General features: G+C 31.9%; 6 protein-coding genes across 9 annotated transcripts; 1 reads left to right on the plus strand and 5 right to left on the minus strand.

The window, feature by feature from the left end:
- Positions 1–45,796: 45,796 nt before the first annotated feature.
- LOC145311763 (myosin-2 essential light chain-like) lies at positions 45,797–106,802 on the minus strand. 3 transcript variants are annotated; one of them, XM_080150749.1, is made up of 7 exons: positions 106,749–106,802; positions 56,487–56,581; positions 55,848–55,934; positions 48,484–48,534; positions 48,008–48,076; positions 46,887–47,001; positions 45,797–46,225 (listed from the first exon to the last, which is right to left on the minus strand). In XM_080150749.1, exons 2-7 carry the CDS (start codon positions 56,571–56,573, stop codon positions 46,179–46,181), a joined length of 456 nt encoding a protein of 151 aa, XP_080006875.1. In that variant the 5' UTR covers positions 56,574–56,581; positions 106,749–106,802; the 3' UTR covers positions 45,797–46,178. The 3 variants fall into 3 exon arrangements, with proteins under 3 accessions (XP_080006875.1, XP_080006874.1, XP_080006873.1); XM_080150748.1 differs by lacking the exon at positions 106,749–106,802 and adding an exon at positions 64,773–64,831; XM_080150747.1 differs by lacking the exon at positions 106,749–106,802 and adding an exon at positions 64,698–64,815.
- A 3,768-nt stretch (positions 106,803–110,570) lies between these two features.
- Positions 110,571–112,343, minus strand: LOC145311754 (uncharacterized). Its single transcript, XM_080150731.1, has one exon. It carries the CDS (start codon positions 112,175–112,177, stop codon positions 110,759–110,761), a length of 1,419 nt encoding a protein of 472 aa, XP_080006857.1. The 5' UTR covers positions 112,178–112,343; the 3' UTR covers positions 110,571–110,758.
- A 2,842-nt stretch (positions 112,344–115,185) lies between these two features.
- Positions 115,186–139,506, minus strand: eIF3i (eukaryotic translation initiation factor 3 subunit i). Its single transcript, XM_080150735.1, has 12 exons — positions 139,411–139,506; positions 136,883–136,955; positions 136,217–136,310; positions 133,185–133,265; positions 132,167–132,238; positions 121,366–121,469; positions 120,512–120,645; positions 118,846–118,906; positions 118,258–118,375; positions 117,113–117,238; positions 116,713–116,822; positions 115,186–115,523 (listed from the first exon to the last, which is right to left on the minus strand). Exons 1-11 carry the CDS (start codon positions 139,471–139,473, stop codon positions 116,774–116,776), a joined length of 975 nt encoding a protein of 324 aa, XP_080006861.1. The 5' UTR covers positions 139,474–139,506; the 3' UTR covers positions 115,186–115,523; positions 116,713–116,773.
- Positions 139,507–139,550: 44 nt separating this feature from the next.
- On the minus strand, positions 139,551–141,599 carry LOC145311762 (small ribosomal subunit protein uS11A). The gene is made up of 4 exons (XM_080150746.1): positions 141,446–141,599; positions 141,111–141,222; positions 140,376–140,461; positions 139,551–139,906 (listed from the first exon to the last, which is right to left on the minus strand). Exons 1-4 carry the CDS (start codon positions 141,506–141,508, stop codon positions 139,709–139,711), a joined length of 459 nt encoding a protein of 152 aa, XP_080006872.1. The 5' UTR covers positions 141,509–141,599; the 3' UTR covers positions 139,551–139,708.
- A 21,337-nt stretch (positions 141,600–162,936) lies between these two features.
- On the minus strand, positions 162,937–212,894 carry LOC145311756 (FMRFamide receptor-like). 2 transcript variants are annotated; one of them, XM_080150734.1, is made up of 18 exons: positions 212,786–212,894; positions 208,131–208,185; positions 203,574–203,662; positions 202,189–202,219; positions 192,820–192,878; positions 192,405–192,457; positions 191,907–191,967; positions 190,237–190,292; positions 182,451–182,519; positions 180,619–180,714; positions 176,254–176,322; positions 173,205–173,287; positions 172,677–172,791; positions 170,705–170,751; positions 170,415–170,526; positions 168,888–169,008; positions 167,333–167,442; positions 162,937–163,453 (listed from the first exon to the last, which is right to left on the minus strand). In XM_080150734.1, the coding sequence occupies exons 1-18, from the start codon at positions 212,870–212,872 to the stop codon at positions 163,435–163,437; spliced, it is 1,332 nt and encodes a 443-aa protein (XP_080006860.1). In that variant the 5' UTR covers positions 212,873–212,894; the 3' UTR covers positions 162,937–163,434. The 2 variants fall into 2 exon arrangements, with proteins under 2 accessions (XP_080006860.1, XP_080006859.1); XM_080150733.1 differs by having other exon boundaries at positions 167,328–167,442.
- A 41,346-nt stretch (positions 212,895–254,240) lies between these two features.
- Positions 254,241–260,431, plus strand: LOC145312539 (carbohydrate sulfotransferase 11-like). The gene is made up of 5 exons (XM_080151793.1): positions 254,241–254,258; positions 258,639–258,782; positions 259,187–259,342; positions 259,771–259,999; positions 260,265–260,431. The coding sequence occupies exons 1-5, from the start codon at positions 254,241–254,243 to the stop codon at positions 260,429–260,431; spliced, it is 714 nt and encodes a 237-aa protein (XP_080007919.1).
- The last annotated feature ends 27,927 nt before the right edge of the window (positions 260,432–288,358 follow it).

The raw sequence follows: 288,358 nt of genomic DNA on the forward strand, positions 1-288,358 counted from the left end.
ATAAACATTGGGTTTTGTCAGCTATGATTTATTTAATATTTTATTTCTTGTTTTGTTTGTAATAATTTTTGTTATGATAAGATTTGCGTGCAAAGATGCTTCAACAATCAAGACAGACATTAACCATTACAATTTTAACTACTATTAGGTGTTTATACTTTCCAGCTAAAATTAAAAGGTGTCATATTTAGAGTTGCTCTTTCTTTCCCCAATAATATAGAACTGAAAGCTTTTAAAAACAACATATATTTGGTCGTTTACGAAATCTTTTTTTACCATGCAGGTTCAAAATAAGTCATAATTTAAGAGTTATATTAATTATGAATAGGTTTTTAAAATTATTTTGAACAGGTGATTATATTTAACACAATTAAGCTTTTTCTAAAAAATTAAGCATGGTCATATAAAAATAATTTAACTCTAAGTATTTACAACAACTACTTTGAGTTTTATTTTAAACTATTAAGTTTGAGAAAATATGTATTTTTCTCAGTTATAGTACCTTTTTCACTGTTTTATCTAAACATTGTTTATTTTTGGTTAGCAAGAATTTAAGAAGGGTTATAAGATGTGGGAGAGGGTGTAATAATGGGTGTAATTGAGCATTTGAACAGTTTTAGGGTGCGGAAAAGAGGCGTTTTTATGCGCCCTGATGCGTCATCTTTCTGACACTATCATTATCTGGGAATCTTAAAATGGTGTTTTTTTTTTAAATCGTAACCAAAAAGCCAGCTTTTAATCTATTAACAGATATAGATCAAATAATATAACTCTGCTTAATTCTTCACTAGCTAGTGCCTTACATGTTTTAAAAAGCTTTCTGCAAAGTCGATGGCATTGGGGTTCGGGATGGATGGACGGCTTGTGGTTAGCTATTCTTCAAAATTTAAAGCCAGCTTTAATAATTAAGCAAAAAAACGTCACACAATGGACTACTTTTTTTATCTTTTTTTTGTGTAGATTCTGACATAAAAAGAAATGTTTTGGGGTATTGTGCACATATAGTATACACCTGTCCTTATTTTACAGAAGCGATGCTTCTATATAATCTAATCTCTTTTTTTATCAGGGAAGGAAATTAATTGTCTACAAAGATTCAAAACTTCAGTCTTTTATTGGTTAGCTTAAAGTCTTTTCTTAAATAATTCTATGAAACTAGTGGCTAATCCCCTAGACGACCCTAAAAATATTTTTTTTAAAGGAGAGTTACGGTTGGGCTCACCTAATAAAATTTTTATTTTAAAGTAAAAAAAAATTGAGAGGTGCTGGGTGGTGTTTCTTTATACATTAATATTTCTTATAGAATTTCATGCAAGTAAATTAAGTATTTTACAAGAATAAAGATTGGCACTAAATAATTTTTTTAGATTTATGAAACAATAGCATCTATACGTTGTATTCCTTGCTCTATGAAAAAGGAAGTTTCTTTGAAGACTGATAAAAACATAAAGATTATTAGATTATATTGTTTTATTTTTGATACAATTGGTATATAGTCTTAGATTTGTTCAGCAAATCTGGAAGAATTGTGTCGTCTTCCTATTTACGGCGACATTATGACAACCAATCTTTACTACTAGAATCTTTTAGCTAACCCTATTACTCCCCCAGAATCATCTAGGGGCTCTTGACGGGGGGGGGGGGGGGGGTGGAGTAGAAGTCAACCCCTTTTTTCAATTTTAGTTTTAAAAAGAAAAAAGAAAAAGTTTCGGCAACCTTGTACGAATGAAAGCACAGTAACTCGTACAGTGGCGATCTTTCTTGGGGTGATTTCTCTTGGAAGGGTGGTGGTACCCCCCCTCCAAATAGTCATGCAAAGCTACATTGTAAAGGAAAACCATTTCGGTTCAGCGGTTAGCAAGATCCTTCGTTACAAATTATAATATTCTATTATAATAATAAATATATGATTCAATACTCTATTTATAATTTATATTCATAATTACCAATCTATCTATCAAGCTTTCAAATTATCTATCTTATTTAAACTTATGATAATACTACGATCTATTTCATCAAGTATTGTCCTGTTGTATGTAAAGGTATGCAGAGTATGTAAGTGTTCTCATAATAAAGACAATATTATGAGCATCATAAACAGCAAAACTAAAACTAAACAATATAATGCAATAATTTAGATTTATTAATCCTATTACATAAAGTAGTAAAGTTTTTCTGTCTTAAGCTTCAGATTTAAATAACTACAGAACCAAACTAGCTCTTCTTTTAAAGCTTCAAATAGGTCATTAGATGGTTTTTGGATATTCTATATTTAGATTCGAAACTTGGGATGGTTTTGGACTATTTTTCTAATCTTTCAATAAAGGTCCTCTATATGCCAGGAGGGATCCACAAGTATACAACAAAGAGGTAGGATTTTTCAAAGCCCTTAGTTTTTCTAATCAGGTGTCTTTTTGGTATTTAATAAACTAAAAATGTGGTTATTCATCAACCCCACAGGGGTATATAAAGCTTTGACGTCATATACATTTCAAGGAAAACTGGTCACGGGTCTACTATTGATTTTCTTTTTTTGCTAACAAATAATAGATGCGGGTTTCTGAGAATATATAGGGTATACAGATCAAAGTTCAGGAATTAATTCAACCTTTAAAAGTTAACTAGGTTAAAATTCGACATTTTGACACAATTTATTTTATACCCCAAATATATGAGATGAGATTTGGGGATACGAGGATGATATTTTCCCCATCAAACAGAAAAAAAGTAGAAAAATGTAATTTTGATTTTATCAAAAATAAAAACATTTGTGGTGTCAAAATGACAACAGACACAAAATTGACTATTGTCGAATTTGCGTCCAGATCTTTAGATAAATATTTATTATTCATAATCTTGCACAATGAATTATTACTTCACTATCATATTATAAGAAGCAAAGCTACTCTATAACTGTATGTATACGACTTATCGTCAAACACTTTATTAAATCAGCAGCATTAACGGGCCTGCTTTCTTGTCGGGGAGGTGTAGGGTCTGATTCTGGACAACATCACGTGATATATTGATAGTATCTACTGCTGCTATTCTTGGCACTTGACACTAATAGTGTGAGTACCAGACAAAAGTTGTTGGTTGTCTGTTAGGTGTTACTAAATTAATTTCTTTTTGTGCGATAGAGTATCGCATCCCATAACAAGCAAATGATACCCTTAGATTCTCTAGGAAATGTCTAACAATCAAAAGAGAAACCCAACCTGACGAGTTTATTAATTAGATCCTTGGCGAAAATATACTATAATGAATTACAAGCTTGTTATTAATAGTTATGAACATAAATGCCCTTGTTAACAATAAATAATTGTATCAATAAAAGAATTATAGTCAAGTCTATATAAATGAAAATATTAATTTTGATTTTATCATAAGGATATTATGTTTACGTATCATATTGACTTTTCATGAACACTAGCGGCTACGCCCCTAGAGGCCTCTAGTGGCACTTTAAATGTTTTTGTTTGTTGAAGTCTCTACGATTATTCTTTAGTACGATACCTCTTTAATTTACGCTGAAGTCTCCCGTAATTTTGATTTTTTTTGTCATTTCTCTTGGGAGGGTGGTGGTACCCTCCCCCAAAATAGTTATAAACCTTCCCGGGAACCATGAGAATCTACCTTGTTAAGGAGAACCCGATCGGTTCAGCGGTTAGCGAGATCCTTCGATACACACAGACACACAAAAAAACATCCTGTTACTTTAGTATAAGGACTAGCGGCTTCGGGTTTAGACTTGGAATTTTTAATCTCTTTACTTCTTGAATTAGGTATAGAGAACTCATTACATTGATTTGTCATTTTTATTTCGAGTTGGAGAAGTGATATATATTTACCTCATCTCTTCCAGAAAATAGCCTAAAACTGTGACAGGCCTGTTATAAAACTTCCCTATTCAAATCAGTCAAATTCGATATAATTTTTTTTATCAATTTAAATTTTTTTTCTCAAATACCTAATTATTATTAAACTATTCTAATTTTCAGTTTTGATAAAAAATTAAAGAAATTATTTTAATGAGGATTAGTTTTGTTTGGAGTGATATCACTTGTGAGAGGAAACGAACACTCCAACAAAATAGTCAAATCCTCCTCATGACCTATACGAGAGCCATATCTGTTCCGTAGTTGGCGAGATACTTTGAAACAAACTCACAGAAAGCATATGATATACCTACTTTTCTTTTTTTTCTATATAATACCTTTGTTGTGAGTCTGTTTTCTGAGGAGAGTTTCTTGTTATTTAGTTGTTGATAAAGTTGATATTGATTGAGTCTATTCATCTCACATACACCCCCTCCCTTAATAACCATGTACATAATTTATTTCCTAACTTTTGGGTACCAATTTTTTCCAAGAAAAACTTAAGATAACATGTATACTAATAACCAGAAGCGAAGCAGCAAAAAAGATCATAGAACACAATAAAACTGTATAATTTTTTCAGGATGTTTCTTTTTTATTGACTAATAGTTCAGCAATAGAACACTTTTACGTCTGGTCCAGCAACCTAGGATAACCAAGGGGAGCTAAATCTCTCATTTTCTGACTAAACACTCATCGAATTGAACTCATTACCTCCCCCAACGACTAGCGGGTGAGCTACGTATTAAGCCACGGTCGCGAATTTCTCATTTTACCTATGTGTGTGTGATTTTATGCAACAAAGCTAGGTTTTTTGATAGAGTGATGCACTTTGTTAACAACATGTATAGAGTCATAAAGTGAATCTAGGAACCAAAAACCTGTAATATTAAAAATGTGCCAACAAGTGTTTAAGTCCAGCAATCAATTCTTTCTTACACACATATGATACATGGTAAAAAATTGGTGCCAATACATACCAACATGAAAACTTGTTTTAGCAAGAAGCAACTCTATTACTAGGCTATGTGTTCTTATGGGAACTTAAGACTTGTGTATTTTTCACTACAATGAACAAGCAACTACAATTCAACAGGCCCTTATGCACTAACAAAAATCACTTATATACTCTTTCTTACAGTATAGATAATCTAGAACTAATATATGAATAAAATTATGGTTTAAAATTTTTACTTTTGCTGGTTATTTTTGAATAATTTAACTTTCTGTTAGTGTATATTAAAGTTTACTGTATTTTTTGGAATATTTTTTACCTGTTATATGTGCTATTGCCTGAAAATAAAAATTAGCTAAAACAATTGGACACCTAAAAAGTGAGCTTACAGATCGAGCAAAAAACAGGCCGAGCTGTTATGTGACAAAAAAAGTTTTCTTCCTTCTATCCTCCCTTCCTACTCTCCCCCTGTCTCTTGGGTCGGATATTAGACTTTGTGATATAGACTGAACATAGGTAAACTTGTCAGCTGTTTGTCTAACTGTCTCTTTGAAGAAATATTTTTTCTTTTTCTGCTGGGACGAACCAATGGGTCACTCTTTTATCCTATATTTTTTTACACAGTTCATTTGTTTTCATAATTTGATAGGTCTGCCTTCCCATTTTAAACTCTGTTAAGGTTCACCCCCTGGCAAAATCAAGCGCACGCCACCAATTGTAACTCTAATAATTTTGGAGATAGTAAAATTCTTAGTTCTTCTCCCCCCTTTTTTACACTTCCCAGCTATGTTCCCATAATGATACCAAGAAAATTGCATTCTGCATTTAAACTTTTAAAGAAATTATTTTAAGAGTCAGAATAATTTATAGGGTAAACCAAATAAAATATTATTAGGTAGTTAATATGTAAAAGAAACCCTATGAAATTTTTAAAAATGCGTTTTTGCTAAAATATGCAATAAAAAAGTGGTTGACTGTGCGTGAACACCACCCATCAAAGGAGTTATGCGCGTAGCAAATTTTTGGCCGAGTTTTTGCGCTTGTCTTGTGAACGATCTACACGACACTTACTCTTTGAACAGAATGAAAAATAGTCCCATTTTTATAGCGAAGCTATACATTTTTCATAATGTATGTACGACGTACGTCACAGTTAGTAAAAAAAGAACAGTTTATTCTATTGTATCTAAATTATACATACTGTAACAGATACTTTAATAAAGTCAATAATTGGCAGATATTGTCAATCAATTACTATGATTTGCATTTCTTTAAATAAAAAAGAAACCTATCATGAACAATAAAAGACACTTCAACGTTGGTTAAAGTACAAAAACTTAAATTAATATTACAATTTTCAGTTCAGCTACTATCAATTTTAGATTTCCTAGTTTAAAGTAATTACTCAGTATTTTGAAGACATTGGATTGGATTTTGAATATTAAATAAAATGTTGAATTTTTTGTTCTTATTATTTTGAGGTCAGCAATAGCAAAAAGTTTGTTTTAAATTATTTCATCAAGTTTAAAAGTAAAGTAATCTTCATTGATTATTCAATTTATGTAAGGTTGAAATATTCTCATAAAAATTCTTCTGGTTGAAAGTTTGTAATTAGATTTTAAATATATTATTGTTATATTTCATCATTGTATCAAGGTCCTTGTATTTAAATGAGGAGGGGAGGGACAGACAAAAAAAATAAACCTCTGCTTCAATACTAGCGGGTAGGACGAACGGACATACATTCCATAACTATAAGTCAGCTATACAACAACAAAAAACAGTGAAAGGGGTGACATATACACATTCTTGAGATTACAAACTTGTCACTTGAAAAGTCACTAAGATAATTTTTGCTGCGTTGATAAATGGAGTGGACTTTTGGACAGAGGCGTACATAGGATTTGTTTAAGGGTGTGTTACATTGGCTCTAGTCTTGTCCGAGGAAATTCCCCGTTAATAAAAACTGTTATGGCCATTTTTAAAACTTCTAAATTAAGAACTAAATTTTGATATGATACTTAAAAGTATAGGATTTTTTCCTTAATTTGGCTATTGATTAATATCCGCTGGATTAGAACCGGTTCTAAGCCATTCTAAAAAAATCATGTATAGCATCGTATTATAGTCAGCTTTTCGCGGATATCAAAATGAAAAATTTTAAGGTTAAAACCAGTTCTGTTATCCCCGATTGATAAAATTATTGGAGGGGGGTGTAAAACTTCTTTCTTGACATGTACTAATTACTCACCTACTAGTGAAGTCACATATGTAAAAAGTAAATATTTGTTAAGAAAAGGGTTTAGTTTACGGTTGGAGAGTTGGGATAAAAACGAACATCCATATAACGATGTCATTTTTTTTTTTTTGGGGGGGGGGGTTAAGTTAAATTTAAATGTTGCACTTTTTTTATTTAGGTAAATTCAAATTAGATACTTTTCAAATACAAATCATGGAAAAGTTTCGTTACTGTTTCAGCTACCTAACTTCTAAGTTTCTTGACGTAAAAAACAAAAAATTCATTCATTAATACGTAACATTTTATCAAGGATATCAGGGTTCGAATCGAAACCGTGTAATAACTAAAGACGCTAAAAAAAGCTTACTACTGCTATGTTAAATGTAAGAATTTAATAGTAAGATAAGAGAGAATGCCTTGACATGGGACAAGTGCAACCTATTACCATGTACAGTTAGGACTCTCAGACAAGGGCCAACTAAATCATAGAGAATCTTTCCAGATTTAAAACTTCGTATGTGGTTATATATTTTATTTAATTCTTTATAGTATTTCATCAGCGAATATGCCTCAAATTTAAACCCGCTTTTGTGAAGAAAAAAATATTCCGAATAGATGGATTGTCTGTTCAGGAGTAGGACTAGTCACGAAGACGAAGAAAGTCCCTCAAAAAATCAGCATGTGACGTCATAAAAACGAGGGACTTTTTTTGTCTTCATTAGTCACCATGCTAAATTTTAAAGTTATTGCATGTCGATTTCACTGCCGCTTACAGGCGGCTGACGCGCGGCTGTCGAGCTCTGGTATTTCACAGCTATACTCTCACAGCCCACGGATTTCTGTATCCTTGTTTTTATAGCAGGAATGTTATTGTTGTGCGTAGTATAGTTTCTATCTGATTTGCTCAACAGTTTTTTTTGGTGGAAATTTATTTTTATTCATTTGGACCATTTTTACACCTGAATTGGGTCTACTGCAGTTCACGGTAAAATATTGCTGGTAACCAATATTGCCAAAATCTATAAATTTTAAAGGCTTCTAGCTGCCAAACGGTTGAACGTACAGATCATGCCCGCATACTGTTTTAAGCAACATAAGAAGGGCTACAAATAATCTGGAATAGCCATAAATCAATAATGCATAATTATCTCGCGGTGCAGAGAAATGCGCGAAAAAGACATATTTTACGCGTTTTTTCTTCAGTGAAGCTTTCCCTGTGCATCATTGGATCTTGGCTATTCCAGATTATTTGTAGGCCTTCTTATGCCGCTTAAAATGGTGTGCGGGTATGATCTGTACGTTCAGCCGTTTGGCAGCTAGCAGCCTTTAAAATTCATTGATTTTTGGAAATATTCGTTACCAGCAATATTTTACCGTGAACTGCAGTAGATCCCCTGAATTTGTGTGTGTGTGTGTTTATGTGTTTTAAAAGATCTCATAAACAGGAAAGTTTTAGGGTACAAGGCGTTGAATATGCGAAAACATTCCTTCTTCAATTCCCTTTTTTTCAAATAAAAAATACAGGAAACCCCACACAAGCAGCTACAAGTAAAATAAAAACTAAACTGATTCTAAAGAAAGATATCTTTTATGTGGTTTTTATCAAACAAGGAAACAAGGAGCGGTCAAAATGAATTCATGAGATATTGTAGTTTTTTTTTGTTGGATTCCTGTCCAATTACTGGTGTAAAGTTACAGAAAAACAAGGCAGATAAATTAGGTAAATTTATCCTGCAGTAAGGTGGCCTCAGTACGAGTGTTAAATTAACCAAAAAAATTGGGACAATGCACTACAGCCATGGACACTTTATATTGATAGCGACATAAACTTTGTTTGTCTTTACAGGGTAAATTTTATTATCTTTATTTCCTGATTTATAATTACTTTTAATGTTTCTCTTTAAAGTTACTTTGCAAAGTTAGTTTGGAAAATTTGGTTACTCGTACTTTTTAGAAACTAGAATTTTTTTCTTCAAGGAAAGTCAGATCTTTTATAAGATATTTGAAATCTACCATGAACTGTACCTGAAACTTAGATATCAGTAAGATATCTATCCGGAAATATCAAACAGATAGAAATTCAGACATCATATTTGATATATTTTTGTTTTTCTGGTTATCTCAAGCAAAATATTTCACCCCTTGTGGTAGTGGAAATGTGATTTTCTCGGCTGCTATCGAAGACAAATTTACTTTTTATTGTAGATTCCTATGACATATAAGCATCTAGTGTATACATTGCTTTGTCTGTCTGTCTATCGGTTATACTTTAAAATACATAAACCTTAATTTTTAAAGTTTTCATTTTTTATTTGCATATTCTCCCTTTTTCTTTTCTTTGTTATCGCAATGAATATATACTCTATAACTATTAATTATTCAAATAGAAAGAAACACAGGAATTAATTGATTTGAAATGATAAAAATCTCTGAATTGATATCTCCTTCCCTGCTAACAGCGTCATTATTCTAAATAAACGATAATTGGAATCACACTTTCAAACATTCATATCAGATTAAACGGTTACATTATAAAACAGCCAAAAATTCAGTTGCTATTAAACTCTAAGGTCTCTAAGGTGGGGTTAAAATGTAATTAAGTTTGTATGAAAACCTGACAAGTTTTAATTAGAATAAGCGTAGAATCTCAAAGAATTGCAACTTTTTTTTAGCTGCATTGTTCAACACCCCATAAGATTAGAACCATTGATAGGCAAACAACATAAACTCTTATTTGGCTCTAAACCTCTGGGTACTTATTATATCTTAGTAGTTGGTTCAGTATCCTGAGTTTTCAACCATTGATTTTAATTTATTGAAGGGGTAATATTGTTTATCATCATTTGGAATTTACATAAATAACGCCCATTGTCTTATCCCTTGAGATCCCTGAAGTGAAGGTAAATGTATAAATGTATAAAGTGTACATGGCTAATCCTAAATTTATGCGCATACCGCCATTTGCCACGTTGTTATGCGGCTGCAAGGATGCCAAATCCGCACACAAAATTGAATAAGATACTGTGAGAAAACCATAGCTGCCATAGGAAACAGCAAATTAGTTTATAGCAATAATATTTCTTTTACAGCATTACTTAATTTATAACTTTATTGGGGTATTTACAAGGATGAGAGTATTCATAAAAGCGAGGCTAAAAATCACTCTGTGCTTATATTAACAAAGCACTTAATATCAAGTATTTTGAAATATGAAAAAAACTATGATGTACATATGACTTTATAGTTTGATATAAAAGTTCTAACAACCCTAAATTAATAAGCTATCCATGGTTACCTGCACATCGTTTCTTTATTAAATCACATTTACAAGGGATTTTCTTAGATTGGAAACTTAAAATATATTTCCTAATATTAAATTTGTTGTATTGTAAAACTATCTACTATGTCATATTTATCTTTCTTCTTTAAGTTCAAAGAAATAAATGTACACTATCCTTCTTTAGAAGATTTAGGTTAGCGATAAAATAATATACTAATAACTTTTAAAAATTGTAAAAAAAGTTTCATTAAACCTTATCAAACAAAGGCCATAACAAAAAAGTAAGATTTATAGTAATAACTATCCCACTTTTATTAAGATAAACAAGACATCAAAATTAAAACCCAACAAAACTTGAATATTGACATGCTTCGCTTATTACAATTGTCCTAATTGACCTAGGAATCATTATTAAATTAAATAAAAAGTGTTGTATCAAATAAAAAATGTAAAATATCATCCTGTTTAAAAATGATGGAATTTTGTTTTTGGTTAGTTATAGAGTTGCTAAGTTTTCTAAATTGTTACAGAATTTTGAAATTGATAGGACGATTCTAACATGTATGGATCAACGATTAGCGCTATCCAAGGATAACACACGTAAGAATTTTGAAGTGAAATTAAAAACCAAGTCAGGGTTGAAATAAATGTAGAGGTGAGACTTGGTAACAGTCGTCAACAGTATTCAAGCATCATAACTTGAACCCCATTCATTTCAATATTTTACTAATTAAATTTTTTATTATATTTAAAACTAGCGGCTACGCCCCCTAGAGGGGGGGGCGAATTTTTTTTTTGGGGGGAGGGGGAATGGCTGACGCCCCCTCATTTCTTTATTTTTAGTAAAAAAAAAAAAATTTTTTGGGGTGGATATTTTTTTCTAGGGGCGATTTCTCTTAGGAGGATAGTAGTACCCTCCCCCAAAATAGTTATAAACCTTCCCAGGACCTGTGAGAAGATACCCTGTAAAGGAGAACTCAATCGGTTCAGCGGTTAGCGAGATCCTTCGGTACAGACAAACAGACAGACAACCTGTTACTTTATTATAGAGATTACTAGCGCCTTATTATCTTGGGGATCTGTATTCAAAGTTGTAATAAATAGACAGAAAAAAAGCTTAAAACTATCAAAAGGTAAAAATCTAAAAAGAATAGCCTAAAATTATCCCAGGATCTACGTGTAGCTTCCAAAAAATGGAACTCAATCAGACAAAAAAAAGTAGTAAGATTTTTTTTGTCTAAAGCTTCAGATCTCAATAAGTACTGATCCGATATAGTCCTCTATTTTGGTTAAGCTTAATTGTCCCTAGAAAAAAATACCCCCCCCCCAAAAAAAAATGGGATATGGAATTCAACTCCCCCTCCCTAGAGGCCTCTAGGGGCCTAGTCGCTAGTTTATATTAGAACCTAATCATTTTTTTCAAATTGTGTATACATTACCATCTTCCCTAGTCGCACATCTCATTAATTTTCTAGTCATTACTGGTGCCTGTTTCATGACAGGTGACTCGACCATTCATTCATGACAGGTGACTCGACCAACCATTCATGACAGGTTACCCGACCAAACATTCATGACAGGTGACCCGACCAACCATTCAAGACAGGTGACCCAACCAACCATTCAAGACAGGTGACCCGACCAACAATTAATGACAGTTGATCCAACCAATGTTTAATGACAAGTGATCCGACTAACAATTCATGACAGGTGACACGACCAACAATTCATGACAGGTCACTCGACATGACATTGACCCAACCAATGTTTCATAACAGGTGACCCAACTAACCATTCATGACAAGTGACCCGACCAATGTTTCACGACAGGTGACCCGACCAATGTTTCATGACAGGTGACCCAACCAACCATTCATGACAGGTTACCCGACCAACCATTTATGACAGGTAACCCAACTAATGTTTCATGACAGGCCACCCGACCAATGTTTCATAACAGGTGACCCAACCAACCATTCATGACAGGTGACCCAACCAACCATTCATGACAAGTGACCCGACCAAACATTCATGCTACATCATAAATATACTTGTGACAATTGTTCAAACATTTTAGTTAAATATTTAAACCATAAAATAGCAAATACTAGAAATCTAAGTGAGAAAAAAATTTATCATCGAGACATGACTTTCTAGATGTATAAGACCATAAAGTAGCCTCAATAAATATTCTATAAGTAATAGGATGTCTTTCTGTCTACATATATGTTTGTGTGTCTGTATGTACAGTAAAATATAGTAAACAGCTCAACCATTCGGTCCATAAGTTTATTATTAATCAATGACATGTTTGAAGGTATTAAGCTTGGTAACACCACCACCCTTAATCATGGGGCGAAGCAACTATAGCTGCATAATTATTCAGTATTATAGAAATAAACCCCAACATTCGTATTTCCATATATTACCTTCAATAAACTCATTTCTACATAACACACATCAACATTTCTGACATTTCATCATAATATTGTAAAACTAGAGTTGGCTCGATATAACTATCTCGCTATTGGCTAGGTTTATTCAATGATTTATTTACTTTTTATGGATTTACAATATAAAATACGCTCTATATTTCTATAAAATCCTTTCGTGGCATTCTTTTACTAAAAACCCACCTTGTATTGGCATAGTTTAATAACCAATTCAAAATTAATCTAATAACCTTTACAAACTGACATTTTAATTCATACATTTTATTTCACAAATTCACTCTCTTTAGATTTTTTTGAAAAAGACGACATTGAATATGTTTTTGAAAACATGTTGTGTTCATCACAACATGTTGTAACATACACAGTGGTTGGTTTTTATAAAAAGAATGATGCGTTATTTTTTTTTATCTTTCCTTTGTCATAAAATCTATGTACTTTTCTATGTCTCTCTTTCTCTCCCCCTCTCTGTCTCTTTCTCTCTCTCTCTCTCTGTCAACAATATTTTCTGAAACAATATTTTTAAATTTTGTATACTTTAGCATGTAAACTAAGGCTTTAAAATTGTAATCTTTATCCAATGCTGATGTGGCTCATTTGGTTAAGGTGTCAGGTTTGAGATGTTAAGTTTCAAGATGAGTGGTTCAAGACTCACCACTGAAAATTTTTTTTCAATCTTATATACTTTGTCATGTATATTAAGGCTGTAAAACTATAATCTTTATCCATTGCTTATATGGCTTTTTTGGTTAAGGCGTCAGGTTTGAGATGTCAAGTTTCAAGGTGGGTGGTTCAAGACTCACCACTGAAACATTATTTTTCTTTCAATTTTATATACTTTTGCATGTAAACTAAGGCTGTCAAACATTAGTCTTTGTCTCAAGTGATATAGCTCTTTTGGTTAAGACGTCAGGTTTCAGATGTCAAGTTTCAAGGTGGGTGGTTCAAGACTCACCACTGAAACATTATTTTTCTTTCAATTTTATATACTTTGCTATGTAAACTAAGGCTGTAAAACATTAGTCATTGTCTCAAGTGATTTAGCTCTTTTGGTTAAGACGTCAGGTTTGAGATGTCAAGTTTCAAGGTGGGTGGTTCAAGACTCACCACTGAAACATTATTTTTTTAAAATCTTATTTATTTTGGTACATAAACTAAGGCTGTAACACAATAGTGATTGTCTCTTGCTGAATCAGCTCTTTTGATTATGGTGTCAGATTGAAGATGTCAAGTTTCAAGGTGGGTTGTTCAAGACTCACCACTAAAACATTATTTTTTTAAAAATCTTATATACTTTGGCATGTAAATTAAGGCTGTAAAACTATAATAATTGTCTCATACTGATGTAGCTCTTTTGGTTAAGGCATCAGGTTTGAGATGTCAAGTTTCAAGGTGGGTGGTTCAAGACTCACCACTGAAACATTATTTTTTTCAATCTTATTTACTTTGGTATGTAAACTAAGGCTGTAAAACAATAGTAATTATCTCATGATAATTTAGCTCTTTTGGTAAAGGCGTCAGGTTTGAGATGTCAAGTTTCAAGGTGGGTGGTTCAAGACTCACCACTGAAACATTATTTTTCTTTCAATCTTACATACTTTGGAATGTTTATTAAGGCTGTAAAACTATAATAATTGTCTCATGCTGATTTAGCTCTTTTGGTTAAGACGTCAGGTTTGAGATGTCAAGTTTCAAGGTGGGTGGTTCAATCTTTTTTTACTTTGGCATGTAAACTAAAGCTGTAAAATAAAAGTAATAGTCTCATGCTGAATTAGCTCTTTTGGTTAAGGCATCAGGTTTGAGATGTAAAGTTTCAAGGTGGGTGGTTCAAGACTCACCACTGAAACAATATTTTTTTAATTTTATATACTTTGGCATGTAATAGCTTTTTGATATTTTAAGTGACTGTTAGTATAAGGTAAATGTTTAAAAATATTTTTTTACTCTTACCAAATATTACTTATTATCTCAGAGAGTGAAAATGATAATTGGTGTTAAGGGTAGATTTGAACCATCTGACCTGAACTGGAACCTCATCTCTACCCCTGAGCTACAATGACAGACATGAAAGAGAGTAAAATTTTAAATTATACTATAAGAATTATGTTTTTGTCTACCTTGTCTTTTTTCACCACTGATAATTGGTCTCCATCATAGCTCATTTATAGAATGTCGGTTACCTTATCCGTATGATGCAGGTTCGAGGCTCTCCGAGAGGGGCGGGGTTTTTGTAGTTGTTAAAAATTGGAAGAATTTATAAAACAAAAGTTGTCACAAATATACGTATTAAATAATGTACGTAGAAGACTCACCCAGGGTTAAACGGGTTTCTGTATACGTGTCCTTCGATAATATTACAATTTTGTTTTTAATCTTTGATTAATACCCCTTGGTCCGGAGTGGTTAATATCAACACAGTAACACAAATATCTTATCTGTTTCAGACAACCAATCCTTTGATTGCACTAATATTGCGAGTCCTAATCTATGTTTTGAGTCAAAGCATTTCCCCTACTATTACTATTAATGAGTGTATCTGACATAACAGCTGTAGGTTCACTTTTTACCGTCTTTAGTTATGATTAAGATTTGAATTCAGCAGGACAAGCGGAAGTTCAATTAAAACAAGATTTTAGTAGCTGTCTGTATATAGTGTCCCAGCAAAATGGGGATAGATGTCACTGTTTTTGACCTACCTGTTCTAATGACGTCAGGAAATCCCTAATACCCCATCTCTTTTCTATGGGTTTCGTCCCCCCTTCCCTTCCTCCTTCCCTCTACTATGACGTCAATAGAATAGGTAGACCAAAAGCGGTGACACCTATCCCCCTTTTTATAGGGCACTAAACACAGCTACAAGTTTTTAAGATTAGCAAATAACGTATAAAAATCAAAATTTTACTTTTATTATGTTATTGTATATTTGGATATTAAGCATCTACAATACAAATGAAGGAATTTAAAGAAAATTCAAGAGAAAGTAAAAATCAAACAAATGATATCCATGCACTCTAAGGATCTCTGTTTAGGTGACATTACACATTAATGTAAAGTTACAGCGAATGCCAGGCTAAGGGTTAAAGAGTTAGACTCGGGGATATGACACCAGAGAAAATTTGTTTCACCTCAAACCGGAAATGTATGAATGTTGACTATTAAAAAAATTCTTGAACGGAAGAGAGGGCAAATAAAAACTAAGCAATTATAGCTTCTGCATGCAGGGTGCTTTAACATTACAAGGTTCCATTACTCCTGGGGCTGTCTTAACCTTTAATAACCTAACCTAAAATAAAAAAAAACATACATTTTGACTAAAATAAAATAAACTTTAAGTTTTAAATTTTAAACTAAAACTTTTTAAAGAGACAAATTAATGCTAATTTTCAACTCATAAAATGTTTTTATTTCTGTCAAAGTTGTTAAAAGTTGTTGAAAGTGTAATTAAAAGATAAAATAATGGTTTATAGTAGTGTAAATTGCTTAATAATGTCACATTATAAAAACAAAGACAAATTGTATATAAGTGAGTTGCGACGTTTATTTTTTAAAATTAAACTTTTATACAGTTAGGAAGAGTAGCAACTCTATAACCGTTACCAAAAACTACGCACGTCCATTCAAGGCATGTTGTTTTTAACTTTTTGACAACAACTTTTTGTATTTTTATAATTATCTATTAATTTGATTTTTTGAATAATGATTCCTAAGACAACAAAGTACAATGATATAAGCGAGCCATTTCTATAATCAAATCATAGAAATGAAAGCATGTCCTTTTACTATATCCCGTATTTACGTTTTGCAGCTAATTTATGTATAATTTTGTTTAGACTTACAATTTACAAATTAATGTTCTTGAAGATTTTGATGATACAAGTAAACTTTAGAGAAGCTCTAATGCAAATGATATAACCAATAATTGACAAAATAAAAATAAAAGGTAATTCACATATACCCAATAAAAAAAACTCGTAGGGTAATAAAGCAATCAGTATTTTTATTGGGTTTTCATTTTTTCATAAATGGAAGAAAGCATAAGGAAAGTCTACCTAACATCTTTTATGATGACATAAAATCATATTCAGGGGCAAAGTCAATAGCTGATGGTTTCAACGACTTTTTTTCAAGTATTGGGTCTAAAATTGCAGAAAATATACCAAATTCTGAATCCAATTTTCATAGCTTTCTTGGGGAGAAAAATGATAGTAATTTCAATTTTGGTATTGTAACTAAAAAGAACTTGTTGTATGCTCTAAATAAACTTAAAAGCAAAAAGAGTTGTGGGGAGGATAACATCTCAATCTTTCTTATCAAAGAAGTTATAAATGAAATTATTGATCCGTTAGTATACCTATTTAATTTATCATTAAAAACAGGATTCATACCACAGAATTACAAAATTGCTCGTGTAGTACCTATCTTTAAAGCAGGAGAAAGAAATAAGTTTACTAATTATCGTCCAATTTCTATTCTTTCAGCATTTAGCAAAATTTTAGAAAAAGTTGTTGCATTACAAATGATCAAATTTTTATCAGATTGTAATATCCTATATAAATATCAATATGGGTTTCGTCCTAATCATAACACAACACAGCCTTTATTAAATTTACTTAAGCATATCTATGAAAATCTAAATAAAAAGAACCCTGAATATACAATAAACATTTTCTTAGATCTTTCAAAAGCCTTTGATGTCCTAAATATAAAAATTCTTTTAAACAAACTTGAACACTACGGTTTTAAAAATACCTTGAAATGGTTTGAAAACTATTTAATAGGACGGCAACAGTTTGTTACAATCAATGGTGTAAATTCAGCTAAAAAAATCATTCAAACAGAGTTCCACAGGGAAGTATTTTAGGCCCCCTCTTATTCATTCTATACATAAATGATTTACCAAATGCAACATCCTTTTTAACAAATTTATTTGCTGATGATACTACTTTTAGCAAATCAAACAACAACTTAAATGACTTAATTGCAGATTCTAATTTAGAACTTGATAAAGCAAAAAATTGGTTTAGAGCAAATAAACTAGCCTTGAATGTATCAAAAACTAAATATATGATTTTTCGCCCACATAAAAAGCCATTTGATCCAGAGTTATGCACATTGAAAATAGGAGGGGAAAAAATTGAAAGAATTGGCAGAGATTGTAATACTAAATTTTTCAAGTTTGTTGGTGTTCTTATAGATGATGAACTTAAGTGGGACAAACATATAAACTATGTAGAAAATAAAATAGCAAGCTCAGTCTATGCCCTATCCCAAACAAAAAAGCTCTTTCCAACCACTACTTTAAAAACAATTTACAACAGCCTCGCTAAGCCCCACATAGAGTATGGCTTAATTGTTTGGGGGGCGGCAAAGGATGAGCATATCACAAAAATTCATAACCTACAGAAGAAAGCTGTAAGAAATGTTTTAAATGCTAAGTACAATGTGCATGCCGAGCCCCTGATGGGAAAACTAGATATTCTTAACATTTTTGACCTAAGGGATGCAAATGTAGTTGAATTTGTCTCTAAATATTTAGAAAACAAACTTCCCAAATGTATGCTTAATTTTCTAACACCATTGCAAAATACTAGATCAAAATGTCTTAGAGTAGAGAAGCCAAATTATAAAATCTATGAAACTTTTCCTTCAGTAAAAATCCCGAAAATTTGGAATAGTTGGGCAGGTGAGCTAAGATCATTAAATTCATCCAAAGCTGTTAAAAAATATGTAAAAAATAAGTGTATATCAAAGTACAAAACATTTCAATGCAGGGAGAGAAAGTGTTATCCCTGTGGAAAAATATAAATATAATTTAAATATCGCAACCAGTAAGCTACTTTAATGCCATACCCTGTAAATAGCTAATATTATTTTATATTATTTGTGAAACTTGTAAATATTTTTAAAAAATTAAATGAAAAATGGGCCGAAGGACAGTCAAGATTGACTTTAAAGGCCCTGTAGTACAGTTACCCTAATTATGTCAATATAAATAAATATATCTATAAAAATGATGTAATTTAAAATGTATTTAATTATTTGTAAAATTAATCTGTAATTTACTGCTAATAAATCATATCATATCATATCAGATAGATGTTTCACATTGTAGCGGATTAACAAATAGCTAAATGTTCATGAAAAAAAACGCACATAAACATTTTTACTACTTGCAGCATATTAAGGCCTAACCCTGCGGGGCTCCTGTATTGCTGTGAATGTGATTTTAGGAATATAATTCTAAATCTTATTTCATCTATGTGTCATTATTGATATTGATTTGACTTCAGTTTATATTAACACTCTATATTCTAGAATCGTAAATACTGTACAATTGGCTTTATTTAAGTATCAAACGTTGGTTCATAATAAAATTTTAGCATAATTGTAATCGTAGTTACTCAATGATTTCTTGAAAAAAAATTTTTAATTCTAACCTAAAATTTTTAATGGGGGACGGACAAAATTATCTTTCGTTAATCTGTCTAATATTTTTACACAAAGTTTTTGGCTCAACTAAAGGCATGAACGTTGTCATCCTTGTGAAGGCAAGGAAATTAGAAAATATTTGTCTGATGGAAATTGAGATTTACATTCTAGGAAATTTAACAGACAATATTTCCATACACTTCTGAGGTAAACATGGATAGGTTGAATTTTGCGTTGTTATTTTTTTTCCTGTTAATTTTCTTGACATCCTTTCTACTTATCATCCAATCCTTGCTTTCAATTTTTTCGTACAGTGCCTTATCTTAATTAAATTCTATCGATCTTATTAAAGTTGCTTTTATTTTAGCTAGTTTAACATAAGATTTAAAAAAAACAAGTAACAAACATTGAAAGACCAGTACAAAGATTCACTGAACTACAGTTTTTTTCTTGAAAACCTTAAGTGTTAACAGAATGATTTAAAAGGACGTATGAACAGATATCGTAACTATATTGAAAAAGATGTTCTTAGTTTTGATTTACCCAAATCAAATACATTAAAAAATTTTTTAATTCGGTAAGGCTTAATATCTGCAGAACAGCCATACTGGAAAATCATGGCATCGTTTACAGAAAATTTTCTACGAATATCAAACAAACAAATCTTTTTTCAATCTTACAATTTTTCATTTTGATATCCGAGGAAAGCTGTCTATAATAAAGTGCGAATAATTAACATTATTAAATCAAAAACAACTTTAATTAATAGGTTGATTTTCAATATGAGTGCCTAGCTTTTATCAATGAAGTCGGGCTTGTTTAAGTTTAAAATAAATCCTGTGATGTTTGGATGAGTTTTATATGAAGTGTTATAAATCTAATCTTCACATAACTAAACTAAATTGATGGGTATCCGTACAAAATTACAAAGAAACAGATTATGTCCGAGTAAATTTTTTTTCTCTCTGGAAATATTTTAAAAATGCTAAAATACATGTATGAGAGGGGGCGAAAATGTTCTTTTTCGATTGTTATTTAACTTCCTAAAGTTGTGGGAGTGAGTAAAAAGTATATAAAATACGCATTAGAAAAAATACACGATGAAAATATATCTGTAGATGCTAATAAGGATAAAAACTATTATATTTTCTTTAAACTGAATAATCTTCCTTTGACCTTTAATAAGAAAAACTTTTTCCCCCTTTCTTTCATAATTTACAATAATGTATGTATGTACACCTAAATTGATATCATCAATGTGAATAGATTTCAATTTTGTTGGCAATCTTCCTTTTCTCAAATTTATTCATTGGGGCAACTACATTATGGCTAAATAAATATTCTTCAATAATAAAATATTCTTTAAAACCTTTTAATTCAATTTAAGAATTATGAAACACAAAATTACACCTTCTCTAGATTAAAATTATAAGATGAAATGTTCAGAAACTGCTAGTTTGTACCGACTAATCAATATTTGATAAAAGTACTCAAAAATTAAAGTCAACAAATAAGAGAATGTTTTTAAAAAAGAAGCTTTTCTATACTTAGGTCGGTCCGTACGTAACGGATAAAAATTATTGTTAATTTAGGCGTGTAAAATTGACCTATCGAATTTAAATTTTGCAAGTTACATTACATAGCTATTATAGAAAAACAATAGAGGGTGAAGGGTTAAATAAATTTATATCCCCACCCCGTGGACCCTGTGCCGAATTTCAATTGGGTCAGTCAATAACGTCGTTAATATTAACACAGCCAAGTCGCTACAAAAGAGCTGAATGTAGTTTGCTAGCAGACGAAAAGGGTCATTAAGAAAGGATCCAAGTAGTTGTCTGGGTTATACATTTATACATATTGCATTTATTATAGAGCTTCGCTTGTCATCCTTGTTTTATTCATTTAACTTTAAGTATAAGTAAAATTTACAGTCCCGTGTCCCCTCCCTTCCTTATCATTTTGCCAATATTTGTATGTACATATGTAGGTAGATTACACATTTTTTTTGAATTTACATATAATTTTGTAGATTTAATGCTTTTGTATAGTTGTGCTTGTTGGCCTGGCCAAGTAACTTCAAGTCTCATGATCCTTTGACTTTGCTGTAGCGAAGCTACTCTATAATTCACTTTGTCTGTCCGTCCGTAATACTCTAGCCTGGCCAAGTAACTTCAAGTCTCATGATCCTTTGACTTTGCTGTAGCGAAGCTACTCTATAATTTACTTTGTCTGTTCGTCCGTAATACTTTAGCCTGGCCAAGTAACTTCAAGTCTCATGTGAATTTCTTGATTGCTATTTATTTTTTGTGAAGATTCTCTATACTAATGAACATCGTATTTAATTTACTTTGTCCGACGGTCTGTCAAATTTAAATTTAAAAAAATTGTGCTTCGCTACTTATGGATGTTGTTAAGCTTGTTATTTATACATTGATTGATATTCCCAATTCAGTTCAATAAAAAGATGTTATTTTTTTTCCACGTTTATGATCTTATTCTTGATACATATTTAAAAAAAAAAAGGAATGGATTTCAATATTCTGTAACTATACTTTACGAGTCTACATTAAACAAATTTTCCGATTTTTTCTAATGTCAAAGTTACAAAGACGACCATGCTCAAACCGAACACAACAAAAAATCCAATGAGAAGTCATAGTAAAGTGTTACATAGGTGGACAGAGAAAAAATGTTAAATAAACATAAATGCAATAATACTCAGAAAATGTAAAACTATGTAAATGTGTCCCAAAATTGCAAAAATATAGAATGCTTAGAAAGGATATACCTACATTTTTTTGGCGTAAAACCTTGAGTCTTGTCGTCCTTGGAATCACTATTTTAAAAAATAAAAGATATGAAAATTTTATCATGCACAAAAATGTTTTTAAAAATCAACTTCTGTTGTTTTCTGTTAATCATTATAGAATTGCTTTGCTTTTAAAATTGTTCTTGATTGCTATAAGAATTAGCATACAAAGTTTTCAAAATCAGCTATCTGTTACAGACGAAACGACTCTTAATGTAGAAAAGTTTTGCTTTTAACTAAATACAAAACTAAAAACATTTCTTAAACTAAATTAAAAGATAGCTTTGCTTGAAATTTATTTTAAAGATGCAATACATGATATTGACAATTTAGGAATTGTAAATTTGCATCTTTTAATAATATAATATTCTAATATTTAAATTACATAGATAACCTTACGTGTGTGAATTTTTCACGTGCATAATCAATTTCAATCATAATTTTTCTTAGTGTATCATTGATTTTTAGTTAACAAACTTTATTTTATTTGCAAGGAAGGAAGGGGTCAACTGGCTGTTTTATATGTTATCAAATTTCATTATTCTTATCAACTTCAAAAATTCAGAGTATGGCAATCAGTAAATAATAGAAAGTCAAATGAAAGACGGCTAATATATGTAAATTTAGTTCAAATTCAGCACTTTTTCAATGAAATACAGGCTATATTTTTCAAAATATGTGCTGAGTGATTTAAATCTAGTTATAACTTTAAAAAAGATTATGTTTTCTTGAGATATATTCAAACACACTTGGGTTCATATACTTACTAAAAAAGATAAACCTATGCGATTGACAGATAAAACTTTCATAATTGAAAATAGATAAATACTAATAATGTCAAGAAAACACAAAAAACTTCAAATTGATTAAAAATTGCTAAATAATAATGCCTTATCCTTATTAATACAAGAATGATAAATGTATATAGAATTATCATGTTTAAATTTCGCGCCTGCAACAGCTAATAATTGAAAGAACAGCGGGGGGTCTGAAATACTCCCCCTCCCCTCGAATTTACACTGATGAACTCCCAAAAATGCAGTGTTAATGGTGGGGTTTGGAAGGCACGGGACCCCCTGGATAAATGGCGTGAATGGTTCCCTATTAAGTATATTCAATGGAAATCACACCTCTTTGGAAGTTTTTTTTTGACAGTTTTATTAGAGGTGGAAAAAGTCACAATTTCAATATATATCAGTCAAGTAATACCATATGGAAGGGAAAGTATTTTAGCAGAGAAATAGTAGTTAATTATTATACCAGAAAAGCAGTAAGTAAATCACGATAATTTTTATTTTTTTCTAGAAACTAATTTCTAAAAAGTAAACGGATTTTTTTGGTTCATAAAATAGGTTTCTTCTATAAAGATCTTAAATATGACTGAAAGACATTTGTTGAAAGTCCTGGTAAGGAATTTCGACTGCTTCTATGCAATTCAACTCTTTCTTCTTTTACTTTACTACAACATATGTTCTAGATTAAAGTGTTTCAATCCTTTTGTCGTATTTTGAAGCGCAAGAGAAGAAAAAAATATGAATAAAAACTAAATGCTCTCTGAGCAAGGTGTGCTAGGCCTTCCACGGGCCTAAATTCATCCATAAATTGTCGGCTTAATGATGTGTTAAATAGCTTGATAGTTGCGAGATAGTGGGGGGCGATTAATCTTGATTTCTTCAATAAACTAACATTTTATACAAGAGGCTTTAGCGTTTAAAAAGGCACTCCGTTTTATTAAGTTAATTTTTACCCATGGATTTAGTGTTTGTCGGGTAGATTTTTGGCCAATTAAGACATTTATTTAAAGTTTTTTTTTGCCTGTAATGCAACACATGAACCATATGGCAAAATACTTAAAGCAAAAATAGTAGATGCGAAAATACATACTTTAGGTCTAAGTAATATTGTTATAAAGCTTTATAATCACATTTCAATATTATCCAAATAGAAATCAGCCTTTAGTCTTTTGACTCAGTAGAAGAATATAATTATCCAAAAATATAGTAACCCGAATTATTATAAAACTAGCAGTAACACCATTTGCATGTAAGGGCTATATATTCGAAGGGATATGGAAGGGCTGAAAAATTGGGTAAAACCATACCAAGACTTATTGATGAAAAATGAAACAGCCTAAAACCATCTAAGGATCTATAAGAAGCTTCACGGTAAAGGAGAACCATATCGGTTTATCGGTTAGCGAGTTCCATTCGCTACATACAGAAAAACCTACTACATTGTATAACAGGATACAATTCTTTATACCTTAAGTTTGAGAGTATCTTTTAACATAAATTTTGATAAAGTTATCATCAAGTCTATCTTGATAATTACCTCCTTATATGGGCATGATTAAATTATTTTACAGAAAGAGCTCCTGTGGGGCACAACATAAATAAACCTAATTTAGAGTGTAAATTAAAAATATAATTTGTCATTTAAATATAGAAAACAAGGATAATTACATCAAATAACAGCTAAGCTAAAGAAAACCAAAGTTAAATGAAAGTTCTTACAAATAAAAGAAATGGCTACCAAAACAAGGATGACAACATCCATAAAAGCGAAGCACTGAAACGGTAGGACAAACGGACATTAACACTTGTATAGTGTTTGAACTGAATAATCAGAATATAAAAGTATAATAGTCGAAGCAAATTTGTAAGTAAATTTGTTGAAAAACTGCTTGATACAGGATAATGTTTATGGACATACTTACATTCTTAGGACTTGATTATAGAGTTGCTTTGCTTATAATATTGTTCTTTATTGTACCAGGAATCAATATACCAAAAATAAGATCAAACGGATATTTATATCACATAAAAATTTGTTGTTAAAAAAGTAGAAAAATCAACATGTTTAAAATGGACGTACGGACATTCTGATAATGATTATAGAGTTGCTACGTATCGTACCTAACTACTAGAGGAATCATCATGCAAAGTTTGAAATCGATAGGACAATTCTAACATGCCTAAATTAACGAATAAAAGCTATCTATCTCGGACGGACGTACGCACGCACGGACCGAACCTAATTATAGAAAAGCTTCGCTTAAAAAAAAATATTTTGTAGTCATATACTGTAAATTAATAGTTTGGTAGCAGAGGGGGGTGGTAGAAAACCCACACATAAAAAATATTTATAACTAAAACACCTTAAAAAAAAAACTGGATGTATAAAAAATATAATGAATATTGTTCAGAAATTATTTTCCACTGTCCAATTCCTTTTATCCTAAATAAATAGATGGTACTAGCATGTTAATGAATATTGTTAGATTATTTTCCATTATCCTATACCTTTAATCCTGAGTAAATAGATGGTAAAATAGATGGTACTAGCATGTTAATGAATATTGTTAGATTATTTTCCATTGTCCTATACCTAAAATCCTGAGTAAATAGATAGTAAAATAGATGGTACTAGCATGTTAATGAATATTGTTTGATGGATTCATCCATTACATGTAATAACATATGTTCATACTTTTTAACAAGAAAACATACAAAATTTCAGTGTCGTTGAAAGGTAGCATAAATTGTTTATCGAAACTTAAACATTAAAACTAAATTTATTTATTCAAATTAATATAAAGTTTTTTTTGGGGGGGGCTAGTATCTTTCAAATTAAATAATTTTATATAGATTAATTAATACCAAAAATATTCTCATATTTGGTTATGGAGGTCACAAGCCATCTATTAAATAATTTTTTTGATTGGTTTATATGAACATCATGTAATCAGATTTTATGATCTGCGAAATAGAAATACTTTACGGTGTCATCACTCATACCTTCATAAATACAGATAAATAGATAGATATACAGGTGATAGATAGATATATATGTGATAGATAAATATTTAGGCTATAGACAAATATATAGCTTATAGATAGATATATAGATGATAGACATATATATAGCAGATAGATAGATATATAGGTGATAGACATATGTATATATAACTGATAGATAGATATAATGGTAATAATTAATAGTTAGTGACTTATCGATAGGTTATAGATACTGTATATATATAGATAAACAGATAGAAGAATAGATAAGAGAAGAGATGTATGAATAGATAGAGGGATTGATAGATTAATAGGTAGATGGGATATGTAGATTGATAGTCAGATTGCTAGACAGAAAACTATACATACAGATAGACAGATGATAAATAAATGAATAGACAAATTGATATACAGATGGATTGGCAGATGGATATACAGATGGATTTACAGAGATTGAAATACAGATTGATAGAGAGATAGATAGACAGATGGATATTCATATAGATAGACAGATGGATAGACAGATAGATATGCATATGGTAATACAGACAGATAGACAGCTAACAGAAAGACGGATAGATAGATAATTAGATAGGCATGCAAAAAGAAAGATGGGTCAACTGGAAAATTGTATGTCATGAAATATGAATATTAGTGCCATCAATTTTGAAGTAACAAAACAAAGTTTGCCCTAGTTAATCAAAATTAGATTATTAAAAGTACAAGGAAGGAAAATCCCAATGAAAATAAATTTGCATTCCTGGTGTTTTATATTTGATTCATATATCCCCCAACTATTTTTTTTTCTTTTAAATGAAAATTGAATGTAGAGGAGGTGACACTCCCCCCTCCCCACCTTAAGTGTCCCTAGAGGTCTCTAGAGGCGTAGTCTGTATTATTTTAGCACAAAAAGACAAGTTGGTGAAAGGTTGGTGTAAAAAAGGAGGGACAAAAGAATTGGATTCAAATCAAGGTTATTGATTAAGGAATACACAATACATTTTTGAATTAGGTATGGTATTTGGTAGCGAAGCTGATATTGAGAAAAGTCACAGATATAGTATTCCTGGACAAACGTTCCCTGTTCAATAAAAATCTACTTAAAAACTATCTTTCTCCGTCCATCCGTCCGACATCTATGAATTTAATAGGATTATTATACTGATCCTCAATTTTTTATAAAAACTTTGTCATAATTGTTTACTTAAAAAATTAATAGGTTGGTTCAAACTGCAATGTCTTCAATTTTTAACCACTAATTTAAAACTTGAGCTGGGGTTTTTTTTCTATCATCATTGAGGAAGTACTTCAATTTATCGTTCTAGTGTGTTAACCCATAAAAATGGATTTTTGTTCTGGCAGAATGTAATAAGCCACCTTTTTACACAACCCTGTAATTTGATCCATGGTGTAGGGGGTGTAAAAAGGCCTAGTAACCTGTCTTCTAGGACAGAAAAAGGTTAGGTAGCAACCAGACCAGGGAATAGTATTTCACGAGTTTACATAAAACTACAAATGAAAATCATAAAGAAAATGGGCATTGCAGATTTTATTGAATTACAACCCTTTTAACCCACAAAAAAGTTATAGAAACTATCCATATAATTCTTCCAATCACTTTTCTCTAAAGATGTGGCGATTTTGGATGCACCTATTTTTAATTTAGAGTCCATTGTCATATCCCTAAAGAACCCTGATGCACGTAGATTATGCTGAGGAGTGATAATTTCATCTAAGTTTAGAATTAGTAAGTTTATATGACAACTTTTATACATATGTGAAAGGATTAGGGATGGTTGGGTAAAAAGTGAATCTGAAGATTGAAAATAGTTTAATGGGTTTGAATAAAAACAACATTGTGTGTGAGCTTCTAAAATATAGGTGTTCTTATAAAAAAAAGATAGAAAAATATATTAACAAAAATTGATGAAGATACGTTTTGCTAAAGATAATTTACTAAATTGAAACCGGTTGAGGGAATTTCTTGACTGCTATTAAAAATAGATTTGTATATATTAATATATTTTTAGATTCCTCTAGCCAACCTTAATCTAGTCTTTTACTTTTTGTCTGTCAGTCTTTCAGTAATGCTGTTAGTGACGTCACGTTGAATATACAAAGAGGTTGTAAAATTTAAGGGCCATCTATTTATAACAGATTGATGGCAACATTTAAAAAAAAATATTTCTCTCTTTAATGAGCAAACACTCTATTTCTTTTTGTTGGAAGTTTGCTTTTTAAAGGGTTTATGTAAACTATCGTCAACTTGCAAATCATATCTGCATTTTGAAACCATTAGTTATAAAGTTTACATGCTAGTTACATATCCAAATATTAAAAGATTAGCTTTCTATAAAATGTTTTATTTAATTTCTATGGAGTCGCTTCAAGCGTTCTATACTAAATAATTTTTTAACTTTAAACTTTTCTTAAGATTTTACAGATACCTTATAATCTAAAATTGATACATGTTTAGGGTGGTGTCATTGCGCCAGTTTTTAGTAATGAAGAATTTTTAGCCAGGAGTGGGAGAAGGGGGTGGGTAGTGTGTGGACACCCCACACATCTACACCCTCAAATGCACGCCCCTGTTTGGCACAGTAAGCTGAACATGTAATGGGATAATACAAGGCATAAGAAATGTTCAATTTTATAATTCTCTATGCTTTTCACTTTTTCAATTATTTAGATCTCTTAGAGTCGAGTGAGTATTATCAAGGGGAGGGATAAGGAATGTGAAGAAAAAAATATCGCTGTAATAACAAGCTATCAAAATACAGAAAATTTTCTTTTATTGTTCAATATTGCTATATGTGCAATTTTGATTATTTTTTTTATAGAAATCTTTTAGTTTAAAAAGTCATTTAATTTTTAATTTTTTTGTTCCCTCTTGGCTAGGTCAGACGTACTGATAAACTATAGTTATAGAGCAACAGCACATTAATTAAGAACATTACAGACAAAGGCTTAAATATCTATCATATCAAATATATATCTGCAAATACAAATGTAAAATCAAGTACTCTAAAATTTTATTGTTGTTTAACTCAACCAGCTTATAGTGCCTAATAAAAATCGTACTATACAAATGACCAATAGTAGGCCAGTAATCACAATTGACCAATGGTAAATGTATACTGGCCTATCATTAGTCATTTGTATTGTATGACGTCATTTTTATCAGGCACCATATGCTAATTCTGTTTAAATATTTTATTTTAATCATGCTTGTCTCTGTTATAGAATGGGGGTATTAGTTGAGAGGGGAGGGAAATAAAAATTAAATAGGGCACATTCCTCTCCATTATAAACTTAATTATATTTAATATAAATTTATCTAAATATCCTGGGAATTCTGAGAGTTGGCGGGGGATTGCAGGAATAACAAACAAAGGTTGTGCAATCAAAGGGTTAATTGTCTGTAAATAGTCATGTGTAAATAGAACTATTGGAGTAAAGCTTTTATTTAAATGATAATATTTTAAGCAAAATGACATATATATATATATTGAGATAAAAAGTTAAATCTTGACGGGATTTTCAGAGAAAAAACTAATATCAGTATATTTAATGAAATATTAAGTACTTCTTTATTATTGTTATATTTTTTGCCCTGATATTTGTACAGAGTGCATAAATATGAATATAAACCAATAAAAAATGAACACACACTTACACCCACACAATTGCAGTTAGATATTGGATCAAATAATTATGGATTATTACACATAGACACAGCTAGCTTGTTATTCTCTAGAAAGAAATTCTCTAAAGTTTTATGTCCAACAAGTTTATATTAAATATTTATCAATAATATTGGCAGTTAATGTCTATAAATCGCTCACGTACTATAAAGAAAAATTCTCCCTAATAAAGAATTATAAATTTTTTTCTCCATGTAAATTTTTTCCATTGTATAGGTGCAATACATGCACTCAAAAGACATATTTTTTACACTTTTTATTACCACGTTTTTTAGGTTAAGTTGATTATGTGTGAGTGTGCGCTTGTGTGTGTGTGTGTGTGTGCATGAGGTTCTGTTGATATATATGTATGTGTGTGTGTGTGTGTGAGTAGTGCATGATTTCATGTTAGGTGATGGCTTTTCCTACCTACAATGCCATTTTTTTTTCAAGTACAGCTTCTCTATAGAATGCATTCATATTACAAAAACAACAGAAAGGTTTAAAGTCAAGAAAAAAGAATTTACTTTTTAATTGGCAATCTTTGAACTACCAAAAAAGGGCTATCTTTTCCTTTTACATCTATGTGGTAAGTATATTTTATTTTTCTCCTAGTAAAGATAAACTACTTCGGGGAAGGCATCTGTTGGTTTTTATCGTAGTGTTTTCTTAAGTTTTACCACCCAAATAAGAGTGAACCACAAATAAGAAAGGAACAAGGATGACAACATCCATAAAAGCGAAGCTCTGAAACGGTATGACAGACGAACATTAACTCTTATAGAGTGTTAGAAATGAATTTACATAATATAAATATATAAGTTTTGACAAAAATATATGTATATTTGTTGCAAAACTTCTTAAATACAGAATTCTGTTTAAGGACATACTGGTATTTTCAGGACTTGATTATAGAGATGCTTCGCTTATAATATTGTACCTCTCTGTATTAGGAAACAGTACTCCAAAAATCAGATCAATCGGATGATTATATCAAATAAAAAATTGTTATTAAAAAAATCAACGTGTTTAAAATGGACATGCCTAAATTAACGAAAAAAAGCTATCCGTTACGTACGGACGAACCGACCCTAATTATAGAAAAGCTTCGCTTTTAAAAACGTATTTTAACACTTTCTAAAGTTATGTTTAGTTCAATAAGTGGTAAAACTGCAGGGTTATAGCTCCCCCAGTTGCTAAAACACTCTAAAAAAGAATAAGCAATTAGGAGAAAGGGTTATGGTTCCAGTGACTAAGCTTCATATTTTATAAGACATAGAAAGTTTAAAATCTAATGTCTAGAAACTGCCTGTTGTTTGCATGTACTTGTTATTTGCTACTGGATGCTAGCACTAGTGTCGCACAAAATTATATCTCTGGTAATTTGTTAAAACGGCGACATCCTCAGAGTATTTCTATAAAAGTAGTTAGTTTTCCATTGAAAACAGTAAAAGTGTCTGACTATGACGTCAGAAAAAAATAACAATTAACCAATGAGAAGCCAGTATTCACAATGGTAAAATATATAGCGGCCTCTCATTGGTTAATTGTTAATTTTTCTGACGTCATAGTCAGACACTTTTACTGTTTTCTTTTCTATTGATATTTTTGTCTAAATAATCTAACAACAACAAAAGAATAAATGTGTAAAAGTATCCATGGTCTGACCCTTTGATTGCATGACCTTTTCTCTTTTTGCGTAAGATGTCTTTGATGTTGCAATTATGTTATTTTATTTACTCGGCTACTTTATACCTATGGTTTATTGTTTATCTATCACTATTTAGGACTAAGAACGGTTTCAAGTAGTTTTTATGAAATTAAACAAGGTATTTGTAAAAATATTTAACTACTAAAATTAAGGTCCAGATATATCCAACTTTTAAATTTTATTTATTAGATATACATTGACGAAGGTCGTAGATTGGTTGCACTTGTTTCGTGAATTTAGTTTTGGGTAATTGGGGTTGTTATCCTGTTGTTTTAGGGGTTATTATACTAAAGATCAACACATGAAAATTACCTAATTATAATTGGTGTTTGTGCTACTTAAAATCCTGTAAATAAGAAAATGAGTACATAGAAAAATTGAGAAAAAGGGGAAAAAAACTAGATATGAAAATTTAGATGTTACTAAGCAGAAATTTTCAACTGTCAATTTATAATGTAAAGCAGATTTAAATTATCCTTTTTGTCTGAAGCTAAAGATCTCGATAACTAAATTCACTGGCGTGTGGAAGAAGGGTTTCAACAGCCTGCCATCCCCTTTTTTACCCATAGATGGTTTTATACAGCCCTAGTGAATCGCTGTGAACGCCACAGTTTCTGATTATGCCCCAAAATCTAAAATAACTAGAATAAATATTCATAAAAGTAAATTTTAAACTAGAAGCATATCCTGAAAGTTGTGGCTGTTAATTATCCTAAGATATGTGAATTTAAAAAAAAAATCCCTGTTAGAACAGAATGCCAAAACTTTAAGAGATGCAATGCAATGCATCAAAAATAACAAAGTTAAATATGTTTTAATTCTAATGCCTCAAAAGTTTTTAACTAGGAAAAAATGCAAATAAATAAACTGTTATCACGAACTCACTAAAACTTATATTAACTTTTTATGACTGTTTTTGTTGAATATATATCTTTTTTAGTTTTACAGGGTATTTTTCAAATCTTTATTAAGTAAATAAGCAAAAAATCTAGGAAATTAAATCTAAAAGTTCATAAATCAGTAAACTATACTCTACTTTATTATACTTTTATTTTAACCAGTTTTAACATAATTCCGAAGATATTGATTGTCTGTTTATGAACAGGTTTAGACATCCAGCTGAATTTTAAATATATATATAAAATTACGATTTCACTAAGGCTTACGCGCGGCTGCCGATTCCTGATTTTTACTCAGTCCACTCTGATAAAAAATGATATTTATGATACAAAAAAGGTTTCCCTGGAGATTCTATTGAATGAGCATTTGACCTAAGCTGTAGCTCTTTTGTTTTAGTTTTTCTCTTTAGGTAAATTGTTTGTTATTAAAGAGCTTTGCTTTTTGCTATCCACTGCAGTCATATATGCAATGCATGCAAATAAAAAATAGAATAAAAGAATTACATTAAGTATGTAATTAAAGTTAGGTGCATAAACAATATCATATATGCACTTTTATTATGTGTATACAACTTTAGTTTTAGCCTGGCACAAATTTCAAGCATTTTTAAACAGTGCTGTAAAATGGTGATTTCGAATGGATGGTAGATGCAAGAAAAATCAAGTTATAAATACTCAAAGTGTTTGCAAACGTATGGTTAAATAAAAAATCTCAATTTATGGTGCAAATTCCCCCCTCCCCCCCCAAAAAACAACTCAATTTCTTAATCATAAATAGGTTTAGCATTTAATTTTTTAAAATGAGTTTTGAACGTCAATGTTGAACATTATTTTTTCATGCAACGAGACAGTCTGACAAAACAAAATAAGTCATAAACCAAGGAAGGCATGGTTTATGAAAGTATGATAAGATTTATTTCCCTTTTATTTGTTTAGACTACAGGCTTCATCGTTAGCCTTTACAGCCTTTTGGGGATCTGAATGGACAGATACAGGAACATTGGTCTTTCTTATCTTATTGATGCATTGTTTGATTGGCTCAGAATTCGATTCATTACAGTGCAGAGGAATAATAACTAGCTCTGGACAGTGCAGAGAATAGCATATCTAACAAGAATTTTCTATTATTCTTAACGTCCTTTAGTTAAACTTAGTTTACATTGGATAATAAACAATAATTATCCTATTATATAATTAAAGTAATAAGCTTTATTTGTCGGTAGGGAAGGATCTCGCTAAACGCTGAACAGATATGGTTCTCCTCTTATAGGTTCATTGAAGGTTTGAACTAATTTTTGGGAGGGTTTCTACACCCTCCAAATATAAAAATGACAACCCTCCCCCAAAACTATTTACTCTTCATTTTTTAAAAACTCAAATTGAAAAAGGGGAATGGTCGACTTTTCCCTCCCACCTTACGTGACCCTAAAGGCCTCTAGGGGGCGTAGCCGCTATTAATGTTTTAAAAGAAAAACAAATGAATTTTAAAAAGCGTCCGTCCATCCATCTACCTATCTGCTGGTACGTGCTTGTAATGTGAGCTCAATCCAAATGAGATTATTCATCCGGGCCAGACAAATTTAAACGGATTAAAGCGTGATTAATTCATTACTTAATTCAAACAATTAAACCTGGGCACGACTAAATAGGGTGGTGGTCACACTAGTCCTTGTCCCAAAATATACAACAATTATGTACATTAAGATGAGTCATACAAAAGTAAAGTGAAGCACTATAAAAAGCTTCTTTTAAAGTATGTAATCATAATGAAATAAGAATATCGTTATGTAGATAATTGAAAGCCCAATAGTCGACATAATCAGGATTTAGTCAGTTATGAACACATTTTGATCAATACACAATAGTCAAAATAAAAAAAAAATCAAATTGCATGTTGGCAAAGTAGCTAACAGATTGATACAAGCTGAAAAAATCATAATTTGAACAGTACAGAAAAGTACAATTAAGTAAAATAATTATAGTATCAAGAGATTTAGAATAAAGGGTTTTATGTCTACGATATTTTAATCAGAGTGTATATAGATTAAGCATATGTAGGTTAAATCAAAATTACTATTTTTTGTTAATTGGCCTCCGAAAGGAGCTCCTCTAGAAAACTTTATAAAGTCTCAAAACCTGATTATTGCCTTAAATGTTGTTAACATGACTTTTTGTGACATATTTCTTCATTCTAACTTTTGATTGAACGGGTCTTGTCTGGAAGTCCTTAAAATGCATTGTAGTAAGTTTTAAGCGTGTTATGAATGAATTTAATCTAATCTTAATTACTCTAGTCTTCCTAATGGTCTTATGCATCTGATTAAGTAGCAGTATAAATATATAAAAACATGATCTAGAACACTCTAAATTTAGTTGTCTAATGATCTTTAGTTTTTGGGTTGGGCAAATTCAATTTAAAAGGACTCTATGATAAATAGTTTTTATTTATTTTTCTTAAAAAAATGCAACTTAGTTTAACTTTTAAAAACTTTAGAGCAAAGTATATATTATACACTGTTATTTTTACGAGGAATCTCTACTAAATAAATCACAGTCCATCTGAAATAGCAGCGAAAAAAATTACATTAGTCCCATAGCATTACATACGGAAGAACATACAAAATAAATAAAAGAGTAGCTTCGCTACTAAAAAGTTGAGCAAAAAAATGTAAATGCAGACAGTCTTTTTAATTCCCCGCTCATTTGCACGCTTTGATGTGTTATCAGCTTGTTACATGTTTAATCTTTATATACATATTTCATTCAGGCATATTCAGATAGGCAAATACGTCTTTAAAAAAGCTAAAAAAAATTTTTAGTTATTATTATGTTACATTAGATTAGAAATAATAAGATACTATAAAGAAAAATCGTAGTCGTATTATCTGGACCGACTGAAAAGTCAAATAGAGAGACGCGCCTGATACTGAAAAAGGAATTGAATCATAATTTCTTTTTAAAAGCGAAGCTTTTCTATAGTTAGGGTCGGTCCGTACATCCGTCCGTCCGAGACGGATAGCTTTTTTGTTGTTGTTAATTTAGGCATGTTAGAATTGTCCTATCGATTTCAAACTTTGCATGGTGTAAGTATGTCCATAAATATTATCCTGTATCAAGTAGTTTTTCAACAAATGGCAAAATCCAGTGCACGCCACTGCAGATGCTGTGAGTATTGGTGCAAAAAATATGACGTAACAAAAAAAATTAGCCAATGAGAGTCCACTATAAATTTTACCATTGGTCAATAACGGCCTCTCATTGGCTAATTTTTTTTGTTACGTCATATTTTTTGCACCAATACTCACAGCATCGCCACTGCAGGATAGATTAAGAAATTGTTGATTTCGAAATAATAATCGAAAAAAAAAGAAATTTTCAACCAATTTAATTAACCTTATATCAGTGGAATAATCTGACCCTTTTATAACCAACATACACTTTAATCGTGGCCTGAAAGGTGTGCATTTAATGTTTCAAGAAGCTTACATACTAGATTTTTTTTATATTCAAGACTTTTTAAAAAGCTATTTGAAATACAGCCTAAAACAAGGACCTATGCTAATCATCCATAAAAAAAGTAGAGAACTCAATCAGTTTAGTAATTATAGAAATCTTAAGCTTCAGATATAAAAAAAACTCACTGCTTTATATAATAGGATAAGTAAAATACATAACGCATGTTTTTGACAAGTTATAGCTCATCTACTTTTGGAAATAGTCGTCATTGCTGTTTCAAATTATAATTAGACATGTGTGGACACCATCGTGAGCTTAACTTTTTATATCATGTCTTTATTTGAATTTTAGGAATGGTTTAAGATTTTTGTGATAGTATTGTTTTTAGATAGTCTAAAGAAATTTTAGCAAAGCACGAACTTTTTCAAACAATCCTTTTTCTAATTTTATTCTGTACATGCTTTGTATAAAGTTGGGTTGGTGGATAAAGTTTAGGTCCTGCAGGGTATAATAAAAAGTTCATGTTTTTGTTTGGTAAACAAGTCTTAGTACTACGATAAAATTATGTGAATAGAATAATTAAAAAGCCAATTATCAACCAATTCTAATTAATTGTATTAGATGAAATCTATAATTATTTTCTTAAGTTCAAACATTGAACATTTAAAAAGGCTGACAACATTTATAAAAGCGAAGCTCTTCAAATCAGATAGTTGAACAAACGAACGTTAACAAATACAGATTTTTAGAGGTTGGAAAATTTGATATTGTTTCAGAGATTTATCATCCATTGTCTTATCCCTTAAGATCTTTGTAAATTACTGCATGACATTTTGACGAACAAGGCTTACTTTTGGGTAGCTTCTTAAAAAGTAAAATAACACCTTCTATCGACTCTAAAATAATAGCTGGCTTGAATGAACGTTAAATCAAAACAATTTATCAAAATGAAGACTTGCAAAAAGTTTGGGGTCATACAATTTACTCAGGATTAAACAACTGACATACATTATTTTTTTTAGCATATTATTTGATTAGAATATTTTTTTTACAGAGTTACTTAATAGAAAGGGTAACCCGCAACCGTGGTTCAACATCCACTCGTTGTCGGGGAGCTGATTGGTTCGAATCTCGGCTAAACACCACGTCATAACTAAAGATGTTAAAATGGTTCCTACTGCTGCTATGTCAGGTGCGTGACATTAATAATTTAGGAAGTGGGAATGTCGTGGCCCAAAACAGGCGCAACTCATTAACATGCACAATTAGGACTTTCGGACAAAGGTCATGCAATTAAAGCGTTGGTTGTCTGGTGGGTGTTTTTTAATCTAATAATCCGGGTATTTGTACAGAAAAGAAGATATTTGGCTTCCCTTAGTTATCCTCGGTTGTTGGACCTGGCGTTAGAGTTTTATGGACAGCAGCCTCGCCCATATGAGGTAATTGATAGGTAATGCTAGAAAGGGTATGCCAGTAAATTCGATTGTCCATCGGAATGTTCGCCAGACTGCCAAATCACAAAAAAACGTTTTAAACATTTCTGTATTATCCTTGTTCTTTTTATCGCATATAAAATTGGACTTTGGTTATATACTTAAGTTATATTCCACTGTCTACTCCCTTACTCATTTAAAATAGTATCAAAGTAGGACCTATAAATAAGTTTATTACATGTTAGTATTACCTACTACACACTGGAATAGGAATATGACTATAATCAGTAAGACTGGTAGGTAACCATTACTTTCATAATAGAGGTAAAGATTAATCAAAAATTTCAAAAGTAAAAAGAACAATGACATCTAAAAGTGTGTACTTTTAAAATTAGGGTTCGTTATTTGCTAGTTAACATTCTCATAAAAAAATTGTGTGAAAAAGTAGTAAATTTATGAATCTTTAACAAATTTTAAATTTTCAAATTCAATTATGATATGTTTATGATGGATCTAGAAGTTTCTTGTCCATTAAGAAACCAAGCAAAGAAGATTATTTTAGTCTAGGTCCTAGGAAAAAGGCCAACCATATTATTTTTAAATTCTTTGTAGAATGTTAAATCATTTTGGAATTATTGCCCATAAAAAATACATATTCTGTATTTTATTAAATCACTGAATAATTTTTAATATTTAGGTAAAAACATGCGGCCACAGGATAAAAATTTTCCTGGAGACCTGCAGGATCATACTTGTACCTAAACTTGGCTTGGAAATATATCTCTTTTACTTTGGAATATTTTAAGTATTTTATTACATATATAAAGATGTATTTGCTTAGTTATTATTTGTATAAATGTGACAAAAGTGCCACTAGTCCAAATAAGCTGGTTGTTGCTTGAACAAGATCTTATTCTGTTAAAATGTGTGAGAAGGTGTGGGGTAATCTATCAACACTCAAAACACTGTTCATCACTTTTTATAACAGACAAATGAGATGTAAAGTAATCACAAATACGCTATGTGTCCAAGCATTTTAAAAATTAATAGCATAATAGCATCACCTTATTCTGATGAGTTAGATAAGTTTTATATCTAATACTATTTTGGCTTAAGTAAATTAGAACTTGATTAACATTTTACACTTTAGCCCTCTAACATATAGGATGGGTTGTCTAGGAGTAACAGATTTTTTTGTGCACGATAAAGTATTAACATTTTATACAATTTCCATCAAATTCTGTTTTTAAAGTATAGAAAATAATAGCAGCAGTGTGTACAATTTTTAACATCTCTCATATGCAGCGGTGTGGACCAGACCCGAAACCGACACTTCACGGACAGCAAGCAGGTACGCTATCAATCAGGCTAATGCTGTACTCTAACCTCACTCAATATTCATGACCTTGTGTGCGAAAAATTTCCATTTGTTCGCTATTTTTTGCTGTAATTTGCACATTCGACATTTTCAACTCTTTGCGGTTTTGCGGAGTTCGAACAATGATGCAACACATCTTTAATTAGCAAAATCCTCTAAAATTTATTATTTTGTAGTTTACATTTATGGAATAATCAAAGCATGGGGGTGTAACGAGTAGTTATTGTACTCCCTCAAAAACGCAACCAATTTAATTTGTAGTGAGCCCCTAACTAAATTTTTTAACTCTTAGTTATACTTTCTAATATTTTAAAACTGAAAGTAGTATTGATGCCTTTTAAAAGATTAAAATACGAAAAAATACATAGTTTATTTCTAAGGCGCGAAACATTATATTTTTTTCCGCCTAATAATTATTAAAAATAACTATTCAATTACATTTAAACTTTAAAAATCGTTTCTTGTAAAAAGCAGATAAATCAAATATTTCTAAACTCTCATTTGAAATAAATATTGGAAAATTTTGTAATATGCTTATGGCATTTAACTACAAATTGTAAAGCCTTATTTCAAGATCCAGCAATGATGGAGTAATTCTTCCTTGTTCTGTATCTTAACTATGTGATAAAAAGGTGTTTGTTAAAATATTCTCTCTGTATATAATGGCATATTTCAAGTCTTGGGTATGTAAATAGTAGGGCATTACAGCCGCGTACAAAAATTCTGATGCAACCGAAAATGCAGATTCTCAATAGTGCGGCTGGCTGCGGCTATAGATTTTGGCTCTTCCTTTGGCCATTACTTTAAATTTTTGACTGTGGTTTAAATTAAGAAATCAAGGAGTCAAGTACTTTATAGTGCCTATAAAAATGACGTCATACAATACAAATGACCAAAGATAGGGCCAATACACAGACTAAATAAAAATGGCAGGCCGGTATAATTTTAATTGAACAACGCAAGCCAGTATGACGTCATTTTTTATAGGCACTTTGAAACGCTTTAATCAAGGAGGTTGGCACTGGCCAGTGTAAGTAGTTGAATCTAGAGAGGCTGCGAATTGTTTTTTTTTTACCAGCTAATACAAATAATCATGTCTTTCCACTCCAGCTGTAAATTGTGTTAATAGTGCGGACGTTTAAAACAACAACGTGGCAGAGTCTATATGCGACTGTCGAGCCCTGGGCTAAATACAACTGTTTACATGCAGGATCATGAAAAATAGGAAGCTATACACAAATTTTTATGTTTGAATATCTCATATGAATGAAGAATACAAAAGTCTTGCCTATAGTTTCGCCCTTCCACGATTTTGGTGACTAGCAGCTGCGCCTCTAGCATCTAAGGGCTCTGTATGGGAAGGGGAGGCAGACAAATAGAATCAGTATATATATGAAGCCACCCTACAGAAGAGCTCAAATGGTTCAGTGGTTTAGCGTAACAGACATAAAAATAACCTGGTAGCATAATGAACTATATAACAACTTGTTCAGTACGTCAATCTGTTTACAATTATCAGAAGCCTTTTAAACATTTATCTACCTATCTTTGGTTTGCCATTGTGTCGTAATGTCTGTAGTGTTTTTAGGGGCACTTTTTTCAGCTGCTACTAAAGGTATATTTCTTTTTATGAAGTCTTCAATAACCATTGAGAATCTACTTTGGTTCATTTTGTCCGTCATTCAGTGGAAGATATGTGTTTTTCTAGCTTTTGAATATAGAAATCTTAAGTTTACATGAAGATTCTAATATACATTTTTTAAAATGAACTTTGAAACTTTCTTTGACATAACATTATTAATTCAGAAAGTTATTTTTGTATGGTTTCACCCTTGTTCTTTAGGAGTTAAATAAGTTTTTCTAATAGTCTAAAATATATCTAATATAAACTCATATTATGCTATGCGCCCACCACTGAACAAAAAATAAATCTGCAATACAAAAAAATTGACAAAATTTTGGCTAATCACAACTAAAGCTGATGCACTTATGTGCAATTTCCATTTGATTGCAACAAACCTCCCGTAGGATAAAACTGAATGTTTTAACTATATAAAATCTAGTAAATACTTTAAAAGAGACAAATGAGCAAAGACTTTTTAGTATAACATTGTATTTGGATAGCTTAAACAAGAATTCTTGTACAGTTTAAGATTAACTGATGAACCTATCTTATGGAAGCATCTTATAGGTCCATGGATGGTCTTAGGCTATTTAATTCTTATATCTAAGTTCGGTTTTAGGCTATTTTCCTACTTTCCTTACTTCTTCAGATACATAGCTCCTAGATGCTAGAATTATTAATAATATCAATCATTATTTTCAAAAATATAATTCAACACAAATGGAAAGAATATTAAACAATCCCCTCACAATATTTCAATTAAAATTTTCTCTTGTCACTTTAAATTATTATCTCCACAACAATGTTATAGGGACCATGAAATCGTTTTTGTTAAAATCATATGGAAAATTTTATTTAGTTTGAATACCAGGGAGGGAAGGAGGGGACATTGGAACGTTCATTTCACTATTCCCCAAGGTTTTATAGTTCGTTGTCTTAACAACTTTGGGGACTTTCATTGGATTTGATTAGTTGATTCATTCAGTAGAGCTTCCACACATTTCAACCACTAATTTCATTTTCGAGAAGGGGCGATTTTGTGTAGCATCATTGGGATGTACATAAATTTGTCGGCAATTTTATTATCCCTTTAGACCCATGTTTAATAGGGAAAGTATAAAATAATAAAAATATTCCATAACACTTATTAAATAAAAGATTTTTAGAATTAAGACATTTCAAAATGAATTTTGGTGTCTTTTTTTGTGCGCGCGTGTGTGCTTCTAAGCTTGTAGTTTGTTTGTCAGTCTGTGTGTATATTTAACAAGGTTGACAACATCCATAAAAGCAAATCACAATAAAATCAAAATTACAAATCATCTAATATTCAACAATATCTACAAGCACAGTCCGTGTAAATCTGTCTCAAAATTACTAGAATTCAAGATGCTCAATACGGACTTCCTTACATTTTAAGACTTGATTACAGAGTTGCTTCGTTAACAACAAAGTACATAATCGTCCAAAAAATTAGATGAATAGGTTAACCTTATAAAAATTGTGATCAAAAAAGTTTTTAAAAAACCAACATGTTTTAAATTGACCTAGCCACCTTTCTTTAAGTAATAATCATAGAGTTGCTACGCTTTCTAATGTGTACCTAACTGTTACAGGAATCATCACACCAAGTTTTAGATCGATATAAATATTATAACATGTCTATATTAACGAAGAGAGAATGATGGTCTGTAGTACGGTTTCACCCTATTTATAGAAAATTCTTGCTTTTAAAAATGTAATTTGTGTATGTAAGTATGTGAGAACTTTTGACCTCTTTATGCATTACTTATTCTCGACATATCTATTAAAATTTTGGTAGAATCTCTACAACATAGTGGTATGTTTTTAGTACCTAAACTACTCTGTAATGCACTTTGCCCGTCAGACCATTTATCAGACCGTTAAACTATGTGATTTACTCCGCTGCTATTTAAGGCAGACGGGTGTTTTGTTTGTGTAAAAACTCCTATTCCCCATAATTTTTTATCAATCGGTTTTTCTGTCATACTCTAAAAGACATTGAAATTCTAAATGAAAAATGTGATTTACTTTGCTGTTATTAGAGATATACTGCTGAATTTTTGTTAAGATTTTGCAGATTATTTTGTATCAACTCTACAAATTTCTTTGTACCGAGGTCTATCTGTAATGCTATGACACAATATGATTCTTCTTTTAAGAATAGATTTTTCTCAACTATTACAAAAAGTCGATGACTGAATTTAGTTGTAAAGTTTCTGCAACCAATTTACATCTTCTCAATAACTCACTTCGTCTGTCTACCTGTTACTATAAATATTATCTGCTAATGGATGTTGTCATCCTTGTTTATTTCTTATTTAGTTTATGCACTACTCAGAAACAAAATTGTTAATTATTGTTTGCTTATTCATAAAATTAGGTGGACCAATTCTTTCTAAAGAAGCTTTAGATTTCGATAAACTCTTGACCGATCGAGCCCTACGTTTATAAAAATACACATACTGGTCATATAAAACCACCCCTCCCCCATTTTCAATTTTGAGATTGCATTCTAGTGTGATTTTAGTGTTGGAGTTTACTATTAACTTTTCTTGGTACAAAATCCCCAAAGTCTAGTGCCGTACCCACTATTATATAATCACTATTTAATATAGAAATTAGCTATGAAAAAAAGCAAAGAGAAATTTTTTTAGCAAGCTTAATAAATATAAACAAATACATTAAAAAAAACAACAAACAAGAGGCTTTAAATCAATAAAGATAAAGTACAATTAATTGAGGGCTTGAAACATTACTAAATACAATAGTTTTAATGATATAGCAAAATAGGGTTAAAAGTTATTAAGATTTAAATAATCAGTGGCGTGCGGTAGGGTGTGCCCTCCTCTTATTCACCCCCTTATGGTTTCACACTCAACTGGTGAATTGCTGTGCACATCCCTGATTTACATGATAGTTAAGTCGTCATTATGTGCAACCTTAAATGACACTTGGAATATTTTAAGTTATCAAATACAATATGAAAATCTGTATATCTTACATAAAAATCAAATTATGTCGCCTTATCCTCATCAAGTTTTTACTATAACAGATAAGTCACACGCCTAACAGAGCAGCTCTAGTTAGCTGTATTGTATTGACAGGCAAGGAATAGAACTGATAGTCATTGTGCCTGACTATTTATGAGGATCGTGCGAATATGATTAGCTAGCCAGGACTCACCATATTTCAAGGGACATTCTATATTCATATTTTTGGTAATTCTTTCTGTTAGGAACTTCTTCTATCATAAAACTGTGTTGAAAGCAGATATATTTATAACATTATACGGCGACATGCCTGGGAATGTCTAAAAATATTTTGGGTTGAAGTAAAATATCAAAATTATATGGAAGGCTTCCTAAAAAAGTTCAACTGTATATTTTAGCAGTCGATGGGCCATTAGAGGGTCAGTCATATCACTTTACCAGAACATCTCATCATCGTATAGGACTTTTAGACTATCCTTTTTCTTAATTTTTAATTAGGGTGACAAAACTAAATAGAAATACCATTAAAGTTTCCCTTTAAACACTAAATAATAAACCCTTTGAAGGTGTGGATGAAAAAACAACATGTTACTTCGTGAGGATTATACATATCAAAATAGATGCCCTTTGTTTAATGCTGGATTTATACTGTTTCTACAATGTCATGTTAAATTGTATGGTACTTTTTTACTAAAAAATAAGTATATGTCACTTCATCATACCTATTAAAGAATTATTGGGGGTTTAACTTTCCACTGTTTCTTTGATAAACAAAAAAGAAACTTCATTAGAATTATAAATCAAAATTAGATGCAAATTGATACTTATATCATTGTATCTATACTAATGTCCTCATTAACTTTGATAAATGCAATAAATGAGTTTTCTATCAAAGCTTTTCTCATATAAATGTTAGTATTATACTATTGAGTGTTAAGATCTTATTTCTGGCTGTACAAAGTTAACACTCTAATGAATCTAGGCTTATGGCATCAGAAATATTAAAAAGAATATATGCTGACTCGACTTTAATACAGTTAGGGAGTTGAATCCATTTTTATAGAAGCAGAAATATAATCTATGATTATGATTTGGACCCTCTAAAACTGTAATCTACCCTTCCACTTTCCCCTCTCTTGGTGAAGATATCTTCAACGCCGATACGATTTTTGAAATATAAGATTCCACTTTTGTCTCTCTTATTAAAGATATCTTCACCAAGAGAGGCAAAAGTGGAATCTTAAATTTCAAAAATCGTATCGGCGTTGAAGATATCTTCACCAAGAGAGGGGAAAGTGGAATCTTACATTCCAAAAATCGTATCGGCGTTGAAGATATCTTCACCAAGAGAGGGGAAAGTAGAATCTTACATTTCAAAAATCGTATCGGCGTTGAAGATATCTTCACTAAGAGAGGGGAAAGTGGAAAGGTAGATTACAGTTTTAGAGTGTCCAAACCATAATCATAGATTATATTTCTGCTTCCATAAAAATGGATTCAACTCCCTAACTGTAATAGTTTAGCATAAACAAAATTGTTTTGTTAAACACCGTAATGTTTAAAGAAAGTGTTCTTGAGAATAACAAAATACTATGATATAGTTCGTTAACTAATATTTTTATTCAACAAAATCCCCAAAGTTTAATAATAATGAACTTTCTTATTCGTTGAGGACATTTGTGAATTTTGATTGGTTGATTCATTTAGTTCAGTGTTTAAACATTTTTACCACTAATTGTAATCTAAAGAGGGTAATTTTGTGTATCATCATTGGAGATGTACATCAATTTATCGGCCATTGTCTTATCCCTTATATCCCTAATAGATTATAGTCACTTTATTCATTAAATGAATATAAAATAAGGTAGTCTTTTGTACCATGGTCGACGTAAAAAGTAAGTTGTATACTGGATGTTCTTGGAAAGGAGTATTTGAACAAAAAATCAGCAAACTATATTAAATAGCAGCCGAGAAATCTACATTCTCCCCTCGACGCCATACGGACGGAAAGACAAAAGTATAGTCACTGAAAAGCTCGACAATTTTTTCTAAGAAATAAAGTTAATAGGGAGGTCAAAAGTAATTTTTATTTTTTACAATTGGATTGATTTACCACATTTTTTATGTAGTAGAAACTGTGCTGCGCATCAGATTTTTTAACATTCCTTTAGAATATTATCAATTTTACTTGACATAACTCTTTTAGTAGCTACGCTGTCCATATATATAATTAAAATCTAAACCATTTTTTTTATATGAAAATAATCAGGGGCTTAAGGAAAAAACCATGAGAAAAATTTATTTGGAAAATGAGCTTTGGATAAGTAGAATGTTCCTTACTGTAGTGTCGCCCTAACTTTTAAAATTGAAGTGCTTAATCTCAAAGTATACATATATCGAGCACAAATAGCCTCTCCACTACCTTTTTAGGTAAAGGAGTAGTTTAATTTGTTTGTGCCTAACCCCCGCGGGAAGCTTTAACTTTAAATACAAACACACGAAAAACTAACCCCCTCCTTCCCTATTTTCAATTTTTTAAAGTGAGGGAAACCCACCACAATACTTCAAAAAGACTAAGAGATCTAATACGACAGAGATTTAACATTTGACAGTTTTTTTTGGATAAGTCTTTAAAATTTAATTTTAGTTAGGTTCCAAGAACGACAAATCCATCAGTTTGATAGTAGGGAGTTATGATAGACTTACAGACAACCGAACAAAGTAAAATTATAAAGCAGCTACGCTATAAAATAAAACACAAAAATTTCTGTTGTACATCCGGTATATTTTCAAAGCAGTACATGGCATGATGGTATGAAAAGTCTGTCAGAAATATTACATAAATAGGTTAGTACTAGAATATAATAATAATAATATAAATAAATACAAAACTATAAACTACGCATACAATATTGTTACAGTATTTGGGGCTCTGGCGATCTATCGTGCGAGATCTTCCAGAAGGAACTTATAAACTAAAAAAATCTTTCTGATCTTCTGATGGGTGGTTCTGGCAATTTTTGTAAAATCCAAACACCAGCCGTGCTTTTTAAGACAGCTGGGTTTTTTAAACAGCCGTTTGCTTTGTAAGCAGACGGCTATTTTGAGGAATGCTTGGGCGGTAGATTGTCTACGAGGTTGGTTGTTTATTGTGCCAGAACCATGCGAACAAACTCCTCGTAGTTGATGTTACCCTATTTTTATGTGGAATATAGTTTCAGAAAATAATTAATTTGAAATTGAAAGACCTTTAATCCCTTCCACCCTCCCCAACCTAATCTCCATTTTTAAAAATAAAAAGCTTAAACCTTATATACTTAGTCCTATCCTAGAAAGTAACAATAGCCCTGCAGATCACTTATAGTCCTTACTTAAACTAACATAATCTAAAACAAGCATCAAAGCATAGATGTCCAGGGGGGGGGTAATGGGGCGCGCGCATTTTTAATACTAAATATTTAAGAAAATTTAAATTACCCCCCCCAAAAAAAAATTTTACCCCAGTGGTAAATTTTGGGGGGGGGGTAAACAAAATTTACCCCTGCCAACAGATATTAGGGGGGGGTAATTACCCCCCAAAGCAAATTTTACCCCCGGGGTAAAAATTTTTTTGGGGGGGTAAAAAAAATTTTCGGCGCGCATTTTACCCCCCCCCCCCAAAAAAAAATGAATTACCCCCCCCCCTTAAAAAATATTTACTTACCCCCAAAAAAAAGCTTGGACGTCTATGCATCAAAGATATGTTTTTTTTTAATTTTATGTTCCACTTTTGATTTATAACTAGGTATATAGACTAAAACATAAAATGAATCTTCCTCCCAAAAAATATTTATTCTGTCACTATATATTCCATTCCTGAGCATCCTCCTTTCCATGTATGAGGGACTCCACCTCCTCTTCTGTCATCTTCTCCCCCAGGCCTACAAGGAGGTGGCGCAGCTCGGCGGCAGAAATACGCCCATTACCCTCCTACAAAATAAACAAGTGTTAGTTCCACTGCAAAAATACACTTAGTGAAGTGCAAAAAAGGCTTCCAACAATAAAAAAAATTTTATTTAAGATTTGCCGCTTAAATGAACAAATCACGAACACAGTAATAGTGTCTGACTGATTATGACGTAACAAAAAAAATTGCCAATGAGAGGCCACTATAAATTTTACCATTGGTCATTGGTCAATAACGGCCTCTCATTGGCTAATTTTTTTTTGTTACGTCATAATCAGTCAGACACTATTACTGTCTCCACAAATCACGTGTCTTCTTTTCAAAAATTAACCCAATAATACGCTAGTATTTTAACAAGGAGATATGCTATTGGTTTATTTTAGCGGCCATTTAAAAAAAATTGTTTCTTTTAACATATTATGCTATCTTTTTAAGTTACAGAATTAATAGTTTGTCTAAGAAAGTAGAGGGACAAAATGTCTAAAAAATCAGCCATGTGAGGTCATAAGAAAGGGGATTAACCATCTCTTTTTTTAGGAGTTTTCTTTCCCACTTCTCTCATCTCTCTCTTTTTTATGACTTCACATGGCTGATTTTTAAGACACTTTGTCCCGCTACCTGAAAGAAATGTTTCAAATGTACAAAATATTTAGACTTAAACATTTGCGCATATCTATTTGTATGTCTGTACGTGTGTGTGTGTGTTATTGTCTGTTTTTGAGCATGATAGGATGGAAATTAAATGACATCCTTGTTCCTTTACAACAAATTCGCAAATTTAAAAAAATAGGGTTTTTACATTAAGGTTACTTTTTGTTATAAAATAGCCAAAAATGATTCTTATTACTATTTTTGTATTAGAAAATTCGATTTAAAATCAATGTTGGCAATTGAATAATGACAAACATTCACTCTTCAAAATTATAAACTAGCATTTTGAAATTTAAATTTGTAAGTTTTTGTACAATTTTTGCTGTTCTATGATATCACAAAGTAGGCGGAATATGAGGGGCGGATAAAAAGAATTACCTTGTCAAAATGGCGGAGACCTTCGATAAAATCGTCCACTGTGTCAGTGCTCTGCTTACCAGAGACTGCCTATAACATAGATAGATAGTCAGATAGATAAAGTATTGATAGATAGATAGTCAGTTAGATAGATGGATAGATTGTTGGATAGATGGATGTATAAATGGATAGATATAAAGGATAGATAAAATATATGTTTAGGAGAAAAAATAGATATATAGAAACAAAGGAATTATTGAAATTAAAAAAAAAATAAATATGACAACTTCCATAAGTAACTAATTTGGTCAAACGGAAAGAGTGAGTTACAACTCATATGTTCAGTGGTTATAAAAAAAGTGCTTTTTGTATCTTTACAAAAAATAAGCAGTCTAACTTAACATTTGAAAAATCAAATTTCCCATATAGCGTTACGGAGTAAATATAGAGGAGCTTTGCCACTAACCACGAATATATGAATAAATGAGAATTCTAACCTGAAGCATTGGGAGAAACTGTTCAAAAGTTACTCTGGCATCGGCTTTGTCCTGAAACAAAAAAAATAGTTAAATTTAGTCCAAATAGATCACATACCAAAAAATGTTTTATTAACTTTTTTGCTTTAATACAAAAACACTTGATGTGTAAATTGTATGGGTTAAAAAAATATTGGAAAACGTGAATCTAGGAGTGCAATAAATTATATTTCATATCCAAGGGTGTTTATGCAAAAATCATTAAAAATTGTTTAAATTTTGTTCAATTGCTGCAACTATTTTGGTGATAACGAGACAAAATTTGTATGTATATTCAAATTTTTATTGTTTTAATTTAGGGACACACAAACAAACAATTAAGTATTTAAAACTTAGTAATTTATGATATATCGCTAACCATTAAAATTTTACTTAATTGTAAATACATTTTTGCCTATAAATATGAACAAAAAAGGCGTCTTTTGTCTTTTTATTGTTTTTGAAAAGTCAAGGATCAGTCGTAAGCTATGAATATATTTGAGTAAGTATCAATTGTTTTTTTCCTTTTCTTTGCAAATATATTATTTTTGCGCAAATAAGATGTGAATAAATGTTTGAATTTTAACAAGGATAAAAATCTTCATAATGACAAAGAAACAATATCTTAAGAAAGAAAATAATACTTAAAGGTATATAAATGAAATGAAGTAATATTAAATAACAAGCTTTAAACCCATGTAATAGCACTAGTTTCTCTGTGTGAGATTGAAAAACTTCCTTTTTAGAAGCTGCGTGGAGACTCTTTGACGAACACAGTAATAGTGTATGACTGATTATGACGTAACAAAAAAAATTAGCCAATGAGAGGCCACTATAAATTTTACCATTGGTCAATAACGGCCTCTCATTAGCTAATTTTTTTTGTTACGTCATAATCAGTCAGACACTATTACTGTGTTCCTCTTTGACAGACTAAGAATCGGAGACAGTAAAATACACTTGCTTTAGAGTAGCTACTCTACTGAAATAGCAACCTTATGGATTATTTCTTCATAATGTGTATAATATTGCTCCGATTTTAAAATCATATCATTACCGTTATGATAATAGCTTTTGAATTACATCTTTAAGGACAATTTTTAATGTTTGCAAAAACCACAAAAATATATAATGACATGAATTGATGCTTTTAATGACCCCCCCCCTTCCTCAATTTAGATTTTTTTTTTAGGTTTTAAGTAAAGAATATTAGTGGCGGTTAAATGTATCTGCTATTCCCTTTTGTTGGTAAAAATAATGGGTCTCCCTCCCTAATTTATGATAGAAAAGCTACGCTCATAAAAACATTAATTCTAGACCAGTTCACATAATAATAACATAGAAATCGATATTAAATGACAAAAAATGATGCCTTAATCGTGCCTAAAGAGCATATTAAAACTATAATATAATGATTTTTTATGCGGATTTAATGTTTTAATGATATCCCAAAAAATCCTATAAGAGTGTGTTTTTTTTTAAATAAAAATAAAAGTTTGAAATGAATGAAAGGATTTAAATTGAATCCTTCTATACCTAAGATAGGTGTCCCAGTTATAAAAGATCTACCTACTCACTTTTCAAATACATTACGAGCAAATTCGCGTTTAATTTTGCTTACACCCACCCAATACATAGTCCTGGCTAGGAGATCAAATAAAATTAAAAATAGCAAAAAATCTTTATAATTTTTCAAAAACAGTCATAACTAATTTTAAATTCGATTCTATGCCAATTATACTAATAGAAACCCTTATCTATTCTGAAAAGTTATTTTAATTAAGACAGTAATATGTTATTGTTGATAAAATAGCTAGTGACACAAAAGTTAAAAAAAGAAATTAAATTCTATCTTTGACTCCTTAGACTATATGGTATCTTATAAAAGTTGTCATTGCTGACACATTAAGCAATACACGTAAAAACGAAACTTGCGCTAATAATATGCGTTGTAATGAATGAACATCTTCTTAGAATATGCATGAAATATATTAAAAGATAAGTACATTATTGAATGAATAGCCATATTTTATAACCAGGACAATTAAGTTCATAGAAGGCGCGACTGAAAAACAACAGTAGGATGTATTACAACTTGGTTGGAAAAAAAACATTAAAATTTTAGTTTGATAAGTTTGTGGTTTATTCAGGAAGGAACATTATACGACTCATACAAGACTCTAAGTGTGTACTAGTCTGTACGGCGTGTACTGCGTATGTGCCAGTCTAGGCAGGCGTGGTTATGTTAAGCTTTTTACCGAAATCACTATTAAAGTCAATAATAAATTATTGCAGTTACTGCAGGACGACTGGCTTAATAATAGAGTTGCTTCGCTCCTGATAATATGTACTGAGATGGCTGAATTATGTGTTAAATGGGTGAGGTTCTTATCATCATGCATGATAACGTTAAAATAAGTCACATATCAAATACCTTAGTTTTAAGGGTTAGGTAAGGTTTTAAAATTCATTTTTTTTATTTAAGTATGATTTAAGTAAAAGACAAATAGCTGTCTTTGCTTCTGTAGAAATATAACTCTTTTTTATACTTGTTAAGCATGGCTTTGTTCGTTGCATATAAATGTTCTTGTAATTATCTAGGTTTAAGTCTGTTAATGGATTACTGTAAAAGGTAAATTAATCCTAAGCTAGAAAGATTTTGTTTCTAAAGTAATCCTTTAAGTAAGTAACAGGATGTTTGTTTGTGTGTCTGTACCGAAGGATCTCGCTAACCGCTGAATGGTTCTCCTTAACAGGGTAGATTCTCATGGTTCCCGGGAAGGTTTATAACTATTTTGGGGGACCCTACCAAGAGAAATGACAAAAAAATTTTAAAAAATTTAAATACGGGAGACTTCAACGTAAAATAAAGAGGTATCGCACGTAACGAATTATCTTAGAGACTTTAACAAACAAAAACATTTAAAGTGCCACTAGAGGCCTCTAGGGGCGTAGCCGCTAGTATAAATATAAAGAAAGAGGCAAAGCTGAGAAATGACAATTTTTATACAATTAGCATATAGAATAATTTGTGATGATTTAGGGATAAAAAGTATTTTTTGATTTTATACTTCGTTAGTAAGAGTTACATTCAATTTAATTGGTTGAGTTGAGTCTATATGGTAAACGAAAAACACTGAAACAAAAGTTTATTTATTTATAGTGTAAATTTATCATTAAAATGCTTGTGTAATGAATTGTAATAATGTTTATTAAGAGACACGATAGAGGGTGTGTTATCATTTACGCATGTTATACCTTTTTGTCCAAACATACATGATTTAAAAATTATTATTAGAGCGCAAATTATCCCTTTCCATTGACTTATTTTCTTCATAAAACACCTCTTAAATGTCCTATGCTTTTGTAGCTTTTGGCTTTAAGAAAGTAATTTTGAGTATCGACAGTATAACGGAAAGTATAGCACACCAAGATTGTCATAAATAATGCTAGATATTAAAAATGCATAGGACTACACAGACAAAATACTACAGTCATAGAATTTTAATTTGTAATCAAAACAAGCTTAATATTGTCCAAAAATAGGGCAAATACATTTGTAATAAAATCTCATTTCATTTTAAGCATTATGCCTAGAACTCTTAAAGAAAATATAATTTAAAGTCATTTTAAGGTAACTCACTCTTATGTAATTTAGATTTACTGACTGACAAACTGATAAACATTATTGTAAAGTAACTTTGCTTCCCCAGAAAAAGACATAAATAGATAACCTTGAACGAAAATTGATCATTTTATATTTGAATTAATGCTATTTTAATCTTTTTTATTTAGATAAAGATATACACAATACACATATAACACAGAAAAACTTTCATTTACTAGGTCGTGAAGTTTCCAATCCAAATTTTGGATGTAGCGCCAAATTTAGTCAGACTTTTGATAGATTTACACTCTTTCATCTACAAGATTATAAGCGGATTTGGGGCATCTAAATTCGTAGTTAAACATTTAGAATCAAGCCTAGAAATAACCACATTGTACTGTAATTACTTGTTATCATACGCAAAAAATTAAATTAACACTTTTTGTTGTTGATATTGTAGTCCTTATTTTGTTTTTCAGATTTACATTTGGATAAATTATCAATCTTTCCCTATTTTCTATCCAGAGTTCAATCATTCTGGCTATTTGGCTATCTCTCTATTAATCAGTCTTTCATACACTATATTTGACTATCTATCTGTCTATCTATCTACATAACACTCAATCAGTCTGCCTAGCTGCCCATCTTTCTTTACAACTCTTAATCTGTCTTTCTGTCTGGCTGTTTATGCATTAATTTATCTAACATTCTTTATATATATGGGTCATTCTAACTAGGTATCTTATAAAATTGGATGTCCATCTACTCGCTATCTATCTATCCAACACTCCATCATATTATCTATCTATGCTAGATGTCATAGGTTTGTCAAGTTGAGTTGTATAAGTTTGATTCATCACGTCGCACAATGGACCAAAACTTACTTTAAACGGACAAATTATTAAAATTTATCAAGACAATAAATCCGTAGCTTGATAATTTAATAAAAATAGGGATTTAATTTAAAGCTGATAATAAACTTCGTCATCTCGGGGCTAAAAAACTTGTAATTGTACACCTTTATATCCGCGGAAAGCTGTTCATAATGCGATGCGATAAATACCTATAATATCTATATCTTTTTATACCTTTACTGTATACTTTAAGTTCTTTGTACAATAAGATATTGAATATACCAGAAGTGTATTTAAAATCAAGCATAAATACAGAAATAGCAGGTCAATATTAGCTTAACTAAGATGAGCTACCACGTAAAAGTTATCCATTTTTTTGTTGCATATTTTTACTACATAGTAAAAAGTCCCCGAATATATTGTGGACGCCAGGCCGACCCTAACCTTTATACAATCAGACAAAACCTTTTAGGAAAAAGTCGTGAACATCAGTCATATGTAAAAAGAAGAAAAAACGGCATTTATGATCAGTGAAGCAGCGAGTCAGTCAAAAAAGAGTTTCAAACATTTTTTTTCTCTTCTTCTTATTCATGAGAAGTTTAGGTGCGGCTTTTTACATACATATTAGACGTTGTTAATTTTAGCTTTTTATGATAATTACAACTTTTTAGTTCTAACTATCTTTGAATTGTAAAAAGTTAGAAACAAAAGGGCTAAACCAATCAACAACCTACAAAGAAAATCCTTTAAATGCCCTGATACTAAATATATATTTTAAATTAGTGGATGTGTGTCAAGTATGATATCTGATCTTCTAAGTAAACCAAAATACTTTTGCTGGATTTAGGCTATTTTACATTAGAGTATATCAACCACAGAAGAAATAGACAAACAAGTCCAAAATTTAATAAAAACTTTATATTAGTTGGAGGACAGGTTTCGGGCTATTTTGTTAACCTCTTCAGCAAAATAGATATTAAGTCTTTCTTTTTTTTTATAGGAAAAATGCCATGGAGAAAAATAAAGTATCGAGTTCAAAGAAAGAAGACGAAAAATATCATTAAAATACATTTTTCAATCATTGATCAAATAATGGATGTATAAAAAATCCATAAGTTAATAAATCAACTTGAACATCTATCTTAGATATCTTAAAAACTTAAATACCAAATAAATCTAAGTTCTAAAGTTTGTGAATATAAAACTAGGCCATTGAAAAGAAAAATGCTCTAAAATCCAAATTGGCAAAACCTCTATTTTTTTATTGGGGAGTCAGGCTTTAAAATTCCATATCCATATGATTTAAAATTGATTGATGGAGGCAGAATTGATAAACCTCTCTCCAAATCCATTGAAAATATGATATACTCATATCAGATGGATTCACTGATAGCTATAAATCAAAACACAAATAGAAATAGAGCCAATCATATGGATATACAAAGAAAGAGAGAGAAAGAGAGAGAGAGAGAAAGAGAGAGAGAGAGAGAGAGAGAGAGAGAGAGAGAGAGAGAGAGAAATAGTTTATTGAAATATTTTGAGGTACCATTGCATTCTAAACAGATTGAAGCTTAACACTAAACGTGATTACAAAACAGCAAGAAACTTTAAAATAAATCCAACTCATATGAGTATAAATTGCTGTTTTAAGTATTCAGCAAAGCAACTCTTCAATTGTCTAGGTCTTAACATGGCCTATTTGTTATTCTTTGATGATATATAAATGCAGTCGTTGTATTAATTTGAAATTCTTTGCAAGTATTAAACAAAATTATTATTTTTTTTTTCGTTGTATGGAATGAACAACTGAAGAATATTTATGTTGAATGAAAAATCTACAGAAGACTGCATATCAATAGCTAACACACACTTTGGAATCTTTACAGAAAAAAAAACATAATTTTTGTATAAATCATAAATGTTCAGAATATATTATTGAATTCTAAGTAAGAATGAGGAAAAAATATTCATGACAATTTAATACATTTGAATCTTGTTTTTAATATTGTCAAAAAATGCCAATTCGTTTTATTAACCTATAAAACTACAGCCGAAGCCTTAAGAAAGTTAGCAGTTTGCAACCGTTATTTACATTATCGGTTGCTGAGCCCTGACAGTAACAATGCATGCAAAATTGTTTAATTTAATAAATTATGTTCGATATCTCTTTGAAATTTGAAACTAATATGATATTTAATTTTTTCTTGTCTTTAACCGTAGGATATTTAAATAAAGGTGTCGTTTTCATATTAAAATCATAATATCACAAAATATTTAAGTAAAATCTTACATAAATCTCTTTTTAAAGCAAAATTAAGAATTAGAAATAGAAATAATAAAAGTAAAAAGAAAGAAGAAAATGAGACGTGCACCTTACACGGTTACAGACTTCAGACTTCATAGACACAAAAAAATTGCAGAGTGGCTTCGCTATTTAAATGAGAAATTTTGATTAATAATGTTCAACCCACATAAAATTGAAAGGTTGGTATGTACGAAATGTTTATTGTCTTTCAATTGATAAATTAAAAGTGTCCATTGTTAATTTTATATGCTACATTCTTTGAGGGGTGTGAATCAACTTCTGCATATTATAATATGAACTGTCAATTATTATAACATTATAAGCTAACCCAATTTCTCCAATGAATATTTCATATAATCATTTGCTATTGTGTCTTATTGCGAATATTAAACAATGAATAATTTTTTATATTAAAGCAAAAAATAAAAACATGTCAAAAAAAGGATGCTAAATTTCTCTAAAAGAAGCACTGGAAAGTGTCATATGTGACGCCATAAAAATGCGTCTATTATGCATTTCTTTTTTATGACGTCACAGATGACACTTTCCAGCGCTGCTGCTCTATAAATATATTTCTCACCTGTCCAGATGACTGAACAAGACGTTTAACTTCCGACTCTGTTGGATTTTGTCCGAGGGCTCGCAATACCTCTCCGACCTGCTTCACCTACACAGAAAGATGGGTAGATAATTAAAGAGATAGATTGAATAAATAGATAGATGGATAATATATATATGGAATAGATAATTAGATGGATTCTATAACTAGAAAGATTCGATAGCTAGATAGATTAGATATATAGATAGATAAATAATTAAATGGATTAAATATATAGATGGATAAAATGGCAGATGGATTAATTAATAAATGGATGAACTGAAAGGCGGATAGATAGATGGACAGAAATATAGTAGACAGACAAATAGAAAAATGGATTTATTATAACTTGGATCTTACACCAGATTATCATGTACCCTAATAAAATGAAACTTGTAGCTGGCTAAAATAATGATTTCCATCCACCACCTCCCCTTTACCCCATCCCTTTTAATCCTACTGGATGAACGAACTGACCAATGAATTATGTCCATGTTAGCAGCCTAAATTGACGACAACATTTCCCCTGGTACAATTTCAAAGCATATGCAATATTTATTAATAAGAATAAAAATGGCAGAAAATGATTAGGCTGTAAATTGTTACTATTGGTTGACTTACCGGAATCTTTCCATCCCCTTTGGTGTCGAAGAGTAAGAAGCACTCTTGGAAGTCAGCCAGTTGGTCTTCAGTTAGGGCACCAGGCATATTTAGGCCTAGAATAACAAGATAATTATATTATTAGTATACTAGTTGGTCTTCAGTTAGGGCACCAGGCATGTTTAGGCCTAGAATAACAAGATAATTATATTATTAGTATACTAGTTGGTCTTCAGTTAGGGCACCAGGCATATATAGGCCTAGAATAACAAGATAATTATATTATTAGTATACTAGTTGGTCTTCAGTTAGGGCACCAGGCATATTTAGGCCTAGAATAACAAGATAATTATATTATTAGTATACTAGTTGGTCTTCAGTTAGGACACCAGGCATAATTTGGCCTATATAACTTTTTACCGTACATTTAAAGAATAAGTACATATATAATATAGGTAAAATACATGTTCACAGTTTAATATGGCGTTAAAACAGCCCCTCCTTATTGAACCTATTACTGAAACATGCAAGTTTGAGCGTAACCTCATCTATTTTTTTTTCAAATTTATCTATGTATGTGTAGAACATTTAAATTAGAAAAATATTTTGAGTATGATTAAACATTAAGCAATTTTAAAAACTGTTTTTTTGTTGGTTTTTGGGGACACATAAACGCTTTATAACACGTTATTTACAACTACTTGGTACGTTTATAAAAGTTATTTTTAAAGAAATTTATCGTTTGCTTAATTTTCTTGTTTATTATATGCTCAGATAAAAAACCATGGCCATTTCTCTTGTGGAAATGGTCTATAATAGGCTTTGCTGTTGATATTAGACTGAAAAAAAAACGTTGCAAAAATATGTGTTTTTAACATCCAAATTTGTTAAATGAAGTGATAGAACGTTTTCTTTGTATAATTTTTTGCCCATTTTAAAAAGCAAATGAAATTAAAATCTACCCCTGTAATGTTATTGAACAGACCTCTATTTACAATTCCAGCTAAAATATGGGGTTTTATTGTTTCAAAACAGCTAATCCCATGACATTAGGATAATTTTTCGGATCATATAATTTTACAAACTATCCTATCCTAAAAACCTTGCTTTCATGGGATATAAAGTGAGCTCTATTTTAACTCAATTACGGCTGGACTATAGTTAAGATTTTGCACATGATAGCACAGCAAACACACAAATTGTATCAGATATCTTTAACATATAAATATTAGTCAACATAAACAAGTTTTAATTCCAAGTGACAATTTGACTAATCATTGCTTACAATTCAGGTCTGGCCAATTATTTTATTGCTTCTTTGTATTATTTCTTTAGTTTTAGACATTTGGCTAAGTAACATCAATAATACGACTAAATTCTTTTATGATAATTTTATGTAATTCAGTGATAGTTGTACCAATTTGTTGGCCAGTACATTCCCCATTTTATTACTGTTTTATAATTTTATCTTACGTATGACACAGTCTTATACATATGGAGCTGAAGATAATTTAAACCGACCGTGTTACAATTTTAGAGAAACAGAATAGCATTCAACAAGGGTTGGTTGACTACCTAATCTTAAAGTTTACATCAAATTACATAAAAATAACATATGTAACCACCACCCATTTTGTTCTAAAAAACATCATGGGCTAGATAGATAGATAGAATAGTCGCAAGACGATAGATAGATAGCTAATGTGTAGACAGAGCAAAAAATCATTCATTTCGCATTTAGTAAAGAATATATTTACATTGCAGAACTATTTGAGCCCCGCCCCCTGAGAATGCTCGGCAACGCCCACTTGTTAAGAAAATGTATGTCAAAGTCTGTTGAGCAGAAAGATTAAACAAACACGACATGTTCATAAGTTCTTTCATGAAATAACCAAAAAGAAGATATAAAAAAATAGGCCATACAGAAAGTACTATTTTAAGTTTTTTATAACAGGTTTAAAAAGAATAATTAATAATAAATAAGTAACTCAGTAAACTATAGCGATAAATAATATGGTTACTCATAAGACTGCGCAATGACTGCAAAGTCTTGGCTGCATAGTGACTGTTATATTGGCAAAATTAAGACCCGACGGACGGTTTAATGAATGTCATAGTTAAGTAGTAGTCTTGTTGTAAATATTCACAAAATACACTTTAGGCAAACAAGATTTTAATAAGTTTTGTTGGAGCACCATAATCATTAGGAAAATAAAGAGCTGTGCTCATGTTCCCAAACAATTTATGGTGCTGTGAAGCTGGCAATTAGTGATATCTTTACCCAGTTTTAGTGCACAGTTTTACTGCACAACCTTTGTTTACAAATGACATACATTGGCGCAGTTATTTTTTACTTAATACTTAATTTTTTTTTAATCATGTTTGGGATTTACTTTTTTTAATAAGTAAACTATAAAGTAAGTAATTAAGTATAGTAAATACATCTAAGGAGAATATTAAAAAAAAATCCTTTTAAATATTGCTTCCAATTAAATATCACAATCCAATGAAACAATTGAGTTATCCATTTAAGAGAATCCCGGCAAGGTTTTATACTATTTTATTCACAAAATTGAGTCTTGGGATGTTTTTTTTGCCATTTCACTCTAGCTTAAATATCAAATATGATCCTTTTGGATTAGTCAGAGAGTTAAAATTAAAACTATTTTTCTTTTGGATGTTTAGTAAATTATATCTGTCTTTTCTTGTCAATTTTTGTTAGTATTGTAAATAAATAACATTTATTCATTGGTTTCAAATTTTGTGAATAAACAATTGATTAGCAATCAATTTCAAAAGAAAAGAAATGCCACAGCTATAGAGTGGCTGCACATCTAAAAATATATATTCAAGTCCAAACAAATTTAAATGTGTTGACATGACCCACTAAAAATTCCATATACATTTCTAAAATAAACAGAAATAATATTTTATCTTTATTTATCTGTCTGTTTAAGGCAGATTGCATTAACCTAGATAAACAAATAGCACATTTTTGTAGTAGCGCAACTTCTAAATAAAGATTGTATGTCCGTTGGTCCATTAAAGTTAATTATGCCGTTTCACATATGCTTAACTTCTCTTACAGACTCATATCTATAGAGATAATTAATATTTGAACTTTAATACTAGATTTATACTGTATAAGAGTTTACAGTAGTTTTCTCTGTGCGTATGATGTCCTTGTTTTTCGCACACACTAAATCAAAGTGTGTCAGACTTTTTATACATATTTATTAATTTGTTTATATTAAAGCTTTTAAACATAAAAAAAATATTGGGGTTAAACAAAAAATAAATTTTTCGATATAATATTTTTAAGTTCTAAGCCATATTCTATTAAATTGACACTACTTTTTCAGTGCCGAAGGTACTCTGTGTCCTGTGTAGTCTGTTCGTCGTGTACTCCGTCAGCGTAAATAACTACTTTTTATATACTTTGTTTACAAAGTACATCGCTTTGCCACTCATTTACACACGCACAGTTAAATATAAACTCACACAAACAATAAGCAAAGTTACATTTATGAAATGTGACACATATAATTAAAGTGATCATGCTTTTGGAATTGCTAAAAGTAAAAACTCTGGTTCCACCCTTGACACAGCTATTCTTTATGCTTAGAACAATGATATTAATCCTATTAGTTCAGAGGATTGTCTTCAAATAGGCTTTGTAACATGGTTGCCTTGTTACAACAATTTTAAATTTATGAATGTTTTATTTAAGACAGTATCAATTATGTTGAATAATCTTTTTCTTCAAGTTGGTTAAAAGCCACACATTATAGACAAGCTTATTTAACTTAATAAACAGTTAATAATGTTTAAATAAAGTGGAACAATAATTTTCTTGAAACATGAAAAGCTTAAAAATGACAACTTTGCTTTTATAAAATTAATCAAATAAACAATAGAATAGAACATTTATTCATTTACACTTTACAAAAAGGAAAAAAATGTAACTAAAAAGGGCAAAGAGCATTATAAAACTCAATAAAATGTTTTTTATTAGTGATTTATTGTAATTCATTTGATGCATAAACTTTGCTATAAATCCTGGTAAACCCGAGTCCCCTCCCTATGCAAAGATTTATCCTTGAAAAAGAGTTGGGTCCCATAAAAACTGTTTGAAGATCAATGAAGAAAGGTTGATGTGAATTCCCCTCCGCATATTATCACAACCGAATTATGTTTCATATTTGTTAGAAAGTCTCAAAATTAGAATAAAACAATATATGGGAAAGGGGTTAATTAACCATATGTCCCTACTGCGAGGACCCAGTTCTGACTTTTAATTGGGTCTTTGAAAATCAACAAAAATGCCTCGGAAATATTAAAACAGCCAAGGCGCAGAAAGCGATTGCTAGCAGACAAAAAAGGTCCCTAAGAGGGGGATTAAAGTAGTTGTCTATAGATACATCTTTATAATTATAGATTTATTGTCTCGAGATGAAAGGTAAGAGTGGCAGTTCTAACGATTTGTTAATGTTATTATACATGTGTGGAAGTGATTAAACACCTGCAAGGTTGCCTGCAAAATATTAAAATAGCATTGAGTGTTAGTAAAAGCTGAAAATTTGCATATATATCCTCTATCCCCTTTGAAATACTTCCACATCTTTCCATTTCTTCCCACAATATATATAGAGTTAATAATTATTTTGAATTTAACACTTTGTAAATACTCAAAAAAAATTATACTATAAAGCAAAAATTATTTAAAATTATGCACACAAACACAAATTTTTAATCAGTGAAAAAAAACATTTTTTTCTTTTTTAATGGATAAAATAGCATAAAACCTACCCTGTACCAACTGCAAATATTCCGTATAATGGTTGATCTATAACTAATTTGTCTGTAAGACACCCAAAGATTCTTTAGCTTAATGGTCTTTTAATAGACTATTTATATTCGCAAGCTTCAACACTCACTTGCAAGCTTTTTGCATGTGTGTCTACTCTATAATTTGCTTTATTCGTTAGTATGTCTGTCAGTCTTAAATAATTAAATATACAACTTTTGCATGATAATTGTAAAATTTATATTTAGCATTTAATAGAATTGTTTTGTTTTATTTATAAATCATTTTTCAAAAAAAGTTTAGCTTCTTTAAAATGTAATTTTTTATTCTTATCCTTACTTTTCTTCAGTCTATTCTTGTTGTAATGATTCTAGTAACTAACAAATAGGTAGTTACTTTTTAGTATCTAAAGAACATACCTCTTAAAAGCAACTTAGAATATAAACAAACAGTTTAAGAAGAAAAAAAACATTCATTAAAGAGTTTAAAGTATAAAATACAAATAGTCTATGCTAGGATTTCATTACCAGACTTTAGTTTAAGTTTGTTTTTATATCTCATTGTAAACTATTTTAATATTTAATATCTAAGTTAAGCCTAACTAAACCCAATAGGACTAGAATACACTTGAAATGTGAAAAATAACATACATTATTACAATTGTTTGTTTTTTTTAACTGAAACAGCTTAAATTAAGTATTGCATTCAATATTAAGTTACTTGCAGTTTTAACTCATTTTATCATGAAACATCATGATCAACTTTTTTAATAAAGTTTTGCAAATTTGCCTTATTCAAGACTAGGTAAAATAAAACCATCATAAAAATATTTTGAAGCTTATATAAAATGGACTAAGATAGATTAAGTTTGTTTTACCCAACTTAATCCTTTAAATGCTTTTGATTGTATAATCATACTTCATTAACCATTTGTGTTAATAATAAAAATAAATTGATTTGAAATTATCATTAGCCAATTTAATGAAGGCTTATCGTTAGTGATGGGTCGAAAATGATGTTTTAATTGCCATGGCAGAAAAGGTTAGCGCAATTTTGGTTAATGAGATGCGGGACGTGAAAGAGGGGTGAATGATTAAACGCTGGGGTTAAAAAGATTCACTTAAAGCACTTTGTCAGCCACTAATCTCTCTTTGAAAGGTTGACTTCAAGAAATACGGGGATTAGAAAAACATAATTTTTTTAAATCTCTTAATTTTTAATTTATGATAGCAAACAAACTTTATAATTAGAAATTATTGCAAATCAGTACGTTCATTAGTCTATGAGGCTTTAATAAATTACATTTAAATTAATGACTGTTAGACTTATTAAGTAACCCATCAATTTCTTACTTAAGATATTTATTGATATATTAAATCAGGGAATAGAAGATAAAATTTGCCAAAACTTATTACTTTCTTGTTTTACGTCTCTTTAATTATAGGAAAAGGACCTGTATGTCTAACTCATTTCCATTCATTTATTCTTGAAGAGAAAGAGGACTTGATGAGTAAGAGGAGTGCCGGAGAGGATGAATTAAATTTAAACTTATTTTTTAAAATCTTTATATGATGTTATATTGTGTTTTGGAAAGAAAAGAAATAAATTAATGATGAGTTCAATTAAATTCCTACGATAAATATTTCTGACTTATGGCCATTTGTTTGATAAATTAATTTGAAATAAAATACCTTTGCTTTGCTGTTTTTAGGAGCAAAGATTTTCTACATTTAGAATAGACAGCTTTTGGAGCTAATTCTGGCATGCTATAATCATCCTATTGAATTCAAACCTTATACAAGGATTCATGTAACAATCAGGTATGCTATGGAAAGGGTATCTAGTCTGTTATCCAATTGAATGTAGAAATGTTTCACCTTTTAGGATACACAATTTTGAAATGAAATAATTGTCCTTCTGAGTTAAATTTTACTATATAGAATGTTACAGCGAAGTATTGGTACTTTTGAGATGCATTTTTATTGATGGCATCATCCTTGTTTGAATTATGAGAAATAATAAAGAAAATGACGAGGCCTATTGTTCTAAAGCTTGGGGTTCAGGTTTCCACAAATCATTAATTTTTTGCAGCATAGCTACTCCAAAAGTATGAGAAAATTTAGAAGGTCGGCTTTTCGGCCAGCCAGTAAGTCGCATGGCTTTATGCTTTTAATTTGAAATATTTAAAAGTTCTTTTAATGAAGTTTTTCAGTATCGTGCATTGAAATTTAAACTAAAGAGAAATTAGAAAGAAATACATATAATGAAAAGACTTAATTATTATCATTTTATTTTTCAAACAGCTTCCCCTCAATAGGACGACACCATCCTTGTTCTCTCCAAAAAGAAAAATTGATTAAGTTCTTTTTACGTTGGCCAAGTTGAAATTTACGACCTATTAAAGTAAATTTGTGAGTTCTTTATTTTAGCTCGCTGTAAACGTAACTTAAGGTCAAGAAAATACATAAAATTATATGGATGGATATGTTTTTATTTTAAGTTTGAATATTTAATTTACGTTTAAGCTACATAGAAAATTTTCTGTCAATTACAATATATTCAAAAATTTGTAATGCAGTAATTTCAAAAAGACAAAAATGTACACTAAATAATCATTGATTATTGTAGTATATTAGTTTTTGTTTTTGTACCTTGTTGATAACAATTTCTTATCGAAATATAACTTCCTTTTATATTTGAAAAATTGTAACACTTATGTAAATGAATAAAAGCAGTGTTGTGTTGAAATATTTACCCGCTAAAAATGTATTATTTTACAATTGATAGTTTTTTAAAAAATCATAGCTTTTAAGGAAAAAGTAACGAGTTGTTATATATTAAACAGTCAAAGAGATCATATTTTAATTAGTCTCTATAATTTTAAAAGCCTTATAATGAAATTCTAATCAAAATAAATGTTATATCAAGCAGAAATTAAAATATCATATTTCAACATTATTCAAAATTTCATATACTGATAAAAAGAACTTTTAATAATATCGATGAAAAAATGTATATAAATAAATCAAGTAGTAAAAATACGCTAAAATAATAGGTTAAATATTATGTTTGGAATTGATAATGTATAAACAAAAAATAGTATAATAGTATAAAATTATAAATAAGAAACTATTTAGAAAAATTACTTATTAATTGTCATTCATATATCTTTTCATAGTTTAAACTTTGATAATACTAAGCTTCATAAATATCACTTAAAATTATTCTTTTTAAAGCTTGTTTAGCGATTGAAATAAACTAATTTTATATACTTTATTTTGAAATTGTACATTTACGTTTCAATTTGGCCTAGAAAATATTATGTAGGCTCAAGCAATGGTAAAGAAAAGATAACTTTGAACACTTTCAATCATTGAACAAGCTTTTAGGAGAATAACATACATATGCAAATAAATAACAACAACCTTTTAGATGACATTAGATGACATGTGAGCCCCTCATACTCGTATGAGTGTAGGATTAACACTGAATATCCTTACCAGAAGTTATTTCACAGGATAGGACCACAAAGCTTCAACTCAACTATTTAGAGATATACATATAGTTGGCTGGGTGCATGGGGCCCCGCGTATTGGGCCCCAATTCGCGGCGCCGCGCCGCTTTACGCTCTCGCGGCGTTTTTGCATAACAGCAAGAAAAAATATTTGTACTTCTTATAAAAAGTCTCTATATACTATGAATTACTAATCCACTGTTTTTAGAGATAATAAAATGATATTTTGTATTGTAGAGAAATTTCAATAATTTTATTTTATTTTCCACTATAGCTTCGAAACCGATTAATATAAGCTGGATTCCAACCGGATATCAGCTATACTGAATAATAATGTATAGTATCCTATTACAGACAATTTTCCACGAATTTTGAAATACAAATCTTAAAAATAATTCCAGGTTTGTTTGCTTGGTCCTTCGGCTCCTAAGATCTAACAATACTGGTTTTAATCATATAATTTTTCATTTCAATATCCGCTGAAAGCTGCTTATAATACGAGGCGATAAATGACTATTGTCCATTTTTAAATGTTTTAATATATCTATCGGAATTCCAACGTTCTTTCGCTTAAAAAAAAAAAAAATATTATATCATGTTTTTGATGAACACTTTCTCTCGCACCTTCAAAAACACATAAACACACTTACTCAATATACACTAGCACACACAAACACACACACACACACCCCACACACATCAAGCGCCATTTCATTAAACCGTAAAACGCAAAGGATACATTAATATACATATATACATACATACATAAGGCACAATTCGCGCGACTAGCTGCCTCAATATAAAGGCCTACAGGCCGTGGTTTTCAGCTTGAAACTCGGGTCATCATTTCTTTCTTTCGAGGAGTAAAAAATTAGCGAGATTCTTCGTCCCGTCCCGAAAATATCCTGACTTTTTTGACCCGTTGTAAGCGTGCCAGTTTTCGGGTTAAGCCAAAAATATAAAGGAAGATCAAATAAACGTTTTGTACCTAAAGTACTTAAAAGATTGGATGATTGGAAAGAAATTTTTCATTATTGTACTTTGTATATATACTTTTTTTTCTATTTTAATCTTAAATTGATTTTTTATTTTTTATAATTTGTTTTATAATGCGTATTCTTAATTAAAAGCAGGCGTCTTTATATTTGTAATGAAAGATCTCTGTAACTACTGTTTACAACTTTTAAATCTCCAGGTAAGATTGATATAGGTCCAGGTTAAGTTTTGCATTGTAACCACCAAAGAGATAATATATTTAGTTATAAACAGATAATTGATGTTAATTAAACGCCAATTGTCCCTATTTATTTATCTTTTACCACTGGCCACGCCTCTAGCTTTAAGGGGTTCTATATCTGAAAGTTAAAGTAGGGGGCAAAATAATAGTCTTTAACCACCCCAAGACTTAAAATTAAAATGGTTCAAGTTCTCCGTCGGACAAAAAACCTTATTTCTTTATATGAGAAGATAATAGTTTCGTTTATTTCTGGGGGTAATATGCTCTGAAGGCACTTTGGGGGATAGCATTAAATTTATCTAAATTGCTGGATATGTATCTCTGTCCCAGGTTGTTCAAGCCCGACCCAAAAACCAGACACAATCCTATGCATGCCCAACCCTAAAAAGGCACAATCCTGTGCATGCCCAACCCTAACCAGACACAATCCTGTGCATGCCCAACCCTAACCAGACACAATCCTGTGTATGCCTAACTCTAACCAGACACAATCCTGTGCAAGCGTGCCCAACCCTAACCAGACACAATCCTGTGCATGCCCAAACCTAACCAGACACAATCCTGTGCATGCCCAACGCTAAGAAGGCACAATCCTGTGCATGCCTAACCCTAACCAGACACAATCTTGTGAGCTTGACAGGCATAAATACCTAAAGAGACACTCATAAGTTTAAATTAGTCAGTACAGAAACGTCAAATAGTAATGTAACTTTTTAGTAAATTGTATTTAATAGCTAACCTTGTTAATTGGATTTTAAAAATATTGCTCATAATATTCATGTAATTATAAGGCAATTTATATGTGAGAAGCTAAGTATATTAATACATTTTTAGTGATCGGTTAATAAAATGGTACAAATATTTCATCTTTTTCTAAATATTTAGAAGTCTAAGATTGTCTCTTTCAACGCTGAAGAAGAAAACTAAAAGCATGATAGGCTGTCATGTTAGAAATCAGCATTTACATCCCAGCTTATATTCTTATTTACATAGAGAAATAATTACTAGTATAGACATCTTGGTTATAATCATTTCTTCACACAAATTATTCAATTGAACATACATTAATTATTATAAGAATGGACATATATTTAGTTCTTCTTTGCAAATATGATCATGGATATACTAAAATTATTACATATTCAATAAATATTCAAAGCAAGTGTGCAAGGCCAAAAAGTTTTTCCCTATATACAAAACTAGATTAACTGTTACTGTCAATTACTTAATAAAAAAGATAACAAATAACAAAAAAACTATAAATTATTTGTCAGCTTATTTTTTTGATTGTTTAATTTTTGTTAACACTTATTTGTTTTAGTTTTTTCCCAGAAAAAAATATATGTAAACAAAAAAATTTTATGTAAATAATTATTTTGAAAATATTTATTGCACTGTAACTGATGAACCAGCAAGGTTTGTTAGCATCATGTGGCCATCGAGATGGTGATCTTTAAATTAAATAAAATTGCGAGTTGTAAGGAATTATTGCACTGGTTTAGTCACATAATTACAACCTTCTAGCTTTGACATACAGAAAAAAAGATAGAAAAAAACTAACGCTTAAAATAGAAGCATTTATTTTTAGGTGGTCACTATAACCTTTAGAGTAGCTAGATTTTTATTATCTCTAATCATATTTTTACTCTAATTTAAAGTAAAGAAAAAACTTGCAAACATGAAAACCAAAAACCTGGCTTTAGATTTTAAAGATAAGAATAAAACCACTCTTGAACCAATTAATCTAAGCCAAAAATCCATTAAACATTTGAACACTAATTGGGCATTTGGTTCTTTGACAATTTCTTACAAGGCTTTTGCCTAAATTTAATCGACTTACTTAGTGGATTATATAAAAAGAAATGTATCCAAAGATAGAAAGATAAAAAGTGGACATGTTTGACATCTCATGTATACAAAATTCTATTGGATTTTGTTGGACAAAAAGAGTTAAAATAAACTAATCAGATAGTGTGATTAAAAAACCGCCCCTTGGTTGTTTTATTAGATTATTAGTTTTAGACTTGATTAGAACATGTTTTTCTCGTATTCATTCGAATCCGGTGGATAGGAACCGGTTCTCATCCATACGAAAAAACTATGTCTAGAATAGTATTATATCCAGCTTTCTACGAATATAGAAATGTACAATCATAAGATTAAAACCAGTTTTTTTAGCCGGTGCCTTCGGCACCACGGGGCTAAAAAAACTAGTTTTAATCTCATATTTGTACTTTCTATAACCGCGGAAAGCCGTTTATAATACGATGCGAGAAATAACTATTATGTAATTTTTTAGAAAATAAGTATTCACTTAATTTTGAAAATATTGAATTTCAGAGAAAAAATTTGGAAGAAAAATCATTCTTTGAATAATTAAAAAGTAGAATATTCCTTAAATTTAGAAAAAAAAACCGACTGGCTTCCAATGTTTGAGAGTAGGTCAAGGAAGATAAATTTGATTCCAAACATATCTCTATACTTCTCTATTATTGTTACATTTTATAAAGTAGTATAAAAAGGCGTATTTAAAGTTTTAAAGTGGGCTAGTTTACATGTAAATAGCTGTGTATTTCTTTAAGATTTCAGTATGAAGGTATTTTTAAATAATAATAAGATATTTTTAGCCCTTTTTACTGGGCAAAAATAGATTAAAAACTTAATTAAAATAGATATTACCAAAAATTACATTTTAGATTGAATATATTCTAAACTTCAATTATTTTACAGAATTAAAATAAGTTTGGTGTTTATGTTTTGGGAATGAGTAACTTTTAAAATAAACAGGGAGGAATAATAAAAATAGATTTATTACTACTTGGATTATCGTTTACTTTAATAAACTGAAACTTGTAGCTGGCTAAAATAACATTCCTCTGTTTCCACCTATTTACCCTATCCCCACCCCTCCTACTGAATGAACGAACTGTCCAATAATTAATGTCCATGTTAGCAACCAAAATTGACGACAATTTTCCCTTGTGATAATATCCACTTATATTCTACATCCATAATAATAACAAACCCAGATAAATGTTAAAACCTGTCCATATCCAATACAAGGCTTCCCTATCGTTCAAGATATTTAAGTAAACAAGGATGACAACATCCATAAAAGCGAAGCTCTGAAACGGTAGGACAAACGGACATTAACACTTGTATAATGTAAGAACTGAATAATCAGAATGCGAATGTACAAGAGTCAAAGCAAAATTGTAAGTAAATTTGTTGAAAATAATAATGATTATGGACATACTTACATTTTTAGGACTTGATTATAGAGTTGCTTCGCTTATATTATTGTCCCAGGAATCAGTATACCAAAAATCAGACCAATCGGATAATTAGGTCACATACAAATTTGTTGTTAAAAATGTAAAAAAAATCAACATGTTTAAAATGGACGTACGGACATTCTGGTAATGATTATAGAGTTGCTACGCTTTTTAACTCGTACCCAACTAATCACCATGCAAAATTTGAAATCGATGGGACAATTCTAACATGCCTAAATTAACGAAAAAAGCTATTTAAAAAAGTAAAAAAATCAACATGTTTAAAATGGACGTACTGACATTTTGGTAATGATTATAGAGTTGCTACGCTTTCTAAATCGTACCTAACTACTAAAGGAATCACCATGCAAAATTTGAAATCGATAGGACAATTCTAACATGTCTAAATTAACGAAAAAAGCTATCCGTGACGGACGGACCGGCCCTAATTATAGAAAAGCTTCGCTTTTAATAATACAGACAGGCAAACATTCTAAAAAACTTTTATGATTGTCTAACATAAAGTCAGTTTTTTTACTTCACGGTAAAATATGATGTTTATAAGAAAGTAACATTATGCTGTTTTAACAATTTTTTTAAACATGGAATATTCTCATTTTTTGAATTGTACTTCTTTCTTTATCATAATGATAAAAATTAAATTATAGGTTTACGCAAATAAAGATAAAATTAAAAACCCCTGTTAAAGTAACTAATTAAAAGACAAATAAAATATAAATAGACTCTTTTAATTTGCAAAGGGGGTGTGGGGGGGTGATATGAAGTCGACTATAAAAGGATAATATACTGAAAATAAACAAACAGAAAACAGGACATAAATCTTATTTTAATTACAATACCTAATTTATTAACATAAACAAAAATTCTGTTCTGTAAAATATAAACATGTTTATTGTTTAGATTATTTGTTAATTTTAAAAGTAGTTATTTTAGAATTTCCTATGTTATTATAAGTTTTTGGCGAAGAGGTTTTGTGATTTTTCTCAACCATAAATGTATATATAATTTAAATTCAAGCACTTCAGAAATTTTTTTTTAAATTAGGCTCAAAACAGAGGAACTTATTTACATTATTTCGCTTACAACCTAAAGAGAATATTTTTTTACACCTGCTTAAAGTTTTTATTTTATACTTAAGAAAGAACTATTAACAACTAGCCTGAAACCTGTTAAAAAGGAAAGCACAGATCTAATTGAAGAAAAATCTGACTACATATGACAAATAGCAAGAGTATAAAAGATTCCTTTCTTATAGATATAATCTACGATACAAATTTATCCTTTCTTTTACCTTTTAGTCATCTTTCTCTTTTCCTTAGAAGGGAATTCTAGTAAAACAACAAAATATCTTTTACGAAAAAGGATTACCTAAATCTTATATCTAATAAAAAACCTTTAATGACTCATCACACTGCACACTCACACCCACATACAAATACCTTCAAGGGTTTTGGCTTTTCTTAGTTTAAAAATAAGAAGGCTCTAAGATGAAATGGTAGGTAATATAATGAGTAAAACAACTTATCTTCTTATATATGGCAATTTTTTTTATTTGTTTGTTTTGTCAATGCTATACTAAATATTACACATAATCTTTAATAACAAATTTTACATTATTATTGGACAACCTCTCATAAAACCATCTAAACATTCGACCCTTTTTATATGCTTTTTATATGCATACTTTTTACCACTTTTTGTCCTACTCTCAATACAAAACCTTTTTATCCCGTTCGACGTTTTATTTTTAATGCCAGCCATTAATAATACTTTAGAATATGTTAATTAAGCCCCACAAAGATTTATTTGGTTAGATTTTAAGGCAATTAGGAATGGTAAAACGGTCCTTTTTCTTGGGTTAGTTTAATTTAAACGACGAGCTGGAGCTTTTTCTCACAATTTAGCACTTCAGGAATTTGATAATTTACATAGTGCAGCTACTCTATAATTAACTCTACATGATTCTTCCTGATATTGCTTTTGTAGTTTGTACACTCTATTAGAAATACATTAGGTTAATGATTTTTTTTCTAGAGACAGCGCAAAATAACACCAAAAATATAACGTCATATAATAAAGTGGTCCAATGAGAGGCCAGTATACATTGTAATTGACCAATGGTAAAAATTATACTCGCCTCTCATTGGTTATTTTATCGTATGACGTCATTTTTGGTGCCATTTTGCGCTGAATTAAACATTTGCATATATATAAACAAGGATGACAACATCCATAAAAGCGAAGCTCTGAAACGGTAGGACAAACGGACATTAACACTTGTATAATGTCAGAACTGAATAATCAGAATGCGAATGTATAAGAGTCAAAGCAAAATTGTAAGTAAATTTGTTGAAAAACTGCTTGATACAGGATAATGATTATGGACATACTTACATTTTTAGGACTTGATTATAGAGTTGCTTTGCTCATAACATTGTACTTTGTTGTCCCAGGAATCAGTATACCAAAAATCAGACCAATCGGATAATTAGATCACATACAAATTTGTTGTTAAAAATGTAAAAAAAAATCAACATGTTTAAAATGGACATTCTGGTAATGATTATAGAGTTGCTACGCTTTCTAACTCGTACCTAACTATTACAGGAATCACCATGCAAAATTTGAAATCAATATGACAATTCTAACATGCCTAAATTAACGAAAAAAGCTATTTAATAAAGTAAAAAAATCAACATGTTTAAAATGAACGTACGGACATTTTGGTAATGATTATAGAGTTGCTACGCTTTCTAAATCGGACCTAACTACTAAAGGAATCACCATGCAAAATTTGAAATCGATAGGACAATTCTAACATGTCTAAATTAACGAAAAAAGCTATCCGTGACGGACGGACGTACGGACGGACCGACCCTAATTATAGAAAAGCTTTGCTTTTAAAACAATCAACAACATCACTGTGGGCTAGAATTGCATCAAGACAAAAGTAAGTGCCGAGCCCTGGGACCTATTTATGGTGAAAATAGACATAAAACCATGATGATTCCAGGTAAAACCAAAATATTTCAGCGGGGGCTTTTTGAGAAAATTAGATTTGAAAATTTCAAGTTCAATTTTCACCCCCTAGGAGTTGCCGCATAATCATGACAAGAAAAGCAAATATTATTTATTTTAAATTTTGAACAACTTTGCTTTTCTAAAGTTCTTCATAAAACCACTCCTGAAGGAAGTTTATTAATGGTCATTTTTATCACTTGCTTTGCCAAGGTCACGAAAATTCAGCCTAAAATAAATCATATATAGAGAGGTTTTATGAAAGACTTCATAAAAGCAAAGTTGTTCAAAATTTTAAATAAATAATATTTGCTTTTCTTCTCATGATTATGCGGCAACTCCTAGGGGGTGAAAATTGAACTTGAAATTTTCAAATCTAATTTTCTCAAAAAGCCCCCGATAAAATATTTTGGTTTTACCTGGAATCATCATGGTTTTATGTTTATTTTCACCATACATAGGTCCCAGGGCTAGGCACTTACTTTTGTCTTGATTCAATTCTAGCCCACAGTGACATACATTTACCTATATGATAAAAAGAATTTTTAAAAGCAAAGCTTTTTCTTTAATTTGGGTCGGTCCTTCCTTCCGTCCGTTACGGTTAGCTTTTTTTGTTAATTTAGACATGTTGGAATTGTCCTATCGATATTAAACTTTGTATTTTTACGTCGATTTTAAACATGTAGATTTTTAAAATTTTTTGACAAGAATATTTCTTGTTTCGTAGGTTTAACAATTTTGGAGACTTTAAGGAATTTTGATTGGTTGGTTCATTAAGTTCAGGTCCAAACGTTTCAACCAATAATTGTAATTTACAGAAGGGGTAATTTGGTGTTAATTATTGGGGATATACTATATACATCAATTGGTCATTATCTTATCCCTTTGGATCCCTGGTAGATTTCATATCTGGCAACCAGTAAATCCAAAGAACCTCATTTTGAAAAATTTAAGTTTAAAATTTCAAGTTCAAATTTTATTCCCTAAGAACTTTTTCAAATATTCAAGAATCCTGAAATGAGAAAAGTATCAAATTGAAAAAAAAACAAGAAAAAGAAACATTTACAGAAGGCAATGCATGGTGACTATTAAAAAAACATCAATTGTTTTGAAAAAATAATTGCTTTAAATAACACTTTGTATTTACAGTTTATTTAAAATTTTTAAAAAATTAAAATGTGATTATTTAAAGTTAGTAGTAGAATGCAGAGTACCTATAAGCCATAAAAAAATACAACTTAATCTGAACCACAAAGCTAATCCTAACCCCTTATACGTCCAGTATTAAACTTTTTACTTCACTCACCAACTTTTTTACTTTTCTTAACTACTTAAGGGATACTATAAAACAATTTTGAAGGGATAGTCTAATATTTTCTTTTAAAGTTTGATTTATAATTGAAAACTAATAAAAAAATATTTCATAAGAAAATAAGTATATTAAATCAAGAAATGCAAGGTTATTTTAACACATTTAAATTATCGTGGAAACTAATAACAAGCAAGAAGGAATAAGGATCATGAAATAAATGCTTCGAATCAGTGGCGTTTAGAGGGTTTTGGCAAAATGTTGCGCGAAACGCACCCTAAAAATTGGACACCCTCCTTAAACCAAAATTGAAGGGGTGGATTAGCTTTAATGGGCTGCATTAGGGACAACAAAAACGTGTCGTTTTTTAGAGGAATATACGCAAAAATTATATATTTCTATGATCTAATATCATGATTTATTGCGGAAAAAGCTTTTTGAAATGTGTTGGTAAATTAGCGCTAAAATTTTAACCCCTACACAAAAATTTTAAAAAAAGTTTGGACGTCCAAAATCGGCACAATGACATTCTAATGAAATGATGACAACATAAGGCATTGACATTGTAAGGCAAGAAATCGAGCTTAAATCGTTTTTAATGCTGTTTATATATCAATAATTTAATCCCAGAATCCCATCATAGATCATCAAAAATAAAAAGTAAAATCTGGATCCTTATAATAATGTCTATGGGTGTCCTTTTGCTGTTCCCTGTAAAAGTGTTTTTTAATCCAGGATTGCAATTTATTCAGACAATCTCAACAATAAAGAGGCTAATCCGGGGTGAGATGTCTATCTCTCAACCAAAGTAAATTCGCCAGCACCTTGTGACATTTTTTGTTGGGGGGGGGGGGGGGGGGGTGTGCAGCCACTTTATAGAAAACTTATGATACCGGTACATCAAAGGTCTGAAAGCTTATTCCGAGTTACTTTAAAACCAAGAATAACCTTTTTTTTAAATATAAAAGTATTTTTTGAATAATAGCTTGGCTTAACATTTATGAGTTTAACCCATTAGTGCCAAGCGCCACTTTTATGGACCGATCGAGCTGAAAATCTCAGGGAAGCTTTATAATGGTAAAAACGGAATTCCAATTTTTTTGTTTTGCTCTAGTGGCGTGCACAGGAAAGTTGCAATAAAACCCGGTTCGGCGCGAGTAAAAAAACCTTGCGGCATTAATAACCGTTTTTGGCGTTTTTTGGTGCTTTCCCCCGGCATTAAAGCCCGTTTGCGACCTAAATACCCGGTTATTTGGCCCAAAAAATTAAAAATGTAATTTTTGAACGCCCAAAGTGAGATGAACACTTTTTAAAACTACGATACGATCCGTAATTGAAAACTACATAACCTCATGTAATTGATAGAGCTACAACTAACATACAAAACAATTTATATCACATTTAAGATTTTGGCTATAGGTACCACCCCTTTTTGGTTAATAAACCCGGTTTTTGTTGTTGTTGTAAAAAAGATCTATTAGTAAAACCGGGTAATGAAAATTTCAGACTTTCCCCCCATATGCCGAGCCGGGTCTATATAGAACGTAAAAAAACGATAAAAAAATCATATAAAAAATAATAATTTGAATAAAACGAATTCACAAATGAATGTAAATGCCAATAAACTTTAAATTTCACGAAAAAAATCACTAACTTTACTTCATAAACAAAAAAGTTAGGAGGGGTATTTTAAAATCACCTTGTTTTTCTTGGTTTTCAAATTTTGTTGAGCTATACCGGCAAACGGAAGTAAGCAAATCTGCCTGCTCCAGGGGGAAATGAAAACCAGGGTAGTAGAGGGGGGATTCATACTGAGAATGATGCAATCCTAAAACTGAGAACCGGTTTTTTTCGGCATTTTCTGGAACCGGGCGTTAAAAGCCGGTTCGTCACTAATGGGTTAATTGAATAAAATATGTATATGTCATATGGAATATAGATATATAGATCATTTCCATAAAAGTTTAATAAAAATAGATATGTAATGATTTTTGTCTTTAAATCTATGGAAAAAAAATGTGGCCTAAGGTCATCTGTTTAAAGTACATATTCTTATAGAGTTTAGTTTAATGCCATGTAAAAATTTGTAGTTTTTTTTACTATCTTTGAAGTTTTTTGTTATCTGGCGGCATGTAATGAATGTTTGAAGGCGTGTGCACATGATTTAGGGGTCAACTCACCTCTCTATTATATCTCTGTTTCTTATTACAAATGTTCTCATAAAACAGTAAAATATTATTAGTTACTAAAAGCTAAAAGTTTAAAAAAGAAAATGATTTAATGAAAATGATACGAGAAATAAGAACGATAGACAGCTAGGTGATAAATAAATTAAAATTGATAAACAGAGCAAGGAAAATAAAAAAAATACTATGTCTAAATTAAAATTTGTTTGGAATTTTGAAGAAAAAACGAAAAAGATTTAAATAAAAAAAATTTAATTAATATTTTTTAAAGTTTTACAGTTTTGTATGACTAACTTTATGTGACATTACTGTGCAAAGTTTTCACACAATACGAGGATCATCTTTTCTACAGATGAGAATCTAACCCTGTCTATCTATCTACAGCAGAGCTACTATATACATGGTATGTTAGTCAGTTACACATATTATATTTTCTACAGATGAGAATCTAACCCTGTCTATCTATCCACAGCAGAGCTACTATATACATGGTATGTTAGTCAGTTACACATATTATATTTTCTACAGATGAGAATCTAACCCTCTCTAATCTATCCACAGCAGAGCTACTATATACATGGTATGTTAGTCAGTTACACATATTATATTTTCTACAGATGAGAATCTAACCCTCTCTATCTATCCACAGCAGAGCTACTATATACATGGTATGTTAGTCAGTTACACATATTATATTTTCTACAGATGAGAATCTAACCCTCTCTAATCTATCCACAGCAGAGCTACTATATACATGGTATGTTAGTCAGTTACACATATTATATTTTCTACAGATGAGAATCTAACCCTGTCTATCTATCCACAGCAGAGCTACTATATACATGGTATGTTAGTCTGTTACACATATTATATTTTCTACAGATGAGAATCTAACCCTCTCTATCTATCCACAGCAGAGCTACTATATACATGGTATGTTAGTCAGTTACACATATTATATTTTCTACAGATGAGAATCTAACCCTCTCTAATCTATCCACAGCAGAGCTACTATATACATGGTATGTTAGTCAGTTACACATATTATATTTTCTACAGATGAGAATCTAACCCTCTCTAATCTATCCACAGCAGAGCTACTATATACATGGTATGTTAGTCAGTTACACATATTATATTTTCTACAGATGAGAATCTAACCCTCTCTAATCTATCCACAGCAGAGCTACTATATACATGGTATGTTAGTCAGTTACACATATTATATTTTCTACAGATGAGAATCTAACCCTGTCTATCTATCCACAGCAGAGCTACTATATACATGGTATGTTAGTCTGTTACACATATTATATTTTCTACAGATGAGAATCTAACCCTCTCTATCTATCCACAGCAGAGCTACTATATACATGGTATGTTAGTCAGTTACACATATTATATTTTCTACAGATGAGAATCTAACCCTCTCTAATCTATCCACAGCAGAGCTACTATATACATGGTATGTTAGTCAGTTACACATATTATATTTTCTACAGATGAGAATCTAACCCTCTCTAATCTATCCACAGCAGAGCTACTATATACATGGTATGTTAGTCAGTTACACATATTATATTTTCTACAGATGAGAATCTAACCCTGTCTATCTATCCACAGCAGAGCTACTATATACATGGTATGTTAGTCTGTTACACATATTATATTTTCTACAGATGAGAATCTAACCCTCTCTATCTATCCACAGCAGAGCTACTATATACATGGTATGTTAGTCAGTTACACATATTATATTTTCTACAGATGAGAATCTAACCCTCTCTAATCTATCCACAGCAGAGCTACTATATACATGGTATGTTAGTCAGTTACACATATTATATTTTCTACAGATGAGAATCTAACCCTCTCTAATCTATCCACAGCAGAGCTACTATATACATGGTATGTTAGTCAGTTACACATATTATATTTTCTACAGATGAGAATCTAACCCTCTCTATCTATCCACAGCAGAGCTACTATATACATGGTATGTTAGTCTGCTACACATATTATATTTTCTACAGATGAGAATCTAACCCTCTCTATCTATCCACAGCAGAGCTACTATATACATGGTATGTTAGTCTGCTACACATATTATATTTTCTACAGATGAGAATCTAACCCTGTCTATCTATCCACAGCAGAGCTACTATATACATGGTATGTTAGTCTGTTACACATATTATATTTTCTACAGATGAGAATCTAACCCTCTCTAATCTATCCACAGCAGAGCTACTATATACATGGTATGTTAGTCTGTTACACATATTATATTTTCTACAGATGAGAATCTAACCCTCTCTATCTATCCACAGCAGAGCTACTATATACATGGTATGTTAGTCTGCTACACATATTATATTTTCTACAGATGAGAATCTAACCCTCTCTATCTATCCACAGCAGAGCTACTATATACATGGTATGTTAGTCTGCTACACATATTATATTTTCTACAGATGAGAATCTAACCCTGTCTATCTATCCACAGCAGAGCTACTATATACATGGTATGTTAGTCTGTTACACATATTATATTTTCTACAGATGAGAATCTAACCCTCTCTATCTATCCACAGCAGAGCTACTATATACATGGTATGTTAGTCAGTTACACATATTATATTTTCTACAGATGAGAATCTAACCCTGTCTATCTATCCTCAGCAGAGCTACTATATACAATGGTATGTTAGTCAGTTACACATATTATATTTTCTACAGATGAGAATCTAACCCTGTCTATCTATCCTCAGCAGAGCTACTATATACAATGGTATGTTAGTCAGTTACACATATTATATTTTCTACAGATGAGAATCTAACCCTGTCTATCTATCCTCAGCAGAGCTACTATATACAATGGTATGTTAGTCAGTTACACATATTATATTTTCTACAGATGAGAATCTAACCCTGTCTATCTATCCACAGCAGAGCTACTATATACATGGTATGTTAGTCTGTTACTCATATTATATTTTCTCCAGATGAGAATCTAACCCTGTCTATCTATCCACAGCAGAGCTACTATATACAATGGTATGTTAGTCAGTTACACATATTATATTTTCTACAGATGAGAATCTAACCCTGTCTATCTATCTATCCTCAGCAGAGCTACTATATACAATGGTATGTTAGTCAGTTACACATATTATATTTTCTACAGATGAGAATCTAACCCTGTCTATCTATCCTCAGCAGAGCTACTATATACAATGGTATGTTAGTCTGTTACACATATTATATTTTCTACAGATGAGAATCTAACCCTGTCTATCTATCCACAGCAGAGCTACTATATACATGGTATGTTAGTCTGTTACACATATTATATTTTCTACAGATGAGAATCTAACCCTCTCTATCTATCCACAGCAGAGCTACTATATACAATGGTATGTTAGTCAGTTACACATATTATATTTTCTACAGATGAGAATCTAACCCTGTCTATCTATCCACAGCAGAGCTACTATATACAATGGTATGTTAGTCTGTTACTCATATTATATTTTCTACAGATGAGAATCTAACCCTCTCTATCTATCCACAGCAGAGCTACTATATACAATGGTATGTTAGTCAGTTACACATATTATATTTTCTACAGATGAGAATCTAACCCTGTCTATCTATCCACCGCAGAGCTACTATATACAATGGTATGTTAGTCTGTTACTCATATTATATTTTCTACAGATGAGAATCTAACCCTCTCTATCTATCCACAGCAGAGCTACTATATACATGGTAAGTTAGTCGATTGCAAATAGCTTGTATATATTCCACAGGCCTCTATCAACAGCAAAGCTACTGTACAAGTCAGTTGGTATAAATAAATGCCCCTAAATACAGAATTATACACAAAGATACTACCATATATTCATTTTACAATAAAAGTAAGATAAAACTTAATTTAAAAAATTTAATATATTTTCTATCTGTAAAAACTATATCTATTTATCTAAAAATCTATCAATTATTTTTCCAATGAAAATAAAATGCTTTGTAAGATTATCTCTTTTGAATCGTGAAGACCTCTTCATCTTTATAATTTTATTCTATTCATTTGTCATTCTACGGCAAAATTAATATTATTCAAGGATGACAACGTCCATAATTAGCAAAGCAAAAAAATCATGGTTGGACTAACGGTTGGACAAAGTGAGTTATAGAGCAGATGATAGACAAGTCATATACTAGATGCACATTAAAATGGAGAATCTTCATCAACAAAATCAGTCATTAAATCAACCAATTATATGGCTTTTTTGTTAATTAAACTACTAAAGACAGTTTAGGCTTTTTTTGTATAAATCTTTCTCTGTAGTTATTTTAACAAGGTAATTTGCCATAGATGCAAAGTTATATTGAAATCAATTTGTTACTCTATAATGGGCTGATAATTTGGTTAGGAAACTAAACAGCAAAAATAAGTTTACTAAATTTAGCAATAAAAATAAAGGTCTAAACGATTGGAGAATAAACTGTATAAGCTTTAATATTGGCATAGGTTCTGAGTTAAAAGTATGCATATATTGTGCTATATTGTTGGAAGACCCAATAATATTGGCACAGGGCCTGAGTTAAAAGTATGCATACCAAGTATTTGTCACGCTGGCTTAGTCATTTTTAACATTTCATCAGTTACTCGTTATCTCGTTTTGTCATTTAAACTAAACTTCAAAAAATCCTGTATGATTGAACATAAATTGTAATTTTAGTTACGTGGTTGTTCTACAAAGAAAATATAATGAAATAATTCCCCCCCCCCCCTTCCTTCTCCGCAAAAAAATAGACTGAAACCTGACCAACGAAAAAACCTGCATTTGGTTACTTTAAGGATCTAATTCTTTAAATATATACGTAAATTAATCAATTTTATACTTGTTCAATTTCGTTGACTTCTGTCGTTCTTGATCTGCCCAGTTTCATTCAAAATATCACAACAGCAAAACATCTTTTCTTTGCTATTTTGTGTGAACTTTCTTTTATTGATTGTAAAAATAATTTTTGTAATTGTAAAATAAACCTATTTTGATAAGATGAAAAGATAACAAGAATATCTTTCAAGTTTTTATGCCTATCATAAATAATTTGTTTTCTTAGGGAATGGTTCTCTTTAGATGTAAATATTAATGGCCGACCGTGTGTATTCCTATTCAAGATTAGCAGGATGTGTGTCTTTCTGTGAGTTTTCTATATGATGTACCTAAATATCTAGTTAACCGACATAACTGTCCGACATCCCTTTTTTTAAGTTAGTGCTTCTAGAGACCTCTACCTGACCATCGAGAAGGATTTCTTTTCCATCAAATAAATTTGGTAGCAGAGCTTTAACGTTATTCTAACAAACCAGTTAAGATAAGAAACTTTGTTATCCTTGTTTAATTATTGATAGATTTTTTTTTAAATTAAAAATAAAAATTATAAATATATAGTAAAACAGTCATATTCACTATTCAGTGTTGCACTACTCATTGATGTAATTGCATTTTTATACAAAGGAAGAGGTAGGTTTCGGGTAAAATCCGTAAAGGTTATGTGTTATAAGTTAAAAACAGTAATAGAACGATAAAAATTTATGTTAACTTAAAAAAAAAATTGTCTATAGTTCTTTTCAATAGGAACATGTTAGTGAATATTATCGTTCTACAACTTTTTTTAAGCCTTAAAACACACACATTTACGGATTTTACCCGAAATTTACCTCTCCCTTTATCCTCTAGTAGGAAAGAAGCCTTGGACTAAATAATAATCATAAACACAGAGCAAAGAAAAATTTACTAAAAACAAACAGAAAAAATAACAATAAGGTGAGATATTGTATTTGGAGTTTTACACCTTTCAAATATTTTTAAAAGCGAAGCTTTTCTATAATTAGGATCGGTCCGTCCGTCCAAGACGGATAGCTTTTTTCGTTAATTTAGGCATGTTAGAATTGTCCTATCGATTTCCAACTTTGCATGGTGATTCCTGTAATAGTAAGGTGCGATTTAGAAAGCGTAGCAACTCTATAATCATTACCAGAATGTCCATACGTCCATTTGAAACATGTTGATCTTTTACTTTTTTAACCAAAAAATTTTATGTGATCTAATTATCCGAATGTTCTGATTTTTGGTATACTGATTCCTGGGACAACAAAGTACAATATTATAAGCAAAGCAACTCTATAATCAAGTCCTAAAAATGTAAGTATGTTCATAAACATTATCCTGTATCAATAAGTTTTTCAACAAATTTACTCACAATTTTGCTTTGACTCTTGTTCATTTATATTATTCATTTCTGACACTATACAAGTGTTAATGTCCGTTTGTCCTACCGTTTCAGATCTTCGCTTTTATGGGTGTTGTCATCCTTTTTTATGATTTTTAGGCCATAGATCCTCTGCTACTCGCATTAGCAGTGTAGCTACTCAGTGAGAAGGATATAGCCGTTTGTCTGTCTGTATACAGCAAATAAATTTTTCGACTACAAAATCTCAAACTATATGAAGCGAATTGCAGTGTATGCCAGTAAAAGTGCAAACTCTGTTCAGCGAGTTACCTGGTGCGCAAATTAAAACGAAAAGACTCTATGCAGCAAGAAACAGGGTGCACAAATCAAAAAACAAAAACTCAATGAGGTTATATAATGAATGCGCTTATAAGTAAAAACTACGCAGCGAGTTACAGGGTGTGCCAATCAAAACACAAAGACTCTATGAAGCGATTTACAGGGTGCGCTGATTAGAATGCAAATACGAAACGCAGCTAGAAACAGGATGAGCCAATCAAAACACAAAGACAGGGTGAATATTATATAGAGCAAAAACTTCCACTCACTTAGAAAAAAAACATACAACCATGCTTAAATGGACATAAATATTCTTGTTCTTCACCATGTACTCAAAAATACATTTCATAATATTTTGGATAATTTTCTTTTGTAAAATTATTCTAAAGATTGATTTTTATAGTCTATTAAGTTAAAATAATCCATTTAAGAATCTTTTTAACGGGAAAATCGTGAAGGATAAAACTTTTTATTGTTTATTTTTGCTATTTTTGTCACTCAAGTTAAAAGCAATTTTTTTCAATTGTTTCTTTCTTTGTTAAGAGTACTTAGTGAGTTATTAAATGAATGTCTGTACAGAAAGATCTACAAAATGGCAGGACGGATAGTTCTACAGTTTTATATATAAGTGCTTGCCCACAAATTGTCTGACTCCCTTCGCCTCCCTATTCCCCCCGACATACTTAAAAAAGGAGTTAATCGGAATGGAGTCTTTTTTAGGAATAGGGGGGGGGGGGGATGCTCCTCAAGAATGAATGGTTTGTACTTCTCAGTGTACTACTACCGCTCACAATTTTAGTCCAGTTTCAAAAATTTTAACTTACCTAAAATGAAAATATTTGATTAAGTTTTGTTTTGTTTTGTATCTGTTTTGAAGTTTTTAATAACCTACCATAAAATCTTATTTAAACTTTCCTATCATAAAAACACAACAGATTTTATAAATATCTTACTGTTCGTACTGGATTTCTAAACCAAAATAACATATTTATTTTTTACGTGATTTTTAGGATTAATTATCCATTGACAAAATTTCTGGTATAAATATATAATAATGAAACAAAAGATACTTGCATGGAATTATTAAAATAAAAAGTTGGAAATTTTTAAAAGACACATTCTTTTCATACGCCTACAAAAATATTTTAGACTAAGGAAAATATCAGAAAATTACTGAATAAAAAATGTAAATAAAAAGGCCTTTGATATTTCATGCAGAAATAAAAATATCTTTATGGCCCTTTTATCAAAAGGCCCAGTAATAGAGTTAACTTAGATAACAACTAAAATATTATAAAGTTCTTTCATTGAACTTTTCTTCTTAGCGAAGCCACTCTATAAATCTAAATTTCCGTATGTCTTCATGTCTGTCTACAAGAAACGGTATTGGAAAACTCGATGATTCCCTATAACAACGAGCAGCCATTGACAGTCATTATATAATTTATTTAATTATAGTAGGTCGTCTGTCATACTACAAAAACATATCTTTGAACCACTTTGTCCGTTTGTCCATCCATGCCCTTTTATCCTTTGTCACTTATGGATTGTTATACTTTCTTTTTTAAACTTTTGAAGATGAACCTATCACTCTAATGTAAAGGCCCCTCTTACCCCATTCACATAGCATAGGCCTTTCTATGAAAATAAATGTTGATAGAATAGAAATTAACATAACAATTGTGCCCACTGCAATTTGAATATGAATTAAAGTAAGCAATACAATTTTTAAGCAGGGACATGGCAGGTAAAAAGTTTAATTTAAAATCTTGTGACTAAAAGACCTTTCCTATTTTAAAATTTCACTCACAAAAGTAATGTGGTGTCTGTCTGTACCAAGGGATCTTGCTAACTCCTGAACCAATCTGGTTCTCCCAACAATGTAGTTCTGCTTTTAGGGGAGGGTACCACCACACTCCTAAGAGTAATCGTCCTAGAGAAAAAAAAATGACCTTCTCCGATTTTTTACTTTTGTTTTTAAAGCTAAAATTGAAAATCGACATCTCTACCCCACCTCAAGTGTCCTTGTAGGTTTCTAAGGGCGAAGCCGCTTAATATAAAGTAGTAAATTTATTTTGCTAGGATCTCGCCACGATTGAGTTCTCCACTTAAAGGATTGTTTTAAGCTATATGAATCTTAAAATGAAATTAAAGCTTTTATTGTCTACTTACTATACAAAAATAAAAATAAAAGATTTTTACGAGTGTATTTGTAAATATGAATATGAAAAGAATTGTTGGTGTACTGTACATACAATGTGTGGTCTACAGCAATATAGGGAAAGGGATAGAAACTTATAAGACAATTGCCATTAAATTGATGTATATCCCAAATATCAATTCACAAAATTATCCCTTCTATGGACTGCAATTAGTGGTTGAAACGTTTGGACATTCAACTTAATAAACCAACCAATCAAAATCTATTAAAAGTCCCAAAAATTGTTGAGTAAACGAAAACGTTATTTTAAAACTTTTGGGACCAGTGTAATTTTCTCCTCTTTCTCTCTCTCTCTCTCTCTCTCTCTCTCTCTCTCTGAACAGGACTGATACAATTTATCAACAACAAAAGAAAACAAGAAGGGTAAAAGATTAACTTCAAAGCAGGTTAAAAACTTTTTATATTCATAATAACTCGATTCTTCTTATTATTAAACATCCCCTATTGTCAACGACACGTACACAGATAAATTTTATGGTAGCAATGAACTCCTTTTATTGACATAAATCTTTATTTTATTTAAATGTTTGTCTGATTCGATTTAAATTTTGTTTTTCTTAAGTCTGTTCAAGTATTCATAAATGCATGTTTTTTTTCTAGAAGAAAGACTGGTAAAGAATTATTGCTTAAACAGTTAGGGAGTTGAATCCATTTTTATAGAAGCAGAACTATAATCTATGATTATGGTCTGGACCCTCTAAAACTGTAATCTACCCTTCCACTTTCCCCTCTCTTGGTGAAGATATCTTCAACGCCGATACGATTTTTGTAATATAAGATTCCACTTTTCCCTCTCTTGTTGAAGATATCTTCACCAAGAGAGGCAAAAGTGGAATCTTAAATTTCAAAAATCGTATCGGCGTTGAAGATATCTTCACCAAGAGAGGGGAAAGTGGAATCTTACATTTCAAAAATCGTATCGGCGTTGAAGATATCTTCACCAAGAGAAGGGAAAGTAAAATCTTACATTTCAAAAATCGTATCGGCGTTGAAGATATCTTCACCAAGAGAGGGGAAAGTGGAAAGGTAGATTACAGTTTTAGAGGGTCCAAACCATAATCATAGATTATATTTCTGCTTCTATAAAAATGGATTCAACTCCCTAACTGTTAAACCTTGTTGTATTTCAAATAAATCATAATGACCATCTTCTAATAGAAGTAAACATTATGGAGAAATTGTTTTTGAAAATTAAATTATGTAAAAATTCTTCCAGAAACTTTGTAAACCATACACTTTTAAGAGAAAAATTATGATAAGTTAAGAAATTACAGCTTTTTAAAAATTAATAAATAGAAATAACATTATGGCTTAATTGGTGAATTATCTATTGAATAACTAATTTGGTTGTTTCCTTTCGATTATTCCACAATTAAAAAATCCATTGTTTAGGGTAGAAAAGCAATAATTTTATCTGATGTTAAAACATGAGAAAAATGATATACTGGTAATGTTTACTTGAAGCTACGCTTCTCTTTAACATACATTTACTACAGTAACAAGGATTACAACAATACAACATTCTTAAATAGAAAACTTAAAGCACAAAAGATCACGAATTGACAAACGAACAAGATTAAACAGCCAAAAAAGTGAAGATTTCCTACAATGGAAAACTGATAACCCCTCCTTCTCATTTTGAAATAATTTGAAACAGAGACATCGCTAGTTGAATAAATATATATTCAAGATTAATATTCCCCTACGCACCCCAGAATCGTCTTGAGAAAATCCGTAAAATTCAAAAATGAAAGGGTTAATATAACCCTTCGCACAGGAAGTTGAAATTTAAGCCTAATATGTTATTTCTGACCGATATCTAGCCGTTCAGTTAAATTCGGACGTTTAATATAATTGAAAAAGGGAATATAACTCAACGTTCGCTGGTCGTAGAAAAATAATAAAATGTTGAAAATTTAATTGGGAACGTTCTCATAAATATTGTTTAAAATATTCACACAACCTATTTTTCTGTTTTAGTTTTCCGGAATTTGATTTAGCAAATAATAATTGGCGTTTATTTATATAAAGTAGTAAGAGTTTTTTGTCTGTTCGGGATCTTGCTAACCGTTGAGCTTTTTAGTAAACTAGCGGCTGCGCCCCTAGCATCTAGGGGCATTTCATTCGAAGGGAAATGGAAGGGTAAAAAATAATAATAGCTTAAAACCATAATTAGACTTATTTGTAAAAACAAAATAGCCTAAATCCATGCTAAGGCTAAGGAGAACCATATCGATTCAGTGGCTAGCGAGATCCTTCGCTACAAACAAAAAAAGCTTAGTCCTTTGTATAATAGGATATTAAATAAATAAAACCATTTAGGTATACAATTTGCAAAATATATCTAATTAGACTTTTAGGTTTTAACACTTAAAAAGTTAAAATAATGAAAGAACCTATTTAATTAAATGCTCATATTTAAACTTCCTATTGTAAAGGATTATAAATTATAAATTATAAATTTCTACAATAAGATGCGCTAATAGTTATTTCTTGCATCGTATTATAAACTGCTTTCCGCGGATATAGGATGTAGTGAATTAAATTATGTACATTTAAAATGTTTTACTTTTTAATGCATTTTTTAACGTAAAATTAGTAGTTGAAACGTTTAACCACTCAAGTCCCCAAAGTTGTTAAGCCATCAAATAAGAAAATATTATAAAACTTTTGGGATTAGTGTAATAAACATCCCATTGTCCCCTATCTCTTTGAACTTTGAAAAGTATATTTGATGAAAATCTTCGTAAAAAAATCCGACATAAATCTTTAATAGTAACCTTTTTATAGACGAATGTTAGGAGTTATACATTATAGAATTGTGCAATAGCTTTGCTATTAAAAAGTTAAGTAATATGTAGTTGAAATATTGAGAAGATAAATAATATCAATGGTCAGGTTTTAAGCTAGTTTCTCTATAAAATATAAGATATCCCTAGGAACATGGGACGAAGCTACTAGTAAGTTAGAAACAAAATCCTTTTAAGTTTTGCTCACTAATTGTTTTCCCCTTTTTTAGTGGCACAGCTACTCTATAACTAGGTTAGGTCAGTCTAAAAGTCAAAATATCTTGCAATCAACATTAAGAAAAATCAGGGTTCTTAAGAGATAAGACAATGGCCAATAAATTGATGTACATCCTCAACAATGATACACAAAATTACCTTCTATGAATATGTCGCTCTCTAGATTAAATAACTTAAACTACAATACACAAATATTCTTGTTGTATGTATTTCTATCAATGATTTTGGATCTAGTCAACCTTGTTCCATTGTTGCATGAAAGGATGGGGGAGGGGAGGGGAGGTCATGTTATAATTATCAAATTACAATATGACGTCTATTTGGGGGGGGGGGGGGGATGACATGCATACACGGGTCATTTAATGTGATTTAGATGTACACTTGTACATTTAAATTATGCTTATTTTGATATTCCGACCATAAACACCAAAAATAGAAAGACAGAAGGACATTTCAAAATATAGAGTAGCTTCGAAAGTTTGGAAAGTCAACTCCTAAGTCTAACCCAGAAGAATGAAGGGATAATAAATAAAAGTAAAAGTTTTCCTCCCCCACAATCTACAATACAAAGAAGAATGATGTCTGTCTGTCTGTCCCTTAAGATCTTTGTAACTGCTGGATTCTACTCTTCAGGGAATATACCTACTGGTCCTGTGGTGGTTATAGGCTATTTTCTTGTAGGTTAAAAAAATTGAATTGTGATTGGTAGGGTCCGAACTTGTAGTGCCCAATCTTTTCAACCAATGTTTTATATTGTATAGATTTTTATTTATAATTTTTGGTGATGTACATCAATGCAAAGTCCATTTTCTAATCCCCTCAGATTCCTGGGTATGAATCATAGATTATTTGTGTGTGTCCATTCCATTTTAGAGGCGCTACTACAACGGAAATATTATTACTTGGATGCTGCATCATATTTTCATGTATTCTGATAAAGTGAAACTCATAGCTGGCTAAAATAACCATACCCCACCCCCCAATCTACCCACTCCCCTTCTACTAGATGAACTAATGAACAATAAACGAGTTCTATGTTAGCAAGCTAAATTAACTACAAATTTTCTTTCTCAATATATCCATGTATATTTCATATTATTTCATTGTTTGTCCATTTTTAAAAACCCGGAAGGCAAGTAGGGATTGAATGGACTGTAAAGTGTAAATTATACTGGTACCCAACGTTTTATAATCACGTTTTCTCATTCGTTTGCTTGGACTTATAAATGTATTATTTTTGACAAAATCATACGTCATTTTTTTGTAAAATTGTTAAATACAGAATACTGTTTAAAGGACATACCTAACCGTAATTGACAGACATACCGACTCTAATCATAGAAAAGCTCTGCTTTATTAAAAGTAAGGTTTCAAGTTCGACCCCTTGCTCAAATCAAAACCTCAACTTCTTTTCTATTATAAGAGTCGGTCCGTACGTCTGTAACAGTTTTCGTTATAAGAATGTCCATATGTCCATTTCAAACATGTTGATTTTCAAGTTTTTCAACATCAAATTTTTATGCATTATAATTATCTGAATGATATGATTTTTGGAATACAGATTCCTAGAACAACAATGTATAATGTTATTCAGTTCTGACACTCTACAGGTTTTAATGTTTGTTTGTCCTACTATTTCAGAGCTTCCCTTTCATGGATGTTGTCATTCTGTTTTTATAACTTTTATAAATGCTCAAATTAAAATTAAAATTTAGAAAGCGTAGCAACTCTATAATCGTTACCAGAATGTCCGTACAACTATTTTAAACATGTTGATTTTTTTTATTTTATTACATACAAAATGATATTTTATTTTTCTAAAAGAGTAGCTGTTTTAATGCATATCAAAATTATTGCATGAGAATACTGAAGGGGTTGGAAAGACAAAAGTATAAGTACAGATTCTATATATAACATATCTCCGCCCCTTTCCCTATCCAATTTAAATTTTAGCTAACAAAAAATAGCTATTTGTTCTGAACGGACGAAACGATCCTAATCATAGAAAGCTTCGCTTAAAAAAAGCGTATTATATAAGTTTTACAAGCAGAGAATCAATACAAAACAAACAGATTCTATTGGAAAAAAAAAGATTAATTTTGCAGATTTGTAATTGATTGCTTTCTACCTTTTCCCTAGAAAGGTCCAGGTCATGCTCTAACTAAGGATCTCACTAACCGCTGAACCAATGAACAATAAAGCTTCTTAATTAAAAGTGAAAGTTAAATTTTGTTTCTTTTAACTTTTAAAACTGCTCATATTTAAACATCAAGTTCCTATTGTAAAGATTTATGGGAAGGGGTGTTAATTATATCTACTGCTGTAAAAAACAAAGCTTTTCTATAATTGGGGTTGGTTTCACGTCCGTCCGTCTGTACATCTAGAACCGATAGATTAAGAAAGTGGAACAACTTTATAATATTAACTTATAATTCTGTTTATACTTATACATTTATATTCTGATTATTCAGTTCTGACAATCTACAAGTGTTACTGTTTGTTTGTACTACTGATTCGCTTTTATGGATGTTGTCATCCTTGTTGATAAACCCTCCGATTTCCTTTATTTGGCTAAAGTTAAACAGAGTTGCCCCCCCCCCCCATATCCAATTAAATGTGATTTACTACTATTTTCTGCCAAAATAAAGGTAAAAGGTAAAACATGGACAATAATTGTTATTTCTTTCATTGTATTATAAACGGCTTTCCGCGGATATAGAATGTACAATTATAAGATTAAAACCAGTTTTTAAGCCCCGAGGTGCCGAAGAAAACTAATTATATATTCTAATCTCCCTCCCCCTCCCCCCCCCATAAAAAAAGTTGCTCTTAAGAATTCATTTGTAGTTCAGGAAGGGAGCAGAGAAAATAAGAACGGCTTGTTTTTTTTCCTATGCCTTGTAAAGTAAAACATATTCAATTGAATATGGGGGGAACACACCCCACCCCCCATAATCCTATACAATAGGAAGTTTAAATATGAGCATTTATAGAAACAACAAGGATGACAACATCCATAAAAGCGAAGCCCAGAATTTTATGCCCACTGGGGGTGGAGTCTAAAAGGGTCCTGAATGTAATTTGGTCTATCTCACGGACGGACGGACCGACCCTAATTATAGAAAAGCTTCGCTTTTAAAAAGTAAAATTTGTTGTTAAAAAAGTAGAAAAATCATTAGGTTTAAAATGGACGTACGGAAATTTTGGTAATGACTATAGAGTTGCTACGCTTTCTAAATCGTAACTAACTACTAAAGGAATCACCATGCAAAATTTGAAATCAATAGGACAATTCTAACTTGCCTAAATTAACGAAAAAAGCTATCCGGTATGGACGGACGTACGGACAGACTGACCCTAATTATAGAAAAGCTTGGCTTTTAAAAATCAGATATAAAGATTGATTATAAGATGTAAAAAAAACATTAAAAAGGTTGGACGTGCGGACTTTCTAGTAAGGATTATAGAGTTGCTACGCTTCATAAATCTTTACTTAACTGTTATAGGAATTATCATGCAAAGTTTGAAATCGCTAGGACAATTCTAACATGTCTAAATTAACAAAAAGAGCTAACCGTTACGGACGGACTGACGGACAGACTGGCTTTAATTATAGAAAAGCTTCGCTTTTAAAAACAAACAATAAACTACCCCGCCTTTTTGTCAAATAAGAGAGAGTTTTGTAAAATTAGGGTTGGTCCGTCCGTAATGGTTAGCTCTTTTCGTTAATTTCGGCATGTTAGAATTGTCCCATCGATATCAAACTTTGCACGATGATTCCCATGACAGTTAGGTACAATTTATAAGGCTTAGCATTTTGACAACATGTTGTTGTATAATATGCTTCTCCTATTCATCTGATTTTTGGAATATTGATTCTTAGGACAACAAGGTAAAGTATTATTAGCAAGGCAACTCTACAATAAAATCCTAAAAATGAAAGTATGCCCTTTTATTTGATCCTATATATGTGCAATTTTGCAACACATTTATGTATAATTTTGTTAAAATAGTTAAAACCTTCCCTGGACTAATAAGAAGCTACAGACAAAAAAGCTTACTACTTTATACAATAGGATACATCTGTGCTTCGCTAATAACGGATGTTGTCATCTTTGTTAATTGTGAATTAACATTTTTAGTAGCGAAGCTACTCTATAATTTGAAATGTCCGTCTGTCCATCTGTCCGTATGTCTTAGCTAGGCAGGCAAGGGGGCCGAGCGCTGCGGCTAGGCAGGCAAGGGGGCAGAGTGCTTTAAATTGCTTTAAAAATTGCTTTAAATCTTATGATTGTATGTACATTTCTATATTTGTAGAAAACAGTCATTGGATTTTTATTTTAATATCCGTGGAAAGATATATAGTGAGTTTGTTTTTTCTGTGTTTAAGAAATCTAGTTAAATCTCTTTCAAGTTTTACATGTAATGTAACACGATGCCCTTCCATTGGGTTTTTTTTTGGGGGGGATGGGGATTATATCCTGGGCCATAATTGATAATACATTTTAAAAGCGAAGCTTTTCTATAATTAGGGTCAGTCCGTCCGTCCGACAAAAACGGATAGCTTTTTTTGGTAATTTAGGCATGTTTTTCAACAAATTTGCTTACAATTTTGCTTCGACTCTTCTGACACTTTTTAAGTGTTAATATCCGTTTGTCCTACCGTTTCTAGTGCTCGCTTTTATGGATGTTGTATAAAACACAAATTTACCTTCTAGATTAAATAACTCAAACTACAATACAGTATAACTATATACAAAAATTTTTGTTGTATGTATTTCTATATCAACGATTTTGGATTTAGTCAACCTTGTTCCATTGTTGAATGAATATACAGGTTTGTACTCATGGGTAGGGGAAGGGTCAACTTATCATACATGTAACACGAGATCTTACAGAACAAGAATAAACATTTCCACTCCTGAGGTAAATTCTTATAATATTTTTTTCTTTCTTTGTATTATTAACGGCTTTATGCGGATATTTTCGTAGAAAACTAAATATAATACGATGCTAGACGAGAAATTTTTTTATTAAAATACTAAGGCCTACAGACAAAGGTCCACTTCTTTAAATTTTTTTGAATTATTAAGGCAGACATATGGATTATAGAGAAGATATGCTGAAACAACAAATCTTAACCGCCTCTCTATTGCTCTCTTTTGGAAAGTGAGGGTTGTGGGGTGGGTGGGGGGGGGGGGGTGTGGAAGGGGTTTATTATAATTGGGTGTAATTTGCTAAACTTTATCTATCTTGCTTAATTAGATAACAAGCGGTTTTTTATAATTCATATATTGTTTGTATACACCAATGACACAATCATCATCATCATCCTAAATTATAAAGTAGTAAGCGTTTTTTGTCTCTCTTGAAGGATCTCGCTAACCGCTGAACCGATATTGTTCTCCTTTACAGTTAAGCTTCTTATAGGTCTTGGGAAGGTTTTAAACTATTTTTGGGGAGGTTGTCTTCACCCCCCTCCCCCCAAATTTTTTTTACTCTTTTGAAACTCAAATTTAAAATGGGATGAGGTTGTCTTTTCCCCCTCTTACCTTAAGTGCCCCTAGATGCTTCTAGGGGGCGTAGCCGCTAGTATTATATAAAGTAGTAAGCGTTTTTTGTCTGTCCCAAAGGATCTTGCTAACCGCTGAACCGATAATGTTCTCCTTTACAGTGAAGCTTTTTATAGGTCCTGGGAAGGTTTTAAACTATTTTTGAAGAGGGTGTCTCCACCCCCCTCCAACCCCAAAAAAGTATTTGTTTAACTCTTTTGAAACTCAAATCTAAAATGGGATGAGGTCGACTTTTCCTCCTCCTACCAGTGCCAGTGCCCCTAGAGGCTTCTAGGGGCGTAGCCGCTAGTTTTATATAAAGTAGTAAGCTTTTTTTTATCTGTAGCGAAGGATCTCACTAACTACTGAACTGATATGGTTCTCCTTTACAGTGACGCTTCTTAAAAGTCCTGAGGTGGTTTTAGGCTATTTTTGCCCTTCCATATGCCTTTGAATATATATAGCCCCTAGATGCTTGGGGTGCACACAGCCGCTAGTAACTAAAAAAAAATTATGAAAATAAAAAAGATTGTATAAGGTTTCGTGATTTATCAAGAAGTAAAGGTATTCCATCAAATTATTATTTATTCCTTTTTTTTTTGGGGTCACAATAAAATGGAATGCTAGGCTTGGAATATAATGTAGGGATTTAATATATCAGAACGATAGGTTACTGTCCAGTAATAATACAGTTAAAGTTTATTATCTTTAACCCCTTTCTATAGAACAATTGCCCCCGTCTCAAAATATACGGAAATCTAGAAATAATTGACCATGTGTGAAATTTGAGTCCAACGTCTTCAAATATTATATTAGTTTTGAACTAGCGATATCTCTGATTTGAAAATAAGATGTAGATGGTAGTATTTTGTTTAGTACTTTATGTAGAGTTATGTTAGGTTGTATTAACCCTTTACAGTCGGGCCCCTTGCCGCACCTTAATCAGTCGGGGGGGGGGCGTTCAACGCCCCCCCCTATTATCTCAGTTCCTATTAGAGCTAGAGGGCTAAAATTTTTTTGTGCAAGTCCCCTGTGTTATGATGAATTTTCGACCTTAAGTAAGTCAAGGTCAATTTTCGCTTCCTTCACCCTTTTATTTAACAACCTTTGTTTTTAGGTCCTTTTTTACTTAAAAATTTCAAACGGCTGTAATTTTTTTATTTTTGAAGCTAGAAGAAATTTTTTTTTGCAGAAAATTTTTATTTTTATGTAAATTTTATGTTTGAAATATCAAAACATAAATTTCAGCGGCCGCAGCTGTACTTGGCAGCTGCCAGCCGCCGCAGTCGGCGGTCGGCGGGAAAACGGCGGCGGATCTTTATGAAATTTTAATACATTATGTAGACATGTAAGAAAAGCTTAAGTTTAAAATTAGAAGTCTCTAAGTCGAAAATTGCGGCCACAGGAGCCTTTTAAAGATTTCTGGAGACCTGGAGGATCAGGACCTGCAGGATCATACCTGGAACCTAAAATTGACTTGAACACCTGTATTTAATATGAGGATGTACTATTAGAGGATATTTTAGTATTTTGGTAAGATAAAATGCTTTGTTTAAGTCAAAAAAATATTTTTGATCTTTACCTGGATGACCCTGCCAGGTTTGCTGGCATCCTGTGCCCGCCAGGATGGAGATATTCAAAAAATTCCAACTCTCAGTTATGTGTCATACCCAAACTTAAAAAGTCAAGCAGTTTGGGCTCTTTATCTTTCACACACAGAAAATGAGATAGAAAAAACCGGAGGGGGGGGCGTTCAACGCCCCCCCCCGACCGTTAAGGGTTAAGTACTGAGTAGCCCGCAAGGTTAGAGAACTTTAGGTAAAGCCACCGCCCCCCACCCCCTATTCTTAAATAAATTTATTTTTTTAAAATTGGGGTGGGGGATTATCAACGTGTTCAAACGGTGCTATGTGTGAAATTTGTGCTTCTATGAAATAAAAAAATAAACATTTTTTGTTTGTTACAAAACTTATGCTTTTTACATAATGACCTTGTCATTAATGTTTATTATGCATAGTTTCTGTATTTATCATGTAAAATTTACATCAGTTATAAATATACATTTTTGCATCTTATATATGTACATATACATCCAACTTGTACACTTTCTAAAAAATATAAATCAATGTAACTTTGTAAAAAAATACAATATTCTTGACCATATTTAATAAAAAAAAATTTACTGGTGACCTATTTTTTCTCAAAAATTGTTGTTATTGCTGAGTTTCTTTTACTTAGGCAAGAACGTGATAATATAATGTTTTTACCTCAGTAAAATTTGTAAAGGCATTTAAGGTTTAGTGATTTTTTCCGCTAATATACGAGTTATACATTACTGCATTGGGACAATTAGTGTTCTGAACTAACTTTTAAAATATTAAAAGCGAGGCTTTTCTATATTTATGGTTGGTCCGTCCGTACGTCCGAACGTCCGTCCGTACGTCCGTAACGGATAGCTTTTTACTTTAATTTAGGCATGTTAGAATTGTTCTATCGATTTCAAATTTTGCATGGTGATTCCTTTAGTAGTTATGTATGATTTAGAAAGCGTAGTAACTCTATAATCATTACCAAAATGTCCGTACGCCCATTTTAAACATGTTGATTTTTTTTACTTTTTTAACAACAAATTTTTATGTGACCATATCATCGGATTGATCTGATTTTTTGTATATTGATCCCTGGGACAACAAAGTACAATGTAATAAGCGAAGCAACTCTATAATCAAGTCCTAAAAATGTAAGTATGCCCATAAAAATAATCCTGTATCGAGCAGTTTTTCAACAATTTTACTCACAATTTTGCTTTGACTCTTATAAATTTATATTATGATAATTAAGTTCTAACACTATACAAGTGTTAATGTCCGTTTGTCCTACCGTTTCAGTGCTTCGCTTTTATGGATGTTGTCATCCTTGTTTAATATGTTTTTTAATGTAGGATATTATGTGATAAATTTTTTTATGAATACTTCTATTTTGAGAAAGCTTCATATAGGCCCTGAGATAGTTTAATGCTATTTTATTTTTTAATTTACTTCTTTGGTTAGTTTTAGGCTATTTTTTTGTCACCTGCCTTGCGCACAGAGAAATAAAAAGCTATTTAATTCAATTTAATGAAAACAGAAAAAGGCTCACAAATCAGTCTTTCAAAATTCAAAATATGTTCATATTTGTATTTTAACCTTACACCCGTGAAGATATAGAACCATTTCCACCTCTTACAAATACATTAAGATTTATAAAAATATTGGCACGCTTCGCACACTCTCCTATCATATTTCTGCGCACGACTCTGATTAGTCGACTATCACATTAATATGTCTATTATCTTAGCTGACAGAATCTTGATTAACTTTTTATTTGAAGCTAGAAACATACAAAAAAATCTTATAATAATAACAATGGTCTTTTTACAAATAAGCCATATTAAAGTCCAGAGAATAAATATAGTGTATAACCTAGACAACCAATTGAGTCCAGTGACCTTTTTCGTCTGCTAGCAAATTGCTTTCTGCTTTATTGTTTGTACTTGGCTGTGTTAATATTCTCGACGTTATTTGCTGATTTTTTTGCACAGAGTCCACGGTACGGGGTGGGGACAACAGTTATTTAATCCCTTTCCCCTTTATTGTCTTACCAAAGGGGATATTATTATACTGAGTTTGCCGTCAAAATTTAAATATTGGTAGATGCATGGTTGGTGGGTGGGGGGGGGGGGGGGGTAGGAGTCAGTGCTTTCAAGGGAAACCACGGCACTGTCATATTATTTATTGCAAAACTGTTGCTAATTATGAATTTAGTTGATATTGTATGAGCAATATTGGTAATATTCTCACTAGATTAAGCATGAGTTTAGGTATGCTAATTATCCGCAAATCATCCAACAATAATTTACACAAAAACTGGCCACTCTGGTGCTGTATATGTACATATTTTCTAGTATAGCTTCGAAACCGATTAATATACGCTGGATTGGAACCGGTTCTCAGACACACTGAATAATCATATATAGCATCGTAATACAGACAATATTCCACGAATATTAGAATAATAATAATAATATTAATAACAGTTTTGTTAGCCAGAAAGCTGACTATAATACGATGCGATAAATAGCTATTTCTTAATCTAATCAGGGTTAAAACAGATAGTCTAATTGTAGCTCAATTTAAATCCCAATCACAAAATTTAAAACGGGGGTAAAATAAAATATATTTTAATCTGTATACAATACAAAGTACCACTGAACCGATAAGGATGTTTTTTTTTTTGGTTGTGTGAAATGGTTTACCTCAAGAGGCCCAAGAGGTGAAGCAAAAAAAACTGGTAAATTAACATAATATTTGATAGATTTAAATCACACTAGTTGTATATTCTCATTGTTTTAACAGTCGGACAAGCACTTATTGTTGTATAGCATCGCTACTTAATAGTAATGGTTTTGTGTAATTAGAATGCATTAAGATAATATTGTATGTGCGAAAGCCATATCTTTTAAGATGAAAATCAAATATTTTTAACTGCTGAGTAGTATCTCAATAACACCTTCTTTACTTACTCACAAAGATAAACATTTTATTATTAATTTTTTATCTCTTTTGTCCTTAACCCTTTTATATCATTATGAAGAATATAAAGTTTAAACATAATTGTATGAAAAATTATTTTAAAATGGTTTAATTACAGGATACTTGACATACTTACATTTTTATGATATATTATAATATTGTATCTATTTGTCCTTGGAATCCTTATTCCAAAAAAACTTTGCTATCCCCAGAGGGATAAATTATGCACACTCAGTAAGCTTCACTGTTATTGAAACTACTTATCCTTGTTTTTAAGGCTATCTTTGCTGAAATCCAATGTTAAAGTTTGACATAACTCTTTTTTCCTCACCACCATATTTCTATCCTGTCAATCTTAACAACAAAACTCAGGAACAAAGGAATGGGTGCTATTAAATATAATTGTTTTTATGCTTAAACCCTGCATGGGGCTCAACCCTTCGGGGCCTAATCCTGCGGGAAGGAGAAGGGCTTGGAAACCCAAGGCACATATAGCCAAACGTTTTTGATGGATTTACTGGTATGTTCATAGAGTTGCTACTATGTCAAAAAGATACACACTAAAATCATATGCTTTTAATGGAAAAGTGTTTTTCTAGTAACTTTTAAGGGAAAAAAGAAAGGCAGTGTTGAAATATGCTTGCAAAACCTTGGAGAAAAACTAGCTTATCTGGATCAAAACTTTCAAGGCCTTCAATAAAAAATATAAACTTAAAAACATTTTTAAGAATTACTATTGCACTAATTTTTAATTCCCTAATTTTCCCCCTTTCCATTCCCTAATCATCTATATCTACAATGGAACATATAACTTTAGAATTAGAATATGTTCAATTGTTTTAATTATGAATCTTTTAATCTACATCAAAATTACTTCAAAGGCCATGGTATCATATGTAAAAATATCTACTAAGATTGATTATGTTAAGAGATTAGCCAACATAAAATAAGGTATATCCATAGAGAAAAAAATAAAATGTTCTTCTTCATTAAGAGTATACCAATATATGTAGTTTTAAGCTAAAATTAGTTTTGAAAAATTAACCTTTCTATTCCAATATAAGTTTTAGGTTTATTTTTTTTATGCAAAAAACTCTCTAGTCTAGGACTCTAAATTAAATTCTGATAGCTCTAAATTAGCTCTCCTTAATGTATTAAATATTTAAAATTGTTGGTTAAATTTGGGATGGTAATTATTGTCTTATCTTTTGCTCAATCTGAATACAAGCACCGACAATATGTATGTCGTCCAGAGGTCACTTCTTGACATAAGAATTATCCAATATACTAATACATATATAGAATTATGGTTTTTCTCTAACAACCATATTAAGCACTCTGATTTGCTCAAACAATCAGAAATTTTTATCTATATTTTGAGCATGTTAATTAATAATAATTCTAATGATTTCAATCTTTGTATGATGATTCCCGTACATTTAGATACAATTTAGAAAGTGTAGCAACTCTATAACTCCAAAAATTCCGAATGTCTATTTAAAACATGCATTTTTTTCTTTTTAAATTCTTTTTTTGTGTATTATATAATTATCCGATTCATCTGGGTTTTGGAATAATGATTCATAGGACAACAAGGTATAATATTGTAGGATTATAGCATCACTACAAGTAAGTCTTAAATATAAGTATGTACCTAACAGTACCATTTAACTAGGCAATTTTCTTAAATTATAAATTAATATTATACTTATAAGGCATTGATTGACAATCTACAAGTTTTAATGTCTAGTTTTCCTACCGTCTGATTTTATAGCTTTGCTTTTATGACTGTTGATGTCCTTTTTTAAAGACGCTCATACTTTATGATGTTAAGAACTGTTTTAAGAAAGAGATACCTTTGAAACTTTAAACATTAAAGGAATTTGATGGCTCTTAGTTAGGTTGCCCTTATAACTTTTTAACTATTATTTGATACGGTGTTTGAACAAAAATGTTTAAAATCTTACAATAGTCAATTCGGAATATAATCATGTTTACCACATCTACACAACAAGTTCTTCTTCGTTGTGTATTTGTGCGGGTTAAACCAGAACAAATTCTTTAAAAATGTTATAAAATACAATTTAATTGATGAATTTAAAACACTAAACATAAATCTTCAAAAAATATACTAAACTTTTATGTTGCTGTAATGAATTAACATTAATGTGATACATTTATATTCAGTAAATATAAAATATCGAGGTTATAGTTCATTTGTATAGTTAAACTTAATACTGTAAAAAATTCTATATTTTTTAGATATTAATTCTGTAACAAAGCTACTATACAATATCTTTAATTGTTAGGTTAGACATACGATATACTGGTTACTTTATTTGAATAGTTAATCATAATCAAAATGTGTGAAAAGAGGGAATGTTAGATATTTAGATAGATAGATAAAAAGAGAAAAAGAGAGAGAAAATAACAAAAACATTTATTTAAAAACTTTTAGACATCAAAATTCAATTATGGGAAAAAGATGTTTTTTTTTATAGTGTTGGCTAAATATTATCTAAATCCTTGTAAGTCACGAATTTACCCCTTGAGCTTTGCTGGGTAATATACATTTCCATTGGAGTTATCCCAGTTTTCTATTCGGGATTTGTGTAGCCCCCCAATTAATATAAAGGACGATAAACACAAATTTCTTAAATAAGGGAAGAGTAATATAAACAAGTAATATCTTTTAGCTTTGATTATAAGGCTGCATCGCTCATAGCATTGTACCTAATCAATTTAGAAATCAGTATTCCACATTCAAGGCAATAGGTTAGACCGTATCATTCTTTAAAGATGTTAAAAAATATCAAGTTCAGAAGCTTCGCTTTTAATAAGAATATTTGAACGTGTTATCATTTTATGCAAGGGAAATAATATTGTGAAATCTAGCACATTTTGATGAGTTATGCATGTAATTTTAATTAATTAGTAAAACAAACAAAACAGCACAAAATAAATATTATCCAAGGGTTTCTTACCCAACAATTAAGCAACAATAAAAACCATATTTGTTTTTGTAGGAGTTGTTAGTAAGTAAGTTTGTGACAGATTAAGCTTATTCATTCTTTTCAAAATTCAATGAAAACATGGATGACAACATCCATGAAAGCTTTAAAATGGTAGAACAAACGAACATTAACACTTGTAGAGTTGTCAGAAATGAAAAATCAGAACATAAATGTATAAATGTCGAATCAAAATTGTAAGTAAATGTGTTGAAAAACTGCTTAAATACAGGATATTGTTTAAGGACTTACTTACGTTTTTAGGACCTGATTATAGAGATGCTTCGCTTATAACTAAGTACTTTGTTGTCCTAGGAATCAGTATTCCAAAAATCAGATCAATCGGATAATTTTATCACATAAAAATGTGTTGTTAAAAAAAATTAAAATACAACATGCAATGGACGTACCAACATTCTGATAACGGTTATAAAATTGCTACGCTTTCTATTTCGTGCCTAGCTTCTACAGGAATCATCATACAAAGCTTTCAATTGATAGGACAATTCTAATATGCCTAAATTACCGACAAAAGCTATCCGTTCCAGACAGACGGACGGACGTAATACCGACCCTAATTATAGAAAAGCTTCGCATTTAAACACCAAGAAAGTGCTTATTTTTTTGATTGAGTTCTAATGTTTAATCCCTATAGTTTATTGGCTATGCATCTTTGAATGTATAAAACTATTGTTTGTAAATAATTACAAGTCATAACTTTAATATTTATAAACAATAACTAGTTGTTTTTCCAATACATCAAATAGTGAAAATTTTGTCCATACTACTATTATCTAAAGTAGTAATGTTCCCTATTTTAGGAAAGCTTTACATATATCTCAGAATTGTATTAGATTATTTTATTATTAGACTTAGGTCTTTGTATGGTTTTTGGATGTTTTTTACCATCTCAAAACCATTTTAATACATAGTCCCCAGATTCTAAAAAGAACAGTCATTTGTAATAAAGTTAAATTATGGAAAACTTTTAGAGAATATTTAGCGAATTCTTTTACACATTTAGCTAAAAATGCTTTTATATATCAGAGACACACATGCCTTTCTATGGGTCAGGGTATTACCTCTTCCTTGCGCATTTGACCGGCACAAACATAAAATACAAAATCTTGACTGCATTCACAGGGGTTTTAATTGTAAGAATCCAATAGTTCCAAATTAGCAGAATTATATACAGAATTTACTCATTGTATGGACAACCTGTAATTTTAGAATAAGCATATGTATGGTGATGAGTATTTGATTTTTAAATTATTGTCTATATGATGAATCAGTCTTTGTTAAGCAATTTTATGCTATGGGAATATAATACAACGTAAAACTAAATATAATCATCTTGTTTTACATTCTATATTACTTTAAGAGATGTTTCTTGGTTATTAATTTTCAACTGTGATTCGCATTTTTTGTTGAACTTTTACTGACTTTGAGTATAGAATATCGCTGAAAAATATTCTACATGTAGACCAGAGTTGAATTCTTTAAAAAAAATTTGCCTCACTAAAATCAGTTTGCCCCACTAAAATTTAAGTAAGGCAAAATTATCCCCTCTAAATTTTTAGCGAGCCTCACTGATTTTAGTGAGACAAACTGATTTTAGTGGGGCAAATTTTTTTTTTAAGAATTCACCTCAGGATAATTCAACATTATTAACACAAACACTAGTAGACGACAATTTTGAACTTTTACCTATTTTATGAATGGCGTTCGGCCACTATATTTATAGTAATACGATGCAGAGAGTAAGGGAGGGGACAATGGGCAATTATTTCAATTTAAGAGTTTTTGTTGAATTGTAATGAAATCCAGATAATTTGAAGACAATTGTAAAGGGTGTTTTAATAAAATTTAGAAAACTATAAAATAAGAAAAGAGTTCCAAGAAAAAAAGCATGTATTTGTAAATTATATTAATTGTACATCAGACTGACGTAACCATTCTGTAATTAATTACTAGAAAAATCTCACTGGAACTCATTCAACCCATATTCCTAAAGTTTAAATGCCACTATAAATTTAAGGGTTCTTAGGGTTATTGTTTATTACACAAATATCACAAAAAAGTTTTTATCTATGAAATGATATTTTTTGGAGAAAAACAAATTTTTAACCAGCCATCTCATTACAAATATATCCGTCTGCTATAATCAAACCTAACACAGCAAGTTAGCGGCATTTGATGCGCTAGTACTCAAAGTCAGTCAGAACCTGCTAAATTTTTGCACATTCCCTTTAAGACAGTACCCAAAGTCTGAGACTCCTAAAAATTGAATTTTCGATCCATTGTCCCCTTAATGTCTAATTATTATACAGCTGAATGCAATGCTATACATGGTATTTCATAATTGCTTAGAACAGGTTCTAATAGGGTTTGAAGCCATTCTGGAATATTCATTATTAACTTTATTGTATAAACATCTCTTTTACAAACAATTTTATGCACATTCTAACTTTTAAAATTTAATATATTTAAAGTAACAAAATGTAAAGGTTATTGTCAGAAAGGTTCAAAACTTTCCAAAACCGTCATTAAAAGAAGTTAAAAGCATAAAGACGCAAAATAAGAGAATATAAAAATGAAGGGGACAAGAAAAGGTTCATTTATAAGAAAACTATTTTACCCCATCTTTACAAATTTTTCGCCAGTTAGAACTCGTAAAGTAATATGATGAAAAAAATAATTTCAACTTAATCGATAAGATTTTTGATACTGAGAAATAAAATATTAATCTTCGTATTAGACATCCCTGCACTGGTGCTTGAAACTATTTTCCAGTATGGCTTCCAAACCGATCAATATCCGCTGGATTAGAAACGGTTCTTAGCCATACTAAAAAATCATGTAAAGCGACGTTATACAGACATTTTCCCACGACGGGTTTTAATAAAATAATTTTTCGTTTTAATATCCACGGAAAGCTGTCTATGATAAATAAATTTTCTTCAGAAAAAGCTTGTGAATAGATAGCACTGCTTTTTAAAGCATATTTTTCTTTTGCTTTAATTCTTAAAAGAAATTAAATGCAAAGCTAAAGCGGCTATAATTTTTGAAAGCCTATGTATGACTATTGGTTTGTTTCTATGCTTGGTATAATGAAAGACCATAAAAATGATGTTTATAAAAATTATTTAATAATGTTCACTGTTACCTGCCAACTAAAAGTGGAATAAAAATAAAAGAAATCTTTTTTCCTTTCTCTACTATTTTGATTACAATTTAAAGTATTTGCCATAAAATCTAATATTACAACATTTGATATGATAACTTTTAAACAATTTTAATGCATGGATAAGCAATTTCAAGTTTCAATACAAAGAGCTAACATGTATTGTATATTATGAAAATTTTAATCTAAGATAATCTTCCAAAATAAATTTTCTTGATATAAAAATCACGAAACCTATATTATTTTTTTTTCAAAACCGCGACTGTGTTTAAAACGTTGCGAAGCCACAGCGTCAAAAACGATAAAACTGCCGCCAACTTTTCAACATTTTAAAATTTAGTCGCAGCAGTCAAACTGCGTTTTTTATTTAACAATCCTTAGTTGAATTAAATCTGCATAAAAGAGTTTAATGACGAGCCATGCAATTTAAAAATCCCCCTGATTTGGTTATAATCTGGGACAAGGGACCAGCATTCTGACAAGCAATTTCCCCACAACCCACTTCCTTCACTCCCCCTCTCCAGCTTACCCACTTCTCTTTAGTAACAGAACAAAACAAGTTTTACGCCAAATTACGCCACAAAAGTATCAAAAGTTTAAGCAATTTTAAATGGAATTAATTTGGTGAATGACGGCCCCTGGTTATAATAATGATAATCTTCACGATCAAATTATTCAAGTAACACCCATTGTAAAAAATATTTTATAACCATTAGATTGTTAACAACTGGATAAAGCACACCATACAAAGTTTATTGTTTATGTATTTCAATAACTTAATTCTACCTCTATAAAGTCATTCTTAGAATAATGTTAATTAATGCATATGCACTGATGCAGTATTCTAGTAATGAATCTAACATTCTATTTCGCTGGTTTAAAACTTTGGTTACTTTTCAGTTTTATTTTAAAGCTTGATTGGTTGGTTCAAACTAGAAGTTTCCAAACTAATAATTGTAATGTGCAGAAAGTGTTTTTCTGTTAATCAACATTATCGATGTATACCAATTTAAAGGGCATTGTGTTATCCCTTAAAATTTCTGCATAAAGTGTACTTGTACATTAAGATATATAAGTTTTCCGGAATTTTAAAGTTAGGGGGAGATTTGAAATCTGCATCAAATTTTAAGGATTTTTTTATAAAATTCGTTTTTTCTATAATTCTTTATCTAAAAGCGGAAATGCAATTTAAGTTAATTAATTTTGGCATCTGTGATTGGAAGATTTAAAAAATCTGCGCTCTGATTGGATGGCGTACATCATTCAACCAATTAGAGCGCAGTTTAAAATCCACCTATCCTATTGGTCAAAATTAATTAACTTAAAATGCATTTCCGCTTTTAGATAAAGAATTATACAAAAAACGAATTTTATAAAAAAAATCCTTAAAATTTGATGCAGATTTCAAATCTCCCTCTAACATTAAAATTCCGGAAAACTTATATATCTTATTGTACATACCTTTCCGCTATTTTGATAACATTATTAATGCTGATTATATGGCATTAATCAAAACTGAAGCAGCAATTCTTCTGCCTAATATAAAATCGCGTCACACAATACAAATGATCATTTTTTATTAGGCGCTATAAGGTGCTTCATTAAAAGTGCTTACGTCAATTATGAAAATGCTCTTTTATTTAGAGAGCTAATAATATTCAATTTAAATAATGTTGTTTGATTAAAATGTTTTTTTTGTGGTTTAAATTAGAATTTAAATCCATAATTATTAGATCTAAAACTCCTTTCCTTTCCTAATGATAAAAATAAAAAAAATCTGTAAAAAATTGCAAGTTGTACAGCACTTAAAAAACTTTGTGTTTCCAGCAAACAGCTGGTAGGCTAGGCCAAAATAAAAAACAAAACAAATGATATTTACCTTTAAAAATCTTTGTAAACAAAATAAAGAAAAATTGGAGCAATAATAAAAAATTGTACCAAAAAAGTTGGATTGTAGTGTGATCGTGACTTACATCGGACAATTAGCAATTATTAAATAAGCTTTAACTTGTTGCGGCATCCGTCAGAATATAAATGCTTCAAAGATATATTTTACACCCTTATATTAAATAGAATAATAAACAAGGAGTGTTCAGAATAGGGGTGTAACCAACACCCTAGAAAAAAAACTAAGGGGGTGGGGTCTACTGTTTGGCTTCTGGGTAGGTGGGTGGACGATAGGGGGATGAAGCATGACCTATAGACAGGCGGACAAAACAATAAACAGAACAGATGTGCATACGTCAAAGGAATCCTCACTGTAAATGTCAGCTTTCTATCATTCTATTTATAGCAGCCGAGAAAATCACATTTCCCCCAAAGTGATTTCTAGAGTAGCTCCGAAAAAAATAAACCAAAACTGGTAACTCCAAGGGCTGTGCGAAATGCATAAAGCTTAATGCTACATGCTCTTTACCTTACACGTTGTGTATAAACCAAATAAATATATATTTAAGCGTCCTTTGTCCGAGAGTCTTAATTTCTAATGGTATTCATTTTTAACTTCCTTGGTATGACGTCGTCGCATAGAACAAACTTGAGCGTGACACATCCCCGAAATTACACAGCAAATATCCACGTTACAATTAAATTTAAAGCAACAGCTGCGATTTAAAAGGTTGTATTGTATCAATTAATTAAGATGCCATAAAACGATACAAAAAGAATACTTTTAATTCATTTTACTATGACAACATAGTTTTTAAAGAATATTTTGTCACTATAAATGTTTGAAAGTATAAAAAATCACGAATAAATCCTAAAACTCACCTTCGTTTATTATAAAAATAACAGTGAGAAAGAACAAAAAATTATCGTATCACACAACTAAGCCAAGAAAATCTTGGTTTTACTCAACTTAACTTGATCAACTTAAACTCATTTTCTATGAGGTATTCATACAAAACTGTTAAATAAAACCAGCAACAAAATTAGCTAAACAAATTTAATTAACTTTATATAATTAATTACAGTAGTATAATTTGTAACTGGGTCAAGACTAGACTATGAGTTCTATAATTTGCAGGGAAGTTACATTATTTTCTTAGGGTTTTAGCATTTTTTTCACTCTATTTTGTAAAGAGTAGAGACAATATAGGAGTATTTTACCCTTCCAACCTTAATTTTTGTTACTTTTGAATATCGAGGTATATTAACCACATTATTTTACATAAAATCAAAAGACACGAATCCTTATCTACCTGTTAAGTTACTTTAATCTACATTGTATAAACAGCTCACTCCTAATATGATGTGTCTCTCTATACCTCCCATCAGTAGACGTTACCTAGAACTTAAAAATTAGTAACATGAAAGATCTTGTAACATTTTTTTTTGTAAATATGCTTCAGTAAAAATGGAGAAAAGGTACATAAATAAATTTTTAATTTAAAATTACAAAAAGTTTCATAAGAGCAAAAAATAAATATGTAAGTAGTATGAGAACCCAAACTAAAGACTAAAAGCGAGACAATAATATCCCATAAAAAGCTTAAGAAAAAGAATAAACTTTATCAACGACCAATATATATGTAATTAGATATTTTACTTTAAACAGACAGTCATTTGATATCAGATAGATGTAATTTTTATTTTGTACATGTTAGTCTAGAACCACATGGTCCTTGATCACATCCTTTCCTCCCCTCCTCTCCTATCCAAGTATTTTGCCCTATGCACAGTGGGCTCATTATATCAAAAAAGTTAAAAGGGGGTATTTTTTCCCCTAAGCCTAACACCTGCGGAGCTACCTGGCACTTAATATAACCTATCCTAATATAATTGATATTCTCAATCTATTCCAAAATATAGATTGGGGGGGGGGGGGCAATTAAGTGCTCGATATGGTACTTTAAGGAAAATCGCCACCTTTGTTATCATGTAAGTGTTTGAAGTTGTAAGTTCAAACAAAGGTTTTTCATTGAATTCAAAAGGTATTACAAAAAGGATAAAAAAGGTACGTTAAATAATAAATTTGATTTTTTTTAGCTAGATTTTTGTTAATAAAAAAAAACTGTGCTCAAAATTTATATAGTTTTATAAAAACACATTTCTATTTTTCCTTCCTTTAAAGTATTTGGTGAAAGTACATTTAAACATTCAAATTTGAAGAAAACTTTGAAAGAACATCTAAAGAAACTTAAAACAAAAACTTTGAAGTACAATTAATCCATTTACTAAAACTTCAATTAAATTAAAAGGTTAACATACAACATTGAAATATATTTTAAGTAATGCGCATTAATAACATGTTTTAAAAAATGTCGACTTTTTAACCACTGTAATCCCACTGTAAAGTGCCTTAAAATACTACACTACTCACACACACACACACACACACACACACACACACACACACACACACACACACTTGCACCTATGACCCTGAAATTTCATTTTTCCCTTTTCGTCGCGCGTACTACGGGTTAAAGTTTATTCAAAACTGCTAGATTAATTAAATAGCAATGCTTTATTGTCATAAAGCTATTAATTAAGAATCAATCGGTAAGTTATTTCGTGCAAAATTAATCAATTATTATGTATAGAGCTCAATAATTATTATCTTATAACAAAACTAGTGGCTACGCCTATATCTGTAGGAGCTTAAGTCTAATACACAATCAATATCTTTCTATAAGGATTATAATGATTATAAATGATTAAGAATAAATTATAACTATGTAGTTTACTCCATTCCATATGAAATGTAATTTTTGTTATATGAAATTTTATATATTGCAGTCACTCTGACTACGAGTTTTACGTATTTTAGGCACACTGACTACGAGTTTTATGTATTGTAGGCACACTGACTACGAGTTTTATGTATTGTAGGCACACTGACTACGAGTTTTATGTATTGTAGGCACACTGACTACGAGTTTTATGTATTGTAGGCACACTGACTACGAGTTTTATGTATTGTAGGCACACTGACTACGAGTTTTATGTATTGTAGGCACACTGACTACGAGTTTTATGTATTGTAGGCACACTGACTACGAGTTTTATGTATTGTAGGCACTCTGACTACGAGTTTTATGTATTGTAGGCACACTGACTACGAGTTTTATGTATTGTAGGCACACTGACTACGAGTTTTGGTTCCCTAACTTTTACGTATTCTATTTCATACCTGTGTTCATACATAACTGGAAATAAATATATGAGAATTCAGCAATTGTTCATTATATTTTACTCAACAAAAGTTGGAGAACTAGACAATAAATAAAATTTACTTGATCTAAATCTTTTGGTGTAAACTTATTATTTCAGGAATCAAAGTTATTTTATGTGACGCAAAATTATCTCTCACAGTATAACCACGTTATCTTATTCGCTCACTCAAAAATTATAAAATTTTTATAGGTTAGATCAAAACTTGGTGTCCATACTTTTCAACCAATAATTTTAATCTACAAAAGGAGTAATTTTGTTTATCATTTTGGATTTACATTAATTTATCATCCATTGTCTTATCCCTGAAGATCCTTGAATATGCTCAATTAAGAAAAATTAAACGTACTTGAATTATTCAGTATTAATTTTTAAAAATCTACTTTAACCTTATTCTTTTAAGATATATTTTGCATTAGATATCAATATTTTACTTTTATTTTAGAGAATAACAAGGATGACATCCATTAACATCCATAAAAGCGAAGCTCTGAAATAGAAGGACAAACAAACATTAAGACATGAAGAGTGTCAGAACTGAATAAGCAGAATATTAATGCATGAGACTAAACAAAATTCTAAGTAAATTTGTTGTAAAACAGCCTTGATACGTGATACTGTTTTGAGACTTGATTATAGAGACAACATTGTACCTTGTTGTAATAAGAATCAGTATACCAAAAATACAAAAAATTGTTGTCAAAAAAGTAGAGAATCAGCTTGTTTTAAATGGACGTACGGACTTTCTGCTAACGATTATAGAGTTGTTGCGCTTTTAAGTCGTACCTAACTGTTATAGGAATCATCATGCAAAGTTTGAAATCGATAGGATAATTCTAACCTGTTAAAATTAACTGACGTACGGACCTATACCATAATTGTTAAAAAGCTTTGCTTTTAAAAGAAAAATATTTAACGAATACATATAAACAAATTTATAGCTTAAAACATATGCTATGACGACGGTATTCTTAACGTTTTTTCGTCGATATTAAAATGAAGAATATGTATTTTCCCACAAAGTGACTGTGGAGCACTCATACCTTTCCTTCCTCCCTTATTTTTAAATAAATTATAACTTATAGGGGGTTGGATTGTTATTTTCTTTCCTATGCCTAGCTCCTAACACTGTAGGTCTACCCTAGTTCCCAATTTAATCTTAATCTTAATCTTAATCTTAATCTTAACCTTAATCTTAACTAAAGTAATAAACAAACCAATGAAAAAAAATCTTCGAGAAAACACAAAAAAAATATGGCATGGTATAAGTTATCCTAAGCAGCCAAAACTGACATGGTATGACTTACAAAGGAAAAGTAGCGGCTTTTGTTAAACCTACACAATGCACAATTCTGCTAACCTCTATTCTAAATTTGTCGACTTCCATGAAAGTGAGAGAACAAAAATTTATATGAAAAAAAAACACGATATTTTATTTTTGGAATTGGTTTATTCTAGAATAATATAAAATACTTAAAACTAAGACATAAAATAAATATACACATGTTTAGCATTTAAGATAAATATCTTATATCACATAATACATACTATTAGATATCTGGATAAATAATTTTCAAACCGGCTTTGTTTCTCTTATTCTTTTTTCACTTTCTGACAGGCTGAAGCATATCAAGCACCTTGCTGATGTCACCTTGTTTAGCCTCCAACAGGGTTGTCAACCAGCCTCCATCATTGGTGAAGCCCATGTTCAGCATGGCCTCCAAGGCAACCTGAATCTTGGGATCCATCATTTCTTGGTCTTGAGGAGCAGATGGCGGCTGACGAGAAGCAGCGGCACCTGGTGTTTCTGGTGCTTTTGAAGGACCTGGGGTTGGTTCGCTGTTTTTTTCTTCAGCTTTCTTAGCAGCTTGGTCCCTAATTACAGTCCACTCTGAATCATCCGTACTTTCTTCTGTTTCCATTGGCTTCTCTTTTTCTCCATTGTTGGCATCTTTGGCGGTTTCAGGTGATTTTTCAGCATTCTCATTAGGTTTGTCTTTAGTGGTAACACTGACACCAACATCAATACCAAATGGATCGAGAGCGGCGGCAACAAATTGACCAAGATTGTTTAACACATCAACTGTTTGTTGCTTCATCATTTCTTCATCTTCCTGTCTTTGCTTAGCAGATTCTTCAGTGTTATCATTTGCTGGAGCATCATGGTACTGATATCTAGGATCATTGGAATCAAATCTTGGATCTTCACAGTTCATGGACCAGCCTCTGCCCCAACCTCCCATCATTCTTTCAAAGGGATTGGGTCCGCCAAAAAATTGACCAAAGCCACCTCTCATTGGTCCGCCACCACGGCCCCTCATACAGCCATACCTGCCCATTGGTCTGCGGTGTGGGGGACCTCCGCGTGGCGGGCCATGATGGGGTGGAGGAGGAGGGCCACAGTGGGGTGGAGGATGTTCACCTTCAGGGTGGGGTGGATGCACTCCTTCATTACAATCTCCAGAGTTGTTTTCCTTGGCTTTCTGTTGGGCTCCAGCTCTCTCTTGCATCCTCTGAAACTTCTTGAAGAAATGATGGGGCCAGACGGTAGGGAGGGGCTTAACCATGCGGATCATGTTATGCTCGCCATGCACACCTTTAGCTTCACATCCAGAGCACAAATCAAAATCGGGACAGGACATACACTTGTACCTGTACCCATGCACAGCACCCTGGCAACCATCGCAAGTTACACCAGGATGGACTTCGCCTTTGGTGGGTTCTTCAGGTGTAATCTCTATGCCACTCTTGACAATAATGTTAATCTTATAAAGAGGGCCTTCCATTTCAGTAAGCGCAATGATTAAATCTTCATCAGTAGCAATGGTCACCATATCGTTGTCATTATCCATCCAACAGACACCAAAGACTTTCCTTGAAATATCAGGAAAGACAGATGCCAGCTTTTGTTGAAGATAGGCATAGCTAGAGCGGACATCTTTGTCAATAGTAAATCTGCGAACCTCCGTCTCTCCTGTCGTAGGATTGGCTTTGCTTGCTTTGAACGAAACAGTTTCTGACATTTTAACTTTTAGTTTGTTAGCTTTAGTTGTATTACAAGTGAATTATGCGTTGAAACTGATTTAGAATAGCAAAGCATTGTATTTTTAAATGGCTTGCTGATGAAATTCTTGTTATTTTCCTTATCACTAGAGATAATTCTAGAAATAAATCAGTCTGAAGTAAATATCCATAGTCATGACAAATGATTGACCAATGAGAGCCTTGTTTCCAAGAGAAAGTGACCAATCAGAGGCGAGTATTACCTTGTTGAGTAATAGGAAATGGATTGCATCATTTAAGCCACAATACACATTTTATTTACATTTTTTTTTAAAGAAAAACGTTTTATATCTTCTTTCGTATTAAAAGTTATAATTTTAAAATAATTTAGATTTAATTTTCATTACTTTTGTAGAGCATTGAATTACTAAAGATTTAATCCAAAGTCGTCTTTAACACCGAATAAATAAATGGTTGAACTTTTTGCTCAAAATATATGTAGTTTATACCCAATTCTACTGCAATAAGACACAAAAGATCTCCTTATATCTTTACAGTCATTTAGATACCCTCATTAGTTTCCAAACAAGGATGATATTATACACAAAAGCGAGGCTCAACTTACTTAGATAAACGAAAATATCTAAAAGGCAAAATCCTATTTAGCTTTAAATATTATCTAGACGTACAGACAGGGGAGTTCAAGGGGTGAACCTCCCCCCCCCCCCTCCCACAAATAAAAAAAAGCTTGGACGTCCTTGAGTACAAACAAAAATTTCGTGTAAATTCGTTCTAAAATTACATAAATACAGACTAACCTTACATTTAAAGACTTCATTATATATAGATGCTTCGCTTATAACATAGTGGCAAATCGATAGCCTGATATCTAGTTGCCGAATGTGTACGCAGTTTCCTGAGTGTTTCCTCATCCTAGCTCAATATTTACTACTAGCTAAAAAAGCTTCAAACTTCAAAAAAAAAAAAATCAAAATTTAAAAAATTCAAATTTATAATGTATATTGTATAAATCGTTTACACATTCAAATTTTGATTTTTTTAAGGGAAGTTTGAAGATTTGTAGCTAGTAGTAAATATTGAGCGAGGATGAGGAAACACCCAGGAAACTGCGTACACTTTCGGCAACTAGATATCAGGCTATCGGCAAATCTTTTCAGGAATATTTATACATCCTTATACTAAAGTAACAGGATGTTTGTCTGTGTGTCTGTACCAAAGGATCTCGCTAACCGCTGAACCGATCGGGTTCTCCTTAACAGGGTAGCTTCTCATAAGTCCCGGTAAGGTTTATAACTATTTTCTTGGGGGGGTGGGACACCCCCAACCCCCAAAAAAATGAAAAATACCCCACCCCAAAAAAAAAATTTTTTTTTACGTTTTTTAACTAAAATTAAAAATGATGAAGGGTGCACCTCCCCCCCCCCAAAAAAAAAAAAAAATTCCACCCCCAAAATATTTTTTTTAATTTTTCTTTTAAAATCTAAAATAAGAAATTGGGTTATCAAAATCGACTCCCTCTCCTCATGTGCCCCTAGAAGCCTCTAGGGGGCGTAGCCGCTAGTCGTAAATAAAATGTTATTTGGTTAAAAACATTTCAAATTGGCCTACAGACTTTCTGGTAATTATTAGAGCTACTGTGTTCTCTGTTTTACCGAACTTTAAGAGGACTCACTATGTTAGTTTAGAATTAATGGGACAATATTAACATGCTTATGTCACCGATAATAACTATTCGTTATGTACTAACACTACTTAAAGAAAAGCTTTGCTTTTAAACACGTATTTTTAACAAAGAACGATTAAATACGATTTTGACTAGCTACGCTGCTATGGACACAACTTTATGATGAAATAATAAGTATAGAAATATTTGACCTCAATTAATGATTCATAATCATAATTTACAAATTTAAAAAACAAATTCTTATCAGTAATCATGAAATTTAAAAATTCTAGAAAGTTCTCTTAAACGTTTGAGACGGACATGATGAAATATTTTGATTCTCTAGTAATGATCATGCCACAATAAGTTTGTTTTAAATCGAACAACTCTATCATGCAGTAATTAACGATACGAGCTATCAGTTCCTAAACTATAAACCGATCCTAATTATAGAGAAGCTTTGCATTTAAAACTTTTCTGTATGGTAACCTACGACATAAGTTTCGAGCAAAAATAAGATTATATCAAATGAACAATAAATTATAATACAGTAGAATTTATTATGTAGTTGTTGTTTTTGAACAACGAAGCTTCGAGAAAAAATAACTTGGATGATAAAAACATTTAATATAAAGGGTGTGCAAAAAATGCGAAATTTTTAAAATTGAAATTGCGCGGCATGTGTTAATAGTAGAAAAATGTTACGCATACCGTTAGAACCGCTAAGAAGTCAATTTTTTTTAAATATAAGAACGATTCCTCTGCTACGTATAGTTACGGAGCTACGTGTTAAAATGTCCCAACTGATGTAAAACTTGACTTACGAGTAAATTTTAAAATATAACTAAAAATTAGAGAAGATATTTTGCAAAAAGATATGCCTACATTTTTAAATTTCAAAATGCGCGGCTTGTATTTATGTAGAAAAATGTTACGCATACCGTTAGAACCGCTATAAACTGTATTTTTTTTTTGAAATATAAGAACGGTTCCTGTGCTACAAATAATCTAGGGAGTCAGATGGTAAAATGTTCCAAAATTTACTCGCAAGTCAAGTTTTAAGTCAGTTGGGACATTTTAACACTTAGCTCCTTAACTATGAGTAGCACAGGAATCGTTTTTATATTTCCTAAAAAAAACAAAAAAGACTTCTTAGTGGTTCTAGCGGTATGCGTAGTATTTTTCTATTAACACAAGCCGCGCAATTTTAATTTTAAAAATGTCCGCATTTTTTATGCACACCTTTTAGCTCCTGCAAACTGCAATTGCATATTTGTGAGAAATATAAGCCGGATGTTCCATATTTACAGAGCAACTTATCAGCTAAATAATTAAGTAATTGAGTCTATTTCAATTTTTATTTATTTTTTATCTTGATCCACTTCATACAATAATAGTTGTATAAAAACATATTAAATAAATAGGATTTTATTAACCTAATATTATTTTTCTCCATATAATAGGGTAGGTTGGTTATTATCAAGTCGTAAAAAATCTTCCAAACTTTGAAAAAAAGGTTGTGGAGAAAAATATTAAGATGATAATTTACAATTTAAGTCACAGGAATAGAACTTATTTCCTGGTGCCGGGGGGACATAACCCCAACCAATGGATGGTGGGGGTCATGTCCCCCCGGTACACCTAACCAGTATCAATTTTGGATTGATTGGAATTTCTTGTAACCTGTTCAAAATGGAGGTGTTAAAAATTTTGTACAAAATTTACCTACCCACCAAATCTTGTTATAAAACGTTTTCAAATATTTTTTACTTAAAATATTCAAGTGTAGAGATATCTTTGTTTAAAAAAGATTTTAAATAGCTGCATTTTCGAAACAAAATAAACATTGCACATATCTAAAAATATCTTATCTTTCACAAATGAAATTGCAACATTCAAAATCGTTTTGTACCAAAGCATTTTTTGTGAAGCAACGTCCAATACATTATACATAACAGATAGAGGGAGATGGATGACTCGGTCTACTAATAATCAAAATATTAAGAGTGGAAAATAGGTTTTAATTTGTAATCAGTGCGTACTCGTAGTTGCCACTCAGAATCTAACTTTTAATCTGAAAAATGGCATGAAGATGCATTCAATATAAAAATACAGCCCTTTTTCTTTCATACTTTTGGCTGTTGATTGCACCAAAAGAACCTTGAATTAATCGATTTGATTTATGAAACACTATATTAATTGAAAAAATCCTTTTCTGCATCTCGGGGCTAAATACTGGTTCTAATCTTATAACCGTACATTTTTATATCCGTGGAAAGGTGCTTATAATACGATGCGATAAGGTTTTTTTTTTTAATGCAACCGTCTCGTAATCAATGTTTAAATGGCACTTAGAATTCGAATTTTGAACTGAAATTTTGCATGAGCAATCCTTGGTAGGTCTATTTTCCCTAAATCGAACAAAAAGTTGGAAAAGTAGCGGCTAACGGCTCAGCCGTTTAGCCATTTTTGGGCTATTTTCTATGGAAATTCATCACGAAACCTATCTACACATAATACTCTTTTCCGCTCCAAAATGTTTTCAAACGGTTCTAGCCGTTAGTTGCTGGTACTAGAAATCTAAAAAATGTCTTTTTGTATCATTTTACATGATTTAAAGCAAAAATATGTTTCAAAAAGTTGATTCCTACGTAATTTATGACAGATTTGCCCTAAAAATGACTAAACGGCTGAGCCGTTAGCCGTTACTTTTTCAACATTTTGTTCGATTTAGGGAAAATAGACCTACCAAGGAATACTCATGCAAAATTTCAGATCAAAATTCGAATTCTAAGTGCCATTTATACATTGATTACGAGATGGTTGCATTAAAACATCCCCCCCCCCCCCTTAACTAATAACAGATCCATTCCTAAAAGAGTAATCAATAGTAGCAGCAGGACAACAATGATGATGATGCATCGTAAATGCTCTAGTAGTCGAACTTGAACTCGTGGTACGAGTCATCAAAAGTGTGGACCCTAGAGAAGTGGGATGGTGCAATTTTCAGTTTCGTAATTTGGTAGGTATTTAAGTTAGCGATTTTGATAATACTCCATTTACTCCATCGGTTTCCAATGTTAAATATTATGTAGTAACGTCATTTAGACAAAGACGTGCGAACAAGTATCCATTTTGGAGAGGCTTCAAATAGGTCCCGGGATGGTTTAAGGCAGTTATATTGCAATCCCCCCCCAAAAAATACTAGAGTCTCATCCGCTAGTTTTGGAAATAAATGATAGTCCAACTGAATGATATTGCACCATCCTACCTAACGTAACCGTCCTCTCCGCCACTGGCATAGCCGCGACCCTCGGGGTGGAAGGCGAGAGAGTTGATGGGACCGAAATGTCCCTTCACACGACCAAACTCTTCCTCGAACACGAGATGGAAGAATCTGAAAAAGAATAATAATGTAATGGATCTGAAGGGATAAGACAAAAGTAGATAATTGGTGTTAATCTCCCAATGATGATAAATAAAATTACTTTAAAAGTAAATTAAAATTATTGTCAAATACATCCCTGTAGTAGATACTATATTCTTTTAAGTATTATGAATTTTAATTACACATAATTAAATCTGAATCTAAAAACTTTTTGATTAAAAATTCAATAACAGTTTGTTTGCAAGGCATTGCCTCAAAAAAATAATGGATATTAAAACACTTGATTTTATACGTAGAAGACTAATATAGTGTTTTAAGTGAGTCATAATCGTTATTTTATGGAGAGGTATTTAAAATTCCTCTATAATAAGTTTAATTGCAAAATTACTGAATATCTTTTTTCTTATTATTTATCACTTATACAATTATGTTATTATTGTGTTATATATAAGTAAATTGGTCTATTTTAGGTTATTTCTATCGATATAATAAGAAAAATATTTTGTTGCGTGGGATTTTTCGATCAATTAGTCTATCAAAAGAATTTAATGAACAGTTGGCTTTATAAAAACAAAATACTTTGATAAATTTTAAGTTCTAAGAGGATTGAGTTTTTATACAATTTTAAGTTACCAACTTCTTTGTTTGATACCATAATAGAAACCATTGAAATTAATTTCTTCTCAAGTTTCATAAAGGAAATATAAAATGTAATTTATATAAAATAGTGGGAATAATTTCAGAAGATGAATAATAATGAAATTGAAAACGAGAAAAGTCAAGTTAAAGTAGTTAGACGTATGATAGTAATCAGATCAGTAGAGGGAAATGTCTTGGCCTTTAACAGCGCACAGTTAGGACTTTGTGAAGAGTGTAGAAAGTATCTACTTATGATATCATATAGTAACCTACAAGCATGCTGAAGGGGGGAGTCAACAAAACCCCTTTAAATTGATAAGAGCTGCCTTCCCTTTTTACCCCCCTGACAAAACCCTAAGCACGACACTGATCAAAGTATAAAGTTTAACCTGGCATCGAATTTTCCAGATTTAGAAGAAGTGGTTGTGACCTCCATGGCCTCCTGACCTCCTCCGAGGACAACATGATCATACAGTGGGGAAATAGCAGCGGAGTTCACGGGCCTCTCTGTGGTCATTACGATGATAAATCATAACAGACAGTTCAAAATTAGTTACTTCTGTCCTTCGAATATAGATTTCTTTCATAAACTATATAATTGCGATTAATTGAAAGCAAAAACATCACAAAAAATCCCACCCTGTTAAAATAAGAATAATATCCCCTCCTAATCTAAACGACTTCTTTCAAAATTTTAGCAATGCCTACAAAATGCCAATTCTCTTTTTCAATATCCTATAATTTATATATAGTAGTGAAGTTTTTTTCTCTCTCTGAAGTTTGAATCTCAACAACTACTGAACCGATTGGGCTCTCTATTTCAGGTAAGCTTCGGTTTTATGTTATTATATTGGGATGTTTTAAGCTTTTTTTCTAGCCCCATTCTACCCTTTTGATTACAGATCGCCTAGATGCTGAAGGCGTAGCCGCAATTCAAGTAAAGATATATAGAAATGTTGAAATTGATATTATCATTCCTGTGGTGTAGGTTTTCAGTAGTTCCAAGCTGTCAGCATCCCACAACATTGCTCGGTTGTCCTGAAATTAAAAAATGTTTATCAAATTTAGCACCAAAACAAGGATAACAACATCCACCCACAAGCAGCGAAGCATGGATTGACTAACGGACAAAGAGTTACGGAGCAGATTGCAGTGGTCATAAAAAGAGGGAGAGGGGGAAAGAAAAGAAGATAAGATGAGAACAAGACTTAATTTAATGAAAACTGATGCCTTCTTAAAATGAAAAAAAGGATACTGTCCTTTTGTGCCAAGTCATACAAATCTTTAACAAATAAAACTTACAGACGGAAGGCAACGTCCGTATTGACCTAAATTGATCAAGCTTGGTGTAACGATTCTAAAACTGAAAGAATTTTCTTTCAGTCCTACTCAAAGATGGATATTTTAGCTAATTTGGACAGACTGACAGACATACAAACGGACGGGAGACGGTCGTCCGTAAAATCCTGGATAAATTAAGCTTGGATAGACGATTCAAAACTCTTAAGTTTGAAGGCTGCTAGATAATTGATCAATCCAAGGATTTATTACAGTGCACGAAAATTTTAGCAAACAAATGAGAGAACTGATTTATGAAACTTTGGGTACCCGTACCAGTATAACAAAAAGTCTAAGGAACCTCCCTCCCATGTTATGCCGAGATTTCATTAGGATGTTTAAATTTCATACAGGACTTAGAATTGTTTTTAGAATACGTCAATATTTAATTTCACAGGTCGTTAAATAAAATTGTCAAAGGCAAGACATTTTTCATAAAAAAAACATTATGTAGATAAAACTTATTTATACAAATTTTATTTCGTAGATTTAAAATCTATTTTAATAGGGTTTACCTTTTCTTTTGTTTATGTAGAAAATAGGTAAGCAAGGTATTGTAAAGATATCTTTAAGCGCAAACCTATTCTACAAAACGTTGCGACGATTATTCAAGTTGTAGAGGGTCTAGTGGGATTTCAAAAAAGGAAATAAAGATACAGTTTCGCTACTATATGACTTTCTCAACCTGTCCTATTATCTTATTTTTAAAGAAAAATATTGAAATATCCTTATACAACAATCTTTGTCAAAAGTTTAATGATTTTTTGCATAAAGTTTATCAATAGACTTAAAGAGAACTTTTCATCGTAGGTGTTATTTTCATAACAAGGTTTTCTGGATAATCTGTACTTAAAAGTACGCTGTAGAATTATGTAAGGTTCGAAGATAAGACCTTTACACTTAAAACACTTTAAGTACTTAGTTAATTATAATTTAGCTGAACCATACTCGTAATAAACGGCTGACTTTTTAAGATAAAGGATTAGTTGTATTGGTAATATATTAAGACTTCTGGAATTAATAACTAAACTCTTAAAAGTCCCTGTATCCATTAGTGGGTCACTAAAGAAAGGTAAGTATTTTTTTAGGTCTTTAAACAAGGCAGTGATATGTCCTACACCAATTAAACCTAACCTAAGGTAGGGTTTTGTACTGTAATCCCCAACTGAACTATTTGAAATTAACGGAGCCATATTAGTAGATAAAATTTTTACCAAAAAAAGTTTAGTCTTATTGAAAATATTTCAAACAAGCAAACAAAACTCTTAAAAGTTCCCATTAATGACTGGTCCCCTTTTATATTACCTTACACGAAGAAATGACCATGGTACCATCCACATTCTTCTGCAGGTCAGTGATCTGACCGTTGTGCTCTCCCTTGTGCACCAGCTTCTTCAGTTCACGAGCTTCCCACACAACCATGTCACCGTTGTAATGACCTGGATATCATGAAGAGTTTATATACAAAAAAGACATAAATATAGTAGGAAAAAATATAATATTATAAGGGCAAGGTTGTGTTCTGGCACCTTTGAATTTACAAGCTTTAAAGCTTAATGCGAATTTAAAAACCTTATCAATTGTATGTGTAATAATAACTGGACGACAATAGTACAAATGTTATCAAAATTGAGAGATTTTAAATTAATATTAAGCTAACAGAATCGGTTATAGCCTAACATACCAGCGGTAAGAAACATTATAAATCAATTTGTTCAACAATAAATAGAAAACATGCCTCATATCTTAAACTAATATCAGGAATACATATTACATAATACCTATAAGTTTTCTAAACAAAAGTGGTAATTTTGTATTTTTATCAGTATTTATAACTATCTACTATACCCAGTGTGTCGGAGCCGTTTAATTTTAATGCGGCTCCGGCTCCTACTTTAAAATTAATATATCAATTTTTGTTCATTATTGAATTTGATAAAATAAAATAAATAATATAAAATATTTTGCTTTTATTTGATTAAAGCTATATGAAAGCAGAAGGATGTGTGTCTATTTGTCAAGTAACAATAGTTTTTTCAGTTTATTATATGGAAATAGACTGTTGCCAAATTATATTACTTTAAAAAATCATTTTTAACTAATCTAATAACTAATAACCAAAAATGTTGCTGCTCCCGGCTCCGAAACGCTGACTATACCTGTAATCACATGCTTGTCCAAGTTACTCCAGACCATAGCGCTTACTTTAGGTCCTTTCTCTGGGATCTCAAACTTGTGGATTTCCTCTCCTTTCCGGAAATTTCTAGAAAACAAAGTATAATAAATACCACAACAATATAAAAAATAAAGAGAATGGTTGAGTGTCACTTTAAGAGACCATAACAAAGAAACTCCAAGAGCAATGTGACTTTCAATTGCATAGGATTTGCTTTAATGTGACAGCAGGATGAGGAACCGAGAAGAAACGGCGGTGTAAACATAGATGTCCCCGAAAACCACCATATCTCGGTAATGATTGTGTACATTCTCACAAGTATAATTTCATTCTATCTCCCTTCCTTATATCGTTTCTATTTTAAACAGCAACAATTTACGAATATATTATATATGTCTAATCTATATGTGTCCATTTTTATAAAAGAAACAGTAAGTTATTTTTAAGGACTCCAAGAGACTGTTTTGACATATGTATATGTTGTAGATATTAGCAATGGAAATCTTTATGGAATTTCTTTTGTAAATAAAATACACGTGAATAGGAATACAAGTCCATCTTAAATGATCACAATTCGTAATATGAAATTAAGATTCTCAAAAGTTTGAAAAAATGTTTTCAGTGTCCAGTTTTCTTAAGGGGGGGGGGGGGGTTTAATGCAGCCATCTCGTAATCAATGATTAAATGGAAATTCGAATTTCAATCTGAAATTTTGCATGAATAATCCTTGGTAGGTCTATTTTCCCTAAATCAAACAAAAAGTTGGAAAAGTAACGGCTAACGGGTGGCGGCTCAGCCGTTTGGCCATTTTTTGGCAAATTAAGAGCAAAGGGGGGGGGGGGTTAATGCAACCATCTCGTAATCAGTGAGCAAATGGCACTTAAAATTCGAATTTCGAGCTGAAATTTTGCATGGGTAATCCTTGGTAGGTCTATTTTCCCTAAATCGAACAAAAAGTTGGAAAAGTAACGGCTGGCGGCTGCAGCTCAGCCGTTTAGCCGTTTTTGGCCTATTTTTAGGGCAAATTCATCATTATTTACCAGGGTTTCGGATCCGGATCTGGATCCGCATATTTTCGAGTCCAAGGATCCGGATCCGGATCCGCAAAAAAATGCGGATCCGGATCCTTGGACTCAAAAAATGCGGATAAAATGGAAAAATCTACCTAAATTTATATAAAATCTCAGACATTCTCTTGATGAGAGCCAATCTTTAAGGTTTAGGGTCAGACTTGAAAATTAAAAGTATTTTTGACTTCGAATTAAAGAATATAAATTTTTTGAAAAGTTTGATGATTTTATTTTTATTGTCAAGGATCCGGATCCGCATCCGGATCCGGATCCGCACTGACCAAATTTGGAGGATCCGGATCCGCAAAAAATCAATGCGGATCCGAAACCCTGTTATTTACGTAGGAATAAACTTTTTAAAACATAGTTTTGGTTTAATTCATATTAAATGATAGCAATAACTATTTTTAAAATTTCTAGTACCAGCTGCTAAACGGCTAGAACCGGCTGAAAACGGCTGGGGGCGGCCAAGAGTATGAAGAGTAGATAGGGCTTGTGACATGTCTAGGGGTAGGTTTTTATGGGTGCTGAGCTCAAAAATACTACTAAAAGTAGTGACGGCCAATCCATATAGCAGCTGGGTAACAGCTGCAGCTCAGCTGCGAGCGGCCAAGAGTAGAATGAGTAGATAGGGCTTGTGACGTGTCTAGGGGTAGGTTTTTATGGGTGCTGAGCTCAAAAATGCTACCAAAAATTGTGGCGGCCCATCCATGTGGCAGCTGGGTAACGGCGGCAGCTCAGCTGGGAGAGACCAAGAGTAGAAATGAGTACATAGGGCATGTGACATGTCCAGGGTTAGGTTTTAATGGGTGCTGAGCTCAAAAATACTACCAAAAATAGTGATGGCCAATCCATGTGGCAGTTGAGTAATAGCTGCTGCTCAGCTGCGAGCGGCCAAGAGTAGAATGAGTAGATAGGGCTTGTGACGTGTCTAGGGGTAGGGTTTTATGGGTGCTGAGCTCAAAAATGGTACCAAAAATAGTGGCGGCCAATACATATGGCAGCTGGGTAACAGCTGCTGCTCAGCTGCGAGCGGTCAAGAGTAGATGGGGCTTATGACGTGTCTAGGGGTAGGTTTTTATGGGTGCTGAGCTCAAAAATGCCACCAAAAATAGTGGCGGTCCATCCATATGGCAGCTGGGTAACGGCCGCAGCTCAGCTGTGAGATGCCAAGAGTAGAATGAGTAGATAGGGCTTATGACGTGTCTAGGGGTAGGTTTTAATGGGTGCTGAGCTCAAAATGGTACCAAAAATAGTGGCGGCCAATCTATATGGCATCTGAGCAACAGCTGCAGCTCAGATGGGAGCGGCCAAGAGTAAAATGAGTACATAGGGCTTGTGACGTCTCTTAGGGTAATTTTTTATGGGGAATGAGCTCAAAAATGCTCCTAAAAATAGTGGCGACCCATCCATATGGCAGCTGGGTAACGGCTGCAGCTCAGCTGGGGGAGGCTAAGAGTTGAATGAGTAGATAGGGCTTGTAGGCTGTAGCTGTTACCCAGCTGCCATATGGATGAGCCGCCATTATTATAACACCTCAACACCCATAAAAACCTACCCTGAGACACGTCACAAGCTCTATCTACTCATTATACTCTTGGTGGCGCGCAGCTGAGCTGCAGCTGTTACCCAGCTGCAATGTGGATGGGTCGCCACTATTTTTGGTACCATTTTTGAGCTCAGCACCCTTGAAAACCTATCCCTAGACATATCACAAGCCTTATCTACTCATTCTACTCTTGGCCACTCGCAGCTGAGCTGCAGCTGTTACTCAGCTGCCATATGGATGGGTCGCCACTATTTTTGGTAGCATTTTTGAGCTCAGCACCCATGAAAACCTACCCCTAGACATGTCACATGCCCTATGTACTCATTCTACTCTTGGCCTCTACCAGCTGAGCTTCGGCCGTTACCCAGCTGCCATATGGATGGGCTGCCACTATTTTTGGTACCATTTTTGAGCTCAGCACCCATAAAAACCTACCTCTAGACACGTCACAAGCCCTATCTAATCATTCTACTTTTAGCCGCTCGCAAATGAGCAGCAGCTATTACTTAACTGCCATAGGGATTGGCCGAAACTATTTTTAGAAGCATTTTGAGTTCAGCACCCATAAAAACCTAATCCTGGACACGTCACATGCCTCATGTACTCATTCTACTCTTGGCCTATCTCATCTGAGCTGCGGCCGTTACCCAGCTGAGCTGCGTCCATTACCCAGCTGCCATGTGGATGGGCCTCCACTACTTTTGTTAGCATTTTTGAGCTCACACGCTTTTCCTCAACAGTTTAGCGGATTTAAAACCAACACGCATCAAGCGGTCAATGGATCTTATAAATATACACATTTGCTGAATCAAAACTGGTTTTACCTAAATTGTATCTGCTCCTTCTTCGTGTCTATAGTATTTCAAAGATTTTTAATAAAAATATGTGATTATTTGACTTTAAAATAACCTTTAATCAAAAATCATCTTATAGTTTAAAGCTTGTAAATATAATTTTGTCATATTTGTTGAGGCTTTAACACAATATTTTTAACACTTCAACACTGCATATTTAGGATGTATAACAGTGGTTATTTTATGCATTATTAGTGATATAAAAAGCACTAATCCTAATTGATTAGATACTTAGCAGTTTATTACACAAAAGTCTATCTTTTCTGTTCTAAACCATTTTGAATTTTATATGGATAAACTTTTGATATAATGAAACAGTAAGTAGGTTAATATATGACACGAAAGGTTCATTTAAAAACATTACTTTAAAAGATATACTTGAATACACTTCATTTACTATTTTATTACTTAATAGTTACTAGGTAAAGTATATGCTTTTTAATTTTAATTGCATTAAAGTTGACAAAAATTTGATAATGATCATCTGATATGTTTTGTATGTAAACAGTATGTATTTTATCTGTAGCTTAAGATTTCGATAGCTGATTTAGTTCTACATTCTAGGAAAGCTTCACGTACATAGGACCCAGGATGGGTTCAGGCTATTTGATTTTTAGATTCAAGTCTCTGGATGATTTTATGCCTTACCCCTTAGAAAACAGACCAACTAGATGCTAGGGGCACAATCGCTTTTTTTTATATAGAGATATATATAGTATATTTTAATTTAACTTCAAATTAATGTCTGGTGTATTAAAGATTATTTAGCAATTGAAAACAATTTTTATTTAATTTTGTATCTTATTTAAGACATGGCAAAACCTTTTTCAAATGTGATCATAATCTACATAGGTCAAAGATTTTGGTCGTTGTGGATCTATAATTATAATTAAAAAAAAACAAGACTTTTTCTGATGCTTGATTTTAATAGTAAAGATTTTCTTTATTAAGGATTGGTCTGTCTGTCTATAACGGATAGCTTGTATCATTAATTTAGGCCTTTTATAATTGTCCTATTGATTTCATACTTGGCATGGCTATTCCTTTAGTAGTAAGGTACGATTTAGAAAGCATAGCAATTCTACAATAAGTTTTAAACCTTTTTGTAATAAATACTACAACAAGGTACAACGTTATAAACGAGGCACATCTATAATAAAGTCCTAAAAATGTAGGAATGTCCTTAAACAGTATGTTGTATTTTGCAACAAATTTACTTAATAGTAAAACTATTTAATGTATAAGAACTATTCAGTTTTTTAACTAATTAGACTATACTTATTAATAACTTCGAGTGTTTAAGGGGGGGGGAAGTTTTGCCACTTTCGCTTACTCCGTGATTATTGGGCTAGGTATTAAAGTTAGACTATAGGTTATTTGGGATAAAAGTTTACTTTTGGGTAGTAGCTCACGTATTTTTAATCATTTTTTGGATAACCCCACCCCCTAGCCCCCCGGGGCTCAAAAACCCCCTAAAAATGAACCTAACCTTAATTTTCTCAGGAACAATTTGACCAATTGAGATGATTTTTTAAACTTAAGCTTTTATGCTTATAAACTAACTTCTAGTTTAGAAGTCACCCCCCTGACGCCAACCCCTAGCCCTCCGGGGCTCCAAAAAACCCTAAAAATGAACCTAACCCTAATTTTCTCAGGAACCATTTGACCAATATAGATGATTTTTTAAACTTAAGCTTTTATGCTTATAAACTAACTTCTAGTTTAGAAGTCACCCCCCTGCCGCCAACCCCCAGCCCTCCGGGGCTCCAAAAAACCCTAAAAATGAACCTAAACTTAATTTTCTTAGGAACCATTTGACCAATAGAGATGATTTTTTAAACTTAAGCTTTTATGCTTATAAACTAACTTCTAGCTTAGAAGTCACCCCCCTGCCGCCAACACCTAGCCCTCCGGGGCTCCAAAAAACCCTAAAAATGAACCTAACCTTAATTTCTCAGAAACCATTTGACCAATAGACATGATTTTTTAAACTTAAGCTTTTATGCTTATAAACTAACTTCTAGTTTAGAAGTCACCCCCCTGCCGCCAACTCCTAGGACTCCGGGGCTCCAAAAAACCCTAAATATGAACCTAACCTTAATTTTCTCAGGAACCATTTGACCAATAGAGATGAATTTTAAAACTTAAGCCTTTATGCTTATAAACTAACTTCTAGTTTAGAAGTCATCCCCCTGCCTACAACCCCTAGCCCTCCGGGGCTCCAAAAAACCCTAAAAATGAACCTAACCTTAATTTTCTCAGGAACCACTTGACTAATAGAGATGATTTCTTAAACTTAAGCTTTTATGGTTATAAACTTACTTTAAGTTAGAAGTCACCGCCAACCTCTAGCCCCCCGGGGCTCAAAAAAACCCTAAAAATGAACCTAACCTTAATTAAAATTTCTTATTTGAAGAGTTAGAGGTACATTTATTAAACCAAATATGCTTATTTTTGGATGTTATTGACATATCTGCTGAAAAAATTAGAATCGGCCTTCAGGTTCAGGTGCTGCAGGCCTCCAGGTCCACTCTCGACAGGTGAAAATTAAAATTTCTGATTTGAAGAGTTAGAGGTACACTTATTTAACCAAACATGCTTCTTTTGGATGTTATTGACATATCTGCTGAAAAAGTTTTAAATCGGCCTCCTAACATACTTGAAGCTAAAATTTAAATCGGCCTCTAAGTTCAGGTGCTGCAGGTCTCCAGGTCCACTCCTGAGACAAGTAAAAATTAAAATTTCTTATTTGAAGAGTTAGAGGGCAACTTATAAAACAGAATATGGATCTTTTGGCTGTTATTACTATTTCTGGAGAAAAATATTAATTTGGCTCCAAGTTCAGATATTCACCTGGCCAGCTGCAACCAGCGGTCACCAAGACGCAGGTAAAAGTGTCCATATCAAAAAGTATCAATGAATATGATACCTAACATGTTTTTAAAAACTGAGAAAAAAAACAGCGAAAATATCTGAAAATACCCCCCAAAAAGCCATCTAGAAGCCTGCAGTACCTGGAGGCCGATTTTATTTTTTCTTTAAATATGGTAATATTATCCAACAAGATGCTTATTTTCTTGGGAATTGACCTCTAACTCTTAAATTAAGAATCTAAATTTTTTCATGTCTAGAGTTGAACTGGCGGCCTGTAGCTCCTGAACTTGGAGGCCGATTTAAATTTTTATCTTCAAGTATGTTATTAACATCAAAAACAATGCATAGTTTGTTTTATAAGTTAACCTCCAAATAAGAAAATTTATTTTTACCTATCCAGTGTCCACCTGGAGGCCTGTAGGACCCGAACCTGGAGGCCGATTTTAATTTTTTCAGCAGATATGTCAATAACATCCAAAAAGAAGAATATTTGGTTAAATAAGTGTACCTCTAACTCTTCAAATCAGAAATTTTAATTTTCACCTGTCGAGAGTGGACCTGGAGGCCTGCAGCACCTGAACCTGGAGGCCGATTCTAATTTTTTCATCAGATATGTCAATAACATCCAAAAAGTAGCATATTTGTTTAAATAAGTGTACCTCTAACTCTTCAAATAAGAAATTTTAATTTTTACCTGTCTCCAGAGGGGACCTGGAGGCCTGCAGCACCTGAACCTGGAGGCCGATTCTAATTTTTTCAGCAGATATGTCAATAACATCCAAAAAGATGCATATTTGGTTTAATAAGTGTACCTCTAACTCTTCAAATAAGAAATTTTAATTTTACCTGTCTCCAGAGTGGACCTGGAGGCCTGCAGCACCTGAACCTGGAAGCCGATTCTAATTTTTTTCAGCAAATATATCAATAACATCCAAAAATAAGCATATTTGGTTTAATAAATGTACCTCTAACTCTTCAAATAAGAAATTTTAATTAAGGTTAGGTTCATTTTTAGGTTTTTTTGAGCCCCGGGGGGCTAGAGGTTGGTGGCAGGGGGCTTCTTCTAAACTTAAAGTTAGTTTATAACCATAAAAGCTTAAGTTTCAGAAATCATCTCTTATTAGTCAAGTGGTTCCTGAGAAAATTAAGGTTAGGTTCATTTTTAGGGTTTTTTTTGGAGCCCCAGAGGGCTAGGGGTTGGCGGCAGGGGGATGACTTCTAAACTAGAAGTTAGTTTATAAGCATAAAAGCTTAAGTTTTAAAAATCATCTCTATTGGTTAAATGGTTCCTGAGAAAATTAAGGTTAGGTTCATATTTAGGTTTTTTGGAGCCCCGGAGGACTAAGGGTTGGTGGCAGGGGGGTGACTTCTTAACTAGAAGTTAGTTTATAAGCATAAAAGCTTAAGTTTAAAAAATCATCTCTATTGGTCAAATGGTTCCTGAGAAAATTAAGGTTAGGTTCATTTTTAGGGTTTTTTGGAGCCCCGGAGGGCTGGGGGTTGGCGGCAGGGGGGTGACTTCTAAACTAGAAGTTAGTTTATAAGCATAAAAGCTTAAGTTTAAAAAATCATCTCTATTGGTCAAATGGTTCCTGAGAAAATTAAGGTTAGGTTCATTTTTAGGGTTTTTTGGAGCCCCGGAGGGCTAGGGGTTGGCGGCAGGGGGGTGACTTCTAAACTAGAAGGTAGTTTATAAGCATAAAAGCTTAAGTTTTAAAAATCATCTCAATTGGTCAAATTGTTCCTGAGAAAATTAAGGTTAGGTTCATTTTAAGGGGGTTTTTGAGCCCCGGGGGGCTAGGGGGTGGGGTTATCCAAAAAATGATTAAAAATACGTGAGCTACTACCCAAAAGTAAACTTTTATCCCAAATAACCTATAGTCTAACTTTAATACCTAGCCCAATAATCACGGAGTAAGCGAAAGTGGCAAAACTTCCCCCCCCCTTGCTTATTGTTTCTATATAAACAAGGATGAAAACATCCATAAAACCAAGCTATGAAACCGTAGGACAAACGAATATTATTAATTGTAAAGTTTCAGAACTGAATAATCAGAATATAAATTTATTAAAGTCTAAACAAAATTATGAGTAAATTTTTTTATAAACGGTTTAAATACAAGTTAATGTTTAAGGACATAATTACATTTTTAGGACTTGATAAAGAGATGCATCGCCTATAACATTTTACTTTGTTGTCCTAGGAATAAGTATCCCAAAATTCAGTTCAATCGGATAATTTTATCACATAAAAATATGTTGTTTTAATTTTTTTTAAATCAACAGTTTAAATTGGGCGTTCGGAAATTCTGGTAACGATTTTAGAGTAGCTACACTTTCTCTAAGTTGTACCTAAATACTACAGGAATAACTTTGCAAAGTTTGAAATCGATAGGAAAATTCTAAATTAACGGAAAAAGCTAACCGTTCCACTAAAAAAGCTAACATTTCCACCTTCAAATATAACTTTTACTGACGGACAGACGGACGTACGGACGGAAAAGAAATTATAGAAAAGCTTTGCTTTTAATAACAGTAAATATGTTGTAAATCAATTCTGTCAGTATTTTTAAAAGCGAAGCTTTTCTATAATTAGGGTCGGTCCGTCCGTACGTCCTTCACAAACGGATAGCTTTTTTCGTTAATTTAGGCATGTTAGAGATGTCATATCGATTTCAAACTTTGCATGGTGATTCCTTTAGTAATTAGGTACGATTTAGAAAGTAAAGCAGTTTTCAACAAATTTACTTACAATTTTGCTTCGACTCTTATACATTTATATTCTGATTATTCAGTTCTGATACTATATAAGTGTTAATGTCCGTTTGTCCTACAGTTTCAGTGCTTCGCTTTTATGGATGTTGTCATAATTGTTTAGTTAAATGATATGTTGATTTTTCATTACTGTTTTTACTTTCTAAGTTTAAGATTTCAAGGTATTTTGAAGAAAAAAAGTATTAATTAAAACCAGAAGGTACTGCCGTCGACAATTTCATGAGTTATAATTAATCTACAAAAAAAGTTTTTAAAACAACTAATGCTTTCATGTGTTAGAGGTAATATACATTTTACATCAAAGGCTATTTTAAAGTCAAATCATCACACATTTTTAGTCAAATTCTTAAAAATTCTATAATCCGGAAGAAGGAGCAGATACAATTTAGCTAAAACCAGTTTTGATTTTGCAAATATGTCTATTTATAGGATCCATTGACCGCTTGTTGCGTGTTGGTCATAAATCCGCTAAACTGTTGAGGAAAAGTGTGCTCAGCACCTATAAAAACCTAACCCTAGACACGTCACAAGCCCTATCTACTCATTCTACTCTTGGCCGCTCGCAGCTAAGCTGCAGCTGTTACCCAGCTGCCATATGGATTGGCCGTCACTATTTTTAGTAGCATTTTTGAGTTCAGCACCCATAGAAACCTACCCCTAGACATGTCACAAGCCCTATTTACCCTTTTTACTCTTGGCGGCTCCCAGCCGTTTTCAGCCGGTTCTAGCCGTTTAGCAGCTGGTACTAAAAATTTTAAAAAATGGTTATTATTATCATTTAACATGAATTAAACCAGAAATATGTTTTAAAAAGTTGATTCCTACGTAATTAATGATGAATTTGCCCTAAAAATAGGCAAAAAACGGCTAAACGGCTGAGCTGTAGCCGCCAGCCGTTACTTTTCCAACTTTTTGTTCGATTTAGGGAAAATAGACCTACCAAGGATTACCCATGCAAAATTTCAGCTCGAAATTCGAATTTTAAGTGCCATTTGCTCACTGATTACGAGATGGTTGCATTAAAAAACCCCCCCTTAGTCACGCAACCTATCTCCAGATAATACTTTTTATCGCTCAAAATCCTTATCAAACGGTTCTAGCCGGTAGCTGTTGGTACTAGAAATTTTAAAAATGGTTATTGCTATCATTTAACATGAATTAAACCAAAAATATGTTTTAAAAAGTTGATTCCTACGTAATTAGTGATGAATTTGCCCTGAAAATAGGCAAAAAACGGCTAAACAGCTGAGCCGCCAGCTGTTATTTTTCCAACTTTTTGTTCGATTTAGGGAAAATAGATCTACCAAAGATTACTCATGAAAAATTTCAGATCGAAATTCGAATTCTAAGTGCCATTTAATCATTGATTACGAGATGGTTGCATTAAAAACTCCCCCCTTTTTACACTTTTTTTCCATCCGACCACTTATTTTTTATCCCCCCCCCCCCCCCCTGAGCAGGGGATCCCATGTAGAATATACACCCCTGCCTATATCTAAAATCTACAGTTTTTACATATAAATCTTAATACGTAAGTGACCCAAAGATGTTATATTTATGAAACTTATCATTAAAAAATATCGGAGCAGGGATGGGAACAATTTTTACAATAAAGTATAATTTTTATTTCATCGATAAATGTCCAAATGTCTACATACACACCTTGGATCAACAATAACAATTTCACAGGGGTATTTCATCTGCTTGTCTGTTGTAAAGCAAATCATGTCTCCCCTAAAACAATAAAATTATTGATTTAATTTTACGAGATTTATTGCAGAAATAGTTCTGTATTTTTAAAGCAAAACATTTCTACTAGTGATGGCAATCCGTCGAATTTTTGGGCCGGATTCGGATTCCGGATTCTTAAAGAATCCGTCAAAAAAAAAGTGGCGGATTCCGGATTCTTAAAGAATCCGTCAAAAAAAAGTGGCGGATTCCGGATTCTTATTTTTGGCAAATTTCGGATTCGGATTTTGGATTTTAACAATATTTTAAAAGGATATTTTTTTAAATTTTAAAAATTAAATGCTACATATGTCTTAAAATAAATGTTCTTGGTGTTCTCTATAATTCACTTGCGAGAATCTAACCAGATTTTAAAATATATTATATATAATGATGAAAATCTTTGCCTTCAAAGAGGAGGAGATAAAAGAAAAAACTCAAGACGCTAATTTTAGCCTCCCAAATAAGAATCCGGAATACGCTATTAAAAAACGGATTCCGGATCCGGATTCCAAAATTGGCCAAAAATTGGGCGGATTCCGGATCCGGATTGCCAACCCTAATTTATACATTTAGGGTAGGTCCGTCCATCCGAAAGCTATGGTTGTTAATTAAAGCTATTAAGAATTGTCCTATCGATTTCAATAGGAACCGTCAGAAACAATTTATACATAATAACAACACTATAATCATTACTAACAAGTCCGTACGTCCAATTTGTACATCATGCTTTGTTGGCTTTTCACATTTTTTGTATGAGCGAAGCATCTCCTAATTAAGTAGGTATAAAAGTGAATTATGTCAATATTAACTAAGTATCCTGTATTTACATAATTTTGAGAGAAAAAATATTTATACGAAATTTGTATTCAGGCTTCTAAATAATGTTAAATATAATGCGTTCGTTTACCTGAAAGTCTTAAGGTAAAGCAATAAAATTTAAAAATCTTACCCATAAGAATAGTTGCAAGATCTTACAGCTGTGTCGGTTTGAATCATACCAATCTGTTTTCCAGTCTCAATATCCCACATCCTATACAAATATATCAATACATTATTAGAATATATATATTTCTACACCCCTAGACACTATGTGCCCAGCCAATGCAAAAACTCCAAAATTCCAAAAAATGCATTTTTGAGTATTGACCAATTTTAAAGTTTTAGGTTAATCTTTGTCATATTTGAGAAGGATTTCCAAAGCTAGAGGTGAAAACATCAATTCCTTATAATTTTACAGCATCGAGAAGTAGCCTACCTAGATATTTAGGATTTTGTAATAAAGTCTGACTATTGAAATTAAATTTTATATGCAAACTTTAAATTATCGTCAAAATACCAAAAATTGAGCTACAGTTATAGAAGAGCTTTATTTCTTTGGGATTAAATATCATATCAATTCAATGGAACTGTTAAATAAAGTGCACGTTTAATAAAGTTTTATAACTATCTTTTGAAACTTAGAATCTTTATTAGTAGATACGTCAATTTACTTTAACGTGCTTCCTTAACAACGAATTTATATTTTTAGTTGCGTTATTAACACTTATGTGTACTTAGTGAACTATATATGTACATAATATTATATAAATATACACTTGAGGAAAGTGACTTCTTGGTTGTAACAAATAGCTACAATTGGGCGTAAATATCCTTGTCTTTAAGCCTGTTTTTGCATTGACTTAAAAATACCGTTAAATAACAACAACAAAGAATTCATCAAAATATAAAACAAACCTAATAGTACCTAGTGGTAAATATTTACTGAACATCTTAGTGTTTAATTTCTTTTAAGGGTATTATCCTTAAATAATTTTACTGGTTAGTTAACAAAAATATATAAATATGTGAAGATTTGGGGAAAATTAGGGTAATTTTTTCTGTTAGGGAAATTATCTTAACGAATTGAAATTACACAGATCCTTTTATAAATGAGATAAGAAGTCTGTCCTTTAGAATATTTTATACAGCTAAATCGTATTTGGGGGGGGGGGGGGGGGGGGGGGGGGAATGCGCAACCCCGAAGAAAAATTGTAAAACAAGATATCACATTCACCATTTTACCCATTTTTAAAAATTATTTATTATTACCCCACTTTACCCTGTTGTTAAATAATTCCACGTCCGTATGTCTCAAATATGGACAAATCTCTCTTGTTCTATTTATGATAATCTCAATATAAATGTGATTTATACAAGGAATATATTTTCATAATGTGTTTCCTAGACACTCTCAGAATTCAAACAAGGGTGTTTATTCTGTACAAGATTCATCTTTTCACAAATTGCAAAGAATATTTCATGGAAGGAAAATGAAACATGATAAGGAAATGGGAAAAAAGGAAAATGAAGTAGCTGAGACTTAGCCCACCCCCCCACTCCTAAATGCATTCAATTAATTCAAGGTTTCTTCTCTTGAAAGAAAAAGTTTTAAAACATTATTTCGTTTTTTTTAAAAGCATGTTACTGAAATAAATATTTACTGAAAATAGAAACATTTACTATAAATTTCCTTTCATATGTTATTTACGATGCCGGATTAAAATTCAAGCAAAGATTATTCAAAACACAATTATTTAAATCCATTTTACTGAATGTACTTTTAGGTTGACATAGATTTTGTTATGATGGGGGGAAAATAAAGTCTTATCCAAGAACACACAAAAAGCTAAATCCTTTAAAGGTTTTGTATTCATACAAACAAATATGTGGGTGTGTGTATTATAAAGTTTCAGCATTTTCCCTCAAAGTTCCTTGTTGTTGTTAAGCACATTTTAACCAGCCCCCCCCCTCCCCCCCTTCTGTTAAAAACAAAATTGAAAATAGTTGACAGGGGATGGTTTATCTTGTGTTTATTACTTTCTGTAACTTTAGTTTCTGTACATATGATTAAATGGCACTTAGAATTCTAATTTCGATCTAAAATCCTTGGTAGGTTTGTTTTCACTAAATCGAACAAAAAGTTGGAAAAGCTGAGCCGTTTTGCCATTTTTTGCTGTCTTAAGAGCAAATTAGTCACGAAACCTATCTCCACTTTTTATCGCTCAAAAACCTTATCAAACGGTTCTAGCCGGTAGCTGTTGGTACTAGAAATTTATAAAATGGTTATTGCTATCATTTAACATGAATTAAACCAAAAATATTTTTTTTAAAGTTGATTTCTTCGCAATTAATGATGAATTTGCTCTGAAAATAGGCAAAACGACTAAACGGCTGAGCCGCCAGCCGTTACTTTTCCAACTTTTTGTTCGATTTAGGAAAAAAAAACATACCAAGGATTACTCATGAAAGATTTCAAATCGAAATTCGAATTCTAAGTGCCATTTAATCATTGATTACGAGTTGGTTGCATTAACCCCCCTTTATATAAAGAAAGTTTATTAACTCATTTATTATCTTGTATACGATTATTTTTATTGACAACATAGGTTATTACCTAAGACACCTAGAGGATTAAATCCACCATGACATTTTGATTACTTACCTAAATGAAATATCCCCCCCCCCCCCCAACCAAACGTAAAGCAATGCCTCTTATTAAACAACTTTCTGTTAGCTTAAAGAACAGTTCAAAATAAGCCAGGGGTGTATAATCTGCACAGGATTTATTTTTTTCCCCGGCTACAATTTTTTATATTTTTTCCTCCCCCCTAGTTTCTTCTCACCAAGTAGGGGGGAAAATGGAAAAATATTTAAAGAACTCGATATTTTATTTATTTTATCCCTCCTACCACACATTTTTTTAGTTTTTTTTCACCAAGGAGGGGGGGGGGGGGGGGAAATGGAAAAAAATGTTTTCAGTTTTCTTAATTTTTACAATTTTTCCCCCTCAAACCACTTATTTGTTTAATTCCCACCCCCCACTGAGCAGGGGATCCCATGTAGAATATACACCCCTGGGCCCTGAAATAAGCTTTTCACGGAAAAAATACAGTTTTTTTCTGTTGCAAAACTCCTGTTTTTATCAATATTTATGAACCCAACCTGATGGAATTGTCGGCGGCACCAGTGATGAGATGGGTATTATCCCACTTCGGATCCAGGCACCAACAGGCACCACCGTGTCCATCGTAGGTACCTAAAAACATGGTAAAATTTAACAATAGGGTATTGCATCCAAAAACTACACCAAAGGTGAGCCACAGCAGGAGGCCTTAACCAGAGCACTTTAAGAATCCAACTCAACGTAACCAATCTTATAGCTATTTTGTGAATTGGTTACATTTTGTATGTCGTGTCAAATTCTTTTTAGAATATAAAAAGAATACAATTGGCGAGGGGATTATCACGAGTATTTCCTTCTTTAAAGTTTATCAAAAATATAAGAATATAGGAGGTTGCTGACGTAAGATATAACAAAATTTTCAAGATTTTCCATTGTAATGTTAGAGCTTTATGGTATGTAAAAAAAATCATTTTTTATCTTATTCAATCAGGCAAAATAAGCGAAAGAAAATCTATATTAATATCAACCTTATCAAGTAGCATAGATAAATGTTTGCACCACAAGAACAGTAGTTTTAGAACCTCTAGCCACACAGTAATAAACTTTCTACTAAGTCATTAGTAAATTTTTGAAAAAAAAAGTACAGAAGGTGATAAAAATAGATTTTCTTGAAAATATCGGAGCTTAACGTTTGAAATAGTTACCTAATCTTTCACCATTGATGGAGTACCACACATTGGGTGTATGATCTTTAGCACAACTGAACAACAGATCACCCTACAACATGAAATAATTTTTATTCAATAATTTACCTATCGGGTTTTTAGATTTATATGGAATGGAAATATGTTTTTAAAACTCTCTAACCCACGAAAAACAATCCCAAGACAATTCAGAAGTTTTTAAAAATAGAACTTTCTACAAGAAAGTTGAAATAATAAAAACTACCTAGCAATAAATTGCGATATTTAAACGATCAAAATAGTATTTAGAATGCATAAAAACTTTGAAATACAAACCGCGTTTTTTTTTAAAGAAGACTTTCCAATATTATTCTTATATTAACCTATTGATATCATTTTTACAAACAGATTAGTAAGAAAAGTTCAAAATTTAATCCTATTAAATTTTCATAATTAAAAAAAACCTACTACAACTAGGTACGTAAGGCTTCTTGCAAAGTTTAAAAGGTACAGTAGTGTGATAAACGTCATTGATGGATGGTTTATTTAGGATAGTTGCTATGAGATTGATGTTATATTAATTTGGATCGTTTATTTCTCTCAAATTACTATCGCATCTGGTTGATCAAAATATGTAGTATTTGACTGGGGTTGGCAATCTGAATCCGTCCAATTTTTGGACAATTTTGAAATCCAGAATCAGAATGCGGTATCCGTTATTTTAATAGTAGATTGTTAATTTTTAGGCTAAAATTAGCGTCTTAGTTTTTTTGGTCCAAATACATATTTTAATTTTTAACAATTTAATTTTGGCCGCCGTAGGGTCTAGAAATAGGAGAAAAGATACTGTGAAGATATGAAAAAACGCAGCATTAGATTCTTCCCAGTACCCAGTAAAATTTACTAATTTTTAAAAAGGCCATTTAGAATATTGCTAGAATCCGGAATTTTGATCGGATTTTTGTAAGAATCCGAATCCGGTCCAAAAATTAAACGAATTGCCAGCCATAAGGATTTCATATGAACATAGACTTCTTATTTAAAAAAAAATTGGTAATTAAATCAGAATTCATCGCATAACGAAATAATCTGCTTCAATATTCTATATGTATGATTTGTTGAGTAATACCTTTATGAATGTTGTCATCCATGTTGTTATAAGAAATTCCATCATACGAAAATAAGACAACATAGACAGAGTAAATGCAAACAAAGACTAAAATTGTTTATCCAAAACGTAAACTTTGTTTTTATCTTGGTGTTAAATTATATAAAGCATCTTACAATGTACTTGAATGCTAGCGAAAGGAAGATTTTAGTTTTCTTTTTAAAAAATTATTGAATTGTTAAAAACAAGCAGAGTATCTTTTCTAACATCTCAAGTCTCTTCACATATCACACCAGGCTACAATTAAATCAAGACAAAAGTAAGTGCCGAGCTCTGGGACTTATTTATGGTGAAATTAGACATAAAACCATGATGATTCCAGGTAAAACCAAAATATTTCAGCGGGATCTTTTTGAGAAAGTCAGATTTAAAAATTTCAAGTTCAATTTTCACCCCCTAGGAGTTGTCGCATAATCATGACAAGAAAAGCAAAGATTATTTATTTAAAATTTTGAACAACTTTGCTTTTATAAAGTTCTTCATAAAACCACCCCTGAAGGGAGTTAATTAATGGCCATTTTTATCAGTTGCTTTGCTAAAGTCACGGAAATTCAGCCTTAAATAAATCATATATAGAGAGGTTTTATGAAAGACTTCATAAAAGCAAAGTAATTCAAAATTTTAAATAAATAACCTTTGCTTTTCTTGTCATGATTATGCGGCAACTCCTAGGGGGTGAAAATTGAACGTGAAATTTTCAAATCTAATTTTCTCAAAAAGATCCCACTGAAATATTTTGGTTTTACCTGGAACCATCATGGTTTTATGTCTAATTTCACCATTAATAGGTCCCAGAGCTCAGCACTTACTTTTGTCTTGATTTAATTGTAGCCTGGTGTGATATCCATTTAATGAAGTCTCTTCACATATCCATTTAATGTTATTTGACAGGATAGGATTACGATAGACAAAAAAGGGGTAGTTGCACAAAATGCATTTAAATTGAATTAAATGACCTGCCTATTTTTTCTGTTCACTAGTTTAAACTACATCTATAGGACATGTATTTGAAAGAATTTCAATTTTCTACCGTGTAGTTTAAAAATATCAAGACTTAATAATCATATTTTTTGGACATATGCAAAATTATTTAATATATTATATTTATTGTAATATAAAATTATGTGTTTGATGTTATAATTGTAACTTATGCTTGCAATCAAACTTGTTAAATGAACTTTATGCAACTATCACTTTCCAGATGCTATTCAGCGAGCAAGATTCTTCAAATGTTGATGAACCCATACAATAAAATAGGTTTTAAATACCTATCGAAATTAGATTGCTGGGAAGTTACCTTCCATACAATACTAAGAATATTTAGAAGACTTTTATGCCATTGCCAAGATTTTTTTCATTAATGACCTAGTCCTAAACTCACCTCAAGATTGTATTTAATCTGTGTTATCGACCTAGAATGGCCGTGCATCATAATCGGCCGCATTTTTCAAACAAAACTATGGTTCTATCTGAAATATATTTTCATATTAGGAAAAAGAATGGCGCCTTTAAAAACTAATATTTGTTGGCAAAACATTTGTATATTTTATGTTTAAACACATTTTATTCATGTAATAACATTTACAGAATCAAAGATGGTAAGATAATGTGAAACAAAGGATTTTTGTTGCAATCCACATGTAAAAAGATGAAGAAAATTGGGGTTGTGAAGGTTTGGCTTACAGCCTGCGACCACGTCTACCACCCTTCTTTCTGGTGCAGTCAGTGGGAACGGGAGTGCAGTCCTCGATACGGCCAATCTTCATGCCAGCACGAGCCAGGGCTCGGAGGGCGCTCTGGGCTCCGGGTCCTGGAGTCTTGGTCCTGTTACCACCGGTGGCACGCAGCTTTATGTGCAGGGCAGTGATTCCAAGAGTCTAAAATTTAAATTAAAATTATTGTACATAGTAAATTGAATATTGTATATTCAGCAATTGGTAAAATCATGTTTACGTCTCAGAAGGCATTCAGACAAGAGTTAATTAAGGTGCTCTAGAATAAAAAGATTTTTGGGGGGGGGATTTCTCTTGGGAGGGTGGTGGTACCCTTCCCCAAAATAGTTATAAACCTAACTTCCCGGGACACATGAAAAGCAACCCTGTTTAAGAGAACCCAATCGGTTTAGTGGTTAGCGAGATCCTCCGGTGCAGACAAAAAACACCCTGTTACTTTATTATAATGATGATCGTTTTGGTTTATATTTTGTCTGCTCTTAACCTTCAGTTTCAAACAAATCACCTAGCTAGGGGCGAAGCTACTGACAACTCCTGACTTACTACTATTCAACTCTACTCCGGTACTTAAGCACTGTCCCTAAATTAAATGTGAATTCAGACAGCTAGCTACCTTAATCTTCTCAGCAACATCCTGAGCAGCCAACATAGCAGCATAGGGAGAAGCTTCATCTCTGTCAGCCTTCACCTTCATACCACCTAAAAGGTAATAAAAATAAAGAAAACAATTGAAAAACTAACGAACAATTTCAGATCTTTTAATAACACTAACAGCTAGCGTTATTTTCAGGTTAAATAAACTGGATAACCTATAGAGGACGGGATAAACCTAGAGTTTATTTTAGTGCATCTCTGCACCAAATTATTGCTAATAAAGTACATGATCAATAATACAATCATCCTTCACTAAAAACCAACACTTTGATTGCAAGAACTTCATCTAGAAGTTTTATTTGTGCAAGATAATAAATTGAACTTTGTACCAAGGCATTCCCCCTTCTCCAGCTATTTAGGACTCGCCCCAGGATTAGCAATGATAACCATTTTTAACGTCTGTAGTTATGGCCCGGTATTGGGCTGGGATTCGAACCTATCACATTTCCGTTAACGAGCGATACACTATGTAAAAGTTGTTACTCCAAAGTTAAATGGGTTTTATTTTCAGGTTAAATGTATAGGTAGAAAAATTGGATATAGTTATTAGACGTATCATTTATTAATAATACCTAGAGATAGGTTAATTACTATAAGCTTAAGCTGTCCTTTACAGGACACTTGTTTTGATTTACTATTCATGACAGACAGAAATTTTAAAGTCATAGATAACAAAACAATAAAAGGATGTTACCAGTAATTCTGCAAATGGTTTCACGACCAGACAGATCAGTGATGTGGACAAAAGTGTCGTTGAATGAGGCGTAGATATGAGCAACACCGAACACAAGCTCTCCCTCACGAACCTAGGATATAAAACATTAAAAAATGGAATGGCATAAATAACTTAGAATTATTGTTCAAACTGCCGGAAAAAGAAATAGCAATAAGCCTTTGTCAAAGTATGAAAATTTAAATAATATCTTTCTTGTTCAAAGAACTTAGTAAATGGGCGGATATTGACTAGAAAGTTGAGTAGCTGCGCTACTAACAATAATAAATATGTATCGGCGGGAGTTAATCTATCACCTGAGGTCCAAGAGAAACCTGAACCTCCTCCTTATTCTCCTTCTTTCCCTTACGAGGTGCCATTTTCTTCTATCTGAAATAATTTTACTATATACCTACCTAAAATTTATCAAAGAAGCAAGAGGAGTAAAGTTTGACCTTTTGCAGTTTTACAAAGTTTTAAACTTTTACAAAGCTAGATAGCGTTGTAAATAAAATTTGATTTTTTTTGGAATCCGGGAGCACTTTCTCTTGAGATGGTGGAGGTATCCTGCATCTCCATCAATAACTAAATTAAATTTTTACTAGAGGGGGACGGAAACTCATCTATAATATTCAAACTTTCTTTAAAAACCTATCTCATAATTTTCGTTAAGAGATGTTAAATTTCAGCATCTTAACACGATATGCAACTAATCATACAGCATGGATGTATATTTACTGCAAACTTGACCCTGCTAAAGGGAGGGGGAAAAAATATATGAAAACATTTATCGTCCCTTCTTGGTCAAAAACTAAAATGTCTGGGAGGGGTGAAAATATGATTAAAATAAAGAGTTCTAAAAATATTTTTCCATTTTACTGGAATAAAATAAAAAAAAATTGGCATCAGCGAAAAAAAGAATTTTGTGCAGAATATACACCCCTGTCACAAAACAAGATTTAAGGTAATTTTCACAAATTCTGTAATTCGGACAAAATAGAGGATTGTCTCTAGTGTTTGCAGTTAACAAATTTACAATGCAAAAATAATACTTTAGGCATCACTTTAAATATATAAAAAAACATTTTTCATAGAAAATCTATCGTAAAATTAAAATTCATTCTCGAATCATAATTATTTTCACAAAATAAGTATTCAAACCATCAAAAACTTAGTAAAATAGCAATATTTTAAGTAAATACGGCATTTCACGTGTACGCTTTGAATTTTCTACTGTCGCACATTTCTAGTGTACACTTTACAATATTTGGTTTGGCAGAATATAATTAAATGTCGTCGTTCATATAAGGTTTATTTAATCTAATCATAACAATTATAAAATAAAATATAATTTTATTTTTTTTTGATACAAATATTAAATATAACAGTAAAACTCGATTTTTGTTTCATAATTAAATAAAATACTAAAACTTTATTTATATTCTTTTATAATGTAAGGTAATATTTTGTATCTGTCCGTTTAGATCTCTAATGAATAAAAAGATTGAGTTATAAATTTTAGAGAAAAGCTTTAATGGGTCTTAAATAGGTTTTAGCTCTATAACAATTCTATGCCCCTAGAGACTAGAAGCACATTCGCTAGTCCTCAAGTAGTAGGGTTTGTAAAGATAACTCTAATTCTCAATGTTTTGAAAGATCCGCATAGGTCTCGGGATGGTTTTAGGCTACGATATTTTGAGAGCATCTATAAATGAGTGTCGATTAAGGTCCCACAAACGGCTTCATCCAACACTCACATGGAGAATTGGGTATTTTTGACTTTTCCAAGAATGGGTGGGTGGGGGGTATAGTTCAACTCCTGTGAGATAACATTTGTCAGTTCTTATAATTCAAGACTTAAAAAATAACGTTTATATTAAAAAAGTTCCTAGTGATGAGGCCAATTTCATATTCATAACCCCCGTACTTTTGCATGGGGTAAAAAAACTCTAATTCGGCATATAAAATATAAAAAATAACTTGATTTGTAAAAACTAAGGACTTTAGAACCATGAAAAGGAAAGTTTCCAAGAGATAATTGGCCCCGCCCTTAAATTTATTACTCATCCCCTCAGCTCAAAATTTAAGGAAGGGATAAAATGAAATGATTTTTTAAATTTTTTTTTGGTGGGTGTAGCCACATTAACCCCTCCCCCTAGGACGTCCTTGCTTATCCAATGTTATTGATTTTGCCACTTTAAAAGGGAAGCCATTTATCTTATTATTCTTTAATCTATTCAATATTCATAGGTTTTATCTTTCTTCCCAATATATGTACTTTGCATAAAACATCTAAGAACTAAAAAATATATATTTTGTATTTTTTTTTCATTCAATATTGTGACTTTAAGGTTTCTTTTAGTACTTGATTTGAAAACTTTTCTTTATAAATCTTCAAAGTACCAAAAACATACTTGTATTAATATATATCCATAATATTTTATATAATTACACTTCTTTTCAATGTGTTCACTGTTTTTAGTAGCGAAGCTACTCTATAATTTGAAATGTCCGTCTGTCCGTCTGTCTTAGTTTGGGGGAAACGTGATTTTCTCGGCTCCTATAAGAGATAAAAGGCTGAAATTTTTTGACAACATTCCCATTATTATGGAGCCCAATTAACTATAAAACATCAATGGCGGTCGGACCGCTTTTTAGCAGGTTTTAGGCTATTTTTGTATTTTTCACATTTTTCTCCGTATCTTTGGTGTTTATGGTCCAATTTCCAAAAATTTTTAGTTTTAGATATAAAAATGAAATTTCCTGTCATTTCAAGAAAACAACTATGACGGTCAGACTGCCTTTAAGCAGGTTTTATGCTATTTTTGTATTTTTCATATTTTTATCCATACCTTTGGTGTTTTTGGTCCGATTTCCAAAATTTTTTCAGTTATAGATATCAAAATTAAATTTCCTGTCTTTTCAAGAAAACATCAATGGCGGTCAGACTGCCTTTTTGCAAGTTTTTGGCTATTTTTATATTTTTCACATTTTTCCTCAAATCTTTTTTCCGATTTCAAATTTTTTTTAGTTAAAAATATCAAATTAAATTTTCTGTTGTTTTGAGCATCCAGTATGTAATTTACTTTGACCGTCAGTCTGTTAGTCATAGTACTGATATATAAGTATTAAAAAATTTTAAAAAAATGTTGAAAAGGTTTCGTGATTTTTCCCCAATATACATGTTTTTGACAACTAATCTTTAAATTCTTATACATAATTTTTTTGCTTCGCTACTTATAAATGTTGTCATCCTTGTTTTCTTTTTATTTTAACTTTTTAAAATCGAAGGAGAATATCTCTCCAATTAGGTAATAATAACCTAATAGAAGGATTAATGATATATTTATAAAACTATAGTATGATCATATATATGTATGTATTTTATTGTATGGTTTCGGAAATGATTAATATCTCCTCGATTAGAACCGGTTCTCAGCTATACTGAAAAATCATGTATATCATCTGTTTTGTTCAATTCATTATTACCTCTCTTGTCAGGCAAATGGCCTCACTCAATAAAGTAAAAATGAATATTGTTTAGGGAGCAAATCCGAATCTCTGTTTTATTGACACGCTTCCAGTAGCGTTCATTCTTATTTCGAACATACATAAATTATAGAGTATCTTCGGTCAGCTATCGGGGACAGATCAAGTAGATGTATATTCATATGATTTATTGGATACATAAAATAGCACAAATTACATCTAAAAAAGAGAAAACAAGATTAGTCAAAATAAAACATAGGTATTGTTTAAATTCAAAAGAATAATCTAAAAAATACCACTTTCTCCAGCAGTAAAATCTTTTAGCATTTGCTGGCCTAAAACTGATTCTCCAAAAAATATACACAACAAAACAAAATTCTAAGGATATAAAAATGGGCTCTTTAATTTTATGATTATTTTTAGCATAAAAAAGATATATTTACATAAAAAAATCTTTGTCTCAAATCCGCGCTATGGACACACAATCGTATATACCAATATAAACGCTTAGGGAGGGTTAAAAAATACTTTTAACATACCTGCTAATGAAATGACACAAGCACCTATAGCACTACCTTGAACACACTGATTTTTCACCCCATCACAAGAACAAGGCACTCTCTCTTGTCGTGGAAAAATCAAACAATGACCCATGCCAAGTTTGCCACACACATCTCTGATGTAGCAAAAATGTCTCTGATGACAAACACTTTATTACACTTTTCCTGCACATTTTCCCTGTTGAAAAAGAGACAATTTTTGGTTTTCTGCAAACAAAACACACACTGTCCAATACAGCATCAAATTACAGACAATTTTCCAAGAGTAAGAAAATAAAATAATGATGAGAGACCAGAGACTCGCCTGAAGTCCATCCTGCACCGTAATTTGATGATCCCAGGATCTACATCAAAAGAGTCCAATGTACTGGAAAGGTTCCATGGTAGTTACCTGATTGAGTTCTGCTCATTTCCCCCCCAGATTAGGGGGATTAGGTGGCGCTAACCATTCTTCCCTAGAAAAAAAATCTACTCATGTTTAATCCTGGGACTATGGCCCCTCGGGGCTAATAACTTATAATTTTTCATTTCATATCCACAAAAAGCTGTCTATTATGCGATGCGATAAATGACTATTATCTAATATCTTGTACTAAATGATATTTTCTTCACTCTTTCCTGTTTGTGACCTTTGATGTTTCTTTCTTTGTCCTCTTTTTTTTTTTACATTTTCCTGTTCTCTCATGCACAGAATTTTACTATGAAATAATTATTTTAAATCATTAATCTATTTATTAAAACATATTCTTTTTATTCAAAGGATACTAAAGTAAGAAGCAATGGATCTTAACTAAATTTTGTAACTTTTAATAAATATCCTTTCGACTCAATGAAATTAATAGACGGACGAGAGTTGGTGCTACAACGTAAATCTTCTTCTGACGTAAATTATCTTTTAATTGCAAAAAATATTTTCTATAGAATCTGAATAAACGAACAATTACACAGGATGGTGTTATGAAAAATCTATTTGCCTAGGAGTACAAAACCAATGAGAAGCGAGGCTCTTAAAAACTATTTAATTAGTTTACAAACAACGCAATATTCAGACTCCTACCTACAATCCTTATTTAAAAGTATAAAAGTAACAGGATTCTTTTTAAAAGAGAGCTTTTCTATAATTAGGGTCGGTCCGTCCGTCCGTCCGTCCGTAACGGATAGCTTTTTTCCATTAATTTAGGCATGTTAGAATTGTCCTTTCGATTTCAAATTTTGCAAGATGATTCCTTTAGTAGTTAGGTACGATTTAGAAAGCGTAGCAACTCTATAATCATTACCAAAATGTCCGTACGTCCATTTTAAACATGTTGATTTTTTTACTTTTTTAACAACAAATTTTTATGTGAACTAATCATCTGATTGATCTGATTTTTGATATATTGATTCCTTGGACAACAAAGTATAATGTAATAAGTGAAGCAACTCTATAATCAAGTCCTAAAAATGTAAGTATGTCCATAAACATTATCCTGAATAAAGCAGTTTTTTTCAACAAATTTACTTACAATTTTGCTTCGACTCTTATACAATTATATTATGATTATTCAGTTCTGACACTATACAAGTGTTTATGTTCGTTTGTCCTACCGTTTCAGTGCTTCGCTTTTATGGATGTTGTCATCCTTGTTTTTTTTCAACCCGCGACCGTGGCTCAACACGTAGCGCATCCGCTCGTCGTCGGGAAGGTGATAGGTTCGAATCTCGGTCCGACACCGCGTCATAACTAAAGACGTTAAAAATGATTCCCACTGCTTCTATGTCAGATGCGCGACGTAAATAGTTAGAGTGGGGGGAATGCCTTGGCCCAAAAGTAAGCTTTTTTCTGTCGGTAGCGAAGGATTTCGCTAACCACTGAACTAATATGGATCTCCTTTACAGTGAAACATCTTATAGGTCCTGATTTTTTAGGCTATTTTTTACCCTTCCATATCCCTTTGAATTTAAAGCCCCTGATGCTAGGGGCGCGGCCGCTAGTTATTTAATATTTCAGCGAAAAATATGTGTACACTATTTTCAATAGCGAAGTTACTCTATAAGTCTTAGATAAGTATTTAGTCTATTCTTCTGTTTTTAACGATAGCCTAGCCCGATTATAAATAGAAATAAAAGTAATTCACGACCTTTCCTGTTAGTCCATATGTTTAGCTTATTATAGACAGCTTTCTTACAACTGGACGTACTCGTTACTTGTTTCTAATTAATTCATTTTTTCATTTTGCGTCACAAACGCTTATGTTGTTGTTTTATGATTAAATGCGAATTAAATAATAAAAATCATTAAAAATATATTAATTATAAGATAGGGTAGAATTATTAAATAAATCTGTATAATTAATGAATTTATAAACCTAAATGAGAAAACAAAATTATATTTTTTGCAGGGCTTGGAACTGACAGCTTATATTTGTAGGAATGTGTATCTTCCCATCTAGCAAATTTTTTTTATCAGTCTATCCATCTATCTATCTGCATGCCTGTACAAGTTGAAATGGGGTATTCCTGTCCAGTTTTTTGTTTAGGAATGAATATTTCTTACCCGAGGGAATAAATGATGGACCGATAGGTCATCATTTATTCACGAGGGTAAGAAATATTCATTCCTAAACAAAAAACTGGACAGGAATATCATTCTCATTTTAACAAAAACTCATTTTTATGCTGGTTTTTAAATTTCATTTATTTCCCTGGTATAATTTTTCTTTCTTTTAGTAATTAATAAAAATTATAAAATCTTCCAAAAAAAATTAAAAATCTTCTAAAATCATACCAGGGATATAAATGAGATACCAGGGAAATAAATGAATATTTACATCCACTATTTATATGGGAATGTGTTTTTATCACAACTGCCATTCACAAATATTTGTACATTTTCTCTGTTTTTTTGTAAAAAAAAGTTTTGGTAGTAAACCTACTTTACAAGTTTCTGCCTGTAAGTTTTTAATAGACAATCCTATTATATAAAGTAGTAAGCTTTTTTGTCTTTAGCGAAGGATCTTGCTAACCGCTGAAATGATATCATTATGGTCCTCCTTAACAGTGAAGCTTCACATAGGTCTAGGGATGGTCTTAGGCTATTTATTTTTAGACATAATCTTTCAAATGAGTTAAGACTATTTTTTTTACCTCCTTACCCCTTTGAAGACAGTTCGCTAGATGCTAGGGGCGTATCCGCTAGTTGACATATAAGATATTAAGAATTTCCTTTGCCGTTTTTTATTCTTCTTTTTGCACTCTTTATTTGTTAAGCATTTTTTTTGTATCCTATTGGATTAGAAATTATTGTTCTCTTGTATTATCGAAGAATGGTTTCTATGCACCTATTCTTTCGTTAATCCAAACCACACTTTACCTACACCTAAACTTAACAAAGATATCAACCTCATCAAAAGCGAAGCTATAAAATCAGACTGTAAGTCAAAAGAACATTGACACTTGTAGTGTGTCAGAACATAATAGTTCTAATATAAATGGTGTATAAATTTGTTATAAAATTTCCTTAATACAGAATACTCTTTAGGAACATACTTAAATTTTTATAACCTGGCTATAGAAATACTTTGCTTATGATATTATACCCTGTTGTCCTAGGAATATTAATGATTTATAGTACTATATGATCTATTAGTGTCTCTCTTTCCCCAACTATAGGCAAAAAAAACTAAGAAACAGATTTTTTTCCAAAAATGTTTTATGTGTGGAAAATAACTTCTATTGAAAGATGCAGCTTGCATTGAAGAAAAAAGTGAAAATAGATGGATGATTTGCACTTTGCCAAATATTGACAATGAATTAAAGTAAAATAAAACAAGAAAAGTGTTCACAGTAACATAGCCGAGCACAAATATTTTTAATTCTTCCAAAGAACGTGTCTAACTTTTGTGATTTTTTTGAACCCATTCGCGACGAGTTTTGATTCACCGGGCTTCAACAAAATAGATTTTTTTTCAATAATTACTCAACAGAATTCAAAAAGTAAGGTGTCAAATTAAAGATCTTACTATTTTGTTCATAATGGCAATTTTCTTCTTTTTTTGTTGCGTTTTAGTACCTTGAAACCAACTTAATTAAAAAAAAACTTAAATTACTTCAAAATAAGAGGTCTACAAAAAAAACCGATTTCATATCTAAATTTTATGGATCATTTTACATCTACTACTAACTAAAAGCACCGACTAGCTATTTTAAAAAATAACAAAAGTTAGGACACGTTTTTTCGTTTTTATATAACAGAATTTATAAATTTATTTTATGGTGAAAATTGGCGGCGTCTCAAAAAGATAAAAAAACTGCCACAAATTTTAACAGTTACCTTTCTGTCTGTGTTACTTTCTTTACAGAAAGTAAAATCTCACAAGGGCAAATAATAAACTTCCTTTCCTGGAAAATAATTTAACCCAGGTATAGCTTAACAATTATTCAGCTCTTTTTATATCTTTTTATGAGATCAAAACTTTTAGAGATACTTTGTTCTAACTTAGGATAATATTTTCCTAGAATGATCGAGTAGAAGAAAAATATGAATTCTATTCTATGATTAAGTGTCTAGTTTTTTTCCTAAAATCAATTTTAAATCAAAAAGTACTTCAAAGATAGTTAATGGTGTTAGAAAGAGAACTTAACATTAATTTATCATTGATATTGGCAAGATACTAATGTATTTGAATAGAACAAGATCGCAAATAGTCGTATAAGCATAGGATTTCCCATAAAAACAAAAACTGAAGGGACGTCAGGGGGGGGGGGATGGGGGGGGGGGGGTAAATAGTGCGCGAAGCCTTTTTGTGTGAAAAAATTAGCATTTTAAATGTGAAATGTCAAATTTACCTAAGTTAAAAAAACAGCTTTGAAACAAAGTTAGTTACTAAGTTACACACTCACACATACAAAAATGTAAGTTTGAGTTAGTCAGTGAGGGAAGAGACCATTTTCCTTCGTCCGGAACAGTTAGCTCTTTGCGTTAGTTTAGTCATGTCAGAATTGTCATTTCAATTTCAAACTTTGCATTGTAATTCCTGTAGTAGTTAGGTACGCTTTAGAAAGCGTAGCAACACTATATTCGTTACCATAATGTCTGTACGTCCATTTAAAACATATTGATTTTCATGTTTTACAACATTTTTTTATGTCATATAATTATCCTATTCATTTGATTTTTTGTTATATGATTCCTAGGATAACAATGTACAATATTATAAGCGGAGCATCTCTATAATCAAGTATGTATGTTTGTTCCTAAGTTTTCTGTACTTACAATTTTGTATAAATTTAGACATTTATATTCAGCTAATTTAGTTCTGACACTCTACAGATGGTAATGTTCGTTTTTCCTACTGTTTCAGAGCTTCGCTTTCACTAAATAAAGCTCAGCATCTCATTTGATAAATTTAAGTTTTAAAATAATATAGTAGTACAAAATATTCCATGCTCTGAAAAATATAGCTAAATAGATTGATAGCCTCCATAAAATTCACATTTTGGTGATAAATCTACATTTATCAATACAATAGATTACCATTTGGGCCAACACTATATTTTTTTTAATGGTGGTAGAGTTTCTTACATCGACCAAAGCCAGCTGTAACTGTAACTGTATTATTTCAAAAAAATATTTGGTAATTTCAGCTGATTTTTTATTCCTGGATCAAAGACTTTTTGCCGGTTTTTTTTAGCATAAAGTGAAGTTGTGAGGTTAAAAAAGGCGTCGGGTTGCATGTGGCTGCAATGTCATATGCATAACAACCAGATTAAATAGTAAGAATACGGTTAATAACTTATCCTTGTCATAAAGTAACAGGATGTTTGTCTGTTTGTACTGAAGGATCTCACTAACCACTGTACCAATATATCTGGGAAGGTTTATAACTATTTTGGATGAGATTACCTCAATCCTCCCAATTTTTTAATTGGGTTATCGAATTCAACTTCCCTCTCCTCAAGTACCCCTAGAGGTCTCTAGAGGCGTAGCTACAGTTTATAAATAAGCCACCAGACTGTGAGAGCAAGAACCAACGGACAAAAGTAGGGAAATCAAAGGTTTTTTTATAGGCCTCATCATCTTGCTCTATATTACTCAAGATTGGATCTTGGTATACCAAATTTAGGACTTTCGATGGACTCTTTTAAAGTTATCTGCCGTTTTTATCTTTTTTTTAATCTTTGTATTTTCTATTTCTTGCCTTTTAATGTTAAATGATATGAAAATTTGAAATATTTTATATTTTAGCATAAAAGTTAGACATCATTCTGTTATTTTTCTATTATGTTGCATAAAAGCTTTTTTTCTGAAAAGAATAGGGTACGTACATGCAAAGCAACAAATTAAACGAAATTGTTGGTTGAAAATTTAAATATTTAAAAGGTACTGGTTAAATTCAATATAGATTTATCCCTCTTCTAAAATTTTATGTTAATTATGAATTTTTAATTTTTTTTGTTGCGTAATTGCAACACTTTTGCTTTACATAATTTCTTACAAGATCACTGGGATAAAAAGACAAAATATGCTGAAAATAAGCGATTTAGTAACAAATTTCTTAAAATGATTACTTTGACAAATAATCATCTTCTCTACTACCTACTTTAACCGTCCATCCACCATTAAAGTTCAAAAGAAATAAACGAAATTTACTAGGCTCATGTTAGATACACTTCTATAGTTTCTTTTATGTATGAGAGCTGCCTTGCATTAAGTTTACCTGCCAGGAGTTCAAGGAAATGGAGAGCAAAACTGAAGGTTCTACCATTCAGGAAGGTCGCTACAGAGGATCCAGTCAAAACGCAGCTCACCCTCTACCCCTACGGGAGGTTCAAGAAGAACTTTTCATCTTGGTAGTAAAAAGAAATTACTGAAATGTTTACGAATCAAAACTCCAGACCAAAGTGCACAAGAAGCTTCAGAAATGGATAACAGGATGGCTGCCTGGCAAACCAGCGTGGACCAGACAGGCGGATGATCTTGGGCACAAGATCTTCAGTCAGAATAGGGTGCTGGAATGTTAAAATAATGTTTTAAGCAGGAAAAACAGAAAATGTATAGTTTCTTTTCACTAATGCTCAAAAAATCTCTAAATAAGTCTAGAAAAGGGTAGGGTATAATATGGATAAAATATTCAAAATTTTGTCTGAAAGCATTAAACAATGTATAGTGATCAATCAAGTAACTTCTTCAATATTAAGAAAATGATAAAATAAGTTCTAAAACCTATTTCAAAAGACTATAAATTATACAATATAAGCAACTGTTTATTAACCCTTAACGGTCAGGGGGGGGGGAAGGGCTATTTTCTATCTCATTTTCTGTGTGTGAAAAATAAAGAGCCCAAACTGCGTGAAAATATGGGTATGACACTAACTGGGAGTTGGAATTTTTTGAATATTTCCATCCTGGCGGGCACAGGATGCCAGCAAACCTGGCTGGGTCATCCAGGTAAAGAGCAAAAATATTTTTTTTACTTAAACAAAGCATTTTATCTAACCAAAATACTAAAACATCCTCTAGTAGTACATCTTCATATGAAATACAAGTGTTCAAGTCAATTTCAGGTTCCAGGTATGATCCTGCAGGTCTTCAGAAATGTTTAAAAGGCTCCTGTGGCCGCAAATTTTGCCTTAGAGACTTCAAATTTGAAACTTAAGCTTTTATTACATGTATTAAAATTTCATAAAGATCCGCCGCCGTTTTCCCGCCAACCGCCGACTGCGGCTGCTGGCAGCTGCCAAGTACAACTGCGGTCGCTGAAATTTATATTTTGATATTTCTAATATGAATTTTTTCATAAAGATAAACATTTTCTGCAAAAATTGTTCTTCTACCTTCAAAAATATGAATATTACAGCCGTTTAAAATTTTTAAGTAAAAAGGACCTAAAAACAAAGGTTGTTAAATAAAAGGATGAAGGAAGCGAAAATTGACTTTGGTCGGAAATTCATTATCAAACAGGGGACTTGCCCTCTACTTTAGCCCTCTATAATTAGGATCGACCCGTCCGTCCGTACTTAAAGGGCGAATATAGGTTGAATATGATATGGGCTCAAAAAAACCGTGCCATTCCATAGATTATAAATAACTTAAAGATATTGACATATCCAATTGTATAAGTCTGTTTATAGCTTAAAACCTGTCAATCGGAAGACAATATTATGTAATTAGTGTGGTTCCCTAAGAACTCAAACACCCTAGCATCACACAAGGCTTCGTGGCAAGGTTGAATTAAAAAGCTTTCGTTAAATGATAGTTGTAATAACGTGGAAATCAATTAATCAGGGGTGAATATACCCTCCTTCTACCTTCATAAATTAAATTATTTAAAAGTTAAAAAAACATCAAATAATGTAAAAAGTAAAAAAAAAATAATCGATAAAATTTCTTGGAGGAAGAATGATTTCAAATCCTTGTTTTTTGTGGCTGTGTGTGTGTGTTGAAAATACATACTTAAGGGTGTTTATATCCTCCAGAGTTAATCAATGATCTTTGTACAGAAAATAAACTTTAAGACGTATTATTTACCCTAGTCAATACTCCTGACGCCCTTCTACGCAAATTATTTTTACGCTTTTTAAAAATTAAATAAAATAGTATATAATCTAAAATAATAAACATTTAAATTATTATTTAAGATGCATGCCAATGTAATAGTCAATCAAACTTAAGCAAAATAGTCAAAAAAAGTCTTGTAAAGGGCTAAAATAAACGATTTTGTCGGCAATCTGATTTATTATATGTTCAATTGAAACAGAAAATTGCAAAATCTACTTAAGGATTTTTTAAAATTTTTAAATTTGGCATAGATATTCTAAAAGTATGTAATGGCACCTTTGATATAAGCTCATATCATATCGAACCTATATTCGCTCTTTAACGGATAGCTCTTTTCGTTAATTTAGGCATGTTAGAATTGTCCTATCGATTTCAAACTTTGCATGATGATTCCTATAGGAGTTAAGTACGAGTTAGAAAGCGAAGCAACTCTATAATCGTTTTAAATAAATTGCTTTTTAACTTTTTTAACATAAAATGTTTATGTGATAAAATTATCCAAATGGTCTGATTTTTGGAATACTGATTCCTAGGATAACAAATTACATTGTTATAAGCAAAGCTTCTCTATAACCAAGTCCTAAAAATGTAAGTATGTCCTTAAACAATATCCTGCATTTAAGCAGTTTTTCAGCAGATTTACTTAAAATTTTGTTTCGTTCGACTTTTATACATTTATATTCTGATTATTTAGTTCTGACACTCTACTCAAGTGTTAATGTTCGTTTGTCCTACCGTTTCAGAGCTTCGCTTTTATAGATGTTGTCATCCTTGTTTTGTGTGTATTAGACTGGATTGTGTTGGAATGCTTAGATTGAATGTAATGTTTTACGTACGTTATATCTGACATACAAACGTACAGTAGCGGTGCTACTAAAATGGCAGTCCTATGCCCCTATGCAATCTTATTCTTGTTCTTTTAGTTTAATTCAATTTTTCTATGTATAAAAAGAAAGTTTGGTTTACTTAGTTTTTTTTATGTAAGTTGACAAAACATGGAACTCAGTAATTCACAGGAATCCAGGCACATATAAATAACAACAAAAAAGCTCACATTGTTTTAATTTTGTATTTTATTAAGAAGTTTTAATTCAAGTGCAGATATTCTAACAAATTAAAATTAACAGCCCGATGTCGAGAAGGTGTCGGGTTCGAATATCAACCCCAATTATTTGGGTCCACTGAATATATCATCTCTTGTCCTATCCCTCTATTACCGATTACTTATACAACATCCAACATTTTAATCATAATCAATTGTTTTACTTTTCAAGAAACTAACGTAAACACTTGGGATAAAGCTTTCTTCCTTGAATGCAAATTTCTAAATTTTTTAGCCCTTTTAGTTTGCTGTTTTGGACGATGTAACTAACTTTATTGTTATTTGGTCTTTTTTATTATGGGCAACTGTAAAAGTTATTTAACCCGTAACGGCCAGGGGGGGGGGGGGAGGCCCAAGGGGAGCGGGCGAAGATAAACATTTTTTTCTAGCTTCAAAAATAAGAAAATTACAGCCGTTTGAAATTTGTAAGTAAAAAAGGACCTAAAAACAAAGGTTGTTAAATAAAAGGGTGAAGAAAGCGAAAATTGACTTTTACTTACTTAAGGTCGGAAATTCATAATTAAACAGGGGACTTACACAAATTTTAGCACTCTAGCTCTAACAGGAACTTAGATAATAGGGGGTGGGGGGCGTTGAACGCCCCCCCCCCTTATTCGACCGATTAAGGTGCGGCAAGGGGCCCGACTCTTAAGATTAAGTGAAACAATTCATATTGGTGGAATATGTATGCCTGAAACCCTAGATTTGTGCTAATATTTATAGTTTGTACATTCACTCAAACCGAATAACAATTTTATTCTAAATTTTATAGATGTGTATTAGGGGGATGCCGACACCCCCCTAAAAAATTGGGTAGGACTGTTTTCCCCTTTTTACACGTACAAGAATGCACACCCAAATGATCATTCCATATGCACTTCACTAGTTTTGGATCTATTATTTGTATTTTTTATATTTATTTTTATTTACAACTGTTTTGTATGATAACATTAGACATACTTGAAAAGTTAATAATAAAATAAAAACTTTAGTATTTTCAAACAGATTCAGAAAAGACTTTTGTCCCGTAAGAGGAATTATTTAACTGTTCCTTTGTACTTAGAGCATTCTCTTTATTAATGTAACAATAATATTATTTTCACAATTTCTAACATTTCTGATATATATACTTTCAAACAAAATGAGCTCGACATCAGCATTCTTATTATCAGATGATTTTTTTCAGCAATTTATAGTCAACCAACTAAAATTTCTTATAACAATAAAATACATCCGAACATCCTCCTTTTTTCAACAATCAGCTTTTTCAAAATGCTTATAAGTATTTGGAATAATAATTCAATAAAATTTTCCTTTACAAATTATTTGCAAATAATTTCATTTTAACATCTCGGAAGTTTCTGCAAAACTTATTGATTGATGTAATTTGCAAACAAAAAGCTCTCACAGTTCTGTGTAAATCTTTGAGAAAAAGAGAGAGAAACAAGGATGACAACATTCATAAACAACAAAGCTTCTAAATGTAAGAAGGGGAGCAGCAAAGGAAATGAAAAGAAAAAAAGGAGCTAACAGACAGACAAACGGATGGTCAGTGGCCATACTAATTTGCACACAAAAATGTTATGTATTTGTACCTCTGTACAACGCGATTAATAAAGTAGACTTTCATTGGACAGAAAAAGTTTTATTTTCTAGAGCTATTACAGACATCCTAAAAGACTAATTGAGATATAGGGGGGATAATAAGAAAAATCTTCACCCGATATCATCACCCGAATGCGCCCCTAGAATCATTCGAAGGGCAGAAAATTTAAAACAATTCAGAAATTTACTCAATTATACAATAACAAATGATATCTAATTAAGAAAAAAAATTGGTAATTGAACTTCGAGTAGACTGAAAACAAACCAATAAAATATATTTTTGATGATTATTTTTGGTCAGGTAAAATATGTGTTAGCTGCACCTAGCGCAGACCTCATCGCAAGGAACACAAATTTTTTTTTTTAATTCTTGGAATTGAAACGAAAAGTTACCTACAAAACTTTAATTGACTGAAGTAAAACACAAGTAATGAAAAGAAATATCATATTTAATATTTTCATATTTATTTTATTTTATTGAAAAATAATATTAAAGTTGAAGTAGAGTTGAAGTTTCTGTTAGAATGAATTTTTTGCAATTTCTTTCGATCAAATATAATGTAGCACTTTTCATAATTCTTGGTTTGTATACAATCCAGAAGCAGCAAAGCAAAGTAGAATATAAATTAAAACCTTAGCTGCATGTCTTCAAAGCCGCCTGTTTATCGATATTTTTTCATAAACTCCGGCCGATTTACTCTTTTCAACTTTTTTAGTAGCGAAGCTACTTTATTATTCTCTTATTCTTGTCTTTCCGTTCTAGGGAATTTTTGTGCTCATAGATGAAAGGACAAGTAACTTTATTTTTTATTTAATATATTTTGATTTTCTATGCTGCTATTGAAATAGATTGCTGATTTTTTATTTGAAGATACTCCCTTCCAAAGAGCATCCAGTATACAAATGCCAGTCCATGGGTTGTGCAAAAGTATATAATTATTTTTAAAAAGGTTTCGTGATTTCTATCTTATTTTTTTTACATGCTTCATTGCTTAATCTCTTCTAGTCTTATGTTCTTCTTTCTTTTGCTTCTTCTTCTTATCTTTTTTGTCAGTATACGCTTCGCAACACATGGATGTTTGTCATCCTTATTAAGTAATATTTCCCGCAGCAAAGCGGCTTTAAAAAAAAACTTATTGGACGTAACTTGTTCTTAGGTATTGTTCTATGTTAATTATTCCTAAATACCCATGGCGAAATTTAATATTCCATTAGTATTAGTGAAAATTTAATTAAAGTAAAATTTTGCATAATAAAGTAATATTTGATATCCATATATTTTCACTGGCAAAAATTTAATATAAAATTTGTTTATTGAATAAGAAATGTTTATATTTGAAATTGGTTATTATATTGAAAAGCTCTTTGAGTTGTACTTGTGTAAGAAATAGACAAAATATATTTTTTAGTAACGAAGCTACTTAAAAATTCATTTAGCCTGTCCTTCCGTCTGTCAGTACGTCCGTAACGCTATGGAGGAAATACGATTTTATCGACTGCTATTGAAAATAAGCAGTTGAAATTTTTGGTATGCATCAAATGGATTAAAAAATTTTTTATTGTTATATCAGAAAGATTTCGCAATTTCTAAAAATTATTGCATATTTATCAACTGAATATCTTCTAAATAGTTCTTTTGTTCTTCCATTAATTGTTTTTGTGCTTCGCTACTTATGGGTGCTGTCATCCATGTTTCAATTACTATCAATTTCTGTTTTTTTTTCTTCTATGTTTTTATTCTTTAAAGTTACGCAATAAATATCAAAATTATCCTATTGTATTTTTTTTGTCTAATATTTCGATAACTACTAAACCGATTGTTTTCCCAACTTCATGAAAACTTCATATAGATCCCTGGATGGTTTTTGGCTATTATTCTTTTTACAAGTATAGATTTAGGCTATGTTACCACTTTTTTACTCCTTCGAACAGAGAGCTTCTAGATGATTGAAGCGCAGCCGCTAGTTTACTAATAATTAAATGCGAGGAGATTCGATGTGTTTTTACATTATTAGAGGGGAGACCATAAAGCATTGATATTCTAGAGCAAAACATATAATAATAAAAGGATGGCAACATCCATAAAATCAAAATTATGAAACGGTAGGACAAACGAACAATAAAACTTAAAGAGTGTCTTAACTGAATAAACAGAATATAAATGTATAAAAGATGAAACAAAATTTTAATTAAATTTGTTGAAAAACTGATTAAATACAGGATAATGTTTAAAGACATACTTACATTTTTAAAGACTTGATTATAGAGATGCTTCGCTTATAACATTGTACTTTGTTATCCTAGGAATCAGTATTCCAAAAATCATTTTAATCGTATAATTATATCACATAAAGATTTGTTGTTAAAAAAGTTAAAAATCAACATGTTTAAAAAGGACGTTCGGACATTCTAGTAATGATTATTAGTTGCCACGCTTTCTTATTCTTACCTTACTACCACAGAAATCGCCATGCAAAATTTGTATTGATAGGACAATTCTATCATGACTAAATTAAGGTAAAAAAGCTATCCGTTTTTGACGGATGGACCGACCCTAATTATAGAAAAGCTTCGCTTTTACTAACATGATGTGTCTGATTGTGTTTGTAGCGAACTGCTGAAAGTAAAGCTTCTAATAGGCCCAGGGAAGGTGCATGTAAATTTTTCGGGAGGGTACTTCAACTCTCCCAAGCTCATTGCCCCTATGAAAAACAGCCACCCCCTTTACAAGGTTTTTGACGGTCTAATGATGTGCAAACCAAGGCTTTGTTAGCAAGCCGTTTGTTTGGATTTATTTAGCACCGTATTGTACATTCTTCAATCAATGAAATAAACAATTTTAAAATATAACAACAATTTATTCTCAAAGATTTTACTTTTATAATTATACAATTAAATTTTTTTTTTTTTTTTATAAAATATATTTTATACAATTTAGATTTTATTATTTACATAAAAGAATACAAAGCTATTTTTCTTTCTTTTGTTGTATGATAAATAAAAATAAAGTTATGGCTTATTTTGTAACAAATTTAACCTTATACCATGCTTAAACTGTTTTTAACCTATTTTTGAATGGGGGGTCAAAAATATACTAGGACACCTATAGAATCAGACTGCAGAGCCCAAATTTGAATTAAGTCCCCAATAAACTTTTTTGGGGGGATTTAAAAATTAATTTTTAGTGTTGCTGTAATCATTTTGACCGAAGCAAAAGCTCTTTTTTTACTTCGGGTAATATTGTGGCTTACAGAACATTTTTATATAATTCACTTTATATTGATACAATAAAAAAACATTACTCTGTTCATTGGAAATAATTTTTTTTTCCAAAACAATTAATTTCATTGAAAAATCTAACATTTACAGTAAAACAAATAATTCTGAAATCTAATCAATAAGGAGTCTTGTTTTATTTCAATTCCTAACAATTCAAAAAAAAGTGTTTTCACAAAGTGACTTATTTCCAATGTAGTTAAATAATTTTTATTTAATTAAAATGAAAAGAATGAAAACCATACACATAAAAGATACATTCTTTTTAAAATTATTTTAAAAAATAAGTTTGAATAATCTTATTTTATAACGCATTTGTATATGTGACAAAAATAAATTTGTTGTATTGCATAAACATTTGTTGTCATTTAACCCTTTACAGCCATTTTTTATGTTTTTAAAATAAGTGAGAGAACACAAACATGTTAATGTTAATTCGTTGATATATTATAAAGAATTAACTTTTTAGTGAATTTTTATAGTAAAATCATAAGGCCTAATTTTACTCTATACCAGAATACAATATTTATGAAGCAAAACACTCTTAAAGCTACGAATTTTACCCAATTAAAAAAAAACCTTTTGCTTTGGTCAAAATGATCACGGCAACAGTAAAAATTAATATTTAAATCCCCCCAAAAAAGTTTATTGGGGATTTAATTCAAATTTAGGCTCTGCAGTCTGATTCTACTTGTGTCATAGTATATTTTTTATATACGTTTTAAAAATAGGTTAAAAACAGTTTAAATTTTAAAAAGGGTCTTTACAACTTTTTTTCTGTTTTCAACATGGTTAATACCGTGAATACAATGCAGTTTTACTATTAAAAAGGACTGGACAGAAAACATTTATCCGTATGGCCTCAAATCCGAATTTTATTTTAGTCAAATCAAACAGATACTCATCCAAACTGAGAATCCATGTGTAGTATCGCACTAAAGATGATTTTCCTCTAAAAATCCAAATCTAAAATTTGTTGACCCAGGCATACGACCTCTCAGGTCTAGCAGAGCTGGAATTAATCTTATAATTCTTTATCTTTTAAACCGAGGAAAACTGCCAATAATACGAGGCATTGAATAAATATTTTAATAATGTATGATAAAAATCAATTGAATTACTGTCTTTGTGAGTATGAGCAAAATAAGTTAACACTTGACAAAAATAAGAACGATCATATCCATAAGTAGCGAAGCACAGAAATAAAAAAACTTATATGAAGTAAAATTAAAAAGACAAATTGCTCTCTTTAATAGCATAACAGACAGACCGACTGAATAATAATAAAATTAATTTAAAAAAAAACAGCTTTCTATCTCTAATAGAAACCAAGTAACCTGCATTTCTGAGTATTACCGACTGACCGACGGACCAACTGATTTATATTGTGAATGCTCATTATCATTGGGAATATTCACAAACAAATTCATTAGTATATCATAAATATTTTAGCTAAGAAAACCTAAAGTCTGACAAACGGACATTAAAGATAAGCTTTGCTATTTAAATTGTTACAAAAATAAATCGTAGTATTTTAAATGTACATTTGGTATTGTTTTATATTCACTTTTTTTTATACATTTAGTTAAAAAAATTCTATAAAATTATTTGTATAGACTGTTAGTCAATAAATTTTTATAAAGAATCTTAAAATCTAAGAAAACATTGAAAAAAACTGTCTTGAATGAATTAATTACATAATTATCACATTATCCAATACAACCTTTGTCAATTATACACGTTTAAGAGCATTTATTTGAGTAGCGTATCTACTTATAATTAGGCTTGTATGTACATATGACGATACATTGGAAACAGCTAAAAAGATTATCTGAATGTTTTTTTAAGAATGAATACTGTTTCTGTTTACTTAAAAGTATTTTTAATTTTTTTTGTTTATTGTTAAAAAAGGATGTAAATAATTTTAAAAATAGTTTCATTGACAAAAATATTTGCTTTTTATTTCTACGGTCTCATTTCTCACGGAGAAATTTTATCTCTAAGAAGAGAGTGTTAAGTTTTAAAATTTGTTCCAAAATAGCATTTTAAACAAGAACTCTTACGGTCCAATTGGAGCGAAGCTGTTTGATTAAAAGCTAAAATGATAAATAATGAAAAAGAATAAAAGAAAAAGAAGAAAAGATGAACATAAAAGGAAAGAGAACTCATGAAATCAATCTGCGGGCTTGAACCATGACTGCTGGCCTTAGTACTGTCATGGTTAAAACTACATATAAGTTTATTACAGAAGAACTTACAGACACACTTATAGAGTAGTATTTTTCATCCATTTTTTTGCACAAATTTATTAAGATGGTCTTTTTGTTGAAAATTTTGATAATAGTAAATATTTTATATAGAAAATTTGTTTTGTGCATCTCTCCTTAACTTTTGTAAGCTTTGTTTTAAATAAAACGCTATACTATTGACATTTTTAAATGAGTTATTTAAGCAAACAAAATTTAGCATAAATGGATATTTAAATCCCAAGGTATTAAATGATCGAGCGTTAGCTCATCATTTAATACCGAGGGATTTAAATATCCATTTATGCTAAATTTTGTTTGCTTAAATAACATTCTATTGCAACAAAAAGGTGATGTTAGCAAATAATTTCTTGAATAAAATCATAAAACGTTTTTTCATTTAATTTTCATTTTTTTCCCTGTTGTGTTTTTATTTGACATTAAAAATAAAAATCATAAAAAATCTTCCAAATCAAAGAGAAAAAATTGGTCAATTTAAGTTCAAAGATTTTTTTATTGTAAAAAGTTAATTTTTTAAAAATATTTTAGAAAAAAAATCTTCTAACAAAAAAAAATTATCATAATCCAAGATGGCGTCAAAACATGTAAAATAATATTTTCAAAACAAAAAATTAAAACTTGAATATCTTTTTTCACAGATTGAATTTCAAAAATCGATCTGACAGTTTTTCCAAAGTCAGTATGATTTATCGAATGAAAAAGGTTTGAAACTGATAGAACATTTCTTTATACTAAAACATATTTTTTCTCACGTTTTTTCCCACACTTCCAAAAAATGAAATTCAATGAAAATTAAATGGTTCTCACGTTAAAAAAATTTTCTCACGGGTCCTAAAAATGAAATTAAATGAAAAACATATGTACCATTTAAATGAAAATTAAATGGTTCCCACATTAAAAAAATTTTCCCACGCTTGACATTCTTGAAAAAACCTAATTAATTGAATATTTAAACAAACCAAAGATCGCGTTTTTTGCAATGGAATGTGAAATTAATAAATAATTTTCTTATCTTCATTTTAATTAAAACTATTATTAACATATGATAAATACAATACATTATAATTTTCTTCTTAAAGCACGTAGACAAAGTAGTTTTCCTCTATTGTAAAAATAATTTATTTTTGCTAGACATCGAACATTTAAAGTCAAGGTTGTTGATTTAATGTAATTTTAAAGCTAAACGAAAAAATATGATGGTTTCATTACGAAAACCATCGCAGTTCTTCCATTTAGGGCTACTTTGTCTTAAGGCTCTAAAAAGAAAATATTTTACTTTACATAAAAATGGTCTCAAAATAGTCAGATCTTTTCATCACATTTTCAAAGTTGACTTTTTTGTGTGTTTATTAAAACACTATGTATAAAGTGATATATGAATATAAACTTGAACATGAGTAAGTATTCATTCCCACTGTATTTGTCTTATTCAAATGATTTGATGTGTATTTAATTCAGAACTCGCATCTCAGTGTTGGGGCTGTTCTCTGAAATAAGAAAAAAACTATTAATTAAAAAGATAGTAATAATTTATTTTCTTAAATTATTATGTAATGCAGAATAGAAATGAAAAGTAGATGCCTTTTTGCCAAAAGGCATAAAAATCAATGGACTTTTACACTTTCTTCTGACACCTTTTTAAAAAAAAGATTTACATAATACAGTAACAATATAAATCTAGCTTTCCGGAAAATGAGAATTAATTACTACTATATTTACATCTACCTATATAATATACTTTTATACAATCTACCAGTGCTTGGCGGCCTCGGCCGTAAGCCTTAACTTCAGCCGACCAGCTTACTTAAGCTTCAGCCACACTTTATTTAGCAGTTTCGACAAGCTGCGGCCGAAACCAACCGCAGTTTAAGGGATGAATAACATTCTCAAAGTAAGCAACTCTAAGCAATTTTAGATTGTAAGGCCTTGTATGAAAACAATGTAAGAATATACATTACTGCATAGTTCCTACCTTCTAGGAAACTACTATTTTGGAAGAAAATTTTCATATAAATTAACCATATTAACAAAATTTAATTGTATGTATATTATATTCATTTATTATTGTTGTTCTTTTTATTTATTTACACCCAAGAATAATAAATCTAATCAAATCTAATCTAATCTAGTTATCCTTTGCTTTTAATTCAGCCGCAACTGCAGCCACGCTGAGTTCTTCTTTGAATTATATACATACATTTTAATTTATATATATATTTTTATATATATATAAAAATATATATATATTTAAGTATACAGAGATATATAGATATATATATATATACATATAATTATTTTCAGTTAATATTAGCCAAAATGGCAAATTAGATATACAGCTAGTATTCAAAGAAACTGATAAATTAGTTTTATTAATTAAATTAAAATAGAACGTCCATCTTGGATCATAAACTCAACATAACTCAAAATTATACAATTACCACACACAGACCTTATCTTATCCTATTATACTAAATGTTATATACTATCACATTTTTAAAAGCGAAGCTTTTCTATAATTAGGGTCGGTCCGTCCGTACGTCCGTACGTCCGTCCGTCCGTCCGTCCGTCCGTACGTCCGTACGTCCGTAACGGATAGCTTTTTTCGTTTAGACATGTTAGAATTGTCCTATCGATTTCAAATTTTGCATGGTGATTCCTTTAGTAGTTAGGTACGATTTAGAAAGCGTAGCAACTCTATAATCATTACCAAAATGTCTGTACGTCCATTTTAAACATGTTGATTTTTTAACTTTTTTAAATAGCTTTTTTCGTTAATTTAGGCATGTTATAATTGTCCTATCGATTTCAAATTTTGCATGGTGATTCCTGTAATAGTTAGGTACGATTTAGAACGCGTAGCAACTCTATAATCATTACCAAAATGTCCGTACGTCCATTTAAAACATGTTGATTTTTTTACTTTTTTAAATAGCTTTTTTCGTTAATTTAGGCATGTTATAATTGTCCTATCGATTTCAAATTTTGTATGGTGATTCCTATAATAGTAAGGTACGAGTTAGAAAGCGTAGCAACTCTATAATCATTACCAGAATGTCCGTACGTCCATTTTAAACATGTTGATTTTTTTTACATTTTTAACAACAAATTTGTATGTGACCTAATTATCTGATTGGTCTGATTTTTGGTATACTGATTCCTAGGACAACAAAGTACAATATTAAAAGCAAAGCAACTCTATAATCAAGTCCTAAAAATGTAAGTATGTCTATAATCATTATCCTGTATCAAGCAGTTTTTCAACAAATTTACTTACAATTTTGCTTTGACTCTTATACATTCGCATTCTGATTATTCAGTTCTGACATTATGCAAGTCTTAATGTCCGTTTGTCCTTCCATTTCAGAGCTTCGCTTTTATGGATGTTGTCATCCTTGTTATAGTCTGTAGCGAAGGATCCCGCTCATCGCTGAACCGTTATGGTTCTCTTTTACAGGAAGGCTTCTGATATGTCCAGGGAAGTTAAAAAAAAACTATTTTGAGAGAGAGTATCACAATCCTCTCAAAAAATGCTCTAATCCCTTAATTTTTATTACTATTTCGTTTTAAAATGGGAATTAAGTGCCACTAGTTATTTTTTATATTCTACTACAGAAAAAATAATACAAAGAATTAATAATTACGTTATATGTGTTTTTAAGTTAAAACCTTTCGATTTTCTTTTAAGATTTCATAACAGGTTATTGTTTTGTAACAGCACATTTTGAAGGCTAAGAAAAAAGTTGGATCAAGATGATGATGCGTCAACGTCACATTTTTCAATTCTCTAGTAAGGATTTTTTGTATATAGCTTAAGATTTTGATAAATTCTGATGCGATTGAGTTATACACTTTAGGGAAGCTTCACATATGTCTTAGGATGATTTAAGGCTATTTTTCTGTCCTTTCCTACCCCTTTAAATAGGATCATAGCTAGTGGCGAAACCGCTAGTACATTAAAAGTCTTCTACTATAAATAATTAAAGCCTCTGAACAAAAAGCATGTAAAAGCAACGACAAAATTACTTCATTTGCTAATCTATTACAAGAGGCCAAAAGCTAAGCTGTCAGCCCTGTGGTCGCCAGTCAGTGCTAAAAATGGCCTCGTATCTTGATCTTGATTCTAAAAATCCAACACAACATTGTAATTTGTATTCTAGAGACTGTCCATCCAATGTATCCAACTTGGATACACGTATAATTGTGAGGGATAGATAAAGTAAAAAAAACCCAGTATTTTTGCTGACTTTACTTGTTATGACAATGCATTGGAAATAATAGTAAAACAAAATGTAATGGCCAAGATTACAACAAATTTACTTTTTTATCCCTTTTTTAAATCATTCATTTATTTGAATCATTTGAATAATCTTTGCTTAACGATGTTTCCTTAAGACTTCATTAGTTTGCCAGTTTATTTAGTATTTCTTTGACATTGTTTTGAATTTTGATTAAATTATATTTCCATTTTACATATCTCAAAATTTCTGACATGAAAAAAAAACATGTCCGTCTGTAAAGTATAGCTCCATACCTGGAGAAAATGTTAAGTAGTATTATATACCTGAAAAAATGTAAAGCATACAAATAGAAAACTTTGTAAAGTCTTTTCAGTAAATACGGCTCCCTTGCAGCATATATATGTGCCTTCCACTTCAATTCAATACAAGTTTGTTTACGTACTTTGAGAATAAAAAAAGGCAGTCATTCATTTTTTCACTCTCTTTAAAACTTCTGTCAAATCAAATAAACTATATTTTTGTAAAGGTTCTTAAGTTGTGAGACAAAAGAAATTTATGGAAAAAACCTTTAAAGGCTAAAGCAATCTAATAGTATTTCTAAAATAAAGATAACCCAGTAGTTTTAAGTTTTATGAATTTTCTGTATGTTCATAAAAACCATAAAACTCCCCATACATTGGTCTAGTAAATATAATTGTTTTACTTGATGAAATGTGTGCGTAGTAAAACTAAAATTCAAGAAAAGAATAATTTTACAATATATAAGCTTCATCTGAAAATTATCCAAAGCTAAAGAAGTATGTAAGAAGGAAGTTAGTTGGATAATCAGATGTCGATGTAAAAATACTACGTTACATATTGTAAAAACCCTGCGGGTGGTAACAATTTTACACATATTCTACACCTTCCCCTCAGTCTACTTAAAAGATTCAAAATACAAAGACATTTTTTAAATTCTGATTTTTTAACGTCTTAAGTGGAACTGATGATCTATTAATTAGTAAAACTGTTTTATTCCATGAATAAAATGATAAAGAAATAATTTGTGTTTCTACCTATAGTACATTATACATTACTAAAGTATATATATTATAAAATAATATGTATATTAATGAACACAAACCGCACGTGTTCTGCCTCTCCATACATTTGTCCAGCCTGAACAGGGCTATGAAGGAGGCCTGGAATGATTTCCCGCCGAACAGGTAAATTGGAAGGTTGGCACTGGCGTTCAGAGCCTGAAATACAAGATCTGTGAGAACTTACATCATCATAGTATTTTTCAAAGTAATCTATAGTAAATCAATTTTATTTCTACCCAAATACTAAAACACAGTTAAGCTAGATAAAAGCAGGGGTAGCTATTCTAGATTAGATTAGATTTATTATTCTTGGGTGTACATACATAGAAAAAAAAAACAACAAAATAATAAATGAATTAAATGAATATTATATACATTTATATATACAGTCAAATTTTATTGATATGATTAATTTATAAAAAAATTTTCTTCCCAAATGGCAGTTTCCTAAAAACTAGGAAGTATGCAGTAATGTGTATTCACACATTGTTTTCATACAGGCCATATAAATAAGACAAAAAAAATAGAAAAAAAGATAATAAGCAATAAATAAAATCATATTGGAGAGGAAAGAATGATAATAGGAAGGATTGATTAGGACAAACATACAAGTCTCACACCATTATTGCAATAATAGAAATTAAAAAAAATTCTAACAATCAACTCTACAAAAAATCACGGAAAATTTTAAAGTAAGGTGGAAGTATATTTTTTTTTTGTTATGTGATTGAAGGGGGATTGGTAAGAAGGGGAGGAAAAGAGGATGGGGGTTGTGAGGAAAATTTTCCTTTGTAATTGTTTGTCAGAATATCATTCCCTTTTCCCTAAATAAAAGCTTCCCGAAGAAAATCATCTACATCAGTAAGCCAAATAAAAGATGTGTGTGATATACATAACATACAGACCAAGGAGTACTAGGAATTAAGTATTAAACTAAACATTTTAATGAAATATTTCTGGACCAATGCATAACTCTAATGTATTTCAACGTCTTTAGTATGATGCAATATATACTTACATGAAATAATAGATCATATTAACTCAACGATAACAAATATAAATGTAAGCAAAAGTCATAATGAAGATGCACGTTTTAGTTTGCAACATATTTGATTTTATAGCTTTTCATTATAAGATGAAATTGAAATCAAGTTTTAATTTCGTTCAACTCTAATTAATTAATCATTATACAATATGATACATTCATTCAAGGTTGAATGTAATCTGTTTATTTGATGATATTTTCAACTAATGGAAAATTAATTATTTTCAACTTATTATGACTTATATGTTTTCAATTAGATTTAGAACATCAAAACAATTCAATATAGATTTGAAAATGTATTTTTTGAGGAATAGTCAAAAATAAAAGAACGTTGTTATTTCCTATATTTTGTTAGTTTGACTCTTGAAAGGCATTTGATAGTAAACAAATACAAAAAAATAATGAAAATATTTATAGACAAGATACATTTTAAATGAAATTTCTGAAAACTATTAAGTATTATTATATCAGGAATAAATCTAATTTTAAATGATTAAAAAACAAATATCAATTTAGCTTGATAGATAGATAAATTTACATTTATAAAGATATTTACCTGTAAGACATTAGTGAGAACAATTATGTGTAGATACCATAGCTTCACATAATCCTTCTTCTGTGCCTGACATTTGGACTCGTTCTCAATTATCAACGCTTCATACACGTTTGTCATCACCCTGAAATTTATGGAGCATGGTAAGCAAACTTCAAAGAACAATTGCTATTTACTTTTGTAAACCAATATTTTTTTATGGAAGCTTAGGACGGCGAGGTTTATAAATTTTCTTTTGTTAACATTTTATGATTAAGCAAAAGGGTTTTTAAATCATCATTCGTAAAATTTTGCTACAATACTTATATGGAAATAATCGTCCTTTTGAATTATGCAATCCGGTAAATCTCAGGGAGAAAGGTGATACCGTTCCCAAAAGTTTTATTATAGTGTTTTCTTATTCATTGGCTCAACAACTTTGCAGACTTTTAAGTTTTTGATTAGTTGGTTTAGTAAGCTCAGTGTCCAAACGATTCAACCCCTATTTGTATTCTACAGCTAAGGGGTAATTCTATGTATTATCAATGGGGATGTACATTAATTTATTGGCCATTATCTTATCCCTTTACATCCCTGGGTAAATTTAGTAATAGAATTTATACCTAGCCAACCAATTGTACAACTTCAAACAAACAATTGTACACACTTACATAACAAATCCATAGGAAGTAATTTTACCAAGCCACTCAACCAATAAATTATTTTATTTCTACTTAGAAATAATATAGAAAGCAAAGCTTTTCGATAGTTGGTATGAGCAATTTCATACAAATGCCTAAACTTTTTAAAGATAGTTCGGGTGTAAATAAAGAGATTTTAGAATCATCCTATCGACTTTATACCTTGGATTAGCAAGTCTAGCAACACTATCCTAAATATCATAAGTTATTTTTGTATTTTTGGACAAATGATTCCTAGAATCATAAGGCAAACTTCTAAACTATAAACTATAAAATCTCTATAATTATGTCCTTAGCGATTTATAACAGTTCGTTTGCATTTTTGACATATTTTTATAGCTCAACTTTTATGAAGGTTGTCAACCTTGTCCCTGAGTAAAGAATTTAAATAGTTCTTAATACACTGTAATAGTTTGATCATGAATATATTAAAACTTTAAAGGATCAAAAATATTCTTAAAATTCTCTATTATTCTTTTGAGTTTTCCTAACCTATGTAATTATATAACTTGAAATATCCTTTTAATAGCGGCTGCTCCGCAAGCAGCACATATCTCAGTATTCGAAGGGGGAAAGGTTGGAAATAAAAATAGTCTAAAACTTTTTAAAAAAATAAATAAAAAATATCCCAAAACCATCCCGGGGCCTATGTAAAGCTTCATTAAAATCGAAGACGTTTGCGTTTCAGTAATTCTCAAAAAAAACTTGCTGTTAAGGATACTAAAAAAATCGTTTTTTTAAAATTTATGTTACTTTAAATTATTAGAATGACAGTTCCAATTCTAATATGCTTTACAGCTAAGGAAACACAGAGCATTAAAAAACTAGAATGCACACAAACATGTATTACCTTGGGATGTGACACAGAAAAAAGAATACAACAGTACAGACTAGAATGAAGGCTAGGTTGCACTCTTTGTTCTGCTGATTAGCCCTCTTTATTCTTCGAGATTCTGGATTATCTAAGAAAAAGAAAATGATTATTTAATTTACATAAATATATATTTTATAAACCTATTTGCTTAAAACCTTCTATATCATTAGACCATCTTCAGGAAAAAATGCCATTATACGATTCTCACAATCTAATTATGTAAAAAGTAATGTATTCTAAATTGTTTGCAAACTGATTTTATTTACCTTCGGCTGTAATTTGTGATACAGGACTCTTTCCCATGTTGGTTGTTCTAAAAATATAAAAGAATATTAGATTTTCCATAATAATCATAAATTTATAAATAATTCAAATCTCCCCCCCCCCCCCCAAAAAAAAAGAAATATATATGCACTTTCTTGCATAAAATATTTTTTTTTAATCAGTATTTCAAACATTTTTACATCTTACTTTTTCTATACAATTTGCTTTATTATACTATCAAAAAAATGTTATTTTCCTCTCCATAAATATGATAAGAAATTGAAATGCACTTTTTTACTTTCTTGTTTCTTATTGAAAGAGAGAGGTAACAAATTTTACATGTAGAAAAGTTTTACTTGATGCATTACTAAACAAACATATACACAAAAGTGTTTTGACCAAACAGACCTAAACAAATATTTAGAAAAACTTATAATTCTCCATTTGAAATAAAATCTTTTTTGAGGTAAGATTTTTCTATATGCTATTTTTGCTATTTTCATAAAAGTAAAATGTTGCAGTGGTGAAAGTAATTTAGATTACTTTTTTGTTTTTATTAGGTGAAATACAGTGTATCCATATGTATCAAATATTATTAACAAATTAAATAAACTATGGAATAAAAATGTTTAACTCTCTAATGAAAATATTTATACATGTATATATTTAGAATCTCAAAACAATACACGGTTTTTGAATTGAAAAAGACTATGTACAAAAAGGCACAAACATAAAAGCACCTTTTTAATAAGTTTATAGGTGTTTTAAAAAAAGACACTAAGAAGTGGATTTTTAAAAAAACTAGCAAAAAAAAAAAAATATTTACTGTCTTACATGACATAGGCAGTACATGTTATTTCTCACTTTTTTCACTCTCTATCTTTTAATATAAATTTTTTGATCTACCTACATATTTCATTGTTATTGTATACAAATGTACAAAGATGTATTTCAGAATTAAGATATGCTAGATACAAATATTTCAAACTGTGCCAATGTGTTTTTTTAGCCATTTGAAAAAATAATTATATATGTATATTTCCCATAAGTGATAGAATTTTAATTTCTTTTAGTGTTTGAAATTTGGGGTTTTTCATTTGTTTTTTTACTGGTTGTTCTCATATGTTTGTAAAAGAAGTGGCAGTTGTTTTTTTTATTTCAAAAGACATAAGTTTACATGAAAATAATCTTGTTTGTTGGTATGATTAATGTTGTACGTAAGCAAATTTTTGTACAAAGGGGGAGGTCATTTTCTAGTAAATTCCGTAAAGGTGTGTGTGTTATAAGGCCTAAAAATAGTAGTAGAACGATAAGGTGCTCTATATATTTGTATTCCCTATTGAATAGAACAATAGGGAGCACCTTATCGTTCTACTACTATTTTTAGGCCTTATAACACACACACCTTTACACACCTTTACGGAATTTACTAGAAAATGACCTCTCCCTTTTTTCTTTTTCTTTTCCAACTGAGATTTAGATCTTAAACAGACATTAGATATTATCAAGATTTGAATGTATAGGTAAACAAATATACAACTATCTTTAAAAATGTATTTCCTTAGAAATTTTTTGATCTATATTAGTTTAAATTTTTCAAGACACATTAGAAAGTGTTGAGAGGAGCAAAAAATTATTTATTTTTACTCCTCTCCTTTAAAGAATAATTCCCTGGAAGGGGGTGGGGGTTAAGATATTCGTCAGACCCCCCCCCCCTCTGACCTGTTTACCTTAAAAATATTTCTTACCCCCCCCCCCACCCCACCCCCACCGTAAAAAATATAATGGTGTGTTAATTGGTCTGGATGTTTATAGTATACAATATCTATTAACTACTATTTAAATAGTATCATCTTATATGAAATACATGGACTGCTTAGAGACTATAGACTCTAAGACGGAGAACGTACTCTAAGCATAGAGTAGCTGTGCTACTAAAATAGATAGATAACAAGGACTTCAAAATAGATTTACCTGAGTGCAGCGGCCCCAAGGTTACCAGTTCTATGCTGCAGGTTCTGCTTCACCATCTGGATGGCATGGTAGATCTTATAGTTCAGGATAGTCAACACAACTACTGGTATTATTCCTAAAATAACATACAAGATACAGGCATATCACAGTGAAAGATAAGTTTAAAATGTATGATAATTTATTTTGATCTGAAATGTCGTAATTACCCTTAAAAATATCACTTACAGTGCCAAACAATATCGCAGCAATAGCACAAACAAATGTAATTGAGGTAATTGGAAACATTAACATTTTTACAATCACTAGAAAGTTTTACCGATTCCCATTCAGTGTATTTTATTTTATATTTTTCAAAAACAAAGAGATAAAAAATCTTCAAACTGAAAACATTGAGAGAATGAAATCCTCTAATGAAAACATCCAATAATTTTAATGCTAATCCCTGTTATATTGGTTATTGTTTTGCGAGCAGACACAATGACATATCGCAGATATAAAGTAGCTGTGCAATACACAATTCATTGATACCTGTAAAAATTAGCCAAGCAATGTTTGTGTAGTACAGAACATAGTCTGGACTCTTTCTTAGATCTGACATAGTTACTACAGATCTAAATATAATATCTATATAATACTGAACATAATCTGGACTCTTTCTTAGATCTGACATAGTTACTACAGATCTAAATATAATATCTATATAATACTGAACATAATCTGGACTCTTTCTTAGATCTGACATAGTTACTACAGATCTAAATATAATATCTATATAATACTGAACATAATCTGGATTCTTTCTTAGATCTGACATAGTTACTACAGATCTAAATATAATACCTATATAATACTGAACATAATCTGGACTCTTTCTTAGATCTGACATAAACCCCGAACCACTTCATTATGCAATCTACATTTTCCTGGATATTTTGTCTACGGTAGACCATAAGTGTACAGCTTTACAGTACATTGTTTCTATTTGCTAAAGCAACACGTATGATAAAAGAAAAAGATTCTGTTTTAAGTAAAATGCTTATATTTCAATCAAAATCTATATTTTTGTATTTTTTACCGATCCACTTCATTATGCAAATCAAAAGAAAATCAATGAGAAAACGTTTGTTTTGCCCTTTTCTCCACTTTTAAAAATTAATTCTAATAAAATAACAATTTTTAAAGGGATTTATGCATTAATTATAATGAAAAACAGTTTAAGGTAGATTTTAATGATTTTTCTAAATAAGAAATAATTGAAAAAAAAAATTCTATCCCTATCACTTTAGAGGACAGCTGCCGACCCCCAGTCTTATGGATGAAGCTAAATACATGTAAAAAATAAAAATTTGCCTGAAAAGTATACAAAAATGTTTTTTGATGTGTTAAAAAAATCCATTTTAAAATCTTGATTTTAAGGATGATGGCCTTTAAGATGCTCTTACTGGTGGTGATGGTGAGCTAAATGTTATCAAAGTGCATGCCCTTGAAGATAACTTATATATTGAACTATGGTCCATTTTTTGTAGTCATAGCAGCCTCCAGCCAAGCAATATTAAAAAAGAAAAAAATGCAAGTTTAATTACTAAAATTCATAAAGTAAATAATGTAGTTTTTAGATAATGGTTATATTTCATGTCGAGAGGCTCCACTGGAGGCTGCTATGACTACAAAAAATGGTACATAGGTTAATAGACAAGTTATTGTAATGGTCATGTACTTAGATAACATTTAGCTCACCTTCACCATCAGTAAGAGCATCTTAAAGGCCATCATCCTCAAAATCAAGATTTTAAAATGGATTTTCTTAACACATCAAAAAACATTTTTGTATACTTTTCAGGGTAATTTTTATCTTTAACATGTATTTAGCTTCATCCATAAGACTGGGGGTCAGCAGCTGTCCTCTAAAGTGATAAGGATAGAATTTCTTTTTTTCAATTATTTCTTATTAAGAAAAATCATTAAAATTTACCTTAAACTGTTTTTCATTATAATTAATGCATAAATCCCTTAAAAAATTGTTATTTTATCAGAATCTTTTTTTAAAAGTGGAGAAAAGTGCAAAACAAACGTTTTCTCATTGATTTTCTTTTGATTTGCATAATGACGTGGATCGGTAAAAAATAAAAAAATATAGATTTTGATTGAAATATAAGCATTTTACTTAAAACAGAATCTTTTTCTTTTATCATACGTGTTGCTTTAACAAATAGAAACAATGTACTGTAAAGCTGTACACTTATGGACTACCGTATACAAGATATCCAGGAAAATGTAAATTGCATAATGAAGTGGTTCGGGGTTTAGTTACTACAGATCTAAATATAATATCTATATAATACTGAACATAATCTGGACTCTTTCTTAGATCTGACATAGTTACTACAGATCTAAATATAATATCTATATAATACTGAACATAGTCTGGACTCTTTCTTAGATCTGACATAGTTACTACAGATCTAAATATAATATCTATATAATACTGAACATAATCTGGATTCTTTCTTAGATCTGACATAGTTACTACAGATCTAAATATAATATCTATATAATACAGAACATAGTCTGGACTCTTTCTTAGATCTGACATAGTTACTACAGATCTAAATATAATATCTATATAATACTAAACATAGTCTGGACTCTTTCTTAGATCTGACATAGTTACTACAGATCTAAATATAATATCTATATAATACTGAACATAATCTGGACTCTTTCTTAGATCTGACATAGTTACTACAGATCTAAATATAATATCTATATAATACTGAACATAATCTGGACTCTTTCTTAGATCTGACATAGTTACTACAGATCTAAATATAATTTCTATATAATACTGAACATAATCTGGACTCTTTCTTAGATCTGACATAGTTACTACAGATCTAAATATAATATCTATATAATACTGAACATAGTCTGGACTCTTTCTTAGATCTGACATAGTTACTACAGATCTAAATATAAAATCTATATAATACTGAACATAATCTGGACTCTTTCTTAGATCTGACATAGTTACTACAGATCTAAATATAATATCTATATAATACTGAACATAGTCTGGACTCTTTCTTAGATCTGACATAGTTACTACAGATTACTACAGTCTGTCCGTCTATTTGTCTGTCTGAAGCTTTCAGTAATCTCAGTAACCACTAAATCAATTGGGCTCTACTCTCCAGGGAATATACCTACTGGTCCTGTGAAGGTTTAAGCTATTCTCTTAGGGGGTGGGACACCACAAACCCCCCCGAAAATTGAAAAATAACAGAGGGGGGTCGACTCCCCCCCATTAAAAAAATTCCAACCCCCCAGACTTTTTATTTTTATTTTTTATTTTTAAATCTAAATAACGAAAAATTATGTTGATCAAACTCCTTGGGGCAAAGCCCCTAGAGGCTAGGGGAGAAGCCGCTAGTATTTATGTAATACAGAAATAGTCTGGACTCTTTCTTAGTTCTGACATAGTTACTTCAGATCTTAGTTGTTTTTGGGGAGAGTAGACCCTTGAGTAGACCACCTTCTGTCCGCCTCTGTTAATATGATTAAATGATTTAAAACTTACTGTAATCCCACAGGACAATCGCAATCAGTGAGGTCTATACAGTAGTGAACTACAACCAACTCAAAAAATCTAAAAATATAAAAAGATATATTTAAGAATTATCAAGAATTTTTTTTTAAATTGAAAAAAAAAATTAGTATACATATGGTTGTACATTTTTAATTATCAATAAAGTTGAACTCAGCTTACTCCAACAACGAAATTAATTTTAAAAAAAATCACGAAACCTACACGTAATTTCAGCTGTCCTTTGGGGCCAACAATTATTAAAATTGACGACCTTTCATCTGCCACCCGAATTTTATTTTAGATTTATTTCGCATATTGGTTATACCTTATACCTGAATCGAACTAAAATTTCGCTAAAATAATACCTTACTTTAATATCCTTTCTTCTGGATTAGACGTATTCCTTTGAAAATAGAATTAAGAATATTCTAATTTACTTAGAGAATTATTAGAGATATATTAGAGTGTTCAAGCCGATAAACAGTTTTTTGATATGTAAAATTTTAAATAAATTTTTTTTTCTGTTGGTTTTTCTATTAAAAGATGCTGGTAATCCTTCCCTTACTATTTAAATCATATAACCTAAACGGTGGGGGGGGGGGGGGGAGGGGGTTGAACGTTGCAAACCTGGTAATGTCATCCAGGTAAAGAGCTAAAATATATATTTTTTGACTTAAACAAAGCATTTTATCTTACCAAAATACTAAAATATCTTTTTGTATTAAATCCTTATATAAAATATGTGTGTTCAAGTCAATTTCAGGTTCCAGGTATAATCCTTCAGGTGCCAATCCTCCAGGTCACCAGAATTCTTTAAAAGCCTCCTGTGACAAAAATAAAATATTCCATGACTGTATTGTCTAGACAAAAGAAATAAATTCTTTGAAAGAGACTGCACAATATAAATCTACATATCTACCTAACCAGTTCTTATTATACTAATCTTAATAACTAAAAGCAAGACTTTTCAAAATTCAATATATTTTCATTTTTGCGTTTTTTCATTATGAATTTTACTTGATTGAACTCTTAATCATTCTATCATGTTTCACATTTCTTAAAACTACCGTTTAATCATATATGATAGAAAAAAACAAACATATGCCTCATTTTAAAATTATTTTTGAGTGTCCTCATTATGGATGTTTTGATACTTGTTTTATATTCAGCGCTTTTCTTTGTTTTTAAGTATCCTGTTTATAAGAATAGGAACGGCGGAGACCATGAACTGTAAATCATATACTTATCACGAAAGTTTATAAACACTTTCTGCCATACGTTGGCTTTAAAACTTTGGGGGGTCAAGGTTGATTTATTATTTATCTATTCAAGTAAAAGTGTGTCAACTTTTCAACCAATAATTATAATCCATATAAGCGTGATGTTGTTTATCATTATTAGGGTATTTAAAATTATCGTCCATTCCATCTATTTAGATTACCTTTTTTGGCCTTTAATGATTTTTACAATCTCGTATTGCTATGGAAGAAAATTTTAAAATTTTATTATTTAATAAGTATTTAAACAACTTTGCGATATTTTGTAAATTTTGAAATACATATTATTCTGTAATTGATTAGAAACTTCCCTGAAATGAGAAAACAACAGAATTTCGTTGTCAAAGTTTGTTAAGAAAGTTTTGAAAGAATCCAACAAACAAGGTAAATATAATATACAACTTTTTCCTGTAAACCCATTTACTAATTGCCTAACAGATATTTTTTGTAGATATTGATGTAGACTGCGCAGATACTTTGTAGTGCCCCAATGGATGTAGAATATACCTGAATATTATGACAGGGAAAAACTTGTCTTCAATTTAGCTTGCTAACATGGGATTTATTTATTGGTCAGTTTGTTAATCCACTAGGAGTGGAGGGGATGGGAAAAGGGGGTAATCGCTATTTTAGCCAGCTGGGTGTTTCACTTTATTAGAGAACATAAAAATCTGGTGTAAGAACCAAGTAATAATATATCCATTAGTGCGAACATAAATATAAGTGTGAAAAACTTTTTTCCTAAATCTAATGATAATTTTTATTGTTTTACATTTAAATTTATCTTCAAATATTTTTACCTGAAGTGGTTTAAGGGTAAAAGAGTGAATTATTAACAAAGTTTTACGAAGCGAGAGAGAGAGAGAGAGACACAGAGAGAGAGAGAGAGAGAGAGAGAGAGAGAGAGAGAGAGAGAGAGAGAGAGAGAGAGAGAGAGAGAGAGATGGAGTGATTGGAAAGTTCATGATACATAATCAAAGTTTGAGCCAGCAAATTTAAGTTTTAAGAATAAATATAACTCATGGTACCAATAAGGGTATCAATAGATCTTTTATTCTAAAGTTTTTTTTATGAAATGTAAATAGTACATATTAGCTTAATTATACTTGTCAGGGCCTAACACAAGAATTTTAATTTTAAAAATTTAAAATTAGAGGATTTTTCCCTGGGTACTGGGTAGTCCCTCAGGGTTAAGGCCTCCCGCAATGGTTAAGCATAGAAATACCTAACCCTAACTATAACTAATAAAAAGTAAAATTTATTTTAACAGAGTATGGATGGGCTATCTAATTATTTTTCATTGTTCTATCGGTTCTTTCCTGTAAAGTACCCTGTTAAACACTATCATCCCCAATTGAATAAAAGGAGGGGGTCTGGAGAAGTGATTGTTTACTACTTTATGTCTGGTTATTTATGATATATTGGATACTGGGTAGTCCCTCAGGGTTAAGGCCCCCGCAATGGTTAAGCATAGAAATACCTAACCCTAACTATAACTAATACAAAGTAAAATTTATTTTAACAGAGTATGGATGGGCTATCTAATTATTTTTCATTGTTCTATCGGTTCTTTCCTGTAAAGTACCCTGTTGAGCAGTAGTTGTTTATTACTTGAGGTCAGGTTAGATTATTACATATTGGGAACTGGGTACTGGTAGTCTCTCAGAGAGTTTTTAAATTTATTTCTATAACATGGGGCTTCTTTCTAGATCCTAATCAATCAAGCAGAACCTGCAGGATCATACCAGGAACCTACAACTTATATTTTAAGTTATCTCTTACTGTAATGGAAATTTTCATAGTTTATACACTTTGAATGACAAACCCCAAACTGTCCCAGTTTTGAGCAAGACGATTCCTGTGACGTCATATAAAAAGGGAAGGGGAGAAGAAAATCTCTTCCCTTTTTCTTTCCCGAAACGTATATGACGTAACTGGAATCGTCTTGCTCAAAACTGGAACAGTTTGGGGTTTGTCACTTTGAATGCTTTGTTAAAGTCATAAAAGTATGCCCACCAAGATGGTAATATCAAAAAGTGTCCATTCTCAGATGTGTAGAATTATTAAACTTTTAACAGAACTTAATTACATACATTTTAACACACAGAAAATGCCTATGGGATCGGTTTCAACACCCCCTATCCTCCGACAGGTGATTGGTGAAATCCCGTGAAAATACTCGCTAAACATATATTTAGTTTTTAAAAACCCCAGAAGAAAAAAACGTTGCAAAACGTTTTTTTTTTATTTTCAATATAGAGTTTAATTGTATAATATTTTGATTATAAAATATATTTATAATCAATTCAATAGAAGAGTACTTTCATAATATGTGCATAAGCAAATTAGAGATCAAGTAGGAAATAATAAAGAAGGTAATTTTGAAATATTTTTTAAGGCTTCCAGTGGCAAAACAGCTAGTCACATCATAAGAACTTGCATAAAAATGCTTAAAACTATTATTTTAAAACCAAGTTCAAATAATGATCTGGGACTGCATAGAACACGTAAAACCGTGCCTTTCATGTGCATTATTTGGATTGGTTAGTTATGCTTAACACTTATCATCTATAATTTTTACTTCATATATATCAACTTTTAACATATCATTTAGCCCCCCGAACCATTAAATCTATCAAAAAATATACTGTTCTTCGTATTTTTAACATGGTCAAAAATTCTTTGGAAATATGATTTAAAAAAAAAATCTTTTGATTTCTAATCAAAACAAAAAGTGAATTATAAAGAATTTTTTAATGTGTTTTTTAAGTACACCTGTATAATCTTAAAAATAAATAATTATATTCTATTTTTATTCTATTAAACCCATCTAACAAGAACGAGTACCAATAAATATGCATAAAGTTATAATTAGGTATGATTAGGTCTGATTATTTTAAATTTTGATGTACCCCATATGATTAGTAGTTAATTGATTAACTGTTGTGTAAATTGTTTTCATCTAGCTCGATAAATTGCATTAATTCTAATTAAAATTTTGATAAATAAAGTTTTAAATAACAAGAAAAAATATTTTTTTTTTAAAATAGCGAAACTCCTCTATAAAAGAAATTGTCACCTTGGAATATTGAGAGCAATAGCTGCCACTAGGCTGGGAAAGATGTAAAGTAGAGCTCGGTTGTTTCGAACCTGTAACTCTCTGTAGTGATGGGGTCTAAATAGATAGATAGATATTACACTGTATAGTTGTTTCGAACCTGTAACACTCTGTAGTGACGGGGTCTAAATAGATAGATAGATATAACAGGGTATGGTTGTTTCGAACCTGTAACTCTCTATAGTGATGGGGTTCTAAATAGATAGATATAACAGGATATGGTTGTTTCGAACCTTTAACTCTCTGTAGTGATGGGGTTCTAAATAGATAGATATAACAGGGCATGGTTGTTTCGAACCTTTAACTCTCTGTAGTGATGGGGTTCTAAATAGATAGATATAACAGGGCATGGTTGTTTCGAACCTTTAACTCTCTGTAGTGATGGGGTTCTAAATAGATAGATACAACAGGGCATGATTGTTTCGAACCTGTAACTCTCTGTAATGATTTGGTCTAAATAGATAGATAGATAAATATAACTGGGTATGGTTGTTTCGAACCTGTAACTCTCTGTATTGATTGGGTCTAAATAGATAGATGGATAAATATAACTGAGTATGTTTGTTTCGAACCTTTAACTCTCTGTAGTGATGGGGTCTAAATATATAGATAGATATAACAGGGTATGGTTGTTTAGAACCTATAACTTTATCTAACATTAAGGTAAAGAAATATAAATGGATTCGAACCTGTACCTTTCTAAATAGCTAGGTAGAAAGTAACTTTAATAGACATATCTATGGAATTCTATTATGAGCTTAATAAATAATTTTCCTTCCAGTTTAAACATTTAAAGTTTAAATTAATTTGTTTTTAAAACATAACAACAATGTTGAAGCTCTCCAAATGTTAATTGTAATAATAACATAAAGTTGGAAACGAGTTCAACTTTGTTAATAAAAATTTATGGAACAATTTGGTTGAGTTCAACTTCATACAAGATACTACAAAATAGTGTTATTATTTTTATGAAGTGAAGATGCTCTGAAATAACCATGGCTGTCTGTCTATCTTTGAGTATTTTATCTTCTCTTCTTCATCATGTTATTCTAAACTCGATTCTATATGTATATTTTTTGTTTTAAATTTTACTATTGAGTCCTATTTTTGAGTCCTTATCAAACATATTGTTAGCTTTATGTATATTTGCTTGCATAGAACTGTGGAGTTAGTTTCTTGTTTGTATATTTGTTTCATTAAAAATAAAGAACTAAAGTTTTCTAATTAAGTTAATGGATCTTTAACATAAATTCTTCATGATTTTTTTTACAGTTTACGGGAATTTTTAAGATAAAAATTAAAGTAATGAAAATTATGTTTCTTAAATTTGTTAATAAGAAGCAACATTGTTTTACAAATAAAAAATATTTTTTATACAGAAAAAAATTAAACGAGAGATTTAATGTGCCAATTGAAACTTAATAGAGACCATAGACTAATACAGAGGCGTGCAGAAAGGGGGAGTATTCACCTCCCTGGCAAAATAAAGAGGAGTAAATAACACTTTACACCCATAACAATGGTTCACACCCCCTAATACACACCCAAAATACAGCCAGGAATGGGGGGGGGGGGGGAGGTGTCAAGTTAAAAAGCAACAACCCCCTTAAATTTAAAAGAGTTGTCATACAAAATTTGCACGCTTCGCGCATCAATTTACAAATAAAAAAAAAAAATAAAACATCCTCCTATAACTTATAATTATTTATTTACTCGAACGACAGTACACATTTACCCTAATTATATAGCTACTGTTCTACTAAAGTATACATCGTATTCAAATCAGTGCTTACCTACAAACGGCAATATATCTTTCAACTCCAACCCCCATGATCATGTAAATACTCGCGCACATCAAGATCCTGAATACAGTAAAAAGTAATTCATTTCTACTGGAGTAAAACCGGTTCCAAGCCATACTGAAAAAAAAACACATATCATGTATTATAGTATTATTAAAAACTGGCGACTGTAGCGTAAAACGTAGCGTTTCAACTTAGCCAGAACCACGTCATAAATAAAAACCTTAAAGAATATATCTACTGCTGCAATATCAGATGAGTGACATTGGTTCTCGAGAAAGTTGTATAAAAATTGAATTTTAATTGCTTAGGTAGACAGTAGTAGTGTTCAAACTTTACAACCAATAATTTGAATCTCTTAATATTCTTTATTAACATCCTAGTTTATTTACGTGATAACTTACATAAATTATAAGTAAATATAATTGGATAGAAATCAATTATGGTATGAATAATCATGTGATGTTTATCCAATTAAACTTTGAAAAATATTTGGTCTTACAACAATCATATGCAGCATATTTTCATAATTAAACGTATTTTTATTTAGAAAATTAATCTACTTGAAATTTTTTGTTATTTAATGACTTTCGAGCGGTTACGCCCCTATATCTAAGTAAAGGCCGCGCTTACTTTTTTCAAAGAAAAGTAGCATCTTCACTATTATATGGTTTTATGTTTCAGTTATTCAGTACTAGTGGCTACACCCCTAGATATCTCAATTTTCAATTTATAAAAAAAAATTGGAGGGGGTTGGATTTTGTGTTTTTTATGGGGCGATTTTCTTTGGGAGGGTAGAAAAATCTACTATAAGAAAATAAGTTACTTCAAGAAATAGTTATATGTAGAAATAGTTATATGTAGAAATAGTTATACATAAAATCTTTGGTGCCTGCCGGTTCACCATTAGTCGTCTCATCCTTATATGAGTAAAAAGATGCTTGTTTGTCTGTGTATATATGTGTCTGTAAATGAAGACCTCGATAACCGCTGGATAGTGAAGCTTCTTATAGGTTCAGGGAAGGTTCAATACTATAGTGGGAGATGGTATTTCCTACCTCCTAAAAGAAATCGCACTATAAAAACAACACCAGAATTTTTTAAATTTTATTTTTTTAAACTTAAAATTTAAAGAAGATGTTGTTCAACTTATTTCCACCTCCCTCCCTTCCCTCAAATGCCCCTAGAGGAGTGTATCCGATAGTATTAAAACTGAATACATAAAACCTAATGGTAAACTAATTATGATATGTTTCCAAAATTAAGCGGATGTTAATGCTGGTTATTAACTTTTTTAATAACTTACAAGAACTACATATTAAAACATAATTATATCTTATACACTCTTGCATTCAATTATTAAAAAGATATATGAATATTTTATAATATATTATAATCATTAGAATAAGTATATAATATTATTATGATTTTAAAGTAAACCTTTTCTATATAATTGATTTGACTTTATATTGTGATGTCTGTGCGTATATGGCATAATTTATGAGGGTACATTGGACTGTAAATTTCACAGGCATCAAATGTTTTTTACACATGTTATTTAGTCAAGATAAAAAGTAATTGTCTTTATCAACTTTTAACTAGTTGATACGCAAATAGAGGCATCTATGAACACGGTAAATGTTTTCTTTTCAATTTATGTTAAGATCAGCTGCTTACAAAAAATAATTCACCGTTAGATTGGGTTAATTATGTTTTTTTTGCGATTTTTCTTGGGAGGGTGGCGGTACCATCCGCCAAAATAACTATAAACCTTCCAAGAACCGATGAGAAGCTACAGTGTAAAGGAGAACCATATCGGTTCGGCGGTTAACGGCTGGTACACACAGACAGACAGACAAACAGTGATCCTGTTACTTTAATTTGAGGATTGTCTTTTTTCTTGAGATCCATGGCAGAAATTTATTAAGTAGAAGATTATACTGAAAAACTACCCAATATTCATTAATTAAAGAGGCCCATTAGAAATTGTTGAATTTCTTATGCTTAAAAAGGCTCTAAATTATGTGAATGTCAACATAACTTTAAACAAAACTATGTATAACAATATTCTTTTTTTCCATTCTTGACAAATATTCCTCTCCGTTGAATAATAATAGAATAAAAATTAATAAGGAAATAAGGGAAAGGGGGGGGGGTCCAATCGTATCTATTTAGAGGATTAACAAAAAAGGGCTTCTTTTAGCAACATGTCAAAAAAAACTTTTAATAATAGATTTGTCAAAAAAAAACCTTGGCGCTAGGACTTGTTTCTTAATTTACTCACCAGTTTAGATGAAGCGTAACGCAAGGCACAAGGACGTTAAAGCTTTTTTATTTCTGGGGGTAGGAATCAATCTATGAATATATAGGGTCATTCAAGTTTTTACTTATTTGTTGGAGGGGGGGGGGGGGGGGTGTAAAATGTCACTTTTAAAAGCAAGCAAAAATTTGCTTTACAACTCCCACAAAATTTTTTGTTAGAAAATACCCTTCAACTTTTTATGGGTGGAGGGGGGGGGGGGGGCATGACAAAATGGGGACAGGGGAGGAGAGTTATTTGGTTCATTTCATGATAAAATGGATTCTGTAGATTATCTCTCTGTATTTCTAATTAAATTTGAGAAGAAATCTAAGCTTGTAACTAAATTACAAGTTAGATGCTAGTTTCAACTCATAGCTTATACAATAATATTAACACAAGGACAAATTTGCAGTGATTTAGATCCACTTTGATATCATCTAATATCTAATTGTAATTTGTTATTTCTGCTCTTTTTTTATTCAAAAAAGATTCCAAAAAGCCTTATCTATTTTATAAAACAAATTGAAATAACATTTCTGATATTTGTTTTCTAATCTTTAAACAAATTTTGTGCTTTTTGTAAATTATATTAATTATAATGATTTAAAACGAATTATTCAAATTGTGAAAGTCCATAAATGACCACGAGTCCATAAATTCGTTTTTTTGTATAATTCTTTATCTAAAAGCGGAAATGCATTTTAAGTTAATTAATTTTGACCAATAGGATAGGTGGATTTTAAACTACCTGCGCTCTAATTGGTTGAATGATGTACGCCATCCAATTAGAGCGCAGATTTTTTAAATCCACCAATCACAGATGCCGAAATTAATTAACCTAAATTGCATTTCCGCTTTTAGATAAAGAATTATAGAAAAAACGAATTTTATAAAAAAAAATCCTCAAAATTTGATGCAGATTTTAAATCTCCCCATAACTTCAAAATTCCGGAAAACTTATATATCTTAGTGCTCATATCCAAACAAGGATGACAACACCAATTAAAGGGAAGCTTTACAGATAAGATCGTGGGATAAACAAACTTTTTATGCATGCACCATAAAACCATTTTATATTCAACATTATCTTGAAGTCTAAAAATATTCTGTATATTATTCTGTATATTACTATACCCAAATTGCATAAAATTTACATAATTTTTTACTTCATTTTAATATTATGCCAAATTGTCTTAAGAATCCATATTCAATAATCTAAAATTCAAGTGACCATTATAATTGATGAAATAAAGGATAAGTGATGAAAAAATAATTATTTATATTCCAAACACGGCTGCACTACTAGTAACTTGTTTTATTCCTTGTTAAATGCAAAACTTGGCATTGTGTATGCTTTTAAAAGTTTCTCCTTCCAAATGTAAGGTAGCATGAATTCGTTGAAAAATATAAGTTATTATTATTCCTTTAAAAATTATATCATTGATGAGAGATTATATGGTATTGTGTATAAACCTTTTTCAGCAAGCTGTATTTAAATTTAATCTGGAATGTTTTTTTGATAATCTGCTGAAGCCTCAAATGGTAGCTGAATGGCTTACATTTAATTGTAGCATTCTATGCAAAATTGGAAAATTGTTTAAAATCCGCAGTCAAAGTCGAGCGGCAGTGTCAGCGTTACCAGTTTTTGTGCTTTATTCAGAATATTATTTAATAGACTTTGCATTGTTCAAAATATTTGCAGCAAAGTAATTTCTAATGTTCTTTGTATCCTTGAAATAGAAGTTACAACTATATCTACAGTTAGAAGAAGAAAACGGTGGGCCTGTAATGCATTTGGGTTTTCCTTATTGTAAGTTTATATGTAATATATATCAAAAACAATTAGATATGTTTGTGTATTGCCAATTTTTTTTTACTTGCGACTTTGGCGCAACACCTAGCGCATCCGTTCGTTGACGGGAAGGTGATTGGTTCAAATCTCGGCCCGACCCTGCGTCATAACTAAAGACTCCAAAAATGATTCTTACTGCTGCTATGTCAGGTTTTCGACTTAAACAGTGGGAGTAGGAGGAATGCCTTAGCCCAAAACAGACTTAACTCATTCTCATGCACAGTTAGGACCACCAGATAAAGGTCGTGCAAACAACAACGAGTAGGTTATCTAGGTTGTGTATAAGGTAGACACTATACGCTGCTTCAAACACATCACAGCGGCTTTCTTGTATTCAAACTTTCAAAATGACATTAGCAAATTATCTAAAAGCCTAATTTATAATCTAATAGATTAATTTTATCCTTTATATTACATTACAAAATAGAGCCTAAACAATAATTTAACTGATTAAGTTTTATCCCAGATTTGATTACTCTACAAAGTATGGGGGTAATCTAAATATAAAAAGTATTATATCATGTTTACAACTTGATTGTAAAACTATTTTTATTTCAATATCTCTTTTTACATTCTATATTTGTCTAAAATGTTCAAAATAAAGCGTATTCTTTTATGTAGATTAGGGGCCAATACTTTAAGAGTTAATAGTTATTTCTTTCATCGTATTATAAACGGCTTTCCGCGGATATAGAATGTACAATTATAAGATTAAAACTAGTTTTTTTTAGCCCCGAGGTGCCGAAGGCACGGGCTAAAAAAACTGATTTTAATCTTATGATTGTACATTTATATATTCGTAGAAAGCTGGATATAATACGATGCTAGACATAGTTTTTTCGTATGGATGAGAACCGGTTCCTATTCACCGGATTCGAATGAATACGAGAATAGTTATGTCTCGAATCGTATTATAAACGGCTTTCCGCGGATACAGAAAGTAATTACAGAAAATACAGAAAATATATTATAATACCTCATCATTCGAGATATCTGACAGAGTACTAAACTATTATCAAAACCTTTTTTTCTTGTTAAACATTGCTTTGATGTTGTTTAATGAAAATAAGATAGTACATACCAAAGATCAAAGCAAAGAATGAGAAAGATTTTCATCAAATTCAAACGTAACAAATCATTTTGGGAGGTACTATAAATATTAAATATATTAGGTTCATGTATTTACCCCAAATGCGTCAGTCAACATTAAGCCCTGATTAATATTCAGACTATTTATTTTAAAACAGTTGCTATGTCAAATATAATGACGTTGATATTAAGAGTTTGGCCAAAGATATTGCAAACAACGTGTATGCCGTTTACAAGAGTATTTATGTAATCAATGATCGTTAGGATAATATTATCTTTTGAGCAAACCCACAACAAAATTATACAGAGATTTAAAGTATGACAGAACATACACAAAAACAATATATACATATAGTTAAAATAGAATAACATTTGTCCATGTCTCTTTTAATTCATTGTTTGTCTGATAGAGTTTTTTTCTGACCAAACAATTTATCTTTTGCTTTGCCTGATTTTTTCTTTTTCTCAAAGGTTCTTAAACAACCACTAACTATTTAATATTTTCTTCTTGAATCTTGGACGTGGTTATGTGGTTTTAGCCAGCTTATACCAACAACGAATTTAATTTGAAACAAAAACTTATAAGTGGTTTTCAGCTGTCGTTGGGGGAAACATATAGTAAAATTTATGACCTTTAGATAGCTCTATATTTTTTTCCTAAAAAATATTTCAACAATCATGATTGAAATCCTTATAGAAAAGTACAAAAATAACAAGAAGCCAAAACAAATGAAAATTTGACAACAACAAAAATGCCAAATGAACATGTGATCTATACTGAATATTTGCATAGAATACCAATGAATTATTTGCTAATGATTTTAGTCTAAAAGATTAAAAATCGGATGAAAATCAGCTAATATATGTCTAATATTTTTTTTTTTTAAATGGAATAGTCAAACCTTTAAGAGACCATTGTTTTGGAGTTCCTTAGGGGCTCATAACAAAGATAAAAAAGTATCATTTCAAAAGGTATGATAAAAAAAGGAAGGTGACCGAAAAAAATATGTCATTTAATTTCACAATATTAGACTAATTAATAATTATACAGAAGTTTTTCAATAATTAAACAATATTCTATTCTGAGGAACATATTATGAAAATATTTCTTTATCACGAGAAAATATTTTAAATTGGAATTTCAATATTGAAATTATTTTCTACCAATATTACATACATGTGAACAAGGTTGATAACATCCATTTTTGGCGATTTCCACTATGTCGGATGTGGACCTCAAACAAGACCAATGCTTTGTAATTATATTTTTAAGTTATGCTAACCAAGGGTTATAAAAGCCGCACAGTGACTCAAAATAAAATAAGACGGAACATTTTCTCAACAAAATATAAAACAATAAAATTTTTTGATATTAAGCAAAATAAGTTAAATTTGATATCCTTTGTTTGTTATATCATATGTATCATATCATATAATTAACAATCTTTTTTTTATCAAATGGCAGGAACTCAGCGCTTGGCAGCCTGTGCCAAGTGGATGTCAACCGCGCAGCTTAGAGAAGCCAAATTATACAGTCGCCTCTTTCTTAATTCCTAACCCACACTTGGGTGGAGCCGCGCGGCTGTAGTTGCAGCTGCTGGTCATCCGGACGATACCTTATTTTATAGTTAGCTGCACTGCTGCTAGAAAAATTTTAAAAGTGTGAATATGTAAATATAAAATGTGAGCAAAATTTGAAATTAAAGCACGTCATATAGAGAGAACAAATTATAGAAATATGTTTTTAAATAGCGACGCAACTCTTGTGTTCAGTAGGTCTGTTTGTTGGTTTAGTAGTTTTCACCCAATGAAAGTTTAGTCATCTCCTTATATCAAAATAAGGCAAAAGTCGATAGTCATACATTTTTTGTAGTAATGTTTATTTTTGCACGTAATTTTTAAGTAAATTCATATAGATTTGATATTGCAACAGAAAGTGCAAAAAATATATCAGCTTTAACTACTTATATTGGGAACACATATTTGACAACTATAAAACTAACTAGCTTGATAATAAAGCGACAGCAAGGCTGAAGTTGTAATGTTAAACTGGACTTAAAAAATACAAAAAATATAGTTGACTTGAATTCTTAAAATAAATAGATTTGTTTTATACATCAAATTGATAAGCTTAAAATATTTTGGTTGTAACTATGCTTGGTAAAACTTGCTACTAAAAACCAAAACAAAATAAACATTCCAAACCATAAATTGTATGTTATGAATTATTATGTTTTGTGGTATGCGTACCATTTATTTTTATTCTAAACAAATTTATTTCTTTACTTATTTATACTGAGTTATTTCACTGCACTCCCTCCACTAGATGCCAGGGGTGCAGTCAATAATGAAACTTCGTATAGTGTCCAATAAAAAATGACGTCATGAAATACAAATAACCAATGCTAGGCCAGCATATAATTTACCATTGACAAATTACAATGTATACTGGCCTATCATTGGTCATTTGTAGTGCATGACGACATTATTAATTGGACACTATACGCTGTTTCTGAATAATTGTAGATGGTTACCTGTGAAATGGAAAGTGTACCATTGTCAGAAAGTACGGACTCAGCTCATTAAATGGCTAAATTATTGAATAGTATATGACACATTATTTTTAACAAACCATTAAGATTTCGTCAATTGGCGAAGTTTTTTTTGTAAGACTAACATATTCATTTTAACCCTCAAGAGTCGTGAAATATTCAGGAAAGTATAAGAGGGGGATAGATGAAGTCGAACAGTACACATAAATAGACTGACATTCTAGACTTAGAGAAAAACTTTGCTGTTTGTAAAAAAGGATGACAACATATATAAAAGCGAAGCGCTGAAATGGTAGGACAAACGAACATGAACACTTGTAGAGTGTCAGAACTGAATAAAGAGAATATAAATTAACAAAATGTTAAGTAAATTTGTTGCAAAACTGTTTAAATACAGAATATTTTTTAAAGACATACTTACATTCTTAGGACTTGATTATAGAGAAGCTTAGCTTATAACAGCAGTTTAAAATGGACGTACGAACTTTCTGGTAACGATTATAGAGTTGCTACGCTGTCTAAATTGTACCTAATTGTTACAGGAATCATAACACTTTCTCGTATTCATTCGAAACCGATTAATATCCGGTGGATTAGCACCGGTTCTCATCCATACGAAAAAAACTTTGTCTAGCATCGTATTATATCCAGTTTTCTTCAAATATAAAGGGAGTGGGGACAAAACACCTAATTTAAAAATGCCTAACTAAAAATGCCTAACTAAAAACACCTAAGTTTAAAAATACCTAATGTTAAAAACACCTACGTTAAAAACACCTAATTTAAAAACACCTAATTTATAAATGCCTAATTTAAAAACGCCTAACTAAAAATGCCTAACTAAAAATACCTAATTTTAAAAATGTCTAATTTTAAAAATGCCTAATTTAAAAATACCTAATTCTAAACTATCTAAATGCCTAATTTAGAAATGCCTAATTCTAAAATATCAAAATACTTAAAATTTTGAAAACATTAATCCAATCGCTGATTGTTCTTTTGGGGGGGGGATAAACAAAATTTACCCCTGCCAACAGATTTTAAGGGGGGTAATTACCCCCCCAAGCAAATTTAACCCCCGGGGTAAAAATTTTATGGGGGGGGGGGGAATAAAAATTAACCCCTCCCAAAAATGAATTACCCCCCCCTTTAAAAAATTTTCCTCCCCACCCCAAAAAAAAAAGCTTGGACGCCCCTGCTCTAGGGAGCGTAGCTGGTTTAATATATTTAACAACAGTTTTAAGATATGCTTAAAATTAGGTTTTTTTAAATTAGGTATTTTAAAATTAGGTATTTTTAAACTTAGGTATTTATAGTTAGGTGTTTATAAAATTAGGCATTTTTAAAATTAGGTGTTTTGTCACATTAGGCATTTTTAAAATTAGGTATTTTTAAATTAGACATTTTTAAAATAGGTATTTATAAATTAGGTGTTTTGTCACATTAGACATTTATAAAATTAGGCATTTTTAAATTAGGTATTTTTAAATTAGGTGTTTTGTCCCCACTCCATATAAAGATGTACAATCATAATTATACTTTTTATATCCGCGGAAAGCTGTTTATAGTACGATGCGAGAAATAACTATTCTTGATTTTATAATTACAAGAAGTGGATATGATAAGTTATCTAATGTGTCATATCTAATTTCCTCGTATAGATGGGGAAAATCACTTCTGATTACGTCCAGAATAGCAAATATCAGGTACAAACTGAAAATACAAATAATTTAATCAAAATATTTTTCATCAAAATTTAATCTGAATAGAAAATATCTTATTTTGGTAATGTATGGTAACCATTTGAGAATTGAGTTATCTATCTATAAATGCCCCAGGGTGGTTTTATGCTATTTTATTTGAAGATTTGAAGTCTTGGGATTGTTTTATGCTATTTTTCAATCATCGAATGTGCCCCGCGCATACTAGTGGATGCTAGGGGCGCAACTACCAGAAAGATAAAGTCTTATTAAATATAAATGGTTCAAAACCGATTAAATCCACTGGATTAGAGCTGGTTCTAAGCAATACTGAAAAATGATGTATTGTATTTTATTATTATTATATACATCTAACAGCGTATAGTAAAATGAAAAATTGTTAGATTAATGGCAGTTTTATTAGACCTGAGGGTGATGAAGAACAATTACCTGTCAAAAGTATTGAGCGCTATTAGGAGCTGATTAAAACAATTCTTGGTTTCCTGAAATTCAAGCAATAAGAAACTAAGAAATAATTGAAAGCTGCCCATTGTAGTTCAATACCCACTCCAAATTTACCTGTGCAGATATGGGGGGGGGGGGAGTATTGTTAATAATTAATTAAGAAGTGTATGTACTTATATAAACTCCTTCATCAGTAAGTTTGAATTTAAATTTATACTTTTATTTTTATATAAATGTACTGTTAAAGGATTCAGATGCACAATAATTACAACGAATTAAATTTATCATTTATACATTGTTACTCTATAGTTCTTGATGTTCGTATGTCAGACCTTATGATCTGTCTAGCTTCGCTTTTATGGTTGTTTTCATACTAGTAAGAATATGGGATTAAAATTACCTTCAAAACGAGAACAACTATGCTGACAATATTTCCAATTATCCCCAACACACTCAATGCTGAAACAAGGTTTATATCAAGCTAGATACACATTCAACAATGTATTATAAAAGCTAAATCTTCTATGCATGTGTTTCGATTACTCTTAAATATAGTTATAGATCAGTGACATATCAAATCAGAAAGACAGATTGAAAGAGTGTCTGTGTTTAAAGGGCATAGAGTGGCAAGAGTGTTAATCTTTCCTTTTTTTTATAGCGAAGCTTTTCTATAATTAGGGTCTGTCCGTCCGTCCGTAACGGATAGCTTTTTTCGTTAATTTAGGCATGTTAGAATTGTCCTATCGATTTCAAACTTTGCATGTTGATTCCTCTAGTAATTAAGTACAATTTAAAAAGCGATTATCCGATTGATCTGATTTTTAGTATACTGATTCCTGGAAAAATAAAGTACAATATTATAAGCGAAGCAACTCTATAATTAAGTCCTAAAAATGTAAGTATGTCCATAAACATTATTCTGTATCAAGCAGTTTTTCAACAAATTTACTTACAATTTTGCTTTGACTCTTATACATTCGCATTCTGATTATTCAGTTCTGACATTATGCAAGTCTTAATGTCCGTTTGTCCTTCCATTTCAGAGCTTCGCTTTTATGGATGTTGTCATCCTTGTTATAGTCTGTAGCGAAGGATCCCGCTCATCGCTGAACCGTTATGGTTCTCTTTTACAGGAAGGCTTCTGATATGTCCAGGGAAGTTAAAAAAAAACTATTTTGAGAGAGAGTATCACAATCCTCTCAAAAAATGCTCTAATCCCTTAATTTTTATTACTATTTCGTTTTAAAATGGGAATTAAGTGCCACTAGTTATTTTTTATATTCTACTACAGAAAAAATAATACAAAGAATTAATAATTACGTTATATGTGTTTTTAAGTTAAAACCTTTCGATTTTCTTTTAAGATTTCATAACAGGTTATTGTTTTGTAACAGCACATTTTGAAGGCACATTTGCATCGACTCTTATACATTTATATTCTGATTATTCAGTTCTGACACTATACAAGTGTTAATGTCTGTTTGTCCCACCGTTTCAGCGTTTCGCTTTTATGAATGTTGTCATCCTTGTTTCTATTACATTTAATATACAGGCACAGCAGTGCTCATCTTGAAATGGGGTGATCATCTATAATACAAAGTAGAACGATGTCTGTCTGTTTGTTTCTGTGATCTGTGTGTACCGAAGGATCTCGCTAACCGCTGAACCGATCGGGTCTTCCTTAACATTGTAGCTTCTCATAGGTCCCGGGAAGGTTTATAACTATTTTCTTGGGGGGTGGGACACCTCCAACCCCCCAAAAAATGAAAAATACCCCCCCAAAAAAATTTATTTTTATTTTTTTAACTAAAATTTAAAAAAAAAATTCCACCCCCCAAAATATTTTTTTTACTTTTTCTTTTAAAATCTGTAATAAGAAATTGGGTTATCAAATTCGACTCACCCCTTCCTCAAGTATCCCTAGAGGCCTCTAGGAGCGAATCCGCTAGTATTAAATACAGCAGTAAGTTTTCTCTCTCTGCAGCTTAAGATTGTTCTACTACCTTTCCGGTTTAGTTCTATATTTTAAGGAAGCTACAAATAGATCCCGGGATGAATGTAGGCAAATACATTTATATTTTTACGTTTCAATACTACGGGCACATCAGCTAGTCAAGTATCTAAAGTTCCATTTAAAAAAAACACACACAAGTAGGAAAATCAAAGTTTAAAAAAATTGAAATAGAAAACACTTCTAGATCTTTTAATTCAAAACAAGAAAGAGTTTGGTTTGATAATAGAGAGCTATTTGAAAATAACTATTGGCTTTGGGGTACCCGGTACACTCAGTCCCCCCCCCCCCTTTATATTTATTTTTTTAATAAAAAGAGGGATTTTTTTCGTGGGGGCATATCTCCTAGAGGATGTTATTCCTCTCCTTAATAGCTTAAAATCAGTTTTTGCGATATTGAGTTGTTTCTCATTATGAAAAATTAGGCTTTTTCCATATTAATCAAGAAAGAATTGTAATATTTCTATGTTATGTAATAGGATTATTATAAAAGTGTTGATGTGATTTATAATGAATAATTTTTTAATAGCTTGTACAAACTAGTTAAAAAAAGAAGCGTAGCTTCTTTTTTTTTTACATATCTAAGATGTACAATGTTAACTATTTTCCGTATGGCTTAGAAAACGATTAATATCCGCTGGATTTGAACCGTTTCTTAGCAATACTTAAAAATTTTATATTGCTTTCATTGTATTACATACAATTTTCCTCGAATGTTAAAATAAAACCCATAAGATTAATAAAACTTTGTTAGCCCGGGCCTGGTTTTAATTTTATAATTTTTAATTTAATTATAATCCGCCTAAAGTCATCTAAAGTAAGATTTGATAAATAATTATAATTTTATTCGTTCTATATTTATAAGCAAAGCTACTGTACAAATTGTAGTTTCTGGTCGGCATTCTAAAATGCAAAATATCCTCATTCTCCCCTTTTCCCTCATTTTTTTTCTTGTACCCTTTCTTTTCCTCTTAATATTCCTGGTTGTTTAACTAAATTAAAAATGCTGCAAATGGACGCAATTTTAAATTCAAATGGTTAACTTATTCTTGGCAATCTCCTATTGAAACAAACATATTTAGTCAATGCTTTATATAATTTTTAATGGCTTTTACATAAAAGAATTAATATTCCTCATTACCAAAATTGGGCATAATGTTTTTGACATTCTAATGCTAACTAATTTTTTGTTATACAAATAGAATAACAAAATAATTATTTTTTTAGTGGTGCAGCTAATCACTATTCTTTCCGCCAGTCCGTCTGTCCATAACGCTATTGGGGAAATGTGATTTTCTAAGCTGATATTTAATATAGATTGCTGCTTTTTTGATAATATACTCACTACTAAAGAGCATCCAGCATACGAATTACTTTAGTCCCTTAATCTGACAGTGAAGTTACAAAAGAGTTTGAAAGGTTTTGTGTTTTATAATCATATATTCTTTTTTTCAATTTATTTTCACTTTATTTTAAACATAACGATGGGGGTTTGGGGGGAAGTGTTGACTAACTTTTTTTTCCAACCTGGTTATAGAGTAGCTTATGCTGTTCTAGATCTAGAATTTCAATCAAAAAGAATATTTAAAATTCCGAAAGATTCCCATTTTTGTTGTAAATAGTCTGGTGCGCATACACAATTTCAAATTTCTTATTTTAGGAAAGTTAATTGTTCATATAATATTTGTACATTCTTTTTTATTCCTTTTTCTTATTCTTAATTCAAATTTATTCAAATTCCAAGCAGCTGACGGTAATAAAAAAACGGCTTATTGTTATCTTTCTATCTTTAAGAATCAAAGAAAATTTAGGCTTATCAATAAAGTATCAATGCTATTGAATTATATGGAAAATAAAAGGGTGAGGGGGTAGTTTTTTATATATTATTACTTCAAGTCAGTTTATGTTAGCCCCACAGGTGTATGTTCTCAGGAATGGGGAAAACCTCATCCTACCTATTTAATTTTTTTTCATAGAAAGCTCAACCGGCACTATTTGGAAAAGAATCCTCACCTTTTTTCTATCATTTTTAATCTTTACACCACCTCTTGATTTTGTAATTTTTTATAGCTTTTCATCGCTAACTAGTCCAAGGATACTGTATAAAAAATTGAATAAAGTTGAAGTAATTTGAATATTCTGTTGATGTATTACACTCACCACAACTTTTAAAATAAGTTTTCAAGCAAAGCAGTAAGAAAATCCAAGGTTTAAAAGCAAAAGCAAGGCCTGTAAATTATACTGGTACCTAATTTGTTATAAACAAGTTCTCTCATTCGTTGTCCTTTGGGTACAAGTTATTAAGTGACCAATCCCCTATCCTTGCTATTTAGATGTGAGTTTTAGTCCACAGTCGAAAAATGTAAGTATTAATATGTTGCAGGTTTGGGGCTATTTTATGTGAGGTTTTGATGCTTTTAAGAACATAAGTTAAATTTATTTATGATAAGAAAATAGTTTTAATTGCAATAAAGAACAATTTTCTTGCTGTTTTGATTAAATAAATTTTCACCATTTCAAATTATAATCTTTTTGAGGTCTAGAAATAAAATTCTTTTTGACCTTACAATCGATTGATTAAATATGCGAAATAAAAAAACATACTTCATACTTTCCAAGATAGTTTAATTTAAACCTTTTGTAAGCACATAGATATAGTCTTTCTTCAATTACTACAATAAACAACTATAATCTATTTTGCAACGTTTTTGCTGAAAGTATGTTTTTTTTCAACCTGCTTTATTAAACTGATCTCCTAAATAATAACCCATTTTAAACATTCTTTTACCGCAAAACAAATTCAAATTAAAGGAAATTCCCTATCTTATAATAAATAACCCTTTCCTATTTAATTAAAAAGCTCAATGTGATATTTGTGTGTTGTCATGAACCCCATTAACCAGGATAATTAAGTTAAATGAGTATAAATACACACACCTATTGCCCTCAACAATCTAACCATTAATTATCGTAACAACAAAGCAAAAAATATTCCCTTTCTGGTTAATTTTTTTAAAAGTTATTTTCATTGAATTTATTATTCAACACTTTATTTGTATAGTCCCTTTCGCGGCAACGCCTCTTAAGGGGCGTTTCGTCGTAATTTTTACAGTAGCTTTTTCCCTAATTCTAGCCACGGCACTGCAGGGGGCTCTAACCCTGCGGGGCTAATAGCCTAACCCTACAGGTCAATCACTTAACCCAACTTCCAAACCTAACCTAAAATGACCTATCAAAAGCTACGACGAAACTCCCCTTAAGAGGCGTTGTCAAAAAAGGGACTATACTCCATTTTTAATTGTTAATAAAAAAGAAAATACTTTTCTAAAAGCTCCTTTCTTGGATTCTACATGTTGTTTTATATGCCATAACATTAGAATATTGGAATGTATCTATATCTTTTTAAAAAGGGTCAATTTAGGTATATACATAAAATATGCAGGAAGGACAAATTTCGTGAATAGGGAAATTATCTTGTATTAGTATATGCAGTTGTATTCATATTTTTGAATGGAATGTAATTAATGAATGACACTATCAGTCTATTGTATAGACACAAGGATAAAAAACTTAACATGCTTTTTAAAATCATTTTTTTTATACATGATTTTATGAGGTAATTATTTTTTTCGTATTCATTCGAATCCGGTGAATAGGAACCGGTTCTTATCCATACGAAAAAACTATGTCTAGCATAGATTAAAACCCGTTTTTTTAGCCGGAGCCTTCGGCACCTCGGGGCTAAAAAAACTAGTTTTAATCTTATAATTGAAAATTCTATATCCGCGGAAAGCGGTTTATAATACGATACGAGAAATAACTACTATATTTATTGCGGTAGTTGCATACAAAACAACGAATTCATTTTGTCACTAATTTTAAAAACTTTAACGAAGAAACTAGAACTACATTTCTGAACAATAAAAAAATCTACTTCTTTTAAAGAAAATAGAAAAAGGTATTTATGAGGCATTTCTATCAAAAGTATTTTTTTACAGTAGTGTCTTTTAAAGATAAAATTATTTTTGTATATATGAATATTCATACATATGTATATATTTCCTGCAACAATATTAATTTCATTGTATGTAAGTATTTTTATTTATTTATAATATTTATTTCCCTCATAATTAGCAGATTCTTGAAAAAAGGACGGTTAAAGCTCCCAATTTTACAAAAGTTAATCGGCTAAGCTGTGAATTTGTGACTTACTTACGGCTACGGCTTTGAATGTGGATTATTGACTGATGATAATAAAGGACGGAAGAAAGTTTTTTATATAAAAATCTCTGGCATCCGAAATAAATTCATTTTAAGCTAGCTTACAATCCTTGTTATTTGACATCCTTGTTATCTAATACACAAGAGAAAGACACTAATTATGTTGCTTTGTCATGTTTTTTGTTTGTAGTAATCTTAATTAAAACTCTGACAAATAAAATAGTTAATAATAATAACAACCAAGAAGGACGACCAAACTTTCCTTTTTGGATAGGGATAAAAAAATAAATTAGTGAGGGATTTAGGGTAACAAAACCCTATTTTAGCAGTTCTTAGTTAAAGAGTGAACCTTTTTTTAGTGACTATTAAAAACTTACGTACAAATGACTAATGATACACAATACACAGACTAGATTAACAATGGTAGGCCAGTATACATTTTAATTGACCAATTGTAGGCCAGTATTGCATACTTTTTTATAGGCACAATAAAAACTTCTTAAAGAATTTCTTTGCATAGACAAGTTTTTTTTCAATGCCTTCATGATTTAGCAGATATTTGGAAATTGTAGGTATAATTACTAAATAATATAAAAACTGGGGTCGGCAACTGCGCGTCAGCCGCGCATAAGCCTCAAGTTTAAACCAGTTTGTGTGCAAAAAAAGAAATTCAGAAAAGATGGTTTGTCTGTGTAGAAACAGGTTTAGACAACAAGTTGAATTTCAAAGTTACAAAATGACGATTTCACTGAGACTTACACTCGGCATACGCGCGGCTACCGAGCCCTGAATTAAAAAAAACTATCCTTTTATCATTTTAAAGATAATCTTTTAATCTAAAATATATCTTTATGACAGTTTCTTGTTTATACTTCTTAAGATATTATGTTCTTAATTCCTTAATACTTTATAATAGAAACTAAATCTACACTTCTATACTTAAATATATAATTTACTTAATGTTATAAAAATTCGAGGTATCCTATCGAATTCATCCTATATATCTTACCAACGACTTAAATAATGATGCTGATGTTCAAAATATTGAATTAGAGATAATGAATAATGAATATAAATAGCAACTTTGCTCCTAACCTTAAAACTTTTCAAAGTACAGGGTACATTATCGACAACATTTTCAATAAATGAAATTAAAGAAAAACTGCGATATGAACAATGATGAAAATGCATCTCACTTAGTATCTACAAGGTTTTAAAGTAAATAATAATTTGTAATCCATTGCCCTTTCTCTTTATCCTTGACTGAGTGCAGGGTAAAGTTTAATCCAAATGACATAATATAAATGTTCTCCTGGAATTCTTAATCGCACAAAGTTGACAAAAAGCAGGGCTCGGCACTTGCAATTGCCAGCCATAGGTAAGGAGAGCAATTTGCTGTCATTGCGGCCAGAGAATTATCCAGCCGCCTTTGCAAAAACAGCACTAAGCTAAGCAACATTTTCCATAAATTTCTGGTATAGCAAAATCCAGCCGCTTTTGAGTTCAACTTCTGCTGATATCTTTCCTAACAACTGGCCGCTGCCGAGCCTTGATAAAAAGTTTTGTAATAGAAAGGCTTATATGTAACAATTAGTTGTTTTTTAAATACATGTTTAGCATTTTTATAGACGCTTTAAATGCAAGCAAATAAAAACTTTTTTTTTAAATAAGAGAAATAAAAGTATCTCAAACCTCAAGAGCATTTCAAACTTAAACCAATAAAACGATTATTATTCTGAAGAGGACATGGACATTGTTTTCTTTGATTTTTTCATTAATTATTATCATTATTTTCTTTTCTACCTGTAATAAAAAAAACATTTTTATTTTTATTGTTCATAATATCTAAAAAAAATACCAATATTATTTTGGCAACAAAGCCTTACAATTTCATATTTTGGTTCTAGAATAAAGGATTTGACTTTGACTCATTCCCCATACCCCATAATTGTGTCTGACCTGACAAACTAAAGCTACATTTGCTCTGGCTACGAAGTCCACCCAAACCTTTATCTGTTTAAGATTCCTGCCCCAACTGCATCAATCATTCTAAAACAACTCTGCACCTCTTTGATTGCAAAGGTAAATTACACAGACCTTGGGGCTAGAGAGCCAGAAAACAGTTTAAAAAAAGTTTTCTTGTAATATGATTATACTACGTTCTGTATCGATATGATGTGCTATTATGTGTGTTTATCATTTATCATTTATCCCTGATTACTATTTAAAGCATTGTTGTAGCTGTAAGTTGTTATTGTAAAGATTTATGATAGAAACACACAATGTATTTTAATGCAGGGATCTAAAGGGATAAAACAATAGCCGATAAATTAATGTAGATCCACAATGGTGAAACACAAAATTACCCATTCTGTACATTACTATTAGTGGTTGAAACGTTAACAAACTATTACTCATTCTAATAAACAAACCAATAAAAAATTCTAAAAATCACCCAAAGTTGTTAAGAAAACGAATAAGAAAACTTTATTATAGAACTTTGGGGACTAGTATATTAAGCAGCTCAAAGTCTCCTACCTCTCTAATTGTAATACCAACCTAGGATGGGCAAATTTAACTAATCCACAACCCGTTCCTCCCCAAAATATTTATTTTCTACAAAAAAAACCATTCAATAAAATTCGGCAGAGATGAGTGGGGGGAGGGGGGTTACTTTAACGTCAATGAATTGTGAAATCCCTTTATACCGCAACAAATGTGCAATATCTAATTTATTCTATAACAAAAGAATCTTTGTTACGATAAAAAATAGTATAGAATGATTTAGACTAAAAATAGACGTTGCTAGTAGATTAATAACATATACACGATATATTTTTTGTTGCTTTAACATTCAATGCTAACATCCGTATCATCCAAGAATTGCAATGTTTGTTTTAGTTAAATTTATGACACTTTTTTTTTGGCAAATTTGAACCATTAAGATTTGCAAATTTAGGCACACCATTATTTCAAGTGCAAAGGGCAAAATTTATATCATAAACTATAACAAACATTTTTTGTAAAGTACTTATTTTGAGTTTTAAAAGATTTTAAAATGAGTATTAATTTCATGTTTACTAAAAGGATAAAAAAACTGTGAGAAATTCTTTCTTCGTTTATATGTATGACAATCTTCTTTTTTCAGAGTATTGTAATAGTTTTATAATTATTTAAAGAAGATTTCAAATACTGGTGGCTTCAATCCTGGCATTCGAAGGGTATGTTAATAAAAAAAACCTCAAGACTAAAATATAATTAAATAGCCTAAAACCATTCTCGGGCCCTAAAAAGGAGAACTAAATAATATGCGTTTATTACGGTATTCTAAATATTTTTTTTCATATATATAAATTTAATAAAACAAATATAATTTTTTCTTGGTATACTTTTCTCCTATTGATAAATCATCCTTTTTCCCCCGTAAAAAAATAAGCTTTATCTAATCAGGACCTTAAACAAAGTTGTGTTCAAACAAGCTTTTGGGGTAGTATCACCTATCCTCTTCACGCCCGTAAATCGATAAATAAAACTCACCAATGATGATAACTCCCACAGACTTGGCAAACTAAAATAAATAAAACATTTTTAAATAGAAAATTATTTTGTGTAAAAAAAGTAAAATTGAAACAATGATTACAACATTTTTTTCTTCTTTTACTCACTCTAGATAAGTATTTTAAAAATCATTCTTTCTTAATTTTTTTTCTTTGCGTTTTTATGCTTGTTGGGATACCTATAGCAACATTCAATGACCAAAAATTTAGAGTAATGCTATCTTTTAATCTTGAATATTATGAATCTCTTCATAATGCCTTTACAAAAAGGGATAAATCTAAAAAAGACTTTTGGCCGAAATAACCCATTCCCGAATGACGTCATATTAGAAGAGTCCATTATTCTAATATGACGTTATTAGGGATACTTATAAGTTTTTTCCCCTTTTTTATGTGCACCATAAAAAGCTTCGAATATTTTCTGTAAATTATTATAAAGTTAGTAATTAAAATCCTTATAATGTTTGTAATTTTTGTTAAATATTTAACGCAACCCTACAGCCATAATTCTGTAGATTTTTACTATCTATTATTCCCTTTATCCTGTGATAAACAATAATACACCAAAATGCTGGCAAGCTATTGTTTTATTCTCTTGTTTAAAATTTAAGTTGCACAGGGAGGGAGAGGACAATGGTGAGTAAATAAATCTTGACCTCTTTATTCCCACGAATAGTTACTAGTTTTAATATGTAAAATTTTACTTATAATCAAGGGAAATTTATAATGTCTATTGGCCTATCTCTATATCCCGGGAATTCAATATTTTGTAAAAATCTGATAAAATCTTTTAAGTTTATATGTGTATAGAATCTGAACAAGATTTATTCATATTTACGTCTTAAAATTGTTAAAAATTTACTTGCAGCCTTTTTAAAACTTTCAACGACAACAATCCACCGACAAAAGCAATTCATGATTGGTTTTACTACTAAAAAAAATGTGAAAAACAAAAATCAACTTATTTAAGGTTAGTTTGACTTTAGTAAAGTATTTGAAAAAAGATTAATTATGTAATTATTATTGAAATATTATTTTTGCTGAAAATATTTCAAAATATATTTGCAGATTTCGATAATAATAGATAATTTTAGAGGATATTAGGACAGTTTTTTTCCTAAAGCTTTTATTTTCGACATGATTTTTAGCTCAGGGACATAGTTATAATAAACCTCTCACCAACCAACAGACGAACAAACCAAAAACCAACATTATAGAGTAGAATTTCTGATAAAGTTTTTCAAATCGGAAAAAAATTATGCTCTCATTTTAGGATTATAAACGACAACAATCATCATTACATTGAACACCCAATGGACAAACGGACTTGTTGATTTGAAAAGCATCACTGTTGTATTATTCTACCTGTTTATATCTGAAGTAGTCAAGACTTGCTTTCAGTTCTGGATCATAAAAACATCCATCTTCGTCATATTCTACTGTTCCATTATACACTAAAACAAAAAAGTATAAATTCATTTGCTTTTAGGCGGAATTTTGGGGATTATGTTAAGTTAGATAATTCAAATGTCCAAAAAGTCAGAAAAACAAAATATGTAGTTGGAATTATATTTGGTCTTTGTTGGTTAAATTCAGTTCAATAAGTAAAACTCACATGGTTAAGATACTTTTCTAATTAATGGCATAACTTATTAAAAATCATCAATCACCGGCACGATAGAGTGCCTGCTTGCTTTAGGGGAGGTGTCGGATTCGAGTGTAGTCCACACCTCGTCATACTAGAAATGTTAACATGGTATCTAGTGCTGCTATGACTTACTAGTGACACTACTAGTGTGAGTAGGAGTAATGCCTGGGTCCTAAAACAGGGTCAACTCATTACTATGCACAGTTAGGCCTTCCTGACAAAGGTCGTGTAATAAAACTAAAAGGCTTAGTTGTATATGGATGTGAATAACAAGCATATGATGCTATAGCTTCTAGAAATTATCACGAAAATCAAAGGATAATCCCGCACAAACGAGGTAATTAACGAAGATAAAAACTAGTTAATAATAACTAAATCAGTATAAAAAATAAAGACTGTGTTGAGTAAAATACACTTATAAAAAATTTCCATATCAATATTAAATACAAGTACCCTCAAGACAACTCTTAGTGTTAATAAAAACAAATAATTAATTTTCCCCTGAAAGCCACTTCAATTTTTATTAATCCTTTCACATAAATACTAGTGGGTGTGGAAATATGATAATTTACACGTAAATCGTGTTCAGCCTGTCTTAAAATATCTTCAAATAATTTTTTTGCCGTAGCGTTAAAAATGAGAGAATAGTTATTTCTGGCATCGTATTAAAAACAGCTTTCCGTGGATATAAAAATAAGCAATTGTAAGATTAAAATCAGTTTTTTTAGCCCCGATATAACTGGATATATTACAATGCTATACATAATTTCGCCGTATGGCTGAATGGCTGAGAACCAGTTCTAATCCATCGGATATTAATCGGTTTCAAAGCGATACGGGAAAATACTTTATTTCTTAACTTGTATAATAAACTAAAAATTACTTTTGTTTGTTGAAATTATGCAATTTATACAAATAGCAATGCAGATTATTTCAAATGGAAAAATGTATTTCAAAATTAAATAGATACTGGTAGAAAAATATTATAAATGTCTAGAGGGAGAACAAGAATAGTATTTTCCAAAGTGTTTTTAAATAACAACCATGTGAGCAAAGACACAAATTTTCATTGCTTTCCTTTTTGATTGCAATACAGAAATAAAATATAAACATACCCCCTAAGTACAATATTTATGAATAAATTAATTCGTATGGGATTATTTTGGCTGTTTTTCTCTAGTATGACGCAATGTTGTGTAGAATAAAAAACAACACCTTCCAGACATTAACAAAAAATCCCATAAAACCTCAAAATTATTAAAATGTTAATATTATGATATGACCTTTGTTTTGAGCATATGTTTAATGTATCTTTGTAAAATAACATTGTATTGTTGTAATAACATAATTTGCATAATATAATTGACAATATTCTCTTATCAAACAGAATAACACAATCTTATATTCAAGTAAATTGTATATCAAGAACATTTGTATAAAAATTTTCTTCTTTCTTTTTTTGGTAGCGAAGCTACTCTATAACTCAAATTTGCCAGTCTATAAAAGAATAGAGACATGAATGGGAAATACGTTTGACCTATTTATTAAGCAAGACATTCTGACGTTTAATGAAAAGTATTAAGAAATGGGCGCTATCATTCTTTCGTTTGTTTATTACCTTAGGTCGGGTTGGGTTAGGTTTTATTGGGTACAGGGTAGCCCTGTAGTGTTGGGGCCTCCAAAAGAGGTTAGGCATTGTGAAAAACTACCCCGTCTTATTTCGTTTTGGGGGGTTAACAGTGCTTATCCCGCACTTTGCGTGATAGCACAAAGAAATGTTTTAAGCTAAAAAAATCTTCTTTGTTTAATGGACTAAGAAAACATTTCATCGAAAATACATTAAGAAAAAAAAGGAATCACTCTTTTAAGTATAAACAGAAGAAAATTTTAAAAGATTTAGGCCTTCTATTTTTCTATGCTATGAAAAAAAATGTGCAACAAGACAAAGTGTTGAGTGCCCTTTTAATTAAAGTAGAACAATGCGGACCATACCAACATGTGGCTTTTGTTCATATACAAAACAGCAAAAGAATCAATAAAGACTTTTGCACTTTTAAGGTTTGTTAGACTGTTTATGAGTATGATGAGTAGCTCTTGTCTTATTTATATCGGGGTGAAATGTTCCAAATAAGAACACCCGACAATAATTGGGAGGGGGGTGTTAATGGAAATATCCAAGCACAGTGTAACAAATGTACGTTACAGTTTTCAAGACTCAAAAGCATAAAACATAATATACTCCAAAACCTTTTAGAGATTACAAACACAAAATCAGAAACTAAACTAACATGCAAGGACGTCCAAGGGGGGGGGGGGGTAAAGGGGTGATTACCCTCCCCCAAATTTTTTTTTCATTTTAAAATTTACTCTATCTTGGGGGTGCCGTAGGCAACCCCAACCATTTAGGGGGGGGGGTATTTTCTCAGCTTGTTTTTTAAAAACACCTTGTGGGTTTTAATCTAGTGTCATATCAGATACTAGCGGCTTCGCCCCTAGCCTCTAGGGGCTTTGCCCCAAGAGGTTATACAAAAAATTAAGGTGAAATTCGTAAAAGGACCAAGGAAATCTCCTACAAAAAAAAAAAAAAAAAAATGGGGGTGATTATTTTGTTTTTGGGGGGGTTGGGGTTGTCCCACCCCCCAAGAAAATATCTTAAAACCACCACAGGACCAGTAGGTATATTTCCTGAAGAGTAGAGCCCATTCGGTTCAGTGGTTACCGAGATCTTAAGCTTCAGACGGACAGACAGACGGACAGACATCTTTCTACTTTGTATTATAGATAAGAAAATGAACTCTTCTTAGGTCCATAATTACATTTTGGTTCAATAAGAAATTTTAGCCGCTTCCTTTTTCAAAGACGTTTTAATGCTTAAATTTTAAACTTAAACAAAAAACTGTTTTTTTGCTAATGAAATAAAATAAAAATAGAAATATACAATTTGTAAACAAGTTAAAATTTGCTCGAATATTAATTTCCTATACCTTTTAATTAAACCCGGGTTTCTTAAGATTTATTTATTTTTGATTCATAAACTAAGAAAAAGTATGTTTTCCAGTCGTCTAAAATATCAAAAACTCATTTAAAAAGTTTCCAAATAAATCATTTTTAATTTAAATATTTAAATTAAAAGTTTTAATCAATAACTTTTCAATTTTCAAATAAATTTTTTTTTTGCGCCGAAGTTGTTGAAATTACATAAAAAATTTTACTATTATGAAATTATACATTTAAATCAAATAAAAAGTAAGTACAAAAGAATAATTTTCAAGAAAGTTTAAAACAAACATTGTCTTTATTATTAAAAAAATAACTTGTTAAATGTTTAAATTTCAAAATTAAAAATTTCAAATCACAATTTATCTTAGTTATTTAAATCAAATTAAAAATCATATTTTGCACATACTATACTATACATTTATAACTGAAATATATATTTAAGAAATGTTAGATTCTTTTCAACCCATATTATTTTCCTAATAAATATATTTTGACAGACTTAGTATTTTGGGACTGCCATTAGGTCATCTTGCAAAATTATTCCCAGGAGTATTCTTAAGTTGAACAAATTATATACTTTTTAAAGAAAAATCTTCAATAAATTATTTTGGGGTAAGAACGGCTTTACTTTTTTGCCATGAATTTATAAGCAACTCTTTGTTTCAACTAACTTCTGTCCTTTATTAAAAACCAAGTCCATGGACATACACAAGTTCACTGTTCACATTGACAAATGCATTAACTTTCAGGATAGGATTTGAATATATTTCTGTCTTTGTATTTTTTCTGTAAGTGTAAGAATTCAAATGCAGGCGAATATATTATGTACCATAACCTGAAAGTCTGGCCATTTATATATTATGCAGTTTTCAACCTCATTTAATCTTTCTCAGCTTTTTTATTTTTACATGCTCTATGTTTTGAAAGAAACAGAAAAAAAATTATAGAGAATTATTAATCAGTGTTACTATTTATTAAACAAGCAGTTGGAGGCTTTATATTTGAAAGGATATGTAAAAGCAGAAAAATAGCCTAAAACCATACTCAGACTTATTAGTAAAAATGTAAACAGCCCACAAACATCTCAGGGTCTATAGAAAGCTTCACTGTAGATGAGAACCATTCGGTTCAGCGGTTTGCAAGATCCCACGCCACAGACAAAATAGGGCTTTCTACTTTATATAACAGGATTACGTAGGTTGATTTTACTTTTTAACAGAGAGATCTAGAACCTTGTTATTGAGTATCTTTGCTTGTAAAAACCTTGCTCTAACCTGTGTCTCCATCGTCTTGACTACTCATAACTTTGCATGTCACGTTGTCAACAAACTAAAAAAGTTAGAAAAGGTATTATTATAAAAAATATAATAAAGGTGACAATTAATAGAGAGCATATACATATAAAAGCCATTAAACACCTTGACTGCTCAAAAAGTAGGCGTCCATCTTATCAATAAACTAAATAATCAGAAAAGAAATAAAATCGATAATGAAAAAACGTAATCAACATTCAAGTTAAGCAGTTAACAAGCCGCACAATGTCATGACTTCAAATTATCAAGGAATAAAACAAGTTTCAATAAAACAAGACAATTAAAATATTGTTTCAGTTCTAGACAGAAATTGTTAACCAATGACTTGTTTTATTCAGTTTAGCAGCACAAGTAAAAAAGATTTAATTAAATTTCTTCTGAAGGGCTACAAACTTATTGATTTATCTAAATTTATTAACTGTCAATTATAAAATTATATCATTTAACCCTTTAAAAGGTTAAAAAGAATAAGATTTAAGGTTAAAAAACTACTTTTCTCGTCTTAACTTTTATTTTAGAGCCAAAGTTTTTTTTTAATTAAAAGGAATGATTTATTTTGTTATTATTAGTATTTGTTTATAAAGGATTAATAATTTAAACTTTTTTGTTTAATCTTCTATAGCAAAACTAAAAGCATAGACATTGGTCATGGGTAACCTTGATTTTTCTTTTTATATTTGGACATGTTAACCATGTCATACACTCAGTTTGTTGACATAGATAATTAGTTTTCTAAAGTTTGAGAACTTTATAATACTCTGTGAAAGGTTTATGGGTAGGTAGGTAAGAAATGCATAAGTGCTTGAAAAATGTAATTATCTGCGTAATTAGATTATGTGTAATAATGGAAAACAATGCTAACAAATAGCACTAGACAATATACTTTTCCTTTCCTTAACTTTCATTTATAGAAAATATATTACGATGTGTTTTTGTATGATTTAAAATAAGATAAATAGATGTAACTGGTATCGTATTATAGACATCTTTCTGCAGATTATTCTAGTTAATATGTGCATTATAATGGTTTTTGTTGCCATTTTCCTGCTAACCCTCCACCCTACCAGATGCAATCCCCGAAGGTCTAAATCTTTTTTATAAATTTATATTTGTTCTAAATCCTTCAGTAAATATTCTTTTTGATGTAATTTACTGAACCCCACTAATGTTTGATTTGACTTCCTACAAATCTACCAAAGAACAGAATAATTTGATTTATGATTTGATATGTAATAGGTACTTCTGCAAGATGGAACCAATAATATTTGATTTATTTAACTATATATTTGTATTTCATAAACCCTACACACATTTTTAATTTAATCTTATTCTCTTAGAAAGAACAAAAATAGAAAAATCAAATAGTCAAGTATATTACAAATATTTAAAGCTCTTTATAACAAATACAATATTTTAACGATTGTATATATACTAGGATATATAAGTTGGAAGGAATTTTAATGTTAAAGTTAGATTTGAATTCTGCATCAAATTTTAAGGATTTTTTTTTATAAAATTCGTTTTTTGTATAATTATTTATCTAAAAGCGGAAATACAATTTAAGTTCATATATTTTGACCAATAGGATAGGTGGATTGGAAACTACCTGCGCTCTAATTGGTTGAATGATGTGCGACACTTAAGCTTCTCCTATCAGAGCGAAGAAAATTTTCAATCCACCAATCACAGATGTCAAAATTAATTAATATGAAAATTAATATGAAACTATCTAGAATAGATAAACAACCCAATCCTTTTTTTCCCGAAGGATTAGTAATTGAAAGATACTTTTAAATTAGCTTTTGCGTATCTATAGCCTTCAACCTTTTATATGTAGTTGGACGCAATATAAGTAATTGCATTTTACCATTAGATTAATTTAGCAAGCAAACATTTTCTACATATCAATTCCAGTACTTCGTTATGTACATCGTTTCCTCAAATTGAAGTGGCTCACGTTTTAAAAATATTTTGACTCCGTGTATTTTGAGCGCAGCCACATTAAAGAAAAAGAATATAGGAGGCACAACATATATGGACCCTGAGCCGACTTTAAATTGGGTCTTTGAATATCAGTTAAGTCCCTACAAAAGAGCAGAAAGCAATTTGCTAGCAGGTCACCACAGCTTGTGCCATGTAGTTGTCTGGGTTATACATCTATACTTATTAATTTATTGCCGCTACTCTTGTCTAAAGTCTATCACTATTAGATCTAGCAAATCTTGCCGTTATCTAAATTATAATTTAATATCTTTTTGTTCTTTGTAATTTATCCAAATTTTGAAGTTTTAAGCTATGCTATTATGACTATTGCATCTGTGTTTTCCTCTAACCCTTCTGTCATGAAGCTGATTTAAAAAGGAAATCTTGAGTAGAAAATGCAATTTTATCTAATTTCTTGTAATTGGATATCTTAAATGAAGGAGGTATCTCTGCAAATATTTATCTACATTTGTTTATGAATTTATTTTTAAAAGAAACAAGAATGAGATAAAAAATAACTAGTTCTTAACTTTAGATTCACATTATATAATGAAAACGCTAATTTACACTTCATTCATGTCAGTTTGTCTGTTAATAAGTATTATTGTACGTTATCATCCTTGTTGTTTTTAACGTAAAAAATACATGGTTTCATGTGAATCAAAGATTTGTACGAAGAAATGTTTGACATTTAAAAGGCAGGAAAATATGATTTTTCACACGTCATATTATACCAGAAAACAAGGACATATAAGTAGCATATCAATTAAGCTTACTGGTTAAACCATAAAAAATACAAAGGAATTGCTAATTTATATTAGTTTCTATTCTATATTAAAAACAGCTGTTAGTTTTGTAAGTGTAAGTATATGTGTACGATTTAGCTATTGGCCTACAAATGGTTTCAAAATTTTTATGACATGTTCCTATTGTATGGTTCAGGATCGCGCCCTTTCTCCCATCCCCTACCTTAAAGATATGGCACCTGAAACAAGCGCCTCGTATGTTAAGAGGAAAGCTAATGTATTGGTCGTTGGCTTTTTATAAAAGGGAGGGGGGGGGGGGAGTGAGGGCCAATCCCTCAAAGATAAATGGCCCCTGAGAAAACTTTAACCCTACCCCTAAATCTTTTAATATTTCAACATTAAATCCTCTTAGGTTTATAAATTGTTTAATAAGGAAAGAAAGAAATATTTCTATTATTCTATAGATGAATTTTTAATGTAGTGTTATTGAATTTGAAATTGATTCCACTATTTTCATGAATATTCATTTTTTGTACAGAAATTCTCTCGCTAGGCTGAGAATAAAACATTAATTCATGGCACAATTTTAAAGAAATGATTTCTTAATTTGTCAATAAAATGAAGCAATCATATATATCCTTGTAAAAAAACAGTGTATTTAAAAAAAAAATTGGAAATTTTCTAAAATTCTATCTCATGTCGTTTAACTTTATATATTTTCAGAGCTAAATTTTCTATGATCAAGAATTTTTTTTTATTCTTATTGATTCTAAATACCTAACCCAAAATAAAACTAACAATCAGATATTAGTCCAAACTAGTTTACTTTAAAAATAAGGATGGCAACATCCATAAGTAGCGAAGCACAAAATCTATTATGAAATAGACAAAAGATCAAAGTGGGTTATAAAGCAGATTATCTGTTATTATAACAAAGAAAAGAAAGAGAGAAAGAATATGCAAAAACTTAAAATCACCAAACTTTAAAAAAAGGTTTATATCTTTGAAAGTTGTAAAAATAAAAGCTGCTAAAAAGGTGCTTTAAAGCAGTCAGACTACCATAGATTTTTTACACCTAATTATGATGCATAATGAAGGGAATATATCTGTTGTAAAAATTAAAAGCGGCTAAAAAAACTGCTTAAAAGCAGTCTGACCGCTATGGTTGTTTTATACTTAATTATTTATTTTGATGTGACTATTGACAAGAAGTTTTAGCCTTCTATCTTTTACAGGAGCCGAGAAAATCAGTTGTGAAAAATAAAAGCTACGGATGTATTATGCTAGTTATGCTTGGGAATGTTGACAAGAAGTTTCAGCCTTCTATCTTTTATAGAACCGAGAAAATCACGTTTCCTCCAAAAAGTTTCAGACATACGAACAGACGGACATTTCAAATTTTAGAGTGTAGCCTCTACTATAAACTAGACAATAACCATCAAATAATCTATAAAATGTAATGTCTACAATTAGGAAAATATCATCACAATATAATTACAAAAAGCTAGAAACATAAATTGCCAAAAAATAAAAAAAGACTCTATTGTTATAGCGGAAGGATAAATTAGATGTCATTTTGTTATCGACAAAATACTTTCTCAAAATATTTCTTTTGTTCAAATATAGGTTAAGTTGCCTTTACATTATTAGTATAATGCAAAAAATATTTAGTTTTTTTTGGAAAGTACTATTTTTTCTTCCATTAATTGAATAATATTTAGGCTTTATATTTATACTAGCGGTTGTGCCCCTAGCATATAGGTGGCTCTGAATTCAACGGGGTAGATAGGGGACAGATCGGTTTAGCGGTTAGCGAGATCCTTCAGTACAAACAAACAGCCCAACACATATCCTGTTACTTTATTATAAGGAATAACAAAATATTACCTCACAAGTTTCTGGTTTCCAAATAGAGGTGATGGTACAGCCCTCATATTTAGGGTCTAATACTGTCTCATTTACTAATATATCCATTTATATATCTATCTATTTATCTGAAAAGCAAAAATATTAAAGTTTGATTTAAGTTTAATTGCAAAGCTACTATATCATACTGCCAAAACTGTCCTAATGAATTAAGCATGGTTGTTAGAGATTTTAGGTTGAAGAAAAGTAGAAAAGGGACTTTTTTTCTTTTTCTTGCGTTTAATTTCTTTTAATTATAAGGTAATAATCTACACAAATTCAAGGCTTAAGAATATTAATAAATAATCTAATTTGTATAAGTAGTCGTGATAATGAATGATTTTATTGGTTTCATTTGTAAAGTTTACCAATTTCAATGTTAACAAGGATGACAACATCCAAAAAAGCGAAGCACTTAAACGGTAGGACAAACGGACATTATTACTTGTATACTTTCAAAACTGAATAATTATAATATAATGTATAAGAATCGAAGCAAAATTGTAAGTAAACGGACATTCTGGTAATGATTATAGAGTCGCTACGCTTTCTAAATCGTACCTAACTACTAAAGGAATCACCATGCAAAGTTTGATATCGATAGGACAATTCTAACATGCATAAATTAACGAAAAATTGCTATCCGTTACGGACGGACCGACCCTAATTATAGAAAAGCTATGCTTTTAAAAATGAAGTCTTATTATTTTTTTTTTGTAGATAACAGATACCCTATGTGAGAGGAATAAATTAAATCAAAAATAAATCAAATTCAATATAATTTAATTAAACTGATAATTATAAAATATTATATTCATAAATAAATTATTATTTACTTGAATTTACAAAAATAGATTTCAATAATCATATTTTAAGAAATATAAATTAACAGCTTTTTGATATATCATAACAAGAACTTTAAGTTATAAATCTCATTTGAACAAAATAATCCAAAGTCTTAAACATAAATATCTATAATACAAAGTAGAGCGATGTCCGTTTGTTTGTCTGTCTGTATGTAGCGAAGGATCTCGCTAACCGCTGAACCGATCGGGTTTCTTTTTACAGGGTAGCTTCTAATAGGTCCCGGGAAGGTTTCTAATTATTTTCTTGGGGTGGGACACCCCCAACCCCCCCAAAAATGAAAAATCCCCCCCCCCAAAAAAAAATTTTTTGTTTATCTTTTTAAAACTAATTTTTTCTTTTAAATTTTCTTTGAAATCTAAAATACAAAAAATTGGTTTGATTAAACCTCTTGGGGCAAAGCCCCTAGAGGCTATGGGCAAACCGCTAAAGTTTGTACCCTAAGATATCACTAATCACTATATACCGTTGAAGTCCTTTATTTAATGAATGCTTTTTGTAGGACCTACCCAGATATTTTATTTATTTTTGGGCGTGCAAGGTCAACCCTCCAAGGAAAATAATTACAGGATATACTTAATCCAAATAAATTTTTGCAATTTGTAAGGTGTTTTAAGTAACTCACATCTGATATGCATTAGATGAGGGGCACAACCTCTACTGTAAATTAATTTCGTGTTTAGGGGCTGGAGGGGGGGGGGGGGAGGTGTCAGATAAAAATTAAAATTTAAAAATTAATAAAATTTAAATTCAGGAGGATAAAAACAACCAAAATATAGGCATACGAAAGGGTAGAGCGCGAAAGGCCTATAACACTAAGAGGATCTGTGTCGTATGATATACAGAGTAGCCTCGCTATTATAATACATTCAATATAATTCTGAGAAAAAATCAGTGATAAAAGAAAAGAAGAAAAAAAGAGGCTATTAACTCAAATAATTGAGTACATGTATTTTACTTCCTATGTAATTGTACTGTGTATCATAGAGACAAATAAGTCCATAAGTTGCGCAGCATTATTATTTATAATATCAGATTAATATAACTCGATAAAAGAACAATAAACCTTACAAAAAATAGATTTGTCTGGGCCCGATACTGAAATAAAAAATGAAAAAACATAGGTATAAAAAACTTTAACTACATAATAAGGGACTTTTGGCTACATCCTATAGCGAGCAGTTGTTCTATATGAAAGCGAATGTGATAATTAAGATTAGAATACATTAATGTCAATATATTCGGTGATTTTTATATCATATTGTAAATATACCACAAATGAACTCAGAAACGAGATTTTCATGGTTATTTAAGATGTTGTGTTTCATAAGTAAAGGTTAAAATCATTGTGGGGATCGTACTCCTCTTGAACCCTTTGGATTATAGAGGCAAAAAAAGGGTAGGGTCACAGGTCCAAAACTATGTAGATTTCAGTAAAAGCACCAAGAACCGAAAAAGGAAAATCCATAAAAGCGAAGCTGAACCAGAAAAATTGCTGAAATACATGATGCATGATTTGTGAATACTTACCTTATTGTAAAAGAATAAAATAAATTTATCATGTCACATGTCATAAAAAGTTCATCATATTTAAAAGAGACATCATTAAGGTTTTGCTACTTATAAGCTACGCGCATCAAATAAGAAAAGCTTCGCTCTAGAAAGAAGAGACTATATTTTTTAAAGAAGTTATTAACTGAATAATGAAAATAAGAAAACTGAAGTAAATAAAATAAACAAATCACTAAATATTTTTTCTTAAAAAACAGTTTTACTCGATCAAATACATAAGATGTTATTGATCTAAAACCACTATGAAAACCTTTTGTTAAGGTATGTAAAAATCTACCATACACTAATTGATTGATTTGCCTTATTGTTTGACGCATATACGCATAATTAGCAGCATAAAAGGAATATCATTGGAGAATAAAAGAAGGAAGTTTCTCTCATGACGCATTTGGACCACAAATAGACTTCTTCAAACAAAACGTGTTTTTGTTCATTGTTAGGTTAGGTTAAGGAATGGATACGAAAGTCCAATAGGGATATGAATAAGTATTCCGTAAGGTATTATACCCAATAGGTGCTACATGTAACGGCTTTTTGACTGGCAAAAACGTTTGACACGTTTGTTTCCATTACTACATAAATATTATATATTGTATAAATAAACATGAATATATTTGTAAAAAAAAATAATTTCTACTACACATTTATTCATATTTACTAATTTCTAAAGTGAGTATATGTATTATTTTTAATGAAAAAAGTGTTCTTTATACATTTATTTCTCTGATTACATTAAAGGTATATCAAATCTTTATGTTTATTCAATTAGGTGTTTTATCTTCCATTACATTTTAGAAAAAGAAAATAACATTTTTCTTTTCTTTTTTTTGTTGTGCTTTACTTAAAACTAAAATATATGTATTAATAAATAAATAGTGACTTTTAGATATCTTTATTTTTAGAAATCCCTAAATACTAAATCATAGTTAAAGCTACCCGAAAAAGTCGGTTTGGTTTGATGGTTCGTCTGTCAACAATTAATCCATTTGAATGGTTCCAATTAATATAAAATGAAATATAAGAGTAGGAAGCAGTTTATTTTGAGTTTGGATATTTGCGTTGTAAGATAGGTTAATAAAATATGAGGTTTAAAGAATAAAAAGGTTTAATGAAAAACAAGGATGACAACAGAACAGTAAAGCTTTTGGATGCAATGAATGAATCTGTCTAGAGATTCTTCACAAAAAGTTTCAGTCGTCTATCTTAAATAGAAAAGAAAATAGGAGAAAAGAAAAGGATGCAAACACAAGATTAAGTCAAAAACAAGAAAGTTACACGAAAAGTCTAAAAATTGAAGGTGACTCAAAAAACCTTCACTTATATAAAACTTTTATGAAAAAATCTTTGCTTTTCCAAGTCCTATGATTAATTCAAAAATATTCAAAGTAATAAGCATATTTATTTATTAAGTGATAGAACTTGTGTCTGGAAAGTTAACACAAAGTTGTTAGATTATTGGTATTTTTTATTACAAACTTATAAACATTTATTCTTATTACTTTTTTTACTTTTTAAGAGTGGAGCTTTAAAGAATATTACTTAGTATGCAAATATTAGAGGACAAAAAGAATTAATGAGAACTAATAATTCAAGTTTTTAGTTCAAAATTGAAAAACTAAGAAACATATATTTGCTAGCATAGTAACAACGCTTCATTGCTCTTATGTATTTCATTTTACTTGTTATTTTCTAATGAATGAAATATCAGAGAGAGGAGGGGGCATTGGGTTATTTATTACACTAGTCTCCCAAGTATTATTAAAATGTTTTCATATTCGTTTGTTCTTTTGAATCTATTTTGGGGACTGTTATTGAATTTTTATTGGTTTGTTAATTAAGATAGATGTCCAAACGTTTCAACCCCTATTTAATTATAATCTAAATAAGGGTTAATTTTGTGTATCGTCATTGGGAATGTACATTGTACATTAATTTATCGGCCATTGTCTTATTATTAGATCCCTGATGAAATAAATTCATCGCAGCTCTGAAAGCTCTGAATAAATCAATATTTAAACTATGAATACACTCCTCCGGATTCGAATGAATACGAGAAATTAAAAACTGATTAATCAACAAGTAGATATATAAATTTAAGAAAACAGTGTAGGTCATCGTTTTAAAAGATTATATTTGAGAAGAAATTTATGCTATCCAAAAATTATTGCAAACGCTAACATTTATTTGTTCATGAGAATTAAATTTAAATCCAGTATTAGTAAATGTTCAAATATTTTTAATGAATATATCTATGATACAAAGTAGAACGATGTCTGTCTATTTTTTTTGTATCTAAGGATCTTGCTAACCTCTAAACCGATCGGGTTTTCTTTAACAGGGTAGCTTCTCATAGATCATGGGAATGTTTGTAACTATTTTGGGGGAGGGTACCACTACTATCCCAAGAGAAATCGCCAGTAGAAAAAAATTATCTTCCCCTTTCAAAAAAACTGTTTTTAAATCTAAATTTTAACAAATGGGTTTTGGGATTCAATTCACCCCTCAATTGCCACTGGAGGCCTTTAGGGGCGAATCCGCTAGTTTTTTTATAACACAATATGTATCTGATGTTGCAGCCTAATTTATAATCTACGACGAGAATTCAACTTACCACCTTCATAACAACTAAATTAAATAAACAAAACGTTAACGAAAACGTCTAAAAGTGCTTTCAATCAAGTCTATTTCTTGTCACCCTCACCCCCCCCCCCCTTTCTTTTCAATCTTATTAGGAAAGAAGGGGATGTTTATTACACTAGTCCCCACAGAGTTCAATAACGTTTTCTTCAACTTTGTAGACTTTTAATGAACAATGATTCGTTGATTCATTAAGTCAAGTGTCCAAACGTTTCAACCATTAATTGTAACTTTTAGAAAAGGGAATTTTGTGAATCATCATTGAGGATGTACATCAATTAATTTGCCATTGTCTTATCTCTTTATATCCCTGATTATGTATAGCCCCTGCGAGGTGCTTTAACTACGATAGGCTCAATCCGGATACTAACCCTGTAACCTAACCCAAAGTAAGGATAAAATTACGTTTTCTTCTTCGAATAATTAACAATGTAATTTAAGTGAAATTTCACAACGAGACCACTAAAAATGTCTGCAACTTATTCTAGGTAACCAACCAGAATACACATTTTGTATCTAAAATATACCCAAGAAATACATTCACACACAAAAAAGGAAAAGTGTTGAAAAAAGTGCACTTGAATGACTTAATTGTTGTTGTTTTGTACTAGCCAAGAGTGCGTCTTAAAATACTTGCCAGCTTTCTAATGCTTCTTTTATTTTATCTTTTATTAACGTATGTATTAATGTATTTATATCAGTTTTATATAAAGCTATGTAGAAATATAGATAAGCAGTCTAGGAGGCAAAACAAAACAAAAATTTTTTTTATATAAATCTAAAAATATTGAAAGGAACAAAATATCTTTAATTTTTGCCACCCCTTTAAGTAAACTTGAGAGGTTTGTATAATAAATATTGCGGGGAACACCTGTACTAAAGTGGTTGTAAAGAGAAAATTAAACTGAAATGAGTTTAGGAATTATAAGGGAGCTGCATTTTTACACCATGTATAGTGTATACTACAATAAAGGTTTATTTTTAATTCAAGAAAATAAAAGTTAAAATGTTTTTTTTATTCCATTTCTAAAATATATATATATATATAAAGAATGAACTAAGAGAAATAGAAACTCGAAATATAATTTTTTAAAAAGAAAAGAACAATGACTATCCAACATAAGCCTAGCTTAAAAAAAACAATTATGTAAATCTAATAACATTGGAACATTATACTATTATGAATTATATAAAATTAAATACAGACAATTATTTAGACCAACAAAGCAAACGTTGTATTTGTAGAACAGCTTCGCTACTGAAAGGCGTAGTTCTTTAATATATGTTTGCTTTAACTATAGCAGACGATTAATCTTGTAGCAATACCTTATTCGATAAATTACATTACAAAATTAAGTTTTATCAGGGAGGGTGGGGACAATACCGCCCCCAGGCGTTTTTCAGTCCTTGGATACTTGAATTATATTGTGTTAAACCTATAGTATTCATTGTTTACAAAAATAGTTTATTACTGAATTTTAATACAATGTAATTATCATTTATTAATTTTGATATTAAATGGTTGTTTTGTCCCAATAAATATTTGAATTTGAATAAGATTAATTTAAAATCATTCGACCCTCAACAACAATTGAAAAAAAACTTACAAGGGGCAGAAATGTTATTTTAAGATTAATTATCGTCAAATGTCCTATCCCTGAATCTAGATTGTATACACATACTTTTCAAATTTATTATTTCAGAAAATGAATTCATACAAATTTTTAAATAGATATTCACTATCTTAATTGTAACATTTCTAGATAAAAAACTGTTTTAAATAACTGGTGAGGGGGGGGGGCCAGGAAAGGGTAACACCCCCCTTTGATGTCCTTGCATTCATTAAAAAGTTTTATTTGGATCTTTCATAAGCTGACAATATTTTGCGTTAAAATGTACTAGCACTTACGCCCCTAGAGGCCCTCAAATTTATGTAAACTTTATTTCTGCTGTGCTATAAAGAATGAAATTATCTCGGATTATTAATATATTACCAGTGAAGGATTTAAGTAAATTTTATATTTGCTTCAAGTATTCTGTTGCTTGAATAATTTTATTATATATAGATGATTTTAATAATAATCTAACTACTCCATTCTATGATCTGTTCTATTATTATTGTACCGATATTTTGTAAGTTTTGCAAATTTTTTGCTTAACTTGTTTTCTTTTTTTGCATAAAAGAAAATCTGCGGGATGCTAAAAAGATATGTTCTTACAAATCGCCTAAAATTATTGTTTAAATAGAACAACTTACCAATTGGATAGCTTCGCTATTCCCCCCCCCCTCACCCTTCAAATACAGAGCTTACAATATTTTCTTACAAATCGCCTAAAATAATGGTTTAAATAGAACAACTTACCAATCGGATAGTTACACTTTTTTATTCCCGCCTTCGTATACAGAACCACTAGATGCAAGGAGCGTAGCCGTTAATGATATAAAAAGAATTAATAATTACACTCAAAATAATAAGTATGAAAAAGGAGTTCTATATGATATATAGCCTAAAACCATTGCTATCATATTATGTTAAATGGTAAGAATATGGGGGCACCCGATAAAAAGTATGCAAATAAGGGTTGTAATAAAAGTCTTTTAAGTTTAAAGTGTCCAGGGACTAAAATATACATTAGAAGCTACTAAATAACAAAGGTATGACTATTTCACCTTCTTTTTTACTATTATCATTGTAGCACACATTATCGCTCTTTCAAATATATCGCCATCCTATTTTGTCTGCGCTACTTGTAGACAAAGTTGTCTTAGATGACTTACAAAAATGTCACATTTTTAACCAAAGCTAAATTAAAACAAATATTACTTGATGCTTTATCCTTGAATTAGAAAGGAAAAGAAAGTGTTGTTGTAAACTAAATAAGGAAAGAAATGGAATATGGTCTGACAATGTAGCTAAAAAACTACTATAAATGTTCAAGTAATTTAATTTCGAAAAAAAGGCTATTATAATCAAAACAAAATTTTGCAAATTTTTGCTTAATAGTGAACGTTTTATCCTAATAGCAATGATAATTTTTAAGCAGTCCAATATTAATTTCCAATGAAATCCCAATAGCTTTAAGAAAGACGGACATCTGAGGTGGATTCTTAATAAACTTTGCCTCACGAAAATTTCTTTGCCTCACTAAAATTAGTGAGGCTCGCTAAAAATTTAGAGGGGATAATTTTGCCTCACTATTTTAGTGATGAAAAATGCCAAAAAAAAGCTTTTTTGAAAATTCACCTCTGGAGTTAAATAGTACTATTACTACTAAATATCAAATATAATAACCATCATTAAAGTCCAGCTATGAAGTTAATTACATGGAATATATTTCAAGTAAAATGAATATTTAACTTACAAATTTACGACCAATTGAACACACATATTAAAAGGATAAATAAACTTATACAATTGTTTCGGAACATATGTACATTTTTTTCATTTTGCTCTCGGTCACAATTGCATATTTATAATTGTTCATATTGATTCTAATCATGTGTATGTGTGAACCCCCCCTCCTCTATGCCAACGAACAACGGAAGTAAATTATGGTTAATGTAAGGGGGTAAGGCCTTGTTCGTGTTTAAAAACCAAAATATTTAGACATTATTTTTTTGTCAGCCTAAAGGGCTTACAAAAATGATTTTATTAATTTTTCAAGTAATCATAAATGAATGCAGCAGCTAGCTTGAGAAATAGGAGTAGCAAAATTTTAAAACATTTACTTGCTAAAAATGAAATAGTTTTGACATGCAATGATCAAGACGACAAAAGTTTGTAAAGTTGACATTTAAGTTATGAAATTCAGCATTTAAGCATCTGTTATTTATAACTTGTTACACAATAAAAAGTTTGATGGCGGATATAAAGATATTTTTTTTTTTACAAAACTGTCTTCAATCAATTTGCGTTTGTAAAAAATCTAACCTAAAACTCTTGTTTTATTTAATTTTAGGTTAAAAATTAGCTTAAACTTTTTTTTTAAGTTATAGAATATTTTAGTTATTATAATGAAGAAATAAGTTAGAAAGACTGGGTATTTTTTAAAGTTTATTAATTATTGCAAAAACCCCAAAATAGATTTCCCTAGAAATAATAGAATTATGTTATTATTTTGTTAATGTTGTTTATATATTTAATAGTGGAAAAGACAGGTCTATAACTTATCAAATTTTTTGTTCAATTTGCGAGATAATTTCTTTACATCTTTATATACATGCATTTTATCCTCAAAAGCATCATAAATTAAAAATATCTTTTTTTTAAATTTATATTTTTATGAGTTGTGCTTATTATGCAATGGTTGTCGAAAGTGTCATAATTGTACAGTAGTTGAGATTCCATTGCATATTATAATTAAAATCAAATATTGAAAGAGGTAAGAAAATAAGACCTTTTCTGGTGTCAGAAGAAAATGAACATATTTCTCTCTTTTGATACGGAAATAGACACATATTTGGCATTTGCAAATTGCTTACAAAAATATTTGGTTCTATAATGGGTTTTTATTTCTAAAGAATGATTATTTTTTAACAATGAAACATCATTTCTAATAAATTCTAAAAAATCCTTTGAAAGTTTTTAAATGTAATTTATTGTTAGTTTAGAATTAAGTTTTGAAAGAGCAAACATTTTAAATCAAATGATAAATTTTAACTTGAAATCAACTTTAAATCAATGTTAAAAAATTACGTAATCAAAGCATCTTAAATATAAGCGTCCATAATCAAATTTACAGAAACAAAAACTTTTTATCTGAAATTAATTCAATAAAGTTATGAAAAGGCAAAAGAGTTTTTCTTCAGATGCCAAATCCTAGTATCTAATTCTGGATGTCAGAATAGTTTTACCTAAAATTTGAAAAAAATACGGAAACGATTTTATGAATATAGCTTAAATATTCAAAACATAGAAACAAAATTAAATAAGTTTTAACTGTTAGCTTTTTGACATATAGTCTTACTTTGTTCTTCCTAAAATTTAAAAAAAAACCTCACAGTGGTCTTACAAAGTTTTAATTTTATTGAACTAATATTCGTGAGGGGGGAAAGTCGATAAAAAAAATCAGCCTGTAACGTCATAAAAATGAGGGATTATATATCTCTTTTTTAGGGTTTTTTTTCCCACTTCTCCTCTCCTCATCCCTCATTTTTATTACGTCAGAATTTTTTTGAACGACTTTCTTCCCTCACATAATATTCACGATAGATTTTTGGAAATTTTTATTGTATCGGTAATATAATATGTGAAAAGTATCAAATGAGCAAATGTATGGTAATGGGCACACTTTCACACACATACACACACACACACAAACACTTACTCTCTAATACTTTAACACATATGCTTTCATCTGTTTTACATATTCTGCCACTTTGAGATACTATGGATAACAAGGGCGCATTAAGAGAACTTAAAAAAAGAATATTGTTCATTCAAATGAAAACAAGTAAGGTCACCGCTATACTCTTTGGACTTCTGACACAACCATCACTTGAAGAAAAACTACCCAGTGACCTGTATAGTGTATAATGATCCCCATAAATGCAAGAATTAATTGTTTCTTTAATTTAGGATATTCATTTCAGACTAACCCATTCCTACAGCAAAATAAATTTATGAACTTGAATGAAAGTAAGTTTTAGCGTTAAACACTTTGTTAAGTTTAAACTGACACAAAGTTTGTGATAAATGGTATTTTCTTTTTTTGGGGGGGAAAATGCAATATCATTGTTCAAACTAAGATAACTTCATAGAGCCAGAAAGATGACAGAAATCTAAAATATTTTCATTTTCATTAAAATAAGAAGTCTAATTGTGATGTTCTTAAATAAACTTATCTACAAGCACACACAGTGTTCATCGATTCTAGTAACTCTTTTAGAGAAGTACCTTACCTCGTAAAATTTAAATTTCCTTCAATTTTTAAGAGATCATCTAGAAAATCCATAGCATTATCCGCTTGTTATGAGATGTGATACTCTAACATCCGAGGATATTAGGTGAAGTAAGATCCAACAAATAACCAATCCGTTGATTGTACGACCTTTGTTTTAGAAGTCTGAAGAACTGTATATGGTAATGAGTTGTGCCTATTTATGGGCTACACCTGACATAGCAGCAGTAGGAACCATTTTTAATGTCTTTAGTTATGACGCGGTGTCAGGCCGAGATTCGAACCTATCACCTCCACGAAGACGAGCGGAAGCGCTACGTGTTTAGCCACGGTCGCGGGTTTTTAAAGAAGCAAGTATCTTAAAACTAGCAACTTCACCCCTAGCCTCTAGGGGCTTTTTTTCCCTAAAGGTTCAGTTGAAAATAAAAAAAAATTTACTTACATTTTTTATATACTTTCTACGTGTTTAGCCACGGTCGCGGGTTTTTAAAGAAGCAAGTATCTTAAAACTAGCAACTTCATCCCTAGCCTCTAGGGGCTTTTTTTCCCTAAAGGTTCAGTTGAAAATAAAAAAAAATTTACTTACATTTTTTATATAATTTCTGCATTTTATAACTTTATATAACTCTTTATATCCTTTTATAATTTTTTATATTTTTTTATATTGATTTATATTTTTAAGAATTTTCAAATTTGTTCTCTTCTTTAGTGTTTTAAAATATTTCTTTGCCAATAGACAGACGGACGGACGGACGGACGGACGGACGGACGGACGGACGGACAGACAGACAGACAGACAGACAGACAGACAGACAGACAGACAGACAGACAGACAGACAGACAGACAGACAGACAGACAGACAGACAGACAGACAGACAGAAAATAACTTTATGATTATAAAGGAAGTATCGTAGCTATAACAAGCCGATACAAATAAAAAAAGTTAATCCATAGTCATACATTAAGGTAGAATAGAGTTTATTTCTTTAATATTTTAGAATTATTACAGAATAGATAATAGAAAACACTACTTAGAATTCGAAAATAATAAAAAAAAAACTTTTTAAAAATCTTTTGTTTTTGTAAGAACACCATAATTGTCAACACAGTCTCTGCATTAGATATATTACTATCTCTCTGTATCAGATATTAGGTGCATACATACACAAATAAGGTCTATATGCTAATCAAAAGATTTATACATCTTTACAAGCAAAATTACTCTAAAACTAATTTTTTTGTACATCGTTTTTCTGCCGCCATAGCAAGTTACGTTAAATCAAATAATGTTTCATGAGATTTTCTTAACATTTTGATTTCTTGAATTGAAAAATGTATTCCTTTTTATATTTAATTTATACAATTTTTGCTCTACTTCATAATAATTTCTCTTTTGATATACATCGTTGCGTTAGCTTCTCTGAACCTGATTGATTTCAGCTAAATAGATATAAGGTCATAAACTGTGATAAAAAATACACACTTCTGGTATTGTTTCATAGAAAATATCTGGGGAAACATAAAGAAGAATAATCCTATATATTTTATTTCTGCAGCTAATATAAAATCCTACCAGAAACGTCCAACATTCTTTCCTCACATAAATTTTACCTTTAAGCTTAGGACGAAGCTCTTATTATCTATATGATAAATGAATAGCAACAAATACATAGTTCATCTATAATTTTTCAAGTTTTGTTACAGTTTGAAAGTACTTTAGCCTAAAAGGAAAAGAGTAAACAACTCTGTTTACCATTTAGTGAGTGATAAAATAACCCAAAAAAAAGGTGCTATCATGTAATACAGTAAAAATGTGTTGTTTAATGTATGTAGCCTTAAAGGAATTAGGTAGGTATATCTAAATTATCTACTTACTACCTTTTCCTATCTATTTAGTGTATGATTCTATCTCTCATTTACTACATAAAGTCTTACCACCTATCAGGAAGGGGCTAAACTTAATCAGTAAGTAAACAAATATTAGGGTATTTTGTACGTGCCTGTTTCTCTTCAGGAGAACTGTGCTTGTAACTTGCTCAAAACTAATACTAAGCCTCCCTAAAATTTGTGCTGTTATCTTTCCAGCTATTTATGAGATCTTAGATGATATAAACAAATACATACACACGTCAAACTAAATTAGACTAATTTATATCTTTAAAAATATATGAGTATACAATGTAGTTTAAAAAAATGCAATATACACTTTCATTAAGAATAACCAAAATTAATTTGAATTTTTTTAAGAAGCCTAATCTTTTATTAGTTGTGTTTTGCGGACATCCTAAAAAATATTTTAGCACTCTGAGTCTCTATGTACACTTTTAAAATCCTTTTAAAGATTTTCTGTTAAATATAACAAAACGAAAAAACATTATATTCTAACTACTTCCAAATGTAAACGGAATTTTCCATTTTGTTTACTGTTTTTCTTAAATAATCTTTGATTTTGGTATTATTTTTTAAAGGTACTACTAAACTTTGTAAAAAATTATATACATTAAATAAGAAATTATTTTTAAGTTATAAAATTATAAAGTAACTTTGTAATACAAATTTTAGCAAATCAAAATCAAAACAATTTAGATAATCTACATATGTAAATTTGAACGTGGCGATACTTTTTGATAATCACGTACTGTTCCTATAAAGAGGATAAATTTCCCATAAAAATGTATATTTAGATAGATAGTAATATAAATATAAAAATATTGACATGTGTCAAGTTGTATGAGTTTTGCAAGAAATATAAAAACCAATAGAGATAATATAGTGCTTCTTTTCTTAATATTTTCCTCTACAAACATATTTCAAACTTTTTAAATTTAACTGCAGCAATTTTAATTTTCCAGTCTTTAATAGCAAAAGGCAAGCCCCTATAAATGAATTATATTGAGCCTAAAATGCACACAAACCAATCTTTCTGGCTATTTTGTTCATTAGGCGAAAAAATTCTTAATGTTTTTTTTCAATCAACTTTGTAATTATAGAAATTAAATAAAATTCTTGTTAAGAAATGTTATGTCCAGTTAAATGATAAAATTTGTTTTTCAGACAGAAAATGGAAAGTAAACAAAGGACAAAAAGGTTATATATGGTATTATAGGATATACAATGGATTTGAAAGTAGCCGAACAATAAATCTAAATTTTAAGGGTGTCAAAAAATTTCTTGAGAAAATGAAATGCTCCTTAGAATAATACGTTCAGAAAGCTGTAAAATTAAATTACCAGTTTTATTTATTTCTGTTTTATTATTACTAGCGGCTTCGCCCCTAGCCTCTAGGGGCTTCGCCCTATATAGTTTTGGGAAGTCAACCCTCCTTAATAGAAATATTCAAAAAATTATTCTTTGTTTAATTACTCTGTGGTAAAATTAAACCCAGGTTGTGCCTTTAAGCACACAAATTTTAATTTGTACAAATTAAACCCAGGTTGTTTGCCGTATACACAAAAATTTCAATTCGTAAAAATCAGACCTAGGTTGTTCGCATACACAAAAATTAAAATTAAAAATAAAATATTTTGATTTTTTTTTTCGGGGGGGGGGGATTCATGGGGGCTTTGCCCAATGTTGCAGTGGGGTTTTCCAACCCCAATTACTGGTTTTTGTTTTTAAAAAATTAAAAAAAAAATTTTGGAAGTGGGGATTTTTTGTTATTTTTTGGGGGGTTGGGGTGTCCCACCCCCCAAGAAAATAGCTTAAAACCCCCATAGGACCAGTAGGTATATTCCCAGAAGTGTAGAGCCCAATTTGATCAGCAGTTACTGAGATTTTACAAAAAAATGTAAAAAAAAAATTTGGGGGGTTGGTTTTTTTTTATTTTTGGGGGGGTTGGGGGTGTCCCACCCCCCAAGAAAATAGCCTAAAACCACCACAGGACCAGTAGGTATATTCCCTGAAGAGTAGAATCCGATCGGTTCAGTGGTTACCGAGATCTTAAGGGACAGACAGACAGACGGACAGACAGACGGACAGACGGACAGACATCAAGCTACTTTGTATTATAGATTGTCTATTTCAACTATAATTTATTGTTGTTCGAAACAATCACTAATCAATTTGATAATTGAAAACGTAGAGTACTTTAAAAGCCAATAGAAGCAAGGTAAACTTACGATATGAAAAGCATCTTGTAATTATTACATGGCATATCTAATTTTTACAGCAAATCTAAACTTCATACTAATCCTTGCTCCATACAAAAAGATCCTGGAGGGAGAAAATGAGAGCAGAAAATCCGCTAATTTATGTGAACACAATTATGATATAGTGAGAGAACTTGAATGTTGCTAACCCTATCCTCTCATGTTATTGGATGTCTGCCTCACTAGATATTTGCTGTTAAGGGAAAGAAATTTGTTTAGCCTTTTCCTCCCAAAATACCATGTGCATTTAAGTATTGGTTGGTGATCCTAGTCTTTGAAAGAAGTAAGGCTATTTTAAAGCTACCAAAAACATCAGCTCGACAAAAAAAACTTTCTTTCCGAAAATAATGACAGTTAAAGTCATTAAAATAACATTCAATGCAGAAACAAAACTTAATGAGATATAATTTTAACAAATCACGAATATGACATTTTTGTTTGTTCGATCATATTTGAAATTTATACATTAAGCCACATAAAGTCATAAATACAAACTTTATTGAACGTAAAGAAATTGCAAAAGGGCGCAGCCACTGAAAGTTAAGAATTTTCTTTATAATGCACACATTGGTATGGTATAATGATAAAAGATTATCCCTGTCTTTATTAGTCTGGTAAAAATGATAAGACAATTATTTACAATTAGACTTCAGAATAGTGGTTGATATTACAAGGAAAAATAGAAAATATTAATTGTTTTCCTAGGTAACTAAGTCTATGCTACTTATAACAACAATGAATTTAAATTATTGTGGAATTAATGAACTTTTTGCTGTTATTATGTCAACATAAGATATCTAAGTAAAAGTTAGTTTTACTTTTATTAAGAAATAAATTACAATTATAAATTACAATAACAATTATTTGTATAATGCATGAATTAGAATAGTTATTTATAGCCTCGTATTATGGAGAGTTTTTAGCGGATATTGAAATGAAAAATTAAAAGATTAAAACCATATTATATTACTAATAGTGGGAAAATGTCTGTAATACGAAGCTATACATGATTTTTCAGTAACTAAGAACTGGTTCTAAGTCAGCAGATATTAATCGGTTTCAAAGCCATACTGGAAAATGCAATATATAACATCCTTCCAGTAGCACAGCTACTTCAGAATCAGGACAGTTCCGACCCATTAGCTGTAACAAGAATCTATTATGATTGAAAATCAAACACCCTTTGAGCTAATTTATACAAAAATTTCTTTTTTTTCAAATAATGTTGTTAACTGTAGTTGCGTTGCTACTTATTTTAATATCAGGTGGAGAGGCTTGAACAGAAAAGAAAATGCAATATCTGTTTCTGTTATTCTTTTTTTTTATCTATAAGAGGCCAATAGTTACATTTAGGCAGGGTTATAAAAAATAATACATCAAAAATATATATATTATGATATTGATAGGTTACCTCATGCAGGCGGAGATGCTGTCCATGACATGAAACGTCAAGGTCCAACAACCTTTCTTAACCCAGCTTAACGAAGGGGAGCCAAATGTATCTGTCCAAACACCCGGGGCATTAGGTTAAGTAACACTCATCTGACAACCAACTCTTTAATTCCACGACCCTTTTCTGTGCATGGTAATGATTTGCGCTTATTTTGGGCCAAGGCATTCCCCCTACTCTAACTATTAATGTCGCGCACCTGACATAATAGCAGTAGGAACCATTTTTAACGTCTTTAGCTATGACGCATCGTTAAACCTAGATTCCAAACTATCATCTCCCCGACGACGAGGAGCGGATGCACTACATGTTGAGCAACGGTTGCGGGTTAAGAAGGTTAAAAGCATATATTCATATTTTATAGAAATTTTTTTTAAAGATCTGTTATGTTAAACTTGTTTTATCTTTTTTTATTCTTTCAATTAAGGTGTGGTACTGGTAATATAGAAATTGGATTATATAGAAAAAAAGAATAAAACATTTTAAACAAAACTTTCTTGTGTGTGTCAAGTAAGATCTTGTAAACAGCTAGACCTAATGATCCACAATAGTTCGACATTAAGTAACGGGTTAGGACAGGTTTTAGGTTATTTTCCCTGGGAGAGAACCACTTAAAATATGTTTATGTGATCTTATATCCATGTTTATCTTATCCCAAACACTTAAGACTATGTGAGGAGAGGTATTAAGTGATACAGAAAAGGAATATTTTATAGTAGCCTAGCCAATAAACTACAAGGAAGAAAACATACATAAAAGCGAAGCCTTAAATTCAGAGGTTAGGACAAACGAACATTAACACTGATAAATTATCAAACATTAATAAAATTCATTTATGAGTCTAAATAAAATTATTTGCAATATTGTGGCAAATTGTATATATAGAATACTAATTCTTTACATACTTTTTAACAGAGATACTTCGGCAAAACAAATGTACCTAGTTGTCCTAGAAGGTTCGACCCTCAAGGTTCGATTTAGATTTTAAAAGAAAAAAGTTACAAACTTTCCCTGCACCTATAGGAAGCATCACTGTAAAAGAAAACCCTATCAGTCCTGCGGTTAGCGACATCCTTTAATATATAGACAAACACATTGAATTACTTTTATTTCAGGATTTTTATAGTTGGTCACTATTGTAAGAAACACTATATTTTTCAATATTATTTATTATATTATTTTTAAAGCTCCCATGGGGGTCGTTCGTTGTTACATCGTCATGTAATATTTTTTTCTCATATCTTCCTCTAGCAAATTTGCTCAATAACTTTTATACGCAGTAATTGGCATTCATTTTCATTATTTTCTTAGCTGCAATGTCTATGGAACTGCACTCGTTGCGGGATGAATCAGTATCTACTACTTTTCATCCATTTTATAAGTTTACAAATCATAAAGATGAGTTAAAGGAAGAAAAACATACATTCGACAATTTGTTTACAGAGTCTCCAATGAACTGACATAAATATCCTGTAAAAAAATCCCTAGAAAATTTGCCTTTAAAACTTGCTTATTCTGACGACTATCTTTAAATTCATTTTTTTAATTAGCATTAGAAGTGTTTATTAGATTTGTTAATTACAGAATTATCCCAGTAGAGTTTTTTTTGTGTCAGCTAGTCTTTTATTATGTATAAGGACCAAAAAGTATTTTGAAAATCAACAAAATTTTACTTCTGTTAATTATATTTAAAAATTATTGTAATAGAGTTTTTAACTGCTAGAATATTAAATCGTAAACATCAGCCAATAAGAAATATTATATTAGTACTACCTTTCATACTCCAAGACAAACTAGGTAATGAATTCTGAACCCCTGTCACATCCCTGTATCCCTGGAGGAACCATAACCCTTTTTTCAATAATGGTTAAGATAACGAGTCTCAGTGGTCTTAATCTCACCTCTGTACACAGACAAATTAGTCATAGAACATCCAGAAACGGAATAATAACAACAACGTTCTTAAAAACTACATTATTAAATATTTCAGCAAGCTTCACTTACGTCTATTTTACTCACCCTCTCTTTATTTACATGATTTTATTTTCAATATTAGCAATCTTTAATTAACTTCCAATTTTACCTGAAAGAAATCGATGAATTAAAAGCTGTAAAACCAAAAAAAACTAACTCTATTAACATTTGTCTGAGTCTGAATACCCCCCCCCCCTCTCCAACCAACTTTCAGTACTTTCCGGTCAATTAATCATTTACATTACATTACAATATATTAACCTTATGAAGGAAATCAAATTTGTATTTGAAGACAGATAGGGAGGGTGCATTGGACTTAAATTATACTGATACACTCTCTTAAAGGTTGGCTTAAAACGTTGGGGGCTTTTATCAAATTTGGATTGGTTGAAACAAACTAGCAATGTCAATGCTTTTCCTCAAATAATTTTAATCTATAGAAAGGAAACTTTTGTTTTCCAAAATTGGTTGATAAAAAAATTTTACCCATTGTCTCAAACATTAGGTTTTAATACCAGTAAAGTTAATATACTTAATACTTAATCATAGATTAAAATTATGAGCTATGATTTGTTTTACGAAAATTTTATAAATATTTTTCTTTTTTCTTTTAATTACATCAATTATTTATTTAACACTTATTTCTTTAAGGTATATGTATATATCTTAAAAATTAATTAAATTACGATTATTACATAACTCATAGAAAATTAAATGTAATATGACTTGACTTTTTATTGACAAAACACCAAAAAGCTTTAAATTTTTTTTAATATTCATAAAACTGTCACTCATCACAGTGTCCTACATACACCCTCAGGGCCCAACTTTAACCCGTTGACTCAGCAAGAGAAACGACAAAAAAAGGTGTTGGTGAGGTTTCCCTTGAGCGCTGTTCAGCTGATAAAAATCTACTTCGTCGGAGAAATACTGGGTGAGAGGATATGAACGAGAAATTGATAAAGGAGGAGAAAAGAGTGGATAATATAAGGGTGTTTCTGTAATAAAACAATATTTAAAATTGAGGAATGTAATAGCTAAATATAGTTTTTTCTTGTTGATTAAAGTGTGAAATACTATTTCCCATAACTTTCCCATATGGGAAATAGGTAATAAACTATTTTGTTAGGGAGGGAGGAAAGTTTACTCCTCTTTGAGAATTGGACCTCAGTAAATATTATATCCCAGCCCCATTTTTTTCTTGGGGGGGGGGGGGAGGTGCGAATTCTATCAGCTCCCAATATAGTTTAAAATGTCACATATTACATTAACTAATTGATTGCTACGGGTTTGTAAGATCACCGATTTGTTCAAATAGAGAGAAGTAGATATCATAAACGGAAACCTAAAGTAGGCCTAGCAAGAGAAATGCGTGAGAGAGAGAGATAGGGATAGAGAGAGAGAGAGAGAGAGAGAGAGAGAGAGAGAGAGAGAGAGAGAGAGAGAGAGAGAGAGAGAGAGAGAGAGAGAGAGAGAGAGAGAGAGAGAGAGAGAGAGAGAGAGAGAGAGAGAGAGAGAGAGAGACTGGTAAATTCAGAGATAAAGTAGCTTTTCGACATGAGGCCATTCACACATCGGAATGAAACTCTAAGAATACATGTTTCGATATCTATTGAACATGTTAAAGTACCCGAACTTGACTCTTTACAAGTCTTTAGGTATTACGAATAATTTAAAAATTTAATAGAAATACCTTTACTTCAATTACCTAGCATCAATTACAAAAAGTTTTTATTTTTATTTATAGATTATATAAAAATCCTGAAAACCTGGGCTCGGTAACTTTTGACACAGATGTAGTAACAGCCACAATCTGCTGTGCAGCTTACAGAAGCCTAAACCATCAGCTGCGAGGCTTCGTAAGTTACCTAATAAGTCTTAATCAAACGTTAACTAGATCTTAAATTATTAAACAAATCATTTATAACAATTTTACTAAAAGAAACCAAATTGTATATTAGTTTAACTTTTGAAATAGAAAAAAACATTTTAAGATCTTTTTAATATGTCATTTTCATATGTAGTTTCTAGTTGAAGTATCTGCACTTAACCTCACTTGAATAAGTGTTGCTTCTGTACCAACATAGGAATTTCCACACAATATAATATTATTTTATGTATACCAATTTAAAAACAAAATCTCTAGAACATAATACTAGCTTCTGTTTAGAGTTTAACCTATCTCAATTCTAAAAAAGACGTCTTGTAGGTGCTAAGTTAATTTGATGAGTTATCAAATGTTTTTTCTCTGTACTTAAAATACATTTTAATTATTTGGGCGAACCAAAACATTGATCTTTTCCAAAAGAATATTTAATTCTAATTTTCCCCTTCAAATTATGCGCGTTAACAGAGATTTTAACTTGATTTTTGAATTCAAATAATAAATTTATATATTTATATGCTGCGCCCCTAGAGTCTACAAGCAGTATATGCTTGGTTAGATATAATAGAAATAGTAGCATAAAAACATCCTAAGCCTAAATTTAAAAAAACAAATAGACTGAAATTATTTTAGGACATATATGAAGTTAAAATAATAATCTCAATCGGTTTAGTAATATAAAAGCTTTTGACAAAATACATACTTCTCTATATAACGGAATTTAATGGGAATAAGGTATAGCAAACAAGTGAAATAAATATGAAATTGGGAAGTAACCCTTAATGGTCAAAGGGGGGGGGGGGGGTGTACTATCTCATTTTATATGTGTGAAATATAGATAGAGTGCTTTATTTAAGTAACTTTGCCCCAAGAGATGATAAAAAAAGTTATGGTAAAATTCGTAAAAAAAGGACCAAGTATATCTCCTACAAAAAAAAAAAAAATGGGGTAGGTTTTTTTTATTTTTGGGGGGTTGGGGGTGTCCCACCCCCCAAGAAAATAGCCTAAAACCTCCACAGGACCAGTAGGTATATTCCCTGAAGAGTAGAATCCAATCGGTTCAGTGGTTACCGAGAACTTAAGCTTCAGACGGACGGACGGAAAGAAGGACAGACGGACAGACATCAAGCTACTTTGTATTATAGAAGGACCTAAAAATAAAGCCCCCGACCTCCAGACAGTTTAAAGTATGGAAAGGAGTCCGACTTTTAAGGGTTATCAGTGGAGAAATCTGTCCAACCATGTAATATCTATTATATTGTGTCTCATAGGTAATCTGTCCAATCTAAAAGTTTTAATTGAATGTTACAAAGTTGAACAAATATTAAACTTGTTCCATAATCATGTAATATGCTTAGATAATTACTTAAAGTGCAAAAGTTTATCAACATATAATACTGCATGATCATAATGTTATTGTTTAATGAACCACTTTGTTCTAAAAAATTCCACATTGTGTTTTGTGTTGGATCCTGTGCCTAAACAACTAATTTGATTTTTTTTTGTGTATTGAAATAAATAAAATAAAGCTATATAAACAATATATCTATGTAAATATTCTGATCCTGTCGTTGTGTTTTAATATATTGACTGAAATAAATATTTTGGATATCCTAACTAAAAAAATTTACGTCTCTGAAGAAGGAAAAAGAAATAATATTAAGTTCCCTTTTTTAATTAATGTTTATGAAATATAATTTTTATGTGTAGCTGCTACGCCCTTGGCATCTAAGGGCTCTGTATTCAAAGGTGTCTTAAAACCATCCCAAAGGTTAAATCGAAAATCCAAAAATTGAAATAGCCTAAAAACGGTTCAAGGACAAACGCAGTAGTCCTAAACGTCAGAGGGGACAAACGCAGTAGTGTTAAATATTAATATGATTAAGTATCTCTAAACAGATTAGGTTAGGTTAAGATATGAATGTACAAATAAGGCATTTAAAAAACATATAAGATGGTCTAAAATAGGTTAGGTTAGGTTAAGTGTCCACTCCAACGTTTGGGACTCCTGCGTTTGTCCTAGGACCCTAAAAACCATTATAATGCATATTTGACGCTTTCCTAAAAAGGAGAACTTAGAAATGAACTTAGAAATGAAATGATACAAAACTAAAACGGGACCTATGTGAAGCTTCCCTAAAGTGTATAAATCAGTTCTGAAGTTATCGAAGTCTTAAGGCTCAAACAAAAATCTGGTTTCTTTATTAATAGGATGAAAGAAATGTTGAATTTTTATTTCTTTTATTAGTCCTAAATGTATAAAATATACGAGCTATTTTTTGAGAACAAACAATTCAATTTGGCGAAAAGAATTGCGTGTTTGATCAAAACTACCAATTAAGATTTTAGTGACAATTGTAATATGTATATGAAAATGCAGCGCTCTAAGCCTTGTGCCTTCTACGAATTCAAATGTTAATTGATTCTTCAGATTTTTTTGTCTTCTGTTATCAAAACAAAACACTTTTTATTTTCCATTATACCTACTGGGCGGCTTTCCTCAAAGTGAGCGCTAGATCGCCCCCCCCCCCCCATTATTTTGAAATAAATTGAAAATATGGTGTTGATGGTAACTTTTTTCTTTTGTTTGTTTATTACTTTAGTTCTGTCAGGTTATATTTGCTATTGGATAGCCCTTTGGGGTTAGAAATACCTAAGGGGTGAGCATTGGAGAATGTCCCCACCCCATATGTAAATCTATCTTCAAGCAATATAGCATTAAACCCGCCTTAGACTTTACAAATATTAAATACCAACCAAAACAGCAGTTTCAGTGACACGCGATTAACTAATAATTTGGGCTTAGTATATTATTTGCAAGAAGTGTACCAATTCTAAATGTATCCTTATTTTAGATTGATTTAATTGTTAAAGCAAAGTTTTATAAGAGCACTGAAACAAAATTTTTCCTTGAAACTAAAATTTACACAACTTTAACAACACTTTTAGAATCCACAAAATACAATTCGGCACGATCCCATATTTTGCAATTAATATCATACCATTAAAATCATAAGCAAATCGACTTACATTGTTCATACTACCCCTACAGGGTCCCTGTTGACTAAACTTAACCATAATATTTTTAACAATATTGTCCGAGTGTGGCATCCACATCACAATAAGCTAAAAAAATAATTAGTTTAAGGTACACTGTAGTATAAATATTAAAAATATTTTTGAACATTCTTTTAATATACATTACATAATGTAATCTTTTCTTTACGTTGAGGGTCGGTTTAGTGTTTATAAATGATTTTTCCTTCAAAAAACGTTATACATTCTTTACCCTTTTTTAGTAGCGAAGCTACTCTATAATTCACTATGTCCGTCCGTCCGTCCGTCAGTCCGTCAGTCCGTCAGTCCGTAACGCTATGGGGGAAATGGGATTTACTCAGCTTAGCAGGTTTTAGGCTATCTATATTTTTCACATTTTTCTCCATATCTTCAGTGTTTATGGTCCGATTTTCAAAATTCTTTTAGTTAAAGATATCAAAATTAAATTTTCTGTCTTTTGGAGAAAACAACAATAACGCTCAGACTGCCTTTTTGCAGGTTTTTAGCTATTTTTACATTTTCCACCATATCTTTGGTGTTTATGAACCGATTTTCAAAATTTTTTTAGTTATAGATATCAAAATTAAATTTCCCTTCGTTTAAAGAAAACAACGATGAAGGCCAGACTGCCTTTTTAGCAGGTTTTAGGCTATTTTTATATTTTTCACATTTTTCTCCATATTTTCAGTGTTTATGGTCCGATTTTCAAAATTTTTTCAATTATTGATATCAAAATTAAATTTCCCGTCTTTTAAAGAAAACAACCATGACGGCCAGACTGCCTTTTTAGCAGGTTTTAGGCTATTTTTTATATTTTTCACATTTTTCTCCATATCTTCAGTGTATATGGTCCGATTTTCCAAATTTTTTAAGTTAAGGATAAAAAAATTTAATTTTCTGTCGTTTTAAGAAAACAACCATAGCGGCCAGATTGCCTTTTATCAGGTTTTTGGCTATTTTTATATGTTTTACATATTTCCTCATATCTTTGTTTTTTTTTATCCAACTTTTTTGGGATATCAGGATCAAAATAATTTTCCCCATTGTTATGTGCATCTTTAATGTAATTTACTTTGACCATCGTCATCATACAAAATAAAACAAGGTTTTGTGTTTATTTTATCCAATAAATCTATTCTTGATTTTAACCCTTACAGATCGGGCCCCTATTCCCACCTTAATAGATCGGGGGGGGGGGGTCATATTGACCCCCCCCCCTCTATCTCGGCTCCTGTTACAGTTAGAGACATAAAAATTTTTTCTGGTGGTTCATGTGTATTTTTAGAGAAAATTACTTTTTCTAGTCTTAGCGGTCAGACTACTCCTTAGCCGCTTTTTAGCGGCCAGCCGCTAAATATTAAAACAGCTGTAGAGCGGCCAATTTTGCAGCTAGGATGACCAAATTTTAAGACGAACCTTTTTTTTCATAACAAAAAAATTACTTTTTCAGATCATCGCCGAAAAACGGCAAATAACGGAAACCGCCATTTTCGGCGGTTACGGCGGTAAAACGGCGGTTGGCGGCGCCAATTAATTTTTTTATCTGTTTACTGTTGCTCAAGGATTTACCAAAAAAAAATTTTAGGCCTCTAGCTGTAATAGAAGCCACGATATTCATTATATATGTCTGTAGAAAAGCCGGACAAAAATCGGTCATAAAGTCGGTCAGGGAGCGGTCAAACGGTCATAACACCATTTTTCTTAGAAGGTCATTGATATCTAAGTATTCACCAAAATAATTTTAGGTTTTTACCTTATAAACAAAAGTCATAATGTAGAAATTAAGATTTATTTAGAATTTAATTCTAAATTTGGTTCCACCTAACCGACTTTGACCGGACGCCACGACCGACACAGACCATTTATCCTTATAAAATCAACTCTTGCCGACGTATAATAACTAAACTTAAAAAGTCATGAAGTCACAACTCTCTATCTTACCTACAAAAAAAATGACATTGAAAAAACAGAGGGGGGGGGGTCAATATGACCCCCCCCCCCCGATCTGTAAGGGTTAATAAATACCCTTTAAATCTACTTGTACGTATTCCCATCTATGATTTTTGTGCTTCGCTACTTATGGATGTTGTCATCCTTGTTGATGTATAATTGATGTTTCAGACTAAGGATCTAAGGACTCCAATCAAGTCTAGGGCAAATTGTTATGGGTACAAGGTCTATTTTATATTCATAATTATTTTAATGAAGGGGGGAGGGAGCATTTCATCTAGACCCCCTCTACGAAGCTAGTAAAAGTGGCTGACTCAGATTATGACGTAAAAAAATAACAAATGAGAGGCCCCTATAAATTCTACCATTGGTCAATTACATTGTATACTGGCCTCTCATTGGTTATTTTTTGGACGTCATAATCTAAGTCAGAAACATTTACTAGCTTCCCCTCTACCTTTGACGCTCTTACACAGCATGGTAAAATTTTTGTAATACATCCAAGAGGTTTGTCGTATGTGCCACTAAAAGGATGAGAGACATTGATTTAAATTTGTGTATTGAATTTCTCTCAACAGTTCTATTTTACAAAGAATGAAATAAATACTTTAAAACAGATACCAACAATTTGAGTCTCAATTCTTTTCTGAATATCTAGTCCATTCTCAATTCTAAAATATAGTTTTAATATTATAATTGTTTTAAGATATTTGGTGTGTTGGTCTGTTTGTCTTAATTACAGGCATATATATATTAAAAACTAATGAAAGAGTGGAGAAAAAATGCGACAGCTATCCTTTAAACTGTTTTAATTATTTGTCTACTGATATTTAATGAAAAATTCTTGACTTTATAGCTGTAACGAGTTTTGTTTTTCACTCAATTCTATATTAAATCTAGCTATCCTATTTTATAATACATTAGGTTCTTTTGTCCGAAGCTTAAGATTTTAGTAACTACTGAACTGATTTGAGTTTTCTTTTTTATGGAAGTTTTACAATTTTCCTGGCTATTTTATTTCTAGATTTGCGACATTGAGTGGTTTTAGGCTAGTTTTTGCCTTATATAAACACCTTTAATACAAATCCCCTAGATCATAGGGGCGCAACCGCTAGTATTATCATAAAGAAATATCTAAAACCTTGGATAACAACATTAAAATGACAAATGTGAATTGGTCAAAAAAAATTCACAGTTATACTTGCAATGTAAGTTATAAACTATAGATACATTTTGATCATGGAAATTATCATTTACAAGAAATTCGAATAATAACCGAGTAAATCATATTCCTTTTGGATCAAAGAGTATCTTCGCTACTTAACAACAGGTATGGAATGGATGACGGGTAAGAAAATACCGTTTCTCAAATTCGTACGAAGTCCTACGCAATATTTGAAGGGTGTCGCAAATTTCTTATCTCAATTTTGGCGGAAAAATATTATTTGGTTTATACTTATTTTTTGCTATATGATAAAAGCGATGCATGCAAGATTGTTTAATTCGCTAGGAATAAAGATGTATTTTTCTTAACCACGAAAACTAATATATGAAATTTGCTCACCTATAGTCTATACGTATGACCGCGCACTACTTTGAGAAGCGACATTTTCTTACCCATCACCTCTGGTTAGATGGTAACTATCTTGACTTAATTATGAACACTCTGATTCAATTTGATTTGGTTAGCTCAAGAGTACACAAGATAACATATCATGCAAAGTATAAAATTATACACACAATGTTGATTTTCAAAATTTTTAGAACACTACTAGCGTTTGCAGACACAATAAAAACTGTCCCGAATTTGTATTAATTTTGAGGAACACGACTCCAGTTACGTCATATTTTTCTTTCCCGAAAAAGGGAAGGGGGAAAGAAAAAAAGGGAAGGGGGGAAGAAAAAAGAGATGGGAGAAAAGGGGGTTTTCCCCATCTCTTTTGGAGAGATTTTCTTTCCCCCTTTCCTTTTTCGGGAAAGAAAAATATGACGTCACTGGAGTCGTGTTCCTCAAAATTAATACAAATTCGGGACAGTTTTTATTGTGTCGCGTTTGCACCCCTAGTATCAAGATACTCTTTATTCAGATGTGTAACAAGGGGGTAGCAAATGGCCTAAGACCATCACAGGACTTAATTCTATGAAAAATAGCCTAACACCAGCCCCCAATCTTTACAAAATTTTCCTAAATAAGATAACTCAATAAAATCTTAAGCTTCAGACAAAAAAGTCTTACTATATAAAAAAAATGAAAAATAATATTGAAATTGTTGAAAATCACTAATTCATTTATTTCTCTCTTTAAATATCAATAGTTATAATAAATTTAAGAATATTCTAAACTATTTATTGCTTAACAAATATTATGATCCAATATCAATAATACAAAAACATATTTTTTAGATGATAAAAGTATGAAGTTTGGTTCTCTGAAATTTAACAAAAAACTTTTAAAATATCAAACATGCCAAATATAGAGTACATGACATTTGATGTTTTTTTTATATTTAAAATGTCAATTTTCAATATTTTAGCTTATATTTGTCATTGAAAATTAGTTTGTTGGGAAAACACAGAATAATTTAGTAAATTAACTCAAGCTAAAGAGAAGGAGGGTTCTATATATATATTTTTTTCATTGTCATTATCTTGCATAGATGTATAAATTGTGGTCAAGAGTCAAGACCAAGCAGGAATTGGAGGGATGTTTTAGAACTGTTTTAGAAATCTTAAGGCTATTATTTTAAAGATATTAAGTAATTAATAGATAGCCCTGTGGCTGTTTGAATCAAGCGCTGCGATATCAAATTGATAATTCATATTTAAAATTTAATCACATTCAAATTTCAAACAAAATTAATCATCGACAATTTACAGATTTTTAGAGCCGAGTAATGTTAGAGCTCTGAGAAGAATGCTTAAACTATTTTGTTTTATAGAAATTCAAATATGGAAGGGTTTTAGGATTTAGAATTAGTGAGATTTTTCCTCGTGTTTAAAGTTAGAACTACCTATAGTAAATACAGTCATATTTCGACACTTTATAGATCAAGGATAATTGTAGTCATTTGTGTATACCTTCATCTAAAAAAATATTAGACAACCATAATACCTGTTTTGCAGACCCATTAATGAGTAATTTTTAACTTCTTTGGGTGATCAAGACTTTGAAAATTAATTGATTTGGACCAATATCTTTAGGCTTTAAAGTCATTTAAAAATCAAAATTTATCGTTAATTTCCTATCCCATTATTACTGGTGTGTGCCGCATTATACAAATCTGAATTCTCATTTGCGTTGCAGTAAGATTAACTAAATTCAAGTGGCTAACAGACAAGGGAAAAATCTTTTCACTGCCATATTTTCCTACAGTTTGGACGTGTATGTATGTCTCTCTGTTCGTAATTTTTATATGTTAATAGTTATTATCGTATTATAAACGGCTTTCCGCGGATATAGAATGTACAATTATGAGATTAAAACTAGTTTTTTTAGCCCCGAGGTGACGAAGTCGCCGGCTAAAAAAACTAGTTTTAATCTTATGATTGTACATTTCTATATTCGTAGAAAGCTGGATATAATACGATGCTAGACATAGTTTTTTCGTATGGATGAGAACCGGTACCTATCCACCGGATTCGAATGAATACGAGAAAAAATATTCTATTGATCTGAATAATCGAAATGGTGATTAAGCTGATGATTGGGAACTATGTATGTTTTTATCGAATCAACTGTATTTTCATGTCATGAATGCAAGCCTTATTTTAAGCTTTGGAGTTGTAATCCTTGTTTTTTTTTTAATCTGGATCATATTAGGTCAGGTTTTGTTTACCAAAGATTTATTCTAGAACTTAACACTGACAAGTATATCCATAACAAGCACAGGATTGGCTATTGTAATTAAATCAGAATGTCAAGATTTTCAAACAGGAAAATCAAGAAACCGTTTTTGTATAGACTATTTTCTAATAAGTCCATTTCAGGTTTATTAGATTCGTGTCACTGTAATGTTATTGAGTTGCTAAGAATATGATAATAGCGTTGAAAGGAGAGACAATAAAAGCTGAAATATATGGACAAAATACATATTAAATACAGGGTGTTTTGAATTTTTTTCAAAGACAGTCAGTCTTTTCTAAAATATTATCATATTTTAAAAAATAACTATTGACAGAAACACAATTCATGGAATATAATTATTTTACTTATTTAATAGATCATCAGTTTCAATAGAAATGTCAAAAAAGATATTTTTCTTTGCATTTTTAATCCTTTTTTTGTCTGCACATTAAGATATATCTAACTATATTACTTATTGATTGTAAGAAGCTTCACACACAACCAGGGTTGTTAGCAATTTTCCTAGGCTATTTTATTCAAATTTTCGGTTTTTAAGCTCGTATCTTTTCCTTCAAATACCGATCCTCTGGATGCTTGAGGCGAAGTAACTAGAACAATATAAGAGAAGACAAAATTTGGATTAGAACCGTAATGAAATCTGTTAAGCCTAAATGCCAGTTTAAAGCTTTCAAGGGTGGCCCTTCATATTTATTTGTAATCAACGTAGAGAAGATAACTTTAAAAATTAAGGTTGCATATCATATTTGGACAGAACAAGGTTCCGGGACAAACGCAGGAGAGATAAACGTCGGAGTAGACAATGGCAGGAGTGTCTAAAATATTAAGTTAATTAAGTACTTCTATACAGGTTAGGTTAGGTTAAGAAAACAAATTAATATACAAATGAGCCCCTCGCAATGGGAGAGAGCCATTAAAAAAACCATAAGATGGCTTAAAATAGGTTAGGTTTGGTTAAATGTCCACTTCGACGTTTGTCCACTCTTATGTTTGTCCACTCCGACGTTTGTCCACTCTTATGTTTGTCCACTCCGACGTTTGTCCACTCTTATGTTTGTCCACTCCGATGTTTGTCACTCCTGCGTTTATCCTACCATAAATGTTGATTGTAATTTCGCAACCCTGCAAAAGATCCATAATGTTCAGGGTAAGTAAATCTTGTATCAAACTTGAATCTTTGCTTTCCATTTGATTCCCCAATTTATAACAAATTTTAAACCATTGACATGAATAACTATATGTTTTTAGAATAGTCATCACCCTGTATGAACATTATACATAATATGTAAATATTTTATTTGCAAAACCAACTGGTCGCACTAAACCCAAATGATACTACGACTAATGCATAATAACCATCTCATTAGCTTTATATTCTATTCTTGGAATTCATAAGTAGCAATGGTACTATATAAACACAGCGTTGTGAAGCCTTTTTTTGACAATCGTGATCCGTAGCCGCTTTTTTTATCTGAAGATAGAGCGAAGCCTCTAAAAAAACGGATTATATATTCCTAATATAATTCTGAATTTAGGTTTATTATTATAATAATATTTTTCCAATAATTTCTACTTTACCGCATGACACTTTACTGTTTAATATCAACAACAAAAAAAGCTATTGATATTGTTGTCTTTGTTTTCTTTACATACTAAAAGTTTTTGTCTACTAGTTTTATGCAGTAAAAATGGATAACTATGATTTAGTACAAAGTTAATTATATTTGTCCCAGTTTTGAGATTGTTTCAATACAAACAACAGACTCACTCCTATAATAAATCAAACCAAGACAAAGCTAAGTGCGACCAACCAGGATCAACGCTTCAGTTTAAAAATTACTAGAATTAATCTCTTTACACTAAGATGGTTCTGGTTGGAATAACTCAATTTAATCTTGATGCGTTATCTCTGATATGGTATAGTACAATTTATAGATAAAAGCGAATCTTAAATAGAAATTAAGAATAAATGATAACCTAACTAACTTTTTAAAAAGTGACATTTATAGTATTTATCAAATATCAAGAGCTCATATTTAGAACAAATAATTTCAAATTTCTCAAGTTGTGTATTAGAAGCGTCACATACACCCTAAAAGTAATTACGTATACACCGTAATTTTAGAGAGAGAAATGGTTAATAGTTAATGAGAAATCATTACATTATAATCTTTTAGTAAATAATTAAAATAATAAACATAATATTGATAGATTGAACCAAACAAAATCATTTAGACATACACACAGGACGAGAGGGGCTTAAATAATAGAACAATCTTTGCGGGCTAAACAGAGAATTGATTGAACGTGATTTTCTGATGTTTGATTATTCTGTATCTATCCTATCCTATTTATTGATAATTCCAAATACCTCCTCATGGGAAATTACCATTTTGTATCCTGGGAAAAGAAGAATTAGTTTTCCATAATAAAGTACAACTACAACAACTTGTTTAAAAGTTGATCTATGAAAGGAACTTGAAATAATTGCAAAATTTTCTAAACTTTTTTAATACCTAGGACACAAACTTTGTGTAGTAGAGAAACCTTTAATGCATATACTATTATAGGTTATATTGCATAATTTCATCTTACACAGCGTTTTGTGTGAAGCGCACCCATAAATTTCACCTCCCTTACGATGCAGCCGCTGATTTCAGACTACTTACTACACTTAGTTTGGGTATTCTTTTTGTTAATGTGCACTTAAGAATTACTAGTGATTGCGCCCCTAGCTTCTATGGCTCCAAATTCGAAGGGATATAAAGAGCAGAATAATGGCTTAAACAATACATAGACTTATTTATAAAAAAAATACTATAAACTATCTCAGGACCTATAACAAGCTTCACTGTATAGGATAACCATGTAGATTCAGCGGTTAGCGAGATCCTTCGCTACAAACAAAAAAGCTTACTACTTTATATAATAGGATATATCGAATACGCAAACAAACGGAATTATGAAAAATGAAATTAATAATTTTAATCCTTACACAACTATTACTAGTTTCGCTCATAAAATATTTAATTTCTTTTCTTGAAAAGAAAATATTTTTTTCAGAATTTAGAAGATTTTTACTTTATCTAAAAAATTGGAGTTTCAAAAGTCAATTTTGTTTTGGCTTTTTAAGCTATTTCAAGTGCCTATTAAGCCAGATATATGAACCTAAGAAACAGCAACAAAAGTAAAACATAGTTTAATTTGATTTCAATCAAAATATTTTACTATCTTTTAAAGGTAGGTAGGTATAGGCCCCCTGAATTTAAAAATGACTCCGTCTATTATTTCAATATAAAAAAATAAGTGGGGGGGGGGGGTTACATCAACATTAATACTTATAAACATCCTTTTATGGATGGAAAAAGTACAAATGTGTCTAACGACGAAAGCCTATACAATTTAAAGCTCTTTATAGTGCCGCTATTAGAATAATAGAAAATTTGTTTTCGTCTTAACACATTTAGTGTATGTTAGACATTAACAAAGCATTTGACTAAGAAAAGTTTAATTAATATAAAACTAGAATAGAAGGAATTTAAGTTTTTGAAAGTAAAAGAATAGATAAAGCTATGAAAAAAGGATTTTCTCTATTATACAGCCTACATAATAAAATTTCTATTATTGGTTTGAGTGATGATTCCTTTTCTTAGTTATGTTATACCTATAATACAAGTTTGTCTCCAGGGAGTGGATGTAATAACTATGGATATTCAGCTTTGAAATCAGTGGCGTGGTCAGGGTTTTATCCCAAAAATTTTGCTAACTTCCTTATCCAAATTCGAGCCTCGAATTTCGAGGAGAACACGGTAATTATAAAGGTGGGTGTATAAAAAAAACAATAAGAGTGGTTACATTACATCATCAGGGTAGTTTGAGCTATATAGAGTGTTTTGAATTAAGTGATAAAAAACAAGTCTTTTAGTAAAGAGAATATACATATTACACAAAAAGTTAGATACGAATCCTAAACACCATAAGGTATACTTAAATACATTACTATTTGTATAGGGCCGGTTTTAAGCTATTTGGCGGAGACCTGTAAAAAATTAGCTCGACTGGCAATGTCTTTTGGGTATATAAATCTACATATTAATAATTATTTTCTCTGGAAATATAACCAGGAATAATATAATGATTATCCATTTATAATAGATCTAATCTCAAGGGATATTAAGTATCAAGGAAAGTGAGAACCAAGGCCAATCATGATAATATAAAATTATATTTTAGTGTTTTCCGTCAATGTGCCTGTCGTGCACTAAACACCCTTCCAGCCTCAAAATTGAAAAAAAATCAAATAAGTGATTGTCTTTATTCGCATGCTTATACCCTGCGGGGTCCTCTTACCCTGTTCTACCTATAGCTTGCGATTACCTCTTACCCTGCATTACCTATACCTATGGTACCTTACCCTGCAGTTCTACGCAGTATCCAATATAACCTAAACTTACTTAAAGTAATAAACAAACAACTATAAATTAAAAATTGGGGGTGCAAAGAAATGGAATGGTTGTTTCTCGCATTCCGCGGATATCAAATGTACAAATATAAAATTAAATTTTTTTTTTAGCCCCGAGATGCCGAAGGCCTGGGCTAAAAATTATTTTAATCTTACGATGTACGTTTTTATATTCGTAGAAAACTGGATATAAAATTCGATGCTAAACATAATTATTAATTATTTCGTATGGATAAGAACCGGTTCAATCCACCGGATATCAATCGGTTTCGAATGAATACGGGAATAGTTATTTCTCGTATCGTATTATAAACGGCTTTCCGCGGATATAGAATGTACAGTTATAAGATTAAAACTAGTTTTTTTTTAGCCCCGAGGTGCCGTAGGCACCGGCCAAAAAAACATTTCTATAATCGTAGAAAACTGGTTATAATACGATGCTAGACATAGTTTTTTCGTATGGATGAGAACCGGTTCCTGTCCACCGGATTCGAATAAATACGAGAAATAATATTATCATTAAAAACATATATATTTTGAACTTTTAAATAGTCCAATGTATAGTTAATGAACAAATATGTATTTTTTATGAATAAAGAATAATGGGAATAGTCCCTTTCGTAACATCGCCCTATATGGGGCGATTCGTCGTATTTTTAAAATGAATTTTTATACATAGGTTATTTTAGGTTAGGTTAGGTTATATTGGGTTAGGTGATTGCCCCAGAGGGTTATGTAATTGGCCCCGCAGGGTTAGAGCCACCCGCAGAGGCTAGAAATAGGAGAAAAGCTACTTTGAAAAATACGAAGAATCGCCCCATAAGGTGCGTTGTTACGAAAAGGACTATACCCAGAATAATTCTATTCGTAAAGAACAAGGATGGAAACATCCATAGAAGCGTAGCTCAACAATCAAACAAACAAAGAAACATTTACAAATTTACATTTACTTTCATTATTACAGAAACAGAAAAATACATTTCGAAATCTAAAAAAGTATAAATATGTACAGTATATTCAATATATATTGACGTACATCTGTTTTGAATATAGATGCTTCGATTATTGCATGATAACTAATTTCTTAGATATCATAATTTCAAAAATCATGTACATTTTATGTCAAAATATATTTAAAAATCAATATGTTTAAAATATACAAACTTTTTAGAAATTGTTAAAGCGTTGCTTTTCGTACCAAACTGTTACAGGAATCAGCACACAAAGTTTTACGTTAAAAGATTCAAAAATACCTAAATTAACGGCCAAAATTGTAGAAAAGCTTAGCTCTCATTTCTTCCAGTTCTATTTCTAAGTATTAAGACGATTCAATAAATCAGTTTGGTAAATAAACTAAAATCTAAATAAATGTAGAGAAGAATTTGAAGCATATTTCAACAAACAGTGGCGTGAACAGGGTTTTGACAAGGGGTTCCCCCTACGATTTTTAACACCACCTAAAAGCCAAAATCTTTGATCAGTTTTACGGGCCAATTGTTTCACCCCCACCCATTTAGATAACTATTAGAATAGCACAAGTGGATTATGGAAAGAAAACGAAGTATCGTCGTATTTTTACAGTAGCTCTTTTGATGGGCTATTTTAGGTTAGGTAAATGTTAGTGCTTGAGTTGCAGTGTTAGGAAATTAGCCCCTGCAGGGTCAATTCTCTCTGCAGGGGCTAGAAATAGGATAAAAGCTAGTTTTTCTCAAAGTTATAAAAGATAGAAATCTGATTTCAGTGTAGATTCCCCTTACTGTAGAGAATGTTTGATTGATAAAGAAAGTTCACTTTTTAAATTTTCTCAAGGTTTTTCAATGATTTAATACAAAGTTCATCAATAATTTTAAGTAGCTTTTTTTTATAGATTTAGGAATTTAAACTTATTAATCACACTATAATGTATAACATATGTAATGTATAAATAATTATTTTACACATACAATTTAGAAACACTTTCAATTAAAGTGTTTATATTTTAAAATTAGTTCGTAAAAACTTATTGACCGTAAAAGGTTTAAGTTATAAGAATAGTTTAAGATAAGCAAATATAAATGTTATCAGCGCAGCTACTCTTAGTTTAACTGTATATTATCTGTGCGTCCTTCTGTTCTTCAATTTTACATTGTAAAGGGTTTCCATACTTAAGATAAGACCTTTGTGAAATCATTATTAGTTAAGTGATACTTCGAATTTTTCTATTCAACTATAACGCAGTATCTGTTGAAAATTGATATCAAATAATTTTTCCAAATCAAAGCTTTTCTGATTTTGACTCAATAATCATTACCATAAATTCCATATGTCCATTTAAAATATGAACGTTTAAGCATTTTGAAAACAATATTTTTAATACAATTCATTTTGATTTTTTTGAATATTGATAACGATTGGCATAGCGTTCTAATCTAAGCATGTCTTAGGTCAAGTCGTAAATATGAGTATGTAGATATTTAGCATTCTGTATTTGTTGAGCTTTAATTTTATGGCATCATTTGTACTATATTAAGAAAACTATTTAAATAACGCCTAGCATCTTTTTAACATAGCTGCACAACGAACATAATCTTTATGAACTTATGTTGAAAACAATATGTAGCAAACTTTTTGTGAATTGTGCATGGTTGATCAAGTTACATTTAAGCATTTTTGTGTCGTTGTGTGGTAATACGACAACCAGACGGACAGGCAGTTTACAGAATTGCTACGCTGTGACTTATCATAACAAACCCTCTGCACTAATCTTATTATATCACCATTTATCTCATGACCGATGTTGACCCCGCTATCCAGCGGTCAAACTGGCCTGCCTAAGTGTGGGGAGGGGCTCAAACACGCAGCTATCACGCGCCCCTCACGCGATTATACAACCGGGAGGCGCTGCCTCCCCTTTTACCACAGCTGCCCCCACAGCCTGTCTACCGCCGGGAGCTAAGCCCTTGCGTCCCACACCCCCTTCAAACCTAACCATTGTTATAATCTGTTGTATATATATAGTAAACATTCATTGTAAATATTATTCAGTTAAATATATAATTTCTGTATGACTAAATCCTGCTAGTTTGTTTTGGTAGAAAAATTCAAGGCTAAGGCTCGTTGGACTCGAACTCGCAACCCTGTGAGCTGAAACGTTCGGCTTACCACATCTTGGTGTCAGCGTGTTTCAATCGAGCCTTACAGAAATTAGCCTATTCTACCTCTGATTGGACCCTTTGGCAAGTAAGGGGACAATCAGCCGCCAACTGAGAAGCCAACTGACCCGTGAGACGGCCTTCTTAGGTCGAATTTCCATCATTTTGAACGCAATATGTGGGCCTTTGGCCTACGGCAAGCAGATTTAGCCTGCTAAAAGCGCCAGTTAAGACGCTTTCTCCGTACCGTGTAGGAGTAGCGCTAGGTGCGCAGCCACGGTAATCGGATAATTTAGCTCAAACGGCTACAGAACTGAGTCTAAATTGGCAAGTGTAGCTGGGACAAGCCCCAGGACACCCAGGCCAAACCTACGAGGCAGACAGCTGGGTGCTGGTCTCCTTGAGAAGGCAATGTGTGGCTGCAAAGCTTCAGCACACAAGTAAGGCCTACCACTGCGACGGATAGCAGAATTTGAGCCACAGGCACGGCAGGACGGGACATTCCCTGCCGCTGCCTTCCAGGATTCGAACCCGAGGCGCTGTAGGACGGGCCATTCCCTGCCTCCATCTTTCGGGATTCGAACCAGCGGCGCTGTAGGACGGGACATTCCCTGCCGCCGTCACCCCTCTGAACCTTGCAGGGCGGACATTCCCTGCTGCCAGTGCTTCCAGAATCACACCTAGAGCTCCTAGTGATAACAACACATAAGTGTGTATAAATGTCAACCAAGTGATAAAAGAAATATAAAATTGTTGACCCAGTGATAATTGATAAGCTCTAGTGATTCGAAGCTACAGTCTAAGCCACCATGGTAAGCGATACCACCATAGCTGCGGTTCGGCCACCACCGAAGTTTCTGCCAACCCCAGCCGAACGGGAGGCCCCCTTGTCTCAAGGGCAGGACCTCCACTTCCCCTGCCATATCAGGGTGAGGTTTCCCACTCCTGACCCTGCCCAGCATGTACAGGTTGATGCCATGATCGATTCTGGCAACCGTGTACCAGGGTCTGCTGTAATTTCTGAACACCTCATGCACGCAATGGGCGTGCAACGCATGTTGATTCCAGACAACACCCAAATCCTGACTGCTAACGAGGAAGGCCAGCCCCTCCAGGTAATAGGAAAATTGAAAGAATTATATATGGCAGTCTCACACACCCTTATACTCCATCTGTACCACGTGACTGTGGTACGGAATCTCTCACACCCTCTGAACCTAGGAGGGTATTTTCTCAAGGAGTTCGGAACTAGGCTCTGTTTCGACATGCAACCCCCTTGCTTGTGGGTGCGTGGGGAGTTCATCCCACTCCGTGGCGTCCCCATCGACCGGGAGACAGCCGAGAGAGAGTTGAGTTACGAGGGGCCTCTGCCAGGCCCACTGCCAGAGCAGCCGCGTGTGGTCGAGAAAGGCACGCACTGGGTGGACACTGCACTCAACGCCCATAGGGGGACCAACCTGCTAGCCATGGGGTTGCCCCCAGTGCCCAAGGTGCCGCTGGAGAACCTGCCAACAACGTTCCCTGAGATTGCCAGCCCTCCAGAACCAATCTTCTCCGCCGACACCTTCATCAACGGCCAGCCGTGTCCACCTGGCCCCCTCTACCTGGAACCCCCAGCCATTCAGCCAGCCAAGTCCGAGTCCAGACCCGTCAAGTCGCGGTCTGATGCACCCGGAGCCACACTCAACTCCCAGGAATCAGCCTCTCCCGGCGCCGTGCCCGTCAAGTCGTGGCCGGCCGCCTCCGGAGCCACCCATGGCTCCGCTGCCTCAGCCTCTCCTAGCGCCGAGCCCGTCAAGTCGCGGCCGGACGCCCACGGAGCCCAGGCTGGTCCCAGCGCCCCGGCCTCTCCCAGCACCGAGCCCGTCAAATCGTGGCCGGACGCCCTCGGAGCCACACCTGGCTCCGACACGTCAGCCCCTCCCGAGGCCGAGCCGTCAAGTTGCGGCCGGTGGGTCCCGGAGCCGAAGCTGACCCCGCACCAGCCACGTATAGGCTAAGCGCTGTCACTCCAACTGACGGCCAGCCACCCCAACTCCGCACGGCCAAGCGGGTGGTCTTGCCTGGCCGCGGTGTCATGGCTGTTCCTGTTGAATTAGTAGGACACCGTACCAAGGATGCCATCCAACTAGCTGCCCCAGAACAGAGGTTTGGGGAGGATCTTGTCATCCCAGAAGGCCTGTATGCCCACAGGCCTGGCTCCGCCAGCGTGTTTCGAGTGCTGGTGGTAAATGAAGGGGAGACGCCCCTCCTGCTGGACGCTGGCCTCCCAGTGGCTGGGGAGCTAGTCAAGCCTGACATTTTAGAGGTTTCTGATAAGCCTCCCCCTCGTCTCCACTCGTTCCAAGAGCCTGTTGAGCCCCCAGATATGCAGGAGCTGTGGGAGGCCCTTGAGATGGAAGACAACGAGTTCCTGCGCAAGGACCCCTTGCTCAAAAAGGAGGTTTGGACCCTGTTATCAGAATACAGGGACGTCTTCTCCAACTCTACCCCCGGCTGCACGGACGTAGTAGAGCTGCAGCTGCGCCTCAAACCAGGGACCCAGCCGATCCGCCAGAGATTTAGGGATCTGAACCCGCGACAGGAGGCTGAGTTGGAGAAACAACTGGACACCTGGCTACAAGAGGGAGTCATAGAGCCTTCAGACTCCGCCTGGAGCAGCCCCCTGGTGCCCATCAAGAAGAAGGACGGGAGCACCCGCTGGGCCGTCGACTACAGAGCCCTCAACAAGTGCCTGGAACTGGATAGCTACCCTTTGCCCAGGATCCAGCAGTTGGTAGAACGAGCTGGAGGACACCGCGTCTACAGTGCCCTAGACGCGGTGGCCGCATACTACACCATCCGTGTGTCTGAGGACAGCCGGCCCTGCACCGCCTTCACCACCCCCAGGGGCTTGTATCAATGGAAAAGGATGCCCTTTGGCCTTGCTACGGCACCGTCTGTCTACTCCAGATTTATTGCAGGGGTCCTAAATCCACTAGGCACAGCCAACCTCCAGTCATATCTTGATGACGTCCTGACCTTCCACCAGGATACCTGGGCCCACCTGGCTAGGCTCCGGGAGGTCTTGGAAGCCCACCGCAGGGGAGGAATCCGCCTCAAGCCAGCTAAGACCAAGCTGTTTCAAGCCAAGGTGGATTATCTGGGCCACACCCTCAGCCGTGAGTGGATAGCCATCCTGGACTGGCCGGCCCCCAGCACCCCCAAGGATTTGCTGGCGCTTCTGGGGTTCTTTGGATACTACCGCCTGTTCATCCCAGAGTATGCCGACCTCACCTACGAGATGAATCGGCAAAAGACGGCCAAGACCCTAGCCTGGACGCCTGAGATGGAAGCCCAGCTGCTACAGCTCAAGGACAAGTTCCGCCAAGCCCCCATCCGAGCGCCGCCCAGGTTTGACTTGCCGGCGGTATTCCAGCTCACCACAGACTTCAGCAGCCGCGCCATCTCTGCTATTCTGAGTCAATGCCAGGACGGCAAGGAGAGGCTGATTGCCGCCGTGGGGCGCAAGACAACCGACCCCGAGACTCGCTACCCGTCCTGGAAGGGAGAGATGGCCGCCATTATGTATGGAATCCGGAAATTTCACGGCATCTTGTCCTACCGCAGCTTCCAGATCAACACTGATTCCTCAGCCTTGCTACAGATGAAGTCGCTGAACACATCCACAGGGATGGTGGCCCGCTGGCAGGAGGAGCTAGCGGCCCTAGATTTCACTGTCTGCCACCGTCCTGGCACCCAGAACACCAACGCCGACGCCCTCAGCCGCCGGGAGGACGCCAACATGCCGACAGCTACCGCTGAAGAATTAGCAGAGCAGGCTGAGTACATCCACAACCTTTGCCAGCTAGGGGAGTCCGCAGCTAGCCGGCCCCCTGCCGCACGACTGGACCCGGCTAGAGTATTAGAAGCCCAGACACAGGACCCTCTCCTGCTCCGTGTCCGCCAGTGGGTGGCTGATGGCAGAGCCCCAACTAAGGCTGAGCTGCGCGGCAAGGAACGAGACGAGCAGCAGTACGCCAGCCGCTTCACAGCCCTGGGACTTGACGAGCATGGCTGCCTCACCACCACTGACCAGACCCTGACAGGGGAAAGAACAAGATACCTGCTGCCTTCGGCCCTCCAGCAGGACGCGTTCTTTTTAGCCCATGGGACCCCCATGGCCGGGCACTTTGGAATGGACGCTACTATCGCCCGCGTCGCCATGCATTTCTGGTGGCCCAACCTGTCCCGTGACGTCCGCCTGATGGTTCAGACTTGTCCTGAGTGTGTCCAGAAGGTTACCAAGGAAAGGTTGAAGCTAGGGATACATGTGCCCTCCCGCCAGGGGTATCCACAGCAAGTCCTGTTTATTGACCTGGTGGGGCCGCTGCCAGAGACCCCAGCTGGAAACCGCTATATCCTCATCTGTCAAGACGGGTTCAGCCGGTTTGTCAGCCTCTACGCCATCCCCAACAAGCGCACCCTCACGGTGGCTGAAGCCCTGCTGCACCGCCACCTGGCCACGTTCGGATGCCCCCTGAAAATCCACTCCGACAACGGGATGGAGTTCACCGGCCAGGTATTCAAGGAGCTGGCCTCCAAGCTTGAGATTGGCCTGACACATCCACCACCCTACAACCCGCAGTCCAACCGAGTGGAAAGGTTCCATCGGACGCTCAACACAGGCATGCGTCTGTTCCTAGACAGAGACGACAACAACTGGGAGCCACACTTGCCTGCCATTGCCTTCGCCTACAACACCAAGGCCTGCAGATCCACCGGCGTGACCCCGTTCCTGGCCTACTTTGGGAGAGAGGCCAAACTTCCGGTGGACATGGTGCTCCGGCTGCCAGACACAGAATATGCCTCGGTTCCAGCCAACGTCCAAGCTCTCCTGCAACGCTACCATGCAGTGTATGACACCATCCAGCAGCGAGAGGAGGGAACCATCCGGAGGAGCGCGGCAGCCTACGAAGGCACGGCCAAGTATGAGGTTGGAGACTTGGTCTGGTACCTGGCCCCCCGCCTGGTGCCAGGGAAGGCAGCCAAGATTACCAAGAGATGGACTGGCCCCTGGAAGGTAGTGCGGCAAGCTACAGACGTCCATTATGTCATCAAACCTGCCTCTCCAACCGCCAGGATCTCGGAAGTCACCGCGCATGTAGGCCGACTGCGCAAATACACTGGAGATGTGACTGCCCACCAGATTCCAACAGACATTCAAGGCGACCTGGACGGCGACGAGGATGCCACCGAGCTGCCGGTCGGAGCTGCGGCGCCACCAGCTAGTGACCCAGGACAGTTCCCAGTGTACCAGCCAACCGCAGCCGCCCCACAGCCTAGCGGCCAGGATCGTGACCCAGTAGAAGAGAACCTGCAGGATCAACCCAACGAACCACCGCCGCCGCCGCCAGCTCCAGAGCCACCCAGAGATGCCATCTGGAATCCTGATACGGACATGGAGAACCTGCCGGCCAGCAGCGAGCCTGTAGGAGGAGAAGCGGCCACTGCAATGGAAGAGGCAGCCCCAGAGGACAAAGCTGAAGCAATGTGCCCCCTGTAGATGACAGCCATCCCCATCCGGGTAGGAGCTAGGAGGCCAAGCAACCTGGATCAAGCAGGCGCCCCCATGGAATTTTATGCGCCTTCCTCCATCGTCATTCCCCCCTTGGGAACCACCAGAGTTAGCCTAGGCCTCCGTGTCCAGCTACCCGCCGAGGCAGAGTTAGTCCTGCAGACAAGGCAAAATTTCCAGCGATGGGGCTTGGCCGTCGCCAACCCACGGCTGGAAGCCAACCAGGAGTTGACAATGCTGATATCCAACCACAGCCAGACAGAGCAGCGAGTGTCCCGCGGAGCCTGTGTAGCCCGAGCTGTCCTCCACCGAGCTGTGCCCCAGGAAGAGCCTGTCCTGCGCAGACATAGGTTGTCGTATCCCCAGGTTCAAGGCCTGGTGGCTCGAGAGCCCCGCAACCCTTGAAGGGGAGGTTGTGGTAATATGACAACCAGACGGACAGGCAGTTTACAGAATTGCTACGCTGTGACTTATCATAACAAACCCTCTGCACTAATCTTATTATATCACCATTTATCTCATGACCGATGTTGACCCCGCTATCCAGCGGTCAAACTGGCCTGCCTAAGTGTGGGGAGGGGCTCAAACACGCAGCTATCACGCGCCCCTCACGCGATTATACAACCGGGAGGCGCTGCCTCCCCTTTTACCACAGCTGCCCCCACAGCCTGTCTACCGCCGGGAGCTAAGCCCTTGCGTCCCACACCCCCTTCAAACCTAACCATTGTTATAATCTGTTGTATATATATAGTAAACATTCATTGTAAATATTATTCAGTTAAATATATAATTTCTGTATGACTAAATCCTGCTAGTTTGTTTTGGTAGAATAATTCAAGGCTAAGGCTCGTTGGACTCGAACTCGCAACCCTGTGAGCTGAAACGTTCGGCTTACCACAGTTGGACTGTCTTTATCTTAAAGTCTATCACAAAAAGCAGTCTCTTAATCTTAAAAATCTTTATATTACGAATAAAATATTGTATTTACATTTACAACGGAATTTGTTTTAAATTTTGAGCTTAAATAAAAAACCATGTAGAGCTTAACTGATTACAATAATGTTCATAAAACTTTTAATATAACAGTTCTTTTAAAAAAATGTAATGCCTCAATGGTCTTAAATCCGATTTCATTTTACTATCTGCGGAAAACTGTCCATAATCCCATGCAATAAATAACTATAAATTATGTAGACTTATTTTTCCCTTTCAAGACTAATTCTTGTTTATAAATTTAATAGAATTGATTGTCAAAAGTAATTATTTATGAAAATATGTCCAGGTGGATTTATGTCAATGATAATTATATTAATGATACTAAAATTTTGAACATGTGTTATTTTATTTTCTTGCAAAGTTTCGGCAATATTCTAATTTACTTTATGATGAAAGGTAAATCAAACATTCTCATTTTTAAAAGCGAAGCTTTTCTATAATTAGGGTCGGTCCGTCCGTACGTCCGTCTGTCCGTAACGGATAGCTTTTTTCGTTAATTTAGGCATGTTAGAATTGTCCTATCGATTTTAAATTTTGCATGGTGATTTCTGTAGTAGTTAGGTACGATTTAGAAAGCGTAGCAACTCTATAATCATTACCAAAATGTCCGTACGTCCATTTTAAACATGTTGATTTTTTTACTTTTTTAACAACAAATTTTTATGTGATCTAATCATCCGATTGATCTGATTTTTGGTATATTGATTCCTGGGACAACAAAGAATAATGTTATAAGCGAAGCAACTCTATAATCAAGTCCTAAATATGAAAGTATGTCCATAAACATTATCCGGTATAAAGCAGTTTTCAACAAATTTACTTACAATTTTGCTTCGACTCTTATACATTTATATTTTGTTTATTCAGTTCTGACACTATATAAGTGTTCATGTCCGTTTGTCCTACCGTTTCAGTGCTTCGCTTTTATGGATGTTGTCATCCTTGTTTAATAGTCACTCTATAGCATATCTGAGGAGAGGGGATGGGGGAGGGATAAAGTTTTTTCTTGGGTCCGTAACTCTTGCTAAATGGCATACATTCCGCGCTTGGCAAATACTAAACTATAGTTTAAATTTTGGAACAATTGCTCCATCCGTTTATGAGATATTAGCAAACATACAAAAACCACACGTTATACCCTCATATCACTTATATTTTTTTTTCTTTTTTTCCTCTAGGGGTCCATTCGAGTATTTCATGATTTAGCAAATTATAATTGATTTATTTCATTTCAGAAAAAAATAGTTAATATGTTTTATCGAATATGTTTTGAATCAAAACCAGCATTAGTTTTTGTTAATATTATTCTTATAACATTAGTTTGTGTAAACCTATATACTTATCAAAACAATAATTCAGTTAACAAATCCCCACCTCCAATACAAATCCAAGACAATAGAGAACTTTTACGTAACAACAGAAAGTTTACTAAAATTCTAGATGAAATTCATTCCAAACTGTACAAAAAGTATCCCAAAAACTTAAAAAGTACAACAGAAACCTCTAAATTTACAACTATATCATCTGATAACGATTATAAATTGCCAGAAAATTCGACGTTTGATTTTGAAGCGTGGAAAAATGTTCAAGCTTCGAGAAGATCTGCATTTATTGAGGAAGAATAAGATTTTAATACATTATGTAGACATGTAAGAAAAGCTTAAATTTAAAATTTAAACCCCCACTCCTTTATTCTTATTTTTAAAAGCGAAGCTTTTCTATAATAAGGGTCGGTCCGTCCGAGATAGATAGCTTTTATTCGTTAATTTAGGCATGTTAGAATTGTCCTATCAATTTAAAACTTTGCATGGTGATTCCTATAGTAATTAGGTACGATTTAGAAAGCGTAGCAACTCTATAATCATTACCAGAAAGTCCGTACGTTCATTTTAAACATGTCGATTTTTTTACTTTTTTAACAATAAATTTTCATGTGATCCAATCATCCGATTGATCTGATTTTTGGTATTTTAATTCCAGGGACAACAAAGTTTAATGTTATAAGCGAAGCAACTCTATAATCAAGTCCTAAAAATTTAAGTATGTCCATAAACATTATCCTGTATTAAGCAGTTTTTCAACAAATTTACTTACAATTTTGGTTCAACTCTTATACATTTATATTCTGATTATTCAGCTCTGTCACTATACAAATGTCCGTTTGTCCTACTGTTTCAGTGCTTCGCTTTTATGGATGTTGTCATCCTTGTTAAAATAAAACTTTAGGATAAAAGGAGAAGGTAGTTTATTTACTTTAGGTCTGGTTATAATTAGTTCAGGGTTGGGTCAACGTAGATATTGGCCAAGGAGGGTTAGTGATAATTACTTTCCACTGTTTTTAATTTAATATTAAAATTTTTTGTTAAATTAACTTATTCTTTGAGACAGGCGTGTAGAACAAAAGTGCCGGAACAAGTGAGAAAAAGACGACTTTTCCGTGGATGTACCATTGTTCTCAGGAAATTCAATCTGATGAATTGTATCCACTTCAAGGCATCTTCAACCAGCTGGAAAGTTGAGTTTAGCCTCCAGGTTAAAATTTCAAATACTAGATTTGCTTTTAATTGAAACTACAAGGTTGATTACATCTAAAATAAACGTAGCTTTTATTTACTTTAAAACGCTACATTAATAATATAATACCCATCAAAATCAACTAATTGATTATAACAAGCAAAAATTTACTATACGATCTTGCCGTTACAGACGTACAGACAGACCGTTCAGAATTATAAATTTTAAAACAGTACAAAATAAATTTAGGGTATATCCCTTTCGTGACAACGCCACGCCTCTTAAGGGGCGCTTCGTCGTATTTTCACAGTAGCCTTTTTCCTGTTTCTAGCGGGGGGCTCTAACCCTGCGGGGCAATGACATACCCTAACCTAAAATAACCTATCAAAACCGATTTATTTAAAAATTTCATATTTATTTAGGCAGGATATATAAACTCTACAGACGACCAAAACCTTAGATATATCAGAAAACGATTTCTGTTACCAGGTGCATATGTTTTTCCTACATTGAGGCGTTCTATGATAACATTTACTACAGTTAGACATCCTTTTGATAGACTGGTTTCTGCTTACAAGGCACGGTATCAAATAGTTCCTGCAACTTTTGAATAAATATGATAAATGATTTGAACAAACCAAATTGGCTTAATCCTAGAGTACTAGTATCAGTGGATTGTTAGTTTATTTTAAGCTTTTTCCGCTGATTATAATGTACAGTGAAGAAGATAGTAACAATTTAACAAAAGTTCAAAAAAAATACACACTAAATGCATATAAGTTAAAGACTATATTGTATTTATGAAATATAAAATCTTTTTTTAATAGTCAAATGAAAATTCATTTAACATGGCCAGTGAAACAAATACAGTTTTACATAATTAGACAGATGAACGCACGGCTAGTATACAGTTTAGTGTTTTAGAGTAGCCGAGCTATATAATTTAAAAGTTTTTCAGGCAAATACTTTTATATAAAAGGAATATTTTAACTGTGACTAAATTCAGGATAAGATGTTAAATCCCAAAGAAACAGAATTAATTTACAGATATCAAGTAAATAAAAGATTTGGGAACACCAGCTTCGAATCCTTTGTCAGATATGTTATTCAAGATAACATGCTTGACAGTCGAAGGACAAACGACCACTGGTTGCCCTACTGGAAATACGCTGGATGTGCCAATCCTCTTGATTATTACATCAAGGAAATCTACAATTTTAACAATCAAGAAAAATGTATTTTATGCTTAAAATAGGTTAAGTTAAGTAAATACTAGGAGAGATCCTTTCGGGGTTTCTCGCAGGGGCCAGAAAACTGAATTTACCAAATATTTCTATAACTGTTATTTATACATTAACAGTCGGGCTACTTTTTAGCAACATATTTGATATTTATAGTATTTCTGAAATTCAAACATTGTAGAATTTTTTACTTTTAAGATGGAGACTTTTGCTGATGATATCCAAGGACTGGAAATGTTAATCCATCACAATTTTCTAGTGTTCAACTTGCAGATCAACAAGAGTACTGGTGAACTGAAGGATGGTAATGTGAAGAAAAGCACCGCTGATTATATGAATGAGTTATCAAGTGATGTAAAGCAGCAACTTTATGAAATTTTTAAATATGATTTTATTTTGTTTGATTATGACCCAGATGATGTATAGTTATACATTTCTGTATCTTGCGTTAATAAATTGTATTATTGTAATGTGATAATATTAACTTATGAAAAAACTATATAAAAACTTTTGTCTTAACCTCTTTTCGAGGAAGCTTTGTGTTTATCAAGATCGAAATTAATTTCCTTATTCACAATTCCAATTCAGCGAAAATGTCGTCTTTGTTTGACTTTCCTTTCCTAAAGAGACGCGGCATGGAATGTTGTTTATGTTTTGGTGTCTCCTCGTTCTTTACTTTTGAATAATATGTGAGTGGATAAAGATTTCGGAGAATAAAGTCGGGCCTATCATTGGTCTCATAGTGCGTGAACAACCCTAGTATACCAGGTGCTTTAACCATAAGAACTTCAGGTAGATTTTCTTCATTTTATTTAAATTGAGTGGCGTATAGGACGGATTTATTAAGTTTAAAGGCTTTAGCCAGCTACACATGAAATTTTATTATGATTCAATTATTATGTTTTAGTAATTTTTATGTGCCTTTATTTTGCATTTAACAATGATCTATTAAACCAAATAATTTTCCTTTAAAGCCAAAGTACCCAAAGATTCTTAACCGTAGAAAAAAAGATTTTAAAAAGCAAATAATATTACGTGGTTATAAAAACTGGAATTTTGTATTAATTGATTTTGTAATTTCAGGACTTTGAAATAGTTTGTGTCAATAAATCTATACTCAAACCTGCTGTTGAAACTTGATGGTTCCTGGTGTTGGGGGATTTGTCCGTAAGACTAAGATCTCTAGAACTTCCCGCGAATTTGGAAGTCACACTTAACCAAAGTGTCATGGTTAACACAACTTTGAATAATCATGAGAACTACCCAGAAATACATTTTGTCTGTTTGATTTTTGGATAATATTTAGGCACACTGTCAAAAGAATAGCATTTATATAATAAACTGAAAAATGCAAGTAAGACTTATTGATCATTGTCTTAACCTCTTTTCGAGGAAGCTTTGTGTTTATCAAGATCGAAATTAATTCCTTATTCATTATCCCAAATCAAGCGCAAATGTCGTCTTGTTTGACTTTCCTTTTCTAAAGAGACGCGGCATGGATTGTTTATATTTTGATGCGTCCACGTTCGTTACTTTTGAATGATATGTGAGTGTGTGAAGATTTCGGAGAACAAAGTTGGGCCTATCATTGGTCTCATAGTGCGTGAACGACCCTAGTATACCAGGGGCTTGAAACCATAAGAACTTCAGGTAGAATTTGTTAATTTTATTTAAAGTGAATGGTGTATAGGACGATTTTATTAGTTTAAAAGGCTTTAGCCAGCTAAACATGAAACTTTATTATGATTAATTATTATGTTTTAGTAATTTTTTATGTGCTTTTATTTTTGCATTTAACAATGATTTCTTAAACCAAATAATTTTCCTTAAAGCCAAAGTTTCCAAAGATTCTTAACCGTAGAAAAAAAATGATTTTAAAAAGCAAATAAGATTATGTGGTTATAAAAACTGGAATTTTGTATTAATTGATTTTGTAATTTCAGGACTTTGAAATAGTTGCCTCAATAAATCTATAATCAAACCTGCTGTTGAAACTTGATGGTTCCTGGTATTGGGGGTTTGTGTGTACGTCAACAAGATCTCTAGAACTTCCCGCTAATTCGGAAGTCACACTCAACCAAAGTGTCATGGTTGAGACAATTTCAAAGTATCTGAAGAATAGGTGTTAGCATTCTTCAAGAGATCAATAGCATCCAGTGATTTTTGATGCAATAAACTGTGACAATTTTTCTGTGAAATAAGTACCTAGTGAATCAATATGCCACTAACCAAAAAGCAGAAAATTGAGCGAGCTATCGCTATTGGCAGTGAAAGGCTAGAAGTGTTTGATGAACAGTTAAAAGTGTTTTATGACAATCTAAAAGCCTGCCAAAGTTTTAGTTCATGTGAAAATGTGAATTTAAAATCAATTCGTGACATTTTTAGTGAGGTCAAGGACCAATCTGACCTAATAAAAAGTCTAAAACCTGCCGTGGAGACTAGTGAGTTGCGTGAGTTCAAGCGTGATTTTGATGAGGCTAGTGAACAGAAAACTGTTGCAGATAAAGTTTATGCGTCGTTGGAGCAGTGAACGAAAATTCTGCACTGGCTTGACAATGATTCAGACGACGCGAGGTCAAGCACTGTCGCCAGGAACCTCGACGTCATTGAGAAGGTGAGGATGGACATGGGAGTGCTTAAAATTTCCATGGAGTTGCGCCAAGAAGTACGTGATATGTACCGAAGGCTTAGAGAGATGGAACGTCGTTCATCTAACTTGGATGAGAGTGGGACACCTGCCATACTCTCCAGAAGTATGTCTGCCGTGGATATTCGGAGTTCCAACCCGCAGTATGGGCGCTGGGACAACAGTTTGTTGCCGTCCTTTGACGGTACTGACACGGATTACTCCAACTTTAAACAGGTCTTTAAAGATCTATGCGCTGGTTACGGATTTTCTGACCAGAGGTTAAGTCTGATGTTGTGTATGGAGAAGGTGATAACCAACCCGGAGCTACGCAAGCAAGTGTCAGCGATTAGAGATCATAATGAACAATGGTTGTTTCTCGATTAGATGTTTTTATCAAACACCCGCCGGTTCATGAAGATTTTAACTAAGCTGAACAAGATGAAACCTGTGGATAAACCTGTGGACGTGGTTAGTGCAATTGCTACCTTCAAAAGCACTATGCAGGAAGTAGAAGCCATCGTTGGTTCTGAAGCTAAGGATTACCACCACCTAACGCTTATTCATATTTTCAAAGACAAATGTCCAGATGCCCTGAGAGAGAAAATTATGATGGAGCTAGGTAGCATGAACCAACCAGACATCAAGAAGATTGTAGAACTGCTGGAGAGGACAAGGGGAGCAATGTTGGCTGGTGATATGTCCTATGACACTAGCGCCGGCAAGAGAAATCGTGACAGAGCTGCCGCCGCGCAAGTATCTGGCCGCAGCGACAATAAGAATGGAAAGGCTGGAAAGGACAAGACTTCCAAGTGGAACAGTATATGTCCTGTTGAAAGCTGCAAGGAGAAACATCCGATTTTCCGTTGCCTCACGTTTAAGAAGATGGATGTGGTTGACCGAAAAAAAGTTGTCCAGCAGAAGAAGTTGTGTGAACTCTGCCTTTGTGATGGCCATGCTGCTGACAAGTGTAATAAATCGGATAAGCTTGGTGTTTGTGGCACCAATAATTGCGACAGATATCATAGCCGGTTGATCCATGAGGCTAGTGCTGGTGTGAATACAGTCTACAAGTCAAGTTCTGCACCCAGCCCCTGTACCTTCTTACTTCAGTTGGTTCCTGTTGTAGCACCTGGCGGCGGCACCTGCCATGCCACTGTCATGTTTGACTCCGGTGCAAATTTGCCACTTGTGTCTGAGAAGTTATCCAACAAGTTGAAGCTGAAATCTACCGGCAGATATACAACTATTTCTGTGGCTGACGGCAGTGAGACTTCCTGCCGCAATGTTGTGTTTTATCTGAAGGATAGGGACGGTAATTTGAGGGAGTTTGAGGCAGCTGTCATGCCTACCCTCGGCGGGGCCAACGAGATGCGCTCGGTCCACCCCGAAACCGCCGCCGAAATATTTAAGATGCCGCCAGAAAGATTTACATATATTAGTGGAGGCTTGGATATCATCATTGGAAATACACATCCTGACGTGTTTCCGTCAACCTACCAGAAAGTGGGCCAGTCTATGTTGTGGTGAACCATTTTTGGTAGTGGTTTTATCTGTACAAGTGCTGACGGTGGAGCTGGAGACCAAAAGTCGGCATATAAAGCTGTCAGTGTTAGTGGAGGCACCTTGCCAGACTTTTTGACGTCTGAATTGTTTGGCGTACAGCCGCAGGCACTTTGTCCAGGATGTACTGCCTGTCAAGAGTGCAAGGCTATGGCCGACGGCACTACCTGGGACCAGCGTGAGAGGCAGAGAATAATTGAGGCAGGTTTAACACTAGACTTGCAGTCCAACAAGTGGACAGGTCAATATGCTTACATTGAAGATCCTCACACTTTGCCCTACAATGAGAGTTTAGCCCGCAAAATTGCTGAAAAGGATCGTGCCAGGATGGTCAAGGAAGGTACCTATGATATGTATGTGCAGGTATTCAATGACGCCATCTCCAGAGGCGTTTTTCAAAAAGCAACGCCTGAAGAATTGAAGTATGAAGGGCCTAAGTCTTGTTCATCAATAGTGGTGGCTTTCAAGGAGGATTCAAGTTCCACACCCATGAGATTGTGTGCAAATAGTTCTCTGACGTTCAAGGGTACCAGTTTTAATCACATAATGCTGGGAGGTCCGCCGCCAATGCAGAAGATTTTTTATCATTTGTTGCTTTTCCGCAGTTATAAGGTTGGTTTAACCGCGGACATTTCCAAGTTTTATAACTCCATCCTGGCCACAGAGTTTGACAGCCAGATGAAGAGAGTTTTATTTTCCCCGACGCCAGACGGTCCACTTGAAATTTACCTGACTAAAGTGGTGAATTTTGGCGAGTTGGCTGCGGGAAATCTGGCAGTTACAGCCCTGAAGTTGACGTCCCGCCTGTTTGGCGGAAAGAGTGAAGCAGAGGTCAAGGAGATGTATGGAGAGGGACAGATAAATGGTAGTGATATTGTAGCAAAACCTGAATTATGGAAGGAGCCAGAAATACCTACCTACCCCAAGGAAAATTTCAAGTTACCTCAGATTCCAGTTGCAGTCAAGCTTGAGAAGCACAGCTTCATAGATGATGTCATTTCGGGGGCAGGATCTGTGCCAGAAGCCAAGGAGATGATGAAAGAAGCCGACAGAATTATCAGCAAAGGTAGTTTTTCCTTCAAACAAGTCATTTATTCTGGTGATGATTGCCAGCCAACCAAGGTTCTTGGGCTGATATGGAAGCCAGCCACTGATGTGTTATCCATCGCCACGAGAGTCAACCAAGATGGTAAAGTCAAGGGAAAGAAGGTGAAAGAGGATGCTGATTTGTACAACCTCCAGGACGCCTTGGACGAGAATCTGACAAAGAAGATGGTCCACAGGTTCGCTGCCCAGACCTTCGACCCGCTCGGGCTTTGCAGCCCTAACTTGTTGAGAATTAAACTTGTCCTGCGGAAAACATGTTTGCTGAATTTGGGCTGGCAAGATTTCATTCCAAAAAGTCTACGGGATGAACTTGTTAAGTCGCTGGAGGACAGAGCTGAGGTCGCTAAATTGGAGTTTGACCGTTGTGTGGTCCCGGAGGAACCAACTGGCCTTCCATCCTTGATGATGTTTTCGGATGGGTCATCAGAGGCCTATGCATGTATGGCATATTTGAGGTGGCCAACTAGGCAAGGGTTTGAAACGTTCCTGCTAGCCACCAAGTCAAGAGTTGCGCCGGTCAAGACTGAATCAATTCCACGCCTTGAATTGATGGGTTGCCAGATGTCCACCAGGTTGTCAAAGTCCATCAGAGATGCCCTGCCCTTTGATGTTATCAGAGTCACAGTGGGATCTTTTGCCAAAAAACGGGACATTAAGGGTAGACAAAAGTAATCATCAATAAAAAAGCTTGTATTTGACGAAATGATGTAATTTCTTTTGCTTTAACTCAAAAATAACATAAATTTTGCTCCTGTTAACTTCTAATGTGCATTTGGTAAGTACGTCTGGCGGTTTTGGAGGAGCGAAGCTACCCTATTTTTAAAAAATCTATAAACCTTCATAACTTTAGTTAGGATAGGAATATTTTAACAAAATAAACGTCTATGTAAATATTTCTTCAATGCAAACAATGTTTGTAAACATGAATATAGCGTCAGGTGCACCCAGTTCGAGTCCCGGCATTTTTAGGTAGGTCCAGTATAAGTAAAATAGGACACTAATAAGGCATGTTTTCTAATGTTTTCTTTACAGATATAAACAACAATAACATAATTTTTAAAACACTTTTGATTTTGTGTTAATACCTTTATTCTAAGTCTAGCTATCTTCATTTAAAGTTTGTATAAGAATATAAACATAATTGCTTATATTATATTCTCTCTCAAACGTATATTTCTCTATCTCTCTCAGACGCATATATAATGTTTTTGCAATATTATAATTAATCCCCGAATTTGAATTTCTGCTGAACCAAAACCAGTTAGAAATACAATTTTTTTCAGAACACATGAAATTTAGAAAATTTAATTGCTAAAATAAAAGTATTTATAAGTCATCTTTTTTAAAGGACTCCTTGTTCCCTTAAATGTCCATTAAAACCGCGAGAACGGCAAAAATCGTTAAAAATCACACCTACGGCGGCAAATAACGGCGAAACGGTTGGCCGGAGGCAAATAATGCATAAGTAAAGAAAGTTCCGCCTCAAAAAGTTAGAAAACATTGCAGAGATGACTTTGGGCTCTAAAATGACTCCTTCCCCCTCTAACGAGGAAAAATTTCAAATTAACAAGAACAAAATTGTTCAAACCATGCAATGTAAAATGCTCAATTACTCAAAAACGGCCGGGAGGCCCCAGGTTATGAAAACTGTTTTAAACAAAATACATGTTGCATATTAATATTATCATTGCAAAACCCGGGGCATTCTGGCCGTTTTTGGGTAAAATGGAGAAAACTGATTTTTTGGGGTTAAAAATCTTAATATTTTTGGTGAAATTTTCTCACAAAATGTCAATTTACACCACCAAAAAAATATTTTTTTAAAATTTTTCTTTAATTAGACATTGGTACAGGTATCTGAAAAGTACCTCAATCAAAAATTATTTTCATAAGATGAACTTAAATGTATTTTTTGTTGCTTTGAAAAAATTGTGTAAAAAAATCTGGAAAATCATCAAAACTGAAAAGAAATTTTTCACTACCTTTTTTAAAAATGGCATAAATCCGCCAAAAATGAATATTTTTTAAAAATTTCTTTTCTAGCTGTCTACTTACAGCCATTATTAATTCCTAGGATAGATAAAAGTCAATTTTAAATTTTTTGGATGTCCCACTGGATCCCACTGTGAGAGTGATGTACTTTACTGATTCATCGTGTGTTTTATCACAAATTGTTTCCAACAGTGCCATGTTGAACACATTTAATTCTCATCGCATTGGAGAAATCCAATCTGCAACCAACAAGGATGACTGGAGGTGGGTCCCTGGGACACACAATGTTGCAGATTTGGGCACCAGAAGCACCTGCAAGGTATCAGATTTAGGTCCAGGTTCCAGGTACAGATTGGGCCCAGAATGGTTGCGCCAGGATGAAAGTGCGTGGCCGGTGAAAACTGCCGAGCAAGTCAAGCAGGATTTACCACCGGAGGAGTTGAATACCAAAATGGTTAAGTTTTGTTCAATGAAAGTTACCGGAGAAGCCGCTGAAGATGTCTTTAGGTTTAAGCACAGGAGATCATTTGGACAGGCCAAACGTATTATGGCAGCTGTCCTGCAAGTATCGAACACCTGGTTGAAGAAGCTAAAGAGCAGACAAGAAGGCAAGACTACAGCCGCTGGTAGTCATGTAGCAGCCGCAGATTCTGTGTACAAGCCGTCTTTGTACAATTTTATGGCGGCGGCGGAACTTTTCATTGTGTCATGTAGCCAACAGGATGAGTGGATAAATGACGCTAAAGGCAATTATTCGTCATTGAATCCATTGGTGCATCAAGTATCATTGACCTGGCCTGTCGTTGGTCCCGGAGGTAATTATGTGACCAGGGAGATGCGTATTCTAAAAATGGTTGGTCGTGGCGAGCCCGTCATTGACGCCATTACTGGTGGCCGTAAAATGCTATTTGAAGACATGCCAGGTTTAGTAATTTTGGAGCCTGGTAATTGGTTAGCTTCTGTCATTATGAGAGAAGCGCATGTTGAGCTTCATTCTGGTGTCCGTGGAACTTTAGCTGAGAGCCGCCGTTGGTGCTGGATTGTGAAGGCAAGGAGGTTGTCCATCATGGAGGTGAAGAAGTGTTGGCCCTGCAGTGTTGAGAGGGCCAAGGAATGTCGTACTACCATGAAGGATGTTTTACCTGACAAGTTGGTTCCGAGCAGGCCATTTGAAGCTGTACAAGTTGACCTTATGGGTCCGCTGGTTACGAGGAGAGCTGCCGCTAAAATGAGGAGTCAGACAGCAACGAAGAAAGTGTGGGTGTTCGTTGTAGTCTGCAGGTTCTTGGGGGCGCTGTGGCTGGATGCCTTGGAGAAGTATGATACCAGTAGTATCCTGTTGTCCCTGCGCAAGTTGGAGGCTGTTCATTGTCTGCCGAAGGTTATAGTAAGCGACATGGGCACACAATTATCTGCTGCTCGCAAGGTTTTAGAGCAGAAGCTGGGCAGCCAGGTAGAGTTTTCTTGGTCCCAGATTCCGGCCCGAGCCCACCATTTTATTGGGGAAGCTGAGAAAATGGTGGGATTAACCAAGAGATTGCTGTCCAAGAAGTTGGTGAATAGTTCTGTTAATTTTAATGAGCTCCTGGTGCTGTTGGCAGAGGTTAGCAAGTTAATGAATAGCAGACCGTTGACGATAGAAGCTGCGAATGACGTGGAGAATTGGCGGCTGATTACCCCTGGCCAGCTGCTGGGAAATGTAGACCGCCAGCCGTTGTGCAATGTGGCGATGAAACCAGAGGACCAAATTTCCTCCAGGTTGAAGTTATTAGAAGATTTGTCTGCCCAGTTTTGGACTTCCTACCGCCAGGAGATTTTGCCGAAGATATTAAGGATGTCCAAGTGGAAAGATGAGATGGCGGAGCCGCTAGCTGACGGAGATATAGTGCTGGTTACGAGTACCAATCCGCTGATGAGATGTTTGCGGATGGGCCGTGTGATGAGGATTGAGGATGGGAGAAAGACTGCAAGAGTCTTGTTCAGGCTGACAGATAAATCTCCCCTGGAAGAACATGCTGTATCAGTCAGGCAGTTATTAAAAATTATGATTAATAATTGATTCTTATTTTATGGAAACTGAGATTTTTTTAGTAAAAAAGCCACATTTTCATATGCCTATTTTTATGCCTAAAATAAGAATCAACCGAAATGCGATTAATTTCTATTCTATTTCATATGCTCATATTTAATTTTATTGAGTTTAATTTCTTTTCAAAAGTACAATTCATTATAAAACTTACCTGAAAAGTTTACCAAAAAAAGAATAAATGTGTCGAGGTTGCGTGATTCGATATTTATTCTAAGGAAAAAGATCAAGTATTTTTAGCAGATTTTTTTTAAGATTACATATGAATTTCAATCAAGTAAAACATTTTTATTCAGATCAAGGAATGGTTGAAAATTCATATAAAAATTTTCATTTTTTTTACAAAGAAGAATTGGTATTTTTTTCATAATTTCGATGAAAATTCTAACAAAGATATTATTATTATCTTGCTATTATCTAAGTATTGAAAAGTTTTATTGTTGATTAAGATAGTTACAGTTCTTATTCATTAAGTTTGAAAAACTTTCTGCCCAAGGATTTTGAAATATTTTTCTTACTACTCTTTTTGATGCTTAACAAATTTAGTTTTAAGTACCTATAAATCTTAATTTTCTTGTCTAAGATTTATTTCGTTTTATATTTACCATTATTGTTTACATTTCAACCTGATTTCGTAGGTACTTATTGATTTATTAATAATGATTTATTACCTATTGATTATGAAATGATTATTAATTAGTATAAGTTGTTATATTTACAACATCATGATTAATAGGATTATCCATTTTAGGATTTGTGTATGTGATCTTGTGAGTGTCATGTGCATGGAATATTGTATGGTACAAACCAATCCCCATCCTTCTATCCTAAAATGTGAGGTATTATGAGTCCTAGTGAGGAGTATAATATTGTGTATGCATTTCACGGGGTTTCATTTAGTTAGGAGCAAAAATTGTCATGTTTTTCGGGATGTGGCCATTCTCATGTGATTATGGTGAGTTGAGTTTAGTGAGAAATGTTGCTAGTGCTCAGCGCAAAAAACCTTGAATCTCATTAAGGAAGTTAATTTGACTTTCAAACGGGGGGTGTGTCTTAACCTCTTTTCGAGGAAGCTTTGTGTTTATCAAGATCGAAATTAATTCCTTATTCATTATCCCAAATCAAGCGCAAATGTCGTCTTGTTTGACTTTCCTTTTCTAAAGAGACGCGGCATGGATTGTTTATATTTTGATGCGTCCACGTTCGTTACTTTTGAATGATATGTGAGTGTGTGAAGATTTCGGAGAACAAAGTTGGGCCTATCATTGGTCTCATAGTGCGTGAACGACCCTAGTATACCAGGGGCTTGAAACCATAAGAACTTCAGGTAGAATTTGTTAATTTTATTTAAAGTGAATGGTGTATAGGACGATTTTATTAGTTTAAAAGGCTTTAGCCAGCTAAACATGAAACTTTATTATGATTAATTATTATGTTTTAGTAATTTTTTATGTGCTTTTATTTTTGCATTTAACAATGATTTCTTAAACCAAATAATTTTCCTTAAAGCCAAAGTTTCCAAAGATTCTTAACCGTAGAAAAAAAATGATTTTAAAAAGCAAATAAGATTATGTGGTTATAAAAACTGGAATTTTGTATTAATTGATTTTGTAATTTCAGGACTTTGAAATAGTTGCCTCAATAAATCTATAATCAAACCTGCTGTTGAAACTTGATGGTTCCTGGTATTGGGGGTTTGTGTGTACGTCAACAAGATCTCTAGAACTTCCCGCTAATTCGGAAGTCACACTCAACCAAAGTGTCATGGTTGAGACAATTTCAAAGTATCTGAAGAATAGGTGTTAGCATTCTTCAAGAGATCAATAGCATCCAGTGATTTTTGATGCAATAAACTGTGACAATTTTTCTGTGAAATAAGTACCTAGTGAATCAATATGCCACTAACCAAAAAGCAGAAAATTGAGCGAGCTATCGCTATTGGCAGTGAAAGGCTAGAAGTGTTTGATGAACAGTTAAAAGTGTTTTATGACAATCTAAAAGCCTGCCAAAGTTTTAGTTCATGTGAAAATGTGAATTTAAAATCAATTCGTGACATTTTTAGTGAGGTCAAGGACCAATCTGACCTAATAAAAAGTCTAAAACCTGCCGTGGAGACTAGTGAGTTGCGTGAGTTCAAGCGTGATTTTGATGAAGCTAGTGAACAGAAAACTGTTGCAGATAAAGTTTATGCGTCGTTGGAGCAGTGTACGAAAATTCTGCACTGGCTTGACAATGATTCAGACGACGCGAGGTCAAGCACTGTCGCCAGGAACCTCGACGTCATTGAGAAGGTGAGGATGGACATGGGAGTGCTTAAAATTTCCATGGAGTTGCGCCAAGAAGTACGTGATATGTACCGAAGGCTTAGAGAGATGGAACGTCGTTCATCTAACTTGGATGAGAGTGGGACACCTGCCATACTCTCCAGAAGTATGTCTGCCGTGGATATTCGGAGTTCCAACCCGCAGTATGGGCGCTGGGACAACAGTTTGTTGCCGTCCTTTGACGGTACTGACACGGATTACTCCAACTTTAAACAGGTCTTTAAAGATCTATGCGCTGGTTACGGATTTTCTGACCAGAGGTTAAGTCTGATGTTGTGTATGGAGAAGGTGATAACCAACCCGGAGCTACGCAAGCAAGTGTCAGCGATTAGAGATCATAATGAACAATGGTTGTTTCTCGATGGGGTTTGTGTGTACGTCAACAAGATCTCTAGAACTTCCCGCTAATTTGGAAGTCACACTCAACCAAAGTGTCATGGTTGAGACAATCATCTTGTATTTTGATAACAGTGAAGGTTGTTAGGTAGAAGTTGTATTTTTAAGCACCTAATGCATACTTAAATTTTTTACTTTTGATTCGATTCTATAGATATTGGGACTTATAAATGAACTAAAAATTGTTGACCTAAAACATGGGGGTTAAATTTGTACTGAATGACTCAAGAATTACTTAATTTTTGGCTGGGAGATAAATACCATCCTTATAACTATAAACACTAAGCACGGTGAAACCATTTTCTAATAAGCAGAAATTTAATCTATCATGATAATGATTTGTCCCTATAGAAAAGGTAATATATGATTCCATTTTGTACACTCTTCATAATGATACCATCTTGGCCGATATAATTTTTGTTATCTACCATTTTATTTTGGCCACACTTGATAATGATATCATTAAGGCCGATACGATTTTTGCAATGCACAATTCCACTTTCAATAGAGACGCAACTGGAATGGTGGTTTACTACTTAACATCGACAGAAAAGAAATACCGTCTACTATTTTTGAATTATGTTAATCGTAAAATCCATTAAATTTTATGTAAAATTTAAAAAAATAACTAGTATTTATATTTCTTATTTATAAAAATGGCTTCGGCCTCCTAAATGGAAAATGTATTCATAATATTAACAAAAGTTCGAATGTTTTTATTATGTTAATGTTTACCCATTATTTATACAGGCATACACATTTCTTTATTAAACAATTTATTACATGTAATTCAATATTACGTTGAGTTTGTATCAAAAGAATATATAAATTTAGTAATAATGTAATAATATATCAAATAATGGGAAAATATTTACCTAAACATATTCTTTTATTGCTACGTATGTATGTATATCAATTTATCAAAGAAGAAATTTATGTAAAAAGAACAAGGAGGACAACATCCATAAAAGTGAAGCTCTAAAATCAGGGAAGGGTAAACGAACAATAACTCTTGCAGAGTGTCAAAATCCCGACGGTTTATAAAAATATAAATATAACAAAAATACCTACTAAAATAAGCAAAAGCTAACCAAAAATCCACGAAAAATGCATCGAAATTGAAATGCCTTAAACATTCGAACATAAAAGAATTTCATAATAAATCCTGTGATAGAAAAATACTTAAAATTAACAAACAAATTAATTGCATTAAATATTTGTTCTAATATTTGTTGAACTGAGACTATAAAAAGTTTTGTCTGGTTTACTGAGATAAAAATTGTAATATACATTTATACATAGTACACAAATATATGCACATCACATATCCCGAGATTTTTTAGTGGTATAGCTGTGTTTAGTGCCGAAGGAAAATGGAGATAGATGTCACCGCTTTTGGCCTAACTATTCTATTGACGTCATAGTAGAGAGAAAGTAACCCCCTAGAAAAGAGATGGGGTATAGGGTATTTCCTGACGTCAAAAGGCAAAAGGCAGAGATATCTTTCCCCATTTTGCTAGGGCACTATAGACAGCTACCTTTTTGTGAACTTTCAGGGAAAACCATATTCACCCGCTTCCCCTCATTATTACAGGCTAAATGAAAATTGCAGAAGTGCATTCCATTTATCTACTATAAAGCAAGGAAGATGAGGTTAAATTCTTATTGGGTGGCTAATTAAGCCCCGTAGCTGAGGAGGAAGCCGCGCGTTTGTCGGGTGGCTTAAATAGCCAGGCGGCTGATATAGGAGACTTCTGTAAGCCGCGTGGCTGATGGCAGTTATAGAATAAATATAAAAATAATATTCATCTTGATTGGATAAGAGATATCTCTTTCACGATTTTTTAATAAAAATAACATCAACTTTAAGCCTCAATATTATTATTACATATTCCAGGAATAAATATAATTTTGTGTTTTCCTTAAAGTGCCTGTTGAGCAATGATCAACCCCACACTATTCTTAAAATAAATTTGGATTAAGATTTGTTTCCTATGCCTAATCCCTGCTGGGCCTTGACTATCAGTGCTCTAACACTGCGGGGCTACCCAGTACCCAATATAACCTGACCTAAAATAATAATCAAACTAACAAAAAACTACCCCCCCGCTTTATTTCAGTTATTTAAAAATAAGGGATAGGGGTGTTCTGTGCTTAACAAGGCACTTTAAAAGAAAAAGCCCACATTTTGTAACATGACAAATGAAAAGAAATTTTATTATCCACAGAAAGAAGTTGTAACGTAACATTTGTAATTGTAATATTTATAATATTTCCTATGGTGTGTATTTATACAAAAACTAGAAGGATAAATGTATGGATTACTGTGTTTTGGAAGAGCTAATATATCTCATTGTTGTTGTCTTGCTTTTAGATAAAAAGGCAATTGCGTTTAGATGATTTTAAGAAGAAATAATCTGTTAACATCTCTTAGCTTTTCAATAATATTGAAATTTTGATAGTATAATTTTACTGGGCAAAATATCTCAACTATTAGTAGTAGTATTTTCTCAGTTTAAAAAGAAAAATTTAATATTTAAGGCAGTAGTACAAAGTAGTGATGCATTCATGAATGTAACTGTTGTATGTGAATATAAATATACAAAGTCTCATTTGCATTTCTATAGTATTGCTGCTTTATTCATAATGTTTGTAGGATATGACTATATTAGTATATTAGCAAATAAACTTAGAAATTGTCTGTTTCATGTTTATATACAATATAGTTCATTAGAGGGGGCATAGGATTAGGCAAGCCGATTGGTTATAATTAGGACGGAAAAATCCATGATAAAAAAATGAGCAGAAATTCATTTGTCATAAAAGAGGAAAAATGAGAGAGTAAAAAGGGAATAATGAATAACAAAAAAACACGAAACCTATAAAAAAAAATATTTTGTCTTTTATAGCATGAACAACAGACTGATGGCTCAAGTATGTTGTATATTTGAAGCTGTAGTAGCTGTACGATGCAGCTTAGCTGCTACAAGCAGAAATATTTTCAAATTTTCCAGAAAATCAAAATGAAACGAACATAAAAAAATACAACACATATTTAAAAGAAACCAGTCAAATAATAGCCGGCTAATAAACATACAATAACTCAAAATAAGTAAAAAAAACAGAAAAAATCAGACAGCTGTGCCGATGAAAAAATTCATAAAAAAACAAGGAGGCAACATTCAAAAGCTAGACTTAAAGATCAGAACCTCAGACAAACTAAAAATAACATTTATAAAGTGACATAGCTATTAAAAAAAATATTTAAAATATCACAAAGAAGCTAAGTTTCTCTGTAGAATTTACCTCCTGGTGTAAGAATATTGATAAATTCCCTCAAAATATAGGTTTATATTTTACTAAAAATGGAATACAATATTAAATTTATATACACAGGACTCTTAAATCTGTCCATAAATCTGTTGGAAACCTGAATTCAAAGAAATTATAGTAACCAATATTAATTTCCGTGAACTTTCTGGCTTTAGTGGTTGGGTTTCTCAACAATTTTCAAAAGCAACCATTGTCCACATTTAGTGTCAGTATGTAAACCTAAAACCTTCTTTCCAAGACTTAAATCCAAAAGTCGAAAGAGCCTAAAACCATCCCAAGACCTATGCGAAGATTTCCTTAACTGGAGAACTCAAGCGGTAAAAATCTAAAGTTTTAGACCAAAAAACGTATTACTTTATTTAATAGGATGTTGAAAATTAAATTGGTTGTTACTCTTCCATTGTTAATGTTCACTTGTCTGTCTTTCGAAATTGTAAAGCTTCGTTTTTATGGATTTTAGAAGCATGCAGCATACATATTTATCCCTTCCTATATTTTTACTTTTTAAAAACGAAATAATGGTATCATGTATACATATACATTTAAATTGATTTAGTTTTATAATTATCTTGTTTTCAATTATCGGTCGAATGAAAAATAAATTTTAATGAGAGAAGTATTCACCAAAAGTATTTTTGTCTTCATCCCTCATTTTTATTATGTCACAGGAATCAAAAGTGGCACAGATTGGGCTTCGTCCTGCCGGGCCTTGTTTGTCATGCTTTGACTAATTTTTGCTCTACCATTAGAACAATGTGATTTATATTACTATTATTTTTTTTCTGTAAAATTAAGATCTGTGCTTTCTTTTTTTATGCTCTTTGCAACTATTGAACATACTTGTTTTGGTTTGTTCGACAAAATTTGAATTTTGTATCCAGCCATTGTATAGTAGAAAGATAAAAATGATTTATATTGTTGCAAGCATAAACTAGAATAATATCAAGAATTTTAATAAAATTTTCCACTGAATTTACATAGATGATAAATTTATGTGTAAAACTTTAGGTGTTATGAGGAAAGATGTTTTGCTTTTAACCAGGGCTAGGAAATGGAATATGAGACTGAATTAATTTTTCAGCAACTAACCGTCTTAAAAAAGAAAATAGAGCTAAAACCAGCGGTCCTTTTTTATAGATTAAAAGCTGATTGCATTTTCAGCTGCTCTAGCATATCTTGTTAAAATTATTTTTCATAGTCACCTTTCCTCAAAGTTGAAAACCCCTTAAAAGTGTACAACTAATTATCATCAAACTAAAGTCGGTCAATTAGAGGGGTGTTTCTTTAGAATTGTTTGAATCTTTAGTGCTTTATGATTAACTAAATTTGTCCTGTACTCTGTTAAGCTCTTCGTTTTTAATAATGAGAATAAATAATTTACTTTTTCGTCCTGGTAGTAATGTACATGTACTCAGGAAGGAAGGGGGCAATGGGCTGTGTATTACACAAGTCCCCAAAGTATAACGTTTTCTCAATCGATGGCTTAACAACTTTGAAGACTTTTAATGAATTTGATTGGTTAATTCATTAAGTTAAACGTCCAAACTACAGAAGAGGGAAATTTGTGTATCATCATTTGGTATGTATACCAATTTATCGGCCATTGTCCTATCTCTTTATATCCCTGACATGTAATGGAAAGTCTTGAAAATTTATAAATTATTAACAACTATAAGAGGATATCATGAAACAAATATAAGAAGATAAGGATTATAAACGTCATAAAAAATAATTAAATGGTTTCTTTTTCAAATTATTACCACCGTATCATAAAAAAAGATTCATCTTACAAGTTTAATCATTAGCAGGAAGGTTTCAAAGTGTTAATAAAGTATCACATTAGAGTTTCTGTATTTGCCAACATGTTTTTTGACCCGCGACCGTAGCTCAACACGTAGCGCATCCGCTCGTCGTTGGGATAGGTTCGAATCTCTGTCCGACACCGCGTCATTACTAATGACGTTAAAATGGTTCCTGCTACTGCTATGTCAGATGCGTGACATAAATATTTAGAGTAGGGGAAATGCCTTGGCCCAAAACAGACGCAACTCATTACCAAGCACAGTTAGGACTTCTCAGACAAAGGTCGTGCAATCAAAGGGTTGGTTGTCTGATGGGTATTGATACCCTAGGCGATTGAGCGCGTTACACTTCAATTTGAAATAGCAGAGTATGTTCAAAGTGACGTGGAGAGGACTTGTACCCGTAGCGTCACAACGCCCCTAGTGTCAATAGTCAACATGTAGTTAACCCCTAAGAACCAATCAAAAGCTGCCTTAAATAAAGAATTTAGATTCTTTTTCCTGGACGAAAACAAATAGAAGTAAACTAAGGTTGCTGCTCATTTGGAGAAGGTTTTAGGAAAAATGAATTTGGAAGTTGGAATGTTCATATTTATGGATAAAAAACTAATTGAAGTAATAAAACATGACGAGTCAATTAAGAAAAACTTAATTTTTCTATATGTTAGAAGATTTTCCCCGTTCTCATTTTAAAGAATTATTCCTGGGTAAATCTTTAAATTTTCAAAAGTTTCATGAAATCTGAAACCCATACCCACTTCTTTGGTTTCGGCAATGTACTGAGACGCTTTAAGGATAAGGACCCCGCTGTGTTAAAACTTCTTGAGAACAAAAAATTTAATTTGTTAGAAATTCGGAGGTATTTTTGGTTCACTTATTTATATAGGGATTCTTCTAAGTTTTCTGTTCAAAGTTTGTGAAAATATAAAGTTGCATAATGAATCTATTCAATTAAATTTTACAATAAATATACACATGTAGTTTGAAATTCATGAGCAACATGCACATTATTATAACTTTCTAAACAATATCTATTCGAATGATTGTATTATTATTTAATGTAAGCTTTTGTTTGATAGCAAAGCATATTTACAACTCTAATTAAAAGGGTCTCATTCGCCAAACCCTATTGGATAGCTTTTTTTGAAATGTTTATTTTTGTGTTTTTTTTTGTAGCAAAACTACATTATAACTAAATTTGTCTTTAGAAGATAGGCTACTTTGTAATTAAAGTTGTATATCCGTCCGTAACCCTATGAGGGAACTAAGATTTACTAAGTTGCTATTAAAGCTAGACCTTTGATTTTTTTGGTCAACATTCCCATCATTATGGGTCATATATAAGTAAATAACATAGATTTCCGACTGTTTCAGCTGTTTAGCAACTTTTAAATTTTTGAAAAAAATATTTTCACATATCTTTGGATATCTGGTCCGATTTAATTAAAAGTTTGGAAAGAGTATCAAAATTATATTTTTCATCGTTCTAAGTGATTTGGTGCTCATAGATGAAAGGACAATAAGCTTTGTTTTCGACTTTTCACATATTTTTCATTTTATCTGTTATTATTGAAGATAAATTGTTGATTTTTTGTGAAGATAGAGGTTTCGTGATTTTTTAACATTCTTAACATTTTCTATTCTTGTGTCCTTATTTCTTTTTCTTCCTTTCTTTTACTATGACCATTAAACATCATTCTCCGTTTGTCAATTCATGGGCTTCACTACTTATGGATCTTATCATCCTTATTTTTCTTTCGAAAACATATTATCTTTTTGTAAAAAACTAATTTTGTTAAAGCAAATCCTCTAAAATATAAAAGAGCACAAGGTGAGGTCCAGCATTCAAGTTTATTTAGCATATTCTTCATTTATCAAATATGATTCAAAACATTTGTATATTGAGCAAAATAAGCTTAAATTCTTAAAGGATTACACATTATTTAAACATATTTCCTAAAACTATTCTGAAAATCAATTGCGCAGTTTTGGTTTAGAAGCAATTCTTTAAATAGGTAGGATCGAAGGTTTTGTGGTTGGTTTTTAACATTAATTCCGTTTCTATTCTGTAAATGCGGATGGTCCAAAATAAAAGCAACTTATTATGCCATAATATGTTGGCCAGTTGTGAATCCTGATATGGAATATTATTCCAACTATATTTCATGTGGATATCGGTATTCTTGTAAAATTCATTCATTTATTTAAAATCCGTGTACATACATAATTATATTTGAAAATACGTTTACATTGCAGCTGTAAAAAAAACTAATAAAATTTGTAAAAACAGATAATAAAATTTGTAAAAAGACTAATAAAACTGGCAAAAAAGCTAATAAAACTGGTCAAAAAACTAATAAAATTGTAAAATTAATATACAACAAGGATGTCAACATCCATAAAAGCAAATATTGTATATAAATTTATTGCAAAATTGCAAAAATACAGAATGCATGAACACACTTTTATTTTTAGGATTTTATTATAGAGATGCCTCGCTTAAAATAATTTACTTTGTTATTTTTGGAATGGGTAGCGTTTTTTTTGTCGATTTCCTTGGGGAGGGTGGTGGTACCCTCCCCCAAAATAGTTATAAACCTTCCCGGGACCTATGAGAAGCTAACCTGTCCAGGAGAACCCGAACGATCCAGCGGTTAGCGAGATCCTTCGGTACAAACAGACAAACAAACATTCTGTTACTTTATTATAAGGATACTAGCGGCTTCGCCCCTAGCCTCTAGGGGCTTTGCCCCAAGAGGTGATAAAAAATTAATATTTATTGTTTTTAGTGAGAGAATGTTGCTATTCTTTCATTCAAAATAAATGCTGGAATAAAAAATAATAAAGGGCAGCCCGCGGCAGCCTGTAGCAGAGCAAAATAAAAAATAAGGGGGGGATTTTTTTGTTTTTTTGGGGGGGGGTTAGGGGTGTCCCACCCCCCAAGAAAATAGCTTAAAACCACCACAGGACCAGTAGGTATATTCCCTGAAGAGTAGAGCCCATTCGGTTCAGCGGCTACCGAGATCTTAAGCTTCAGACGGACAGACAGACGGACAGATGGAAAGACAGACGGACAGACATCGTTCTACTTTGTATTATAGATATGTACATATACATGTTAACCTATACTTAAGTATATATGTCAAAGACATCAATAAAATGAATTAATGTCAGATAAAAACAATTCAAAAATATATAGATTAGGCAATAAGAAATTTTAGTAATATGGTCCGTCTGAAACGTAGTTTTGAAAACCAAAATTTCCTAGTTGATAGTGAAGATAGATACATCATGTCTAAAAGCTTACTTAATGTCGATTTTTTTTATTTAAGACCATATACAGCCAACAACTGTTTTGGCAGACAGTCTGTCGTTAATGATATAGAAAATATTAAGGTATAATTGAGGAATAAGATTTAATTGGCTATTATTAGTTATAGATGGATTAATTAGTGCTTTCCCTCAAATTATCTAGCGAGCACAGAAACCTCCCTTCACGCTCAAAATGAAATGAAAATAAGAGGTGAGATGAGGTAGTTTTTTTTCTCACCCTAGCCACTGCCAGAGCCCTAATTTCTCAAGCCTATCCACTGACGGAGCCCTAATTTCTCAAGCCTAGCCACTGCCGGGGCCCTAATTTTTCAAGCCTAGCCACTGCCGGAGCCCTAATTTCTCAAGCCTAGCCACTGCCGGAGCCCTAATTTCTCAAGCCTAGCCACTGCCGGAGCCCTAATTTCTCAAGCCTAGCCACTGCCGGAGCCCTAATTTTTCAAGCCTAGCCACTGCCGGAGCCCTAATTTCTCAAGCCTAGCCACTGCTGGAGCCCTAATTTCTCAAGCCTATCCACTGCCGGAGCCCTAATTTTTCAAGCCTAGCCACTGCCGGAGCCCTAATTTCTCAAGCCTAGCCACTGCCGGAGCCCTAATTTCTCAAGCCTTTAGCCACTGCTGGAGCCCTAATTGCGAGGCTACACTGTACACAGAATAACCTAACCTTAACTAAAAACATAACAAAAAACATTAACTCACAAAAATAATGGAAATTAACCATGACATGCAAATAAACATGTAATAAATACCTACATATATCAAATTTTACGTTTTCATCCATTACTGACAAAGAGACAGACGAAAATACCTAAATGTATAGAATGCCTTTCTTTTAATAAGGAAATATATAGATAGTCAGATCAATTTAGTATATACCTGTTTTTGATTACATTTATTACGACTATAAAAGATCCAATATTCTTTATTTACAACAATATATCTTTCATAATAATATTGTATTCTATGTTTTTGAAAAGTTTACCAATCGACCTTTGTGGTTTTAAAACAATCACGAAGAATATGAAAAATATTCTCTCTCCAAAAAATATTCAAACTTGTTTCATAGTATAGTGAATTGAAAATTGCCATTTTCCCCCTTTGGTGCCTTCCCTTACCCAATACCTTGCGAGAAAACCCTGCAGGCTTTCCTTAACAAATTTATCTTACCTAAAGTAAAACAGAAAAACACATCTATCTTCAATTTTATTTTCAAAAAAGTAGGGGGAGGAGGTCAACGGTTGTCTAATTTTCTCTTCTTTTTTTATCCTTTTTTATAACAGTTCCAAATGCATTGTTACTGTGTACTGGTATTATGATATGTAATGATATTATTGTAGGCACTGGTTTGACATATTAATAATGGAATCTAGACACAAAATACATGTTATCTTATATTAAGTAAAGAAAAAACCTCAGATACCTATGTAACAATGTATATATATATATATTAAGGGATACATGGATTTAGCATTTTTCAATGCAGACAAATTAGTTTTTTTAGTTAAACTAAAATAAAAAAAAATTGGTTTCAGATACATTTAACAACGACCTTTCAAATCTATAGAAATTAAGTTCAAGATACATTTCATTGAATATTATGCCTTCCTCAAATTCCTTTTTTAACAACCTTTTTAATAAAAATTTTATTATTTTGGCGGATTAATATAATTTTTACCTGATAAACCTACTTTTACATGAAATCATCTTATGGTTCCTTTTTTAGACAGTGGTTATTTACATGGATCTAAAGGGATAAGACAAAGATCGATAAATTGATATACATCACCAAAATTCCCTTACAATTATTAAACAAAATGTTTGGACACTCAACTTAATGAATCAACCAATCAAAATTCATTGAAAGTCCCCACAGTTGTTAAGCAAACGGATAAGAAAACGTTTTTAAAAATTTTGAGGACTAGTGTAATAAACAGCCCATTGTCCCCTTCCTTCCTGGGTTATTTATCTGAAGATATGCACAATACATAAACATATATTGATACAATACACATATCATTATTCAATACTAGCGGTTTCTCCCCTGGCCTATAGGGGCTTTGCCCCAAGAGGTAATTAAAGAAAAATTAAGTATTTCTGGTGCTGCCATTTTATGTGAAGTAGTTTCCCCAGAATTTTTTTTTTTTTTTTTTGGGGGGGGCAATTTTCATTTTTTGGGGGGTTGGGGGTGTCCCACCCCGCAAGAAATTAGCTTAAAACTACCACAGGACTAATAGGTATATACCCTGAAGAGTAGAATCCGATCGGTTCAGTGGTTACCGATATCTTAAGGGACGGACAGACAGACAGACGGACAGACATCAAGCTACTTTGTATTATATATATCAGCTAGTTGTTTGAGATAACAAGGACAATAACATTCAACAACTATACCAATGCATAAAGTTGCTATTTTTGAAGTCGTATTTGCTTGTAATCATAAACATGAACATTACAATATATAATTATCAATACAGTTAGGACTTCAAACAAAGGTCTTATAATCAAAAGGTTGGTCTATTGGATGTTCCCTTCTAATACCATATATTGGGCTTTAGAGTATCGCATCCCAATAAAAGCGGATGATGCTCTGGCTTCTCTATAGATTACTTGAGAACCATGCCCAAACAAAGTAATTTAAGTAAAAAGTTGGTCAATTTATTATATAAATAACCTTACATATAGAAATAAGACTTTAAATTATTATTTAGAATTACATCAATCAACTGACATATAAGGTGTATTTAAGATTGATTTTTTAGATCAAGTTTTATAGAATTACTAGCAGCTGCGCTCCAAGCATCTAGGAGCTCTGTATTTAAAGAAGTAAGGAAATTAGTAAAATAGCCTAAAACCTAACTTAAATATATAAATTAAATAGCCTTAAACTATCCAGGAACCTATAAGTAGCTTCCATAAAACAGAGAACTCAATAGGTACAGTAGTTATCGAAATCTTAAGCTACAGACAAAAAAGCTTACTACTTTATATAATAGGATATACTAAATAGTTGTTTTAATTTAATAAAGAGAATGTTTAATTTTCAAACCTTATATCATTGTTAGTAACATAAAACTTATAAGTACTAATAATCAATATATTTCTTCTTATTAAAATATTTAATCATAGTTTACTAAAAATAATTATAAAATTTAACAAAATTTATAATCATCAATTCGAGAGAATTGATTAAACTTTCTTCTCTTAAGAAAATCAAATTATTATTTGGTGGGTTTAATCATTTAATGTAAATTACAATCAGAGTCGTGCTGAAGAGGGGAGTAAACCCCCCTGATACACCCCCATAAAACAGCCAAAAAGATGTCAAAGTAAAAAGTTACACGGCCCATAAATTTAAAGAGGGTGCGAGAAAAATTTCGCGCTTCACCCTCCAATTTGGGTACATGGCAGATTTACCACTAGCAAAAATACAGTGATATTACTGTCATAAACACAGTGATTTTCTGTCATAAACACAGTTTTACTGTCAAATTCACACCTGCGTTTTTAGGGGGTATGACAAAAATACAGTTATTGCACTGGCATATTCACAGTTTTGCTGTCAATTATACACCTACATATTGACAAAAATACATCTATCAAATTTATAATTTGTCAATTATACACCTACATATTAACAAATATACATCTATTAAATTTATACCTACTTTTTTATCCATAATATTTAATACATCTATTACATATAGAAAAATGGTTACATTAACATGACCGTCAAGGAAGGTGAAAAACCTGTGTGGTTAACTTATTATCCCAAAATAAAAAAATTGTTTACTTACACCATAAGTGATATCGACAGCTAACTGCCTAAACATGTTGGTGTTAAATTTGATACAAAACCAAAATATTTGAAAAAGAATTAAATAGAATCTAAATTTAAAGATCATTCTCTGATATGAAATCTAATATATGTTTAAACTAACGTCACCACTCTACACTTTATCTTTGTTGTATGTCAATAAACTTTTTTAAAACTTTAAAACCCAACAAAAGAGTTATCCACCAAAATCCCTGGATGTCACCAGCTTTACTAAACCTAAGAAAGAAATAAGAAATTTAAGGATAAAACCGTTGATAGCAATAGAAAATTTGCCATTGCAAATAATATTTATAAATCTGCAGTTAGGAAAGCCAAAAAAGAGTACTATTTTTCTAAATTCAATGAATTTTCTTCTAACATGAAAAAAACTTTACAATTAATCAACTTATTAACAAGAATTAAAAAACGCATTCTATCCCAAATCTTTTTACTGGTGATAACAGATCTTATGAAAACTTTCAAGATATTTGTGAATTTTTTTAACAATTTTTTTATTAATGTTGGTCTCAGTCTAGCAGATGAAATTCCATTTTGCAAAAATTATTTTAATGACTACCTTGGGGTTCCAGTCAATGGAAATTTTGTCTTTCAAAAAATCACCTCTCAAATAATTTTTTCTACTTTCAATAAACTAAAACCTAAACTAAGTTGTGGACCTGACAATATTTCTACTAAACTTTTAAAAGAAATTATGCCTAATATTATAGATCCTGTTGTTCACCTATTTAATCTTTCATTTAAACATGGCTTTGTTCTAAACAATTAGTAGATTGATTTAACTATTATTAATAAAGTTTTAACAACTTGGAAAAAATATTTATAATTAATATTAATTTAAAAGTAGGTGTATTTTTGTCATCAAAACTGTGAATTTGACAGCATACTTGAATTTCATGGGTGTGAACTTGACAGTAAAACTGTGTTTATGACAGCGGAAAGGTGTAATTTTGACAGTGGATGAAAAAATATTGCCAAAAATACAGCTAAAAACGAAATTGACAAAAACACACCCAATATTTGTCAAAAACACAGTGGTTGTACTTTTGCTAGTGGTAAAAGTGGCAGCACCCCTCCAATTTACCAGTCAAAGAATGCTTTTTACTTTTTGAGAATGATGATTATGTAAATGGTGGACACCTTAAGGAGTGCATCTGTAGTGGCCAAACCCAAATCATATGTTAGCTGCGCTCCATCTTACTGTTCTATTCCTTGTTAAAAACGAAAAATTATGGTTATTTAATTGTTGTATAAATTATAACCTCGGATTTATTACAAAAATACAAAATGAAAGGAATCTGCAGTTTATCTTGCTTAACCCATCCTAAATTGTGAAATTATCAGGTTAAGCAGGATTATAGAACTATAGCCCCCAATCCTAAGTTGGGGGAGAAGCTACTTATAGTCATAGTAACCTATCCTAAAAGATGTATGGTATACCTACAAAAATATACCTTAGTATTGTGTAGACTTTTATTAAATAAACTTGTACATATTTTTAATCTAATGTGATTGTGATTAAAAGTAAGGAATCTCTATGATTCGCACTTGTTTAGTCTTACGTGTCTGCTTGATTACACTTCATATGCATTAACTCTAAAATAACAACCTTCTTGTTGCACTAGGGCCCACATCCCCCTAAATTTTGATTCAAGCATTTTGACAAAATTTTCGGGTGCGCTAAGCCACAAAAAATCATTTTATTAATCTCTTGTGATAACTGCAGTTTTAAAGTTATCAAACTTTTTTTTTTGAGCTTCTAAATGAAATGATTTTCCTTGTATGTACTTTCATATATTCAACTCTCCAGAAACTATGAATTTAAATTACATAGTTTAATACTTCATGTTAAAATTATGTTTTTACCTAACTCACTATCCTTATACTAAAGTAACAGGATGTATGTTTGTCTATGTGTATGTCTGTGTGTTTGTACCGAAGGATCTCACTAACCTCTGAACTGATCTGGTTCGCCTTAACAGGGTAGCTTCTCATAGGTCCTGGGAAGGTTTATAGCTATTTTGGGGGAGAGTACTACCACCCTCCGAAGAGAAATCTCCGCTAGAAAAATAACCCCCCCCCCAAAAAAAAAAATTTCCTCAAGTGCCCCTAGAGGCCTCTAGGGAGCGTAGCCGCTAGTGTCATATAAACTAGTGGTCCTTCTATAGTCTACAGGGGCAAAGCCACCAGATAAGGGGGGGGGGGGGGTCCTCCCACATTTATTTCTGTTTTGTTAAAAGAAAATAGAAGAAATGTTAGATTTTTTGGTGCCATTTATCTCTTATGGTGTTGACACAACCCCTGCCAAATAGCCTGAAACATGCTTTGGACCAATGCTATTCTTATCTTAATATTGTTGAACGCTAGATCTAGGATATTGTATCAGACCCAAACTCTTACTACTTGCTACTCTATGGTTTAGGGTAGGATTTAATTGTTTTTTATTTTAACTTAAAGCGTTCTGGCCGTGTGATTCTTGTTTTGTATGCTATGAATGATGATGGAATATAACAGTTTATAATGATTTAGTAAGAATTTATGAGTACTTTGTAAGAGAGCTTGCTTCGAAGGAATGACTTATTATGTATTTATGTCCAAATTGTTTAATTTGATTATATAGAAAAAATAGAAAGTATATGTAAATATGCAATCTATGCCTCTATTTTAAATTTTATACGATTTTATATGCCATTTAGGTTTTAAGGCTTTTAATTTATTTTAGAGATCATTTAAGATTTAGATTAATGATTTTAAACTATTGACGAATATTATTTTAAAGCTAATGAATTATCGAAAGAACGTGGCAATCTTACAATAACCTTTCCACAAAGTTTTTACCAATCCTAAAATTAGGGTTCTGTAATCCCATTAATTCTAGTGTGTCTATATAAACCTGAAATTTACCAAAATAAATATTGGCCATCTAAATTAAAACATATGAAGGTGTAGCAAGTAATCTTCCAAAGTCAAAATTGCCAAATTGCATACATAAATAATAGGGATGTGCCGGATTGGATGGATACGGATATCCAGCTGATTTATACTGCCGGATATCCGGTATTCAGATTTTTATCGACACACTAGAATAAAAATTTTGTGAAAATCTTTAAAATTGAGATGATACAAACTTTATAAAATCTGCAAAAAGACCTGTTTCTAAAGATTTTGTAGTAGCAGGTCTATTATGATTAATGTTAAATTCTTCCATTCCTAATAAAAATACAGTTGAACTATTAAAGAAACTTAATTTATTTACTCTTAAAGTTAATTTTAAACAAATGTATCTTTAAAGTTTAGATAAACATATTTTAGAAACTATTTAACTTTAATTTTTCTTACAAAATTTCATAAAAAATGATGTACGTCAATTGTAACTTGAGTTTCATATTTTGCACGTATTACCTTTCTAAATAAATATAAGCGAAGTAATTATACATTTTTCTACTAAAGTCCTGTTATCTAAAAACTATATGGAAACTTTATCTCATAAACTTTTTCAATCATGGATCCTTGGATTTTTTAAAATTTATCTATGTATAATACACCTTCCTTAAAAAATATTTAATTTATGTCTTTTTGACTTATTGCATATGTTTGATAAATATTTATATGATATTTATTTTATTTCTTTAGATAAAAAGAGTTTATATATAAAACATTTACAACAATGTACGGAGTGTTCCGTGTATTGAAAAAAAACTACATAGATGCTGTGAGTATTGGTGCAAAAAATATGACGTAACAAAAAAAATTAGCCAATGAGAGGCCGTTATTGACCAATGGCGGCAATGGTAGTGGACTCTCATTGACTAATTTTTTTTGTTACGTCATATTTTTTGCACCAATACTCACAGCATCACTACATATTTTTTTTTATTAGCGAATGTACTAATTTACTCTACAAGTGTACGTGTATGTCTTTAGCGATTGCTTGGCCCGATTTTTATTGGAAGTGCTTTTCTT

This window comes from Acartia tonsa, chromosome 2 (genome assembly GCF_053477335.1).
Source record: "Acartia tonsa isolate MP-2025a chromosome 2, ASM5347733v1, whole genome shotgun sequence".
Classification (NCBI taxonomy): Eukaryota; Metazoa; Arthropoda; class Copepoda; order Calanoida; family Acartiidae; genus Acartia; species Acartia tonsa.

Coding starts and splice junctions, on each gene's coding strand:
- LOC145311763 (XM_080150749.1), bottom strand. CDS start 56,573: ATGCCTGGTGCCCTAACTGAAGACCAACTGGCTGACTTCCAAGAGTGC. Junction 55,935..56,486: donor AAGGGGATGGAAAGATTCCG/GTAAGTCAACCA, acceptor CTTTCTGTGTAG/GTGAAGCAGGTCGGAGAGGT. Junction 48,535..55,847: donor TTGTTCAGTCATCTGGACAG/GTGAGAAATATA, acceptor TTTTTGTTTCAG/GACAAAGCCGATGCCAGAGT.
- LOC145311754 (XM_080150731.1), bottom strand. CDS start 112,177: ATGTCAGAAACTGTTTCGTTCAAAGCAAGCAAAGCCAATCCTACGACA.
- eIF3i (XM_080150735.1), bottom strand. CDS start 139,473: ATGCGGCCGATTATGATGCACGGCCATTCTAGGTCGATAACACAGATT. Junction 136,311..136,882: donor CATCAATGGTGAAAGATTAG/GTAACTATTTCA, acceptor CCATGTTTTTAG/GTACCTACGATGGACACGGT. Junction 117,239..118,257: donor TCTGGAAAATTCGATGCCAG/GTTAAACTTTAT, acceptor ATTCTTTTTCAG/ATTCTTCCATCTCGTGTTCG.
- LOC145311762 (XM_080150746.1), bottom strand. CDS start 141,508: ATGGCACCTCGTAAGGGAAAGAAGGAGAATAAGGAGGAGGTTCAGGTT. Junction 140,462..141,110: donor AACCATTTGCAGAATTACTG/GTAACATCCTTT, acceptor ATTACCTTTTAG/GTGGTATGAAGGTGAAGGCT. Junction 139,907..140,375: donor ATGTTGCTGAGAAGATTAAG/GTAGCTAGCTGT, acceptor TTTAAATTTTAG/ACTCTTGGAATCACTGCCCT.
- LOC145311756 (XM_080150733.1), bottom strand. CDS start 212,872: ATGGATATATTAGTAAATGAGACAGTATTAGACCCTAAATATGAGGGC. Junction 190,293..191,906: donor ATTTTCCCCATCTATACGAG/GAAATTAGATAT, acceptor TCAATAATTTAG/CCATTTAATGAGCTGAGTCC. Junction 182,520..190,236: donor GTACACTTTCCATTTCACAG/GTAACCATCTAC, acceptor TACTGTATTCAG/GATCTTGATGTGCGCGAGTA.
- LOC145312539 (XM_080151793.1), top strand. Junction 258,783..259,186: donor AAGTTGAGTTTAGCCTCCAG/GTTAAAATTTCA, acceptor ATATTTATTTAG/GCAGGATATATAAACTCTAC. Junction 260,000..260,264: donor TTTTAACAATCAAGAAAAAT/GTATTTTATGCT, acceptor ACAATTTTCTAG/TGTTCAACTTGCAGATCAAC.